At 50.8% G+C, this 258,647-nt stretch overlaps 3 protein-coding genes across 6 annotated transcripts; 2 read left to right on the forward strand and 1 right to left on the reverse strand.

Moving 5' to 3' along the window:
- Positions 1–757: 757 nt before the first annotated feature.
- CAPZB (capping actin protein of muscle Z-line subunit beta) lies at positions 758–126,495 on the reverse strand. Of its 3 annotated transcripts, none has more exons than XM_004741318.3 (10): positions 126,188–126,495; positions 67,613–67,702; positions 39,223–39,344; positions 33,962–34,075; positions 17,880–18,021; positions 17,483–17,599; positions 5,974–6,039; positions 5,262–5,338; positions 3,983–4,095; positions 758–1,260 (listed from the first exon to the last, which is right to left on the reverse strand). In XM_004741318.3, the coding sequence occupies exons 1-9, from the start codon at positions 126,188–126,190 to the stop codon at positions 3,993–3,995; spliced, it is 834 nt and encodes a 277-aa protein (XP_004741375.1). In that variant the 5' UTR covers positions 126,191–126,495; the 3' UTR covers positions 758–1,260; positions 3,983–3,992. The 3 variants fall into 3 exon arrangements, with proteins under 3 accessions (XP_004741375.1, XP_004741373.1, XP_004741374.1); XM_004741316.3 differs by lacking the exon at positions 126,188–126,495 and adding an exon at positions 124,912–125,023; XM_004741317.3 differs by lacking the exons at positions 3,983–4,095; positions 126,188–126,495 and adding an exon at positions 124,912–125,020.
- Positions 126,496–196,260: 69,765 nt separating this feature from the next.
- On the forward strand, positions 196,261–227,030 carry MICOS10 (mitochondrial contact site and cristae organizing system subunit 10). Its single transcript, XM_004741315.3, has 4 exons — positions 196,261–196,462; positions 223,306–223,353; positions 224,436–224,545; positions 226,786–227,030. The coding sequence occupies exons 1-4, from the start codon at positions 196,399–196,401 to the stop codon at positions 226,798–226,800; spliced, it is 237 nt and encodes a 78-aa protein (XP_004741372.1). The 5' UTR covers positions 196,261–196,398; the 3' UTR covers positions 226,801–227,030.
- A 14,949-nt stretch (positions 227,031–241,979) lies between these two features.
- NBL1 (NBL1, DAN family BMP antagonist) lies at positions 241,980–253,257 on the forward strand. Of its 2 annotated transcripts, none has more exons than XM_045063854.1 (4): positions 241,980–242,170; positions 250,049–250,243; positions 250,345–250,456; positions 251,811–253,257. In XM_045063854.1, the coding sequence occupies exons 2-4, from the start codon at positions 250,077–250,079 to the stop codon at positions 252,057–252,059; spliced, it is 528 nt and encodes a 175-aa protein (XP_044919789.1). In that variant the 5' UTR covers positions 241,980–242,170; positions 250,049–250,076; the 3' UTR covers positions 252,060–253,257. The 2 variants fall into 2 exon arrangements, with proteins under 2 accessions (XP_044919789.1, XP_044919790.1); XM_045063855.1 differs by lacking the exon at positions 241,980–242,170 and adding an exon at positions 246,129–246,335.
- Positions 253,258–258,647: the final 5,390 nt, after the last annotated feature.

Consider the following 258,647-nt stretch of genomic DNA (forward strand, 5'->3'; position numbering starts at 1 on the left):
GCCAACTGGGTGCAGGCTTCACCCCAGAGCCAGGGTGTGAGCCCTCTGGACCGGCTGCACGGCCGCCTGCTGTCAGTGGGGAGAGCAGGGACAGTCCCTGCCGGCTGCGAGGACGGGTTTGGGGCATGCAGGCGTCCCACACGCCCAGGGTGTTTGCAGAAATGAGGGGTCTGGGGAGTCCACACCCAGAGTGACAGAATGACGTGGGGATGCCCAGGTCTTCCGGGGCACGTGGCGCTGGAGCAGGACTTGGGGAGCTGAGCGGCAGCCCCGGGCTCTGGAAGGGGCCCTCTTGTCCCCGCTCACAGCGCAGGTCCCGCCGCTGTGGTGTGGGTCCCACCTGCGTCTGCCCGGCTCCCGCCTGGGGCCACGGATGCTTGCGAAGGGAGGGGGGTGAGAAAGAACACGAGGCCAGTGCTAACTGCGTCCCAGTTTCTGTTTGTTTATTTTTTTGTTTTTTTTTTCTTTCTTTTTTTTTAAGTATGGAAGCTCAAGTATAAGATGTAGATTTTTTTTAAGCTTTACAAAAAAACAAAATAAAACAAAAAACTCCTTTTGCATTCCGTAAAAATTGAAAGAAAGCACCTGGCCAGAGAGCGGACAGTCAGCAGGCCCCACCCCCGCACCCCCACCACGTGGTCTCCGTGGGACAGGGTTCAAGTCCGTGCAGGACAAAGCGGAGGGCCACCCCCTTTCTCCCGGAGCTGTCCCCTGTCCCCCAGCCCCAACCCCAAGCTACTCCCAAACACACGTGGAATCAGATTTCCAGTTTTTCTTCTCTCTTTCACACACCACAGTTAGTTCATAAAATTTTTTTGTTTTACATTTTTTACACCAATGTAACAAAAAGGTGGGAAGGAAGGGGAGATGGACAGTATTTTATGCCGATAAACGGGTGGGGGGCAGGTCGGGGGCCGGGGCAAACACGAACACGCGGTCTCTGCAGAAACGCGGAGAGTTCGGACAGCAAAACGTGGTGGGAAGGAGGCCTCGGAGACGGAGGGTGTTGACTGGGCTTTATTCTCGGGGGGAGACGGCGCCGTGCGGTCGGTGAAGCCGGTGTTACAGGACCTGGTGGGGAGGCGCGGGGCGAGGAAGGGAGCAGAAGACGAGTTCTCTAAGAAAGGAAACTAACGAGCGTGTGGCGCGTCCTGGTAGCCCGGAGCCGAGCTCTAACACTGCTGCTTTCTCTTCAAGGCCTCCACCAGGTCGTTCTTAAGAGCTTCTTGCTTTGATTTGTCTGCGAAAGTCTGCACAGACCTGCCAGGGAGGAAAGGAGTCCATCAGGCCGTGTACTGGGCAGGGGCGCTGCAGTGCTGGGGCCGGGCTGGGCCCCACGGTGGGTGGTGCCGGAGAGGGGCTGAGGGCCACAGTGCCCCAGACACGCACCACCCCCCACCGGCCCCTCACCAGGCCCCACAGGGGAGGTGCACAGCCCACCTGGACGGCTGCTCACCTCTGCAACAGGCTGGGGCGGGGGGCGCCCACTGGAGCCACCAGCACCCTAATCACTTCTCTGGGTGCAGGTCCCAAAGTCAGCCTGAAGCAGAAGGGGGCTCCTGGGCTTCCCCCTCATCACATCCCTGCCCGGTAGAGGCAGCCCGCTGCTAACCCCCCCCCACGTGCAGGGGGGCAGAGGTCCACCCACTGAACATTTGAGACCTTCTGGACAGCTGAGCAGACTGGGTTCACGTCCAGGGGGGCTCCTGTAGGGCAGGCACCATCAACTTGAACTCGGCCAAGAAACTCCCCTGGCCTGGATTTCCAGAGGCAGTATGGGACTGAGCTAAGGGGCCCTGGGTCACCGCCACCAAATCCAGGATTCGTGGGGACAGGCTGACGTGCGTGCACTTGACGTGGCTGCTCACACTCTTCCCCAAAGCGAGCAGCCGCCCAGCTCCGCGGGGCCGGACAGTCCACGCAGCGCTTCCCACACATCCTCCTTTTCCTCTTACGGCGTCCTGGAGGGGGGGGGGTCTTCCTGGTGTCCCCAGTTCACAGATGAGGACACGAAGGCTTCGGGAAACGCCCCCTGATGATGCCCTGAATGGTCACTCTGTCCAAATGACCCTTCATGTCGACAAACCAAGCACTGACTCGACTACTCATAAACTTTCCAACAGTTCCGCAGCAGCAGACAAGAGGGGTCTGGCGGGAAAAGTGCGGACATCAGGCCCCTCAGGAATCCCAGGCTCCATGTGCGCTGGCCATGAGGAGGGGTGGGAAGGAGGGGCCAAAAAACAATCCTCAATGTCCCCGAATGGGTCAAGTAGTGCCGAGGAGAGGATCATCCCCAGCTCAGTTCTGGCTACTCCCTCCCGGACACGCACCGGAAGTGGCCTCCCCACGCTCCCAGGGGGCACAGGCAAGACCATCCCCGCGCCGCTAGAAACTCTCACGAGTGCTGTCATTTTTTAACATTTCTGAACACCTGTCCTGGTGGCCCCTGGCTCTACGGTGGCAAAGGAAGGGTCGGCACCAGCCCTGGCAGTCCACTTCGTGCTTCAGGAAAAGCCCCCCGCGGGAGGCCGTGGCAACTCGCTCAGCATCCTGGCTGGCGCGGGTGCTGCCTCTTCTGGAGGGAGAAGCCAAGCAGAGCTGTGCCCAGCCCTCAACCCCCACCAGGGAGAAAGTTCCAGAGTTAGAACCAGAGTGAGAATCAGGTAAGAGACGGGAGACCGGGCTTAGAATGGCTTGGAGGTGTAAGGACCGAGAACTCATTTAGGGGACAGAGCTTGGAAAGGTCACTGCTAAGCCACATCAAACCAGTGTGGGAAGTACACGTCCCGGAACCCTGGAGTGCCAGCTGCCCACTACTGCAGGGGCAGGTTTATGACAGAAAGCCTCCAGTGGTGGCCACGGGACTGACCAAGGGCAGGGATCTAGAAGACTTTAGAAGCACCTCCCCGCCAACGCGGCAGGGCTGGGAAGAAAACTGCACTACCGTGGCATGCCTCAAAAGGGAGGTTTTCTCTTGCTGTGACAGGAATGTCATGGTCCCGGTGTGAAGCCAGACGGACATGCGGAAGTCCCACGAATGCAGAGTAGCCTTGCCGCCTGGTTCCATAAATGGTGTTCCCCCAACCCCCGACCCACTGGAAATCCTGCTGAGCCTCTTCTGGCTCAGGCCCCCAGGGGCCAGTCCCTGGGCAGAAATCCCCTAGCCCCGCGCTCTGCAGCCCTGCCCCACAGGCTTTCCAAGCCCCTCCTGGGACTCCGATGGCTTTCAGACACCTGTATCTGTCCAAGCTTAAGTTGTGGTTCTCGGCTGTCCTCAACAAGCAAGACTATTTCCCTTTCGTCAGTGTGAGGCATTTATGAGGACGGCCGCAGCGTGTTAGGCACAGGTTACGCGGGTCCAAGCTCCAGCAGCAGCCGCTCTGGGGGTGGGGTGGGGGGTGGAGGGGTGCAGCAAGCCCAGCCGGGGGGTTTCAACCTCTGCTCTGTGCTCTCTCCTCAGGCTCGGGGCCATACGCCCCTTTCAAAAGTCGTGGCCGCCCACATTCCACTTCCCACCAAGAAGGCTTCTATGGCCTCTGGGACGCTGGGCGGGGAAGCCCGAGACCCTGGGCGCACAGACCGCGGGCTCGGGGAGACTGTCCTGGGGCAGTGGCCTTGCAGAAGGCCGGGCACACGGCCCTGCTCTGTGGCCAACCCAAGTGGTGTAGACAAGTAGCTTCTGCTGGAGAGGCAGGGTTAATCCCCAGACTGGGCTTCTTCCAGAGCCAGAGCCAAAACCCCCTCTCTGCCCCACACCCAGCCCTGCCTAGAGTGCAAGACACACACAGCACACACGTGACGCGGGTCTGTGTTACATGGGGCCGCATCGGCACATTAACGTGGCTGCCCACGGCCAGGAGCCAACACACAGGGGGTTAGTGGTGGTTTAAGGGACCGCGTGGCCACAGCCAGTCCAGGGGCGGCGGCGGGCTAGTGAGTCCTGTTTAGTGGGGCAGGTGCTCACGCCTCTCAGGCAGGGTACCTGTGACGGCTTAGTTATCAGGCTGGATGTGGATCTGGCGCTGGGTCAGCACTTGGGAAAGCTCCCTCTGCAGCTGCTGAAACTTGGGGTGGTCGGGGATTACGTCAACAGATCTACAGAGAGTGGTCAGAGGTGAGTGCGGCGGGGTGGCGGGACACACCGAGGAGCAGGTGGCTGCTGAAGACGCGGGGCCAGAGCGGTGTCGTCACAGCCCCCTGCGCACGGAGGGGAGCCGCAGAGCCCGATGCTGAAGGTACTCACGCCCACCCCCCGCTGCGGGGAGTGGGCTCCTGGAGGATGGCGTGCTGGCCCCCACGTGACCACAGGACAGCGATGCCGCAGGAGCGGGGGAGGGAAACCTACCAGGGGCCAGACCGCATGTCCCCGCTGGCAGGTGGGAAACTGGAAAGATGCAGATGCAGAGGGGGCTCCTCGCTATTTTAAACTCTAATGAGAAGGAGACTAGAAATTTGTCTCCTGGGGGAATTTGCAAATCAAGGCAGCCCCCTGAACTGCTCCCTACCTCCGCTTTTGGCCCAAAAGGAGAGACTGACACAGGGAAACAGGCTCGGGCGGGGGGGGGGGGGGGGTGCTGGATGCTGAGGGCAGCGCACCAGACCTTGGCCTCACACTGTGGTGGGGCAGACGCTATCCCATCTGACCCCTGCGGCATGCCTGCCTCTCTGACTGCATGAGCGTCCTGGAGAGGAGACCTGTCTGAGCTCTTCGCTTTTCGACTCGGGCGAACGGCGCTCATCCCACCGCCACCTCTCCTGTCTCCCCCCGCCCCTCGCTGGAAGGGGCTCTGGCCTTCTGCTCTGTCCACCCCGTGGACTCTGAAGATCCAGAAAGCCCTTCTCAGCTCACTTGGGCCAACGCTACAGAACCGAGGGCACAGGATGGGTGGGGAGGGGCAGCTGGGGACCAGGCTGCTCAGGGGGCTGCAATCCCTCACGCGTGGGGAGGTCTAGGCAGATGCCGCAGATGGGACTGGCCCGGCAGGGGACTGAGGGGTGACTCCAGGCACGAGGGCACCAGTGGCTGTCCAAGTGAGAGTCCCCAGAAAACAGAAACAGCAGGGTAGGAACCAGCGTCTACGTACGAGGTGTCTGACCTTTCCGAATCTGCATTAACGACCCCACGGGGTGGGGGCACCAATGAGGTGCCAGGGGCGCCAACGAGGAACCTGAGGCCCAGTGCCACGTGACTACCACGTCGAACACCTGGAACTCTAATCCACCTTTTTTGGTTCTGAAGCTTATGCTTTGGGGTACGTTACCTCAGCCCATTGACGATGTCCTTTGTTTTTCCAAAGTAAATCTCATTCAGCGTACTTCTGATTTTATTTTCCATATCCTGGGAAGGGATGCCAGTCAGACACGATGGCAAACAGCAGGCTGAGGCCCATTACTCTACCCCCCCACCCCCACCGCCCACCAGCCCACCCTTGCAGTCCCCACTGCGACCACAGGGGGGAGGCACAGGACCACGCCAAAGCCAGGTGAGCCAGCCCCCCAGAGGCCGAGGACCGCCCCCACCAATTTGCAGGCTGAGTGCTTCCTAGGCTTCAGGCACCAGGAAGCCAATACTCAGGGGCTGGAGGCCAATGCTGACCTCGATGGGAGCCAGTCTAAACCACATCACCACGCCCCAAGTCCCCCCCCCCCCCCCCACCAAGGTAAGGCAAAGGCCACTGCAATCTGAGCCCATGGCCTTGGAGTGCAGACTTCCAGAAGCAGGAGGGGGTTCCTTGCGCGGGCAGGAGAGGGGGTGGCTAACTAGCAGAGCCCTGTTTGCGTGCCCATCAGAAGGCTCAGAGCATGAGCCCAGGGCAACAGAGCAAAACCCGAGAAGCACGACAAAGGTGACAGGCGCTGCAGGCTGCCACAGGGCTGGAAGCAGTCAGGCAGAAGGCCAGCAGGCCGCACTCAGGCCTCGGCGGCAGAACGGCCCACACTGCAGGAGTGACCCAAGCCCCGAGGCCCACTCACCTCTACCAGGCGTCCGATATTGGCTATGTGCGGGGAGCAGTCGCTCACGGTCTCATCTTTCTCCATCTGCCAAAGAGAAGAGCATTCCTCCATGTCAGAGGGCCGGGCACTCCCTGCAAAGGGCAGCCTCTGCCTCCAGCACCATGCGCTCTGGGGGTGTACCAAGAGCCAGCTGCTCCTGCTGCCAGCTGTAGAGCTGGCTGGGGGAGGTACAAGGCCACCTTTCCAGCAGGGCCCCAAGCACGCAGGACTGCAGCTTTAGAGCCTAAACAGCTCAGCCGGCAGAGACCCAGAGGTCCCACCCTGGCAGAGGGTCTTCTGCTGCTGCCCTGCTGGGAGCATGATGACCCTCCCAGTCCCAGGGCCGCTGCATGGAGGGCACAAGGGACCATGCTGGCAGGGGACTGGCTAGGGATGCAGGGGAGCTTTCACCACGCCTCCACTGCCCTGCGATGGCGGCTTCAAAGGGAGGGTCCAGCAGCTGGAGAGAGTGGGGGGGCGGGTTGGGGGGACTGAGGCTCAGCTAGGTGGTGCTGCAGGCAGTGAGGGCCGAACCGAGGCCAGAGTCTTCTTACTGCACAGTCTGCCGGGCTGGCTGTGGGCCCGGGAGCGGCTGGAAGAGAAGAATCTGAACCCAGATGCCTAGACTGGGACCGAGTGGGACCCAGCAAGCCGAGTCTCGGGCAGGGTTTGGTCTGACCCAATAATTGTAACTATTAAAGTTCTGGTAAAGTTTTACTGAAAGTACTAATAGGAGGCAGCAGGTGGGGCGGGGGGAGAGGGACAGGATCCCTGACCTGTGTCCTTATGCAGGAGGTGCGGGACCCCCCACCTCTTCCTCTGCATCAGCCTTATTTCCCTCACGGGACAGGTCGCTCCCTTAGGGACAGGTTCCCCTGTCGACACCTCGAGGGGCGCCCAGGAGAGCGGTGAGCACATGAATGCTCAGTTACAGAACGGAACTGTCTTTGAAATAAAACACTGACGCTGAAACAGGTCATCTCGAGACAGGACAAAGAGCTAGGAACGGTGGTGTCGGGATGGCCAGAGCTCGGAAGGGCTTCGGACATGTGGAGAGTGCATGGCCGAGCTGGGCCAGTGAACGGGCTTCAGAGGCTGGAGACCCTGGCGGCTGCTCGGGGAGTGTGGCCAAGGCTCAGAGCCTCAAGGCTTTGCTGCTGCGGCTCACCTGTCTGGACTTCTCTTCTCCATTAGGGAGAATGATCATCAGGCCAAAAATGGTAGAAAAGACCCAGTTAAGAGTGAGATGAGGCCCCAAATGGGCGAGCAGATGACAGGAGAGACCCAAGTCACTCTCACTAATGAGGTTCGCAGGGCTGGACACGTCCAATTCCACGGAGCCGTCAGCCATCCCTGAAAAAGGACCCCGCGCCCAGGAGGGGCCGAATGCCCGAGGAGGGCGGAGGCTGATCCCGCTTTCACGAAATGAGGAAGACGAGAGTCAGAATTTAACCCTGGGTCCGACCGTCTGACTCACACAAGTTTTTTTTTTTTTTTTTTTAAAGATTTTATTTATTTATTTGACAGAGAGAAATCACAAGTAGATGGAGAGGCAGGCAGAGAGAGAGAGGGGGAAGCAGGCTCCCTCACAAGTTTTGATGGGACTGTTCAGACTCATCTGTCAGCACATCTAAAATCGGCTATCGCTAATCTAGGAATCCACATGGGCTCATCGTGGACAAGTCCCACAAGAAGCCCCAATTTCCTATTCTGATGGGGATGCTGGGTACAGAGAACTCCTCTAGGGGATCACACCACTAGCAGGTTCCCACCTAGTCCCCCGTGGCCATGGCTGGGATACCAGGTCCCCAGGGCGGCCTCTTTGCTGTCCCTTTGCTGTCCTGCAGGCTTCCTTCCTGGCCCTGAGCCAGCCTGCCTGCGTGGGACCTGGAGAAGGCACAGCCGTGAGCCTTCTCAGCATCCTGGTGACTGCAGCGAGGGTCCAAGTCAGAGCCGAGGAACATGGGCTACCATGGAGCATGGCCAAGCACTCAGTCTCTAGAAGAACTCTGTTCTCAACCCAAGGACATGGAAGCTCAAAGGGGTCATCTGCCCGGGTCACAGCACGTTTGCTCTTCCTGCCTCGGCGGGCTGAGGGGAGTGTGAATCGCTCTCCTGGGCTCAGACATGACTCCCACCAAGTAAAAAATGGGAACCGAGTCCTGCGAAGACACTCATTGTTCTGAAGGTCTCGCAAGCGTGAAAACCACGTGCTGTGCGGCCACAATGTTGGGGAAAGGACTGGTGCCGGGGCCCGGTCCGGGGTGGCGTCCCACTACGATGCTGCAGCAGCGGGCTCCAGCCCTCAGGAAGTACCGGCCTGGCACAGCCACGCCTGCAGGGCCGGACTCAGTTTAGAGGCCGGGCTGGAAGAGACCCACGGGCAAAGCTTCAAAGGTCCGAACACCCTGACCTCAAGAAATGGGCAAGAATGGGCCATGTGCCCTGCCTCCGTGCCCCTGGACCAGTGATCCTGGGGAGTCTTGACCCTCAGAGACTACCTGAGTCCCTACCAAACAGCAGTGAGAGCTCCTGAACTCAGAAGCGACAGCTACTCCCCATCACTTCAGGTCTCCGAAATCCCCCACCCTGGGCCATCCCACGGGACCTGCCGGAACACATGCCCTTAGCCAAACCCTGCTGTTGAGACAGGCGCAGTGCGCAAGCTGGACAAAAGCTGGCGCACGCTCGGGAGGAAGGATGGTGCTCCATCTACCCACTTTTATTATTTATTTATTTATTTATAAAAAATATTCTATTTATTTATTTGACAGATAGAGATCACAAATAGGCAGAGAGGCAGGCGGGGGGGGGGGGGGGAGAAGCAGGCTCCCCGACCAGCAGAGAACCCGATGTGGGGCCTGATCCCAGGACCCTGAGACCATGCCCTGAGCCGAAGGCAGAGGCTCAACCCACTGAGCCACCCAGGTGCCCCTTCATCTACCCACTTTTAAAAGGGATTTCTGGCCACCAGGAGTAGGAGTAGTTGGAGTAGGTGCTTTTCCCCCCTCCTGCCTTGGAAATGGTTCCTGTGCCCAGATTGAGGGCAGCTCAGAGAGCTGCTCCTCTGGGCAGGGAGAAGTCTGGGGGGTGGGACCCAGACAAATCATGTGCTCCCACGATGAGACGTCCCGCACCTTCCCCAGCTCAGTGCGGGGGGCAGGATCTGGGCAATCTCAGGGAAGCGATGAGCCTCTGAGCTCACAGGGGCCCACTTTGTTTTTCATTCATTTTTTAAACATTTATTTGAAAAAGAGAAAGCGTGCACACACGTGAGTGGAAGGGGCAGAGGCAGAGGGAGTGAGAATCCTAAGCAGACCCTGTGCTGAGTGCAGAGCCTGACATGGGGCTCAATCCCACGACCCCGAGATCACTGCCTGAACCGAGTCGGACACCTAACTGACTACGCCAACCAGGTGCCCACTGAGGGCCCCATTTTAAATGAGGATTCCACAGTCCAAAGGGAGGCCCAGGCTGCTGGCAAAGGGGTCCGGGCCATCAGGGTAGGTCAAGTCACATCAGCAATTCAACCTCTTGGCTATCGTCTTTGTGCTCCAGAATCAACCTTCCAATGAACTGACGTGGCGAAACCACTCATCGCCTGAAGGTAGAAAGGTCTGGGGTGGGTTTGGGGACGGACCGGGGAAAGGTAAGGACACCTGGTTTCCTCTGCGAGCAGATGGACTCCCTGGGAGGGAAGCGGGGGGCTCTAAACTCGAGGCAGGGGGTCTGAACCCAAGGCAAGACTTGGCAGGGACCAGGGAAGGGAAGGAGGACGTGGGCCGGGTGCGGGCGGAGGCCTTGGCACACGCGGACGTTTCCACGGCGCCCTCCCGGGCAGCCGTGCTGACTCCACGCCTGGTCAGGACCAGCCTGCTGGAAACGCTGACCCACCAAAAATAGGCCTCTTTTTGCAATGCATATATTATTACATCCTTATAAAAGTGGCTGCCAGAGAAAAACATTTTTATGTGCTGTGGCCGCACAGATGTTCCACAAGGTGGTTCCAAACACGTCTGAAGTCAGAGCCCAGCCCGCCTGTCCCCATCAAGCACCTCCCTCTCCTTCTCTCTGTGGCCTGGAGACAGGAAGGACATGGCAAGTGTTTGGAAAGCAGGCCGTCTTCCTCAGAAGGAGGGCACGGTCCCTCCCCTGGCTCTGCAGCGCTTCCCAGCAGGCACGGCCCAGAGGGTGGGGGAGCCAGCCCCGGCGCCATGGTTCCCACTCTGGAGCCCAAGGGCTGAGGGCCTCGGGCCTGCCTAGGCCTCTGCTTTCTGCTGAAGGAGGAACTACTCGCACGGCGCTGAGGACGGGGCCCGGCGGGACGGCAGCTCCATTCCTGGGGCTCCTCCTGTCCTGTCCTCTTGGTTACTGACCTGCGCTCTAGGAAGAGCTGGCCTGGGGGCCAGGACTTAGCCTGCTGTCAAGTTGAAGACAGTGGTCAGACAGCCTCTCAAGGAAGGTTCAGTTTGCCCAGTCCAGGGAAATTTTAACTGAGCCTAAAACTACATATATTCTAGAAGACGAGAAAGTCTCTGCTTGTGAGGCACGGGGAAGCAGCACAAGCAGCTCTGATTGAGCGCAGACCAGGAGTCCAGGCGGACCTTCTTCTCTGCAACCGTCTCCGAATAGGCATAATTAGCCTGATGGTGAAAATGCAGAGTTTTGGAGAAGGGAAGTGGACGGTCCAGGTCACACAGCTGGGAAGGGGGCAGGCTAGCACTGAACCACGTCTCGGCAATTCTGAAACTTGTTTTCTTGCACAAGACCTCTCTGCTCATACCCATGTACATCCTTTACCGGAAAAATCAAAGACAAAGCACAATCCAGGGCTTGGAAATTCCGAACAGTGACCATCCCTGCCTCAGCCCCGTGCCTCCCCCTCAGGGCCCCCCTCTTCGCATCTCCAGTGCCTTCCTCTCCGGCCTGGCTGTTCCTAGAAGGCTCTCGGCCTTCATCCCTGCGCAGGCCACCCCCCGGCACACAAGGAGCCGGCTGCAGCTGTGCCTCCCCCAGCAGGACAGCACTCCCTGGGCCTAGGCCCGGCTCCCCCACATCCGGAAGAGGGCCGTGGGCCTCCTCCCCACACCAGAACGTGCCGCCCGGGCTGGCCAAACCGAGCGCCAAGCTCGAGTCAAAGAGCATTTCCCGGCCATGACACACGGGCAGGTGGCCCTGCGGGAGTCTCTCTGTCACGGGGAGAGTACACTGGAGCAGGCAGAGAGAGCGTACAGCCGGCCAAGGACTGGCCTGATCCCCCAACTCGACAGAACATTCCACCTTCGTTTCTAAATATTTAGAATCTGAAAAAAATATCAAACGAACATCTGCAGGGCCCATCCCCAAATCGGAAGTCTCGGGTCTCCTTCCAGAGATTTACGGCCTTTGCCGCCTTCCCGCGTCTCCAGCTGTCACACAGGAGAAGTGACCTCTCAGCGCAACTTCCTTTCCAGCATGTTGGTACTTGGCTTGCAACATCTGTTACTTGCTCCAGAGCCTTCCCACTGGGGCCGGCGGGGCATGGCGCCAACGGGCACCTTCCGCCCTCTTCCCGCGGAAGGACTGCAGGATTTGGCTGTGAGGCGCTCCCACAAAGACCGCCGCGCCCCCTTCCTCCCCAGCCGCCCCGGCCGCACAGATCTGCCCAAACACCTCAGTTACCTGCCTTCCAGCTGACATCCCTAAGGGAGACGTCGCTACGTAGGGGTGGAGGGAAGAAAGGGCCAAAGGGGTGGTGATGGGTGAGTGTGCTGAGGGCGCACAGGCCGGGCTGCACCCGGTCGGAGCCCCCGGGGATGCCGCTGCAGCCTGGGGGTCACGACCAGAGGGGACATGTGTGGCTCAATTCCCAAGTCACTGTTAAATTTACGAGAATTTATTTACTTAAAAGATTTGACAGAACACAAACGGGGGGCGCAGCAGGCAGAGGGAGAGGGAGAAACAGGCTCACTCACTGCTGGGCAAGGAGCCCGATGCTGCGCTCGATCCCAGGACCCTGGGATCATGACGTGAGCTGAAGGCAGATGCTTAACTGAGCCGCCCAGGTGCCCTAAATTTACCAACAATTTAGAGAAAGCTCTCCGTGTGCGACCCTACACTCACAGCCACCTCATGAGATGGGAAAGGGCCAGCGACAAAGCCTCCGAAGCGGAAGCGGCAGAGGAACAGCTGGGGAGACTGGGGTGCGGGGAAGAGGGGAGTGGAGGGAACAGCCCGGGGGGCCTCTGCGGAGCAGTGCTCCGGACCATGGCCAGGCCGGCTCACAGGGCCGGTGCCTGCTGGCGTGGGTCCTTCCTTCCAGACACACGCGAGGCAGCTGAGGCCTACCTGCCAGAGGGAGAGCCCGGGTCTGGTCGCTGCGAGCACTGCTCGATGGGACGAGCTCAAATGAGGAAGCCACCTCTGATCCCACCGCTCACACGGTGGAGGCCCACCCACGCCATGCCCGCCCTACCTCAAAATGTCTCTTGCCCTGTCCCCTCCCCTCCTTGAGGCCAACACCAGCTCATGTACCGACCTCCTGGCTACAGGCTTGTCCCCTCCAGCCCTCCCGGACCGCCTCCATCTGGCCCGAGTCACCTCGCTCCTGGAGGACTGTAACAGTTCCCTCCCCCTGCCAACTTCCCCCCATGACACCCCAAAGAGCCATTTTCTGAAAACAGAAATCTAATCAGATTGTTCAACTGACTAAAATATCTTTCTTTTTTAAAGATTTATTTATTTATTTGACACAGAGAGAGACAGCAAGAGAGGAACACAAGCAGAGGGAGAGGGAGAAGCAGGCTTCCCACTGAGCAGGGAGCCTGATGCAGGACTCAATCCCAGGATCCTGGGATCACGACCTGAGCTGAAGGCAGAGGCTTAACGACTGAGCCACCCAGGCGTCCCCTGACTAAACATCTTAGTAAGCCCCAGCACCACTGGTGGTGAGCGTGGTCTCATGTGGCCAACTTACCTCCAAAAGAAAAATTGACTTTACTGAAAGTCCAGTGGAGGAGGCACCCCGAGGCTGGGGTTGCTGTCCCCCAGCGAGGCCGGTCCCTCCACAAGACCCCCCAACTCAGGGTGTCTGTTCCCAGGGCCTGGCTGGAGGTGGAGAGGTGCCCGTGGGGGTGGGGCGTCCTGGCCACACTGAGCGGACCGCCCCGCGCACTTCTGTGCAAACCTCCAGTCACCTACCAAATGTCAGGCATGGGACAAGTAGCAGAACAATGTAGTGTGGCGGGAAGAAGCCCAAGTTTTTTTCCTAGACAGACAAATCTGGGTTCAAATTGTGGCTCTGCCTCCAAGTGAATAAATCACCATGAGGAGATCACTTCAGGGCTCAAATGCTGGTCTCCTCACTGTCACAGGGGAAAGGCAATACTACTTTGCTTGCGTCAAAGCACGGAGACCCCCCTGCCCCATGCATGTTCGCGCACTGACATGCTCACACACCGCTCTGCCCATTCGCCTGGAAGCCCTTCGTCTCCCATCCAAAGTAACCAGACATTTCCCAGGTGCACCTGGGACACATGGTTAATCCCACAACTCGCACTGCCCATCTGCCCCGAAGCCCTACATCATTAACCGAGACCGGCCTTCCCCGCCGCTGCCCTGCCTCTCCTCTCACAGCTACGGACCTTGGAAAGCAGCCTAGCACCAATGCACCTCAGATGAGTTACGGGACTGGTCGTCAGGATCATGAGAGAAGCATGAATTTCCTCATCAAAGCCCAAGAGCACCAGGTGGTCCAAACAGGCTCACGGGGCTCGGCAGGAGGTGCTGCTCCCGGCGAGCTGGACGTGACCCTGGCCGTGGGCTGGTGGCTCTGACTGAAACTACCAGGAAGTATTTGTCCAGGTCTCCGTCAACTGATGGAACTGTAAATAGTTGGGAACGCTAAGTGGGGCAGGAAGCCATCTCTGGATATGGATTTAGAATTTCCCACTGGGGCCCAGGTAACAGGGTATGGGGGAGGCGGGCGGTGGTAGAGCTCGTGGCCTGGGGGCTCGGCTGCCCTCCCCGGCCAGTGGTTCCTGGAGGCCAAGGGCCTGTGTCCACACAGAATGATGGGATCTGCCCCAGTGAGCATCAGCCTTGGATCCGGGAGGAGTGGGGACAGCCCTGCATGGGGGGCCAGCGACAGGGACCCCCGAGATCCCTGGTGGTTCCGGGCCACTCTGACTCAGCAGAGGCAGTGGAGGCTTCGCACAGAGAGTCCAAGGCTCCGACGGGCACCCCAGGCTCGTGGACAAAACACCTGCTCTGCGCTCGTTGAATGCATGCCACGTCCCAGGACTAGGCTACAGACCCGCAGAGTCACCAGATTCATCCTTTTCACCATCTACTCTATCAAATACAGGTGTTAAAAGTACTGAGTTTTTATCTCATTTAAACAGCTCATGGGGTGCCTAGGTGGCTCAGTGGGTTAAGCCTCTGCTTCTGCTCAGGTCATGATCTCAGGGTCCGGGCATCGAGCCCCGCATCGGGCTCTCTGCTCAGCAAGGAGCATGCTTCTTCTCTCTCTGTGCCTGCCTCTCTGCCTACTTGTGATCTCTGTCAAATAAATAACTCAAATCTTAAAAAAAGAAAAAGAGAAAAAAGGGATCTGCTCAGGGTGCCTGAGTGGCTCAGTCGGTTAGGTGTCTGCCTTCAGCTTGGGTCTTGATCCCGGGGTTCTGGGATGGAGCCCCGTGTTGGGCTTCCTGCTCAGCAGGGAGTCTGCTTCTCTCTCTGCCTCTGCCCCTCCCCCTGCTTGTGCTCTCTCTCTGTCAAATAAATAAGTACACTCTTAAAAATAAAAAGGTATCTGCTGTCCAAAGGAACCACAGTGAGGTCATACACTACTGGCCCGGGGAGCCTCCCCTGGTGGGTGCTCTCCAGGGCATGGTGCTGCGGCCACGGCTGGCGTCAGGGACACCAGATGTTCCTGGGTCTGTGCCTTCTCCTCCCTTCCCACAGAGACACTACAACGTGCGGCATGAGCACCAGGCAAAGGCTACCCCTTGAGACCGGGCAGTCAGGGCTCCTACATGCAGACACGTAGGAGCATCTGAAAGGCACCTGAACCAGAAGGTAAGAGGAGTCTGCTCTGGGGGAACCAGCTCGTAGCTCAATTGAGACATACGTGGAGGGGACACCTTGGACACGGGGTAGTAAGGACACCGAAGCAGAAGACTGGTGAGAGGCACGTGGGAGCGGGGACATCCCGACCCGTAAGAAATACACACATCCATTCAGATGAGCAAAACACACTCCTCACGTTTACTGGTCTCAGTCCACAGTTCCTGGCTCATGGCTCCCCAAATCTCTGTAATCTCCTGAGCTACCTTGGGACCATCTTCTGCCGGGCTCCTGGTTTCTGTTCCTGAAGTTACTCCAGAGCCACCCAGGTGCCCAGGGGATCTTGTTACTCACAATGAGCCCTTTCCCATGGGGTGCCTGGGTGGCTCAGTGGGTTAAGCCTCTGCCTTCAGCTCAGGTCATGATCCCAGGATCCTGAGATCGAGCCCTGCATCGGGCTCTCTGCTCAGCAGGGAGCCTGCTTCCCCCCTCTCTGCCTACTTGTAATTTCTGTCTGTTAAATTTAAAAAAAAAAAAAAAATCCTCTTTCCCACTATGACTGGGCTTGTGTTAACGAGGTGATTTTGGAAAGCACCTCAAAATGGGGGCTGGAGGCCCAAGGAACTCTCAGTACCCCCAATTTCCAGGCAGGGGAGAAGAGGGCTTCAAAGAACATTTCCCAGTGCCACCATGCTGAGCCCCAAGCTCCACTCCGAGAGGACAGAAACTCCTTTAAGACCTCACCCGATGCATCCCCTCAAAGGCGGCTGATTTGTCTCCTCTGCTCCCTGTCAGGCCGCACCCATCTAACGAGTCCACGGGGTTCCCGAGTCGCTGTGGGCCACTCCAACAAAGTAATCGAACTCTGTCGGGGGGCATCTGTCGGGGGGCAGTCTTGTGGGGCTGAGCCCTTCCCCTGTGGGATGTGATGCCCACTTCAGGCGGACAGTGTTGGAGGAAGCCGAACTGCAGGCCGCCCCGCCAGTGCGCAGAGAACTGTGGGGGTGGGGACCCACGCTCCGCCCGCAGTGGGATGGGGTGCGGAGCCTGAAAGAGGTGTGTTGGTTGTCAATGTGCACAGAGATTACCTAGAAAATGTAACATTTAGATCCCAGGCTGGGGGGTCAGGGTAGGGCCCAAGATGCCTGCGTGTCCAACGAGCTATCTGGTGCTGCTGACGCCGGTCTGGGACCGGGCTGCAGGCGGACAGGCAGGCGTCCTCAGGCTGCCAGGGAAGAAGGCTGGCAGACTCGGCCTGCCTGTCGGCAACTGGCACGCAGGGGGCGGGGGAGGGGGGTGGCCTGCGACTAAGGTAGCATCTTCTTGCGGGGAAGGAGCTCGAGGGGCCTGACAGCAACCTGCTCTCACCGACACACAAGTGCTCTGGGCAGTGTCGCTGGCCAGGCCGGGAGTGCAGCAGCTGGGGGCTGGCGCTCGGCTCTGCTGGGCGGGAGGCCAGGTGCCCCCCAAGGCTTGCTGCGTCCCAGCCGCGACAGGGCACCTGTGGGAAGGCCTGCAGACCCGCTTACGTGGGTCCTCAGCTCGGACTTCAGCCCTTTGGCTCCTTTCTGGAGACGCTGGCTACGATGCCCCTGCAGCCTGCCGCCCACCCCCACTGGCGAGAGAATGCCAGTCAGTTTTCTGTACAAAGCACCCCCACGGGTGCCCGGCGCCCGCTGCCGGCCCACAGCATCCCCCCGCTGGCGAGAAGCAGCTGGATTTGACTACAGGCAACCGCTCCCTTTTCCATCGATACCAACCCTAGCAGCCACACAACCTGCCCTCTGGCTGGACGGCTTCGTGCCTCTCAGCCTCAGGAGCAGATTCTGTGGGGACGCCAGGGTCGCTCAGTCATGATCCCAGGGTCCTGGGTTGGAGCCCTGCTGGCTCCCTGCTCAGTGGGGAGCCTGCTTCTCTCTCTCCCGGCCACTCCCCCTGCTTGTGCACATGCACTCTCTCTCACAAATATGTAAAATATTTTTAAAAAGGGGGGGGGATGATTCTTTGGTGGATACAAGTAACTGAAGCCAGGGAGACATTTCTGGGCTTAGGGCAGACCGAATTTTGAAAGAGAAGCTCTTTCCTCTGGGACAGCCCGGGGCTCGCCGCAACGCTCCTGGCGTCCTGGCGTCCTGACGTCCTAGGCCCAGGCACACCACAGAAACCCTGAATTCCTCAGTTGGCTGAACTGCCTTGTTTCCATTTTTGCTTAATGGCAGGGTTTCACTTCTGTCACTTGCAACTAAGGGTCCGCACCGGAGGGATCTAAGTCACAGCAGTGACGTTCATTCATTCTACCTTATCAGGAGTCCATCCTAACTGTCCCAGGAACATTTTAATTTTAATTTTAAATACCTTGACCCAAAGGTAAAAGCCATCAGGACCGGATCTCGGACTCTGTGGAGATCTTGTCGGACACAGAGGCTGCCCCTGGCGCCCCTACCTGTCTGGTAAGGCTGCCTCCGAGGTTCATGGTGCCGGAGCCAGATTTGTTGGTCTGCAGCCAGAGCATCACGGTGGAGGTCAGCTTGTAATGGGCGGTGCGACCGCTGGATTTCTCCTGTGGGAGGAGACAGGTCAGAACCCCAAGGTTGAGCCTGAGCTGGGGTCATTCTCCCATGTCCCTTCCTTGGATGTGGGGTCACAGCACGACCTTATAAAACCGGGGCTGGTCTCTAAAGGGACCAATCTGCAACCACAGGGTCTTTATCGTTAGTGACCACTGCAATCCCGATTTATCTTAATTGAACTGGCTCTGGGGCATTCTAGGAGTGACCGGGGTTTACGTATCACAGCATCCTCCCACTGCTTCAAGAGACAGGTCCGGCCGGAGAGTGTACCTGCACTTCTACCACGTGGATGGAATCCCAGCAGCCCTTGATCTTCTTGGATCCGTCTCCAGCCTTCTTTATGAGAATCACTCCAGCAAAGCCGTGATCCAGATCCCAGAGGTAGACAGATGAGACGCCGCCTTCAAAATACCTGCGGGAAACAGGCCCACGTGCCCATGAGACGCCAAGCCAGTCAGATTACAGATCAGCCCAGGGGTTCATTCGGCAAAGCTTCTCCTGAATGTCTGGAAGGAAGGCCCCTCTTTCCCTCCCTCCCTGTGATGGTTCCGGGCCGGACTCTTGTGCATGTCCTGAGTACCTGCTGGTTGGGGGCAGGAGTACCGGAAAGACCAGGGGCTCAGGATGAACTCGAGTTCGAGCTCTGCTGCTAAATCGAGCTTTGCAGTCTTGGGCAAGCTTACAAAACTTCTCTGGCTTCATGTTCCTTCCAGAGGAAGGACCCAGCAACGTGTGTGACATGGGACAGACACTCGGGTCTGTTGCTGTTACCTCCCGGGGGGTCACTGCTACCTCCCGGGATGGCTATTTCACAGGGGGATAAAGGGGAAAAAACCCAGAGTAGCACACTCCTCCCCACCCCGAACCCCCCCAACCCTCCCCACCTCCCTCCAAGCCCCCGCTGCCTGGGTTTTTGTTGGTCTTTTGGAGCTGGAAATGAAGAGCTGAGCTTAGGGCAGAGCTCCATACTCAGGTCTGAGTCGACACGGAAAAATTCCTAAGAACAAACACAAGAAAAGGCCAGAGGAGAAAGGAAATCAGGCCAGGGTCCCAAATCCAAGAGACTCCAGGCGACAGCATGGCAGGGCCGGGCTGCCGGGGGCGGAGGTGGGTCACCAGCTGCCGTATGGGGCCTCAAACTCCGCCGACGACCAACCGGAACGCTGGAAAACACGTGTCTCTGTGGCCTGGCATGTTTTTTACCAGCGTGTCTATGGCCTCTTTGACCCCAATTAACCTCAGCATCCACAGTGTGGCAGGCACGCTGGGCCCCGCCAGGAGGGCGCTATCGCGTGTGAGCGCAGGAGCCGGGCCAGCAGCACGCGTGTGACAGCAGGGGCTGTGTGTGGGGGGTGCGGCACGGGCCCCCCACTACCAGCCACGGCCGCACCTTCCCCAGCCACCAACTCTTTATTAAGTGCTCCCAGGGACCAACCATCTGAACAGGGCCTTCATTTCATTATGAAATAAGAACGGTAATACCTACTTTATAGGACTCTTGAGATACAAAAAAAATAGGAAAGTAAATAATCTGACCAAAGACTATTATTGATTTTAGTAACAAAAATAAGTACTAAAAATAAACAGGTCCGTGAATTCTCAATAAAGCTGTTCCATAATAAAAATATACACGATTAACGCTAACATTTCGAGAATGTGGGTGAAGAGTACACAAGAATTCTTTGTAACAATCAGAGCAAAGGAAGCGTCTTTCCCCGTGAGAACCACAGCCTCCTGCTGAGCTGTAAGGGGCCACGGGGCCAACGCACCGCAGGGCCCGTGAGGCCCAAAGGCTGCACACGAGGTCTGCCCCCTGCCCACTGGGATTCCAGCCCGCCGTGGCCACCACATCCCGTCTCTGCCTCTCTGTCCCCACAGGCTCCATGGTGATTAAGCTGTCCAATAAGATTCACCCCACTGCCTACCCTCACAGCCCCGGTCACCCTGGGAGGTGGGGCTGGCGCAGTGGACGCCCGGTGAGTGGGCCTGCTGGACAGACGCACAGAGGACCAGCCCCAGGCCAGTGCGACGCAGAGCACACACACAATGGGCGGGTGGACGTAACAGAACTCAGAGATCCAAGTTCCCTAGGAGTCACACCAGCACCACTGAGGGAAGAGCAGCCCAGCTAACATGATCCCAGTCCTGCCGGACACAGAGGGCTGCGCCAGCACTCGGATTCCTCCTCGGTGGGCTTGTAGGGAGAGCGGCCCCACATCAAAAGGGAAGCAACAGCTCTAAATCTGCAGCTTCTCTCAGGCTGGTCTGAAGGAAGGGCCAATAATCCCTTCTTGGTGCTGGCCATCCAGGAGTAAAGGCGGACACCCAGTGGTCGTGCTCCCCCTTCGGCTCCCCACAGCGTGTGCCCCGATCCCCATGACCAGAGAGCGGCACTGGTCTTGTCTAAGGCCCCACGCCCTCTGTGTGCCAGGATACCAGGGAAAGCAGGCCAGGCTGCCCCAGAAGGGAGCCCAGAGAGACTCTGGGGGCCCAAGAGCCCCTGATGATGTCCTTGGAGAGCTGCTCCAAAGCGCTAGGCAGCTGCAGTCCATCCCCTCTGTCCTGTCCCTTAGATTTATTTTCTTCCGGAAAATGAACAACCGCATTATATTTTATAAGGTGGAACTGGCCGTTTCCACTCCAACGCCCCACCCAGTGGCCCGGCTCCCACTCCGGGCAGCTTCTCCCTGGCATCCTCAGCTTCCTCTGTGGGCCACAGTGACCGGACCCAAGGTGCCAAGATGCTGGAGACCAGGAGGGCAAAATGCAAACTTAACTCTGACCTCTGCTGCTCTTCTTTTCTCCAAAACTAAGCAATTCATGGCAAGGACATTCTAAAACAGGGAGACTGAAAAACTAGCCCAGAACACCATACACCAACTTATCCCATAAATCTCGTTTTCCCAAATCCCCTTCCAGTCTTTGTCCGGATGCCTCACTTCTACGAAACGACAAGCAGAGCCACGGTGCCGTGTTGAGTTCAGCCTCTGCGCTTGGCAGGGACTCGTTAGCGCTTCTCCGGGGAGCCACATGATCTCGGTAATTGTTTTTCGCAGCTGAGGTCGCATTCCACCAGCTAGTACCCTAATTTACAGTAGATCGGATCTGCCACAGAGGAATGGCAGCCGAGTCGGAGGCGATGCTATCGTCCTGGCTTGAAATCTACTTCCTCTCCCATCGTCAGGGTGTTCCTCAGCGGGGTGAGGCGGGCGTGCTGAGACTGGGGATCCGCAGGCAGGGCCCCAACACCGCAACAATTCAACAACGGACCTGCATTCCATTCACCAAAAGGCATCTCCAGAGACTGGGGCAGCAGCAAGTCTCAACCTGATGCTCCAAGACAAAGGGAGCACAGGACTGTGCCACGAGAAAGGGCCGGTTCGGGGTCTCCCAGAAACACCAGCCTCTCTGGCAAGTGCCGTCAGGGCCGTGGTGAGCAGGCCGGTGGCAGGGTGACTGCGGGGCATAGAGACAGCCCCCCATTACATGGTTTACGGCTCTGCTCTGCGAGTGAAGCATTAATTAAAGAGGGACCTCAACAAGTTTTTGAAAATTTATTCTTACCTACTGTACTTTGATCATAATGACATGAAACAGGAAAAAAATAATTTTTATGTGGCTCACATTTATGAGTTTTTACATAAAGGCTTTTGTGGGTATTTTAAGAATGTGCTAAAATGTTGTCTGAAACCACATGAAGCCATCTGAGGAGTCGCCCGCCAGAACTAACAGCTCACACATGGAAGCACTTTAACTGGCCTTTGTATACTTAATGAGTCAAATAGTATTAATATTGTTTAAATGCTAACATGCCATTCCAATAAGGTGGCTCCACCACTGCCACTGCCCCACGCCTGGGCCCTTGCACATCGACGTGAACCAATGACCAAATGGGGCCCGGGACCGAGAGCGGGCTACAGAGGAAGCCACCTGGCCCTACCCAGGGCCCTGCCAGCTCTGGATCACTTCATAGGCCCCAGCCATCCAGGGAGGGCGGGGGGACAGGCCCAGCACTGACGGCCACGGCACTGCTGTGTGAGGCAAGGCCCAGAGTTCCTGCGGTGAATGCGCCGGTCAGAGAACGTTAATGCACAGAGGCCCAAAGACAAAAGCACAGGCTCTTCTTAGGCCTGAAACCCACAGCCAGTGAAGAGGTGAATGACCCTGGAGGTGGACAACGCAGGGACAGAACGCAGGGACACTGGAGGAGCACCCCAGCCCCTGGGAGGGCTTGACCCATGAGGCAGCGGGGCCTTGGGAAGCGCCAGGAACACAGCTGGGGGAGAACAACAGACCGGAGTCGGACAGAGGAGCAAACCCATTCAACCACGCACAGTCTCGGCAGCTTCCAACACTTTCCCAGTAACGGAAAACACTAAGTTTCTGTTTTTTTTTTCTCTCCACTTGCCCCCCCGCCCAATATTTTATTTGTTTAAATGATTTTTCTCAAAGAAAACTCTGCTCCCAACATGGGGCCCGAGCTCACGACCCAGAGCTCAAGGGTCGCGGGCTCCACTGCTGGGAGTCAGCCAGGCACCCCGAGGGTGAAGGTGCCCTAAGGCAAATGGAAGGGCAGGGAATTCAGACAGCAGGCACCAAGGAGCCGGGGTAGCTGTGCGCTGGCTCCTGAAGTCAGGCCGTCTGGAAACTACTCGATTTCAACACACAGATACGGGCTCTGTAAGCTCAGGATCAGGGCCCCACCGACCCAAGCTGGTCAGGGAGCACATGGCAGGGCTAGCTCTGCAGTAGCACAATGACAATGAAGCACCTGGTCACGTTTACACTCTATCATCAGATCCCTGAACATGGACCAACTAAAAGGCCAATGTGCCAGTTAACGGTCCTGTCCTCGGAGTTCAGCATCGTTTCTCCCAGAAAATGACTCCTGCTCCTGAATCATGTCACAATCACGGACATGGATTCTGTGTCCATAATTCTTCAACTATAGGACCCCCCCCCCCACCAAGGGGGACAGGGAGAAAAGAGGGAAAACCTAACACTTCCTGCGCAAAATGACCTACTTCACAAAAGAGAGGAGGAAAGAAAATACCCCGGCCCCCGAAGCTTTATGGAGTGTGCGAAGCCAGGCCGTGTGTGGAGCCCTAGCACGGACGCTTGTTCCGGGAGCGTGAGCTGTGAGCCTGCATCACCCAAGCCCCAGTCTCCGCCAACACCGAGCTGCACACCCAACGGGAAGATGGGACTGGAAAGGGCTGTGACGTCGTTGGCTTTCACTCCTTCCTTTCAAATCCCCTCCAGGGAGAAGAGCCAGACCTGTGCTCCCAAGATGGAGGCCCTCAGCAGGTGATGAGTCACCTGCCACCACCCTCCCGGTTCACCCCAGCCAGGACACACCTGCTGGGGGCTGGCCCCGGCTGGCTTCACTCAGATGTGACCTTTTTGCCACATGGGAGCGGGGCCAGGAGGCTGGAGCAGACGCAGAGGCCCATGCCATCACTCCCAAGCCTCTAAGACAAGTCTGGGGCATCATAAGGTGAGCACCCCCCTCCCCCGATGCTGGAGTGTGAGGGGGCGTCACTGAATATGCCAAGAGAAAGGTAAGGAATATTTATCTGGCACCAATGTGATGCCAAAGACTGTTTTCCCATTTGCAAAACGAAGGAGCTGGATTGCAGGCTCAGGGGTCATGTCCAGTCTGTTGTGCTTCTGGGGTCTTGCCGAGGAGCAGCAGTGAGACTTGAGGGACACTCTTTACTGTGCCTGGCACTTGGTCATGACAGTGACAAGGAGGTCATGTGGGCCCTCGTTCCAACGGAAACCCCCATGCTCGCGGACTGAGTGTATGGCAAAGACAAGGAGAACAAAACCCCGAGGCAGAGCCACTGCCACTCCACCGGTGGCTGGGGTTTGGCCCCAGAACAACACCTCCTTGTGTCCTCCCAGCCTAAAACAGAGACTGAAGTTGCCAGCCACCAGCAGCAGTCTGTTTTTCTGGTCATCCTTAAAAACATCCTTACAACCTAAAAAGGCACCTGGTACCCACAGGTGGGAACAATTCAGTTCTACCCCGGGGAAAAAGAAAAACCTCCCATTTGCCTGGAGAGGCATCTAACACCTGGCCTCCTTCCTCGCAGCAGCACAGACCAACATTCCTTCCTCACTGGCTCCAAACCAGTCACCACAAGAGGCTAAGCATCCTCCCTGCCCGACAGATGCGGCTTCTGGAGAGCCCACAGAGAGCCAGAGGAGACAGGCCGATGGCCATGACTCTGAGGGTCTGGGGACTGTGGGCTTTCCCCGCCACGCCGGTGTCCCAGCTTCTGCTGAGGCGCATCCGTGAACCTTGGTGGAGGCGGCAGGAAGCGCGCAGGAAACCGCAAGACGTTCATAGCCACCGGCGGCCTTCTGAGTCCCCAAGTCTCTCTCTCTGGGCCGAGAAGGGCACAACTCCTCCCTCCTCCTAATCTTAGCCAAGGTCTTGCCTGCCCTGTGAGCATGGTCCTAGCCGCACTTCCCTGGGGGCTGCCGTTGGCTCTGCCCAAAATGGAGAAAGGTGGGCACCTGGCTCTGGGCTAGCAGATGCGTGCTGAGACCCCAACTGTCCTCATGTGTCTTCACCACAGTTTGCAGCACGTGTCCGAGCCTGTCCGTGGACATGGGACAGCTATTCTGCGGAAATGCCCTCCAGGACACACAGGTGTGTCCGTCCTGAGCAAGCTCACCGACTGGCTCAGGCACGTGTGGCTTTCATGCTGCTCGCCTGTCGATGCGCCATCTGGATCCCAGCTGCAGCCCTTTACAGTCCGTCACGGGGTTTTTACAGTTTTCTACTTGCAGACACACCATGAAGGCCTCTCTAGAAACAAGGGAGCTGCTGCAGGGGCTCCAGACCTGGCTCTGGGACCCGAGCGAGCTGTCCACGCCTGGCACCACTGTGACCATCTCCTGGCTGTCCGGGCCCCTGATGACAATCCTGCCGCCCAGCTTGGCCCACGACTCGAGAATGTCGACGACCCAAGCCTTCTGGAAGTGCAGACCCACCGCTCTCATCCAGGAGCTGCCACTGGTGGGAGCCCATTCTGTGTCAAGGGCTCTGAACACATTATTAAGAAAACCAAAACCCAGAGAGTGAAAGAACGGTGCCCCAGCCACATGGCCGAGAAGAGGGCCGCTGGGACCAGCCCTGGGGTCTGGCTGGCCGCGTGTGGGAGGGCTACCACAGCAGTGCAGGTGGGCAGCTGGGCTCGGGACCTTGGTTCAGACTGAGGTTGAATTTGGTAAAGGTGAACACACACCCACCACCATGCTGCTGTGTGCGGTGCTAGTTCAAGGTCAGGGAGAAAGTCAGGGGAACAAAGGACACTACACTGAGCGGCTGGGAGGTGGGACCTCACCACGGAGCACCCCGCTCTGGGACGCTGGTGAAGGAGGGTCCCCCACCTCAATGAGGCCACGAGGGCCTACTGGCTGAATCTTCCTAAGACCACCCACCCTGGACCCCGCACAAAGCAGCCTCCTGACAAAGATGGGTCTACCAGGAGCCTGGGAGGCAGCTCAGCCAAGAGCACAGCTTGACCATGGATGGACCTGGGCACTCCTTCCACATGGTGTTGGCACTCCAGTAAGTGCATCGGCACAATCCAGAATGTGACCGTGTGCCATGTAGTTGCAAGAACCCATAAGTTCTAAAGGAATCAGAGTCCCTGATGCTGATGATCTGCAGGACCGTGTTTGTTAACAAAAAGGTGTTTTGCACACTCCTGCTTTTTGTTTAACTTTGTTTTAGCAGATGAAAGTCAGATGGTGCTTGCCACGCCACGGCCGCTAAACCCAGAGCTGCAGCCTTAGGATGCCAGCCGGAGGGGTCCCATCCCTGGCCTGCAGGCTGGGGGCATCCTGCAGGCTTGTCCAGACCCTCTCTTTAGGGGCTTGAGAAACTGTGGCAGGCAACACCTCTGCTTCAGAGCAGTGGCATGGGAGAGCTAAAACTCAACACTGTCAGGGCAAGACACAGGCCAGCTCAGCACCTCCATCCCCTGGAAAGCCAACAGGACCCTCTCGACCTGTTTCCCTAGTCAGTTACAATAGCACAACCGAACGGGGCCCAGGTTTCCCCATTAAGTGCTTCCAGCACTTTCACACAAGCCTGAGGAGTGGCAAGCCAGAGTCCCGCAGCAGGCGGGGCAGTTCTCAGAGGCCCTCTGTACGCATGGCTGAAGATACAAATAATACATGCGAAAACCCAAGTACTAATTACGCTGCCGACAAGTGAAAAGCCAGACGCAGACCCCGCCCCGCCCGGCAGTCCCTAGAGCGCAGCACATGCGGCACGCGGGGCCCGTCACAGGGCCTGCCAGAGACCTTCCTATCTGGAAGAGGTCCCACACCTCTGGGCAGGAACAAAAAATGTTCTGCATCATGAACCATCAGACCTCTGGGCAGGCGCAGGGACAGAGGGCAGAGGGGCCAAACCAAATGGCCCAGGCTCCATCTAGCAGAACCTTCCTGCACGATCCGCTACCCCTTCACGCCTGCCTGCTCAGTGCTTTCCCCCACCTCCTAGGGGGGCTGGAGTTGTGACTCTGGAGACCGAAGGTAATGGCCAGCTGTTTCTGGTCGTGGAGGCACTGGGCGACCTTAAGCTACAGATTTCACCCAGCCAGGCTGAGGGACGAGTAGTTAGGACCAAAGCCGTGCTCCCCCTGCTCCTGCCAGGCAGCACGGTAGAGCCTGGGCTCTTCATGACCACCCAAGGCTCAGTGATTCACCGAGAGGCTCACGGGGCTCAGCACGGAATCTTGCCACCACGAGTCATTCCAGCTGAAAGAGACTGGGCAGGAGCAGCCAAAGGAGAGGCAGGAGGGAAGAGTCCAGAGGAAACCAGACACGAGTCTGCGAGAGCATGTGGCTCCTCTTCCAGGGCTCGCACACAACATGCTTCGTTCCCCCAGCAAGTGTGCGACACTGTCTGCAGGGACGCCCACGGACTTGGCGACCAGGGTTTTTACTGCCAGAGTGCTGTCTGCCTAGCACACGGCAGAATTCCAGGCTCCCAGAAGGGAAGCAGGAGCTCGGCATAAACCACTATGTTCGCGTGAAGAGTTGAAGCACCGTGAGCCATTCTTATCAAGGAAAGGTAGGGACCCTCCAGAAAGCCAAGTTCCTGGACACCAGCCGAGGCCAGCGCTACAAGGGCAGGAGTCCCACGCCGACTACTCGAACTCTCTCCTGCACCAGGGCAAACCCAGTGTCATCAGCGCACAGTTCCACCCCTTCCTAAAGTCAGGCTTCGCTGCCTCCCTGCCTGGGTGTGTCCTTCCCAGCGCCCGGGAACCGAGCAAGCACTTCGTCTGCTTTGCTCCCTTCCTCCTGTGTGCACCTGTACCTCTTCAAGCCCTGCGAAAATCTGCGCCCCACGACAGCAGGGGCTGTCCCTGACGCACTCCCCACTGTGCCCTGTGCTCAGAGCACGATGGGTTCTCAGTGTCTGCACAACGAGGTCGTAAATACTCGCCTGTCACCACAGATGGGAACTACTTCACTCCGTTTTCGAGACAGGATTTACTTGAGGTCTCAGGGCGGGCCGGGAGCAGAGGCCCAGCCAGAACACGCAGCCTTCCACTGGGGCCGGGGACGCGTTCCAGGGCCTGCTCCCTCACTGAGTCTGCACCCAAACACCCTGTGTCCACAGAACACAAGACAACCACAGGATAACGACCATAAAATGAAACAATCCTGTCTTCCTGACAGCTCAAAGGTCACCACGTGGACCTGACAGGTCAGTGCAAGAGAAGCCTTGTAGGCCCCTCAGCCCCTAAGACGGCAGAACGACCTTGACCTCCTCAATAGATAAGGAAACAAAGAGGCTCAGAGAGTTCACTTACTGACCCAAAGTCAGCGAGCGAGTAGGGCGGAAGACAGAATGAAGTCCAGGCCCTTTCGGGGCCCGGCTCCTCCCGACTGTGCAGCTGGCGGGACGGCGGTGGGCCTGAGACTGCTCCTAGGCCGTCTCCGCCTCCTGTCCGAGTTGGTCCTCCCGCCACTGCCTACCTGCTGCCCCTGCTTCTGCTGCTCCCTTCTCTTCAGAAAAGCTCCCACTGCTTTCTGCAATTCCTACCAGGACAGACATGCTGAAATCCCCCAGGCCTGATGCTGATGTCCGATGAAAGTGGGGGGTGGGGGTGGGGGGGGGGGAGGGGGGATCTGAGGTGCCCAGAAACAAGGTCTGGGAAGGCAGCCGGGAACATGGGAGTTTCCAGGACTCCCAAAACCACAGCAACGAACTTTCTTCACACATGAATAAGGATGCCCTGCCCTTCCAGAGTCAGTGTTGCCCAAATGTCAAATGATAGAGGGCCAGAGAACAGGAGGAAGAGGCAGAAATAACCACGATTCCAGCATGGCCCCAGAGAGAGGAGACAAGGCAGGGAGCTGGGTCAAGGCCATCCACCAGGCAGCCTGGCCTCTCCCAGGGGCTCATGGATTTCTGGACTGCCACAGGGACGCCAGCCTTGTTTCATTCTGTAAACTTCTTCCAGACAAGAAGGGTTGATTAGAAAAGCTAATTAAATCTTTTGAAGATTATCTCAGACCCGAAGCAAGGGAAGAACACAGAACGCCTTCCCGCCCTGCTCCACCCCCCCCCCAGACTCTGGCCTTCATTAAGCTTTGATTTCAATCAATTGCACACCCACTAAAATTAACTTATAAGGCCTATAAATTGCAACCGCATGTTTGAAGGTATTATCTGCTGCAAGCCAAGAGCCGAGGATTGCAGAGCACGGGGCAAGATGTCTGGCACAGATGGGAGTAATCATCTCTGGACGAAAGCAGTGCCAGCCCCTTCAGTCAGAACATCTGGTCTCAGCAGAATCCAGGCCGACAGAGGCAACAGTGAGACCCAACGTGAAAGCCAGAGCTGGGAAGCTTTCCCTGGGAACCCAAAAAAGTCAAAGTACTGATCCTGGGGTTCATGGCAGCCAACCGGTGGTTCACAGTGCAAGTGCGAGGTCTCCGGCAGCAGCAAGCGCCCACCCTGTGTTGAAGACCCCACTGCCGAGTCTCCCAAGAACGATGCGCAGACCAACTTGTGGGGTTTTGTGACTGATGAGCTACCCTCGCTTGGGCTTAAAAAAGCAGTCAACTTTGCCAAGAAAGAATGTGAAGCGATCCCATGAGCCAGCCGCCCAAGAGCCTGCCCCTTCTGCTACCTTCCCTGCTCCCTAGATGCCAGGCGTGTTCCGATGACATTCCCTGGACTGAGCTGGGCCCACGCTGAGAGGCAGAAAACTACACTGGGGCTTAATAGAGAAGAATCGAGCAGGCTGGATGCTGGTGACCAGGATGGGAGGGCTGGGGGAAGGGCAGCGAGGAGTCAGTATGGCCCGAGAGCAGACCCCCCCTGACCGGCCCGCAGAACAGGCTTGACATCCCTAAGCATGTGCAGCAGATGGACTACTTGAGCCGAAAACCAGGACGGCTTGGGTGGTGCAACCTACAGATGTTGGACAGTTACTCCCCAGGGAAAGCTGCCACCACAGGCCCTTTCTGCCACTGACGACGGCAAAAAACACCCCACCAATAAACATGGTAGGGACTCAGGGAAGAACACAGTGAGGGAGCTGTGGAGCGTCAGGCAAGCAGAGACTTTACTGGCTTCCAAGGGGCCCCGACTCGCCTCCTGCCCACACCCCGAAGGGAGGCACATTTCTTCCACAATGGGTAAAGGGGTGTGCAGGCAGGGGAGGGGGCGCGACGCCCCCACGGGAGTTAGAAGTGGAGGGCGTCCAGGTCCACCCATCCCTGGCTCCAGCTCCCTCCCTGTGAGCATTCTGACCAGCTCCTGGGGAGACAGCGAGCTCTCCCTCCCTCTCTCTGGAAAAGCCTGGGCAGCTCTAGGTGCCCGGCCTGGATCACATTTCAGTTCTAGTCTCTGGCAGTCATCCTCCCAAGGAGAACATCAGCAGCAGGAACAAGATTAACGGGGCCACAAGTAGAAGGAGAAAGGTCAGGATGATACAATCTCTCTACGAGGCCAGTCTTAGGGCATAAACCAGTGCGGTGGCAGAAAGAACACTTTAGGCATTTTTGGGGGGGGGGGGGGGGTGTTCGTGTATGTCCAGTCTCCACACCTTCAGAGAATGAAGCAGACAATCTCTGAGCCAAATTCAGTGCCCTTCCCAGCACAGCGAGGGCCCTTCCCAGCAGCAGTCCACACAACCAGAAGCTCTCCGAAGCATTCACCACAGGAGGATTCGAGCCCGAAGGCTGGAGCCTGGCAGCTTCAGTCACCCGAGAGGGTCAGTGGTCAAGAAGTCGAGCACAGGGTAGGCCCAGTCCTAACTCTGTGACCCATCGGGATTGAAGGAATCTGAAACATCTAGGGTCATCCGGACTCAAAGACCCAGTTAGCACAGGGGATACGTCTGCTCTTGCCATTCCTCAACCCCCATGGGGTGCAGGCCAAGCTCCAGTTTGGAACCGCGCGCCCTGGAGGGGGCGGGCTTGCTCATCCCATCTTCCGGGACACAGTGGTGCGCCTGTTCCACGCTCATGGTGGCAGCACTCCCTCTTCTTCCCGAGCCTCCTGGCATCTCCCAACAGGCCTGGGACATGGCCACCTTGCCGGCTCCTCCTGCCGCAGCTCAGAATGCCTCCCCGCTCAGAGCAACCTTTGCCAGTGACAGGAGAGGCGGAAGGAGAGCTCCGTGGCTTCATTCCCTGGGGGTGACAATGAATGAGCCTTCCCACAGGAAGGAACGGAATGTGTCTTTGTTGCTGTTCTTTTTGAATATTTTATTTTTAAGTAATCCCACACCCAACGTGGGGCTCAAACTCACAACCCGGAGATCCAGAGTCCTGCACTCTACCCACTGAGCCAGCCAGGCGCCTCTAGAACGCGTCTTTCTAATGGGAAGGGGTAGAGAGAAAGGACAGAGGGAAGGTGTGGCCTACTGCCCCTTCATCCTAGGGAACAAGCCGGTCCCTAGAACACCAGGTAACCACTGGCCTATGTTCAGTTCAAGGCAGAGACACGGCCTCTTAGCCCCTGGCTGACTTCCCTCTTCCCTTCCCCAAAACCACAGGAAAAAGAAGAGCTCACATTCTGGGCCCCATACCATGGTCACCAACGTGGCCACCAACAACTCAGGGCACTCTGAGAATGGCAACTTCTGGAGGTGAGCAATGCACCAAGACAGTTTTTTTAAAAAAAGGAAAAATACAAGATTTATTTTCATAATTTTTAGCCTGAAATAGGTCTCATTTTAACTCATCATGTGTGGTCCGGCTGGGAAAATGCCCCCACACGTGGTCTCAGGAGAGAACGTCCTCATCACTCTGATAACAGTGGGTGGTTTGAAACAGGACTCTGGATCCCCAGTGATGGCTCTAACCACCACCCCTGTGGTGGCTGGCAGCTGCCTGTCACTTGGGGAGACACGGACCACCCCACACCCCAACACCCAGAGGTCCTGAACACTCTACCCCCTGACCAGCAGCAGCACACTGATGCTGGGGACAGTAGGGTGTCCTCTGGGCCATGTTCCACGCCTGCGGATGGCCACAGCACCGCTGGCTCTGGGCCTGTCCACTTTGATCTCCTACTTGGGTGTCAGCAGTGGTCCCGTCAGCCCCTCCCATGCCCCCAGTAGGTCACCTGCCCCTGGAGAGGTGAGCACAGGTTCACAGACATCTGCCACCTTCCAGATGGACATCTGCCCAGGAAGGGAAGTCTTCCCAGGAGGTGCCATAAGGAGATACACCTGGAGTGGGGCGGGGGTGGGGGGTGGGGTCCCAAGCTCAGTAGCCCCGAGCAGTGTGACCGCCCTGAGGAGAGGTGAACACCGTGGCCAGTCAAGGCCTCACAGAAGAGACAAGCCTAACAATGAACACGCATCACTACACATGCGAACCAACAAGGCAAGAAGGAGAAAGAAAGTAAGACGTCAAAGAGCTGGGCTCTTCCCCAGGGCTGGCCCAAAGGCCAGTACAAAGGCCACACGTCCGAATCGCTTCATTCAGGAAGTCATAACTCAAACCCTAGTGTGTAAAAGAAACCACTCTCGTTTTGACTCAAGCGGAATCCAAGAGGAGCCTGCAGAAGCAGCCTTGACAGACCGCTCTTTCCTGGCCGCTGGCATGGCCAGCCCCCTCCCGGCATCTGACCTCACTCAGCTCCAAGGTCACGTCCTGGAGAGGCCGTCCCGGCCGCTCCTCTTACAGCAGCGAGTCACTCCTCATCCTGCCACCTGCTGTGACACCTGTTCACACATGGTGTCTTCCCACAGTAGACACCCCAGAAGGTGGGGACATGGTTTGCCACGTTTAAGGATGCACCCCCAGTACCTGGTGGGCACCTTCAGTGCAGGTCAAGTAAATGAAGATTGTGGACTTTGGAACTGGATGAGGATGGCCTTCCATCCCAGGCTCACCACTCACCAGCTGTGTGAGCCCGGGCAAGGTACTGTGGCTCTGTGACTCTGTCCCCTCCTCTGGGACAGGGACGATCCTGGCACACGGGCTGTCCTGGAGACATGGGATAAGCAGAGCCGCAGGGCTATGAACACAGAGCCCAACTGTGGACACATGGGGCTGGGACTGCTTGATCATCGCTGCCCTCTTGTTGCCAATCGTACCACTACAACGCGAGCCGGACCCCACCCGGAAGCTCCTGTGTGAGAGCCGGACTGGCTTCCTGCCGAATGGCCGGGGAAAGCGACAGTAAAACCCACCACGAGCCACCGAAGGCACAGCGATTGTCCATGTCAGCCTCCCCGCGCGAGCAACTGGGCTCCGACAGCGTCCTTCCGGACATGACGGCACGTTCAACACAACGACTTACTTTAACCATGAAGACTGGTAACCTGCGGGAACTTGAGGCAAACACAGACCCAATCCTAGCTCTTCGCCTCTGCGTCCTACTGCGAGTCCTTTAGTGACCCGAGCCCACGGTCTCCTCATCTATAAGGGGCAACCCTCGTCCCCAAGGATCCTCCAGGGATGAGACGTAAGGGCCAGACCTGCTGGCATGTGCCGGTTGCTCGAGCTCCAGCCGAGCCACATGGGGGTGCAGCCGGGGCCCGCAGACACATGGGGGCCCGCCTGACCGTGCCTCCTCCAGGCCGGGCCCTGGTATTCCCTCTGTCTGCTTTGGCGTCATGTGTTTTTGGCCTGTGTGTCAGGCTGAGAAGCATCACTTCTCCTCATGAAGGGTGTTCCCCCAAATCTGCCATGAGAGGGAGGGCCAGCCAACTGCCGCACACGGAGCCCGCGGTCCCCACGCCACAGGACTAGCTCCGGGACAATGGTCCCAGCAGCTCAGACGCTCCGCTCCTCCCACTTCCACTTTCCTGCCGAGATCCTAGGTCCGGGCGGGCGAATGACAGCCGCAAACCAAATCTCACCCGCCTTAAGGGTTGGGAGAGGGCTTTTACATCTGTAGTTTTGGGGCTGTGTGGGGTTACATTTGTAGACGGTGACACACATAAAACAAGACAAAAAGAGTAAATGACAGGGACTTCTAAGACCCACGAGGCCCAAACTTTTAGCTCGCCGTCTGGCCCTTCACAGGATGACCCTTCTGTGGGCCCTTCCCCGAGATGACCGAGTTTGTGTGGTGGTGGTACCGGGTCTTTTACAGCCGCACTCTACTCTCAAGGCAAAACTTACTTTACCACGAGATTCTACTGGTTCAGGGGCTAACCTTCGCCAGAGCCCTTCTTGCAAGGAGGGTGAATAAGTGGCCGCTCTTTTTGGTGGGACGGGGTGCAGCAGGACCAGACGAAAGCAGAGAAGAGAGGTGGGGATCTAAGCAGATCCAGCACAAATGCTTTCCAAGACAGGGCGAAGGCCCCCAAAACTTCAGGAGTCAGGGACAAAGTGGCTCGGAGAGGGCAAGGGCCCTGACGTGGGCCGGGGTCTCCAGGCCGCAGGTACGACTGGTCGGGGCGTGCAGGATGGTAACAACATGGGGACTCCGGAGACAGACAGGCCTGACGGACTCCCGGCTCTGCTGCTCGCGTCAGACAAATGCCTCAATCTCTCTGAGCCTTCATCTGTCCATCTGTGCAAGGGGGCTACCAGCTATGGTGTTTGTGAGGCTCTGGGACGACGCACACAAGGCACGCAGCACTGGGGGCACCTGCTGGTATCCGATGCACCAGGCCAGGCCCGCACAGGCAGGCCTGCACACGCCAGCACCGGCACCGCCGAGGCCCCTGCCAGTGACCCGGGCGCCATCTATGTCCAGCATTCTCCCTCACAGCTCAGTTCTAATTCACTGGGTAAGCCACGTCACGGGTTCGAGGAAGGCTGCTGCGCCTGCACACGCTTTCCTTTGTGATGCACTAACCAGAACCACGGGCGCGGGAAGGGAGGAAGTCACTCACAGGTCTCGGTACTGGTCGAAGGCGTTGTTGGCTTCCACCTCCAGCTTCCTCAGCCGAGCGGAAGGCATGGCCCCGTCTTCCAAAGGAGGGTCGTACTTGTTACTCCACGGTGACCTGGAGGGGAGGAAGGAGAAGGAAATAACACCGGTCACTGCAGGGGACACGGCCTGTGAGCTGTGAGCCGAGCCCCGGCTGTCCGACATTTCAGAGGCAAAGCCACTACCCACAGCAAAGAGGTTTCCAGGGCCTGCAATAAACAACGGCTTCCTTGAGGTTTGCCCAGCCAGGGCTGGGGGCAGACAAAACTGGGCAGGGACCTTGAGTGCCGCCGCTCACCAGCTGTGGACTTCCGGCAAGTGTCTTGACTTCTTTGAGCCTGCCTCCCCGAGCGTGTTCAATAAGGCTACCATTTGCTACCCACAGGGCCGCTGTCAGGAGCAAAAGAGAAAACGTCCTGGGTGCCCAGACCAGAGCTGGGCGTGTGCTGTCAACAATGGGACAGACAGCTTCCCTGATACCCGTCGCCTCCCTGACCTGTAGGCAGTGCTAGACGAATGCGGACTCCGGAGACCTCCCTGCGCAGGTAAGGACTAAGAGAGCGGCCGGTCGTAGAGGCAGGCAGGTCCTGCTGAGGACACATGAGAAAGCCTAACGGGTCCTATTCTCCACGGGAATGGGAGAGCCTGCCCATCTGAAACCATGGACGAATAAATACACAGCCTGCTAAAAACTCAATCCATTGGGTGTCCGAGTCTTGGTTTTGGCTCAGGTCATGATCTCAGGGTTGCGAGATCAAGCCCGGTCTCGGGTTCTGCACTCAGTAGAGTGTCTGCTCAACACTCTCTCTCTCCCTCTGCCCCTCCTCCCACTTGTGTGCCTGTGCACACACTCTCTATCAATAAACAAATGAAATCTTTTAAAAAGAAAGAAAAAAGAAAGACTGCCAAGTAATGAGAACCAGCCTCTCATTTTCCAGCCCCAAAACTTGCTGCATTAAAAAAAATATATTTTGCCACATCAGGAAAGCATTTAGTGACAGAGAGTACTGGAAAGGCGGTTCTAGGGGAAGTACCTACTTGTTAATTCCAGCAGGTGGAGTTCAGAGAAAGAACGAGAAGGAAAAGCTGAGAGGAATGGAGGGCGGTGGGAAAGCCATGAGCCATGGACAAAGTCCTTCCACTCCTCGGCATTAGGCCTTTCCCATCCCTCTGACAAGCAACCTCGACCTCATGGAAGGCTCAAACAATACCTTTCAATTTGGAATTGATGCTATGGAAAAAGGGGACCACCACCCTCAGAACCCCGTTTTAAAGAATTCCACGCACAACCATCATTCTTCTCCCAAGTATGGAACCAGAGCAAGCTGGGTGGCCGCTCTCCAGGGCTGCCTCCACACAGAGGTCCCAGCTCTCTCGGCTGCTGGGAGTCACTGTGCCTGCTTCCCAAAAGGGGCTCCAGACAGCAGCAGCCCCGGCTACTGTGAGGCACAAGGAGCCTCTGGAAACCCTCTTTCCCAGCCGCCACTCCACCCCGCCATTCTCCTCACTTGGTACAGAGACTTGACAAGAACGAGGTACGATGCCCTTTCTGCCCCATGACCAGCGGCCAGTTCTGATCACCCGGGACTGGGCACATGGCATGGGGAAGGGAGGTCGGGTAAGCCAGGATCCATCCGGCTTAGGGGGCAGGTGTGAAGCCGACACTGGGCACCCTCACATCCTCACCGAGGGGCCTCTCGCTTCCAGAGCAGGCCTGACGTGACTCTTCTTGTTAGAACCCATCTTCCAGCAACCCCCTAAACTGTGCTGCCTTGGAGAACTTTCCTCCAGGACAGAAATGTTCTATATCAGCCGGTCCAAAATGGCAGTCACGAGCTTCAGAAGGCCACTGAATAACTGGGATGTGTCTAGCGCAGCCAAGGAGCTATATTTTTAACTCTACTGTATCCGAATTGATGCAGACAACCGATCCTGGAGCGGAGTTTCTCAGAGGGCCAGTCTTTCCTGTCCTGATGGCCAGTGCTCGCTCCGCACAACAGAGCCCGGCGCTTCACAACGCGCTCATTAGAGAAAGCTGTTAAAAGCAGGAAGATGCCCTCGCACCGTCCCCCCCACCCCCCCAGAAGCCCCGCCAGCCCCAACTCTCGCATATGAACGTGGAATGTGACAGCCGCGGCAGCCCGCCCGCTCCCTAGGCTGTGAGGGCGCGTGGGGAAGGCGCCTGTGCTGTCCTCCCCCTCCGCCCCCCAGTGCCAACCAGAGAGCTCCTGGGCAGTGAGCAGCGGTGATGGGCCAAAGCCTCACAGCGCAGGTGGGAACGGGGACCCAAGGGGACTGTGCCAAGGGTCCTCCGAACCAGCAGAGAAGGAGCCTGATTTTTCTGAGGGACACCGAAGCACTTAACAACAACAACAAACCCGAGACAAATCAGCGGCAGGGTGCGGTCCCCCACACTACGGATTCGTACACTAGGCTCGGGACCTGCACTTGCCAGAGGCCTCCCTCCCCCATGTGCCCCGCTCAGGACTTCTCGCCACACCCCCAGGTCTGACCTTCGTTCCCCCGGCTACACAGCCTTCGCCTTCCTGAGGGCCTCGAAGACCCTCTCCAACTGGCTTTCATTTAGAGGAGACCTGATTAGACACAAGAGCCCATCTCTCTTCTGCAGACCGGGGGCCTGGAATTTTCAAGAAGCCTGTAACTCACATTTCTCCCGGCTCACAGACGACAGCATTTGAAGCCGTTAGTCCTGGAGCCGGGGTAATTGTAGCTGGGGGAAAAAATCATAACATTACCCAGAATATTCTTAGTGGAAGGGGCACTCGGAACACATTTAAGAGCTTAAATGGAGGCCGTTTGAAAAAAGACAGATGGACAGGAACGGTTAAGATTTCAAAAGTCAGGCCTTTCATTTCCCTCAGAGAATGCTTTTTGTTTGAGCTAACAGGTTTCAAACAGTGCTGCTGGCAATGGTCACGCCATACGGATCTTATTTAAGCAAACGATCAAGCACAGTTAGGATGGAAGTGTGTGGAGAGAATCAGAAGACCTTGAAGTTTTAGAATGAAAAGAGAAAAAGGAAAGAACAGTCCTGTGCCCTGACACCTGGGACCCCTCTTAGACTGAGGTTCCCCCAGACCCCTTGGCGGGGCCCCAGGAATGCGGGAGTCAGTCGGTGGGGCAACCCGCAGGGCTGCAGGCACCGAGTCCCGGGAAGCCTGGTGAGGCGTGGACGCCGGCTCTGGAAATGACTGCAGACGTCCACGGGCTGCTGGGGACAGCTGCCGTCCACAGCGAGCCGGAGTTTTCAGAACAAGCAAGCCAGAAATACAGTGATGACGTTGGGGGAGCAAGACTCAGATCAACGATCGCCCCCCTGGGAAGCTGCCTCTGAACCCCAGGGCTGGACGGGCCAGCTGTCCCTCATTGCTATGTCGTCTGGTCTGTCAGACCACTTAGGGCCACCAGACTTCTGTCTAGCGGGGACTGGACCTGGCGCTATGCCCACGACCCACAGTGACTGGCCCTTCCGGGGGAACCCGATCTAGCCCAGGGCTGCCTCAGCACCTCTGGGACAGGTGGGGGAGCCACGCGTCCACCTCATCCTGCCCCCGCTCCTGGAGCTTGGGGCTCTCCGCAGCCCACTGGACATCTCAGGCTTACAATGTCCCCAGACCAGCTCCTCACAGAGTCTTCCTCACCTCAACCCACAGAGGGCCCTCCGTTCTAGCTGCTCAGGCCAGAAGCCTTGCAGTCGCCCCCCACCGTTCCCCCCATCCACGGGCGCCTGCCGCCGGCACTGCTCTCAGAACAGACCTCAAGTCCGATGAAGGCTCGCCATCGCCCCTCGGTCTCTGGTCTGCACTAGGCCTCAATCTACTCTTGATCTAACTTCCATTTGAAGCTGGCACGGGGACACGATCACAAAACATCTGTCTGGTCTCTCTGAGAAGTCAGCACTACTAAAATCTCTGTAATTCACACCAAGCTCTGTGCCCTTCGGCACGTGGAGTCTATCAACTCTCGTAACCCTGGTGACTCCGTGCTGTGCCCTCTGGCCTCACCTCCTGCTCCGGCCTTCCTGCCAAGCTCTAGCCCAACCGGGACTTTACACCTGGAGGCTCTCCTCCCATACCGCGCATGACCTGACTTCCTCATCTTCCAGTCCGTTTCAAGCGTCCCGCTAACAGGGGCGCCTCCCTGACTTCCCACCCCGCCTCTCCTTCCCCTTTTCCTTTTTTATTTTCCTGACTCACTTTCCCCATGTTCTACCACTTCCGCTTTTACTGGCGAGCTGGCCTCCTCACTGGGATTGCAGCTCCACAGAAGAGGGACTGAGACTAGAGCCCGCATACACGGTACAGGCTGACAGAGGGTACCGCACGTTCTGCTGGAGGAACAAATGCTCTCGTTTCCGGATGATACGGGAGGAAGCCAAAGACCAGAAACAACAAGGAACTTGTCAAAGGCCTCAATGCCTCAGGGAGGGGGAAGTGCTGGTTTGGAGCTGACATCGGCTGACTCTGCCTGCTCCCCCAGAAGAACGTTAAGCTGGACCTTTAAGACCCAGCCTGGGTTCTATGGCCTCTAAATTAGAAACCTAAAGCAGACTGCATTCCTCTGCCATTCTCCAAGGCACTGACCTCAACCATCCATCACAGAAATGCTGGAGGGTTTAAGGATTCCTGATCTTTTTTAACAGGAAGAATGCCTAGACACCCTTAAACACCTAGTTCGCACACCACCTCCTTCAGCAAACTTTCCAGGAGTTTCCCCAGCCTCTTCCATGCTCTCCTCCAGTTCCAAACAAGCCTGGCCCTGGAGGCCTCAAACAAAACACATGGCCAGCAGCCGCGAGGAGCATGTCCTGGTCTAGCGCAGGGACCGCCCAGTGTGGGGACAAATGGCAGCCTTGTCATCTACAGCCCTCGGCACGGCGTCAGGAAGAGAAAGGAGTCCCGTATTTGTTGGACAAAGCTTCATTCGACATCCCTCGCCCACACAGGTCATCCTCGTGCTCCAGATCCCCACACCGGGTACATCCTGTACCTCGCGACCTCAACACGACTTCGTGCAACTTCTGTGCCATGACAAGGGCCTTCTCCTGTCAGTCCAGAAGCTCTGCCAGGGCTGGGGCCCTCTGTTCCTTGCTGAGTCTCCAATGTTGACAGGAGGCCCTCCACAGACAGAGGTTGACTGGATGGAAGGACGGACGGGAGGAAGGGCAGAAAGCCAGAGAGGCGAGGGCTGATGGGTGCTCACCTGTAGGAGTCCCCATCTCTGTTGTAGTCACACAAAAGGTAATCCTTTCCCACCACCTTGTCTCTGGCGATTTTCAGGGGCTGGTCAACAGAAGACAGGAGATCTTCGCACAGACTGGGGACCTGGCGGAAAGAAAGGAAAAGGCAGAACCGGGGTTAGAACAACACGTCCAACCCAGGTTGGCTAATGGCAACTGTGACCACATCACGGTCAGCACATTGAACATCTGGCCCCTGGTCCTCTGCCAGAGTCATGGGCCTGTTCTGTTCTTTTCCACATGTGTCTGACACCAACTGTGTCCTTCCATAAAGAAATCTGTTCTTGAATTACAGTGGAGCAGGATTCCCAACACAGCCTGCCTTCCAAACCTGCGTGCAGCTCTAATTACCTGGTCGCCAGGGTGGTCTGGTACGGTTAAGAGTGTTTGTGCCTGGTATTGGTCTCTGGTGGGCAAAGTGCAAGCTCAAGTCCTGAGAAGAAGGTAAACATATGAAATACCAGGAATCCAAAGAACTCGGAGAATAACCCGTCCGTGCTCAAGAACTCCCAAGGGCTCCCATGCTGGGTGGAGTTTCCAACACTTTCCAGGCCCCTGGCCAAGCACTACCAGGCCGGCTTGCACAGTTGCCCCTACCTGCCTCAAAGGGAGCTGCACACTGGCCTGGCCCCGCGCCGAGCTCCGGCTGGCTTGTCTCAGGTGGACCCACGTGGAGCCACGTCACCGAGGAGGAGGGTGGCCCCGGGGCCTGGGCCAGGCAGGGCTGACTCCCAGGGCAAATCCTGCCCAACGGGACCCAGGGCTCCACCAGTAACCGGGCTGCCGGCCTCTTCCTCCCAATTCAAACATCCATTTCCACCAACATATTCCAGGAAGGGACGGCAGCACTTTCAGAAACGGATTCCGCTGGGCTTGAGTCACTTCCATGCTGTATTTTCAACGTGCTGACTTACTCGTTTCACGGCCCCAGGTTTATGGAGGCCCCACCATATCGTTTACCAGGCCAGTGGCTGCCAACTGCACCAACAGCCCTTCCGAATGGAAAAGTTAGATCATACGGCAAAGATACCCAGAAGAGCCTGGCAGCAGGCGGCGGACTGCTACAGCAGTTCCAGAAAGGCAGGGCAGGGGACAGCCACGTCCTAGACCACCTGGTGTCTGTGGGCTTCCCCAGGACCCTCTGCTGAGCCCCAAGATACTTCAGAACAGCTCGCCAGGACCCAACCAACATGACTGGAGGATGGAGACCTTGGCTCACCTGAGCTCTGGCTTCCATGAGACAACCGGTTCCCTCTACACGGGCGGGTGCGGGTCCTCCAGCCCTGCAAGGAATGTGCACCCACTAAATCCCGCACACAACCTGCGATGCCCGCCTGCATCTCCTCGCCTTGAACACACACACACACACACGGCTATTTTTTCCTTTTGAAATTTTATTTTTAAATCATCTCTACAGCAAACATGGGGCTCGAACCTACCCAGCATCAAGAACTGCGTGCACCACTGACGGAGCCAGCCGGGCGCCCCCAAACAGGGCGATTTCAAAGTGAGTTTTGGTGATGAGCACGTCAACCCCCACACCCCCACCACCATTTTCCAAGTGTCTGCTGTGTACCATGCACTAAGCTGGGCCAGAGTTCACTCTCACTGTGTGAAGTGCGCGTGTATTATGCCCATTTTGCAGACCGCAGACAGCGGAGGCCCAGAGTTATTGAGCTGCCCCAGGCCCACACAAGAAGCAAGCAGTAGACACTCAAACTCTGATTTAACACAGTCATGAAGAGGAAGGATAGTGACTGCCGAAGGCACACTGTGGTGGCAAAGACTCTCCCCACTCAGCAACTGATGGCCACAGAGCCTGGAAGAAAGTCCCGGCCAAGAAGAGGACTCAAACAGCTCCAGGCCCAGGGCGGCTGGGATTTGGAAGCAGGCCTGCTTTCCTGCGCAGGCCCCAGTGAAATGGCCCCAGCCCCTCAATGCCAGCCCGCCAGACCAGCCCTCTCCGGAAGCACCATTTGTTCTCTTGGGCTGCTGCCTTAGCTTACCTGCTGGGCCCTGACTCCTGCCTAGAACCCTGCTCTAACCAGCTGGGGCCCTGGCACTATCGGCTTAATTTCCCTATCTGTCAAGTAGGGAGAACAAACCCCACTCACTGTGATTTGGGGCAATCAAATGAGACCACGCATCCGGCGTTCAGTTCGGCGCCTAGCCCAGGGTGTGGTGGGGGCGGGGTGGGGGGGATATACACACAAGCTAGTAACAGACACCGAGGGGCCCACTCTCCCTCCTCTGTACTCCGTGTCATGCGCTGTCTGTGATTCTCCGATGGCAACATCAGTCTGGGTCCCATCTGAGTTCAACACACCGCTCCAGGCCTTGGATACAAATGGACCTTTTAGAATCCAGTTCTGAAATGCTCTGCTTGGGCCCAGCTGTCCGTCCTGCTACTCTGCAGCTCCACCACCTGACCCAGGAAAGCTTGTGAGCTAATGGGATTTGGTACAAAGCAGGCTAGCCCGCACCACTGCCCAAAAGGTTAACCCACGAATTAGAAGTATTTCAATAATTTCTTCCTGGCACTTATATGGACTGAAGAGGGTTTTTTTTTTTTAATTTATTTTTTATTTTTATTTTTATTTTTATTTTTATTTTTTTAAGATTTTATTTATTTATTTGACAAAGAGAGATCACAAGTAGGCAGAGAGGCAGGAGAGAGAGAGGAGGAAGCAGGCTCCCTGCTGAGCAGAGAGCCCGATGTGGGACTCGATCCCAGGACCCTGAGATCATGACCTGAGCTGAAGGCAGCGGCTTAACCCACTGAGCCACCCAGGCGCCCCTTGACTGAAGAGGGTTTTAAATTTATTTGCTATCTCACATCCCCTTCCCCAGAACGGAGATTTTGCTGGAGGCGGGGGCGGGGCCTGGCAGCATCGCTGGGGCCCACGTTCCAGGGAGCGCGCCACACAGAGTGCGCCGCGTCCGGGCCCGGGACCGAGCCTCCCAAACACCAGTCTGCTTTGTTTTCAAGTCTGTGAGCTGGTGTACAGTAAGGACATTTATCAGAAGAACTGGTCGTCAAAAACTGAACTTAGAAGGATACCAGCGACCAACTTCACTTGTGGTTTCTCATGTATGCATTGTGACGTAGTGCAGAAGCCCTAAGACGAGAGAGCTGGCATTGTAACTCAAGCCCTGTGCTTTTATCACTACCCGGGCAGCACAGCAACGGTGGCGAGACTGGGAACTGAGCGACTGGGCTCCAGCCTCCGCGCTGGTGGCTCGCGTGCCCAACACAGTGAGTGAGCGTCGCTGGAGACCGACTGCTGTTGGTCTGTGACATGGACGTCACTGCTCTGTGAAAATACCGCAGGTAAAGAAAGATTATAAACAAAATGATATAAAATCCTTCATACAGTTAAATGTATTCATCCTTTATTTGGAGAATACCTTTTTGGGGGCAGGGTATTAAGATGCCTTTAATGTTATGAAATGAGAGGTTTTGATTTCTGTTTTAAAAGCTGGCGACCCCATGCCCTATTCTTCTTTTGTTTTCTTTCTCCACTACCCCCCACCCCGCCTTAAAAAAAAAAAAGAAGAAGAAGAAAGTTTCTGGCCTGTGAAATAAAAAAATGTGGCAGCCACTGGTCTAGAAAATGGGATCCAGCCCTCCCCGCCGTCCAAGCAGATCAGGGTAACTTTCAAGGTCAGTGTAAAGCACCGGATGAGACTCCACTCCTCCCACACTGTAACTCAAGGTCTTCAAAGTACAGAGCTAAGGCAGGGGTGCAGCGGGTGGGTCTGCGGTGCCGGGTGTCCCCAGCGGCCGCTCCTGCTCCCTCCCCAGCCTACCTTTCCTGTTCAGTCACGAAACTTCTCGATCCCACGAGGTCTGGGCAAAGCTGACCTCCACCCCACTGCTGCCCGGTTTGGGGCAACAGCAGCAGGCCCGAGGAGAGCATCCGCGTGAGCTTCTGAGCTCCCCCATCCCACCACCCCTGAAGATCTGTGACTGGGCGTTCAACGTCCACGGCCAGGTACTAACCAACCCCAGAAGAACACGCATCTGCACTGTCACCACAAAATTACAGCAGCGCACAGACAACCACGGGGAACTCCTGGGGCGCGGGGGGATGTGTCCTTCTGTGAGGAGCATCTGCGACATGCTACGGCCAGCCGGTTCTTCACCCAAGCAAGTACAATTTTTGGCTTTTGGATCAACTTTCAAGTTGGACCATATTTTTGTATGCCACTCCCTTCCAGCAGTCCCGTGTCTTTGATCAGAGATCAAGTGTTCTGGAAGAATCCTCTTGCTGTCGTCACGGGGACCGAGAAGTGGAGATGACACGGCGTGCCCAGATTTGTACCAGAGCAGCTGCCTGAGCGTGCGTCAGTCACGATCTGGCACGCCACCCGCCAACCTTACTCCCATACCATCCCCCCCCACCGCCCCCCGCAGCCTCCCACCCCCACCCTGCCCTGTTCGCAGCTCTCTGCACATGCCAGTAAGCACATGTGTTCTTCTGCCTAAAAATATCCTCCCTTAAAGGTTTGCGGGAGAAAATACACCACTGGGCAGTTCAACTTTAACTTCAGACACACGGCGACTCTGAACTACATGCCGTATGTTTTCATTTGCTAAATCCGGCAACCCAAACCCATTCTTCTCTCAAATCGAGGACCCTTCAGAACCCAGCCCAAACTCTGACTTCTTGACCAAGATGCCATATTCTTTGGAATTCCTGTAGTAACGCAGATGTCAACGGAAGCCCAAACGCTTTGGGGAGGGCTGTTCTAATCCTGCCATCAGCTATCACTTTCCTCCTCCCTGGCTACTCACTGTTCTTGGAGTCTGAGTGCTGACTCTGAGCCTAGAGAGGCAGAGCCCCGTCCCTCGACCCAGCCCAGCGACACGCAGGGGGTGGTGGGGGCTCCAGCGGGTCTGCTGACTGCTTGGAGGTCCTACCGTAAACTCCAAAGAAAGGCCGTTTATCTCTGCCGTCCATTAGTTACCAGCACTCTCCAGACTCAAGCCCCAAGGCTACCCCCCACTCAGTCCTGTCAAGTGCTTAGGACAGTGGAAGAAATCCCATGAAGTCTCCAGGATCAGGAGTTTGCAGGGCAATTTAAATGAAAGGACGGGTCCAAACAAAGCCAAGAGTTCACCGCGGGGAGCTCGTGTCATCGGCTCTGCTGCCTCGGAGTGAGAACATGTGGTTGGTGCCGACACCCGAGGGCCGGATGGTTTCTGTCCAAACTGCCCATGTGAACCGCTTAACAGCCTTTGTGAGGAATGTTCGGGTAACACCAAAGCTGTCAGATCAGTCCAGGCTGTTGGGGGAACTTGAACTTAATTCTAAGTGACTTGGAACTGTAAACAACACTTCACTGGCCCGAGCACCATCCTGGTGGGGTGGGGTTCAGGGCTCCACGGGTTCATTTCTCCACTGCCCGAAACTCCCCTGAGGCCACACCCCAGGGAGCAGGGAGCGCCATGCCCCCTACACTACCACCTGGCTCCCTGGTGTGTGGTGGGGGCGGGGGGGGGGGGGGGAGGGAGGCGGGGAGCGCAAGGGGAACAAAGTGAACTGGGACAGGGAGGGAAAAACCCCAGGAGGGATGTCCTGAGCCCCAGCCACGGGTGATCCTCTAATAATAATGAGCACAAGGATGAGCAGGACGCCACAGCCCGCCCCTGGGAGTGCATGCCAGGCACCGTACCACAGCCTCTCCCTGTAACACCTCCTTTAATCTTCAAAATACCCCTTGATGTCGAACAGTTAGAGAATCCTTATTTTTTTTTTACTTTTTGAACATTTTATCATTTGAGAGAGAGAGAGAGAGAAAGCGAGCGCGCGCACGCGAGAGCACAAGCAGGGCCAGGGGCAGAGGGAGAAGCAGATTTCCCACTGAGCCGGGAGCCTGATGCAGGGCTCGATCCTAGCACTCTGGAATCCTGACGTGGGCCAAAGGCAGCCGCTTAACCACTGAGCCACCCAGGAGCCCCGAGAACCCTTATTTTAAAGAAGGGTAAGCTGGGCCTTGGAGAAAGAACGTGCCCGAAGTCACAGAACTACTTGCGAGAGAGCTGAGACAGGACATGCGAGATACAGAACAGTTCGGTTATGAAAAAAATCACATCCACTCTTGCTGCTGCCCCAAACTGAAGGCTTTTTCTACTGTCTAACCCAACAGCAGATCACATGAAAAGAGATACAAATCAGAAGCTTCCGGCCGCAAGCGAGGTTCGTGCCTGTGCCGCCACGTGGTTCTACTTTGCCTCTTCCCCTTCTCCATTAGTTATTAATGTTGAAAACAACTGTTCAACCAGAAAAAGAAACTTGAGATGAGCCCCTTAAAAAAGCACAAAAGCCAGACCAGTTCAACTGCACGGATAATCCAATCCACGGCACCCCTATCCTTAAGAAGTGCACCCTTGTGCCTCGATTTCTTAAAAAAAAAAAAAATGGCCAAATGCACACATTTCGTCGTTTGATGGCTGGCTGGGAGCCCGCCACCAGAGAGATAAGAATCAAAACCAGACCCTGCTCGCTGGGTCGCACACTTGGCCGAGTGACGCTGGTGAAATCGCGGCTGGGGGAGGTCTTGCCGGCCCCGCACCCCCTTCCCAGCGCTGGAAGCGCGGGCTCCCTGGTGGCTGAGTGTCAGGACACAGGAGCTCCCGGCGGCCAGCAGAGGTCTCTGCTTACAGGTGGGTTGGTTTTATTTTTTCTAAGGCTACAAACTTTCCCCTTTTTTCCTTAATGAAAATAAACAAACATAAAAATGAAATGTAAGACCAGAGAGGGCGTTTGTAGCGACACACATTCTGGTGTAAGAAACAATCTAGTGTGTGGCATTCTGGAAAACACCAACCTTGAAATCAAACACGAGTTCAAATCCCTGGTTTGCCACTTCCTGGCTGAGTGTACCCTTCCTTAACCTCGGAAATGCCGTGACGGTACCCGCCTGCAAGAGATTCATTTTGCTCGGTGCATGCCAGGTACCCACGCCAGGGAGATGCTAGGGGCCAAGGACAGTGGCGGGCAAGGCAGGCACACACAGCCGAAAGCATGCTCCGGCCACTGGACACCGACAGGGCACAGAACCAGCAATGGTTCTGTGCTGTGGGGCCCTCTGCCCACCCAGAGCCCTCCAGCCACGCCTGGACCTCAGCAGGGACCCTGTGCCTGCAGCCCAGCGCCAAGCAAGAGGAGAGACAGGCACTGTGTACTTCAGTCCTCCACTCCCAACCACACACACACACAGGTGGGGGCGCCGTCCCGCCCGCACCTTTCAGATCCAGCCCTCTTCCAATTAAGCTAGCCCTTGACTCTAAGAATGCTATTGTTCAAATGAAAGCACAGACTGTATCCTTCGTTAGATATCTGTAAATTGTTAAGATGCGGGATTAACGAGAATAGCATTCGAAGGACGTGTGAATGGAAGCAGCAATTTCCCTATTTGGGAAACATGACAACGCAATGACCCAGGTGCACCTCAGGGCCAGGAGGCTGGTGCAGCAGACCAAGCGCCTGCTCACAACAGGCACACACAACTGGTCGCTAGTGGCACAGTCCTCAGGGCCTAAATGAAGCTGCCCAGCAGGGCAAACACCAGGAAATCTTTTTTTTTTTTTTTTAATTTATTTGACAGACAGAGATCACAAGTAGGCAGAGAGGCAGGCAGAGAGAGAGGGGGAAGCAGGCTCCCTGCTGAGCAGAGCCCCCCCCCCCCCGATGCGGGGCTCGATCCCAGGACCCTGGGATCATGACCCGAGCCGAAGGCAGAGGCCTTAACCCACTGAGCCACCCAGGCGCCCACCCAGGAAATCATTTTTGATCAACAAATATTTTATTCTACTTAGAAACAAATTTTTCACATGCCACAAACAACAAAGAACTTTCTCAAGAAACAAGTCCCTGCCAGCTTCCTTTCCTCAGGCAGGTGCCCCAAACTACCCCACAGATAAATAATAAGGGCGAATTTCCTGGGCTGGGTTTCAGCCATTCATGCTCCAGCCTCCAAAGCTCTGCCTTCTAGAAGCTCACAGCCTGGAATAAGAGGCCAGAAGTTTTCTAAAGCAAGGGTCAGGAAGGGGCAAAACAAAGAGAAGGCAAATTGAAAGGAAAAATTAAAATCGCTATCTGTGAGTCAACCACAGGCAGGCACACAAGGCTCCTGTTGTCCGCATGTAACCCTACGCTTCCCTGAAGAGGATGAACCAGCACTTGGAGCCTAATTAAATTAACTGTTCCCTGGCCGGGGGCACGACTCCTCCCCTGGTGGAGGGAAGTCAAGAGAAGTCAGGGTCCTTCTAACCCGCCTGCTCCTCTTAATTAAGGCCCTGTCCCTGAGGAACAGAGCACAATACACAAACACCTTCACGAAGCCGGAGGCCACAAAGTCACCAGATAGAAGTCTCAGTAGCCTCGGTGTGAAGTGCCTGCAGCCTGGGCCCCCACGTCCTACACGGTCCATCCCGACCCAGGCTGCTGCTCTTCCCCCCGGGGGCCTAATGACCCCTGCCGCCTCCAGGTAGCCAAGCCTCAGAGAGGAGATGGATCCCCAGCCTATGCTCTTCCAGGCCACAAGGCCTTGTAGCGGGCCTTGCAAGGGTCCTTCTCCTCCAGACAGGGGTGGAGCCCAGAACTGGTGGGGCTCCCAGCGCTGCCGACATGGTCCCTCGTGCAGAGTTCTGATCTTCGGAAGTCCGAGTGGGACTCCGGGGGAAGCAGGGTCCCTGGAGGTGGGACCGGGGACTGGCCGGCTGGGGCTGAGGGTGAGCATGCCCAAGAGGGATGGTGAGGACTGGGGATGGCACTGCAGCCCCCCAGTTAGACGGAGACTCAAGTTCTCAGCCCTGGGGGAATGGGCGACCACCGTGCAGAGACCGTGGGGCTGGTGCCGGCCCCCACAGGCTAGCACGGACACAGAGCCATGGCTGTCCTGCGGGACCTCTTCACTGCTAAGGGATCACTGCATTGGCTGCGTTCTTTCAAATCACTTCAGATCTTTCGGGGGAAATGACCAGGTGAAAACTACATTAAACAACCTGTTCAGAATACAATCTTTTCACGAAGGCCCTGTGATTTCAGGGGCGGGACAAGGGACCTCCAGCCTCATTTCTGGCTGCATCGGCTGGGACCCTGGCAGCGGCAGTCGTTCTCCGAAGCCTCACCGCGCACCAGGCACCCCTCTGAGCTCCCTGCACGTGTGCTCACTTGCCCATCACGGTGGCCCCGCAGGACGCGGTGGCCCTCCTGTGATCCTGGGAAAGACCCTGAGCCCTCGGCCTGGAGAGCGAGCGCGGCGCGAAAACATCTCCGCCAAAAGAATCACCAGCTGGACAGTGGCAGAGAGCAAGTGCCCGGCAAAGGGGGGGTTTTGCGTGACTGGGTCCCCGTGAACCTCCCTCCTCACGGCCGCCTGAGGGAAAGGCAGCAAGGTGTCCCAGCGGAAGGCAAACGAAGGATCAGCCTGCTCCCTCGTCCCTGGGCATTCAGGTTGGGGCCAGGCCTCAGGCTTTGGAAAATACACGTCTCAAAGCCTCCAGGAAATGAGATTCTGCTGCGGAACCCTGACAAAGGGCATGTGCTCCCTGAACGAGAAGGGAGCTGCGAGATGGGCCGCACTGGTGAGACGTAGGAAGGGGCTCCGATGCCAATCGGGGACAAACAGCTGGAAAGTCATCTGTGTGTCCCGGCCAAGGGACAGGTCTCCAGAGTGTGTGCGGCAGGTGAACCAAAAAGCAAGTCCACCCCAACCTGCCGAGCGCCCCCCCCCCCGCCCGCCCCACGAGCCAGGCCTTGTACAGCACCCCCGCCCCCGGGAGGAGCCACCCGCCGCTGTTCCCCACCCCAGGAGGCCGATAACCCTGTGAAGCAGCAGCAGAGGCTCAGAGCCACTGAGTCACAGACCACCATTCTGGCTCTTTCCACCACACATTCTCCCCCAAACGCTCAGGATCACAAACTTATCAACAGCCCTAACAGTCCACCAAAGTTCCAGTGAGGCCGCTGGTTCCTTCCGAGTGGAACTGTTCGTGCTGTTTTGTTTGCGTGTGTGTGTGCCTGAGCGGGGCTGGAGGCCGGCACGGATGGGCCACGTTCTGGGAGGCATATGCACAAGTCAGGGCGTTTTCCCCCTTCTCTTAGCATAAAACCATTTTGGCTGGCTGGCCACGTTTCCCACTGGATTCCTTCCACTGGATGGAGGTCTCATCAGGTTTTGTTTTAATTTCACTGAGTCATCCAAAGAAAATGACTACCATGGAATAAAAAATATAAAATCTGTAATTCTTTCTCCTGGGGAGAAGTCAGCTCTACTTTGGAGCCACCGATGGTGTCTTCCTTGGCGGGGGTCTTCAGGACCAAGAGCTCCTCTCCACTTTGGCTCTTAAGAGGTAAGACCCACCGAACTGTACGGGGAGTTATATACAGTTCCTACCCTCCAGGAGCTCCAAGTCCAGGAGGAGAGAGAGCACAAACAATGCACCCACATACTATGTGCCATGGAGACGAAGAGGAGGGCCCAGAGCCCCCCAGGAGAGAAAGAGCTGGGGGTCCAGGCAAGACATGAGGAGCTAACACAGAGCTGAGTTATAGAAGGTGAAGCCCGAGTGTGGTGCCAAATCACGGTGAAGCCTGTGGGACCGAGGTGCAGATGGGGTGCCCCCCAGGTCACGGGAGCATGGCCCAGGGTACAGACAGCTGCACAACTCTGAACGTGCTAAAAACCACTGAAACGCACTCCTTCAAAGGGTGAGTGTTACACGATGTGTAAAAACGTCCACAAAGACGTTTTTAAAAAAAAGAAAAAGAAGTGAATCAAGAGAGAATGTCCCACGTGGAGAGCACAGATACATCCAAGGAACTCCAACTTCGGTGCGAATGCAAAAATACCAGTTTGGGTTTTCAGGAGAGAATACAAGTTTGGGTTCGTCAGCAGAGGCTCTGGGCATCAGGCTCCCGACGGCAGTGTTGCCTTTCACTTCGTGTTCAGTAGCTCCTGGACTAGTGACCCTCGCAACCCAGAGCTTCCCATGTCGGAATAAATAAATTAACATAACACATTGTAGGGACGCACTGTTGGCCTGAAGTCAGAGCTGGGTCTAAAACGAAATGGGGATAGATCACTCGATGGTCCTGTTTCCTCATCTCTAAAATGGGCCAACTGACTCAGATGTGTCTCTCAGTTCTCGGAGGCAGAGAGGAGACGCCTGGTAGGATGCTGGTGGGGGTGGGGGGCTCAGGGTGGCAGGGATAAGGGGAGGCCCACCCACCACTCTCTACTTCGTGGAAGTTTTGTGTAAGACTTAGCTTGAAAGAGGGCTCTACCGATTTAAGAAATGTCTGAAAGCCACTGGACCAAACGACCAGCAAAGTTCATTTCAGCCTTAAGTTCCTACAAAGTCTCAGAGCTGAAGACAGTCTATGTACTTAGCTCTCCGCCTCTCTGGGAGACGGTTCTGCGAGCTCATCAGAAGTTTGTGATGGTCCTTCTGAAACTAAACACAGCATCTACTGAGCGAGGCGCTACGGGCGATCCGAGAGGGACTAAGAGCTAAGCCCGCCCCCCGCGGTGCCGAGCCTCGGGACCCAGACACAGCCTGAGGGAGAAGAACTTAAGGAACGGCTTCTGAGCACAAGGGTTCTGCCCCTCAATTCCAACTCCAGGTCCTTCAGAAATTTCTCTCTTTGCACACAGAACCTACATTACCCCTCTGCTCTCTTTCAGGAGTGATCTCCCACCCACCCAGCCTCCCACTAAAAGGAAGTCCAGGCTTTCCCACAGCCCATGATACAGATACCAACATTGGTGTGCCCTTCAATCATCGGAGACCTGGTCACTGAGAGCATGCCACTGGCTTTTAAGGGACTGGCGAACAGACACGCGTCAGAATCCCCAGCCCCTGAAGGACAGGCAGGCTGCTCCACGTCCCCGTCCAGACTCCAGACCTACTTAAAACGCCAGGGAAAGCAGGCTGGGCCCTGTTCTCAAGTGCTCTGAATCTGTTCCCCGAACCCGACGTGTGCTCCAGGGTGACCCAGGCATGCCTCGCCCAGGGCCAGTGCCTGCCAAGCTCTCAGGAAGGAAATGCCTTCTGACTCTCCGGGTCCTGGGGAAACAGACTCTCTTTCCAACTCACTTTCCTGTCTTGTGTTTCTCACCCACCAGGAGGCAGGACCTAACCTACAGAGATACTGTTCAAACCTCCTCCGTGAAAGCTCCCCAAACGTGACCTAAACACTGCTCCCCGGGGTCTGGTGAGAATAGGATGCCACAGGGATCCCAAAACACAGAAGCCAGACAGACCCTCCCCGCTTTGGGCAAGGTAAGGCCAAGGAAGGGATCTTCGTGTGTTTCTGATGAATTATACCTCCCGACTCCAGCAGATAAGAACCCCGTTTCTTCTTCACCTTGGGACGCCCAGCTTCCTGCAGCTGGAACTGATCCTGACCTAAGTTGGATTCTTCTGGAACGACTTCTCTGATCTTGCAGTAGCACTGCCCCTCACCAGAACCACGGGAGGACTAAGCTCTTGTTCATTTTTGCCCAAAAGGAAACCAAAGCAACACTCTAGTCCCTCAGGCATCCAGGAGTGTGACATCTGGGAGGCCCGGAGCTCCCAGTGCCACCTCCCAGGGCCTACATCAACGCTAACACAGACAATGACAGCGCACCTGCCTGAGTGACCCCGAAGAGACCTGGACTTTCCGTACACAGGCAGAACAGAAACTGGAGGAAAAGACTTTGCCAAACAAACATGGAGGCTTGCAAGGAGACTTGCTGGCAGCGAGCTTTTTGGGAAAGATGGAATTTTAAACACAAACACAGGAGGGCAGAGATGTGAAGCAGAGGAGCTGTGCACACAGCTGGGTGGCCCTTTAATTAGGGAAAGGTTTGCAAAGCCTGTGGAGCGTTGGCCGATTTTCCCTGGGTCTCCGGAATGGAAAGAATGTGGAAGCCAATGGGGTGACCAACAAGTTCGCAGTCAGCTTGACACTCTCATTGAGAATGAACACCCCCCTCCTCCCCCACCGGCTGGTCCCCTGCCACCTTCCCAGCAGTTCTGGTGACCCATGCCTTAGAGCAACAGAGGACGACGCCCTGGTCTGGGAGGAGGTAGGCCGGACCTGCCCCATTCTAAGGGTGCCTCTCACTGCACACAGGAAAGCTCTTCTTCAAGGTGTTTTAAGGCAGAAACCTAACTCCAGGGAAAACTAGCGAGGCCCTCCGCTCTAGGAACTGCATTTCTTGTTTGCAGATTAGTATATGGCACCTTCATAAGCATTTCCGTGGACTTGAATATCCTGTCCACGGAGAAAAGATGTGCAATAAAACAGAAAAACGTTATTCCCCACCTCCACCCGGGGGGAGCGCTCGCCTTTCTGACTCCCAGGTGGCAGAGGAGGAGCCGACGTCTTCCGCACACAGCCCGCACCCATGTCGCGGCTCTTCTCTGCGGGACATCGCGTGTCCGATGCAGCCCTGGGGTCCGTCTTCTTAAACAGGGGCTTCAGCTCTGCTTTGAAGGACACCCTGTGCTCCCTGGAAGTTATGAGAAGTTCCCAAATCTAAGAAAGGTAACAAGGATCAGAAACTAAGGCAGAGACCCTGCGGCCCTTTGCCAAAACCGAAGAGCTAAGAGCTCAGGAAAATCAGGAAGCCGGGAGCCTACTGCGGCTTCCTCTGGGAGCAGCAGCTGTTACCACCTGGAGCTGTGAGGGAGACAGCAGGTGCCAGAGCACCTGACCTGATTTGGAAAGCCCGAGGCCCCTGTGAGATCAGACAAGACAAAGGGGGTGGCAATGACCATTTCATGAAGCCCTCAGTGTCAACGAAGTCCACAGGGCCACTGCTTCTCAGGAAGGAACTGACGGGGGCTCTTCCGGTGGCAGGCAGGCTGGCTCGCGGAGCAGTTTTAGGGAAGAGGCCCGTTTCCCAGCTCTAATCTTACAATCACAAATAATCAGTCGCTGTCTCTTCTATTACACAACTAGAAAGTCTCCGTGGCAACAAACGGGATCCTCAGTGCGACCAGAGTACGCACCCATCACCTGCTTTTTGGCAAGAGCCCTTGACTGTGGCTCTACAGACACAAGCACTACCTTCCTCACCACTGGGACCCAATGCTTCAGCGCAGGCTCTAGCCCTCACAAGGGGCCGGGCACGCCTTCCCTGGGAGTCCATCTGTGCCCACTCTGTGGATACAGAGGTGAACAGAGCGGACAAGATCCCTGCCCTCAGAGAGTTTCGTGAGCAGCAGTGACCAAGGGACAAGGGTGGGGGAGTGAGGCCCAAACAGAGATCTGAGATCAGCAGGGCTGGGGTAGAGAGGTGTTCCCAGGAATGGGCAGCACATATAAAGATCCGACAATACCGGGCACAGGACCTTAGGGAAGCCCTAGCACATCGGTATGGTTGGAGGGGAAGGGACTTGGAGGAGGGAGGAGGGATGGGCAGGGCTCCAGTTCAAGAGTCTGTTAAACCCAGAATGTTCTCTGGGTTTGATCCTGATGACTCTGTGGGGTCATGGTGAGAACTGCATTTTGGAGAGGTTACTCCGGCTGCTGAGAGGGAGATGGGGTGGGTGGGGGGCCAGAGGCAGGGAGATCCAGAGGCTCTTAGAATAATCCAGTAACCCATGAAAGGGTAGTAGCAATCAGTGTGCACTGAATGGCCCTAAATGATAAACATGCCTTCGGCCGACAAGCTAGATGGGCAGCACTCCTTAGAAGCAATGGCCTTGGGCACCTGAAACCATGTCCCCATCGGCCTCCGGCAGCCGAGTTGCATCCAGTGCTCCCAGGGCCTCCCTCTGTGCTGAACTCTCAGCCGAGGTTCTTCCACAAGCCACATACCCTACTTCATGTGTTCTCAGCCAAGACCCGAGAGGTCAAGTACTCGAGGGGAGGGCATTAAAGTGCACCGGTCACTGTGAATGGACCTGGCGCGCCCCACTGCCCACTCCACCCTGGAGGACAGCACCACCTCCCTGAGCCCGATCATGAAGCACTCGCCCGCTGCCCGCTGCACAAGAAAACGTGGGGCACTCTGGCAAGGGACACAGCCGTCCTCAGAAGGACAGCTGAACTGCAACAGGCCAGCTGCCCCAGTCCCCGTGTTTCTCCTGCACGAACTACTTGCTCTCACAGAAGCCCACGCTCTTCAATGTGCCCTGCGATGCCCCAGCACAGCCCCCTGATCCTCCCACCTGCCCTCCGAGGACGAGGTGAATTCACAACTCCCTGCACTGTACCCACGGGGAAACGAAGGCATTGAGCGTGGAAGCGGCCTCCTCGAGGTCACCTAGGTCTCCTGGGGGTACGAGACCCAGCAGACTTGGGGTCTGCTGCCCCCGTGCGCCCCTGTCCCCTGCCCAGGCCACCAGCGCCGACCCCACAGAGCTGAGGCCTCTGAAGTCCTTCCAGCTTCTCATGGCATTGCCGCCCCCTTTCTCCTCCCTCCTCAGAGTCCACGGCTCAGAAGGTACAGATGGAGAGTCCTCCCTCTCGGGTCTGGGATGGGCAGGTTTACTGGCTCACCGATCATGACTTATTTTGCATCAGCAATGTGGCCCGGCACCGTGTGGACCCCGGGGCTATGGGGCAGCAGTGCTTCGGCCCCAGCCCCCCCCCCACCCCCCCCGTGCTAGGAGTGCGGCACCATGAGGCAGCGCTTTCACCAGGCCCCGTGGACTGAGGCAGCCTGGATGTGGGGCTCCCCAGCAGGCAGAGTTCAAAGTGGGAAGGTGAACAAACGAGGCGTGAAAATGCTGGGGAAGGAGCAGGAGGCCACGTTCCAGGCCTGACCCAGCCCCTCACTCCCTTCTGACGTCTGGCACGGTGAGAATGAGGGAAAATCCACTTGTAGGAAGAATAATCATTTCCAGCCTGGGGCAAATCTCCGAAAGGGTTTCGTTCTGAACCCAGACGGTTATTTTAGCTTCCAGTTAGTAGTAATTAAGTGTCCCTACACATTCCAGAAAGAGGAGAGAGGGAGATCAACGATAATTAAACCTCTTCTGTGTTTGGCCTCGAATCTCTTCTCGAGTGGCCTGCTGTCAGACACTTATTCCAAAGCCTCCATCTCACACAGCTCCTACCAGCACCATCTGTAACATCAATTCTCGTCCTGGCGTGAAGGTTTCAATTACACACAAGGTACCAGGCCCCCCAGGACCCGGGAGTCTGGAGTTTTACAAGCGCGGTCCCTCCCTGTTCTCCCGCACACCACACATCCAGAATCCGGTCGGGGACCATTTGCGAAGGGGAGGGCGCAGGGACAGCCCTTCCCAGGCCTCTCAAAGGCAGGCTCTGTGCCTGTTGTGATTGACAGGGTCTGTAATGAACCTTAATTGTGAGCGCAACAGGTCCAGGAAGGCAGCAACAGATGTGGCAACGCAGCAACTGCAAACGGCCTGACTAATGAACAAAAAGTGTCCCGCCTGATGAAGGCCAGTGACCCGAAAGAGGAGGGTGGAATCAGTCTTCACCCCTGCACCTTCTTCTAGAGCGCTGACTCTTTAATGCAAGCAATGGGAAGCCTGGAGTGGGGGTGGGGGGGGGCTGGAAGGCACCTGCCTCCACCCTCTTAACAGAAAGAGGCCAGGCAACAGCGCTACTTGGTGGCGGCATGCGGACCTGGGGGGCACGTGATCCCCACCACAGCCACCTCCACCAGCATTTCTCTCTAACAATGGAAGGCGAGAACAAGTCTTCCTCTCAACAAGGGAAGGGGAAAGCTCCATTCTGCAAAGACTGAATAACCTCTTGCAGGTGCTAATAACTGTGGCGGTATCTGCTGGGGACCTGCAGCGACAAGGCAGAAGCTAATCCTGGAGAAGTGCGGGGACAGACAGCATGGTGGGAGGAAACTGGGCACATGAGTCTGACGGACCTGGGGTTAATCCGACCCTGCTACTCAGTAACGAGCTGTGAGGCTCTGGCTGACTTACTGAGCCGCTCTGTTTCATCTGTAAGGGGGGTGTGCTTTCAAGAAACCAAGCACGCGAAGGACCAAGAAAAGATTTGGCAGCTCACAGTTACCAGCCAACAACCAGGCAACTGGCAGAGCTTTCCTTCATCTGTTCAATGGCTACATCAGACTTGGGGCAAGAACCCTCCACGGACGGCAACCTCCTCTAAGCCCTACTGTGCCAGGAGCTCTACACACACCAGGTCTAGTTTTCAAGGGCAGTGACATCAGGCCTGCCCCCAAGATGAAGAAGCCACGACTGAGAAGTCACCCCGCTCAGACACGGGGAAGTCGAGGGCTCGGCTCAGCCAGGCCTTCTGGGCTCCAGGCGCTCACCCGCACCGGGTCTGGAGCTCCAGACATGCCAGACTCACAGGGGCCCTAACACTTCCCGGCCGAGAACTTGGCAGGCGCTCCATCTCTAAGCTTTCTGTAGCCTGACATACAAGGGGTATATGGGGAGGGGGAGATCTTTAAACAATCAGTCCGTGTCCAAGGAAATGTGCAGGATAAATGCGCACGCTGCTGCAAGCCCAGCCGAACACCCATGCCGCGGCTGGTGGCCCCTAGCAGGCCTACGTCTACATCAGGGCAGGAATAGGTAGGAGCAGGCGAGGGGCTGAAGCAGCCTCTGCGCCATGAGACGCCGATCGGGAGAGGCTGAAGGGGGACAGACGTGGGGCGGGGAGGCCCTCTGCCGGGTGACCCTGGAGGAGCCACAGATGTCGGCCTGGGGGCTGCTTCTCAAGCTGGGGAGGGGGTGCGTGGGGGTCACGCTGGCAGTGCAGAGGGGAGACTAAAGAGACTGGGGCTCAGGCTGGGACCCCAGCAACCCTGATGGGATGGAAGGACGCGAAGGCACAGAGAACAGGAAACTGGACCCCAGAGGGGGCTCCTGAGGGTGTCGGGTCCCAGGTGGCCCATCCTGGATGACGTCCACCTGCCTGTGCGGCGCCTGTGGATGGCTGAAGTGAAGGCGATGAGCTGGAGGGAGCGGGGAGGCTGCGGGATCCGCCACCGGCTCCTTGGACATTTTCGCACTCCCCACCGGTCCCACACGCAGCCACTGTGTCTGGCTCCTCCACCAGGGCTTCCAAAGAAGGACTCTGAATGTTGCGAATCCAGGGAGCTGAGCAGGGAGCACCGTGCCCACCAAAGCTCCCAGGGTAAGGAGGAGCAGAGAGGACTCACACAGGCCGGGAGCCCCCACTCTGCCAGGACGGGATGGGAGGCTGGACACGCCATCAGCCCACTCTGTGGAATGACAGCTGTCCTTCCTGGCCACGACACAGGTCTCTGACCTCCTCTGCTGGCCCAGGGGTCGAGGGCGATGGCACTGCCGTGCTTTCCAGCCCGTCAGAGGCATGCCACTGTCCGAGTCCACAGGCGGGGGGAATGGTTGTCAGGAGCACCTCAACACCTCAGTGGAGGGCCCTCTCACCTCCTCCCTGCCGGGTTAAATACACCAAGTCCCAGCCATGGCGCACTGGGTTCTAAACCCCATCCCCCTGACGCAGTCAGGATGGGGACCGTCTGCCTGTGCAAACAGGGAAGGCTGCCAGAGCCTAGGGGTTAGCAACAGGTCCTGGAAAGCCTGCGAAGGTAAGAAAGGAGCCAGCCAGCACTGATTAAGCACCTGTCTGCCACGCGCATCGGCGTGTGACATACATGCTCAAACCCTCACAAGGGCTCCAGGAACAGTGTTCTTACCCCCATCTCTTATGCTGGAGCAAACTCTGGGAGGTAAAGCGACCTGCCTGTGCTCTCGAAGCTGGAAGGTGACAGAACGGGATCCAGGTCCCAGTCAGCCTAACTTCACCCACACAGAAGGGTGCTGCGGAGGCCATGGAGCCCAGCCCCGGGGGGGTGTGGGGTGTGCCACAGGTCCCCATCGGCTTGGCTCTCTCCACATTTTTACCATACACGGCAGGCTATTCAGTCACAGACCTGACAGCAATCAATGTCTCTTCTGCCGGCAAAAGTAGTGACCGCCACACAACAGGATCCACAGTGACGATCTTTTAGTTCTAGGCAATGGGACTCAGCTTCTGAGACTGTGACCGTGTGGCCTTCACTTCAGAGAGGAGATTAAGAGACCCAGACAGACCTGGCCGCTGCTGATCACAAAGAAGTTAGGAGCAGACCCAATGCTGCAACCCAGGGTCCCTGACTTTCGATAAGACTTGCTCAATGTACACAGTGCTTCCTTCCCACCTTCCTGGTTCCCCCACTGCCGAAGGAGCTGTGAGTTCTCTGCAGCAGTTCTCTATCTGAAGAAGCCACGAGGAGAGCCAAGTTCTTCCTATGCCACTTTACTGGTCACAAAAATTGTGAGCTTGGTTAACACCACACTTATGGCCATTGCCAAAAAGGGTCTAGAATCCAGGCCATTTGACTATGCAGGTTATAAACCTTTCTAGGAAACCAATGTTTTCCAAAGTAGATCCCATGAAAGTGAGTCAGAGAAGTGCTGGGATCGAGGCAATGTTGTTTGTAACTGCAGGACTCCTCAGAACCTTTAATAAGTCAACATGGATGGCTCCCAGACGGCAGAGCTGGCCATGTTTCCCCCATTGTTCACAGTCTTTGCTCCTCAAGAGTCTCAACCAAGGTGAGCTGCCCAATTTCATGACAGGCAGGCAACATGCAGGTTGCATCCAGGAAGAAATTCAATCCGTCCACTGAGCATAAAGTCGGGTCATCCGTGAAGGCCACTTTTCCAGCCATCCTATCCTGTTTCATTTTGTACTCCTCAGGAGGACACAAAGGATGTGCACGAGACATCTGCACGGCTCCCTCTATGACCCACCAGTCTGGGCACCTGGCTCTCTGTCCTAACAAAGTATTCCCACTTTTCTTTTTAGTGGAAATGTCCGCACACAGCGGCCGGGAATCCTGGAGTCAGACTGCCTGGGTCCAAAGCTTGGCTCCAGCATGGCCACCTGGTGACCTTGCCTAAGAAGCCCGGGCCCCTGCTGCTGCTTCTGTCTGGTGGGAACAACAGTGACAGCCTCAGAAGCTGCTTTCTTGAGATTTAGGGAGGAACGTTCTTTGTCGTAAGTGGCAAATACTTTTCAGAGCTTTTTCTCAGCTCCCTCATTTAATTTTATCCCAACTTTTAAGTTAAAACTGTCTGTGGTCATAAGCCATCCTTTCGGTGTCAGTCTCAGGAATAAGGCCTCCCCGACCTCAGCACTGGCCACTGTCGAGGCTTTCCCTCTGCTTCTGGCCTATGAGCTTCCTGTTAGTCCCCGAGCGGGATGAGCGCCTGCCGGACAAGAGATACTCCGCTTGTCTGCCTCCGATGTTTCTAGCTGTTTCAGCAATCTGATTTGCTTCTTCCCAGTGAAACATGAACGTCATTTAAAATCCATCCTAGGTGCCTAGGGGACGGGGGCCCCGTGCTGAGTAGGCTGACCCCCTCGCTTCTGCCCTCAGGTCTGAGCTCTACAGCGCTGTCACATACGGCCGCCTGCCGCATGGGGAGCCCACGCCCAGCTGCCCCTGCTGTCACCAACGGGATCTTGTCCTCCCACCCCAGGTGCCTCCTATGTTCCAAGTGCCTTCTGCCGGGCTGTGCGCTAGTTCTGGTACGTTTGATTTCAAGGCAGCCCCCTTCCTGACCCATCCCTTTAGCTCTTGTGGCGCAAGAACTTGCTTTTCCTAAAATGTCTAGATTTGCTTTATTAACTGAAAAAATAAGGAGTGGCCAACAACCTGTGTTTGGACAGAATGCTTTTTTTTTTTAAAGAGCACCCCTACCCACACACACACACAGGGCACAGTAGGAGTGTGTGCGTGTATGCGCATATGTGCTGGGGGACAGTTACTGACGGCTTCACCCCCGCACCACTAATCCCACTGAGTCCACTGCTCCCAGCAGCCAGGCCAAGCAGAAATCGGGTTGCTCTGATGGAGTTCTGAACCAGAAGAGGCAGGAAGAGAAGGTGAAGAGGCTTTTCTCCTGATGCACTTACAGGTTCTGTGGCCACTAGCCCGCCCTTATCACAGATTCCTCTTACAGTTTCACCTGAAGGGATCATTTTAGCAAGACACACAAGAAATGACATACTATCACGTTTTCACCTTTAACACTGTAATCCAGTGGGCAACACGCTGAACCCACAGCTGGACCCGACTGGGTCCTGGTCCCGCGTCCGGTATAGGACATCCTTGTTGTCCTCGGCTATGAAAGGGGACTTGCCCGCTCGCCTTACAGGGTGGCTGAGAGGCTTAAACCAGATGCCGATCAAATGTGTAATAACGTGGCCCGAATACATCAGTGCTCCACACCGGGTGGCTCTCCGTGAAAGCCATTTTTCCGTGTTATTCACGGAAAATGACTTTAGGACGAATGAAAAGAGAAGAGAGTCAAATTATAAATCTGAGGCCAAACACAACATCTCTATTGGAACTTTAGCATTTCCTCTTAAAAACAACAAAAGTGAACTAGGGGGTTGACATCAACAGTGACAGAAGACTGCTTTCCAATAACCTAGTTCTGGAGCATCTTGAGCCCCTGGCCATAATGAGTCATCTCCGTTACTGCCCCAGCGTTGCTCAGGACCAGCGGACACGTCATTCTGGTCTCCTGGAAACAGTCCTGGCTCCCCAACAGAACACATGCGCACAAAGGAAAGCAAATGGCCCCTGTACTTTTCTCCTTCATTCACGTGGCTTCAAGTTTTAATGGTCTGGGCTGCTGGCACAGGAGGCAATCCATCTCATTCTTAATTGGATCAAATGAGGGCCCATTCTTCTGCAGAGAAGAGAGCTCATCAGAATTTCAAATAACTTCCCAGCAGCATCTATGAGGGAGCAGGTCAGGGGAAGGCACTCCAGGGAGCCCCACTTCCCCCTCCGAGCCAATCATGCCATCCTATCCCTGTTTACAAGGGCTGCCTAGCTGTCACCCTGACACAAATCAGAGGCCGCGCCATCAGATGGCAGGGTCCTCACCTCTGCAACAGGCTGAGGTCATGGGAGGCCATCTCACTACAGAGAGGCAGCCCTGGGCAGGGAACAGGGGGCCAGTTCAGCACCTCGGTCCAGGGGCTGCTTCCCCCCCTCCCTTGCTTTTAGTCCCCACAGCTGCAGTCCATTCAAAGAGCAAAAACGCTTGCATGAGAAGTCTCACCACAACTTCAAGGAATGGAGTTCATTAAAATACTGCTGGGGGCCCTTGGCTAGAACGCTTTCCCCTTGTAAAACAGGAACCGCAGCTCAGTGTTGCCTGCAGGGAAGCGCAGGATAAGCTCAGAAACATCAGTGCAACAGAGACTGCGCAGGGGCTTTTTGCATAATTACCAGAGACAATATCCGGCCTGGGAGAGAAAACTTCCCAGGAGACCCTGGGTGGACCCGAGGACAAACAGGAGAATGGAAGCTAGAAGCCGAGTCCCTCCACCCCTGACATAAACCTGTAGGGAAACTTCCCTCAGCAGCAGCAAATGGGGTCTGGCAGATGGCTCCCGAACCACCACGCACGAGCCCCACATGCGTCCGTGGTGTTGTCAGTGGGGGACCCCTGACCCACAGCTCAGCTGGTCGGTGCCCAGCAGGGGGAAGGCGACGCCCGGCTGGGAGGCCCCCTCACCAAGCCCCAGGCGGGAAAAGGCCAACTTCTCTGAGCCTCAACTCGACTTAAGGCTTCAGTGTAGAAAGCATTCTTATATTAAAATGTCTTACATGTGGGCATGTTACGGACCAGAATATTATTATTTAAAGAGAAGAAACATAAAATTCTCTACTCCAGGCAGCCACTTTGGGATTTGCCCCCCCAAACTCCAAAGAAGCATTTTTGCTCAGCTGTCAGGAATGCTCTGGGGGAAGAACGTGAGGAAGAGAGGGAGAGGCCAGGTCCGAGGTGGCCAGCAGAGTCAGGGGACAGGGCACAGCCACAGAAGAGCCTGGGCCACCTTTAGTCAAAAGTAAAGACAAACCAACATGCCGGCTGGGCATCTGCTTGGGAGACAGAGAGAGCCAAGCTGGCCGAAGCCAAGTCTTCCTTCTTCCGGAAGTCTTCCCTAAATTTTCCACTAAAAGCCAGTTCTATGGAGCCAGACCTCCCATCCCACATCGCCGGCACCTGGAAGAGTATTCGACCAACAGTGGAGGTGAAGTTCTTGTAGAATAACCGTTGACAGCCCTCCTCGGAGCTGATGAACCGATGAAGGCCAGCGGGCTGAGAACCCAGCCAAGGTCATTCTCATCAGTTTCAGGATCCTGGCATTTTCTCCTGTGGAAGGAGAGCCAAGGAATAAAGGATTTCTTCCCAGCGCTGAGCACAGTGGCTGACTCAGAGGGGGTGCTCAGGAAATGTGGGCTTAAATCCACTAACTTTTCACCCACTTAAGCTAAGACCCCTTTAGAAAGGAGACGACCTTTTAAAGGTCGCCTCTGAATAAAGGAGGAAAAAAAAACTGGTGTGAGACCACTCTTAAATGGTGAAGAGAAGAGGCAAGTTAGGCGGGAAGAAAGCACAAGCCGCCTCCTTGGTGCTGAGCACAGATAAACTGGGTCATCTTGGCCTGCAGGACCCTGGTCCCCACGCCCGGGACGTCTTCAGCACCTGGGAACAGAGCTGAGCTTGGTGCTCCATTCCACACAGCTACCAATGGAAGAGTAATTTCCAGAACTTGTTGGTTCCACCTTAAAGAATGAAAATTGAGTAACAACGCTTAGCAGGAATCAGACAGATAACAACATTAATGAACCATTAAATATTCGCCTTCAGCAATCACAAACTTGTGGAGCCTGGCTTCCCCTGCTGCTTCACGGAGCATAGGTTCTTGGAGACTTAAAGCTCATCCGCCAGGCCCCCAGGGCCCAAGTACACCCCATGCACCCAACCTTCTGACAGGTCAGGCCTGAAGAATTGCAAAGGGGTGGGCGATTTCTGCATGCCAGTCAAAATACAGGTCCTACCGAGGCCGCCGGGGCCAAACCCCACACCCAGCTGGCCCTTTCTATTTCTAGAGGGTGATTCTAGCTGTCACGAAGGATATGCTGCCACGAAAACAATGCTCTCAGCTCCCAGGTCTCTTCCCCCTCTAACCCACAGGCTGCCCAGGACGGCTCAGAGGCTCTCCCAGCTGATGCCCACCTCCGGGCCTGAGTAGGGTCTGGGGACACTCACAAGCTGGACCTCTGGGTGGCTACAGCACAGAAGAGAGAACAAATTAAAAATGAAATGACTAATGCTTGCAGGCAAAGATTCTCCTGCCTGGTTAAACAGATTTAGGGCTATTTTTGGTCTGCTCTTAAAAAGGGCAAAGGACGGATGGATGGCCTGCTGGATGCCAATTTGCAGAAACAAACTCCTTCCTCAGCTCAGGGCTCAAAATATATCCCAGCCAAGTGTAGGCTATTCCTGCCAGTGTACGGAGTAAAGCCATAGAAGGTCAAAGTGTAGGAAGCCAAGGGAGCATCTAAACATCATATGATTCTTGGCCCACAGGACCAGTGAGTATTTTTGAAACGGCTTAACAACGGATCTCGGCTGGCTTCACTGTAGTACAATGGGATTAATATGTACTGAAATGATGTTCTGGCCATCTGCAAAGGAAGGTCATTTCCCACCAATCCCAGCATGCACCATAATCCCAAGGCAGCAAAAGCTCTGATGCTGGACAGAAAAGAGAAGGAGAGCTCATCTGGCATGATAAATTGGGCTTCCTTGGCCTGGCTGCCAAGCACACACCGCACTTCTCTTTCATGCGACTCTGTACCCGGACCGCTGGTAAGCCAGATCAATTCCCCTACGGTTCTCTGGCTCCAACATCTAAGCGTGGCCATTCCCCTCATGGAGAATGCTGGCAAATCCTAACATTCTTGTCAGTCTTAAAATTGGAGACTTGCCTTGAAAACACCTCCCTCCCCTTCATTATTTTAGGCAGGTGGGCATGGGAGGAATGACTGCAATTTGCACCGAGCAGGGCACTTGCTGCTCTGAAACATCTGACTGATCGCAGATTACGTGAAACAAAGGCCTGGACCCGCTGCTACTAGATGGACCCACAACGGTGTGAGTTTTCTGCAATCACAGCTCTGGGAAGAACTAAAACTGCAAGTGAACTTCAGAGACACAGCAGTACACTCAGCATGGACCAACTCTTAAAAGAATGACGGAATTCTGCAAACCCAGTTAAAAACAACCCCCCACCCCCACCCCGCCCGGGCATCATTCCCAGGGCAAAGAGAAGAAATATAGCAACAGCGAAAGGAAAACATTCAAAGAAGTAATTTCTAGGACTGGTCCTAGGACCTTGTACAAAACCAGGCCAGATGCCCCTCATACACTATGGTGCAGAGCAGGGACCCTGAAGGAAGGCCATTAATCAAAAAGTGGCTTTTGAAGCACGTCAGTATAGTTTTAATGAGGTGTGCTTTACCAGATCCTAATTCGGCGAAAAGCCACGCTCCATTTCCATTCTGACATTCATCATACTTCAAATTAAAAAATTAAGGAGAACACCGATTCCCCAGCCCACTCTGGATGACGGGAAACTACCAGGGCCTCTACACAACCTGGCGAGGGGCAGTGGGGACCTCTCCCACCCCCCCACAGAGCGATGGACAAGGGTGACCTGCTAATCCCATCTGGGCCGCTCTACGGAGGGGCCGCCTTCCAGGTCTCCAGTGCCGCGGTGGTTGTTTTTAATTACAGGAACTCTAAATTATTCTCCATAAAACAGATGTTTTAATATTTTAGGTTACTAGTGAATTATTTAACACTGTGCTCCCTATCAGTTCAGATAGACACCTCAGAAGACACCGCACTTCTTCTGTTGTCCCGGAGGTGAGGGATGCACGCAAAGGGGCCCAGCAGAAGGAACTACCCCCACAGAAGGAACTGGGACTCCCGGTGCCACCGCTTTGCTTCTTGCTCACAGTCTCAATCAAAAAGGGGTGGAGTGGTCCAATGTGCATTCTAGGGGGACCATGCAAACTGGCCAGAGCACTACACAGACCACTGTGTCCAGGGCGTCCAGCTCAGTCCTGTGCACACGGCAGGGGTCGGCACTGCCAGCTGTCGTACCCGCAACCCAGGTCTGCCTCCATTCCCCCCACCAGCCACATTCCGCAGAGGACGAAGTCGCCAAGGGAAAGGCGGTGTGTCCTGATGGTAACCCGTGGGAGGCCCTACAGCATATCCCCTCAGGGACAGGAACACTGTGCCACCTCGTCCAGGATCCAAGGTGCCTTCTGCAAACTGCTTGCTGGGGCTGACCCAGGGAGCACCCGGTGTGTGGCTGAGGCGCGAGATAGCTCCCAAGAGTCTCCCTCACGCACACTCAGTGCTGCAGTTTTCCCGCCAAGCCCAAGCACCCGGGCCAGGCCCAGCAGAGACAGCAGCTGCCCGGGTTCCCGCAGAAGCAGCGCCGTGCCCGCCTCGGAGACAGGAGGCAACCAGGGAGGCTGCAGAGAAAACACACTTCCACTGCCATGAGAACAAAACAGCCTGCTCAACACCAAGAAGGGTGCACTGAGAAAAGTTCGCTCATCGTTTCTTCTGTTTATTTGATTTCTAAAATATAGTAACTGCTCAACTGGCACACGGGGGTTAAACTCAGCCAAGGACACTGACTTGCTGAATTTCAAGACAAAGAAAGCTCTGCTGCTAACCCGATTAGGGATCGGATCACGCCCTCCGCCTCTGCCCTCCTGTGCTCTCCTCTGCCCACCTCTGCCACATAGGATCCAGCAAACGTCTCCGACCGAGAGAAACAGAAGCAACACAGCACGCCCCAGGCTGCTGCCTTGCAGGGTGGGGGGTCCCACCAGGCCCAGCGAGCAAACTACGCAGCTTGGTGCGGTGCGTACCAGACTTGGGGTCTGGGGGACAGTGATGATAACCTCTGTCTCAAGTTCAAGCCCTCCCTCTGACCTGCGAGGACCGCTCGCAATTGTCCAACTGTGACCTTCACCATTTCCCAGAAAAGAACGCTTCCGCTAAACACCCCCACCTAACCCGCGCTGGCCCCCACTCACACGCTACACAAGACAAGATCTAGCAATCCCACGTTTGGGCAGATGTGGAAAAACCAGGAGATCTCACATCCAACTCCAAACATACGGCTTCCCCAGAAAAGTCTGAAGACAAGCCCCACAGGGTCGTCCTTCCACAGGGCCACGGTGAACAGCCGGAGGGAGGGGCCACTGCCCTTCCGGAGGGGGCCTGTCGCCACAGCCCTCACAGGCTGACCACCCCGCCTTGGCTCTGGGCTCTGACCCTGGTATGCGCACGTAGAGCCCTGTCTGCCTTGCACTTCTACCCTCTCTTCTTTCACACTCCCCTCACACGTCTTTGTTAGCCGGGCCCCATCACGTCCATAAGGCCACCTTCCTCCCTTCCATCACAGGGCCTGCGGCTGCCTTTCTCATCAGGGCCACTGACCTCGAGAAACCTCCCCCTCCTCACTTGCAGGTGTCACCAGCACAGGCTAGCATTCACCCCCCATCCGGCAGCCTCCCAACGGGGACCGCAGGTGCCTGCAAGCACATGCACGGTCATGACGACAGGCTGCGGACTGCTGCAAAGTCCTCTCTGTGAATGACACAAGTCATTCTTCTCCTAGGTGCCATCGCTCTCAAGTCAGATAGTAGAACGAAGCATCACTAGAGCACACGGACGTGTTTTAAAACCATTCCTGTAAAAGATGCCTCGTTGACGAGCCATGGCTAGTGGCACATCAGCACATCCTAGGAGATGGGTGCAACAAGCCCAACAGAGGACCTGGAGCCCAGGCCAGAGCCCGAACACACTGGCCAGATAAGCTAGTGACTCAGCTGCCCTTTTGGGGCCTGGTTTTAGTTTATGTTACTGCTTTTCAATATTTTCCATAGCCTTGTGGATTTTACTTAAATATTTTGAAGCATTTCAAACAGTATCAGGTGCCAGTTAAACTGAGGCATCATTTGAGACCAATCACTCTAAATTAAATAACAGATAAATATTTTAAAAACAGAGGTGATGAACTCTTTGACAGTCGACTTTTAGGTTTTGTACCAGCCAAAGTGGAATGGAGCCCCTGAAGTATTTAACAGGGTAAATTTTGTACTGTCTTGGCTGGAGGAGCTTCCACAACAGCAAAGAAATGAAGGAAGCCAGGCACCAGGCACTTCTGAATGCCCGCTGGGTGCGTGAGGCCTCCCCCCACCCCGTGCTGAAATGCAAGCTTCTAGAACCTGAAAACACGCAGCTGGGGTGAGGGGACACAAGTGATCAACTTCCAAGCCCCTGTCCCGGGCTTTACTAACCCAGCGGGCTCAGAGGGACAACCACAGGGAGGACTCTCAGAACTCGGTGGTGGTGGGGAAGGCTTCTTCTGGGTTTGGAACTCCGCACGGAAAAAGCAACTGATTATGAGCCGCAGCCCAAACGAAACCATATGACCACAAAGCTCATACCAGGTCGATCAGGTCGCTGAGGTTCTTCTCGATTTGCTGTGGAGGCAGGCGCCTCATCAAGTCCAAGGCACAGTCCAGCTGCTGGTCACTCTGTGAAAAGAGAAAACAAAAGCGTCTATATCACTTTGCCAAAAGCAGACCTGGAATCTTTTTTTAAAAAGCACCCTTGGAGCACCTGGGTGGCTCAGAGGATTAAGCGTCTGCCTTGGGCTGAGGTCATAATCTCAGGGTCCTGGGATCAAGCCCCACATCGGGCTCCCTGATGAGTGGGGAACCTGCTCCCCTCCCTCCTTTTGTCCTCCCCATCTCCCAGCTCGTGCTTGCTCTCTCTCAGGTAAGTAAATAAAATCTGGGGGGAAAAAAACATCCTTGTAGTTTCAGCTTGCCCAAAGCATTCTAACAGCAAGCAGGCCCTAAGTGGGCTCTCCAACACATCTCCTGGGGCAGGGAGGGGGAACACAGGCTCTGTGACAGCTCGGTCTATCTCAAGTGGAGATGTCTGGAAGATACTCGAAGTGGGAAGTGGGCTGGAGTTCCACCCACATCTCAAAGTCCCGCTCGGTGCTCGTGTTCCAAGTCAATGGACCGCGGGAAGTCAATGGACCGCGGGAGATGCAAATGTGCTCCCAAACAGCTCAGCAAGGGAGCATGCTCGGGTAGCAAGTCAGGCTTTCTACTTTGCTGCAACCTGGACCTATGAGGCAGGTCATGTCACCAGGCCAGGGACAAAGCCAGGCAAAGAACAAGTGGCAAGATACATGCCAAGGCTAAAGTGCTTTGGGCATTCAGCTGAAGTCTGGGACACATCCCCAAGTGCCAGGCCCTTGCCAAGGCAACTGAGACCCGGAGCACCTCTGGTCAAGAGGCGTCTCCAGTTGCAGAGCAGACCAGTGCGGCAAACTGGGGTCACTGGTGCCACAGGGGCCCAGGACGATAAAGACCACACTGTGTGCTCCCAGGATTCACCTCATGGGACATTTAGGCTGCAAATATGCACTCAGAGCCACCATGTGCCAGTCACTGGATGATGATCCATGTGATCAATAACGGAGGTAGGAAGGAGGTGGAGTGGAGCGGAGCGGGGGTAGAGTGCGAGTAAATTCAGCCCAGAGGGCAGCGGCTCAGAAGCAGACCTCAGGAGGTGTGACAAGAAAAGTGAGCCAGGTGGCCCAGGCAGAGCAGGGAAGACCACAGCACATCCCCCAAGTAGAAGAGTTGAGGCCACCGGGGCAGCTGACACTGCCCAGCAGAGGCAGCATCTGTGCCCAGACCAATCTCAGGATTTTTAAAATACCTAAATCAGCACGCTAAAGAATCTTCATAAAATACATAAAGTAATCCTCGAAATGCCATAGCTGACTGTAACAAAACCGGACCTTCCAATACGACCGCCGACACTCCAGGGATATTAACCACAAATAGGCCATGGGAGAAGGACCCACTTTGTATTTCACCAAAGAACTAACACATCAAGTTAACTGGAGGCTATTTCATTCCCAGGCAACTGACTGGATGTACACAGCAGGCTGTTTTTAAAAAAGCAACAACAGGGGCGCCTGGGTGGCTCAGTGGGTTAAGCCGCTGCCTTTGGCTCAGGTCATGATCTCAGGGTCCTGGGATAGAGCCCCGCATCGGGCTCTCTGCTCAGCGGGGAGCCTGCTTCCCTCTCTCTATCTGCCTGCTTCTCTGCCTACTTGTGATCTCTCCTTGTCAAATAAGTAAATAAAATCTTTTGAAAAATAAATAAACAAATAAGCAACAACAAACCTGCCCCCTGCTGAAGGTGGTTATCAGGGACCATTTACTCTGGGATTCACAACAAAGTGGCTACTATCCTACAAACGACCACACACTCACTCACTCACCCCTGAACGGCGCAGTACTTGTTCTGTTCAGTGCAACATTCCAGCAACCGTGAATTCCCTGCCTGTGCCATGCCTTCTATGCCAGCCGTGGCCACGTGACGTGGGTCTGGCCTGCTGGCACGGGAAGCCATTTTCACACGCAAGGGCTGAGAACGCAGGTACACTGGGTTGCCTCTGGACTTCTATTCAATTTCCAGTTCTGCTATTCATCAACTATAACCTTAAGCAGATTTCTTAACCTCTCTGAGCCTCTATTTATCCATAAAATGGAGACAGTATCTAGTTCCACAGGGTTGTTGCAATGATTAAATATCTGTAAAATTTTTATTATACAGTAGTTATGTGTTTGGGAGTATTTTCTGTGTATGTGTATAAATACATACAGGTTTTAAGTCTTTTAAAAACTTTTTCCAAAAGAAAAAAATAAATATATCTATATAATTTATAACATTTGCCCCACTCAACCCCATCCCGAAGTCTTCCCTGTTGCTGTGAACTGGCGAGTGGCGCTGCTCTGTGCTCAAACTCCGTGAACTTGGCTGTGGACACGCCCCGCCCCCACGCCCGGGCCTGAAGAGAAAACCCTAAATGACTCCAAACAAGTTAAGAGATATAAACTAATGCGCCAAAGACGTAAACATCCACCTCACTAAAGAAGACTTACAGATGGTAAGGAATATGAAAAGAAGCTCCATGTCATTTGTCACCAGGAAAACTCAAAGCAACGAGATCCCATTACACACCTATTAGAATGGCCAAAATCCAGAACTCTGCTTGCTGACAAGGATGTGGACCAAAGGGAACTCGGACTCGCAGCGGGTGGGAATGCAAAACGGTACACAACCACCTCTGAGGAGAGCATGTTGGTTTCTTACAAAAACTAGTCTCACCATCCGATGCAGCGACTGCACTCCCTGGTAATTTACCCAAAGGAGCTGAACACGTATTTCCACACAAGAACTGGCACACAAATGTTTCTAAGAGCTTTATTCACAACGCCAAGACTTGGAAGCAACCAAGATGTCCTTCGGCAGGTAAGTGCATAAACCACCTGCGGTCCATCCAGACTCGGGAATATTCCCTGGCACTGGGGAGAATGAAGCTACGGAGCACGAACAGGCACGGAGGGACCTTCAGTGCACACGACTCAGCGGAAGGAGCCGGTCTGACAAGGCTCTGTACTGCAGGATTCCAACTGCGTGACATCTGGGAAGAGGTGAACTACGGAGATGGTCAGAAGATCGGCAGTCGCCGGGGGTTGAAGGGGAGGAGGGATCAACAGGCCCAGCACAGCGCGGAGGGCTGTTAGGACAGCGATGCCGCTCTGTGCACTCTGTGCCCTGCTCTAACGGCGGATACACCTAATTAGGAATCTGTCCAAACCCACGGTCTGTACGACACCAGGAGTGACACCTAATGGAGACTAAGGACTGAGTGATTACAAGGTGTCAGCGTGGGGAAGGCCATGCAAGGAAGGGCAGGGCAGGGCAGGGAAGAGAAGGGCACTCTGCACCTTCCGCTCGATTTTCCTGTGAACCAAAAACTACTCTAAAAAATCACATCTATTGAAAAAAAGATGCAAATTAGTGTTTCTCAACTGGGGCTGATTCTGCCTGCCCCACAAACCCCCAGGAGACACCTGGCAATGAATGGGGTATTTTCTGGTTGTCCTCACCCGGCGAGGAGGTGCTAACTGGCAGCCAATGGGTAGGGACTGGGATGCTTCTAACATTCTACAATGCAGAGGACAGACCCCGACAACCTGGCCCAAATGCCACAGTCAAGTTTGAAAACCCTGATTTAAAACACTAACTTGGGGGGCGCCTGGGTGGCTCAGTGGGTTAAGCCTCTGCCTTCGGCTCAGGTCATGGTCCCAGGGTCCTGGGATCGAGCCCTGCATCGGCCTCCCAGCTTGGCAGGGGCCTGCCTGCTTCCCCCACCCCCACGCCCCCACCTACCCCTCTGCCTACTTGTGATCTCTCTCTCTCTCAAATAACTAAATAAATAAAATCTTAAAAAAAAAAAATAAAATGAAACACTAACTTGGGGGCTGCCTGGGTGGCTCAGTGAAGCATCAAGGTCCTGAGATGGAGCCCCACACTGGGCTCCATGCTCAGCAGGGAGTCTACTTGGGATTCTCTCTCTCTCCCTCTCCCCTACTCACCCATGCTCTCGCTCTTTCTAAAATACATACATAAGTGTGTACATATATACGTAAAATCTAATAAGGGCACCTGGGTGGCTCAGTTGATTGAGTGACTGCCTTCAGCTCAAGTCATGATCCCAGACTCTCGGGATCGAGTTCCGCATCAAGCTTCCTGCTTAGCAGGGGGTCTGCTTCTCCCTCTGACCTTCGCCGCCCGCCCCATGCTCTCTCTCTCAAATAAATAAAATCTTAAAAAAAAAAAAATCTAATAAATAAAACACTCATTTTGGGGGTGCGGGGCTGGTCCAGTCTGTGGAGCATGCAGCTCTCAATCCCGGGGCTGTGGATCCAAGCCCCATGCTGGGTGTAGATTACTCAAAAAAAAAAAAAAATATATATATATCTTTTTAAAAAATAAAAATAAAACAATCATTTTGGGGGACTCCAGACTCCCAGACTCTGATCAAAGCAAAAGCGCCAGAAAACCACACATGCACAGAAGCATCTTCTATATAATTCCAAGTCACAGACCACTCATAACCCCTAAAAACCTGCGGTCTTCAGAAACATTCTCAACTAGATACTAACAATTTCCTGAGAACAAAAAACAAATTCGGATAGAAGTAAACTTAGCTACACTGAAATCTTCACCCAGAACGTAGTCAGAGGACAGAAACTAGACTCGAGCAGTGTGTTATCTATGAAGAGCCCGTTGTAACGCGACTCTTCGCGGCTGGGGAAGAGCGAAAGGAAAGAAGCGGTGTCCGCCCTTGCACGGAGCCTTGCCCACAGCCTTGCCCACAGCTCCAAACCGGTCCAACTGGATCTATTCAAGAGCGGTAAAAAAACACTATTGAAAATGTTCTAACTCCCATTTTGCATTAATCCCAATGAATCCTAATCGGAAATGTTTCATTATAAATTCCTAGGGCAAAGGACAACTATCATTAAATTAGGTAATGACTAAACGCCTCCCAGAAGTGAAGCAGCATGGTGAAGCTTAATGAGAGCTCGTAGGAAGTTAGACTGGCCCAGAGCCCTTCACCTGGGAGCGTCCCACACCCCGAAGGGCGGTGGAGAGTGAAGAAAACACAGATCCTTCGAATTATGGGCAACAACCGGGGTGACCCCAGAGAGACAATGATGGAGGGGGTAGGAGTGGGTGGGGGTGGGTGGGGTTTCTGCCCCAGTTCCTGTCCCTAACTGCCTTTCTATTTATTGTGTGGGCAGTCGTCCTGTGACTAAGGACTCTCCCCGGGATGGTTCCTTCAAACCCCAAACTGCTCCTAGATCCTTCCTTTGGACAGTGTGCTACGCCAGATCTACCTCCCACGGGTGGTGGTTTCCAGGCTGAAAGGTAAATAGGAAAAGAATGGCCCATTTCACTTCCCTCTCCAGCGTTCGCTCCCCAATCAATTACTCAATCATTATCTGCGTGCTGCCTAGGTGACAAGCGCTGTTTTTGGTGCTGAATGGTGAACAGAACAAAGTAGGCCCGTCTTCAGGAACTTCCGCGGCGGTCAACATTCGTATGGGGGGAAATCGAGGAACAGTCTTTGTTATGGTATGAAAGAATAAGAAGGGAACGGTTACCCCACTTTAGGCTGGTGGGGCTCCAGGGATCAGGTTAGGAGTTCTGGGTGTGGGTGTGTGTTTAAGCATATAAACCAAGATAGGAAAAGCTCTACTTTGTGCTAGTTTTTCACATGACTTCTAGAAAAAGCACAAACAGCTCCAATCACCCTATAACAAATAAAACAACTGTTAATACAGACTAGAACAGAACAATTTTTCAGAATGATAAGTTGAATAAAACACTACTACTTCAAAAATCTCCTAGGGAACTCAGACATATGCCAGTGTTGTCCATCACATGCAGGTACTAAAACCCGGTCCTATTAAATGAAGTAAAATGGCACAGACCAATTTGGGAATCCTCAACAGACAATTATTCAGCCCCGAGGTTGAAAGGACAGGACTTGTCCCAACCTGTAAGAAACTCAAAGTCTCATACGGTGAACACAACTACCCACAAAAAACGAACAAAGTTACAGTGAGGATACTAAGGGGTGTAGGAAACCTCAGAAGATTTCTCAGGAGAAGGGTGCCTGAGCCGGCTGTCACCGGCCACGTGCACCCAGGCGTCCACACACATACGCTCCTGCGGCCACAGTGGGATAAAAGTGCACAGTGAGGCCCACACAGGAGGAAGGTGCAGCACTAGGAGGGGAGCAGGGCCTTGTCGCCAGGGACCCACAGTCAGGCTGGTTTCCCACTCAGACAGCTCAGAGGGCAGCAGGTTCCTCAGTGGGCTCCAGGCCCAAGACCTCCTGTCTTCGGGCAACTAGGTCTCCTTCGTAGGGAAGGCTTCCGTGCCATGTTCCCTGGCCTTGACAACTTTAAAATCTACCTTCTCAGAAAGATTGGGAGCCCCTAGAGATTCTTCCTTGGAGGAGGAACAGCGTTTGTCTCAGAAGGTTACACAGATTACATTGTCCCAAAACAGCCATAAGGCGAACTCTCACCCAGCATGCTCCTTTTTCAAGGAGTGACTCTGATACTCTTCCCACGGAGAGGTGGGGTCTACGTACCCCTCCCTGGATATGGTAGAGCTCTGGCAACTGTTTCTATCGACCGAGAATAGCAGAACTGAAGATGTGTGATTTCTGAGGCCAAGCCATAAAAGACCATTCATTTCTCACCTTGTTGGCTGAACACTCGGGCTTGGGGCCCCAAGTGGCAGCCATGCTTCCTTACGGAAGCCCAACCCGGCCTGCACAGGAAAGCCACAGGAAGGGACCATGAGACTCTCAGCCAACCCCCCACTTGCCCCTCTTCCAGCTTCAGCTGTCTGACTGCAACAGCTTGAGACCCCGAGCCAGAGCCACCACCCAAGCAAGGCCCTCCTCAATTTCTGACCCACAGAAAGCACCAGACAGAGGCACCTGGGTGGCTCAGTGTATTAGGGCCTCTGCCTTTGGCTCAGGTCAAGATCCCAGGATCCTGGGATCGAGCCCCACATTGGACTCTCTGCTCAGCGGGGAGACTGCTTCCTCCTCTCTCCCTCTCTGCCTCTCTGCCTTCTTGTGGTATCTGCCAAATAAATAAATAAAATCTTTAAAAAACAAACAAAAAAAAAGCCACCGGACATAATGATTACTGTTGTTTCAAGTCACTAAGTTCGGGGGTAGTTCTGTCAGTTGGCAATAATAACCAATACAGAAGGGTGTCTCTGGTGACTGTCAGGGAACAGTGAGGCCAGAGGGAAGGAAGGGTCAGGGCCCTTAAGAGGAAGGACAGACAGGAGGAGAGTACTTACTGGAAAGGGGCGGAAGCCCAAGAAGTTGGAGAGGGCTCTGTTTTCTAGCAGGGACCACCTGCTAGAAGACAGCTGAAGCCTTGTTAGCATGTGTGTATGGTTTCCGTGTGCCCTTTTCAAAAGTCTGTAATATCAAAGATAGCCAGTAACTGCCCTGCGTGGATTTCTGAGCACAAGTCCTGGTTGGCCTGCTCCAGCAGCGGCTGAGGCAGATCGGTACTCGATACGTAAACCATGACCTAAAGCTTCAAGGCCTTTCCAGTCTGTTCTCAAGTTCATCAAGACCTTCACTCGTTTGCATTCCCGAGAGGCTTAGCAAGTTCTTACTTCACAGACAGCACAAAGGTAAACTGTGCCGGAGCCCAGGGTGATCTCCCACAAATTTACGGAGGCTGACGTAACCCTGGCTCGTCTTGTCTAAACTGTGACCCGACAAGCGACTCTGGAAGAGCTGACTCTGTCTTCTGCCACGTGGCTCAGGAAAGAGTTGTGCTGGGGGCGATGCGGGGAGTCACCAGCCAGCGCAGCCCCCAAGCCATCTGCAAGTCGCTCTGGAAAACTGCCCATGTGGGTTAACAAAAAGAAAAATGTTTCTTCCGCTGCCTGACTGCCCCCCCCCACCCCACTGACTCTTTCAGGAGGGACATGGCGGCGAGGGCCCCGCACAGAGGGAGCCAGCTCGCAAGACACAGACACTAGCATTCCCTCTGGCTGACCTCTCCTTCCCACAGACAAGCCCAGTACCCTCTGTCGAGCGAACCAAACTCACAGTGAAAGCCCACGTGGCAGATGAAGGCCCTTCCCCCGTCTGGGCTCCTCCTCACAGCCGGATCCACGTCCTTTTCTAAAGCCCGAGGCGGAAACCACACAACACGAAGTAACCACCTTACAGCCAAGGACTCAGTGGCAGGGCCCAGGTGACCTTGATCACTCTGGAAACCTGGTGCCTTTACAAGTCTCTGCTCTCAAACAAATCTATTAGGGTCCCAGGACAGGCCTTCTGAGTTCACCAAAGTCCTGCCCTCTCACCTTACAGATGCTTCAGAGGAAGACTGGCAAGGTCACAGAGTCACAACGTGAGCCGCTGTCTGCACACTTGACAGGTTTCCTACCTCAATCCATTCAGTCCCTGAGCAACTGTGTGAGTGACGGGCAGGCACTGGGGACACAGGGCTGGAGTAGTTAGACATGGTCCCCGCCCTCAAGGAGCTTGAAGAAGGCCTCCAGGACAAAGCAGCAGAAAACAAGGACACCGCCCCCCTGCTCAACACGAGAACTGCCACCATGCTGCCCCTCCTGGGATCACAGGGGAGTGGGGAGCCCCCCCAGGGATAGCTAGTACCAGCTCCGTTTTAATCCTGAAAGATGGGACACCTTCTAAGTGTTCTACAGGGTCCGTGTGCTTACAAAGAGGACAAAGCAGAGGACACAGTTAGTGACTGTTTCTCCCTGGTAGGGGGACACCATTAGCAACAATTATTCCTCGAACATGGCCCTGTGTCAGCTTTTACATTTCTCTGCACTACACCTCCCCGTCTAATACGCTGCTTCTATTATACTATGAATGTGGAAACTGGAAATCTATTCTTGTTTAAAAAAAAAAAACAAAATCAAAACCGAACCAACTTTGATGGAAGGAATAAATCACAGGTTCTTAACAGGGTACAGTCACTGCCCCACAGCTCGTGAGTACCTTGACAGTTTGTAGAGCTGTGTATGTGTGTGTGCGTGAGTGCGTGTGTGTGTGTGTGTGTGAAGGTAGAGGTGTGTATATATGCATATGTGTGAAAGGGTTTATGTGTGAAGGCAGGGGCATGTGTGTGTATGTAGGCAGAGGTGTACATGCATGAAGGGAGGTGTGTGTGTGTGTATATGTGTATGCACACAGTTTTCCTAGGTTAGGGGTCCACAGGTTTTCCAAAGAAGTCTAAGACTCTGAAGGCACAGAAGTGCTCTAATAACAATAAAAATTCCTATTCTTCCACTGCACCTGCAGGGTGGAGCTCCGTCGGTCACCGCTTAATCCCTCGGAGCCCTGGTGTTTGAGACTGAGGACAGGCCCCACGCCGCCGTGGGACGGGATGCAGCGCTGTGTCTGGTACTGCATTTGGGCCGTGGGCGCCCCGCAGCCCATCCTCCACTAAGGGTAGGGATCTTCCCCGAGGGCAAGGTATATGGCTTATCTGCTAGGACTTTTACACAACAGTTTGTGGGGGCTCAAGGGCCCTTTCCTCCCTGATTTGTTGCTCCTTTGACGCAGGTTTTCCATTTAAGCTGCCAGGAGTCTCAAGCAAGGCAGGCGGAGTGTTATTTCCGTTTCCAAGTCATGAAGCACCAACAAAGGAGGGCAGATACCCGCACCTCCCACCCCACACGTGCCCCCCGCCCTGTTCGGGAGGGAGCACGGGGGACCCTCAGCTCCCCTCCCACCAAATGACAGGAAGACTGGATCAAATTCCATATTCACCCCAAAAAGACCTTTCTTCGGTTATGTGCCGTCCTCTCCTGGTTCGGCTTTCTTCCTGAAGCCCCCTGGCCAGGACAGCCCCAAGGAGTATCTCCACCAATTCAGCCTGCTGTTCCCAGGCCCATGGAGGCCATTGAAAGCAAACAAGTGGGACAGCCCTCAGAGAGTCCCCAGATGACCTGGCCTCCCCACCCAGCAGCAACGATCTCTAAGTGCCTCTCTCCCTGGTAGGTTCATTCCAGAGCGAAACTGAGCAACCCTCACATAACCCAAGGGCCACCCGCTGACGTCCCCCTTACACATCGCCCTTCAGGATAAGATCCCAAACCAAACAGCTCAGCAGGTGGAGCTGTAGCCTTGCCGGAGCGTGGGTCAAAAAAAAAGGTTTTGGATACCGACTCAGTGTTTACGGTCCAAAACCCTGTAACCGCAGAACACAGAAAGGTCTCTCTGCAGGGATCGTAGTTCATCGGTAAATTTGGTGGGACGGCAAAAATTCTCAACAAGGCGTCAGCCATCGAGTCCCGAAGGAGGCGCGAGTGTGGGAGCACCCTCTAAATGGCAGAGAGGATCCTGGCTCAGCCAGGGGAGGGAGCACAGGTCCAGCCCACGTGCTGCCACCCCCCTGCAAGGCAGAAGCCTTTCTCCTCCTGCAGCCTGCCCTATGCCCATACTCCAGCAAGCTGTCCTAGGAACTGATCCCAGCTCCCGATCCACACTCCACTCAAAGGCAGCAGCGGCCCGGCTCCTGAAGACTGCCCCAGACAGCGGAGGGGAGGAGTCTGCACAGGGAAACACCCCAGGTCAGATGACAACTGACAGGACCTTGGTCTGCCAGATTTCTTACGCACTGCTCTTGGCCCTGCTAAGAGCCAGCTGGGGGAAGTGGAGCATTTTATCTTGGGTGTGCCTCCCTCTACCTCTCCAGATTGTTTAAGATGCAGAATCCGAGGGAAATGTTTAGCTAGAGAGAGCCTTAGAAACCATCTAATCAGCAATTTCTTTTAAAAGTGATAAAGACTGAGGCCCAGACTTAAAAAACTAACTCAGATTTATCACAGAACTAAAAAGCAAATGAACCAAGACCTGAAAACAAGTCTCTTCATTATACAGTTTTGGGCTGTCTGCTTACAAATCAAAATTCAAGACTGGGAATAGATTCATACCCCCAAAACCACTATTTCTTTTTTCAAGATTTTATTTATTTATTTGACAGAGAGAGACACAAGGAGAGAGGGAACACAAGCAGGGGGCGGTGGGAGAGGGAGAAGCAGGCTTCCCGCTGAGCAGGGAGCCCAGTGTGGGGCTTGATCCCAGGACCCTGGAATCATGACCTAAACCGAAGGCAGACGCTTAACGACTGAGCCACCCAGGCGCCCCGAAAACCATTATTTTTAATACAATTCTGTGTTATTAGAACAATGGTGTTTTATTTATTTTTTTAAAGATTTTATTTGAGAGAAAGAGAGCAGGCGTTGTTGATCAAGAGGGAGAAGCAGACTCCCCGCTGAGCAGACAGGCCAATGCCGGGCTTGATCCCATGACCCTGAGACTGTGACCTGAGATGAAGGCAGCCACTTAAGCAACTAAGCCACCCAGGCGCCCTAGAAAGATGCTGTTTTAAAGAACACTTCTACATTGTCCATATAATTTTATTTTCCAGATTAGTCATTCTTTATCAAGAACGCTAAGCAGCCAAACTTAGGGGCATACTAGGAACCAGGCCCTTCACATGTGGGTTTGGGAAAGCCTCACCACAGCTCCATGAGATGGGTGCTCTCATCCCAGTTTTGCAGATGGTAAACCAAGTCTCAGAAAAGTTAAGTGTCTGGTCCCAGATCCCAAGCACTGAATGACAGAGAAGGACACAGCACACACACACACACCCGTCTGCCTCCCAGGACGGAACACTCTCTAGCGAATATTAAAAAACCCAAACTAAAAAATAAAAATAATAATAATAATAATTACAAATGACTTCCGGAGATGGCTTACCAGCTTATAAAATCAGTTAGGGTGTGTCTCTTCTCCCAGGCTCGGCCAATCTCCTGTCACCCTGGATTACACTCGATTCTCACAAACACCACGTGTATCATCAATGGGTGGATTTCTCGAAAACACTAACACCTTTTTCAGGCAGTTCTCTGGCTGATGGTTTCCTGGACCCTTTTGGAAGATGTGCACCATTACCTACTGTCTGATCATTAATGCTTCGCAGATGTCTACAGCTGCTGCCTCTGCACGTTCCTGACTGCCGTCACGTAACGAGCTTCTAATCCTTCCACTTTGTTGGCTAATAGTTAGACACGTAATTAGGGGCAATCCTGGGACATCTTTCATGGAAGTCATACACGCCGTCCATTCCTACCTCGACGGCACAAAACCTCAAGAAGCCTTTCATGTAAGTGGAAGATGATTAAGGCAGAATGTCATGGTATTCCAAATAGGAATTAAAAAAAGAAAAGTTTGGGGAAAACATCACCCACACGTTCACTGATGGAAGCTAAGAAAAGTAGACTCCCTTTTTCACAGCAGAAGTAGCCAATTCAGGGATGCCTGGGTGGCTCAGTGGGTTAAAGCCTCTACCTTTGATTCAGGTCATGATCCCAGGAACCTTGGATCGAGCCCCACATCGGGCTCTCTGCTCAGCAGGGACCCTGCCTCCCCACCACCCCATGCCTGCCTCTCTGTCTACTTGTGATCTCTATCTGTCAAGTGAATAAATAAATAAATAAATTTTAAAGGAGTAGCCAATTCACATAAACCTTCTCCCACACTGATTTATAAGATGGCCTGGATGAAACTGAACAATTCACCATGGGTTTACACCAATGACGCAAGTCTGTGGCTTCCAAAGGTGTGGGGGAGACCTTGGCTCTGACCTGTAATGTTGCAAACATAAATCTTGACGGCAAAGCAAGATTTAAAGGATCTGGAGAAAACAAAGGCTCCATCGATCCAAGAATTTTGTCTAAAAGGGGGCCGTGCAGCCTTCTGACTTATGGCCAAAGGGAGGCTTGAGGAAAAGACGAACACAACGCTTACCCATAAAGCAAAGCACTTGGCCCACTTCTTTCCTGGGTTCCCGACGCCCTGTTCCAGATATGAATAAACACGGAAGGCTCTCCAACCTTTGCTTGTCCTGTGCACTCAAGGGCAGCTCCTTCTTAGGGCTATCAGCCTCTGCAGGTCCACCATAGCCATGACATAGTACAACAGAGTCCTGCACCAATGACCGGCCCCCTGGCACTCCCAACACATTGCCAAAGGTCTTGTGTGCTTTCATGACGACACCTTACCAACCTGTGACACATCTGCAAATCTAGCCTAGGACCAGTGTTAAAGCTCCTCCCTTCTGGCTGTCAGGACAAGCTAAGCAGAGAGATGCCTAAAAACGAGGAACTTCTGGCTTCAATATCTAAGACCTACAACAGACCACCTTGCCAGTCGGTGGTAGGCAAAGGACCTTGGAAGACAGACAGACGAGACTATCAATCTTTCACCCGCCTCTTCCAAGCAAAACGGAGCTGAGCCAAGTCCTTCCTCCCTGGGCTTCAAGTGCTTCACCTGCTAAATGGGCGTATCACTAGTACCTACCTTGCAGTACTGTTTTAAAGGGCCGCCTACAGAAGTAGCTGAAAAGAAAGTAGCACGGCTCCTGAGATTTATATCAAGAAAGATACCATCCCTGTCCTCTTCCACAGCATTTAGTTCCAGAGCACATGCGAACCAAACGTTCCTATGTGGAATTAAAACGCATGCTTCCAAGCGGGTCGCCTGGAACAAGAGCGTGGAAATCACATCAGGGCCAGGCCACTTCTTTTTGGTTCTTCTGGGCTAGAAGAAAGTGATCTGTAGGAGTGAAAACTACTCCTCCATCAACATGTCTCCTTAGAGCTGCTGTCTCTCTCACCACCAGGACATTTTCATAAGCTCAAACCTTTCCCTTCTACCCTTAACTGAGTGATCGGGGCTCTCGCCTCAAGAACTCGGTGGGGAGGGGCGCCTGGGTGGCTCAGTGGGTTAAAGCCACTGCCTTCGGCTCAGGTCATGATCCCAGGGTCCTGGGACCGAGTCCCACGTCAGGCTCTCTGCTTGGTGGGGAACCTGCTTCCTCCTCTGTCTCTGCCTGCCTCTCTGCCTACTTGTTATCTCAGTCTGTCAAATAAATGAATAGATAAATCTTAAAAAAAAAAAAAGAAAAAAGAAAAAAAGAAAGAAAGAAACTCGGTGGGCGAGTAAGGAGCTGACCATGCCTCAACGAGCAGAAAGAATGAAAGGAAGGGAAGCAGCAGCTTCCAGATCCAAGAATCTTGCAACCAGGAACTACTAAGCCCCAAAAGTGGGTGCGGTCATGCCGACCACCCCCAGCGCCCACAAACACAACCACTAGAGGCAACCACCAGTGTCCACTGAACAGTTACACCACGGCGGGCTTGGACCATGGACTTCAAATGCGTTCACAGTAAAGGCTAAAATGCATTAAGGTATTGTTCTAAGCGATTCTATGCCAAGATCTCACTGAATCTGAAAACACACTCCTGGAAGGTCACGACTAGCGTTCCTATCAGACGTGGAGACTGTGCCCCAGAGAGTGTTACATGCATCAGTGTGCTTAAGCGGGGGTTCAAAGACAGGTCTCCCTGACGCCAAAGCTGGCGTGCCCAAGCACCAGCAGTCACACACCTGCCGCCCCTGTGCTCTGTGTCCTAAGGACTCCTGCCACCTCCTGGTTCCCAAGTCTCCAAAGGAAGAGGAGTGGTCATCCTGCATCCCCTTTGGCCAGCTGGGCGGCAAGGGAGGATAGCGGTGAGGATGCAGGTCTGGCGGGGGGAGGGTCTGCATTCAAATCCTGGGTGCATCAGATTCCAGCTGTGTGACCCTGGACAAGCTACCAAACCGTCCTGGACCTCAGGTTTCCCAAGCTATGACAGGAAGGGTAGTACCGGCACATCCTTTGTACTGTTATCTGAAGGATCAAGTTTGGGGATTCTGTATACAGCACTTAGCACATACATGGGATGTAGTCACTGCTCCAGAAACTTTACAGGTTCATCAAGAGAGAAGAGGAAGGGGGAAAAAATAAAAGGATATCATCTACAATTTGAAAATCAAGGGCTCTCTGGTCTTCTGCCAACCTCTAGAGAACACAGTGCTGGAGTTTGGGCTTCTCGGGCATGGTGGTGACGGCGAGCACCGGGGAGGGCTCTGCCTGTACAGCCCCGTGGCCTCCCCATCCCTTCAAAGCAGGGCTGGCCCAGGCTTGATGCTAATTCAGCACAGAACTCCATGATGTGGCAACCCAAGGATGGCTTAGAGGACAGTTCTTTATGAACACAAAGGCTCGATTTCTCAGAACAGGGTCTTCCCATCCCATGGTAAAGCTGTTTCTCATCCAGATGTATAAATCCACTGTAAGCTTTCCTTAAAAGTAAAGAGTCTTGGGGCACCCCAAGACTCATGATCCCAGGGTCCTGGGATCGAGTCCCACATTGGGCTCTCTGCTCAGTGGGGAACCTGCTTCTCCCTCTGTCCCTGCTGCTGGTGTCTCTTTCACTATCTCTCTAATAAATAAATAAAATCTTAAAAAAAAAAAAGAAGGGAAGAAAAGAAATGTTACTGTGGCTCAGGCCAAAAGCCTTCACTTCACATCCTGCTTCCCAGAGCAGGGCAGGGAGCAAGCTGCGGACAGGGTGCTGACCAACTCGGGGGCCGGGGTGTAGCTCCCCTCCCCACCTCTAGTGGGTGCTGGCCTCTTCCTCACCTGCAGATAAAGATGACAGTCACAGACCAAGGCATGCCTCCGAGGCCCAGGAAGCACACCTACCTAAAGAAGGTTTCCACTGGGGTGCTCACTAATTCTAATAAAATAAACGGTAACATCAGTCACTGCCTGTCCCTTTGGCTCGGGCTTACGGAAACCTGACACAGATGGACGATCTCCACCACTGTAGAAGTGATTAGGAACTGAACCCAACGGGCAGGGGAACTCAGTCCAGGCACTGTCACAGCAAGACATCCTTCCCACCAGCTGAGGGAAACTGAGGAATGGTTCACCAGGGGCCCAACAAAGCAAGCTAAAAACGCACTGGTGCAAGAGCTTCGTAACACAAACAGAAAGCATCTTCACTTTAGTTGCTAATTTTTTCTTTTCAAGAAAGAGGAGCCCAATGCTGAGTTTGAACTCAAAACCCTGAGATGGAGACCTGAGCTGAGACCAAGAGCCGGATTCTTAACCGCCGGAGCCGCCCAGGCGCCCCTTGCACTTAGCTCACGAGTTCTGCGCCCACAACCAAGGGGAGGCACCGAAGGAGAGCCTGGAAAAGCAGAGGGGGCTGTTCTGCGAGTTCTCTCCGCTCTAATGTGAAGGTAGAAATCCATTCACTCTCCCCTCCTGACCCTGGAATCCCAGGAGAACAGCAGTGTTTGGATGGCCTACGAAGGCTCAGCTTCCTGGCTGTGCCCCAGACAGGGAGCACAGCCATGCGAGCCATCCCGGTATTGTTCTTACCGCCGGCCTCCTCCTCCGTCGGGGGAGGGGAACGGGCACATGGTTCCGAGGTCAGGCTCCTCACTTAAAGGATCGTGGGAATGCTTATGGAAACACTTGTTACAGATCTGCCAGCTGGAATCCCTGCTTCCTAAGAGGTTTCTGGAAAGCTCTGGAGTGCAGGATCGGACACGGGAGGAAGGCAAGCGCGGGGAGGCAGATGTTCCGTGTTATCACAAAACAAACAGCAACGATCAAACTGTCCACTTTAACTACGTGCCAACTAGCGTACTTCAATTACTCCTCAATCAGGTTGGGAGAAAAGAATAAAAAATAGAGAGCCAGCCGTGTTTCTACCACCTCAAAAGTACCGTGGTGCCTGACAGCCGCGGGAAAGCAGGTTTGAATGAGAAAATTCAATTAGGAAGTAAGATTAAGGAAACCCAGAGCATGCTGAGTGAAGAGAGACCTTCCCAGGAGTCTCAGTGCCAAGTGGCCCCCCAAGCCCTCTGGAAAAGTGACCATCAACGCTTCCCACGGCTCTCCGGGGAGCTGAAGGCCAGAGAGCGCACAGGACTTACCCAAGCTTATGTACCCAGCTCTGGACCCAGACCCAGAGCTGTGCTCCCTTTTCCACTTTCCTGTGTCCTTCGCTAGTGAGACTCAGCACAAGAAGGAGCCACATTAAGACGTCAGCTCTCGAGCACAGTGTGTTGTTCAGAGAAGGTAATAACATGGATGTCTGCCCAACTCTCCACCAAAAGGTGACAGGCCCTCAGCGGCCTTCAAGGTCATTAGCAAGAACTGCCCACTCGCTTTCTCACCATTTCCCTTTTAACCAACCGCAGGCCTTTGGTCAACGCTGGGGTCTCCCCCAACTGGGGAAAATGGCTTAGCTGATTCTCAGAGAAAGATTAAATTTAGAGCAAGGGGGCAGGGGTCGAAACCGCTTCTAATGAAGGACAGGAAACCGATGGACTCCGCAGCCAGGATGAATTCTCCAGGGACGTAAAAATCAGCAGGTTCTGCCCAAGACCACCGAAGTCCAAAGAGACAGGGGACACAGTGGCACATCCCAGGTAAGAAGGTCCTGTGGGAAAGAGGTCTTCTGGCCTCGAGGTACGGCATCAAAGTTGGGAAACAACACGTCTCCTGGAAGGTATCCCCAAAACTCCCACATGGGAGAAGTGAGATAAAGCAAGAAACTGCCCTACTCCAAAAGAATAAAAGTTATGAAACTAACCTTAGACAATCTCTTTCCCATATGCTGAAACTACCCACATCTGTATTCATGTGGGAAAAGATGGCATCAACCAGTGATGCCTTTGAGTTAAAGGTCTGCCGATCTTAAAGAATCCAGAAGGTCAGAGTTTTAGTGAGCCTAGAGTCCCCCCCACCCTAGCCAAGCCCCCACGGTTCTGGGCCCTGCAGCCCCTGCCGGATCCTCCTACAGCAGCCTGTTTGCACACAGCAGCTCTTCCGCCTGCAACTTCTACCCACCCAGGGGCCTGCCCGCCACCCCCAGGACAAGCCCAAGTCATACCAGGTCCAGGCCACACGATGTCCCTCCAAATGCCTGAAGCCGGCCCTCCCGGGCCTGGGTCCTCGCCCACAGAGCAGCCCGCCCCCTCCATCCAGCACCCCCAGGGTCAGCGGCACGGATGCCCCACTCGCTCCAGATCTTAGTCCCGTCAGATGCACCTGGCGCTGCTGTACTGCGTTGCTCACTGGCTGGCTGAGGGGGTCAAGGTCTCACCAAGAACGCTTCAGCAGCTTCTCCAGTTGGGGCTTTATTATCTTTCTAAATTCCGTGATTTGCAATTATAAGGGGAATGCATTTTTTCATCACCAAAAAAGTTAGAGTTTATTTATTTATTTATTTATTTTTAGATACTATTTATTAGTAAGAGAGCGAGAGTGAGAGAGAGAGAGAGCACGCACAAGCATGGGGAGCTGCATGCAGAGAGAGAAGCAGGCTCCCCGTTGAGCAAGGAGCCTGATCCCAGTTCCCTGGATCATGACCTGAGCCAAAGGCAGATGGTTAACCAACTGAGTCAGCCAGGCATCCCAAAAGGTAGAGTTTTTTAAATTAAAAAAAGGGGGGGTGGGGCTAAACTGACAAAAAAAAAAAAGCCAGCAATCATTCACTCTTTGCTCAGACTTCAGTACAGAGTGTAGGAAAATTCTGTTCTCAGAATGGTTGCCCAGATTGCTCATTAAACCAGAGGATCTGATTTGAACTAATTTAAGCTACGGGAGGGTGGAGTGGGTGGGCACGGAGGATACAATACTGGCCAGGGCAATAGGTAAGATGGAGGAGGTTCATTACATTACATGCTTGAAATTTTCCATAATAAAAAGTGTGTGTGTGCGTGTGTGTTTAAAAACAAATTTCTATCAGGCAACACCAATGTGCTTTAAGCTCCAGCTGCCAACTAAGTCAGGCTCTTGCAGGCTTTGAGGCCTGCTGACAGGGTATCAGGCAACTTTCTCCCACTTGCATTTAGGCCAGGGACGCGCCCCCTCCCCCGAGGAAGGAGCAAGAGGAGCCCAGGCGCCTGAAGAACTGAAAAGGCACTAATAAGCGAGACTTTTTATATGACGAGTACATCTTACTTTTACAAAAGGATTTTTTAAAAGTCGACAGAGAGAAATCACAAGTAGACGGAGAGTCAGGCAGAGAGAGAGAGAGGGAAGCAGGCTCCCTGCTGAGCAGAGAGCCCGATGCGGGACTCGATCCCAGGACCCTGAGATCATGACCCGAGCCGAAGGCAGCGGCTTAACCCACTGAGCCACCCAGGCGCCCTCGATTCCTTATTTTAAAATAAACAGGACACGGTGTAACAGAACCTCATCAACATCACCAGACTCAGGGTGGGAGAGAGAGAGAGAAGGTGGCCTGGGGCAATTTTGGGTCTGTGGCTCCTTTAAAAACTCTAGGAGCCCAAATTCAAACAAAAACTCTGATGTGAATGAGAGTGGTGGAGAGAGGCTGGGTCACCGGTGACCAAGATCACGCAGCCCAGATGCAGGGGCTGTAGTGTGGGTGTCCCTTGTTAGGGAAGACACCAGTCCCTCTGGGCACTCATGGTGCCACGCCTCAAAGAGGACCCACTGCCCAGGGAAACATGTGCATAAGATAGCTGGTGGGTTCACAGACCCCTCCCATCCCCAAACATCCCAGGTTCTGCCTCTCTGGGAGTCTGCATGCTCCCAGAGGGGCCCTCACAGATTGTTTCCAAGCGCTGCCACCAATACCAGCCCTGGGCAACTCTGGCTTGAATAGGCCAAAAATCTCTTTGGACTGACCCCCTTAAAACAACTAAGATATTTTCTCACCCATATATACAAACAAACCTTTGCTGAAAACTAAAGATGAACAAAAGGGAATTATTTACAGAAAACACGAGGTGCCTCAGCCCTATCTGGATTAGAAACACAAGATTTTGTTAAGATAAACTACATCTGGCTCCCAAGGGCACTGCCATCTCCAGAGGCCCTGGTTTGGCTTTTCCATTCACCCTCCCCACCCCCCACCCCCGCCACTGGCCACCTCGCACCCCAACCTGACGTAAAGGGGCCGTCTCCTGGAAATCTAAACCCACCCCTAGAGCCAAATAAATAATTACAAGGAGTAGATGAAAAGCAGAGAAGAGATCTAGAAAGCAATTGTGCAAAAACAGCTGCAAACTGGGAGAAAAACAATTTGTTTTTTGGTGCGAACCCCCTTCCCAGGGATTTTGCAATGGTCTGACACAAAGCTTTTACACACTCATTCATTCCACATTATTTATAGTAGCAAAAAGGAAAACGGAGACCTTAGTGCTCACTGCACTTAAATTATGGCGGATCATAAAAAGAGCCATTACACGATCAAGAAGTTTGCAAGGGTGTTTTCAGTTAGGTGGGAAACAGGAGCCTGTGACGCCAGTGTGGACAACCACAACACAAAATTTAAAACATGGGAGCTCAATTTTAAAAATATGCTCAGAGAAGATTTGGGTGGGGGGGAACCCACACCAAAGTGAAAGCGGCCTGATCCCTAAGGGGAGAATTCTTACGACTGTTAGTTTTTCATTCTCTTTATGCTTTTTTTGCATCTTCCACAATTGAAATATGTGCTTTTTGCCCCTTCCCCCGCCCCTTCTGAATGTAAATGGATACAGGCTCTCTCTAAAAAATTCAAGCATTACAGAAAGCGCAATGCCCCCTTATGATCCCACCACCCAGAGGACATCGCTCCCCAAAGATAACTAACACTAATCAAGGGGCTTCCATTTTTCCAGATGTTTTCCAACAAGCATTACTTCAAGAATCCAGTAATTTCCCCAGAAAGCAATCCACATGATTCCATATATATGAAATGCCCAGAAAGGAGAAAAGGTTAGTGGTTCGCCTGGGGCAGGAGAGGGACGAGGAGTAACCACAAATGGAGGCAAGGGATCTTTCTGGGGGTGATAGAAATGTTGTTAAATTGGATTGTGGTGACAGCTCTGCAACTCTGTAAATTTGCTAAAAAATGTACAAGGTTGAGTCGTACACTCAGACACAGGGAGATTTAGGGTATGCACACTATACCTCCGTAAAGCAGCCGCAAAACCCCGAAAACTCAACAGCGGCACATCTGGAGGCACCGACGGCGTTGCGGGGCTCACCACCCACCCCGGCCCACCTCTGCTGGAACAGGGCAGGAAAAGCCCACTGCTCTGCAACCTGCTCCTCTCAAGCGTCTGGCAAGACCCTATGGCAGGAGCAGAGGAGGCTGGCGGCCCTCTCAGGAATCACTGGACAAAGCTCTCGCATACAGAGGCCCCGCAGATGATGGGCGAGAGCTGGGGGGGTGCCACTAGAGGTCATCCCCCTGTGCACAGGGTGCAGCCAAGAACCGGCCCCGAGAAGCCATTCAGCAGGCTTGGGCTGGACCGCCCGGCTCACCCTTACCCACGAGTGGCAGCGGAGAAGGGAGCACAGGCCCACTAGAAGTTCAGGATGTGCTGTGCATAGAAAAACCGAGAAGACTGCTCACGTCCAACAGAGCCGTGAAAGCTGCCCTGATAAAGATGGGACTCCCTGGAAGTACTGGAAGGTGAAGAGAGTAACAGGACAAGCCGCCACGTGGAAGAGAAGGTGAGCGGAGAAGCGGACGTCACGGGAAAGGCACAAGGACTGCAGACCAGATCAGCAAGCTGGGTGCCGGAGAGGGTGGAAATGGGAACAAGTCTCTTAGAAAGTACTTGGCAATGATGGGTCAAAAGCTTTTAAAGTGTTTGTTCCCTTCTAGGAAAATCTACCCTAAAGAAATCACTCAAATCACGCACAAAGATGCCCACTAGTTAGGGTGCAAAAAACTGGAAAGAGCCTCCCAACAATGGGAAAATGATCAAGTAGTCTGTAACCATTACAATGTTTGCAGAGAAAGTCCTTTAACAAAACATGGGGAAATGATGTATTTTATGTTAAGTTAGTACAGCTGGATATAAATATTTAATCCCAACTAAGGAAAAAATGCCAAAACCCTGGAGAGAAACAATATATGAAAATGTTAGTAGTGTTTTTCTCTGGATAGGGAAATTAAGTATTCTTTTTCTCCTTGTACCTGTTCTTCTGAACTTTCTGGATCTTTTATAGAGGCATTCCTTCATCTCTAGAACATCCATGATCTACCTGCCGAGTGAATTTCATTACCTTTACAAGCGGGAGAGAAAAATACAACGAATTTAAACCTCAGGCTCCACAGGGTCACTCCAAAGGCCTCATCCTTGTGTATCGGGAGCCCGATAGCGCCTACAAGGAAGCTGGAGCCACAAGAGCTTCGTGCCTTCCCAACAGTGTTCTGCAGACACTGCAGTCTAGTGACATGATTTTAGCTGGCAGATTCTCTTAAGAGACATGGCCCGGATGCCTCCCCAAGGTCAGCAGCAGAGCAGTCCGGACAAAGCTCAGCTGAGAACTGGCAACTGGCGGGGCAGGACACAGCTCAGGGGCCCAGGTCAACACAGCCCCAGGAGCTCACAGGCCCTCCACTCCTCTGCTTGGCGACCTCAAGCGGAGTGCTGTGCCACTCTGCAAGCTGGTGCCACCTAAGCCAAGTTCAGGTAATTGTGGTTAAGGCACGAAGTTCCTTTTACTGCTCAGACTCAGAACAGGTGTGATGTTCGTGCTCTGAACAGGCCTCGGTCACTTCCCACAAGCCTTCTCCAATGTGGGACGGAAGGGGTGGAGACAGGGCTACCAGAGGCAGCCAGGCAGACTCCAGGACCTCCCAGTTTTTTGCACTTTTAGAAAAAGACAGCCAACCTACCAGCCAATCGAGTGTTGAGGGGCCTGGGGCTACAGACACAGGAAGCCGAAGAATCTCCAAGTAATGGAGCAGAAACCTAGGGCTGCAGCCCGTGGTCTCAGTGGCAAGCCTGCGGCCTGCAGGGAATGGCAGCATGCTGGGGCAGCTCTAACGGCGAAAGCAAACATCCAGAACACCCTTCTCTCCCGGCACTTTCTATCTCCGATGGGACTTTTCCTTTGTGAGGCAGAAGTGCTACTCCTCGCTGTCAATCAGTCCGAACCGGATTACTGCCTCTCCTCCCTCCTCCTGTTAGGGTAGCTAATTAATATTTTCCTACTCTTTCTGCCCCCAAATATGAATGTTTAGACACTGAAATGAACACACCACTTTCCACTCTGGCCACCTCCTTAACCCACACGGCCCAAGAGGTAACAACTCCCCCTTGTTTCCTCTCTCGACCACCAACTGAATCCCGGTGGCAACTGGGACCAAAGGACGGTGCAAAGTCGCGGCTGTCCCTTACCTCCAGAAATGCCTTCTCCCTTCACTCAGCTGCAAAGGATTCGCGGGGACGTGGCCTGGAGGCCAGACCACCTTTACCCCATTGTCGGCAGCAAGTTGTCACTTGGCCAACACATTTCCTGGGGGGACCGTCTGCAGTGTCTTTCAGCTTAATCACCGGCCTTGCTCTCATCCCAAAACCTCTCTTCCCGTGCGCCATGTGGAGTCCATTAACTTTGCAATTTACTTTCCCTGCCGCACCCCCCAAGGCTGACAGTTACAGTCTCCAGCCCGAAGGCCGCTTAGCCACCTGCTCCTCTTCTATCTGCTTTGACCTCGTGTCACCTCTCTCGGTTCGGGGTCACATCCTCCGGGCTGGCCATGGCCCGGGTGGGAGAACCCTGCCCCCGGACAGATGCTGGGTTGCAAACAAGCCCCCAACGAGCCGAGATGCCAGGACACTCAAATGCTGCTCCAGGCCACCCGAGGGCCCCAGCTCACCTTCCCCATCTGGCTTCCATCTGACCGGAGCAGCTGGCCAGGTGGTTCTCATTTGCAGATGAAACCCCAGCAGCTCCCTCACCACACACACCTCCTGACCCTAGAGTTGAGGCACAGCCGACAGGCACAAAGTACGCTTGTGTGTCACTGAGCAGGACTAAAAGGCCACACTTTACAGGGCCGGAACCAGGGGTAAGAAAGCAAAGTGGGGTCTTGAGGCTTGGAAATTCTGATGACAGCCAAGAAAAAGAAATGCCCTGGTCTAACAGGATGTGAATCAGATCTGGCCCCGGAGCCAAGGAAACAGGGAGGGGACCCTTCAGTGTCCTGCATCTGGTCTCAGATTGGAGACGCCGGGACATGGGACCTTGTTCCCCAGCACGAGCTCACTCAGGCACACTTGAGATAATGAAGGCAGCAGCAAGTTTTCAATGTGAGCCATGCTAGGTCTACGCAATGTCTTACGAAACAGCTAAGGTCAGGTTTATAAAGGAAACCTAAGGATATATAAAAACGGTAATCATGATTTTAACCACAGTTCTACTGAAGGATTACAGTGTGCCAGACACCGTTCTAAGTGCTTAGTGTTAATTCATTCAAGACTCCTAAGACGCTTCTAAAATAGCTTCCACTTCATGGGGTGCCTGGGAGGTTCAGTGGGTTAAGCCTCTGCCTTTGGCTCGGGTCATGATCTCAGGGTCCTGGGATCGAGCCCCACGTCGGGCTCTCTGCTCGGCGGAGAGCCTGCTTCCTCCTCTCTCTCTCTCTCTGCCTGCCTCTTTGCGTACTGTGATCTCTGTCTGCCAAACAAATAAAATCTTAAAAAAAAAAATAAAGTAAAATAGCTTCCACTTCTAATCCTACTTCATAGGCGTGAGGACCAGGATGCAGAGAAGTTACGGAGCTCACCAAGGGTCACAAGGCTGGTACGTGGCCCGGCTCCAGGAGCCAGGTTGGAACTGCCACGCTCTCCTGCCACCCAGAAGAGAACAGAATAGAAACATAACAGTACCTATTTACATATCCACCAGAACATTAAGTAACAATCACAAATGGCCAGAGAGAAGTACTCCAAAACTATTTTTCTCCAAGTAGTGGGATTATTTGTTTTCATGTAATATTTGTTTTTTTAAACTTTGCTATTGTTTCTAATTTTCTACAATTTACTAAATCAGGAGGAGACCACGACTACTATCATTTTTGAGTCCTTAAAGAAAGATCTTGTGTGTGCTAGCTAGCACTAGGGATCACCAGTAATTGTCCCCAGCAGTTCTTTAAATTTTATTTTTAAAGATTTTACTTATTTGTCAAGAGAATAAGCGTGTGCACGCACGCACACACCAACAGGGAGGGGGAGAGGGAGAAGACGCTTAACCGACTGAGCCACCCAAGCGGCCCAGTTCCCGGCAGTTACTTAAATCCCCCCTCCACACGCACAAGTCTCTTCACCTGTGCAACAGGAATGCCCCTACCCAACCTCAGAGACTCGTCAGGATGAAATGAGAGCCATGTGGAGCTCCGGGCATCAAAGCGATCAACACCCTTTCCAGGAGGCCCGAAGCATTGTTCACAACAGCAGCTACTGCTTTTCGATGCCCACCCCACTAGGCACGTAGCACACCCGGAGTCCATGCTCGCTCTCCCCGGTAGGTGAAAGGGAGAAAATGAGGTTCGGGAGCTTCGCCCCGCCACCCCGAGCCGCAGTGCCTGGAAGAGGCCGACCTACAATTGGAACCAGGTTGCCCAACTCCGGGGCCCACGCTCTTTCCGTGATCCCCACTTCCCTTTCAGATCAAGTTCCAGGTGAAGACAGACAGGGTATCACCACGTCCCTCTCTCTCAGCTGCTCCCTTTCAACTATTTCAGCTTCCTTAAAGGTCCAGGGAGGAGGGCGCGTGCCTCACACTGAAATGATTACAAGGCACTTCTCAGTATCTTTGTTCACGCTTGAAACCTGATCCACCTGGTTCAACTACCCCCCCCCCGGCCCCTGCTGTCCCCAACTCAGTCCAAGTTCATAGACAGATTGATGTTGACAGTCCTGGGAGCCAGCCTCTGCCCCTCCGCCTGCACCCACACCTCGGAGCAATCTGTTCTTTGGAACTGACTTCAGAAGACCGCGGTGGCCACTGCAGCACCCTAGATTCTGACAAGAGTGGCATGGTGGTTTCCCAACACACGCTCTGCCACTAGTGCCCGTCCTCCCACATGGGCCAGAGCTCGACTTCAGGGGGCTCAGGTGGGTAAGGGATGGCTCTGCTGTGGGTTACAGTCGGCACCAGTGGAGAACAGGTGTACATTCACAACACGAGGCTGGAGCGCTTCCAAAGAGGTCAACAAGAAGGCATCTCGAAACAGGACCACGTTTGATGGTGCCTCCTGACTCACCAAACGAGAACATTCTAATGCTTCTCGACCTCCAAACAGATTTCCTGCCAACGTTTTAATCACACGCACAAGGAATTCTTAGTTTTTAAAATTTTGGCAGGGGGCAGTGCTCCCCTGGTTGGTTGGGCAACTGCCTTCAGCTCCAGTCATGATCCCGGGGTCCTGGGATGGAGTCCTGCATCGGGCTCCCCTGCTCTTCGGGGAGCCTGTTTCTCCTTTCCCTCTGCCTGCCACTCCCCCTGCTTGTGTTCACTCTCTGTCAAATAAAGAAATAAAATCTTTTTTAAAAAGTAAAAAATAAAAAAATTTCTAAAGTTCAGGATATGGTCCTTTAAAGTGTGGATCTGATATATAAAGTCCATTGTACTTACTATACACTTCAGGGATGTCCCTACAGCCTCGACTGGGTACATTCTGAAGCGGGAGGAAGATCACTTGGAGGTTTATCGAGGTTCAACTCGGTTGTTTCCACAAACAAAACAGAGTCCAGAAAAAGACAAGCTGGTGCAACTGTGGAAGCAAACACTCTTACAAACTATCCTTTTACACGTCTGCAATGCCGGCTGATACCGAGGCTGGTGCTGCAAACGCCTGCTTCTGAAGGATAAAGGGGCAAGGGAAGAGAAGGCTGTCAAACGCAGACACTCGCCACGTTTGTTTTGGAAAAGACCAGCCAAGAGTCCACAAAAGGTTATGAAAAACCCCAGCGACACCACCTCTAATATTTACCTTTGGATACTAGAAAGGGATGTTTATTATGTGTAAGAACTCTCTCTGCTAGTACAGGGCTCGCTCCTGCATGCCAGGACCGCTCTCATCTGGTGCCAAGGAGATCTTGCTGAATCATCAAGCTTGCAAAGACGATCACTGCTCAGTGTTGCCCCGCGGGACGGGCTCCCATGCCCCAGAGCAGCTGTGCGGAGGGACTGTCAGTGCTCCTTTCATTACTGCCAGCGGTTCCTGTTTCACTTTAAGGCCTTATAGACATTTCAATCCGAGAACTCATCAACCTCAGCGGCTGAGGTGCTCAGAAATGCCCACTGGGTCAGCACGAGTCCCTAGGGAGAAGCCACCACGAGATCCGGAGGCTGGACCAGGACACAAAGAAGGGGAGCAGCGGGTGCAGAGGCCAGGAAGAACAGGGAAGGGAAGACGACGGAAGAGAGGAAAGAACTTACTGGCGCAGACAGCAGACAGGAAGCGTTTAAGAATGCGAGGGGGCAATCCTGTAATCGGCAGAATGTGAGAACTTTTCTCCCTCCACTCCCAACTAACCTGCGGTGGAAGGACGGAGAGGAGTATCTAACATGGGATAAAATACTACTGAGCCCACCTGACATGTGCACAGCACCTAAGGGCATGCAAAGTGCTCCCACCTCAGTCACCAGACCCTCCGACAAAGCTGCAAGGCAGACGGCACCATCCCCTCTCTCCAGGAGAGGACGTGGACGCTCTGGGAGGCAAGTGCTCACTCCCTGGGACACACAGCTGCTCCGTGACAAGGCTGGGACCAAAGGTGAGAACACTTCTGCACATGACAGTTTGGGAAGATGAGCAAATGATGCATCCTTCCAACAGCCAGTTACTACTGCCTCCACTTCTTTAAAGGCCTCTACAGCTCTATAGTATGAGGCCTCCACATACCCAAATCGAACTTCAGGGTTTTCCCCTACAAAGCCTATCCGTTACACAAATAGCGAACATTTACTGAGCATATACTATGTGCCAGTAATAAGGCTATGAAGCATTTATTATTGCAAGTATTTGTATTTCTCTCCATCCCCAATACCAACCATCCCCCTCTTGCCCAAGCCAGCATGTTCACCTGGTCTCCACAGCTGTCTGACTGACCCACACTTGCCCCAGTACCCTTCCTTCTCCACACCTAGGTCAGAGCAAACCTCTAATCAGCCCCATGGCCTACACCCTTCCAAGTCTCCTAGGAAGAAGACAACTTCCCTCCCGCAACTGGCAGCTAGAAGTAGAGTCCCACCCACCTCTCGATTCTTGTGTCCCACCCCAATCCTTGTCCCCAACGGTCTTCCTTCTGTCCCTCTACACTCGCTAAGCTCCTTCCTGCCACTGGGCTTTCCCACTGTGGTTCCTTCCGCCTGGGCTGCTATTCCCTCAGCTTAAGCATGGCCCCTCCTGACTCTCTGGATGCCAAGCCCCCTACTTCATCTTGAGAAACTCTTTTCCACAAAATGTCACACAGATGACACTTGGAGGGGGTTTCCTATGGCTTTTACTTTGGAAAGTTACCTAAGATTACTAAGAACTACTACTGATGGTTTTGTCTACCTCACACATTCACGCCCCATCTCCGATCCAGCCTCTAGCCCTGTGGGGTACACGGAATCATCCCGAGTGAGCAGGGCGGCTCAGTGACCACAGAGCAGCGGCCCCAGGCCACACAGCAGCAGGCCCAGGGATCCAGGTGGGCCAGCTGCAAATCTGCTCTCTTTACCACAACGCCAAAGCCTTCGACCAGGAAGGAAAACAGCCCCAATTTTCTCCAAACGACTTCAGAGCGATGGCTCAAGCATTGGAGCGTGGAGACTGCAAGGCAGAGGCAGGCCATTTTTGGTGAAGCACATCTTCTGAGTGGATGGCTGACACGCGCCCCCCCCCCCCCCGGCAGCTCCAGCTCAGTGGTGTGAACTGCGGGCGTCAGCAGGAGCCCCAGGAACATACAGAGCCGCACTCCTGGAAGGCGGGCTGAGCGGCCGAGTTCACACTGTGAATCTATGGAACTGGCCCGAAGAGGAAGCCGAACTGCAGACCAAGCAGCCAGGAAGCCCAGGGCCCACAGGGGCCGCCTGGCCGAGATCCATAGGCCGGTGACCTGGGGCTCCAAGGGACGGAACCACAGAGGCGACCCCCACCTCCTGAGCGGCGAGCAGGCAGGGCTACCTGGGCAGAGGAAACAGGTGGCATCTAAGAAATGGCCGAAGCCAGAGCTGTGCTGAATCCCAGCTGAGGAGAGGGGAGTATGGCTAAAGCTCCCAAGAGCAGCCAGCAAGTGCCCACGATGGCACTGCATCAGAGACTTTGGTGACAGTCTGCTTCCCTTTCTAAGATCTAACTCAATGAACTTTGTTATCAGAAAGAGGCCGATTTTCAAGCACCTCTGCGTGCCTACCGACAGGCCTGCCCAGCAGATAATGGGAGTCCAGACGAGCAGGAAGCCCTCCCTGACCCCCACTGGCCATGTCAGGCTGGGACCACTGTTGGTTGATGTGTGGCTTAACCTGTGCTACGCCAGCTGGCTACTACAACCAGGACACCCGCAGCATGTGCCCTCCTGTGTGTCATGGCCCTGCCATGTCCTCGGTCTCTTCGGCCTGGCCAGGACGCTCCTATCACCCACTTGCCACGGTGGGCCTTTGGATTTGCAATCCTGCTCTGTATAAGTCGCCGAGGAGCTAGAGAAAGAGAAAACAGCCCAGATGCCCGAATATGTTGCTCATCTTGAGGCCTTCCAAACGGGACGGCTGCCTCCAAGGTCCAGGGACATGGTCACGTCCAGCACGACAGAGGCTACCAGATTCTTTCTCTCCAAGTCCTGAAGAGAGCACAGTCTCAGAGCAGACTGCTCACATGAGAAAAATACAGATCAATTTCCTGCATTTTCTAGGGTTCGTAAATGAAAGGCTCATAACTTTAAGAGCAACCAAATGATCTGCTACCACGGGAAATGCACCAAGTTGGAGAGAAAAGAGCTTCGAGAAATAAACAAATGAAAAAGCATCTCTGAATATTGATAAAACCTCTCAGAGGAGGGTCAGCTGCGAATCCAAAGCAGGATCAGGCATTCTGTAGGAGGCTTACACCATACATGTGTGTACAAACACACACACACACACACACACACACACGTTCCATGAAGAGGCTGTCATACGGCACTTCTTTCCAACAACACCAGCCTCAAGATCCCAGTCCTCATTCCTCTGAACGAAGGTGCCCTTAGTTGATATACAAATTGCCCTGGATATATATATCCAGGGCAGACCCACACCCACTGCCGGCCAAGACTGCACTGCACAGAAAGGCTGTGCCGGCTTCCAGGCCTGGCCTGGCCAAGCATCAGCCCATCCAACCACCCGACGTCCTTAGAGCATCTCCCTCGGCTACCCGCATGGCGACCTGGGAAGGGGCAGTCTACTGCAAACACAGAATTGCTCAGAGCACAAGAACCTAAAACACAACACAAAACCACCAACATCTCAAAGGGAAAAGGAATGGGGTGCTCAGTCTCAGACACAACTTGGGCAAGGGACACCACTGCACAGCTCATCTCTGCTCCCAGGTCACAGGAGGGTGGGGGGCACTAATGAGGGTCATTACACTCACCTTAACTGGGTGCTCGGGAGGATTTCCATCGGAGATGGAACAATGAGCAGCATTCCACACTATTACTTGGGAGATTAGCTCAGTGGGTGTGGAGAGGGAAGAGGGGAGGTTTAAAGGGTCCCATTTAACCCCAGAAAGGCAGGAAGTTCCAGCAGAAAGGCTGTCACTCTATCCAAGGCTTGTTGGAGCTAAAGCACAGCAGGAAAATCAAGCAAACCAAAGGGGAATTGGAGCCCTTCGCCAAAGCAGGGGCCTTGGGATTAATGGACTCTTTAATTTTCGAATTTCCTGAGGTTTCCGGCTAATTAGGTCCCTTAGCCATACTGTAATGTGATCAAATTTCAGCTGAGTTCACAGAACAGCTGAAGGTGGAAGATGCCACTGGAGTCGCCACCGGGCCCCAGGGACTGCAGACAAGGCCGGCAGTGCTTGCTTCCAGCTTGATCTGCACTAATTAGGCACCTCTAATTCCCCCAACAATGGCTCAGAGGCCGGCTCGGAGGGCACCGTGTAATCCACCGTGTGCACTCGGGGAGCTCTGGTCTGACACTACTGCTTACCGATAATTCTCTAATCCGGTAGGAGCATGTAGACGCGCACGCCTCACCGGTGTGGAGGGCACCCTGCGGCACCACGAGCAAACACAGTCAATCCCGCTAAGCCAACAAATGGAAAATAAGGTACGAGTCATTGCTTAAGAAATCAGAAATTTAGGGACAGGGGCGCCTGCGTGGCTCAGTGGGTTAAAGCCTCTGCCTTCGGCTGAGGTCATGATCCCAGGGTTCTGGGATGGAGCCCCGCAACAGCTCTCTGCTCAGTGGGGAGCCTGCTTCCCCCGCCCCCCTCCCCCACTTTCTGTCTGCCTCTCTGCCTACTTCTGATCTCTGTCTGTCAAATAAATAAATAAAATCTTTAAAAAAAAAAAAAAGAAAGAAAAAGAAGAAGAAATTTAAGGACAAAAACACCCAAGGCTGGCAAGGATGCAACACAGGGACCCTCGTGCCGTTGGTAGTATCATGACTCGGCTGACCCCCTGGGAAGACAACCCGGCAGTATCTGTCAGGGGCTGGGAAAGTGTTCCCACTCGGGATGCATGAATATTACCCCTGGGGGGGCCATCCTACACAAGAAATCCAAATCCCAGGAACACTGCAGAAGGGACCAGTCGCGGTAACACTGTTCAGAATGCAGAAAACGAAGCAACCTACAGATGGACATTGGGGAGATTAGGGACATGCCCATCTGTTCTGCTCTAAGGAGCCATTAAGGAAGGATAGCTGTGAAGACTTGTGCTCTCAGCTGGGGGGGGGGGTGTCTTTGGTGATCAAAGTTATTTTTAAAGCACTTTACTTTTAGAGCAGTTTTAGAGTCGCAGCGAAACTGAACAGAAGGCAGGATTTCCCACCTATCTCACGCACAGCCTCTCCCCTTACCAAGAGCCCTAGCAGAGCGGAGCGCTGGTTCTACGTGATGAACCTGCACCGAGACATCGTTCACCCCGAGTCTGCAGTTCTCCACCAGGCATCCGCCACACAGAGCCGTTCCGCTGCCCTGCAAAGCCTCTGGGCTCCGTCTGCCTCCGCCCTTCCTCTCCCGCAACTCCTGACAACCACTGGCGTTTTTCCTGTCTCTACAGTGCACCTTTTCCAGAAGGCCCTACTGTTGGAATCACGCAGAACATGGCCTCTTCAGACTGGCTTCTCCCAAGAACACGTGCCTTGTAGGGCTCCTGTGTCTGTTCCTGGTTCGAAGGCTTCTTTCTCTTTAGTGCTGAATACTGTCCCATTGGGATGGTCCACAGTCTGTGTACCCGCTCACCTGAGGGACAACTTGTGGCTTCTAAGTTTTAGCAATCATGAATAAAAGCTGCTCTGAACACTCACGCGCAGGTTTCTGTGTGGACCTAATTTTTCAACTCTTCTGGGTAAATACCAAGGAGAGGCGTTGCTGGAATGCACCTTTAATTTTGTAAAAACCCACTGAACGCCTTCAAAGGGATGTACCATTTGCATTAGCACCAGCAAGCTTCTGCGGGTCCATGTCCTCGCCAGTGTTCGGTGGCGTCTGTGGTCTGGATTTGGGCTGCTCTAACTGATGGGAGGAGGGGAGAAGCTCACAGTCTGGTCATAATAATCTTTAAAAAAGGAAGACGAGGGGCGCCTGGGTGGCTCAGTGGGTTAAGCCGCTGCCTTCGGCTCAGGTCATGATCCCAGGGTCCTGGGATCAAGCCCCACATTGGGCTCTCTGCTCAGCAGGGAGCCTGCTTCCCCCTCTCTCTCTCTCTCTGCCTGACTCTCTGCCTACTTGTGATCTCTGCCTGTCAAATAAATAAAAATAAAATCTTTTAAAAAAATAATAATAAAATAAAATAAAAAAGGAAGACGAAAGATTACATGAGGCCTATGACCATCACTAGTCAAAACTGACATACATAAGAGAAACAAAAGGACTTGTTAATAATCACTTTTAAATTCTGTTAAGAAGTGATTATTCCTTCTACGATCCAAACCTCTCACTGTGAAACTTTCGGAGACTGAACCACATGAAACTGCCAATAGCCAATCACTGTCAGCCCACAAAAAAGGCAATGTCATCTGGTTCAGCTTAATAGCTTTATAATTAAGTTTTAATAACTCCAGGCATTCACAGCATCTGTCCTTATTCTATGCCACCACTCCGTCTTAATGTAAAGAAACACCCCAGTGTGTCAGGAAGCTGATGGGGCTGAGGGCCTAGCTGCACAGCACTGTAATCCAAATACGTGGAGATATCCTTCGAGGGGGACACGCAACAGCCCATAGAGAAAACAGCCAGTGGGGGCGCCTGGGTGGTTCAGTGGGTTCAGCCTCTGCCTTCGGCTCAGGTCGTGGTCTCAGGATTCTGGGATTGAGACCTGCTTTCTGCTGGGATCGGGCTCTCTGCTCAGAAAGGAGCCTGCTTCCCCCTCTCTCTCTGCCTGCCTCTCTGCTTACTTGTGATCTCTGTCAAATGAATAAATAAAATCTTTTTAAATGAATAAATAAAAGAAAAAAGAAAACAGCCAAAGAACATCAATTTCACCATGTTTAAGCCCAATTCTGAAAGATGAGGCTCTCCACCTGCCACGATGTGGAGATGGCACTTCTAAGCTCTAAGTTCAAAGGGCAGAAAGCCTCCACTGGGTCAGAAAAAGCCAGGATGCAAGGTCAAGTGCTGCAGCTTTCTGCACGAGGTGTGTGAGTGGGTGTGAGGGGAGGGGATGGGGTACCCCTGCTGGGCTCCCCTACTTCCGCCCAGCCTTCAGCAGGCCTCCCGCTGCACCCAGGATCCACATTTCAGGCCAGTGTCTCAGAGCATGCTTACTCCCCCTTCCTGGCCTCGGGACAAGACCAAGGCTATTCAGTGAAGTACCCGGATCCCTCGTGCCCAGAAAATAGGATCTGACGGACAGGGACACTGAGGAGCCATCTGCAGAGGTGGAGCAATTTTTCGAAGAGCTTTAAGCGTGCACGCAGAAAATACCTACCCAGACACGTACACCAGGCTCCTGGCATCTCGGAGGGTGGAACTCAGGGACGGTCCCTTCTCCTCATCACATGTTTCTATGTTTAAATAGAGTATTACTTGCATAGTGAGAAAAATAGAAAATCAGTATTTTTTTAAAAAAAGACAATGAGAGATCTGCTTTGATTTACTTCTTTTTGAAACTTCCTACCACTCGTAGCTCAACCTCACAGCCTCTACTTCTGAGTTCCCACATGGGAGAATTTCTCCAAAAAAGGGAAAAGGTGTTAGAAGAAAGCCACAGCACATGCTGGAAGGCCGCCCCGGGGCCCAGCACGGCACTAGGGGTCTCCCCGATGTCATCCGCCCCCTCTGGCTAGCTGGACAGTGTCCTGGCCCTTCGGGACAGCTGCTAGGGCTGTCTGCAGGCAGCCAATGCGCCTCGAGGAAAGCCGGTCGTCTCCCAGGAAGGGCACCAGGAGCTGTCAGCCGGGTCTCACTTACTCTCTAAAACTGCCGTGAGGCAGTTCACGGAGACCAGCGCTCCTGTTTCAAGGAAGCGTGGGAGAGCCCGCATCGCACAGAACACGAGCTTCATCCACCGCGGCCTCCTCCGCACCCAGGACAGTGGGGTTCCCAGGAGAGCCTCCAGAAGGACTGCTGGTGGGTGTGGGGGTGAAAGCTCACAGGCTTGGAGAAGCGGAGTGACTTGCACAAGGCTGACCAGCCAGGAAGCAGACGGGTAGTCAATCTTTGAGTCCAAAACAGCAAGCCCTGCCGTCCGCCACAGGTCTCTGTGACACACAACGGACATGGACAGCAGCAAGGCATGTTTCAGGACCAAGCTCCGCCTCTCCCCTCCCCACCCCACGCCCACTGCCACTCCTGGAGCTCCTGGTGGAGGGGGACACAGGCCTGCCCAGCAGGCCTCCGCCCACACCACCTGCTCGCCTCCCTCCTAACCCTCACAGCCACCCACCCCACCTGCAGCACTGCTGTAAAACGCCCAGCTCTTAAAAAACATGATTGAACTTTTACTTAAAACAAGCCTTTAAAAAAAAAGTTTTAAGTGTTTTAAAAAAACAGATCTATTTTTAACATAGCCATTGCATAAATAAAGCCTTCACTGGAAACGAGCTCAGAATGAGGCAGATCTGAGTGGGTATGTGAACTCTACAGTCAATGGACGTCCCAGCTCCAGGTAAACGACTTCGCGGAGCCTCTGCGTTCGCATCTGTGAAACCAGGAGAGCCTCACAGAACTAGCCTCCTTGGGACAGATTAAATCATCCATTTAAATGAGACAATGCGTTTATTTAATGTCTCGAATCCCACGCCCGGCGCACAAGGCTGTTCAGTAAATAAGCGCTATTGCCATCCAAGATAAAATCATACAGTCTGGTCCATCTGGTCCGACACCCTCAGTACAGAGGGACCCAGACCCCAGGAAGGTCAGCTGAGCCGAGTAACGTTGGACTGCCCAGCCCAGCACCCAGCTCAGTGCCGTAGCAACAGAGGGCGCCCACGAAGGTGCTATGCGCACAGACGGTAGTACTGAGAATGAAACAACATATTCACCCAATCTGCTCCAAAATCACTTAAATCATTTAATGGCATGCCCTTCAGCTACAATCTAGAATAATGTTTTAAGTTAAAGAGAATGTTTCAGGGGGCATCAACCTTCGCCTGGACCTGCACTGCCCAACACCACAGCCACTAGCCACACCTGGTTATTTAAGTTCATTAAAAAATTAAATAAAACTAAATATTCGGTTCCTCAATCACACTAGACACATGTGAAGCACTCAAGAGCCACATGCATCTGGTGGCTGCTGGACTGCGCAGATACAGAACAATTCCAGCATCACGGAAAGTTCCAGTGGACAGCACAGCTGCAGAGGACAGAAGACATCCTTAAACACTTTAATTTCTTTCACAGTGATCCGGTTTCCCAAATCCAACTGCCTGGTAACAGCGCTACCAGAAGATCAGAAAAAGACCTCATCAGCCTCTTTTTTTTTTTTTGGATGCAAATCTGCATATTCTTAACAAGATTAATCTCCCTCAGGAAGTTGCAAACAATGTATTACTGGGGGAGTGACGGTGTTGGGATCTAGAAGGCCACCAGGACTAGGGACAGGTAAAAGTAAATAGCAGTGTAATTACCTGTGTTCTGAGCAAACACAAAAATTGCACTAGTGTCCTCCATCCACATCAGTAAACTGAACATGCTTCTAAACAGGCCAGTGGTCCACTCACCAAGGCTCACTTACATAGAAGGACCACCAGAAGCCCAGTAGTTTGCCTCTGCTAAGTTCCTATGGTCTTGCAACAAGATATATTCAGTGCACAAGCTGATTTCTTTTTTCTTTTTTTTTTTAAAGATTTTATTTATTTATTTGACAGAGAGAGATCACAAGTAGGCAGAGAGGCAGGCAGAGAGAGAGGAGGAAGCAGGCTCCCTGCTGAGCAGAGTGCCTGATGCGGGACTCAGCACCCTGAGATCATGACCTGAGCCGAAGGCAGAGGCTTTAACCTACTGAGCCACCCAGGTGCCCCGCTGATTTCTTTTACAATTTAATTCTAACGCCAAAATACACATGCGACCCCGCCTAAGCCCAGCACAGCCTCCCACTGGCCCCTTTGAACGGTCCACCAAGTGAGAGTGGAATAAGACCCAGAGGGCGACATGCAACATGGAGTAAGACCTAGAGAGCGACCCCCTCTGCAGCTTTGCCCGCCTCCACCACCTTGTCTGGGGTCCCAGCAGGCTGGCAGCCCCTCCAGGAGCCAGGAAGGCCACTTGGCACCCTTAGCTCCTGGGATGCATATGACATATGACCAAATTAAAGATTCATCTAAGCCTTCCATGTGGGAGGGAGGCCCTTTTAAAACAAAAACAAACACAACCCAGAGTGTAGGAACATTTTAATAATACTCCACCCTTCATACTTACAAACAGGGAGGGATAAAGAACTGACTTGTATTTGTGTGTTAACGCCTAAAGAAATGAGTTAAGAAAAGAAACCCTTCTACACAAAAACTTACCCATGAAGATTTACAGCAGAATCATTCACAACATCTAAAACCTGGAAGCAACTCCGATGTTCAGGGACTGGTAAAACGGACAAACAACGATACACCCACGCCGTGGAATGCGACAGAATCTCACCCAGCAAGAAAAAGGAATAAAATCTCAACACGCGCAACAACGCGGGCAGATCTCAAACAATTCTAAATGAAAGAAATCAAATACAAAAGACAACATACTGGGGTGCCTGGGTAGCCCAGTGGGTTAAGCGTCTGCCTTCAGCTCAGGTCATGATCTCAGGGTCCTGGGATTAAGCTCTGCATCAGGCTCCCAGCTCTGTGGGGAGCCTGCTTCTCCCTCTACCTCTCCCTGCTGCTCCCCCTGCTTGTGCTTTCTCTGTCAAATAAGTAAATATTTTTAAGACCTTTAAAAAAAAGGGTTTTGAGAGAGAGAGAATGCACACAAGGGTGAGTGGGGCAGAGGGAGACAGAGAAGCAGGCTCCCCACCCAGAAGGGAGCCTGACCTGGGGGCTTGATCCCAGGACCCTGAGATGATAACCTGAGCTGAAGGTAGACACTTAACCAACTGAGCCACCCAGGCGCCCCCAATAAATAAAATCTTAAAAAAAAAAAAAAAAAAAAGACAATGTATGATGATTCTGTTTCTATGGATTTACAGAAAAGACAAAACCAGTGTAACAAAACGGACCAGTGGTTGTCCAGGGATAGGGTAGGGACAACAGGAGAGAGGCAAAGGGGCACAGGCGACTTTTTAGGCAGAGGAAACTATCCTACAACTTGACTGTGGTGGTGGCTCCATTACTATTACCAAAACTCATTAAACTGTATACTTCAAACTGGTGAGTTTCAGTGCATGGAAATAATGCCTTGATAAACACAACCAAACAGAGACTTGGAAATATTACCAGTGTGGGATCCTGGACTTGGGGAAGGAGAGGCAGGCTGGGGGAGATGGGCCCATGAGGGCAAGGACAGGAGGGAGACTGTTCATTACACAGTACCGTACGCAAGCATTTTTATTTTTAATCTTGAGATTGCATTGCCATTCCAAAGCTGAGTTACAACTTTTTCAACATTGGACTCAAAGGAGAGCTCTGGGCACTGGCTCTGCTGGGGCAGGGTGATCCACCCATGGCTGGTTCCAAGGCCAGGTTCCTGCTGGTGAGTTATAGGCACGAAACCTTAAAGGGGTGGGGGAGTGGAGAGTCAAATGTAGAAAATCATCATCTTCTCTCCCCACACAGGTCAGCAGTGCCTGTCCCAGCCCCCCAGCCACTGTGCTAGTAGAAAAACAATGATGACCCTTTACTGAGCGCTTACTGTACCCCAGGTGCTGCTACTCACGCGACATGTGTCACTTGTTAATAGCCCCAAGGCCAGCGACAGCATGCCTGGAGCCCTTACCGCATACCAGGTGCAACAGGGGGCATGTTACCTGTTTCAACTCGTGTATCCTCCAATAGACACTATGATGGGGCACCAGCCTCATGGTTAAATGACACCCAAAGCTATGCTGCTGAAAATGGAGGGGCAAGGACAGAAACCCAGGCTGTATGGCTCCAGGAACCGGTCTTGACATCTGTGTCCAAGAACAACTCTGTTCCTGGGCCAGAGGTGATAGTGACCACGCAGCACGTCACACACCACAGAGCTCTGTGCTCCTGGCCTCCTTCTCAGTGTGACAGGCCTGCCATGGGGGCCACCCACTCCCACGTTCGAGAAGGAGGCCAGAAGGATGGAAGGGGTTCAGGATGCCGCCAGGCCCCAAGGCCTTATTCTTTGCACCAGACCAAGCTGCTTCCTTGGTTAACAAACCATGAGGGCTGAAACCCAAATAAAAATGAGAAGCACGAGGGAAGACAAATGTTCCTGAGCTGCAGTAATCTTAAATCTCTACTTCTCTGAGTAAGTGAATGACAGGTCCAGGTCAGAATCCTGAACCCCAGTCTGAGGAGTTGGGAGAGGAGAGGTACCACTAGAAGGCACAGCCTGGATTTCTCGAGCCTGGAGGGACCCTGGTGCTCATCAGTCCAATCTGAAAGAGGAGCAGGGAAGAAAATTCCTGCCAGAGATCACACAGCCCATCGGGGGCCAAGACGAGGCCTGTACTCTGGGCTCCACCGTCCTGGAACGGTGCCCTCTGCCCCTGCACCATTTCCTGTATGCTCTGCAGATCCCTGGGGTCTAAGAGAGGTTTTAGAGGGGTACAGAAAAATGGGGTCCTGTGCTCACCAATTTATAACACATACAGAAAAAATGTAAATAGCACCTCAAACATGATCTTACAGATGTTTCTGCTTAGCAAGAGGCGAAAGCAGACTGAGGTGTTAGGCTCGAGCCAATTTAAAGAAAAATATTAAATAAATAATGATCAAGGTAGCATAGAAATATGGTACTGTGCGCTGGCAGATGGCCAAGTAGGGACACCCAACCTACACGACCCTGGGCTCATCCTGGCAGCAGGCCAAAGCAAGAACCCAGAGGAAAACGTGAAAGAGTGAGAGGAACAGAGGTGTGGAGCCCCGGGGGTAGCTCAGCCCTTACAAAGGGAATGACTGCTGGCAGCCAAGGGCGTCCATGCCCCACACTCCCCACTCCCAAGCTCTGCTAGCCCAAGCCAAGGCACCCCAAAACTGCTGCCAAGATAGCCTCACCCTGCCCCTGATACTTGAGCCATGAGTGTTCAATCCCGGTCTCTTGCCTCAGAGATGCAGATGTCACAATCAGATTCTCCTTTCTTTTCTGCTGCCTGGTTCCATTAAATTCCTGGGGGCGGGCCGGAAGTCCCCCTCAGAGCCTCCCAGTTGCTAAGAGCCCAGGGCTGTTCTGGTTTAAAGTATAATTTGGGTTCACAAAATACCTCATTATGCTACCCCCCCCTTCCACGCCAGTGCCAGAGGCTGGAGGCAGGATGTGTGGCTGGAAGACACAGGGGCAGCAAGGCTCTCCAGAGTCACCCCCACCCACCCCTCAAGGACCTAGAAGTGGGCTGCTCATCTAAAATCCCCAAGGAGGGGTGCCTGGGTGGCTCAGTGGGTTAAGCCCCTGCCTTTGGCTCAGGTCATGATCTCAGAGTCCTGAGATCGAGCCCTGCATGGGGCTCTCTGCTCAGCGGGGAGCCTGCTTCCCCTTCTCTCTCTCTCTCTCTCTAGTTGTGATCTCTGTCAAATAAATAAGTAAAATCTTTTAAAAAATAAATAAATAGATAGATAAAGAAATAAAATCCCAGGGACACAAAGGGTGTTATGATCACACTGGAGTCAGACTCGCTCTAAACGCCCAACCAGGCACTCAAGTATCCTCAGACTCTGAGAGTCACTCACTACTAGGAAACCAGCTCTAATTCTCGCAGGGGGTATGCTTCCCCCACGACTCCCCTCCCAACAACAACAACAATTCAAAATTTGTGGAAGAATTCTATTACAATCTTCTATTTTATTTTTCTCATTTTAGAGAGAGCGACAGTGCGTGCCTGAGTGCAGTGGGGAGGGGCGGAGGGACAGGGAGAGAAAATCCCAGCGGACACCGTACTGAGCTCGGAGCCCAGTGCAGGGCTCAATCTCGTGACCTGAGCCGAAACCCAAGTTGGACACTTAACCAACTGCACCACCCAGGCAACCCTAAAATCCTGGGGTTTTTTTTGTTTTTTTTTGTTTTGTTTTAAAGATTTTATTTATTTATTTGACAGAGAGAGTTCACAGTAGACAGATAGGCAGGCAGAGAGAGAGAGAGGGAAGCAGGCTCCCTGCTGAGCAGAGATCCCGATGCAGGACTCGATCCCAGGATCCTGAGATCATGACCTGAGCTGAAGGCAGCGGCTTAACCCACTGAGCCACCCAGGCACCCCCTAAAATCCTGTTTTTAAAACATCGTCACTTTATCCTATGGTCTCATGCATGTGGGATATAACAAACAGCACAGAAGCTCATAGCACAAGGGAGGGAAAACCGAAGGGAAGAAATCAGAGAGGGAGACAAACCATGAGAAACTCTGGACTCCAGGAAACAATCTGAGGGCGGCTGGAGGGGAGGGGCGTGAGGGGATGGCAAGGGGGAGGGCACGCGGTGTGACCAGCACTGGGTGTGACACGCAACTGACGAGTCACTGAACACTACATCTGAAACTAATCATGTACTACAAGCTGGCTAAATGAATTTTTAAAAATTAAAAAAAAAAAAAAATCAATAGTCATCACTGTGACTACCTCCATGTTGCCAGGCAGACACGAGGTGGCCACATACTGCACCCGTTTGGCGCCTTGTGTGCACCGCTGGTTCTCGCGATCTGCAGATTCCACGTTTACAAATTCACCTGCTCACTAAAATGTTATTTGTAACCCCCGAGTCGACACTGGCGGCCCCCCCAGTCACGCGCAGAAGGACGACTCTGAACTGCCCAATGCGCGCCATCGGAGGCAGAACAAGGCAGCGCTCTGCTCCTGGATTCAGCTGTCGCACCGTGGTCTCCTCAGCGCCCCCCTTTCCCACACACCTGCCTCTCTGCTGGGTCTACAGTCGAAAAATGGCGCCCAAGCCTGCTTCTGTCCAGCGTTCCTAAACACAAGGCCGAGTGTACTACAGAGGAGCATGTGCGTGTGCTAGAGGGGCCTCGTCCAGACCGGGCAGGACTGCAACGTGACAGAACCAACACTATCAAAAGGTGCCCTTAACCAGAAACACACAGAAAATGAGGTTTCTTTTGTGTTTCACAGTAGATCCTCAGACCTTATTCCTCTCATGGCTGAAAGTTTGTGCCCTTTCGCCAAACTCTACTTCTGCTCTGCCCCAGCCCCGGGCAACCACTGTTCAACTCTCTAAGTTTCACTCTGAGCTGTTTAGATTCCACATTTAAGTGATACCATTTGTCTTTCTGGTTAGGCAATAATCGGATGACAAAAATGTTGTGACCAGCGGATCCCAGGGACTGTAGCCTGCATCTCTCCTAGGAGCAGTGGCTCAGGATTTGCTAATTCACTTATCGTGGTGACTGTACATATGTAGGTAGGAAGACAGCTCATACCTCAGGACACAAGCACATAGGTGGGGAGAGAGCTTATACTTCAGGACACAATCACATGTGAAGGGACAGAGTTCATGCCTCAGCACACAATCACACGTGAAGGGAGAGTTCACACCTCAGGACACAATCACACGTGAAAAGAGAGTTCATACCTCTGGATACAATCACACATGAAGGGAGAGTTCACACCTCAGGACACAGTTACACGTGGAGGGAGGGAGTTCATACCTTAGGAAACAATCACAGGGGTGGGGAGAGAGCTCATACCTCAAGACACAATCACATGTGAAGGGAGAGAGTTCACACCTCAAGACACAATCACATGTGAAGGGTGAGCTCATACTCCCAAGGCAAGGAGTTCACATCGCAGACAAAGCTACAGGAACAAAGTCATAGCATGCAATAAACAGATAAGGAGGACCAAAAAAAGCCCTGTAGGAAGACCCTCCCTGCAGCTCAACATTAAGGAAAATTAACCCCTACTTATCCAACAACAGGGGGAGGGACAGTTAAGCAAATGACAGTCTGACCCAGTTGAAATATTCATCTAAAACGTTCCTGACCTTTTTATAACAAGAAAATTATTGTGAAAAGCAGCATGACATATAAAAACCACAGAAGTATGAAGGCAATCCATGAGAACCCTTTAAAAACTGTGCAGAGACAAAGACACTGAAGCGAAACACCAAAGGCTGACCAGGACTGCTGGCAGGCCACTTTCCCCTACGTTTCTATATTTCCCAACTTTTCTATGATGAACACAGTACTTTTATAATAAAAGGGAAAACACTAAGAACTTTAAAAAATAATCCTTCACATTCCAGAGGGATCCCTGACGGGGGTCAGGAAGCTTCCCAAGGCCCCTGGCCTTGGTGTTCACGCCCAACTAGATGGCCATGTGTCTCCCCCCCCAGGCTGTGAGCTCTTGAAAAACAGGGTCCTCCTCTCATTTGGCCAAGTGCCCCAGGACTCGGCACAGAGCACAGGGGGCACTCAGCAAATAATGATGGGGGAGGGGGATGGGCAATGAACCACCACTACTCAAGACGGGGAGACTACTGGTAAACCTCATGGGGCAAGGTCCCGTTGTAGAGGTCAGGTCAGGGTACGGGGAGGGCACAGAAACGGACATGGGTGAAATAAGAGGCCCCTTAACGAGTGACCCCTACCAGGTGGCATCAAGCCCTCCCACCCCTACCATTTTGGCTCCAACAACTAAATCACTGCCAGTTCCTCTGACGTGCCACACTCTCCCGCACACACTGTTCTGTCTACTGCATCCCCACCATTTGTCCTCCTGGCAAATCAGTCCTTTCATCTCAATTCCGGCAAAAGCCTCTCCCCGGGACCCCTGCAGTGCTCCCCTCCTCTGCCAGACACCCTCTTTGCTGCACCTGCACACACCCCCTTACACCTGTGATTATCTTCCACCAAGAGGTTCTTCTGACAGATGGTGTCCCCTTCTCTGAATGGTCCCCACATAGATATGGAAGGGACCTTAACGACACCCACCTCCAAGGAGTGCAGAGAGCATTGTTAAGCTTCTGCACGGATGGATGGATACACAGACAGGATGTAGAGGGCTGGAGTAGTCAGAGAAGGCTTGGTGGCCACGAGCAGCAGAGCCAGTCCCCGAAGGGTAAGCCGGATGGACACCGGAAGGGAGGAAGGCAGGGGGCAGGGGGGATGCTGCAAGCTGAGGCCCAGAGGCGGAAGGCAGCCAGACTCTGGCCACCATCAATTTTAAGTGGTCCACAGATAAGCATCTCTTACATCAGAAGTTAGAGGAGTCTACTTTCATGTATACTTTCTACTTGAGGCATCGGGTACTGGTTTTCCACTTATGGTAATGACACAGTTTCCCTCCTAAATAACTTCAGGTTAAAAAAAATAATAAGCAATTAAAGAAAAATGAATGAACAGATCTATGGAGACAGACGTGGCAAAATCCAGGGAGGCTAACCCTAGATAGGATACGTGTGGGGAGAAAAATGCTTGTCCTCCTCACCCCACAACCCACTGCTGAGGACACAGTGTAAGGAAGTGACTCTAAGGAGGGGAAAACGTACATCTGTGTGTGTGTGTCCAGGTAAAGAGTCAATATCCACTGCAACGGACAGACACAGTAGTGTCTGCAAACCGGTCACTGACTGAATCCTCACAGCCCCAAGCAGGTAGGTAATTCTAACGTGAACATTCTAGAGAGCTACGACAGAATAGACCGATTCGGTGCTTTGCTTTACTCAATACTATCACTTTTTCCTTTCCTTTTCTTTTCTTTTTTTTTTTTTAGGGAGGCTCCACACTCAGTATGGAGCCCAACATGGTGCCCAAACCCATGACCTAAGGAGCAAGAACTGACCTGAGATGCCCAACCACTGAGCCCCCAGGTGTCCCGACAATCACACTGTAACGGCTGGTTTTAGTTTGATATTATATACCATAATGCTGCTCTACCTCCATTTCTCAACCGAATGGCGGGACAGCCACTTTCCCCTGAGCCTGGCTGCTACAATCATGGTCCCTTACGGACACGGCAACAAAGCAGGAGCTAAAATCAAAGGGACCCTGGTTTTAGTCCTGACCTGTCCCTTGATTTCTTCTTAACTAAGGGAACGGGCTTTGTGGGCTGGTGGACCCTACTGCCACGAAGCTATGTCATGTTGGAAAGTGTGATCTTTGCACACATCACTGGAAAAGCATGTTCAAAGATGAGTTTCCAAATGCACTGAACGCGTTGGTGGTATAGTGGTGAGCATAGCTGCCTTCCAAATGCACTGAAGTTTTTGCAGCAGAAAACAGAGGACTCTCATCCCAACTGCACTAGTGATTTTCTGTAGGATCTGGACAAGCCTCAAGCCCTGTGTGTGCAGCAAAATTCCACAATGGCAGAGGTTATGTGCAACGGCTTTCAAGTTAAGACAGTCAGGTTCAAATCTGGCTCTGTCATTTACTAGCAATTTACATCAAGTCTCTAAATCTCCATAATTATGATTTACATAAAGTCCTAAATTCACAGGATACCATGCTTAGGAGAAATCTGGGCACTAAAGAGGAGAATGCATGTTAAGTGCTAAGTAAAGTAGGGAGCGACAGATGCTAGGACCTTCCTTATGGACTCTGAGGGCCTGCAGAATGCTTCAGCTGACTTAGAATCTGCTTGTACTTGTTACAACACACGGCCCATGATCTGAGGCTTGGAAATTGTTTCTTCCCTTTCCTGAGAGATTCCGGCATGTTACAGAATTCAATTCCTGGGATTTTATTAGTTAACTCAATGGCTCACAAGGCACTCTGAGCTCATCATATGGAGGTCCAACACTCTATTTGTGTGTCCATGTTCTGCCAATTAGTCACATGATGGGAGGGCCTTTCCCTGGGGACCATGGCAACCATTTCTCACTTGTTATTTCAAGAAATGCCTCCCCAAAAATCAATATGTACCCAGGATCCTGGGGAAAATTCCCAGGATGCCCCTGCGTACCCTCCATCTGGAATTCAGCAAGCTCAGGACCCACACAGGCTGTGACCAAGAGAGGAAAAGCCTTACAGTTTTATTTATTTATTTATAAAGATTTTATTTATTTATTTGACAGACAGAGATCACAAGTAGGCAGAGAGGCAGGCTGAGAGAGTGAGAGGGAAGCAGGCTCCCTGCTGAGCAGAGAGCCCCGATGCGGGACTCAATCCCAGGACCCTGAGATCATGACCTGAGCTGAAGGCAGCGGCTTAACCCACTGAGCCACCCAAGTGCCCCTACAGTTTTTATTGATATGCAAAAGGACAAGGGAATTCTACATAACAGCTGGATAATCCGTTCTGGAGGAAGTGATTTAAAGGAAGAACGAAGAAATCAAGGTCGTTAAGAAAACATGAAGATGGGACCCATTTTCCAGGCATATCACTTCCTGCTAATGATAAGACAAAAAGGAATAGAGGCTTCCACGAGCGGAAACTAGAGACCCTACCCACGCTGCAGACAGGTGCCGATACCCACAGCTTAGCACTGTCAGCTCTCTGCTTGTCAAGAATCTCTTCCAGAGGGGCGCCTGGGTGGCTCAGTGGTTAAAGCCTCTGCCTTCAGCTCAGGTCATGATATCAGGGTCCTGGGATCATGCCCCACATCGGGCTCTCTGCTGAGCAGGGAGCCTACTTCCTCCTCCCCCACCTACTTGTAATCTCTGTCAAATAAATAAATAAAATCTTAAAAAAAAAAAGAAAGAAAGAAAAAAAAGAATCTCTTCCAGTATCTTCGATTGGTTTTACCTCTTGGGGCTGGACTAATTCCACTGGTTCTGTAGGTAGGCAGACGACTACAGCGTCTCTGCTCGTCTCTGACCCTCGCAGCAGGTGTAACCCAGCGAGGGCATGAAGTACGTTGGTCCTGAATCCAAATGCTAGCGTGGTCACATAGATGTAACAGCTATTATAACCCCACACTCCATTATTTCAGTCCACCTGGATGTGCACACTACAGAGGAGAAAGGGCAGGCAGAAAGAAAGACTACAGGGTGCTCAGGGTCTCAAGAGTGATTCCAAACTGTGACTACAGGTTAGCAGTTACATTGGGGGAGACAAGGCTCCCTTTTAAATGAAGAACTACAACGACTGCAAGCTCATTCCTTAGCATCTTTTTTTTTTTTTAAAGATTTTATTTATTTGAGAGAAAGAGAGCATGAGCAGCGGGAGGGGCAGAGGGAGAGGGAGAAGCAGACTCCCTGTTGGGAGTCCAACACAGGGCTCGACCATAGGACCACAGGATCATGACCTGAGCCGCAGGCAGATGCTCAGCTGACTGAGCCACCTGGGCGCCCCTCATTCTTGCAGCATCTTAAGATGTGCTTCAAGTCATCAAAACAGAACCAGGGGCAGCCATCTAACAGACAGTCTGCTTTGAGCTGCAAAAGGTACAAAAGCACTGAACACTGGCTAGAAAGATCAACATACTTTCCTCTGTACATAAAAACCTCATCCTCGGACCAGCCTTCCCTGAGTACTGACAACTGGAACCTGGAATCAGAAGATGGAGGGTTTTTGGTTTTTGTTTTCTTTAAAAGATCCTTATTTATTTTTTGAGAGAGAGAGAGAGTGAATGAGTGCACGCATGCACGTACAGCAGAGGCAGAGGGAGAAGCAGACTCTGAAGCTGAGCAGGGAGCCCAATGTGGGACTCGATCCCAGGAATCTGGGATCATGACCTGAGCCGAAGGCAGATGCTTAATGACTGAGCCACCCAGGCACCCCAGAAGACAGAGTTTAAAGGCCACCTCTGCTCTTTACTAGCTGTGTGACCCTGTACAAGACACCTCTTAACTTCCTGGGCTCCCATTTCCACATCTGCAAAACGTTTTGGGGGGCCACGATCAAAATGGGGCTATGGTATAGATTACATGATTAGATGACTACGGTACCCATAGTGCTCAGCACACAGACTGGCTCAGTGCAAGACCCCTGCGTGATAAATCCTCCAGGCTGATGTGCGGAGGGCTGCCCAGAGCACGGCCCCTAGAAGCCAGAAAGTCAGGGCTTCCCCTCATTACCTCTGCTTTTTATTTTTATTTTTAAAAATTTTTTTGAAGATTTTATTTATTTGACAGACAGAGATCAGAAGTAGGCAGAGAGGCTGGTAGAGAGAGAGGAGGAAGTAGGCTCCCCGCTGAGCAGAGAGCACGATGCAGGACTCAATTCCAGGACCCTGAGACCATGACCTGAGCTGAAGGCAGAGGCTTTAACCCACTGAGCCACCCAGGTGTCCCTACATCTGCTTTTTATTTATTTATTTATTTATTTATTTTTTAAAAAAGATTTTATTTATTTATTTGACAGAGAGAGATCACAAGTAGGCAGAGAGGCAGGCAGAGAGAGAGGAAGGGAAGCAGGCTCCCTGCTGAGCAGAGAGCCCAACGTGGGACTCGATCCCAGGACCCTGAGATCATGACCCGAGCCGAAGGCAACGGCTTAACCCACTGAGCCATCCGGGCGCCCCTACATCTGCTTTTTAGATGATGGTATTCCTCAATACATGGATTTTTTTTTTTAATTTTTTAAAGATTTTATTTATTTGTCAGAGATCACACGTAGGCAGAGAGAGAGAGAAGCAGGCTCCCCACCAAGCAGAGAGCCTGATGTGGGGCTCGATCCCAGGACCGAAGGCAGATGCCTTAACCCACTGAGTCACCCAGGCGCCCCAATACAGGGATTTTTAGATTCAACTCAATTCTCTTCCCCACGGTATGATGTAATTTACACGATGAATGATGAAGTTCCTACAGATAGTAATGAACCTGTATTAAATGCCCACATAGGAGGCCTGAGCCACAGCACTTCATGCACACTGTTCTTATTTAACCCTCTAGCTGCTGGTGAAGAGGCAGCTAGTGTGTCCATTTTTCAGATCAGGAAGCTGAGGCTCAGCGAGATGAAGTGACTAGTTCAAGCTCCCATAGTTCATGGGCACCCACGGAAGAAATAAGATCCAGGAGTCTCCTCCCACTATACCTTAACAGGCTGCCTTCCAACAAGTGTCTTCTCTGCCCATTTTCTTTTATTTTGCCTCCTTTCTCCCTAAACCCCGACACTCTACCTTCAAACCCACACATGTCCTCAGAACACTCCCCATTGAGGCAGTGAAGTCGCGCCCGTCTGTGACAGCGAGCTCACAAATGCAGCTCTGGTTAGCAGAAGCTGGGCGCACCTACGGACCCCTGCCGTCGCCAGCAGAGACGAAAATGGCTCAGGTACAGGGGTACGGGGGGGGGGGCAGGAAGACAGCCATCACTGATTAGCACCACGCCCTGCTCCCCTCAAGGCCTGGATACCAAATGTGACTGGCACTTCAGGGTTGGCCACTCGAGCCATTTTCCAGAAGAGTGACTCTTATTATAACCTGGAACCAAAGAGCCCTTTCAGACACCGTATCAGGGGATAGCCAGGTGCAGCAGGGCAAGGCCCACAACCGACAGGAGTTTCCCCTGAGCTACAGGAGAAGGACCACTTCCCTGCGAGATAAGCCAGGACACAAAGTCTAAATTCCTTCCAACACCAAGCAAAGGGAGTTTCCACCTCGAGGTCTCTTCCGGCTCCAACTCTCGTCTCTAATAACACCACCATCTCATTACTGACTGAATAACAATAACATCACTGCGTCCGGCTTCACAACACGGAAACTGAGGAAGGGAGAAGGCAGCCATCCAAACCTGCAGGCTTGAATCTGAACTCGGGCTCCCGGCTGGGCCCTTCACCACCCCTTCACGGAACCCCGACTGCCTGCGATCACTCGGGAACTCCAGGCCAGTCCCGTGACTCTGCACCAAGTGCTGGGTGCGCACCACGTGCAGAGCCACCAGCGAAGGGCTGAGCCTCTAGGACTACCGCCACCACCAGCGCCTCCAGAAACCTTCAACGCCAGGGCGGCCTGAAGAGCTGAAGGGTGCACTGACCCCCTCCTGGAGGCAGGCCTTGCCCAGCTCCTTCCATTCTTGTCACCTCTACCTAAAGTGACCCTGACACCAACTCCGCCCAGCCAGAAAGTCTCACCCTTGGAAGCGGCAGGGGCACTCACATTTACTAAAGGCCTAACAGACATTCACTCATGCAACAAACCCTACGGCGCAATGGCCCATGTGCCAGGAACAGCAGGACACCGCGATGACTTTCATACTCTGAGGGGGCACTTATCATCCATCTTCCTTCCTCAGGATAAGAAATATCTTTGTGAGGGTCACCAATTGACGCTGCTCAAGGTCAAATGGCCTTTGAAATGGGCGGCTAAACTCTTTCCCCTCAGAGGCCCTGCAACCCGCCGCCGTGTGTGGCACCCTGGACTGGGCTGGAGCTCCACGGGAAAATGCCAAGGCGGTCCTGCAAGGTTCTGTTCAACCAACAGTTGTCAGCGGGAGGCTGTCACCATCACTAGGATATGTACAAAGATCCACTGCCCTACCCAAAATACCAAGACACAACCCTTCGACGGCCGGCTAAGACATATCACCCTTTGCAAAAAACAGGCCACAGCTCAGAAAGATCCAGTCACTTTCATTTTAACAGCCTGATCCAACAAAACCTTCTGAGGTCTAAACCCAGTCTTCAGCCACCATGGCTGGACATGCAGGTGAACCTCTCGACCTCTGCTTCCTCATCTTTAAAACAAGCATCTTGGCGAATCCGCGCAGGACAGGCGGGGTAGCAGAATTTGGGAAGCAGGCACTTCTGAGAGGGTCTGGCCCGCAGGGGGATGCTAACTAGCTGGGGGCCTTTCCACAAGCTCCTCAACCTCTCCGAGCTTCAGTTCCCTCCTCTGTGTAATGAGGAAACCACCATCACAGGGTTGGGCTGAGGGAATTAAAGGTCGTGACTGCATTCAGCAGAAACAGTGGGAGAAGGAAGGCACCTTCCAGACCCATGAGACCCAGGAGGAAACACTCAATAACCTAAGGGACGAAGACTGCTAACTCGGGCACCTGCAATTCCCGCTACACAAGGGCACTCTTGAAGACCAAGTCAGAGGACTCAAATCTCAGGACGACCAGTGGTCCCCAGCTGGCAGGAGGGGGTAGGCAAGAAGCAAACACAGTTGGCCCTGGACGTTCTCCAAGAGCAAAGCAGGGAAAGGGGCCCAATGCGGGCCCTGCTGCGGAGGGGTGCGCGCCCCCCAGTGGTGCCATCCAGCCCCAGTGACTACAAGGTAGGGGCGGGGAGAGGGCCAGTTGGTGAGCAGACAGGCTGTGTTCAGCAAAGAAAAGGACTGACAAAAACAAAGCCAGATCCATCAGGGGAGCATGCGACTCCAGATCTTGGGGTTGTAATTTCAAGCCCCACGTTGGGTACAGAGATTACATAAAAATAAAATCTTAAAAAAAAAAAAAAAAAATCAAAGCCAGAGAGATGAGACAGAGAGAAATTTAAGAATAGCTCCTTCGGTGGCCACAGTGGCTAAAATCGGGTTTTTCACCAGGAGGTGTGGCGGATAAAAGCTCCCCCTTTCAGTTTCTTAGCAAAAAAACTCTTTATGTAGCCCATCCCTGTAAAATCAGACATACCCCTTCAGGGCCAAAGCTTACCACGGAGAACCTTGTGTAGCAACATCAGATAGAGCGAGCCAACCCCAAATCCTCCATCCACTAATCATGGCTACGGATAAGGACGAGGGCATTTGGTACCACCAGAAAACACACAATTCCCCCGGGAGGCTGCTTGTTACTCAGCCCAGCAGAAAGTACATGCAAAAGCATCTATTCACAACCTTAAATTTTAAATTAAAAATATTTAACTTGGGGGGGCGCCTGGGTGGCTCAGTGGGTTAAAGCCTCTGCCTTCAGCTCGGATCATGATCCCAGAGTCCTGGGACCGAGCCCCACATCAGGCTCTCTGCTGGGCAGGGAGCCTGCTTCCCCCCCCCCTCTCTCTGCCTGCCTCTCTGCCTACTTGTGATCTCTGTCAAATAAATAAATAAAATCTTTAAAAAAATATATTTAACTTGGTAAATGTTGAATGAATTCTCTGCCTGAATCTCAGAGAAACCTCTGCAACAGTAAACCTGGATAATATTAACGTAACAAACTCTGAGCAGGAAGCCTTCAGTGGTGGGTGAGGATGTTCAGGGACTGAGCTGGGGCAACTGCGGGCCCTCATGGCCAGAAAACAACAGACTGCAAGCCCTCAAGACTTCCAGCCTTTAGCAGGGGACTTCTTGGGCTCTCAGCAGAACGGGAGAGCTACACTGCCTTCCAGGTTGGCTGGGAGGTTCGGTGGGCCACCACCGAGCAAGCGTCCATATTCGTAAAATACCAGGTCGCAGCGAACACTCCGGCTGCACTTACAGAGTGCCAGGCACCATCTACACTTGCCACACACAGGCTCACCCCACCCTGGGACAGGTTGATGGCTCTGGGAGCCACTGGGGCTGCTGTCTTGGAAGAAACAGGGCTACTGGACTGGAGACTTCTCACTAGGAAAGTTGCAGAGGAAGGCTCCCTTTCATAAGTCTCCAGATGCTGCTGGGGTGTGACCAGGAGGGAGAAGGGAAAGCAAGTGGCCCCTTAAGCTCAAGCCCTTCTGTTGTAGACTTCAACTTTACCCAGCTGGGTCTGCACCTGGGCCCCAGGCCGTTAGACTCTAAGATTTCCCTGCGTCCATCCACCTCCTCCATGTAAGACTCATACTCTACTAGGTCTGTCTGATGGCTCCGTGAGCATCCATGGAATGAATGAACAGCTGGATGGGAAAAAACCTAGATGCAGCAGCGCCAAAGGTCCAGAGCTCGGGCTCCAGGGTCAGACTGCGGAGGCTGGCCTGGGTTCTCGCTGGCCTGTGCCTGCGTAATGAGGGTGAGATGAGAACCCGCCTCACAGGGCTGCTTTGGGTATTAAAAAGCCGTCAATAAAAACCAGCTCCTACTATTTATTCGGGACACCATGCAGGGCCCTCACCGGGTCCTTGCCACCCTGGGAAGACTGGCTGTCTTGGGCGGTTGTTTGCCATGAGCCTAAGGCCAGCAAGCCCTGCAGAACTGGGAGCCACCCGCAGACACAGAAACGGCTGGGCTAACCACTAAAATCCCTGCTCTGTTGTTAATAGGATATCAAGGCTTTGCAGACACTACTATCTAGGATTTCAAGTGACCAGAAATAGCAGTTGGATCAATGATAAAGCCCCCTATCGGAAGAGGGTGGGAGGGGACGTTAGGAGTCACCTAACCAGAGAGCTGGGAGGGGGTGGCAGAAGCGTCCCCCTCAGCCCCAGAGGTGGTAAATCACAGCATTTCACTCTGCTTTCCTAACTTTATCTTTTTCAACCATGTGTTCCTTTTCACACCCATGGCCTCACAGGGCCTGGGACCCTCCTAACTCTGCAGGCTGGTACTGGCAGATGCCTCCAACCCATCACTCACCTCCTGGGGCCTCTGTGCACACCACGGCCTAATGACGCTTCCTAAAATACCACAACTCTGCCAGCCTCCTCCAATTTCTACCTGCCCCGCCACATGCTTAGCTGGCTCCACACTGTCCCGGATCGAATGCAAACTCCTGAGCTTAGCAGCTCCAGCGCTCCCCAACACACTCCCGGGACTGAGGCACCCGCTCTGTCCACTCTGTGGCTGGTTTCCAAACGCACGAGGCTGACCGTACCCCTGAACTTTGCTTTGGTCCCAGGCAGTGCCTAGAATGGCTTCTCCTGGACTGCACCCCAGCCTTCTGCCTGGGCTTCACACCCAGCCCCCACCCACTGCCTGTGAACTTAAGTGGTCTGCAGGGCTTCCTGGAGGAAGTAGAACGCAGGCCAAGCAGACAAGTTCCCCATGCTATTTAAGCCTTTTCTATACTGTGTCCTTCTGCTGCACTCAACTTTTTGGATGTATCCTGTGCCCCTTTCTTGATTAGAGGACAGGGATTATGGCTTCTATTGGTGCACCCTACTCTCCCATATGCAGAATAAGACAATAATCAAAGCTACCAACCACTGTGTGCCAAGCATTGGGTTAAGTGCTTACAAATTTTCCCATCTTTCTCCCGGTAGCCCTATAAAAATGTTATCCTCATGCTACAGATGAAGAAACTGAAGTCAGAGAGGAGAAGACCCACTTCAGATCACATGCAGAGTGGCAGACACAGGACTCCAACCCACATGCGCCCAACGCCAAAGCCCACATTCCGCGGAGCAGGCAGCAAACAAAGCGCAACCGGTCTCAGCTCTCTCCACGCCTTCACTCGGCGATGATGAAGCACCTACAAGCCCAGGCGAAGTGTGGGGCGGTTAGTGGGAACCAGGCAGACAAGGGCCCTGCTGCCCGGAGCTCACAAGCTCTGTCCCCAGTCCGGGAAAGAGGGCAAGGACTCACAAGGGCCTCCACCAGCACAGACAAGGCATCCAAACTGCAGACAGACAGCATCAGGCTGTGTGCACAGGAGCCTTTTCTGCAGGGGAAGTAGAGCCTCGGGCTCTATTAGAGAAGCTCTTCAAGACATAGCCCATAGCCAAGCAAACGCCAGCAGGCAGTCAGGAGCAGTGGACAGGGGTCTATCTCTGGACTCAGAAAACCCAGTTCCTTCACTTCACAGCCACGGAGGGCCTCCCCACGTACCCTTTCGAACATCATCTGTAATACGGTGACGAGAATAGTAACAGTGAGCATGTATGTAATTACGTGCCCGATGCTGCTGGAAGGACTTGAGGCCTACTGTCTCATTTAATCCTCGAAACAAGCCTTATGAGAAGGTCCTGTTCTCATCCCAAGGCAGTTGGGATCCCGGTCCTAACTGCTTATCCTGTGCTGCCTCCCTCCAAAGACTGAGCTGTCCTGGCGGGGCTGAGGCCCGGATGCAGTGGGCTAAAGCCCCCAGCACAGCTCACGCACATGGCTGGTGCCCTAAAAACATACACCTCCACCTCCTCAAGCTGCAACACGACTCTCTGAAAGCTTAGGTTTAGAAATGGCATTGCTGTAGCTGGTCCTAACGTCTGCAGCCTCTGGCCTTGCACACCCCGCTCTCACTGCCGGGATCTGCTGCGAGAGCTACGGGCCCTTCTGCTCTCAGCTTCCGAGACAGCGAGCTCCAGCACCGGAGTCAGAGGGACCCAGCTCCGAGGCCCAGGCGCGCCACTCTCACGGGTCGCTCCACCTCTCAAGCTTTAGGTTCCATGTAAGTAAACTGGGGGAGGTATCATGTGAGCCATGTTTCTGGATCAGGAGCTCCCCCATCAATGGCCGCTACGCAGGTCAGAAGGGCAGGACTTCCAGGGCGACACAAGGTCACACTTCCAGGCAGGAGGGCTGCTGGGGTGCAGAGGAACCAACAGGGGGGTGTGCCGGGCAACCTGCTTCCACAGTTACAGCAGCAGGAAGAACAGACACACTCTCTGGGAGCGAAACCAGGCACAAGCCCCCACTTTCTCTTAAATCTCTGCCGGGTCTCACGCAAGTGGCTTGCCCTCATATCAAACAAGGATCTTCCCTCTTCAATTTTAGGTAAAGTGACATTCCCCCAGCCCCAGAATGTAAGCTGTGAGGAATGGACCCGTATCTTGCTCAACAGTGCGTCCTCAACACATAAAGCTGTGCAGAAAAGGCACTTACTATACACAGAATTAACGCCGTCCTATTGCTTCAGGTGCCCCGAGGCGCCTCTGTGTTTGCCTACGGGCAAGCATTTCCCAGCCTGGGACGGGGGCGTCTCCAGTCTATGTACTTGCCCCGCTCCCATCTCCCTGGGCTGTTAGTCACCTGTCCTCTGGTCTCCCCCATGGAATGTAAAAGCAGCACTGTACTTCCGAGTTATAAATAGGAATATCTGCTTTCAAACTCTGATTTATCAGCTCAATCTCAAGCTATTGACTACTGGCTACCCTCTGCACCCCTTCCACCAAGGAGGCCAGTTGCGTTTAAATGAACACGGCTGTATATAGTGTGGGGTCTGGGTCCATACCAGGAGCCCAGCCAAGACAAATTAGCGTCAACTATATTGTTTCACCTTGCAGCAATGTGCAGGCTTCTATCAGCTCCAGCCAGGCAAAACCATCTGTGAGCCGGAGGGACAACTCCTGAGGGGGCCTGCCTGTCCTTTCACTGCTGCAGCCCCACCAGCTGGCCCTGGAATCAGAACTGGTAAGTCAGAACAATCACTCCCGAGTTAGAAGCTACAGCTGTGTAAGGAAAAGTGCTCTGAAACTGTAAAGAGCTTACAGCAGTAAGATTGTTGCCTGCTAAGGGAATGCATGCAAATACATTTCAACTGCCTGTGCACTTAACTGATGCCAACAAAAATCATGGAATTCACTTCAAAGTCCAGTGCATTTTAGACTCTCAAACTGCTATTTCCCTCCATGGCTAATAGAGAGCTAGCTGTTTTCTCTACCATCAAATCTACTGAAAATAAAAAACACAGTGGCCTTAATTCATTTACCTATTACACAACACCACATCACCACTCGTGTCCTCGCCCAACTGTCTAGTCTGGATTATTAGAGCGTCCATGTAAGGGATCAATTTGACAATACAGAGTCAGAAATTATTTCTAAGCCTGGAGGATACTAAGAACAAGTTACTGAGGAGAGAAGCATGAAAATCCAAGCGCCTGAGTTCATGGACTGAGACACAACCTAAAAGAGCACTCTATGCCACTTCCTTCAGAGCCAGGTGATGTTCCAGGCCCCAGCTGTGCAGGCATGGAAAGCACAAAAGAAAACCCCCTGCCCTGGAGAACTCACACCCTGGCCTGGGGCCAGATATGCCCGCACCACCATGGGACTACCACACTGCTAGGAGAGGTCTCTTATGTAAAGGACCCAGAACACAAGCACGAGTCAGTAAACGCTGGTCCTCCCTTGCCATCCCTGAGTATCCCATTATTCTGTTTTCTAAACAGCGTCCTTTCTATCTCCTGCCACAGAAGCAGCCTGGGACAATGGGGAGGATGGAGGTTAGAGCCTGCCGGGCCTGCTCTCAGCAACGGAGCAACACCCTGAGTTAAGTCACTCCACTTACAGCTTCACCTGTAGAACAAGGACAGCCACTACCCTCCAAGGGCTCTGTGTGGGTTCAAGAGGCTCATACAGGTCGACTGCTCGGCACAGGACCAGGCACCCAGCAGTTCTCAAGAAATGTTAGCCCTTTTCCTCCATCCCTTTCACAGTTTTCAGACTGTCCAAATAAAACCCCAATACAGGACTCGTGAGAAATCATGTCGCTGTGCTCCTCCTGGATCATGATATGGGCATTTCCCACTACCTTGGGAGAATCAGAACTAAGGCAAGATGCCCCTCCCTGCCAGATATGCTGCCCTAAGTAGCCCCACCTGGCCGCTGGATCCACACTCCCCTACTTCTGACCTGACAGCAAATTTATAAAACCTCACTCCACTTTCACCGTCCTCACCCAAACCTGTCCTGGAGTACTTCCCCACCCACGCCTGGGGTGGGGCCACCTTTGGGCAACACAATCACTGGAGAAGTCCAATAGCATTAAAAATGGCTATTAAAATAGCATTCAATAAGCCACAATTTTAATCAATATACAGGAAGGCAGCAAGAAAAAACTTAGCCACTCTTTAATTAGTCATCCTGGTTCAGCAGCCACATCACTTCATTAAACAAGAAACTGAGATCCTCAAAACACTTTGGGGCCCAAAGTTCACATGCAAGCCCCTTGCCAGCACTGGGCAGGAAGAGCAGGTGGATGGCCTGAGCTCTGTTTGCCCATCTCCAAAGGTTCCTTGACCATGTAAGGCAGATGCCCTCTGGCCCTTCCAATCCGGGTGGTGAGCCTGCCCTGCAGAAGGCTGCAAAGTGGAGGCAGGGCAGGCTCACTGGTGGAGGCCATGGTGAAATCTCAAGCCAGTCACAGAGCCCCAGAGCACCTCGCTCATTATCAAAACAAACACCACGAGTGGAAGTAGCCCGCTGGCTCTCTTTCCAGCTCTGTCCTCCAAGTCCCGCTCACCTGATCCGAGGTACCTCCATAATCAGCAGTTCCAACCCTCACGAGCTGACAGTTCAGGGGGAAAGGGAGGCTGCGTCTGCTGGGGTGCATCGTGTCCAGGCCATATGTTGGCCTCGCGGCCCAGCGGCCCCCCCAAGGGCTGCAGCCTCACAAGGGCGATTGTGCGTTCATTCCTGTCCTGTCGGCTCCCCCCCACTCATTCCTCGGCTGCGACTCAGGCTCGGGCAGGGCATCCCGCAGGCAGTGCACCCTTGGCAAGGAGGCAGTGGCCACGGAAAAGGGCCCGCAGAGCGCGGCGCTGCCTTCCTGCCTTCAGGGCACACAGGTGCCCGCCCTTCCCTCGCTCGTCCGCTCGCTGCCGGCCGCCTCCCCAGAAGGAGGCAACCCTCCACCTGCGAAGGCACAGCCCCGGGACCACCACCCGCCCCCCGAGGGCAGGAGAGCTCCCATCGCTGCCTAGAGGCGGTAAAGGTCCTCCAGGGGCAGAGGGGAGGAACTATCTGGGTCGGGGGCAGGGCAGGGACCAAGGCCCCGGAAGGAAGGTAAACCCCGGGACCTAGGATAGCGGGGCTGACGCAGGCTACGCTAAGAGCGGTGAGAAGTCCGGGGAAGGGATGGCGGGGGTTAACGTCCAGCGAGGGCCGCGGGCGGAGGAGGGGGAGGTTCAGACTAAGGCCAAGGAGGGAAGAGAAGATTTAAGCTGAAGCCACGGAAGAGCGGGGCAAACAAATCGAGACTGAGGCCACTGGAGGAGGGGTTGACTGGGGTCCAGACAGAAACCATGGAGAAGAGACAGGCCCAACCCGAACCACAGGGAGGGGAGCCCAGTCTGGGCCACGGGAGGGAGAAACGACGGCCTACCCCGGCGGCGGGGACGGGCAAAGGGGACCAGCCCCGGCCGTGGCAAAGAGGAAGGGGGACCACCCTGGATCACCGGAGAGGGGTGCCCGGCCTGGATCACGGGTCCAGGAGGGTCTCGCCTGGGCTATGGGGGAGACCCGCCTGACCGAGAGGCGGAGAGTGGGACTCCAGCTTGAGCCAAAGGCGGGGGCTGGGAGAGGGAGGCAGGGTCGCTGCCCAGCCCAGGTGCTCGTGCAAGCAGCCCCCTCCTGAGCCGGCAGCGATGGTGTCCACCTGGGTCCGGGACCCCGCCCCTCCCCCACCCGGGGGACCCACCCTGTTCGGGCCAGGGGCTGTGGGGGGACGGCGGGGGCGGGGGCGACTTGAGCTCCGGCGGGGCCCCCGGGCCTGGGAGAGAGTGACGTCGGGTCTTTACCATGGTGGCGGCGGCGGCGGTCCCGGTCCCGGCGTCTGTGGCTCTCCCCCCCGCAGCAGGGCCCGGCGCTTCCACTTCCCCGGGTGCCCAGGAGTGAACATCCGGGTCAGCGCCCCCCTCCCCCCGCGCCGGGCCGCCGCCACCTTCCTTCCCCGCCCCGGCCGGGCCCGGGCCCGCCCCCACGCAGCCGGCTCTCGGCCAATGAGCGCGCAGGGCCGCGGCGATCGCCAAGTATGGAGCGCGGCGCGGGGGGAGGAGCGCCGAAGAGGGAAGTGCGGGGCGGGGCTTGTGAGCGGGGCGGGGCGGGGCGCGGCGGCTGGCGGGGTGGGCGGGTCGGCCGGGGACTCAAGGACTGGGCGGGGACGGGGGCTTCCGCCCGCACCCACGCCCCACCTCCGGCTCTGGGGCTGCAGAGGCGGGGGTGGCTGGGGGACCTTGCGCGCGATCTCCCGGGCGGGGACGCGGAAGGCGCTCGGGCTAGGAGGGGTCGGGCCCTGCCCGCCCTCCCCGCCCCGCCCGGTGCACGCGCTTTCCCGCGCGGATCCGGAACTAGAGCTGCCGCGGGGCGGACCCATCCCGGAGACCGAGGCCGCCCGAACCCGAGGTGGGGTCCCGGCGCTGCGACTTGCTAGGTGGGGGGCCCGGAAGCAAGTCGCTGCACCTGAACCCCATCTCTAAAGGAGTCTGGGGCCGCACCACCCACTGAGTACCCGCTCTATACAAGGCCTTGTTGGAGGCACCGAAGGAAAGCAGAGGTGCAGGAGACAGGAAGATACCCCCAGAGTTACCTGCTGCAGGATAGCTGTGTGGACCACACAGGTAGAGATTAGAAAACTGCATCAATAAATCCTAGGCGTTTGCGAGATGTGTTACAGAGAACCAGCCCATTTGCCCAGTGGGGCTGCCTCACTCCACAGAGTTACTCAAAGTCTTTTTTTCCCCCCCATTTCTCCTCTCTCACTCTCTCTCCATTCAACAAATAGCCCCTGAGCTTGGTCTAGAAGGCAGGAGAACCGGGATTCTAGCCTTGCTGGTAATAACCTGCCTTGCCTGGCTTGCTCACTCTCTTTTCTGAGAATCAAATCAGGACACCCGTGAGGGGATTGTAAACTGTAAAGGGTTGCACAAATGGTGGAATTACGACCACACACCAGGCTGTGTCCTAGGCCCCCATCCTCGGGGAGCTCGTAGTCAAAAGCTGCCAGTGTCATTAAAATGGATTCAAGTGAGTGTTTAAGGCTGTGTTATGGGAATTCAGAGAATGGAGTGCCACTTGGGAATTCTCACACTTGGTAAGCATTTATTGAGCACCTGCTGTGTACTGAGCACTGTTCTGGGCTCTAAGGATAGAGCAGCAAATTTGACAGTCCCAGTGCATGCCTTTGCAGAGCTTGAACAGTTGAAGGGGATACCATCAGCTATGAAGTAAACATAGTGTCAGGTGGTGATTAGAGATGTGGAGGAGACTCAGGGTGGGGGAATTGCCAGGCGGATTAGGGAAGTGGGGCCTCAGGGAGGGCTAATTTAGAAAGTAACATCTGATCAGAGGGAGGCACAAGAACCAGCAAGAGCACAGACCCAATGGGGGCAGTCCCTGGTGTGTTTATGGACCGAGAAGTCCAAGGTGGCTGGCCCAGATTGAGCAGGAGAAAACCGGTGGAAGCTGTCAGAGAAGTGCCCAGCAGGGACAGGACGGGGCCTAGGCTGGAGAAGGATTGGGAGGCTGCTGTGTCCCGAATGGACTGTAGGGGGCTAGGGCCAGTAGAAAGCTATTTAAGGCATCTATTATTTATTTAAAAAGCACTTAAATGGGGCTTCCTATACGATGAACACTGTTAAGCACTTTACAAATAGTAGTTCATTTAATCCTCAAAACAGGTAGAAAGAGGTACACTGAAAACCATACAGCAGATTGGACACTGCTTACACGAGGGTAGTAGCCAAGGTGGCAAGGGAAGATCCCATTCTGGATATTTGCTGTTAGCTTGATGAGAAGAAGGAAGGAGTCAGGGATGATGCTAACAGGTTTGGCTTGATCAGCACCAGAAGGATTTGCCATTTACCGGTCTGTGGAAGATTGTAGGAGAAGCAGGGTTTGGTTTGGTTTGGTTTTGGTGGGGGAGTGTAAGAGTCAGTTAGGGGCAAGTTCTCTGTCTGGGATGCCTTTTGGAGATGCGAATGGGTAAGTAATCAGAAGAGGTTGGAGTTGCTATGAGAACTGTCGGCTAATAAATGACATTTTAAGGTACTTAAGGGTGCAAGACATCTAGGTGAATTCATGGAAAAGAGGTCGAGGTGGTAAAGAGGAACCAGCAAGGAGACAGAGAAGGCGTGACCTGAGAGGTCTCACCAAGAGAATGTGGTATCCCTCCTAGAAGACGGGGGATCAAGGCATGAGGGAAAGATTTGGGAAAGAAAGAACCCTTGAACTTTTTATTCGTAGAAAATAAGATTGACAGGGAACCTTGCTGTTCAAAATGCATTATCTGTATAGTCTCATCTGGTCCTCACTGCCACCTTGTGAGGTCAGTGCTATTAGTCCCATTTCACAGATGAGGGAACTGAGGCACACAGGCACAGAGGTTAAGTCATTTGCTCGAGATCACTTAACTATTGAGTTCAAAGCCAGCCAAAGCCCATATTCATAACCCTAGGTCTGATCCCGTTGCTTCCCTACTCGAAAAGTTAAGTTCCCTGCTTTGAAAGTTAAGTTATATCATGGAAGAGGGTGCGGGGGCAGGCTACACCATCTCTCTCCCGCAGCCCCATTTCTGCTGCTTTGGATGCACCTGCTTCATTCCTTCTTTGCAGTCCTGCATCGTCAGCTTGTTCATAGCACTATTCCCCTCAACATTTCAGCCTGCTTTGGGTCCATCCTGCCCCCTCTTTTTCTGCATCAGCTCCCTCTATTAACTGGCAAATTATTTTTGTTTCCTACTTCAGATTATTGTGTCTCCTACTTCAAATTGCAACAGAATCCAATGGCCCCATCTCCTGTTTTAATGATGACAGCTCATTGGACAGGTCCCCGGCTGGTCCACAAATTGGGTCCCCACAGATTGGACCCTACCTGTGACTAGTCAACCATGGCCATGCACATGGGGACTGTGGGCATTACACATAGCTGCCCACCAGGGGCTGTGGATAGGCAGACAAGGACCATAAATATTTTTAGTATTGTTTCTTCTCCCCTCCTTTTTCAAAATCCCAACCCCTCTTGAGGTTCATGCTGTCATATTTTCCATCTGGCACCACCCCTCCTTTTTGCTCTCATGACCTAACTTCCTCCCCTCCTGTACCTTTTTTTATGACTTCAGCATCCATATACATAATCCATCAAAAATAGTCTTGACTCCTCCCTGATTTCTTCCCTAAAAATGAGTTTTTCCTTCCTCCCACCCCAGGTCTTACCCTGGACTTGCTCTCACCCATAATTGCAATGCCTCAGAAAACACAGACTCATATCTCAAGTCTGACTTGAACCTCTTTACTATAGTGGCACACGCAAGCATTTCTTCAAACTTGTCAAGCCCCGCAAACCTTTGACCCTACCCGATCCTTGTCTTTATTCTCCCTCTCAAGCTCACTTACCTCCTCACCCAGCTTAGCCATGATCACCACACCTGCCTCCTTGCAAAAACCACTAACCCGTTGTCTGTTTTCCTCTAACTTCTGCAAACCCAAGTAAATCCAGCTAGTCTCCGACACTCTGCTTCGGAACATCTGAACATTGCTGGGAAATGGAAAGTGACCAGCGTCCTTTAGTTTGATGCCCCCAGATTTCAAATGAGCCCTGGCTAGCAACCCTGCTCTATATCTCCACGGTCTTCAGTTCCCCTTGCTACTGTGCCAGGGTGATCTTTCAGTCTCCCACCCGTGCCCCTTCTCATGCTTCACTCTAAGCAGATGCACCTGCCTCTTACTTTACAGAACTCTCTGCTCTACCACCTGCTCCACACTCTTACCCACCTTCTCTGCTTTCCAGCTTTTGCCCACCTATCAGAGCGGACGCCTCTGCTTGCACCCTGGATCTCTCTGTCCCTCGTCATCTGTTTTTCCCTCTGTACTGGATCATTCCCATCTGTTTAACATAATACGCTCCAATATCTTGTATCTTAAACACAAGGATTTTTGTTGTTTCAGCAAAAAAAAGCTCCTTGATCCCACGTCTCCCTACAGCCACCTCCCCATTCATTTGCTCCCCTTCACATCAAAACCTTGTGAGAGTTCTCTGCAACTGCTGCTCCCACATTAGCTCCAGTTTCTCAGGTCAGTCTGGGTCCAGCTTCTGCCTCCACCCGCCGACCTGGAAACTCCATATTGCGGAAGCCAGTGGTTGCTGTGGGGCCTCAGTTCACAGCTGACTCCTTGGTGTTTGCTGCATTGGCCAGTCTCCTTGATGCACCCCTCTTGGTTCTCTCGTTTCCCCGGAGTTTCCTTCGATGCCTCCTTTTCTGTATCTAAATGTTCCTTTGGTTACTATGGCTCTCCAGCACCTAGAACATAATAGGTGTTCAGTGGAGGTCTAAGAAATGAGATTGTCATATTGACATCATAGGACTGATTATTGTGTGTCTATGTGGACCTAGAAAAACAAATAAAGTATGGTTACTTTTAAATGAGTGCTTACTATGTGCTAAGCTCTTTCGGTGTATTGCCTCATTAATTCCTCTCAACAATCCTTTGAGCTAGGAATTTCTATTATTACTATTTTATAGAAAAGGAAGCGGAGGCACAGAAATGACATGCCTAAGGTCACACAGAAAATGCCTGGATGAATCCATCCTCACTCTGGTCTTTCTGACTGAGTCTGTTCTGAGAATCCCTAAACTGAGGTCATATGTAAGAGAGTGCTTTGTCAATGCCAAAAGATGATGCTACTACATTCCAGCCCATAACAAGGCAACTTACACATAGTAGGTGTCCATAAGTGTTTGCTGAATTGAGGCAGGGTAGGAGGGAAGCCCTGAGCCAAATTGTACTATCAGCCAGGGAAAGAAGAAACAATCCCAAGGACCTCAGGGAGACCGCCTTCCCCTGTACACTGAATCTTTTGTGATGCTCACCAGCTAATACAGGACACCTTAAAAGCAGGCATTATCCAGAAGCTTCTCTCCTTCCTTCCTTTGATTAAATCCCCACAGCTGGAAATGTGGGTTCATAAAGGCACAGGGGACTGGGGCTCACTCAGCCCCAAATCAACTCTGATTTAACAAGCCTGAGCCTGCTTCCTGAGTTGGGGATCTTCTTGGATTACTAACAGTGGTTTTAGATGTTCTACCATGTCTTTGGGGACACAAAAGAACCCTAGAATTAGCTTCTAACCCCTCACCACACTGATCATGAGGGAGGAGAACTATTTCCCTGGTGGTAGGGGAAATCGGGGTACTGTTACAAAATGAAAGAGAAGAGATGCTGTAGAATAGAAAAAAAAAAAGAAGAAGGTCATACGGCCATCCATTCTGGGTAAACTCATGCAAAGCAATGAAACAGGCTCCTTTTGGGGCTCAGAAATTTCTAGTCATTGGAACCCTAAGCAGGACTGGATACAGGCAAAACAAAATCCTGATTTCCTTTGAAGACAGAACACTGTGTGGTTTGTAGAGGAGGCAGTCTTGGCTAGACAGCTTACATCAACTTTTCCACCCCTTAGCATCTTGAAAGAACATGTAGCAAGAAGTGGGAAGGTAAACAGACCACTAGCAATCCAGTTCTTTTTAAACACATCCCCAAAGTCAGTGCCAAGAGGATATCTTGGTCTGAGGTTGGACACCATCCTCTTAGGGCTTTTGTTTTGGCTTTTCTAGAAGGTACCTGGGAGAACTCACAGCTGCCTTCTGCTGGACCAGAACTATTTGTATTCTGACCATCTGTGGGGTCTTGCTCAGAGTTACAGAAAGGCCTCTCACATGTGGGCCAGCTGTTGGAGTTTTTATATGCATATTTGGGAAAATTCATGTTTAGTTTATTAAACTGGCCAGCCAGCTGCCCACCAGGCTTGGGATAGGCCTCTACAATGTGTCTGAGGCTGACCCTTCCCCGTGTAGTTTTCCCTGACAGTCCCCTCAAAAGCTGAGTTTGGGGCCTCCTGCTCTGTGTTCCTCTGGAAACCTTGTACTCTGAACACCTTTATACTTGCAATTTGCCCCTACTACTTACCGGGCTCCTTGAGGCAGGGGCTGTGAGTCCTCATTCACAACTAGCATCGTACCTGGGACGCAGAACTCTGTGAATGAAGCCTGGTGAGCCAGAAAACCTCCAAGCATAGTTGTCCGGGAGGATGCAAACCCCAACTCCTCCAGTGTGCTCATAGCTAATTCCAATCGGACACTGCACTGCTGGAAATGAAACTGAACCAGACGTGGAATTGGCGTAGGAGCATGTGACTCTTGATCTCAGGGTTGTGAGTTCGAGCCCCACACTGGGCATAGAGATTACTTACATATGTAAACAAGCAAACAAACCATTTACTGGGGCCCCTGGGTGGTGCAGTTGGTTGAGCAACTGACTCGGTTTTGGCCCAGGTGGTGATCTCAGGGTCATGAGATCGAGCCCCATGTGGGGGGCTTTGTGCCCAGTGTGGAGTCCGCTTAGTTTAAGATTTTAAGATTTTCTTCAAATCTTTAAAAAAAAAAAAAAAAAGATTTTAAGATTTTCTTCTCCCTCTACCCCTCCCCTGGTGCTCACTCTCTCTCACTCTCTCTCCCAAATAAATAAATCTTAAAACACACACACACACACACACACATACACACACAAAAAACATTTACCATAACATCAAAACACTCAAAAAACTTAAGGATTCATTTAATGAAAGATACACAAGTCCTGTGCACCCTGAAAACTAGAAAACTTGCTAAGAGAAATTAAGTTGCTAAATAAATAGATGTACCCTATTCATGGATTGGAAGACTCCGTATTGTTAAGATGTTCATTTTGATGATCTGTAGATTCAGTGCAATGTTTTCCATTTCTAACATTCATTGGTGCTGCCTATTTCACACCTTAAAAGGTCGGACAAGATCAGATGTCCTTGATCCCAGATTCTGTAAGGTCGGGCCCCATTTAAAGCCTATATGGATCAAGAAAACTCTGGTGGCCAGATTTCTCCATCAGGATTTGTCCCTCCCTGGACAGCTGGCATTACAGTGCTGTTGGGCTCCACCTGGATGACTTTTTGCCCTCTGCTTTACAATACCGTGACTGCTGGAGGTGTGTGGCACACGCAGGCCACACGTTCACCTTTTCCACGTCTTCTTCCTGGGCTCAAATATAGTCCATGTTTCCTAGCATCCCTTGAGGGAGGTCGTGGTCATATGGCGGGGTTTGTCCATTGGAATGTGGGAGGAAGTGAGAGGACCCACCTCCAGGTAGGACCCTTAAACCCCACTTGTGGCCTGTGCCGTACTCTCAATCTCTCTCTCTTTGATTGTCCACTAGTTGAATATGCATAGGACGTGAGGGAGGACTCCAGGGTGGACGGAGCCTGAATCCCCTCCCAGCACAGTCCCCTGAAACATCCGATCAGACTGTCTCAGGGAGAAAATCAACCTGTGTGGTCATAAGCTACTAAGAGTCCGGGACTGTTTGTTTCAGCAGCTAGCATGATCCTGACTAATACAGGTCGAAGGAGCTCCCGTGATAGCTTCCAGTACAGCAGGAGATGTTTGGGACAACCAATTGAGGCAGGATTTCCCTAAACATGTGAAGATTCCATGGCTATCTCCAGGTAGATCCAGGGAGGCAAGACAAAGACCACACAGCTACACGGATGGTGAGTCAAGGTTTGAACAGGGAGGTCTGTCTGACCCCAAAGCCTATGCTTTTCCCACTCTTCCACACCACCCCAAAACAAAGAGGTAGTCTAGATGTTTTTAAGTGATGATCATAGTGAGGATAGACTCTAGGGTTCTGTATATTACCCTCTGGCACATTTGTGCTATATATTACCGCAAAGCTCCCGCTACTTGCCATGGGTGAGTGAGATTGATTATAAGAACACTCTAGAATCCTCATTTTGAAATCAACATCATCCCCAAGGGCTTGAAGGTGGGTAGTTAAAATTATTCTCCATTTCCCTAGCTAGCAAACTAAATTTTTACCAGTCTGGTCAAAAAACAAAACAAAACAAAAACCTCTTGGGACCATGCCATACAAGTAGACATCATCCCTCTCCACTGTTCCAGTCATAAACTGGGCTTTCTGGTGAATAAAAGCATCTTCTTTCTCCCCGTGATGTTGAAAGGTCAGGTGGCCGAACCTCCATATCCTGGTTTCCGCAGCTATAAAATGGGGATATCGTGCCTACCACATACAGTTGTTGTGAGGTTTAAAGAAAATAAGCAATCAACTCGTGGCATATAGCATGCTATCATAGTTCTGCTCTTCATACTTCTCCCCCACGCCCCAACAGTCTTCACTGTCCTCACCAAACATCAGACAAGTCCTGGTATTTCGTAAACACATTTGCCAATCGTATTATATTATCCACACGTTTGACACCTAGTTAATGTCAGCCTTGAGTATCTGTGACCTTAAACTCCAAGTAGAAGGAAAACCCATGGTAATTAAATATTTATGGGTTCCACGACCCTACAGTGAATTCATTATTCCAACCACAATAAGAGATCATTGAGGACCTCCTATCTCATGAGTTTTAGGCAAGGAGTCTCCGGGAATAAGACTCTGTTTCTGCCCTGTAAGACCATCAGAGAGATGATTTGAAAAGGCATGCCAGCTTATTATTCTTCAAAATAGCATTTGAAGCATCTGGCTACAGAAATAGCTGCCCGTTGTAGAAAAATTACAGATACAAGCACCAGAAAAAAAAGAAAGAAAAAAACCCAAGAAACCATCACTACTGTCTTTTTATAGAACCTATCCTATCAATCTTTTTGTCTTTTGCACATATATAAATATTTTACAAAAATGGCATATTTTGGGGTGCCTGGATGGCTCAGTTGTTAAGCGTCTACCTTTGGCTCAGGTCATGATCTTGGGGTCCTAGGATCAAGCCCCACATCAGGCTCCCTGCTCGGCGGGAACCCTGCTTCTCCCTCTCCCACTCTGCCTACTTGTATTCCCTCTCTCACTGTCTCTCTCTCTCTGTCAAATAAATAAAATTTTTTTTAAATGGCATATTTTTGTAACCCGCTTTTCCCCCACCTAATAACACATCATGAATATTTTACACATTATTAAAAATTCTCCAACAAATTTTTTAAAAAAGATTTTATTTATTTATTTGACAGACAAAGATCACAAGTAGGCAGAGAGGCAGGCAGAGAGAGAGAGGGGGAAGCAGGCTCCCCGCTGAGCAAAGAGCCCAATGTGGGGCTCTACCCCAGCACCCTGAGACCATGACCTGAGCCAAAGGCAGAGGCTTAACCCATTGAGCCACCCAGGCGCCCCAATTTTTCACCATTATCAGCAACGAATGTCTTTGTGTGTACTCCTCTAGTCACATCCCTCATCATTTCTTTAGAATCCACAAGTAGATGTTAGCACCAAAGGAAGGGCGCATTGTCAAGGTCTTTCTTCCCTATTGCCAAATTCTCGATTAGCAAAGTCATACAAATTCACAACCCCACCAGCAGTGCACAAGAATTCTATAACAAAGGCTCTTGTCCAAGACGATGATTATTAAAGGAAAATAGTGGAGAAGATAAGCATTTGCTAAAGGCTCACCGCACGCCAGCTGTGTTTATTTGCGGAGCTCTGTAACCATGCTCCTTGGACCGAACACCGAAGGTCCTTAAGATTTTTAGTTTATTTAGTGCCTCTTTCAATACCCTGAAACTCTGACACAAGTTTTATCTGAAGGAAAGGAGATTTCTGGTAAATACGATTTCCAGTTTGGAAACTGAATTCAAACACTTCTACCCCTCATCCTGGTGGGGACCGCCTCTGTGATTTTCACTGCTGGGAATTAGAAGGAGCTGCTTCTGACTTGGAGCGGAGAACTTAAGTGCTTCTAAGAAATGAAAGAGCTAGTTTGGGGTGAAAAAGTCATGTTCCGAGGTACAAAGGAAAAACCAATAACAACCCAAGGGTTTGGAGTTTCATTTGACCTGCTCTGATAATATCGCTATGGTGATGGTTTCTGTAAACAGTTGCAAAATAGAAAGATGAAAAGGAAGGAACCAGTTCCACCTAGGAGATCTGGAGTTATTTTAGGGATCAAGGCAATGTCATCTGGGGTAAAGATGAAATGCAAAATCTGTTCTTTTCATAACCATTCTCTTCTTTTGTGAGGCCGAACAAAGGCCCAGGCAGAATGGTCTCGTTTGTGCAGAAAGGAACACTGACCCAGCGTCTTCAGAGCTAAGGAGGAAGCGTGACCAAAAGAATGGAAATAATGGTGAATAACAGATGCCGAGATGATCCTTCTCACACCCTTGGCCTCTGAGACTCCGCTGAGCCTGGTGTGGAGTCCAAGGGTGGAACACGGGTGATGTTGTTGGGAAGGGCTGACCTGGTTGAGAGGCTGGGATCGGGACCCCTAGGGAACTGAGCTTGGTTGTCTGCCCCTGACCTTGATTTCTGAGCCAGAGGGGGTGGAGGGAAGCATCTTCAAGGCCACAGGCGGTCCCTGGGGCATCACCATCTGCCGCAGAGGACATCTGCCCCTCCCATCCTCATGCTGCTCTCTTTGAACCCCTGACTCAGCGAGTCCCAGTCCAAAAAGCAGAACTAGCTATTTTTTGCACCAACAAAAAAAAGTCAGGCAATACACTTGCTGAACCCCTTCCTGACCCTGAAACTCATTCTTTGCACTTAACCCCTCGCTCTTCCCTTATTCTCTTCGGTCCTTTCTCTCTCTCTCCCTCCTCTTTTAGACTGCTGGATTGGAAGCTCTAAGGGAAAAGTGTGCCTGGCACACGGAAGGTCTGTAAGTGCCGGCTGGTAGGAATGGAATCAGAAAGCCCAGGCCTGCCCTAAAGCGGACATTTCCCCAGCACATCTGACACCATGCTGCTCATTCACTCATTCACCAAATATTTATGGAGTACCTATCTACCAGGAGCCAGAACTTCTGCTGGGGACTGGAGCTTCGGGGATGAGCACAGATCGTATTCCTGGGGATAGACACTACTGCCTTGCTGTTGACCACAGCTGTTACCCGACCGCAGACCCCTCTATGACCTTTGGACATGAAAGCACACTCAACCCCCTTCTCTGTTTAATTTTCCTCCCCAGTGCTTAGCACAGGGCATATTCGTTTTGGGTTTATTTGTCGGTTTTCCCACGCAAAAGTGTATCCTCTTTGAGGGTGATTTGTCTGCTGGTGTTCCCTGCTGAATCCACAGCACCATGCCTAGCACACAGCAGGAGTACAACAAGGATAAGTCAAATCAATCTGTTCAATGTACTGTGCAGTCCTCTAGAACTTTATAACAGAAACCTCCAGAGAATGGGCTGAGAAGAGCTCCAGAGAACCATAACAACCAATTACGACAGTCCAGGGCTTTCGGTTTATAAAGCAGTGGGGAACCCAGGGGTAATCAAGGGCGTTCACACCCCGCCCCTGATTTCCTCCTTGTAAAGTGAAAATAATGATGCCCACTTTTGGGGGCTGTTGTGACATCCGGAGAGGGGCATGCGCACTAACAGCCCACCTTGGAACCTGGTATGTAACAGGTGCTCCCTGCCTGGGGAGGAAAGCTGTGGTTTCTTTATGACATGAGCTTCATAATTCCGCGTGAACATTTAACCAACAAGGAAAACAGAGCTCACTGAGGTTTGATGATTTGCTCTCGGTAGCTCAGGTGGGACGAAACCCCCCCCCCAGGGGGGCAGAATTCCAAATGCCAGTGCCTTAACTGTATGCCCAGAGCTGCCAACTCCGGTAGGAAAGTGCATCTTACCAGTACCTCCTAATTTCTCCTCTGCCCTCACTTTGACGTTCCTGTTTTCAGTCGTCACACCACCCATGGCTGTGGGAAGAGAAGAGCTCTGGGAAGTAACCCTAAGGGGAGGTTTGTGCATTTGGTTAGTAGGGGAAGGACAGATCTCCCTCCCACCCAGCTCCCTAGCCTTTTCTGCTGCTTCCACTAGCACCTCCCCAAGGGTCCCACGGCCCCCACTTAGGGACCCATGACCCCCCAGCATCTAAGCCTATGGGGATCCTGGTCCAATCAAGGGCGACTGGCCAATATGCTCATTAGCATAAACAAATCAGGAAACTTCTCAAAATTTAAAGGTCCTCTGACTAGCAAGACTACCAGTAACTGAACTTCCTAAAAATAATTATACATATTTTTAGAGTGGGGGAGGAGCAGAGGGAGAGGACAAGAGAGAATCTTAAGCAAGTTCCATGCTCAGCAAGAAGCCTGATGTGGAGCTTGATCTCACAACCCTGAGATCATGACCTGAGCCAAAATCAAGAGTTGGTCACTTAACCTACTGAGCCACCCAGATGCCCCCCAAATTAATTTTTAATTTAATTTAATTTTTAATTAAATAAATAATTTAAAAAATATATAATAGTTTCATAATTCCTTGTACATTTCCTCCGTCTTAGGCAGTTGGGAGGTAATTTACAAATATCCAACCCAGAAAGGCAGATATTATTGTTCCCATTTTATTGATTAAAAAATCGGAGCCCAGGGAGATGGATGATCTCACTGGAGTTCATGTAACCACCAAGCGAAGAAGGCTCAGGACTTAAACCCAGGTCTTCCCGCCTTCAGAACTAATGCTCTCTGCCACACACAAAAATTGAGGGAGCATTGGGGACTTATATGCATCAGGACACCTATTCCAGAATCATTCTGAAAGAAGTTGGAAACATCCTAAGAAATACAAAAATAAGGGGATAGTCCAAAGAATTATAGTGACAGTGGCCAGTTGAATATTTTACAATTATTGAAAACGATACGAGGAATATGATGACACAGAAAAGTCTTTATGATACACAGAAGATGTGGGCTACAAGATATATGCCCATAGAGATTATAATTTATCAACATGCATGTGCAGAGGACCGAAAGGAACCCTATAAATATGATCATCATCGTGTGGGGAGATTTGGAAGGATTTTTTCCCTCTCTAGCGATTAATCTTTCTGCAATGCGGTTAAATTACTTTGCAATTTACAGATTAACAAGACAATTATCAAACAGTTTTCAGAAGTCTTGTAGCTTGGCGCATGGGGCCCAGAAACCAGCATGCATAGTTTTAAGTCGCTAATTAGATAGATGACTTCCATTTACCAACTGCTTCAACCCTGGAGACCCACCTGCTCCCACGTCTTAGCCCTTCTCGCTTGAGCTCCTGCCCACACAAGCACTGGCTGTCATTCTCATCCACCTCGGTGCCTGCCAGTGCCAGCTTCCCTCTATAGTTGCTCTTTCCAACATGGTAGCCATGGTCATGTATGGGTGTTTAAGGGAAAATTAATTTAAATAATTTGGTGCCTCAATCTCACTGGCCATATTCTAGGTGCTCGACAGTTACACTCAATGAGCGGCTATTTTCGTGGACAGCATAGATCTAGAGTGTTTCAAACATACAGAAAGTTCTATCAGGTAACACAATCTCTTGACCTTTGGACCTTCGTCACCTGCTGTCAATGGACTGGCTGGACCATGACTTTTCCATCCTGAGATTTTACTCTACCACCCCATCTGTTCTCTCCAAAGAGTACAAGGGTCAGGGAAAATTAAGGAGGGGCCCTCCCCACTAAAAAGTGGGGTCTCCCAATTATAGTTATTTAGAAGTGCTTTATGGAGTGAAGATTGGACAGGCAGGGTGGGACAGTGGGGAGGGTTAGGATATTGCTTTTTATTATGTATGTTCTCAACAGAAGCCCTTTAATGATGTCCACCATGCTCCAAGTGCTTGTGTATCTTATTCTTGTTAATACAACACTGCAGGATAGGTTTTACTCTATTATATACTAAAAGGAAGACACTGAGGCTCAAAGAAGTGTAAAAAAACAAAGCACGCGCGCGCGCGCACACACACACAAAACAAAACTTGCCCAACTTCATAAGCCAGAATCATAGCTTCAGATACCAAGGCTCATGCTCTATTACACCAATGCACCTCAGGGGAGAGGAGGGTTCCAAATCTCAGAGAAGGATTCTCATTGGCCCTGCTTGTGTAACATGTCCGTCCGGGGACCAATCACATTGGAAGGAAAGATTAGTACCATGATTGGCCTCACCTAAGTCCTTATCCACCGCTGTACTGGCAGGGGGAGTGACCGTCCAATTGAACCGCCTAAGGTTGGGGAAAGATAGTTGCCAAATAGAAGGATGGAGCACACAGAAACAATTCCTATTTGCTACTTTCACCCCACCATTATCATTGCCACCGACCCTACCCACATACTGATCTCATTCATTGTCAAAATTATCTCGATGGCAATATCGATGGCAATCACTCCTTTTATTGAGAGCCTAGGTGATGGGGCACGTGCTTTTCCCATGCATTACTGTGGATCGTTATACTTGTACACATTGTTCTTCAATAATGTTGTGATTGTTTTCTTACTGAGAATAGAAATAGTAGATTTGATTTCCTGGACACTCAGACGTGACCTCCCTAGGTTCTCTCTGGTCTGTTTCCCATAGCTGGCCCACCCCTGCTTTATGCGCCAAACTAATCCAAGACATCCACATTTGAAACATCAAATCCTTTATCCTGAAGCCTACGCCCTCTCTTTGAGAGTTAAATGAATAAGCCATTCACACACAGGATTACTCATTAGGTTGGGCGCCAAGGGGCCAATTCTAAAGCAGAACTCCGTCTACACAGTCCAGCGGGGGGAATGGACGGTTGACCGGAGGCTTGGCTGGATGCCCTCCAGAGGGCCCTGGAGAGCTAAGAGGTCTGAGTTTCAATGGTCAGGGGAGAAGGAGGAATGTTCCCGGGCCATGGCTTCTCCTTGGATTGAATCCAGCCTACACAAGAGCCGCTTGGGGCCCAAGTTGTCTAAGTAAACACTGATTCCTTGACGAGTTTCCAAAATCAGGAACAGAGCAACTGTTTGGTTTGAACAGGCTGTGCTCCGTAAACGACCGCCTGCATGTCACCAGGGCCCCATGTAAATATTTTAGCTACAGATTGGAAGAACACAACTTTTTTCGAAATCCCATCACTTCATCGCTAGACTTATAATGAATTATGTGTTATTTCTATTTATTGGGAGGTCCAATTCTCTAATTTGATTATAGGCGTCCTCAATGTATGTCTACGGGGACTGTTAGGGTTTGGGAAGAGCCCAAGAAATCACATGCCAATTTTTCCTGCTTGAGTTTAGAACAAAATGAAGGGAAGACAGAGGAAACGAGTAGGCAGAGATGAAAGTGTCATTTTATGATCAATAGAGTTGATTACGCAGATGTTGGCTTTGAGTGTATGACTTCGGGTCTTTCTAAATCCTCCCTCCAGAGCTAGGCAGACTTAGCCACCCAGAGTGAGACACACTGGACTGGAGGAGACCATGGAGGAACAGAAGAAAATGTGTGTTGGAAGAGGAAAGAAAGGAAGGATGGCACTGAGCCAAGCATTCCCTATTTCTTCTCCCAAAGCCAACAGTCGAGGAAGCCTCCTCTTCTGGGATCAAGAAGACAGGGGATCAAGAGCAGCTGAGGCATTGGTGTGGTGGACCTCCTACCACATGGAATCGTGAAGCCAGAGAAAAGGATGTTCTCCACCAGCAGACACCTTGACAGAGGTGAGGACCTGGTCAAGGATCTGTACTCCAACCCCCCAGGCACAGCCTCTTGGCAAAGATGATAACTGCTTGAACCAGAAAGCAGAACTTGATCTTGAAGCGAAAGTTTTCCTTCAGGAGGAGCTGTAACAGTACTGGTAACCCTCAGGCCACATTATAAGTAGAAGAATGGAGACTCTAGTATTGTCCCCATTATTGCTTGGATCACCGCAATGATGTCACCTGCCAAGGACATGCCACCGTCTGTCCAACAGCGGACAAAACCTGTGTCACTAAGAGGGCAGCACATCAAGTGGAAATCAGCATTGTGAATTTCAAACCGGGTCCTTTTTATGTTTCCTCTCTTGGTTATGTAGCAGAATGGGTTACCCTCAGCTCTGCACTCTCTCTGCTCTTTCCCATTGTTAACCCCAGAAAGAGTTGAGAAGGCAGGTCTTTTAACATAATGCCCCAAAGATTTACAAGAACCTATCCATACTGGTTGGACAGAGATAGGTCTTGGGTGCCTGGGTGGCTCAGTCTGTTAAGCCTCTGCCTTCAGCTCAGGTCATGATCCTAGGGTCCTGGGATAGAGCCCTCCCTGCTTGGCGGGGAGCCCGCTTCTTCCTCTCCTTCTGCCCCTCCCCTGTACTCGTGCTTGCTATCTTTCTCTCAAAATAAATAAATAAAATCTTGAAAAAAAAAAGAGAGAGAGAGAGAAATAGGTCTCTTAGCCTCATTCGCAGGAGGTTGTGGTGGATGGAACTGACGTCTCGAAGATGAAAATGAAAGGCAAAAAAAGAAAGAAAGAAAGAAAAAGGTGAAGTGGGAGAGAAAGTACATGTGGAAGCCCAGGAATAATCTGTTTCACACCATCTCCTTGACTGAGCAGCTGTTTGTGGTTGGCTGGCTCTAGGAATGTGGGGAACCCTTGGGAGACGACTGTAGCTATCTGCCTTGCAAGGGCTCCTGGGCATAAGGGCAGGATTTTACTCACGTGGCTTTACCATCCCCAATGGCCAGTGGCTTCTCTACCAAATTCTTCTCTCATTGATGATCAAGTCTCGTCACTTCTTTCTCTGCAAGGTCTTTCTCCCGTCTGTCTTAGTTCTATTTGCACTGTTCGCTGACTCTAGATGGAACTTAATGGAAAAACTTCTCACTTAGACTTCCTTGCCTTCATCACCTCCTGTCTGCACCTCTTTCGCATTTCCTACCAGACCGGTCTTTCTGAAAAACAGATCTGATCTGCTCAAGGCCCTCCGTTATTCAAAGATCTCTGCTGGCTCCCCATTGGTGGTAAAATAAAGTCTGAGACCCGAGATCCCCAGGCAAGCTTCCAACTTATTCCCCCCCACCCCCCGCTGTTATCATTCACACGTCCCCGCTCATCTAAGACAAGTATAGCTAAGCGAGAATGGAATGTTGGATTAGAAAGAAAGAGGCTGGGGGTAAACTGGACAAGGGAACCAGATTTGCAGGAACCTGGTAGGAAGGAGAAGCCATCTGGTATTTTTAATATTTAATGGGTCTTCCTAAATGTCCAACCAGAGGGGAATGGTGATGTATGAAATCTCTGCTTAGGATATGTTATATACTTACAGTTATGCTTACAGTTCAAAAACAGGGAAATAGGAGCCCTAGGTGGCTCAGTGGGTTAAAGCCTCTGCCTTCAGCTCAGGTCCAGATCCCAGGGTCCTGGGATAGAGCCCCGCATCAGGCTCTCTGCTCAGTGGGGAGCCTGCTCCCCCCCCCCGCCTGCCTCTCTGCCTACTTGTGATCTCTCTATCATATAAATAAATAAAATCTTTAAAAAAATTTTAAAAATATTTTGAAAAGGCAGGAATAAAATACACTTAAATGTTGGCAGTGGTTGTCTTGAGGTGCAAGTATTGTTTTTATTATGGGAAAGATGTTTTATTTAAAAATCTGTTGTGATATTATACTGTTTCCTTCAAAGAAACAGAATTAATAGTACTGGTGGCTTGACAACCATAATAGCTACATATGCTGCTGCATGGATGATGTTTGGATCCTGATTGGAATGAACCGATTATAAAGAGAAATTGATGAGAGAATCAGGGAAATCTGCACATTCACTAGATATTCGTTGATATTAAGGGGTTTTTTTACGTGTTATTCATAACTTTTTTTTATATTTTCTAAAACAAGAGGTCTTGTTTTTTAGAAATATGTAATGAGGTGCTTACACATGGAAGGTTTGACATCTGAGCTCTGCTTTTAGGACAACCTAGCACATTTCGAGGAAGGAAGTATAGGTGAAGAAAGGGTCTTCCATACGTTGACAATTGTTGGTGCTAGAAGATGGGGATCATTACATTATTGTCTCCACTTCTGTGTATGTTTCACATTTTTCCATTAAAATGTCCAAAAGAATTACCTACTCTGGAGTATGGACATTCCATATTCTAGGCTCTCACATTCCTGCAAAGGAGCACATCAGTGAGATTCCCCCAGCTCACAAACCTGCAAGCCGAGACGAGCATTCTCCCATAGAAACAGAATACAGACCTCATCTGTAATTTACGTTTTCTAGGCTATATTAACAAAAGTAAAAAAAAAAAAAAATCAAGTGAAATCAATGTTAGTAACAATTTTACTTGGCCCAATATTTCCAAAATTATCCTTTCAACATGTACCATAAAAATTATAAATGAGATACTTTACCCTTTTTTTAAATCCTTAGTATATAAAATCTGGCATGTATTTTATACTGATAACATATCTCAGTTTGGCCTAGCCACATGGCAAGAGCTCAGGGGCCACATGGGGCTAGTTGCCGCCATGTTGGACAGAGACAGCTTGCAGACTGGGCAGTCAGGACTCCGGGATTTTTCCCTACCCTACTTCACACACACGGTCTAGTTCTTGGGCTGACTTCTTCACAGTTGCATGAAGACTGCCCATAGATACCAGAACAGTGTGTTTCTAGTTCACGACCTGGCAAACATCCTTTGATGTCTCATTGACCCATATCACCCTAGACCTGCCATCTTGGAACCAGTCATTGGCAGAGGGCCCAGGATTGTCGGGATTGCATAGAGTAACCAGAGGCTTGCCATTGGTATCAATTCCCTGAGTCTCACAGCTGCTAATCAATAGAGCAGGGATGTATGGATATGGGAGAGCCAAGCCCAAACTCTCTATTACGGTAGATTCTAGCCCCCAGGAATACCATCCAGATCACTCGAAGTCTGTCTACTACTCATGGGACAGGAGAACACAATTCCTTGATGTGGCATCTTTATTGACCTTTGCCACAAAGGAATAAAAAGCTCATGAGTACTATCTGCTTTCAGGCCAGCCAGGGTGAAGCTGAGCTATTGACATAGATCCAAGAGGCTTTCCTAGGGAAACAAAACCTCCAAATCCCATATTCTCTCTGCACAGTGTAGATGAAACAGCCCTTCCCTAGCTCCTACATCTGCTCTGCCAGCCTCTCATTGGTCATGGGAACTTAGGCAGAGAACTTTGCTGTCCTGGCGATGTTTCTCCTTTGTAAAATATGGGATTATATTACAACAGGGGTGGTCAACCTTGGTTCTTCCTTTTAATGAGATTTTATGAGGAAGCCGGGCCTGTAAAACAGATAAAAGCAGAGTTTCTCCAAGGACCTAGCCTCTCTGTTAGGCCACTACATCATTCTTTTTTAAACTTAACACTTATATTGCGTTTACAGTATGCCCAGCTCTGTTCTAAGTGACTTTCGTGCATGAATTCCTTTAAAATTTCATCTAAAGCCGCGTAATGGCCCTACGAAGTAGGCATTATTATGAGCCACTATTTACATCATGCAATCAAGGCCCAGAGAGGTTGAGTAATTTGTCAAAGGTCACACAGCTGGTAAGTAGCAGAGCTAGGATTCAAACTCAAGACAATCCAGCTCTGATCCTCGTTCCTATCTCCTCAAAGCCTTGTGACTCCAGTGAGCTAGATGATGCTGAAGATCCTATCCAGCCTTCAGGTCTGTCAAGCTATGAGTAACAATCTGGTTTGTTGCTTATCTATTTCAGCACTATGACTTCTTCAAAGCAGAATTTCATTGTTCAGGGGTTCCTGGGTGGTTCATTTGATTAAGCGTCTGACTTTGGCTCTGGTCATGATCTCAGGGTCCTGGGATCAAGCCCCGGATTGGGATCCCCACTTACTCAGAGAGGAGTCTGCTTGTCCCTCTGCCCCCCTCCCCCAACCCATTGTGTGCTCGCTCTCTCTCAAATAAATAAATAAAACCTAAAAAAAAAAAAATCCATTGTTCAGCCTTCAGAGTTTTGTGTATGGTTCAAGGGGCAGGGGTGGTGAGGTAGTGACGGAGAGAAAGGAATCTTCTCCAGACCCTGGAGGAGGCTTGGGCCCCCTTATCCCAGCACACTTCAGCTGAAGCCCACTGACTCTGACTTCCAGCTCTTGCCCCTTTACCCTTACCCCATAACCTCTGGGTAGTGGCGGGGCAACATTTTCCTAACCTCAATTCGGGTTTCATGGCTAAAACTGGACACATGTTATGATATTGTAATATAATAAGAAATATATTTGGTCATCGTCCAGTTTCTGGCACCAAGTTCCAAAATCTCTTATCATTTCTTGGGTGATAAGAGAAATCGAAATATCTTTTATTGTAATATCTGGTTTTTGTCCCCAGTTCCTGAAATAGCTCCAGAGGGATAGAAGTGGAAGGAGCATCTTTTGTTACTCATAACAAGGCCCTTTCAGTGGCCCCTGAGTTTATGTTAAATCGGTGACTTTTGAAAGCCCTTAAGGTTGGGGAGCTGGTTGCCAGGGGAACCAACAGTGATTAGAGGGTTGAAACTTTCAGCCCCGCCCCCCAGCTTCTGGGGAGGGGAGAGGGACTGAAGAGTGAGTTCAACCATCAGTGGCTAATGATTTAATCAACCATCAGTGGCTAATGATTCTTGTGCCTACGCAAAGAAGCCTCCATAAGAACCCCCTTAACCTAAGAGATTCAGAGAGCTCCAGGTTGGTCATCTTCCAGGTAGAACGCATCCCTGTGTCAGGAGGCTAGCACAACCCAGACTCCATAGGGGCAGAAGAAGCTTTCGTGCTCAAGACCCTACCAGATCTCACCCTATGTGTCTCTTCATCTGGCTGGGTTTTTTTGTTTTTTTTTTTTTAAGATTTTTATTTATTTATTTATTTGAGAGAGAGAGCACAAGAGAGTGCACACAGAGGGAGAGGGAGAAACGGGCTCCCCACTAAGCAGGGGATGATGCGGGGCTCATCCCCGGAGCCCAGGATGAGAACCAGAGCCCAAGGCAGATGTTTAACTGACTGAGCCACCCAGAGGCCCCTGGCTATTCATTTTTATTCTTTAAAATGACCAAAATGAACAAGTCAGTAAACAACATGTGTTGGAGAGGATGTGGAGAAAGGGGAACCCTCTTACACTCTTGGTGGGAGTGCAAGTTGGTGCAGCCACTTTGGAAAGCAGTGTGGAGATGCCTTAGGAAATTAAAAATAGAGCTTTCCTATGACCCTGCAATTGCACTACTGGGTATTTACCCCAAAGATACAGATGTAGTGAAAAGAAGGGCCATCTGTACCCCAATGTTCATAGCAGCAATGGCCACAGTCGCCAAACTATGGAAAGTACCAGGATGCCTTTCAACAGATGAATGCATAAAGAAGATGTGATCCATATACACTATGGAGTATTTTGCCTCCATCAGAAAAGATGAATACCCAAATTTTATATCAACATGGATGGGACTGGAGGAGATTATGCAGAGTGAAATAAGTCAAGCAGAGAAAGTCAATTATCATATGGTTTCAGTTATAAGGAATAACACGGAGGACATTGGGAGATGGGGAGGAGAAGTGAGTTGGGGGAAATCGGAGGGGGAGATGAACCATGACAGACTGTGGACTCTGAGAAACAAACTCAGGGTTTTAGAGGGGACAGGGGTGGGAGGTTAGGTGAACCTGGTGGTGGGTATTAAGGAGGGCACGTATTGCATGGAGCACTGGGTGTGGTGCATAAACAATGAATCTTGGAACACTGAAAAAATAAAATAAATTTAAAAATATATATCTCTTTGTGTTAATTGAGAAGGTTAAGTTTAGCGGTGTGTATGTATGTGTGTGTGTATGTTTAGGTAATCTGTATACCCATTGTGGGGGTTGGAGATCAAGATAAAGACCAACCCCAAGATCAAGAGTTGCACACTCTTTTGACTGAGCCAACTAGGTACCCCAAGTTTAGCAATTATATAATCAGACAAATGGGTACACTCTTACCCCTTCTCTTACCCTTACCATATGATAGCTGTGGTACCACAAGTTACTTAAAAATAAAAATATTGAGGAATATTTGGGGACTGGACAGATGTTGTTTAACTGTACTAACTTCCAACACATCATAAATAAGTCCTAGAGATTTAACGCACAGTCTGGTGAATGGAGACAACAACCTTGCATTGTAATCTTCAAAATTTGTTAAGAGTCTACAAATTAATTATTCCAGCCACTGGAAAGAAAGGACAGTTAAGTGACATGATAAATTATCACCACAATGACAGTCATAGTGCTGCATATAAATGTACACGACATGTACATAACCTGTTATACACATTAAGTTTCCACAATGTTATATGCCTAATATAGTTCCATTAAAAATCGATTAAATTACTTATTGAGCATTTTACATATATTTCTTCCCTTCATCCTCGTTATCACCATCTATGATAGAGCTACCCTTTATCCCTGTATTCTAGAGAGGGAAAGTGGGGGATGGAGAGGTACAGTAACTCTGCCAAGGTGAGGGAGACAGGACTCATACCCAGAGAGCGCCTACTTCTCCATCAACCACAGGACACCTAGCACATAAGGCCCATGATACCTTGAGGGTCCACAAAATTGTTTTCATTTTCATTTATTTTATAATTAGAAGAGAAATGAAAATAATGACAAAAGAGTGTATAATAATGAATTCAGTCTGGATTAGAGTCCCCTTTATTCCAACACACCCATAAAATGTCGTGTTTAATGTTTTTTTATGGAAGGAAGGGCCCCACAAGGCAAGAGTGCCCATAAAATCAAGTCCCATTATCCCAGGAACGAGGGCTCCCCAGCTCTCTGAACCCCACCTTAAGACTGGATACCTGCGTGGCCTCGGGCAAGTCACCTTTCTCTGCCGTAGGTTTCTCCTCTGTAAAATGAGAATCATAAATAGTATGGATTTGTCTATAGCCACGAGGATGCCCCGAGTAACTGCCTAGCGTCTTAGCAACATCTTGATGCTCTAAGGACTTCCATACTGACTAGCTACGGGTGATCTGACTTGTTGCAGCCTCAGGGTCCAGAGCGCCCAGACCCCACAGGGGCTGTCCCTGCGAGAGCCCCATGGCTGACAGGCTCAGCGCGGCAACGCCTCATCAGGGGCCACCAGAAAGTCCAGAGCATCTTCACAGCAACCTCTGGAGAGATTCCGATGTGTTCTTCACCCAACCAGGGCAGATCCACACTTTCGAAAGCTTCCAGGCCTCAGCGATCATCTTACCCTTTCCCACACCCCTCCCCACCCCCCTGGGCTCTTTTCTCTCTTAGCTCTGTTTCTGCAGGACGCAGGACAGAAAGGTCTCAGTCTTACGTGAGTCTAGAAGAAAAAGCTGAGACATAGAGCTCTTGGGAACTGGCTTTGCAGCCTTTGGAATAAATTAATAGAGTAGAAATAATACTTGGAGCCATTATTCTTACAGTGTGGTACGAGAAGCATGAGGGCTTCGGGGGTCAGAGGGCTTTGGTTCAAATCACAGCTTCCACCCTTTGACAGCACCTGACCTTGCCTTTCCAAGTCTGGGCTTCTCATTTATAAAATCGGGAATAATAATAGCATCTATCTCAAAGGGTTGTTGGGATGGTAAAATGAGATACCTAGATCTAAAGCTCTTTGCAGCTCTGGGTACACATCAAGTGCTCTATAAAGATGAGCAGTGGTTGCTTTAATTGTAAATGTGCTTCTTCCCAACCCCTTTGGCCTGTAGCCCAGTCTCCCAACTGCGCACAGTAGATGCTCAATGAATAGCTGTGGAACAAAGAAAGTAATGAATGGATGCGTGAATTAATGAACAGACTTGCCGTCCTTTGCAACCCAGAACTCAATCCAGAGCTACTTCTGGCCAAAGTCCCTTGACCTCACAGCAACGGGAAGTCTTGCAGCCTCAATACTTTCAGTGTTCTTGTTTCTTCTTGTTTCTTCTTGAAGCAGTTACAAATGTGTCCCCAGGTCTGAGCCTCCTTCCAAATTAGGGACCCTAATCCCCTTCTTCCCCTTGACTGTGAGCTGAATTTAGTGCCCCAACTTCTTTTTTAAACTAAAGATTTATTTATTTATTTATTTATTTATTTGAGAGTGAGCCAGAGAGCATGGGTGGGGGGTGAGGGGCACAGGCAGAAGCCAATACCGCGCTGAGCAGGGTGCCCAATGTGGGGCTTGATCCTGGGACTCTGGGATTATGACCTGAGCTGAGGGCAGATGTTTAACTCTGTTAACAAGCTGTTAGGTGTGCTCACTTCTGCAGCACATACACTAAACACAAGCTCTTAGGGAAGCAGGTCCTCCGGCCCCAGTCAAGCCTTCAGATGCTGCAGCCCCAGCCAACCATTGGATTGGAACCTCATCAGAGACTCTGAGCAAGAACTATCTGTCTGAGTCACTCCCAATTTTTGGACCCCCAGAAACTATGGATTCATAAGTGCTGTCTTAAGATGCTATGTTTGGGAATAATTCATTATACAGCAATAGATAATAGATAATATTTGCACAAATATTCTTGAAGAAAGGTTGAAGATATGCCTTTCTTTTTTTTTTTTTAAGACTTTATTTATTTACTTGACAGAGAGAGAGATCACAAGCAGGCAGACAGGCAAGCGGGGCGGGGGGAGCAGGCTCTCCACTGAGCAGAGAGCCCAATTGTGGGGCTCTCTGAGCTGAAGGCAAAGGCTTAACCCACTGAGCCACCCAGGCATCCTGAATGAATGCTTTTCTAACACATGGAAACTTCTGAGAGTTCATTCTCCTTATCGCTTTAGCACTCTTCAGAAAGCCTGAATCCACACTTTCCTAGACCATGCCTGCCGGCTGATTAAGAACCCCTAGGGTCCCAGGTGGGAGGCATCATGATGTCTGTTCCACACCAGTCCTCAGGGGAGCTGGCACCACCAGGTCCCCAGCTGGGAAGGAAGAGTCAGGCTTTGTGCAAGCAGGCTGATCAGTAGCTCATGTTTAGAAGAATCATATTTTCAGTTTCAGGAGGGTCCATCTCAGAGAAACGGTTTCCTTACTTCCAGCTCCCATGTTGTGCTAACAGCAGCTAATCCTTTCATCTTTTTAGAGACAAGTTCAGAATCCTTCCCCTGCCTAGCCAAGGCTCTGCACTCACTAGAGAGAACTCTGGTAGCCCTTTGCCTCTGGGAAATCTCCGCCTAATGTGGGAAAGTGCCTGGAAAGAGTGTCTGTGCCTGACCAGGTTGAGAACTCCAGGCTGATAAAGACAAGCCAGCTCTTCTTATCCCACAGTGAGGACTTGAGCCAGCAGGCTGTCCTGAGGGCATGATCAGTGTGGCTGTGGCCACCAAGTTCAACAGTCTTTTTTTTTTTTTTTAAGATTTTATTCATTCATTTGAGAGAGAGAAAGAGAGAGCGCGCACTCATCAACCAGAAGAGGGGGGCCCCTGTGATAGTCCAAGCAAGAGGGGATGGTGGCCGAGACCCTGGTGAGGACGGTGTAGGTGAAGAATGTGAACAGATTCCAGATTTGACAAGAAATCTGCCCTTGAGCCTTGTCTCAGGATCCCTGCTACAAGCTGAGCATGGTTTAGGGATCTTGACCTCTTTTTGTAAGATCTTCCTTCAGATTTCAAGCCCAGTTTGGTAGTTAATGTTCCTGGTGGACTCCAAGAGGGGTCAGAGGAGGACAAGTGAGATCCCACCAGTCCTCAGAAGTTATGGCCCGGAACCCAGAGGAATCCTTGCCCTGGCCTTCCAAGTCCTCAGTCTAGGATTTTCTCTTCTCTGTACTTGGCTCATGACTGCGTCTACTTCTTAGTATTTCCTGAATCAGCCCAGTCTCTTCCATCCCCAGGGGAAGGAACTTCTCCTTGTTCTCTTCTGCTCTGTGCTCTTGGCTTACCTGGTTTATGGGTAAACCTCTGCTTTTGACCTCGATTGTAATTATTGGTTGGTTTGCCTATCTTCCCTGGCAGGCCATGAGTTCCTTGAGGGCAAGGATCTTGTGTACTCATCTTTGTGTCCCAACCTTGTCTGCAGCGACTGGCACATCGCTAAAAGACTATTGAACTTGGGATGCCTGGGAGACTCATTCATTTGAGCATCTCCCTTCAGCTCAGGTCATGATCTCAGGGTCCTGGGATCGAGCCCTTGAATCGGGCTTCTACCTCTCCCTTTGCCCCTCACCCCTGCTTGCTTCCCCCCCATCTCACTCTGCTCTCTCTCTCTCTCAAATAAATAAATAAAATCTTTTTTAAAAAATTTCAAGTTGGTTAGATTCTTTTGCTCAATTGCTTAGACCCTTTTGAAAGGTCTTCCATTCCTCTTAGGATAAAATCCCCCCTCCTTTCCGTGGCTTACCAGGGCCATGTGACTACCTTCTACCCACCTCTCCAACCTCCTCTCCTGCCCTGCCCCACCTGCTCACCATGTCCCACACATTGACCTTCTATTGTCAGTGTAGAAATACACCAAGTACACCAAGCTCTTTCCCAGTCAGAGTCATCCATTCACTCAGAACATATTTATCAGTAAGCTTCTGCATACCGGATATTATTATTATTATTATTATTTTGCTGAAGATAGAGTGGGGAATAAAATGCACACAAATCATTGCCCTTGGGAAGTTTATATTTTAGTGAAGGAAGACAGCCTGTAAACAAGTATCAACAGTATGTTGGATGGGAATCAGTGCTAAGTGAAGGGGGGAAGCAGAGAGAAGAGAGTAGAGACATTGGGCTTCAACACAGGAGCCAGCGATGGGCTCAAGAAGGTGATACTTGAGGCCTGAAAGGGGCGAGGGTACAAGTCATGCAGATAGATATGTGGGGGAAGAGTGTTCTTGGCAGTGGGGATAGCACGTGCAAAGGCCCTGAGGCTGGGGCACACCCAGTTTGTTCCAGGAACAGCAAGGAGGCCAGAAGGGCTGGAGGGGAGTGAGAGGTGAGATTTGAGAGGTAACAGGAATCCTAATCAGACTCTCCTGAACACGAGATTGGCATAAGAACTTCGGCATCTGTGGAAATTTCCACCTGGAACATTCCATCCTGACTCTTTACCTATCTGGCTCTTTCCCATCTACAGATCTCAGAGAGACTTTCCTGGGCCACCCTCCTGCCTCACTTTCACAACACTCTTTTTTCATCATAGTAAGTGCCAAAATATGCAATTGTATGATCTAGTTCTACATCCTTGTCTGCTCACTATAACACAAGCTCCACCGAGGGCAAGAGTGCTGTCCGCCCCTTCCAGCCTCGGAAGCCCAGCACTTAGCAGACTGCCCAGCACTTAGTAAGTCCTCAGTAAATAACTTGTGCAATGAAAAAGAAAGAAAGGGGGAAGTTCTGTTCATTATTATTCCCAGCTTGAATCTTCTGAAGTATGAAGAAATGTGTTTTGATATTGGAGGGCCATCCCTAGGAAATCTGTGGGCAAAGAGCTTTCAGAGAGACTAAGAAAAGAAAATTCAGACATGCACCACATTGAAAGACTTGAGAATTAGGATGGCCCAAGCTTCTGAAAAATAACATTAGAAACTAGAAGGAACACAGAAGGAACAAAGGAACACAGCCTTCAAAACATTGTGTGAAAAATATCGTTAACACAGAACTAACTCTGCATCTAGCCAATCTATCAATCAACATTTCAGATATGCAAACGCTCAAAACATTTTACCTCGCATGCCCTTTTCCCCAGAAAGTGATTGATGATGTGCTCCACCCAGATGAGAGAAAAACAGAAAGACAAGTATCCAGGAGACAGTGGCTCCAACCCAGGAAGGAGCAAAGCAAGGAAAACTTCCAAGCCCATGGCACAAGGAGAACTCAGCAAGACCCCCCTGCGGGGGCTCATTCCAGATGGGAAGAGAGCAGATGACTCCGGGACTGAGATCTCCTGGAAAAAACGGAAATTCACACATTATCTACTCTGTGCAGCCAGAGCTGGCTGCCTAAGTTGCAGGGCCCCCTGCAAGAGGGAAACGGACACGCATCTGGCTTAAAGCTTAAGAATTTCAGGGTGCCTGGGTGGCTCAGTTGGTTGAGCGACTACCTTCGGCTCAGGTCATGATCCCGGACTTCCAGGATCAAGTCCCGCATCGGGCTTCCAGCTCCTTGGGGAGTCTTCTTCTCCCTCTGACCTTCTCCTCTCTCATGCTCTCTCAAATAAATAAATAAAATCTTTAAAAAAAATTTTTTTTTCTAAGAAAATAAAGAATTTCAAGATGGTGGAATCAGAGCAAGTGGGTGGGCTCTTCTTGAGAGTGGGGTCTGGTGCCTCCTGCCCAGGTCACACGCCCAGGAAGGTGGCCCTGCCTGTGACCATGTGGAAAACTGTATTGCTAGCCATTCTTTTCTGTAAGCTAGGAAGAACCAACTCTAGTTGACTTAAGAAGAAAGGGAACTTATTGAAGGAGTATTAGGTGACTTGTAAAATCCCACGAGGGCTGGAGAATGTCCATCATAGCTACCCAACTAGAGACAGCTCCTCTGCTGGGCTGTCAGCTGGTATAGTCAGGATGACACTGCTGCTGTCCCCAAGTAGCAGGCATGGCAGCTTGCAGAGATGGCACTGACGGGTCCCCGGCACAGGCCACTGCCACTGTCATGCACTGCTACCCCGCTGTAACTTCTTCTGCCAAAAAAATGCTCCTTGCATGTTCTGCTTCTGCACCCAGCAGTTACCTATTGAGATGAGTCCATCTGAAGGGTGATGTCCAAGTTGAGTGCCTTAGCTGCAAGTGGCTGAGAAAGTGAGTTTCTAGAATCTTCCATTTCCCTGGTGGAGGTTCTGTTTCCCACAAGTCTCCTAAGGGGAAATTCCCCAAATACAGGAAGGGTTTAGCATCTGGGCAGTAAGGAATGACAGATATCCACTGTGGAAGTATGGAAAAAAGTTGGTGATAGGGAAATCTACAAAAAACAACGAAGCAAATAAAAATAAAACAAGACAAATAAAAACACAGATACAAATAAAATTAAAACTTGCTCAAGAAAGGGGAGCGCCTGGGTGGCTCAGTGGGTTAAGTTTCTGCCTTCGGCTCAGGTCATGAGGGTCCTGGGATCAAGCCCCACATCGGGCTCTCTGCTCAGCAGTGAGCCTGCTTCCCCTTCTCTCTGCCTGCCTCTCTGCCTGCTTGTGATCTCTCTCTCTCTCTCTGTCAAATAAATAAATAATCTTTAAAAAAAAAAACTTGCTCAAGAAAGGAAATGTAGGGGGACCTGGGTGGCTTAGTTGGTTGAGCATGAGACTCTGGATTTCGGCTCAGGTCGTGATCTCAGGGTCGTGAGATAGAGCCCCGTGTGGACTCCACACTCGGTGGGGAGTCTGCTGGAGATGCGCGCTCTCTCTCTCTCTGTCCCTCCCGCTCGTGCTTTGTCTGTCCAATAAATAAATAAATGAAATCTTTTTAGAAAAGATTTCATTTATTTATTTGTCAGAGAGAGAGAGAGAGCAAGCGAGCGCACAAGCAGGGGAAGTGGAGGGCAGAGGGAGAAGCAGGCTCCTCGCTGAACCAGGAGTCTGATGCAGGGCTTGACCTCAGGGTCTTGGGATCATGACCTGAGCTGAAGGCAGACACTTAACCCACTGAGCCATCCAGTCTTCCCAGGAAATAAATCTTTAGAAAAAAAAAGAAAAAGAAAGGCAAAGTAACGCCACTTAGCCTCTGGCTCATCAGAATCCTACACTTGCATATTCTGCATAATGTAAAAACTGAATGGGATTTAGCCCCAGATGGCACATTTATCACATTGTAAAGTTGGAGAGGGGACAATCAGGGCTGTTGATCCTTTAAGAATGCTAACTCATTTGCTGTAACAGGAAGTTCATCGATAATACCTAAAATTGGTAAAGACAAAGTTAGAATTAAAATCGTATTTAGAAATGTGGACATAAATGCCCAAAGAAGTTGCTGAAACCTTGCAAGTGGTCGTCTGGGGAAGAAGACGGAGCGTGAGAAGATGTGAGGCAGGGGACCGGCTGCTTTAGCTGTTGTTTGTTTTGTTATAAGCCTTTCGGTAGTGTTTCTGGTCCAGTTATATTATGCTGTGTTGCGATAGAAAATCCTGAGGTGCTCTGTGGCTTTTACCGCAATAACAGGAGGGGATTTTTCCTCCTTCTTCCAGAATCCAGTGAGAGTCGGAAAGCCCCCCAGTCTTGTAGCCCCATCATCCTGAGCAAGGTCATTGCCAAAAGAAGGAAGGGCTGGAGGGACTTTTGAAGGACCACGCCTGGAAATGGCTTACATCGCTTCCGTTTAGTGCCCAGAACTCAAGACACTGGGGCCCAACAGAACCCTAGGAGAACAGGGAAATGTCATCTTCCCAGGAAGACACAAGGCATGGTTTCCTGCGAGACCATTCACTTTCGAAAAATTAATAGACTTTATTATTTAGAGCAGCTTTAGGTTAAAAGGAAAACGGAGCAGAAATCCAGTTTTTCCATATATCCTCTTTCCCTTCACCTCACACATGATCTCCTCAGTTTTTAAAAAAAGATTTTATTTATTCATTTGTGAGAGAGAGAGAGAGCCCGAACAGGGAGAGGGAGAGGAGCAGTAGACTCCCCCGCCTAGAAGCAAGGCCGATGTAGGACTCGATTCTACGACCCTGGGATCATAACCTGAGCCCAAGGCAAACAGATGCCCAACCAACGGAGTCACCCAGGCACCACTCAGTTTTTTTGTTTCTTTTTTTTTTAATACGGAACACGACACGAATTTACACATCATCCTTGTATGATGACAGGTTAATTTTCTCTATATTGTTCCAATCTCTGTATTACGTGCTACAGAAGCGAGCACAATTTCTTCAATTTTTATTTTTTTTATTTTTTTATTTTATTTTTTTTTAAAGATTTTATTTATTTATTTGACAGAGATCACAAGTAGGCAGAGAGGCAGGCAGAGAGAGAGAGAGAGAGAGGGAAGCAGGCTTCCTGCGGAGCAGGGAGCCCGATGCGGGGCTCGATCCCAGGACCCTGAGATCATGACCCGAGCCGAAGGCAGCAGCCCAAACCACTGAGCCACCCAGGCGCCCCACAATTTCTTCAATTTTTAATATCTTGCAGTGATGTCGAACATTTGTCGTAATCGATGAACCAACACACATCTCACTATTAACTAAGTTCATAACATGCAGTAGGGTCTCCTCTTTGTGGTCTACAATGCCGTGGGTTTCATCAAATGCGTAATGTCATATGTCTACTACTAATGCATCATAGAGTAGTTTCACCGCTGTAAATACCTCCCGGGCAGCACCTCCTCATTTCTCCCCAGCCCTGCCTCCCTCCACCAGCCCCCACCCCCCGTGTTCCCGGAACCCCTGGCAACTGCTGATCTTCTTACTGCTCCATAGTTTTTCCTTTCCTGGAATGCCCTATAATTGGAATCATACAGGATGAGTGAAACCTTTTCAGATCGGCTTCTTTCACTTAGCAAAAACGCATTTAAACCTCCTCCATGTGTTTTCGTGGCTGGATAGCTCATTCCCTTTTAAGCGCTGAATAATACATTCCATTGTTTGGGTGTCCCACTGTTTGTTTATAACCATTTGCCTAGCGAAGGACATCGTGGTTGTTTCTAATTTTCGGCAATTATGAGTAAAGCTGCTGTAAACATTCATGTGCAGGTTTTTGTGAGGACATACGTTTTAAACTCACTTGGGGTAAATACAAATGCAATTGTAGGAATGCCATTGCCAAATCCTACGGTAAGATGACATTTAGTTTTGTAAGAAACTGCCAGACCATCTTCCAAAGTGGTCAAACGTCTCGGATTCCCACAGCAATGAATGGGATGTCCTGGTAATCCATTTCCTCACCAGTATCTGGTGTTGTCAGTATTTGGGGTTTTAGCCCTTTTAATAAGGGTATAGTGGCATTGCCTTGTGGCTTTGACTTTTTCTCTTTCTTTCTTTCTTTCTTTCTTTTTTTTTTTTAGCAAGCTCTGTGCTGGGGCTCGAACTCAGGACCCCGAGATCAAGACCTGAGCTGAGGTCAAGAGTCCGATGCTGAACTGATGGAGCCACACAGGCACCGTGAAGATCATCTTAAGTTTTTCTTTTGCAGTTTGTACTTCTGGTGTTGTGTCTGAAAACTCCTGGTGAAACCCCAGATCACCTAGATTTTCTGCTATGTTATTTTCCAGAAATATTTTAGTGTTGTGTTTTCCGTTTAGGTTTATGGCCCGTCTTCAGCTCGTTTTTGTTGCAGGTGTAAGGTCAGTATCTAGACTCCTTCTGATTGCCGGTGGATGCCCAGTTGTTCCAGCAACATTTGCCGAAAAGACTAGCCTTTCTCCATTGAACTGCCCCTTCGTTCCTTTGTAAAAAAAAAAAACCAACTGACTATATTAGTGCGGGTCCACTTCTGAGCTCTCTGTTCTGTTCCGTTGATCTGTCTACTCCTCCATTAATACCACACTATTTTTTTCTTAAGATTTTATTTATGTATCTGAGAGAAGGAGCGAGAATGAGCAAGGGGGAGAGGAGAGCATAGTTGGGGAGCCCCATGCGGAACTCGATCCCAGGACCCTGAGATTATGGCCTGAGCCGAAGGCAGAGGCTTAACCCACTGAGCCACCGAGGCACCCCCCACACTGTCTTGATTACCATCTTTTCACATTAAGTCCTGCAGTTGGGTGATGTCTGTCCTCCGACTTTGTTCTTCTTTAATATTGTACCGGCGATTCCAGATTCTCTTGCTTCTCCACATAAACACGGTTTGCTGAAATCCACAAAATAACTTGCTTGCATTTTGACTGAACTACAGGCCAAGCTGGAAATAACTGGTGTCTTACCAAAATGGATTTTTCTTATCCACAAACAGAATATCTATTTCTTCGGTTGTTCCTTGATTTCTTTCATCAGACTTTTGTAGATCTTGCATATATTTTGTTAGATTTTATACCTCAGTCTTTGATTTAGGGGGGTGCTAATAGAAATGGTATTTTTTTTTTTTTAGATTTTATTTATTTATTTGACAGACAGAGATCACAAGTAGGCAGAGAGGCAGGCAGAGAGAGGAGTAAGCAGGCTCCCCGCTGAGCAGAGAGCCTGATGTGGGGCTCGATCCCAGGACCCTGAGATCATGACCTGAGCCGAAGGCAGAGGCTTTAACTCACTGAGTCACCCAGGCATCCCAAGATTTTATTTTTAAGCAATCTCCACACCCACCATGGGACTCGAACTCATGATACTGAGATGAACAGTCACACACTCTACTGACTGAGCCAGCGCCCCTAGAAATGTTTCATCTGAACAACTGAAGGATACGTTGGAAGCGTATTCGGACTATGGATGAGCTGAGGCACTGCCACCACACACAAAATCTCAGGTGTGGGGCACGTGGGTGGCTCAGTCGTTAAGTGTCTGCCTTCACCTCGGGTCATGATCCCAGGGTCCTGGGATCCAGCCCCGCATTGGGCTCTCTGCTCAGCGGGGAGCCTGCTTCTCCCTCTCCCACTCTCCCTCTTGTGTTCCCTCTCCCGCTGTCTCTCTCTCTGTCAAAAAAATAAATAAATAAAATCTAAAAAAAAAAAAAAAATCTCAGGTGTGTCAGTCTGTTCCTTTGTTCCTCAAAAGCTAATGGTCTCACAGAAAACAAGTGTTGGCAAGAATGTGGAGATAATGGAATTCTAGTGCACTGTTGGTGGGAGTTTCGAATGAAGTCACTTTGGAAAACAGTGTGCAGGTTCCTCAAAGCATTAAAAAGAGTGTGAACACACAAGCGGGGGAAGGGCAGACTCTCCACTGAGCAGGGACACGCCCCTCCCATGCAGAGGCTCAATTCCAGGACCCTGAGATCATGACCTGAGCTGAAAGCAGATGCTTAACCAACACCCCTAGAATTGTGATTGGACTCAGCAATCCCATTTCGAGGTATATATCCCCAAAGGACTGAAAGCAGGTTCTCAAAGAGATGTTTGCACACCTATGTTTATTGTAGCATTATTGACAACTTGGGCTGTGGAAGCAACTCAAAGGTCCAAAGACAAATGAATATAAAAAATGTGATAATGCATCCAATAGAATATCTTTAAAAGGAAATTCAGTCTTTAAAAGGAAATCCTTGTCAGGGTGTTACAACATGGATGGACCTTGAGGACACAATGCTCAATGAAATAAGTTGGTCACAGAAAGACCAACGTATGATTCTACTTACAGGAGGTACCTAAGGTAGCAAACTCTTAGAAGCAAAAAGTGGAATGATGGTTGCCTGGGGCCGGCGGGGAAGGGGAAGTGGGAAGGTATTTAATGGGTATAGAGTTTCAGTTTTGTAAGACGAAAAGATTCTGGAGGTCTGTTGCACAACAAATGTGAACATACTTAACACTACTGAACCGCACATTTCGAATGATTAAGATGATAAATTTAATGCTATGTGATCTCTACTACAATTTGAAAAAATGTTAATGATCTTTCCATATTGAACTGGAAGGATGAACTGGAAGGCTTTTCGGGTCCCACCAGACCCTATAGAAATCTATCTGTAAGCAAATACTTAAACATGTCATGTTATTACTGTTTAAGTTTTAAATGGTGAGTGCCTTTTAAGTATCTTAGAGGGACTGCTTGGGGGAAAATAATGACTATTTTGCAGTGAGAGCCGCCAACTCTAATTTATCAGATTTGAAAAGTGAAATTTTTCTTTTTGGGTTTTCTGAAGGGCATCAAAAGCATACAGCATTTCCTGGCATTAAACATTTTCAGTTTTCTGAGACTTAAAAAAAAATGCAGCTATTCAACTTCTCTTCTTCTTCTTCTTCTTTTAAAAGATTTTATTTATTTATTTGAAAGAAAGAGCAAGAGAGCACAAGCAGGGAGAGCAGCAGAGGGAGAAGCAAGCTCCCTACTGAGCAGGGAGTCTGATGTGGGGCACCATCTCAGGACCCTGGGATCATGACCTGAGCTGAAGGCAGACGTTTAACCAACTGAGCCACCCAGGCACCCCTCAACTCTCCTTCTTGTATAAAGAATTAGAACGAGCCATGATGGGGCACATGGGTGGCACAGTTGATTAGACATCCGACTCCTGGTTTTGGCACAGCTTGTGATCTCAGGGTTGTGAGATGGAGCCCTGAGTCGGGCTCCTCGCTCAGTGCGGAGGCAGCTTGAGAACTGCTCTCCCTCCCCCTCCGCCCCTCCTGCTGGTGCACCCTCATTCTCTCTCTCTCTCTCAAATGAATACATAAATCTTTATTAAAAAAAAAAAAAAAAGAACCAGCTATGTCATCTGGGTAATTAGTTTGTTTTCAATCTGAAAACCACATCAGAAGTAATGAATAAATAAATCTTAAAACACACACACACACACACACACACACAAAGAACCAGCTACATTGTCCGGGTAATTAGTTTGTTTCAATCTGAAAACCACATCAGAAGTATTTCCTTATTTGCTGTGACGACCGGGGAGCTCAGAACAAGATGTGTAGTACATCTCTCACTTCTAGCAGAAACTGTATATTTATTTATTTATTTATTTATTTGAAAGTAGGCTCCATGCCCAACGTGGAGCTCCAACTCACGACCCCAAGATCAAGAGTCACATGCTTCACGGACTGAGCCAGCTGGGCAACCTCTACCAAGGACTTTAGGCAATATGTGTTTAGGCAACATTTTGTTTCACTTGTCTCTTAATTCATCTGCTTTATCCCCTCTCCTAATGTTTGCTTGGCTCAACTTCATCACTTACTTTTTTTTTTTTAATCTTTTGCACAATATATTTAGGAAATCCTCTTTGGGACATGGTAGGGTCCGTAAATATAAAATAAGATGGGTCACGTGAACTGCGCACCTTACAGATATGGTCTTATACAGTCAAAAATCTCCAAACATCAAGTCCATGACTTCCAAAGACAAATAAAATTCCAAGGCCAAGTGAAATTCATTCTGAGAAGCAGAAGGAAGTAGCAAAACATTAGGGGTGGATTCTTCAACTAATCTATTTCATATCTCTTTGTAAACAGGAAGCACACTCCCTCTAACAGCCAAGCAGCTGGTAGGGGGAGGAAGTGAGAAGGAAGGCTGGTTCGTGAACCAGCTCGTTCTGGGTGCAGTTATTGTTCTCAGCAGCCTCCACTGAAGAAACCAGCAACCTTCTAAGAAAGAGGTAGGAAGATATGCAGTGAGGGGTGCCTTGGTGGCTCAGTCGGTTAAAGCCTCTGCCTTTGGCTCAGGTCATGATCCCAGGGTCCGGGGATCGAGCCCTGCCAGGATCTCTGCTCAGTGGGGAGCCTGGTTTCTCCTTTCTCTGCCTGCCTTTCTGTCTACTTGTGATCTCTGTATGTTAAATAAATAAAATCTTTAAAAAAAATTTTTTTAAAAAGCTATGCAATGAGGAGACTTTTAAACACATAGATGTATCATAGATCAAGAGAACACTAATGACTCCTGTTAGTCATAATCTGCTTGGAGTGGTTTCCCCAGCAAAGGGAGTGAGGGACTTTGAGCTAGCCCCTTTGCAAAGGGCCTCATGGAATTAAATCAAATTGAGTATAAGTACTGTTTCAATTAGGGTTCTTGGTTACGAGCCAAAGAAATGGACTCTCGCTTAGGCAAAACGAAAATACATTACAAAGATGTTATGGACTGAACACCCATGTTTCCCCAAAATTCATATGCTGAAGCCCCACTCCCAGTGTGGTGGTATTTGGAGAGGGAGCACTTGGGAGGTAAATTGGGAGGTTAGATGAAGCCATGAGGGTGGAGCCCTCGTGACGGGATTAGTGCCCTTAGAAGAGCAGACACCAGAGGCCCAGGGCTCCCTCCCACCCACAGCCTTGGCAAAGAAGAGGTCATGTGAGCACATGGGGTGATGCCAGCCACCGACAGGAGAGAAACCCACCTACCAGCACCTTGATCTTCAACTTTGCACCTCTGGAACTGTGAGAAATCAATGTCTGCTGTTCAAGTCACCCAGTCTATTATATTTTGTTATGGTAGCTAGAGCCGACTGAAACACAGGATGGGGGGGGTTCACAGAATCCAGAGGAAGCTGTGAGACTGGCTTGGAAAAGCAGCAGCAGGAGGGGCGCCTGGGTGGCTCAGTGGGTTAAAGCCTCTGCCTTCAGCTCGGGTCATGATCTCAGGATCCTGGGATCGAGCCCCACATCGGGCTCTCTGCTCCGCAGGGAGCCTGCTTCCTCCTCTCTCTCTCTCTGCCGGCCTCTCTTCCTACTTGTGATCTCTGTGTGTCAAATAAATAAATAAAATCTTAAAAAAAAAAAAGAAAAGAAAAGAAAAGAAAAAGCAGCAGGAACACAGAGAGCTCCAAAAGTCCAGCAGCCGTCTGTACCAACCCTGGGCCCAAAGCACAGTTTCTACCCACCAGGAGTCAGTGGACTCTGGCACCCTGGCCCAATCTTGCCTGTCACATGCTTTGGCGAATAAAGTTTTATCAGAACTACCTGTTTCTTACAACACTGCTGGTTTCTCTTGTCAGAACTGCAGAGAACAATAACTCGCCCTGGAATATTCTTAAGTTTACCTGTTTTCTATGCTGCATTTGCACTGTAACAGCAAAGTTGAGTAGTTTTTACAGCTCTCATGACCCGCAAAGCCTAAGATACCTATCCAAAATGTTTGCTGATGCCCGCCGTAGACTACTATGTTGTAGAGAATGAAATAGTGTCCCCGAAAGTTGTACAGTGCCCTGGGGGCCTCATCTGGAGGGAGACTGGGCAGCAGAAACCCAGCTGAGGTTATGTGGTAGGACAGGTCAGGTTCACGTGCTGCCTCTGTGATGGATCTGGGGTTTCCAAACCCTTTCTCCATGCTCTGTGTCCTTAGAGAGCCCATTGGCTGAGCTTATGTTCTAGACTTCTCCCTGTGCCATGGGACAGATGGTGGAAGGATCGGGCCCTCTTGGCCTCATTTACAAGGGTGGGCAAGGGTGCTAGGCATGGCCCTTCCTATGAGACTCCAAGTGAGTTCCTAGACAGGGGGCTTCGGGTCCTAATAGGAGAAAGGGGGAGCTGGATGCTGATTGGCTGAGTCTACAAACGTCCTCAAAAATATGAGGAGCACGATCATTGTCTTACGACCCATCAAGGTAGACATGGTTGTCTCATTCGCTCATTGTCATGCCTCAAGTCCAGAATCTTCTCCCCACTGGCTGCAACCCTAGCCGGGGCCAGCATCATCTCTCCCTTGCCTCGTTGGAACAGCCGCCTTCTCCTGCTCTCTGCTTCTGGCCTTGCTTATGCAGTCTCTTCTCCACACAGCTGTCCAAATATTTTTTCCACCGCTTATTTCATCGCAAACTTGAAGTCAGGTTATATCATATCTCTGTTCACACTGTCTAGTGGCTTCCCAGCTAACTCAGGGTCCAAGCCAAAACTGTCACCCTGGCAGACCAGGGCATGACCATCGTTCCTTCAGGGGCTCTCTTATCTTACCTCCTACCCTTCTTCCCTGCACATCCTCTGTTCCAGGCACACCAGCCTCCAGGCCATCCCTCCAACCATGCAAGCCTTCTCTTGCCCCAGGGCCTTTGATCTTCCCCTTCCTTCTGTCTAGAATTCTGTTCCCCCATAGCTGCAGGACTTCATCTCTCAAGCACCTTACTCAAAGGTCTTCTCAGCAGAGAGGGTGTCCTTGACCACCCTGTGACCTTTATTTATCTCCCTCACCCTGCTTTCTCCCTCGTCCTAGCATCTCCCACCACCAGATACCTTCCACACGCCCGTTCATTTGTGTGTGGTCCGCATGTGATCTCAGAGAGTAAACTCCGGAAGAGCCGCCGTGTCTCTGTGAGCCCGGCCTGGAGCAGAGCAGTGCTCGATGAACAGAGGTTAAAGGGAAGAATCCTGACCCGGGAAGGGCCACGGTTTCCCTTGAACCTTGGGCAGCTGGGAACTCTGAAGCCCCCTGGAGAAGGAAAATGACCTCTTTTCCCCACCCTTGGAATGTTGAACTTGAATTCCCTCATTTCACACTGGGGGGATTTCCAGACTATAAAACTAAAAGTTAAAGGCCTTGACCTTTTAAAATCCCAAAGCCTCAAGAGCAGGGAAAGGGGGACGAGTCCCATAGCAGGGTCAAAACGATTTTCTTTTTCCTTGTCCCTATGACCCTGCTTTATTTTTCTTCATAGCATTTGTCAATGTTTGAAACCGAGCTGAAGCCCCATCTAGCCACTTGGCTGTTTCTGCATTTTGGGTCTGTTTTCCTAAAACTCTCTTTCTTCTGATTTTCCTTGGGAACCCCACCCTACCCCCCCATCCCCTCAGTTCAAGTGACTCGGTTGGTCTAACTTTCAAGAGCTCCAGGAAGGGCCACACAGATAAGGCTTACACTAGTCAGTCTGCTTTATGCCTGGCTGCTTGAGTATGGCCATGGGACCCCATTGAGACAAAAGAGAATCAGGACCAATTTATGTCAATGGGACTGCTGGAGAAATAGAGCATCTTTTTTCTGCCCCCTCTTCTTTTTTTTAAAGATTTTATTTATTTGTTTGTTAGAGAGAGAGAGGACACAAGCAGGGGTGTGGCAGGCAGGCTTCTTGCTCAGCAGTGAGGCTGATGCAGGGCTTGATCCCCAAAGGCAGACGCTTAACCGACTGAGCCACCCAGGCATCCCTTTTGCCAGTTTTATTTTATTTTATTTTATTTTAATATTTTATTTATTTATTTGATAGAGAGAGATCACAAGTAGGCAGAGAGGCAGGCAGAGAGAGAGGAAGAAGCAGGGTCCCTACCGAGCAGAGAGCCTGATGAGGGGCTCCATCCCAGGACCCTAAGATCATGACCTGAGCCGAAGGCAGAGGCTTTAACCCACTGAGCCACCCAGGTGCCCCACTGAGCCACCCAGGCGCCCCCCCCCCTTTGCCAGTTTTAAAAGAGAACAAGATATAAGCCTAAAATTGCTGATACCAGTGCCACAGCTGGGGAAGAGCCTTCCTATATAAAGTTTTTTTTTTTCCTTTCTCCATTAAGTTTCACAACAAAGAGACAGCGAGAGACTAGTCCTGATACTATTGAGCCCCTGGATCCAGCCAAACCTGAAGTCCATAAACATTTCTGATACATGTTGCCTAAGCCAGCTTGAACTGGATTTTCTGTTACTTATCACCAAGAGTTCGTTACCTTTTTTATTCACTCTTCTCTCCCAACTCACTGTTCATTCATTCCCTCTGATTCCTCTTCTGCTAGTAGGAGCCATAACTCTATGTCAGACCTCAGGCCCTGAAATGGGATACAAAAGCACTTCCTGCTCAAACCAAAACAACAGGATGAAGAAGGGGAAAGGTCAGCCCATTTTCCCCATGTTTCCAAACATTTGGATGCTTGTCAACACAAAAACAGAACTTCTAGCTTTTGATCTGGTAATTTTGGAACTCTGTCGATGCCAAAGGGCTTGATTCTCATGCTCTCCTTAACACTAAAACTTACTAGAATTTGTGCAGAACTTCGAGAGAAGGACCCTAAATACATTTGCTGAAGTATTTGTACAACTTCCTCTTAATCAACTTAAATGACATCATTGTTTTCAGAGCATTTTGAGCTATTTTTCCTTTTAATGTTAGAAGAATAGAGGTAGACCCATGTGAACTGTATCTTTTTAATATTAAATAAACAGAGGTAGACACGTATCTAGACTTAAAAAAATCTTTCACCCTCATAATTTTTTTCTTATGGAAGTGAGAAATGTCTTACAAAAATAAAACATTACAGGACTATATAAAACAGGATACGTCAGTTTCCCCGTCACTGACTCTCTAGAGATGGCCACAATTAACAGTTTGCTGGATATCCTAGCTCCCACTAAACCATAAAGTTCTTAGACCCCAAGGGATTATATCATGTATATTTTTGGTGACTTTTTTCTTCCATATATCATGGACAATCCACCATTGTCTTTTTTTTTTTTTTAAAGATTTTATTTATTTGACAGAGAGAGATCACAAGTAGGCAGAGAGGCAAGCAGAGAGAGAGGAAGGAGGAAGCAGGCCCCCCGCCGAGCAGAGAGCCCGATGTGGGACTCGATCCCAGAACCCTGAGATCATGACCCGAGCTGAAGGCAGAGGCTTAACCCACTGAGCCACCCAGGTGCCCCACCATTGTCTTTATATACCCTTTTAAAGGGTTCCATCATATTTCACTGTGTTCAGGGCTATGCTTGTTGTCTGAGTTGCCAGCGTGTGAAAACTCTGATTTTATAGAAATTCCATAATTTATTTTTCCATTCTCTTTCAGCTGGGCATTTGGGTTATCTCTAACGTTTGCTTTAATAAAGAATGCTATATTTGCATCTTTCTATGTTTGCTTGCTTGTGGAAGTACGTAGAACTTAACTCTAAATGTCGAATTGCCAGGTCAGAGGGTATACACACTAAAGTTTGTTTGTTTGTTTTTTTAAGATTTTGTTTATTTATTTGAGAGAGAGTGAGAGAGTTTGTGCAGGGAATGGGGGAGGGAGAAGCAGCCTCCCCACTAAGGAGGGAGCCCTTGGGCTCGATCCCAAGATCTAGGGATCATGACCCAAGCTGAAGGCGGCCGATTAACTGACTGAGCTCCCCAGGTGCCCCAGCATTAAAATTTTAATACCTAGGAGCTAACTTTTATCCTCTGCAGAGGTTGTACCAGCTTTTTACCAATCAGGCCCAAGGGTGCTTTGGTCGGTAACTTTTTTTCCCCCTCACTAAAAACCATCAGGAGGTGTCTTCATCTGTCCGGGCCGCTAGGATAAACTACCATAGACCGGATAATCTCCACGAACAACAGACTTTTATGCCTAACGGTTCCGGACACTGGGAAGTCTAAGATCGAGGTGCTGGTAGAGTGGGTGTCTGGTGAGAAACTGCTTCCCAGATCACATACTCCTATCTTTTGCCCCCTTCCTCCTGTACTAGGAAGGACAAATGAGCTCTCTGAGATACTTTAGAAGGGCACTAATTCCATCTTGGAGAGCTCCGCCCTCAGGGCCTCCCAAAGATCCCCCCCCCCCCAAGTACCATCCCGCTGGGGATTAGATTCCAATCTATTAATGTGGCAAGGACACAGACAGTCAACGTGGCGGCACTGTATGTCTTTATTCCCTGAGGACCTAGTCAGGATCAAGGACTGCATTGTGGTGACCCATTTGCTTTCATTTCACCCCCATTTTATCAGCCAGAAACCAAACTCAAATTGGTTTGGCGACAAGTTCACTTTATGAGGTAAATGGTTTCAGGCAAGGCTGGATTCAGGGCTCAGATGTTGCCCTTGGAACTCATTTTCTGTTTCCCACGGGGTTGGCTTACTTCTGTTCTAGGTCATGCCTCCAGCAGCTCCAGGCTCACTCTCTCTCTCTCTTTTTTTTTCTTTCTTTCTTTTTTAAGATTTTATTTTTCAGTAACTTCTACGGCACACGTGGGGCTCAAACTCACAACCCCAAGATCAAGAGTCCCGAGTTCTACCTACTGAGCCAGCTGGGCGCCCCCAGGCTCTCTCCTTTCAGGGGCCGGGTTGTTGCAGGAGCTCCAGCAATCCTACATGCTCAAGTTCAAGTTCTGCACACGGGAGTACTGGGAGGGCTGCATGGTTGCTGGGGAGACCAAACTCGGTGGTCACCCTGCCTCCAGCGCTATCGGGGGTAAATCCATTCTCCATACTGCAGCCAGGAAGGGGCCCTCCAAAAGGAACAAATCTGAGCCTTGTTTCAAACCCTGGTTGTTCTCTGCCTTCAGGGTAAATTCCATCCTCCTTAACAAGGCCTCCAGGACCTGGCCTCTCCCACCCACCCCCCCCACTCCCCAGCATTCCTTAGTAAAGCCAGGCTGCGTTGCCTAGTTGTCCAAATATGCCTTGTTCTCTCTCCTACTTCTTGGCTTTTGCATAAGAGTCTTGGTGATTTACAAAGAATTTACCAAGTGCCAGGCAATGTGCGAAGCATTACATGTGTATTACATACCCAACGTGGGTCCTCCCGCTAACTCTGGGAAAGGAGGCAGGGTGTTCTGGAGACTACAAACACAGCAATTGGTCTGCTGGGTTCAGATGTAGGCTCGTGTATTAATCATATCTCCATTTTCAATATTTTATGATGCTTTCACATCTTAGGGCCCAGCAAATCCTGGAGAGACAGCTAATTCTTAGAGATAGGGAACAACTTGCCTTCCAGCATGCCTTTCCAATACAAACCACCGGGTTCAAAGCCCACACCCGCAGTCCCTCCTTTATTCAACTCCCCAGCAGCAAGTCAATAGTCGCCCTGCCCTCATCACACACACACACACACACACAGGCCAGCCAGGTAACCAAACCAGGGATCATCCCACAGGCAGGAACCTGCTGATATTATTCATACTAGCCAATCCGAAACTCATTCCTTCCCCTGAAAACCACGATCAAGGCTTATGCTGGTGCTTTTTCCTGTCTAACTTGGCCTGGTGCTTTTCCCGAATGGCCCTGTGTAGCATGAGGTGCCCCTTCTCCTCAGGAATTTTAAGTAATAAATCCTCCTTATGAAGGAAGTTGTCTCATGTCTGACATCTTACCATATCTGATTAAAATCAAATTGTAGAGGGACGCCTGGCTGGCTCAGTTGGTAGAACACGTGTCTCTTGATCTTGGGGTCATGAGTTCGAGCCCCATGTTGTGGTAGAGGTGACTTTAAAATAAAATTAAAAATTAAAAAAATTTTTTTAAAAATCAAACCACAGATACATCTCTTTCTTTCTTTCTTTCTTTTTTAAAGATTTTGCCCATTTATTTGACAGAGATCACAAGTAAGCAGAGAGGCAGGCAGAGAGAGGGGGGAGGCAGGCTTCGCACTGAGCAGAGAGCCCGATTCGGGGCTTGATCCCAGGACCCTGGGATCATGTCCTGAGCCAAAGGCAGAGGCTTTAACCCACTGAGCCACCCACAGCCACTAGCTGTGTGACCTTGAGCTCGAGCTCTCTCTGTCTTGAGTTCTCTCTCTCTAAAATGGGGGAAAGAGTACCTACTTCAAAGATGTGGGGAGGGCTGCCTGGGTGGCTCAAGTCGTTAAGCATCTGACTAGGGTCTTGGTCTCAGGGTCCTGGGTTCAAGCCTTGCACTGGGCTCCATGCTGGGTGTGCGGAGCCTGTTTAAAAAAAATGTAGGGGCACCTGAGTGGCTCAGTGTGTTAAGCATCTGCCTGGGGCTCAGGTCATAATCTCAGGGTCCTGGGATGGAGACCCGCATCTGGCTCCCTGTCAGAGGGGAATCTGCTTCTCTCTTTCCCCCGCCCCTCCCCGTGCTAGTGCTCTCTCTCTCAAATAAATAAATAAAATCTTTTTTTAAATGTAGGGAAAAATTGTGAAAGACTTTGAAATGGGAAAAAACCCAAACTATCAATGGGTGTCTGGTGATGAACTCACTCATCATAGTTATTGCTACCTTTCATGGTCTTTGAGTTATTTTGCAACTCTGTAGGTCATGGGAAACCAACAGTAATGCAATAATTATTGAATAATTTTTTAAGGCTTTCTTTCTTTTTTTTTTTTTTCAAGATTTTATTTATTTAGTTGTCAGAGAGGGAGTGGCAGGCAGAGGGAGAAGCAGGCTCCCCACTGAGCAGGGAGCCTGATGTGGGGCTCGATCCCAGGACCTTGGGATCATGATCTGAGCCAAAGGCAGATGCTTAACCGACTGAACCACCCAGATGCCCTGAATAATAATTTTTAGTAGAAATGCAAAATTGTATCTGGTGAAAGGCAGCTGATTTTGCCCTGAGGATATTGACCAGTTTTATCAGTTTTGCATCTATTTGTAAGTTTCAACATCCTCTTCCCAGCTACCACTGGTAGCACTTCCAACTTCCCAAAGTTCTATTCCCACCGATAGTATCTGAGGGGTTTCCTCCTGGCTTAATGAGTCCAATAAAGTCTTTGACGATGTTCACTCTATCTGTCCAAGTCAGGATTTTACCCTATAATATGCTATCAAGACATCCTAGAGATCCACCTGCCAGCGGGGTGGACTGCACCTGCAGAAGAGAGCCTGGTGGCTGGTCTAAGTGCAGACACATCTCTTCTTGGCCCTCGGAAATAGATCCCAACTAGCAAGACAACCTTGACTTTCCTAACTCTCTGTTTATCTCTTCTCTCTCTCTCTCTCCACTAAGTTTGTGTTTTGTTTTTTTGTTTTGGATCATATACAGCCAATAAATTATTCCCCTTTAGTGGTGGCAGTAATGGGGAATTTTATTTTTATGGTCAGAACATTTCGCAATCTCTGTAAATGGGCTCATGGATTATAAGAGATCTATTCTCCGTCGAGAGAGGCAGAGAATCTGGCTCACTGGTCTTTTTGTTTGTCTGTTTGAGCTCAAATCAGTTAAGACTTTTATGCCTGCCAGGAAGGAAAAGAACTCTTTGATATCCAGACCAGTGAGTTTTACGTGTTTTTCAGTTTATTCTTGACCCTTGGCTACAGTTGTAGGTCTGAAGGGAGAGGCTTTGTATGTTTGTCTATCTGTAATACAGAAAGGCCCTTATCTCTTTTGTAACTATGTAAAGTTTTCTTATCTTTAGAGGCTCTCAGTAAATCAGATTATAAAGTCTTCTAAAGTCAAGAAGTTCTTTTCTGAATCTCCTAGAGATTTTTTTTTTTTTTTTTAAAGATTTTATTTATTTATTTGACAGACAGAGATTGTAAGTAGGCAGAGAGGCAGGCAGAGAGAGGAGGAAGCAGGCTCCCTGCTGAGCAGAGAGCCCGATGCGGGGCTCGATCCCAGGAATCTGAGATCATGACCTGAGCCGAAGGCAGCGGCTTAACCACTGAGCCACCCAGGCGCCCCTCTCCTAGAGATTTTTAAACAGTGATTATATTTCTGAAATATGAATAAAAGGAGGAAATCGAATGTCTAATACTTCCATGTGTGACAAGTAGAACCCATTATTCTTCCTGAAACTCAGAAATGTTTTCAGGATTCAAGTTCATGGACGAAATAGGGAGGTTGAAGGGGCTCCGTTTTTTTGTTTTTTACTTTTTTGAAGGGGCTCTGTTTTAGAAAGGCTCTGCTGTCTTTCTGCCAGCCTCCACGGACCCACGTTTTGCCTCTGAAGAAATCAAAGAAGCTTTGTTCCCATTGCAAGGAGGAAAGCAAGGAAGTTCTTCATTCTCTGAGTCTTGTCGTTGACCCCCAAACACCTGATAACACCTAAGATGAGCCAGATCGCAAATATGTTCCAGGACGGAAACTTTGAACAGACTCAGCCGACACAGGCCTCTGGAACCCCTACCTTTAGGAATTTATGGACTACCTACCACCTACTGTTCACCTCTCACTTACCTTTGTTTGGACCCTACCCTGGATTCCTGGAGGAACAGTTACCCTAGGCCTATTTCTTTCTTTCTTTCTTTTTTTCTTTTTTTTTAAGATTTTTTATTTATTTATTTGACAGACAGAGATGACAAGTAGGCAGAGATGCAGGCAGAGAGGGAGAGAGAGGAGGAAGCAGGCTCCCTGCTGAGCAGAGAGCCCGATGTGGGGTTCGATCTCAGGACCCTGGGATAGCGACCTGAGCCGAAGGCAGAGGCTTTAACCCAGGCGCCCCTCTAGGCCCATTTCTAATATAAACCCCCAGCCCCAAGCAACGACAAGACTCTTTTTCCTTTCCTTTCCAAGACCCCCCGTGCATTGTCTACTATTTTCTCCGATTCTGTCACTCAAACTAGTCAGTCAACTTTTCCACTTCTCTGGCTTGCTTTTGATTTCTCTCTTCAGGAAGCCAAAGACCCTCTTGGCTGGTCTTGTGGGACCTCCTCCTCCCCATGCCGGGTCCTTGCACTCAGCCTGCCTGCATCACATATGGAAGATAAACCTTTGGCAAAAAAAAGTTTAGCTTAACAATTTTGCTTTCATAAAACCTATGTCTGATTTATCAGTGTGAGCAATAACAGTGTACATTTTATTCTACTTGGCTTTGCTTATCTCAAACTTATTCAGCTTTATTGATCAAATAAGCTAACTTATTCATGCATCACATTGATAAAAATGAAGAAATGTAAATTTGTATTCAACTAAATTCAAATATTGTATTCAGCTAAATTGAGTCACTCCAAGACACTTTAACAGTGATCATGTCTTACAGTCTTTCACCTAATAGATAATTTCCAAGGTCTTAAGATGACTGAAAACCTTGAACGGATAGTAAATTGAGTTATTTAATGGATACCCATTGGTATTCAAATAATTTCCAAGAAAGAACAGTGAAACATTGTTTACTAGGCAGAATTTTATATATTTATTTATTTATTTTTACTAGGCATAATTTTAAATTTATATACTCTGCTTATATGTTTGTTATAGAAAGACTACGTTCTGAGTCATTTTTTTAAATTTTATTTATTTTATTTGAGAGAGAGAGAGAGAAAGAGAATGAGATAAGCAGAGGGAGAGGGAGAGGCAGGCTTCCCCCCGAGCAAGAAGCCCAATGTGGGGCTCGATCTCCGGACCCTTGGATCATGACCTGAGCTGAAGGCAGACGCTTAACTGACTGAACCACCGAGGCACCCCTATTCTGAATTATTTTAATGAGCATTTTTAAAAAAGATTTTTACTTATGTATTTGACAGAGAGAGAGAGATAGTGAGAGCAGGAACACAAGCAGGGGGAGTGGGAGAGGGAGAAGAGGGCTTGCAGTGGAGCAGGGAACCAGATGCGGGGCTCGATCCCAGGATGCTGACATCAGGACCTGAGCTGAAGGCAGTCGCTTAACAGCTGAGCCAACCAGGCACCCCTTAATTAGCATTTTTAACAGGCATAAGAGAGATGTGTGGCTGTAGAAAGATGCATTGTAAGTTTTGCTTATCTGGTATAATACTGGGGGGTGGCTGACAGGTCTTCCTAAGCTACCCCACATGCCCCAGTATTATTTATGAAATGGAAGTTAATTACTTTGGTAAAAAGTTAAACTTCGGTTAAAAATAAAAATTCAGAGTTTGTGTTTCCGTCAAAGAACCCATACCCAGAGCTTCGTGGGAAAGGACTATATCAGATACTTCAAACTACTGGCACTCAAACCTGAGCTGACTCAGTTTTAGACTGTACCAATAGGGTGAATCAGGATTTCCAGGACTCTACGGCTGAGCAGGTGGCTTCATGAGACCCCAACTCGAGACCCAGCAGAAGAAGAATTAATTACATAGGACCGAATGAACAGACAAGGGAAATTTTATGGTAGTTATTTGTTTGGAAAGCTGTTGGTCTTGTAATGTTCTGTTTTCCAGATTCGTAAGAAAGCCCTTTGTCTTTTCTTCTCAAGCCATCTGTAATTCATAACAACTTAGTTGATTTTGCTTTTGTAAATTGAACGAAATCTTTTTTTTTAAAGATTTTATTTATTTATTTATTTGACAGAGAGAGAGAGATCACAAGTAGTCAGAGAGGCAGGCAGGGGCGGGGGGAAGCAGGCTCCCTGCTGAGCAGAGAGCCCCATGCGGGACTCGATCCTCGGTCCCTGATATCATGACCTGAGCCGAAGGCAGAGGCTTACCCCATTGAGCCACTCAGGCACCCCTGAACTAAATCATTTAAAATGTCTGATTTTCACTGACTTTACAGAATCTAGAAACTCTTACTGTCTTGCTTTTCATGGTATTAGTTATTTGCATACCTTTGATAAGGATGTGTCCTACTTCTTGCCAGGACAAATTGTACATCAGGGCATGAAGAGTCATGTTTGAGAACAATCCTCATCAAATCAGGTATGACAAGACATTTTAAGGAATGAAATTTGGCTCTATCCCTGGAGCTCATACCTACAAAACTCTCTGGGAAGACTGATCTGGTACCTGGTTTACAGGTTATAAGGCATGATACTTGGAATATTTGGGGACGTCAAAACGAGAAGAAATCACCCAAATTTATTGATGACAGGTCAAAAGAAATCTGGGTTGGGGTTCTTAACCTAGGAATTACAAATAATAGAGCCCCTTTAAAATTCCAGTTGGAGATTCCTTACAAAAATGTCCAGACAAAAGTTAATTGTGCAATTATTTAAAACTGTGTGGCTTTAAATTTTGCAAAGCAAATTTAGGGGGTCTATATGACAAATTAATGCGCTCACTGGACTTATGTAAACAATCAGACCAAATTTCATGAGACCAGCCTTATTTTGTGATCAGGAATAATTTTTCTTTGAGATTATTATGATCATAAGGGCTTGGCGGAGACCATAGGAACGAGTCGGAAGGACCTTGAAATTCAGTGGGCGCCCTGACTGGCTTCACCTTACCTCTGTCTTTTATCATTGAGCTACTTTACAGCTCAAAACTGTAGCAAATGGACAGAAATGCAGATGAGTCTTGTCTATTGAAATGTAAATCGCTTACGGTACAGTGCAGTTGTCTTGGGGACACTGACCAAACTTGCCAGTTTTGTATTTGTTTCTAGATTAATTTCATTGTTCCTTATCTCCCTATAATGGTGGAATACTTTGATTTGTCCATTGCACTAGTCATAATGTCTAACTGGTTCCCTCATTATTTCATAGGTTCCATAAAATCTTTGGTATGTGTTCATTTCATATCCTTAGGAGAATCAAAATTTTATCTTTTTCGAAAATTACCCTCAGAATTAATGTATGTAGGATGCATAGAGCAGGGCCTGCCATCCAGTAGAGACTCAATAATATTAGCTTTTTAAAGTAAAGGATTCAGATTATCCCTGCCTCACAGATGAGGAGAATAAGGTGCAGAGAAGCTAAGCAAACTTGCTTAAATGACAGCTTTTCAGAAGTAGAACAGAACTAGAAGTCAAGTCCATCTGCCTTCAAGCCTCTGTTTTCTTGTCCCCGCCCCCTCCATCCCCCTGCCCTACCCACAGTCCTCTCTGGCTGTGCTCTGCTGACTCCCACTCCTTCTTCAGGTTTCAGAGTCGGAGTCTTTCTGGATCCTTCTGGGCTAGGTTAGCATCTCTACCTCCAACCTTGGGTCATCCCCTGTCAAGTCTGTGTCGTAAATATGTTGTAACCATCAATGTCTTTGTCTGAAGGATGAGCCCCATAAGACCAGGGACCAAGACTGTTGCCATCACCATCCAGCCCAGAGCTGGCATCCAGCAAGTGCCTATATCTGAGTGCCAGAAGTGAGAGGTCATGCAGGCGTGGCATTTTCGCCCCCCCTCCCCCAACACTGAGAGCGGGGATGTGTTCTGGAACCTCCTGGAACGGTCAGCATCTCCGTTCTGCCAAACCAACACTCCCTGGGCTCCTGTCGGCTGGAGCCACTAGCCTCTCAGGACTTGAGTTTCTGGGGCTTTTGGGGTTTTGAGGGTTTTTGTTTTTGTTTGTTTTTTTTTGTTTTGTTTTGTTTTATGTTGTTATTGTTTCTTCTTCCAAATCAAATTCCAGAAATCCAGATTTAAAAATAACCAAGAAATGCAACCTTCTCTACCAAGCTTGGCAACAACAACTCCTCAACAAAGACCAATGTGCAGTCTCGCTTCGCACTTACTCATTTTCAGACGCCAACTCAGCTCTGTGTTGGGTTGGGAGGAGGACTCTTTGGGGCTGGTGGGCAAGGGCACAGAGGCTGTGCACCGGCTGGGCTGGATGGCGGGGCAACCCGGCGGGGCAGGCACACGCCCTTGCAGGAAGACAGCTGCCTGGGAATGCTGTGAAGTCCCGTTTTCCTTGGAGTCCCAGCTTGCTGGTCCCCAGCCCTGGGTCGGGCAGAAGATCAAAGCAACCCTGGAAAATGGTCTCCATTAGCGATCCAGAATTCATTCTCCTTCCCTGGGGAGACATCAGCTTCTGCTCTAGCCTGCCTTTCCCCATCATTACTTAGGGAACTGGCTGGTGGTAATAGAGAGTAGCATTTATACTCCTGCTAACAACAACCTCAAACTCCCTCCTCTTTTCTACATGGTCTATTTTTTGACCCGTCATCTTTCTTAATGCCTATTTTGTGGGCGAGAAAAATGTGTGATGGAAGAGAGGAAATTCGGGACCAGGGAAGGCCTGGAAAACTGTCAGATTTCATATTTCCTCCTCCTTTGAATCAGCATTTATGTCCCTCAGTGGGATTTTCCTGCATATGCTTGTATAACTCCCTCTTAAAACAATTTTTGCTGTTTTTTCCTTTCCCTGCCCCTGGGTAAGTTATTCCAACGACTACTTTCCACCTCAAAAGAAAGTAGTGGACAGGAAAAAAGAGGTCGTGTGGTCTGTTGGCTACCACTCCAAGTGGAGCCTGGAGACTTTGGTTCTATTCTGAGACTTTTTGGGAACAGGATGAAGGGGGGGGGACGCGAGCCTTGCCCTTCTACGGGGACTTCCCGGGACCCGGTGCCAACCGGAGGAAGTTGCTTCCTCCGGATCCAAAGGGACCCGGAAGCAGCATTTATGAAACCTGTAAAGTGCCAGGCTCACTTAATCCTCACAACTGGGTAAGAGAGGTCTGTTACTTCCATATTGCTGCTGAAGAAACTGAGGCTCAGAGAGATGTAGTGAGTTGCCCCAGGGGAGCACAGCTTGGCAGCAGGGAACACAGCCTGACTCTGATTCTTTGGTGTGAGCCGTTTCATTGAGTGACTCAATTTATTGAGCACTTATTATGTGCCACTCCCTGTACTAATTGGGAGCAAAGATCCATTTTTTTAATGGAGCTTCTATTCTCATTGAGGGTGGTGCAAAAGAAGGAGGTAGACGGGAAATAAACTCAATAAATAAGTAAATTATGTAACACGCGATGTCTTCCAGGCTGAGAACAAAAGAAAAAATAAAGCAAGCTAAGGGTATTGGGAGGGCTGGGGACAAAGTTGTACTTTTGTTTTGTTTTGGTTTTTTAGAGATTTTATTTATTTATTTGACAGAGAGAGATCACAAGTAGGCAGAGAGGCAGGCAGAGAGAGAGGGGGAAGCAGGCTCCCTGCTGAGCAGAGAGCCCAATGCAGGACTCGATCCCAGGACCCTGAGATCATGACCTGAGCCCAAGGCAGAGGCTTTAACCCACTAAGCCACCCAGGTGCCCCAGAGTTGTACGTTTACACGGGGTAATCAAGAGAAGCCTCCGGGAGGAGGTGACATTTGTGTGAGGATTTAAAAGAGAAATGAGAGCTGGGGGTGGTGTTTGGGGGAAATTATTACTGTCAGAGGGAACAGTCAAGTCAGGGCCAAGACCCTGAGGTGGAAGTGTGCCTAGCGCATCTGACGGACAGCAAGAAGGCGAGGGTGGGCAGAGTGAGCGAGGAGCCCTTTCACAAAAAAGGGCCACTCCGCTGTGTTGTGAATACACCGGCCAGGGGTGGGGAATAAGCAGGGAGAGCAGGAAGGGCTGTTGCAGTCCCAGGCGAGAGACGGGTCGGGCTCCGTGGAGTGGTGGTTGGATTCTGGATTTATTCTGAAAGCAGAGTCAGCGGGATTTCCTGACAGATCAGATGTGCGGTGTGAGAGGGAGAGGCGTCCGGGCACTTTCCAAGGTTTCTGCTGGCAGGAGGAAGGTTTTGAGTGGGGCAGATGTAGGCAGGGAAGGAAGATCAGGAGTTTGGTTTTAGACAAAATGAGTTCAGGATGTGTAACTTCTCTCCCTACGGGGTCAAATCAACATCATCCAAGAGCAAGACCCAAGAGGCCCATGTATAAGGACCCTCCAAACTAAGCATCCAACTTCAGTTTCCCCAACATCATTTTCCTCTCCTCTCCTTCCTTCCTTCCTTTCTGTCTTTCTTTCTTTTATTTATTTATTTGACAGAGGGAGACACAGCGAGAGAGGGAACACAAGCAGGGGGAGTGGAAGAGGGAGAAGCAGACTCCCCACTGAGCAGGGAGGCCGATGTGGGGCTCAATCCCAGGAACCTGGAATGATGGCCTGAGCCGAAGGCAGATGCTTAACGACTGAGCCGCCCAGGGTCCCCCTCTTTTTTCCTTAAAAGATTTTATTTAGGGGCATCTAGGTGGCTCAGTCATTAAGTGTCTGCCTTTGGCTCGGGTCATGACCCTGGGTTCTTAGGATCGAGCCCCACATCCAGCTCTCTGCTCAGCAGGAAGCCTGCTTCTCCTCCCGCTCCTCCTGCTTGTGATCCCTCTCTCGCTGTGTTTCTCTCTGTCAAATAAATAAAATCTTCAAAAAAAAAAAAAAGATTTTACTTATTTATTTGAGATAGAGAGGGAGAAAGAATGGGCAGAGGGGGAGAGACAGAGAATCTCAAGCAGACTCTGGGCTAACCCGAACCTGACTCTGGGCTTGATCCCCAGACCCCAATATCCTGACCTAAGCTGAAATCAAGTGTTGGACACTTAACCGATTGAGCTACCTAGGAGCCCCGACTTTACCTTCCTTTTAACTCGGATGTCCATGAACTTGGATGGGAAAAAAATTACATCTTTTTCCCTCCCAGTAACCTCTGTTTTTTTTTCTTTTAAAGATTATATTTATTTATTAGACACACAGAGAGAGATCACAAGTAGGCAGAGGCAGGCAGAGAGAGGGGGGAAGCAGGCTCCCTGCTGAGCAGAGTCCAATGCGGGGCTCAGTCCCAGGACCCTGAGATCATGACCTGAGCTGAAGGCAGAGGCTTAACCCACTGAGCCACCCAGGTACCCCTCCCCCAGTAACCTCTTACTAAAATTTCACATTTCTTTCAATTATGAATGTAGGCAAAAAAAACCCAGTAGATTTAGGAAGGCCAGTGACTGTTACCAATAAGAATCAGATATTTTTGTTTTACATAATTGGTGCCACAGATTATCCTCAAAGGTCTTTTATCTTCACCACTTCTTTGAACTTATGGTAATTATGAGACGCCACTACATTGTATGATTTCTAGCATTAGCAATCACATATACTACTATAGCATAAATTTAAATTTTTCTTTTAAGATTTTATTTGTTCATTTGACAGACAAGATCACAAGTAGTCAGAGAGGCAGGCAGAGAGAGATAGAGGAGGAAGCAGCCCCCTGCCGAGCAGGGAGCCCGATGTGGGGCTCAATCCCAGGACCCTGGGATCATGACCTGAGCCAAAGGCAGAGGCTTTAACCCAATGAGCCACACAGGTGCACTAAATTTGAATATTTTGATAGCAGTATTTCATCATACTTAGTTCCCCTGGTAATCCTATGCATTTTATCATTTGCATCTAAAATCATTATTCTGGGGGCACCTGGGTGGCTCAGTCAGTTGAGCGTCAAACTCCTGGTTTTGGCTCAGGTCATGATCTCAGGGTCATGATTTCGAGCCCCTGAGTGAGATCAAGCCGAGTTCAGAGTTGAGCTACCTAGGAGCCCCGACTTTACCTTCCTTTTAACTCGGATGTCCATGAACTTGGATGGGAAAAAAATTACATCTTTTTCCCTCCCAGTAACCTCTGTTTTTTTTTTTATTTAATTTTTTTTTTATTTAATTGACAGAGAGACAGACAGCTAGAGAGGGAACACAAGCAGGGGGAGTGGGAGAGTGCTCTCTCTCTCTAAAATAAACAAAATATTTAAAAATAACAATAAAAAAGAAATTAAAGATAAAATAATGATTTTTTAAGATTTTATTTATTTATTTGACAGAGATCACAAGAAGGCAGAGAGGCAGGCAGAGAGAGAGGGGGAAGAAGGCTCCCTGCTGAGCAGAGAGCCCGATGTGGGACTCGATCCCAGGACCCTGAGATCATGACCTGAGCCGAAGGCAGAGGCTTTAACCCCCTGAGCCACCCAGATGCTCCTAAAATCATTATTCTGAGAGAAGCTTCAGCAGCTTCCACAGACTGCCCAAGGTGTCCACAACCCAAAAAAGTTAAGACCCTGATATAAGTTAAAGACTCCTTGACAAGACAGGAACAAAAATCAATAAATAAGCCACTAATATTTCTTGAGCTGTGGTGGGAACCACGCCAGGAGCTTTACAGACCTTATTTCATGTAACCTTTCCAGGTGGAAGGTGGGTATTTGTATGATTTTCCCTTTTACAAATGAGGAAATTGAGACTCAGAGACATTAAAGTCACCCAGCTGCTCAGTGAAGAATCAGGGGTTCAAACTCAGGGCTCTCTCTCTCTCTCTTTTTTTTTTTTTAAAGATTTTATTTATTTAATTGACAGAGAGACAGACAGCTAGAGAGGGAACACAAGCAGGGGGAGTGGGAGAGAGAGAAGCAGGTTCCCCACTGAGCAGGGAGCCTGATGCGGGGCTCGATCCCATGACCCCGGGATCATGACCTGAGCTGAAGGCAGGCACTCAACAACAGAACCACCCAGGCACCCCCTCAGGGCTCTTTCTAAAGCCTGCGTCTATGTTACTAAAACAAACTGGGTCACACGCGGAGCCCCACACGGCCCTCTGAATCAGCACAGTGTCGTAGCCCAACAGCAGGGTGGTATCAGTTAAGAACTGAGAACTGGAGGGGTCCGTGGGGGGTGGGGTGCAGTCGGTTGTGCCTGACTCTTGATTTCAGCTCAGGTCGCAATCTCAGGGTCCTGAGATGGAGCCCTCCATCAGGCTCCACGCTCAATAGGGAGTCTGCTTGAGAGTCTCTCTCCTTTTCTCTCTTCTTTCTCTCTCAAATAAATTTTTAAAAAAGAAGAAGAAAGAATTCAGGTTGCCCTGGATCAAGCCTCACATTGGGCTCTCTGCTCAGCGGGAAGTCTGCTTCTCATTCTCTCTCTCTTTCTCTCAAATAAATTAAAAAAAAAAAAAAAAAAAAAGAATGCATCTGCCAGTTCCGCAACCCTATCCTTGTCTCTGAGATTGCGTTCATCTGCTCTAGCAAAGTTATCACAGCTGGGGTTGGTGTTGCTAGTTGGTGGGGTTTACAGTAGTCCATTGTCCTCTTCCAGGACCACAATGGCGCGTTCATCCTCCATTGGTCATAAGCACCTTTGGTCTTTTATCATCTTTCTCCAGGGCATGGGTAGCCTCCAGGAATAGCCAACTGATTCCAGTCTTTGAAACTGTCAAACACCTGGTATATTGCAACCATCGGTTCCTCTCCTATCCCATTCCGGTTCACCACCGGTGAAAATTTTAACAATGGTGCCATCATTGCACACGAGGGACCACTGGAACTCCACAAACCATCAGTGACAGGGTCTCCATTGTCAGGCAACAGGCCAGTGACCCAGCTCTAAAATCCCAGTTTCGCTTTCTTCCTAAAACCACTTTCTGTAGCAACAGATACAGTTTGGGTTCTCAGTGAAACAGATGCAGAGCCTGAAATCTGTACATTAAGAAGTTTTTTCAAGGGTGGGATGGGGATGCTTTCGGCAAAGATACCAGCAAATGAGTGAGGGGAGCAGCATCGGGCAGAGGGAAAAGTTGAACAATGAGGAAGTTACACCCAGCCCTCAGATGCAACCCAGGGGAGCTCTGGAGTTGAGTTGGATTTTTAGAGCTGTCCTGCCTGAAGCAAGGGGCTAGGCACTGACTATCCCTCCTGGACCAGTCATTAGATACAGGTAACTTTAAGGAGGGGGTCTGATCTTGGGCAAGGCACCACTCTGTGGCTGAGCTGGGGGAGGGAGTGGCCCGGCTCTGAAATATGGGATGTGAGAGAACACCACGGCAGCCTCTACGGAGACTCTGCCTGTTCTTATATCCACGTGCAAGGATTTCATGCACACGTTAAATATTAGATAGTCTCAATATATTTTTTCAATCTGTCATCTGTCCGTTAACTCTTAGTGTCATTTGTTAAGCCGAATTCCTTAATTATGATGTAACCAAATTAATCAATTTCTCTCTTTAAGGATTTGTCCTTCTTCCTGAGGTCCCAAAGAGATCCTCCGACATCATGTTTTTTTCATTAAATATATTTTTACCTCTCCAATTTAGGTCTTCAGTCCTCCTGGAGCCCACTCTGAATGCAGGTATTATGGGGGGGGCGGTAATGCTTCCTTTTTCCTCTGTGTAATGAACCAACTTTCCCTACGTGTCTTCATCTCTCTGCTCCCTGGTTTCTGCTCTCATCACTGTCTTAAGATGCCACATCTGCAGAGAATCAGGCTCTCTTTATACTCTTACTTTAGGGCTTTAAAAAAATATATCCATTCATCTTGCCCTCTATACAACACTGGGCACTTTGGACCATTTCCACTTCTTGCAGCTCTGTGCGGACGACCTTTCCAGACTTATTATTCCTGTTTGCCTTTTCTTCCTTCATCCTTTCCTCCTCTTTCATCCCTAGGGCTTTGTGGGCTGACTTTCTCTTGCAGCTCCTAACAATTGGTGTAATTTAAGGCTCAATGCTTGTCTTTATTTTTATCCTGTGTAATTCTATCTTCTATGAGAAATCCCTTCATTTTCAAGGTCTCAATACTTCCAGGTGTGTGACTTCCCAACGGGCAGGTCCAGCCCTGACCTCACTTGTGAACGCCAGTCAAATTTCAAACGGAAAACTGGACATTTTTAGTATGTGTAGATTCAAATCAATCTTCACCATGCAAGTAATGTTATACGATTCACCTATATTTTATACGTTTCCAGACACGTATTTATTCAAAGGATGAGAGGACCGCTTATGTTTAACCGTATTAACAGTCAGAGTCCAATATTTTTATTCATGGTTCAAAAGATCAGAGTCACTTAAATTTCAGAGGGAAGTTCAGCCATGAGTCAGCTTATCTTCTTCTTCTTTTTTTAAGATTTATTTATTTATTTGTCGGAGAGAGAGAGCATGAGCAGGGGGAGCGGCAGGCAGAGGAGGAAGGAGAAGCAGGCTCCCGGCTGAGCAGGAAAAGGGTTGGCCGTGGCCAGAACCATAGTCACGTGCTGTAGTGGAACGATCACAGTTTTGGAGTCGGAGAGACCTACATTCAAATTCCACGCCCTCCACTTACAAGGGCCTGCTTCCCTATCTACCGAAGGCTCAGGCCAGACGGCCATTACAGACTAAAGCAACACATGGGAGTGCTTTGCCCCCGAAGGCTGCTAAAGAGAATTCTGAGTTCCCTTTCCTTCCTTCTCCTTGCATCCCTCTCCTGCATTCAGCTTCCAGATGAAGACAGAAGTGTCTGAGCTCTCAGGATAAGTGGTCGGTATGTGAGCATCCTGCAGAGCCCAAGGGGAAGGTCAGACTGCAAGTCTCAGGGATCTACAGAGCCTTCCCCAGGCATCTATAAAGCTGGCCGAGGGAACTACAACTGTCCCCTGTTTGCATTAAAAATTCGAAGCGACAGGTACCATCCCAAGAGCATCCAAGGGGCACTTTACAGTTTACGACAGCTCAGACCTCAGACTCTCGGGAAGTAAGCTCACTCTTAACTTGTCAGATGGGCAGCGGAGGAGATCTTGTCAAACCATCCATGCACCATGATCTTGTCCAGTGACGTGGGCAGCTTGTTCAAGCTGGCGCAGGGATGAGACGGAGAGTCCCCACAAGCATCCCCAGTTGGTCTCTGGAATTCCTCCAGACCACCTCCTTGTTTTTCCACCCTGCGGTGCCTCATTCATAAGTTTCTTAGTCTTCAACTCTCTTTGTTTTGGCTTCTACCGTGAGGTTTCTACCCTCCACCCACTTCTGTGCTGGACGGTCCTCTGGGCTTGACTCTTGCTCCTGGCTCTCAATGACCACACCCATCCAAGCCATTGCTTGATCTTCGTGCTTCAATCACCCACACTGCTCCCACGGGTAAGAAGCAGCCCATCGGTCAGATCTGCTGGAGACCCCCCACCCCTCTGCAGGACCATGGGGGTCATTGATGGCCTGCCAGTTTCAAGATGGCAGAATCAGGACTTTTTTGTCCCCCTTCATTAAAAAAACACCCCAAAACAAACAGTGCAGGATATGAAAACTGAAGTATTGTTTTCAAATTAAACCAGGAGAAAACAGCAGCCCCTGTCCAATGCACAGGGATCAGGAATGTGGAAAGACCAAGGGCCGAGCACTGCGTGTAGACATCGGAGCCTCCTCACAGAAACCAGACTAGACTCTGTAGACAGAGGGTGTCTTGTGCATTTCTTTATCCTCAAGGCTTAGCATAGGATTAATCAAGCATTCAACTAATCCTCATTCAACATTTGTTGAATGAATTACATCATTTTATATATATCATATAATAGTCATCCCCAGACGAAGGCATATTTTATTGCAAGGGGAATCATTAGAAATGTTTCCTATGCCATGAACTGAAGCTGCCATTATTTCTCTTAGAGGGATGGCCCTTCCAAACCCATACGCTGAGGAAGAGACATCTGAGCGACACCCTTGCCTTGATACTCAGCATTTCATTGCTTCAAATACTTCGAAAACCTCACCAAATCATTGCTCGGTGTTCATCTTTTATTATTTTAACGTGAACTTGGTCTCTATGGCGGTCTGGACCTGATAATTACACGCAGCCCTTTGCCATTATGAGTAAGGAACCAGGTAACAGCGCTGACATTTAATATTTAATTGTTTTTGATCAGCATTAATTAGTCACAGATGCACACCAGATTCCCATTGAATTAAATTCTCTCGGGAACAGATCGCGGGCTCAGGGATTCTAACCACATCAAAAAGTAAGTGTTCGACTTTAAAAGTTGGGCCCTAGAGACCCAGGCATCCGTGGAGAGGAAATGCCAGATGTCTCGCATTCTCCCTCTTTCGTCAGAAGTCAACCTCCTACTCGCAGCCCCGTGGAATCTAAAACCTCAGGGTTCTGCGGGGGACCGTGCCGGCTGCAGTCTCCTCTCCCTTCCTCCAGCAGTTTAAGCCTCTTCCCGGAATCATTCCCATCTGCCTGCACACGCACGTAATTTCTCCAACCCTAGAAACCTCCTGTGGACTCCACTGCTTCTCAAGGGATTGCCTCTTCTCTTTGTTCCTCTTATGAGAAACACTCCTTGAAAAGACCATGTTCACCTGACATCTCCCACCCGGCGCCTCCTGGTCTTTCTCAAACCCACAGTCTTCAATCTACCCTCCGTCCCCTTCAAGTAAACGGTCCTTGTCAATTGTAACCAAAAGAACCACCAAGGTGAGAAATCCAACGGTCGGGTCTTCACCTCCCTTCGACCAAGTGGATCATATTCTCTTTCTTGAAACAGTTTTTCATGGTCTGGCTTCCAGGACAGTTTGGGTTGGGTTTCTTCCCATCGCCCCCCTGACCCCCACTATTGTTCCTTTTGATTCTGCCGGGCTCATTCACCCTCTGCTTCCCAGCCCGAGAGCATCATGGGCTCAGCGCTTTGCTCTTCCTTTTTGCTCTGTCCACACTCATCCTTTAGGTGGTCTTAGAGAAGCACATCTACGCATTGAACTCCCCATTTTTTAGAAAAGATTTTATTGACTTGACAGGGGGGAGCACCAACCAGAAGGAAAGGGAGAAGGAGGCTCACGGAGCAGGGAGCCCGACCCGGGGCTCGATCCCAGGACCCTGGGATGATGACCTGAGGCGAAAGCAGATGCCCCAAACGTGGCATTTTTATCTCCAGCACTGACCCCTCCCCTGCTTACTCTGTGTGTCCACTTGAATGTGGACTTAGCCTGGGTGCCTTAAACATCAGAGCCTGAGGCCCAGCTCGCACTTGGGCATGCTGTATTAAAGGACTGCAAGTCCAGGGCAGAGGTGGGGGGAGGAAACGAGGCAGGGAAGGAGGTAAAGCAGACACCAGTGGGTGCGTTATCTAGCTAGCCCTGTGTTCACGAGAAAACCCAGCGAGCAGCTCCCTGCATGGGCACATCTCCAGAGAGAGGCTGGGGATGGAGGAGTGGTGTCCAGAGAGAGGCTGGGGATGGAGGAGTGGTGTCCAGAGAGAGGCTGGGGATGGAGGAGTGGTGTCCGGAGGGACCACAGCACCTCCGGGCTGCCTCTCTGAAAGGAGGTTTATTTCTGGCCTGCAGAAGGAAGTAGAATTCGTCTGTTGGCTCCTTCTTATCTCTTGTCTCTCGACGATCAGTGTTGAGCCCTGAAGTTCAGGGTTGTGGTCCCCAGCCCTTTTGGACTCCTTCGGATGCCCGTGCTCCCAGCTCTGGTTTAGAAGTTCATCTGGGCTCAGACGTGTTTGGAGGGGCCAGAGCCTCAGTGTCGGGACATGCGGGTCGTGTGTGTGGAGAGCTGGTGCAGGTCCTGGTGCAGCAGGCAAGAGAGAGCCAGGAGAGACTGAGGCAGCCGGGCTTCGCAGGAGGCCATTTGCTGTGGTGGCCAGGTCCTTCTTTGAGGGCACAGTCAAGAGCGGGTGGGAGAATGGGGTTGGGGAAATATGGGGCAGCACATAAGTGGGTCTTCTAGGGAGCCCCAAGCTTAAGCTAGCCAGAACTGAATTCCTTCCTCTGTTGCCGCACACAAACTCCTTTCTCCTATTTTCTTTCTTTCTTTTTTTTTTTTTTTTTTTTTTTTTAAGATTTATTTGTCAGGGAGAGAGAGAACACAAAAGCACAAGCAGGGGGGAGAAGTAGAGAGACAGAGGGAGAAGCAGGCTCCCTGCTGAGCAGGGAGGGAGTCAAATGTGGGACTCCATCTCCCAACCCTGGGATCGTGACCTGAGCCGAAGGCAGACATTTGACAGACTGAGCCACCCAGGAATTCATCCCCTGTTTTCTTCTGTCTGAGCTTCAACTCCTACCTTTCTGTTTGCTCATACCCCAAATATTAACACTTAAAACTCTTTTTTCCCCCCTCAAACCTACATCCCATCCATCAACAAATCCTATCAGCTCTACCTTCAAAATATATCTGGCAGCCGACCTCTTCTCACTGCCTCCTTTCCCATCATTCTTAGATGATTGCAAGGGTCTTTCTGTTGGCTCTTGGCTTCCGCCCTTGCCTCCACATTCTGTTCTCAGCATAACCCTCAAAACCATGCTTTCCAAACACAAGTGAGATGGTCATTCCTCCCCTCAGGCCTCTAATGTCTTTCCATCTCACTCAGAGTAAAACCAGGCTTTGTGATAGCCCGCAAAGTTCTGTACCATCTGCTTCTACCACCCCTCCTGTTCGCACACTCTGTTCCAGGCACACAGTGCCTTTGTACGCTCAAGCAGAGTCCTACCCCAGGGCCTTTGTACTTGCCCTTCTCTGTGCCTACAGGACTCTCTCCCCAATATCTGTGTGGCTTGCTTCCTTGTTCCTTCAGAGTCCTTAACCTTGTGTTCCACTGCTTCTCAGCTGGAGACGGCTCCTCGGAGGATGGAGCTGAAGGATGGGAAAACAGGGGGGAAGAAATGATCCCTTCAGGAAGTTGTTGGAAAGCTCAAAGCAATGGCAAGTGTAGTTTAGCTAACAAGGAGACCTTAGGCGCGGGAGAAAGTCCCATGAAAAGGAAGAGTTGAAGGTGGAGTGGAACATTTTCAAAAGGCTTTGAATGCTAAGTAATGCAGAGAGATGTTTATTCTATAGACAAAGGCCTCCAGGGGGAATCCAAGTCAGTTCACTTGAGTTTCCATTGAAGACTGTCTTAACACCGGGATCTCTGAGTCAGAGTTTGCTCTGGTGGTCTGAACATATCCACGGAGGAAGCAAGAGAAACCAGCACTGGGAGAGGAGCAACAAAGCTGAGAAAGATACATGTTCCTAGGAGGAATTTTCCAGGCCCTTTCAGGAAGTTGATAGGAGAAAGTAGTCTTCCCAGAGGCAGTGTTGGAGAGCTTATACGTCCCATGAGGTGGCCACTGGGGGATTGGAAATGGGATTTCAAAACCAACCCAACAGGAAGAAAAGGGGAATCTTGGTGTTCTCTTCTGGTGCTCTCCGGTCAGGCCTCCCTGACTCCATCACTGGGCTCTCTGGATGCCCATGTTGCGAGGTCGAAGAGGTCAGCGACCGTGGGCGCCACTGCCCTCTGCTGGAGGGACTGAGCTCCTCCCCCAAGCCTGTATCGAGATCAGGGTCAATGGTTAACCTTCTTTGGATCAGGAGTCCCTTTGACCATAGGAAGCAAGCTATGGACTCCAAGATAGGCACTCATACATAAAGTTGCAAGGATTTGTGGAAAGATCCTCTGAAACCCATCCACCAACCTTCCACATAAAGGTATGACTTTACTTTTTCTTATTTATGTATTTATTTATTTAGATTTCTATTATTAAATCAAAGTATAGTTGACACACAATGTTACATTAGTTTCGGGTGTACAACATAGTGATTTGACAAGTCTACACCTCATGCTCTATGGTTCCGGTAAGGGTACCTGCCATCTGTCACCACACAAGGTCATTATAATAGCACTGACTGCATTCCCTATGCTGTGTGTTTTTGTTGTTGTTGTTTTGTTTTTATCCCGGGGATTTACTCATTGCATAACTGGAAATCTGCATCTCCTACCCTGCTTTACCCAATTGCCCATCGCCCCTTCTGGCAACCACCCATTTGTTCTCTGTGTTTTTGGGTGTGTTTCTGCTTTTTCGTTCATTTGTTCACTTGTTTTGGTTTTTCTTGGTTCCGCACATAAATGAAATCATATGGTGTCTGTCTTCGACTTATTTCATTTAGTGGAACACCCATTAGTTCCATCTACGTTGCTGCAAATGACAAGATCGCATTCTTTTTTATAGCTGAGTAATATTCCATAGTATATAGACATTGCATCTTGTTTATTCGTTCATCTATGGGTGGGACACTTGAACTGGTGCCATGTCTTGGCTATTGTATCTGATGCTGCAATAAACATAACAGTGTATGTATGTTTTCCAATTAGTGTTTTCATGATCTCTGGGTAAAGACCCAGTAGTGAAATTACTGGATCATATGGTAATTCCATCTTTAATTTTTTAAAAATATTTTATTTATTTATTAGAGAGGGGGAGAAGGTCAGAGGGAGAAGCAAACTCCTCATAGAGCTGGGAGCCCAATGCAGAACACATGCTGGGATCATGACCTGAGCTGAAGGCAGTCGCCCAACCAACTGAGCCACCCAGGTGCCCAATTTTTTGAGGAACTTCCATACTGTTTTCCACAACAGCTACACTAACTTATTCCCATAAAGGTGTAACTTGCAAACCAGAAAGACCTAAGTGCCAGTGGGCTAAGATGCCCACCTATTTGGCTGTGAGACAGGAGAGAAATAAAAAAGAGCGTACCCAGCCCATTTTCTGCCAAGAATGCCTTTTCCCGTCTTTGGATCCTATACTCAGAAATATTTTCCCTACCAAACAAGTTGCATTGATAAGAACCCCCCAAATTTTTTTTTAAGATTTTTATTTATTTATTTGACACAGAGAGAGAGAGAGAGATCACAAGTTAGCAGAGAGGCAGTCAGCGGGGGTGGAGAAGCAGGCTCCCCGCTGAGCAGAGAGCCTGATGCGGGGCTCGATCCCAGGACCCTGAAATCATGACTTGAGCTGAAGGCAGAGGCTTTAACCCACTGAGCCACGCAGGCGCCCCAAGAAATCCCCAAATTTTTTGTTAACAAAACCGAACAGGCAAGTGATAGCTGGTAATCTCATTATGGCCGAGTTCATACAATCCAGGCAAAAAATCAAAGCTGACATGACGTTCAGTTGGCCCAGGGAGCTGTCCTATGGACCAAATACATGGCTTTGGTTGGACTTTGAAATATTAACACTCAATTATAATGATTACAGTGCATTTGTCTCAATGATTACAGTGAATTTGTCTCAAACTCACGCTCATGCTCTCTCACAAATCTGTTTCTGTGCCCCTTCAATGTGGCTTCAAATGCAGGTAAATGCACCTACCAGTGTGTCTTTCCAAGCATTCCCATAGACTCAAACTCTCTCTGAGGTCAATTCAAACACATACTGACCACAGAGCTACACTCAAGTCTGCTCTGGTGGTTACTCTTAAACTGTGTCCCTCCCTGGCCTCCAGCCTCCAAAAAAACAAAAACCAACCTCATTCCTGCTTCTCATTCATTCTTCCAAGAAATATTAAATGCCTTCCATGTTATCAGACACTGTGCAAAGCACTAGGGGTGTAATGACAATGAGACATACAAAGTCCCTGCTTTCATGATACTTGAGCTCTGGCGGGAGAAACAGGACAGGGGAGGGGCTGGGGAGGACAGGAGAGGAGTAAATACACAAGAATGTGATTGCAATTTTTGATATGCACTAGGAAGGAAACAAAGAGGGTGGTGGGCAGATAGAGAACAGGGGCAGAGCGGGGATCTGCCGTGGATTTAGCAGCCAGGGTCCCAGTAGGAAACACAGGGTACACCCAAAGGGGGACGTGGAGAGTTTAATAAGTTACGTATTAGTAACAGTGGGAGGCATTGCCTGCATTATGTCTGCAGTACTGTGCAGCCTGGGTGGCTTAAAGTAACAGCATGTTATTCTCGGTGCTGGAGGCTAGACGGCCAAAATCAAGGTGTCTGCAGGGTCAGTTTCTTCGTGGAGGCTCAGAGGGAGAATGCGTTTCACGCCTCTCTCCCAGTTTCTGGTGCTTGCCGGGAGACCTTGGCTTCCCTTGGCTTGTTGCCAGGTATCTCTAGTCTCTGCCATCATCATCCCCCAGCTAACTCCCCCTGCATCTGCCTGCCTCTGTATAAGGACACCAGTCATTTTGGATTTAGGGTTCCCCTTATTCCAGTATGATTTAATCTTAACTAATACCATCTGCCATGACCCTATTTCCAAGTAAGTTCACATTCTGAGGTTCCAGGAAGGATGTGAATTGGGGAGGACTATTCAACCCAGTGTACCTGCTTTTTTTTGTAAAGCATTAATTTTGCACTGTCTTCATCATCTTCTTTTTCAGGGACACTTTCATTCCACTCAGATCTCCTACTCCTGCCATATTATGGATTCAGAACATATGATCGAGTAGTATCAACACTTGAGAAGTGAGGGTTATCTTAATGAGATGCCATGACACACCGATCACATTGGCAACAATTTTAGAGTGTAATTAAAAATCAACTGTTGGGGGGCGCCTGGGTGGCTCAATGGGTTAAAGCCTCTGCCTTCAGTTCAGGTCATGATCCCGGGGTCCTGGGATCAAGCGCCCCAGGGTCCTGGGATCGAGCCCCGTATCAGGCTCTCTGCTCAGCAGGGAACCTGCTTCCCTTCCTCTCTCTCTGCCTGCCTCTCTGCCTACTTGTGATCACTGTCTGTCAAATAAATAAAGTATTTTAAAAAATAAAAATAAAAGTCAACTGTTGGGGAGGATGGGGAATAACAGGCATGTTCATACACTGCTGGTGAGGATGTAAACTGGTGTAATCACTTTAGGATAAAGTTGTATCTAGTAAAGCTGAAGATGAGCATTCCTATTGTCCTCCTTAGTTACAGATGCTATAAAAATGTATGCCAGTGTGCATCAGAATACATGTACAAGAATGAGAAGCCTTGTGGGTAATAAGTCCCAAATGGAAACAACTCAAATATCCATGGACAATAGAATAAGTAAACACATTATGGCTAGAATATAATGGAGTACTGTATAGCAATGAAACCAGGACAAATTATACACCCAACACAGGTGAGTCGTAAAGCATAATAATGAACAAAAGAAGTCAAGTATCATAAATAGAGACAGTACGATTCCATTTATATAAAGTTTGAAAGCAGCAAAATTAAGCCATATTATTTAAGGATCTGTGCTCAGGCAACAACGCTTAAAGAAAAGCAAGGAAATGAGTCACATGAAAGTCAGGATAGTGGTTACACTTGCAGGGAAGGAAAGGATGTGATTGGACAAAGGACTCACCCAAGCTTGGGCTTCCGAGATGCTAGCTATTTTCATTTTACACCAATTTATTTGTTACACTGTATTTAGACTTTTAGCACTTTTTTGTACTCTTGTTAACACATACATATGTAAAATGTGGGACCAGCATGTGGGCTTTAGAACCAGACAAAGAAGCTACTTAGTAGCTGTTCAACTCTGGATACACAGCTCAAGAGGTGCAACCATCTAAGACCCTCTGGGGGAAAGGAGATAGGAAGCAAAATAATGTATATCTCCTTTTAAGAAAGGAATTCACTTTTAATTGAAGGGAAATGGAAGAAGAAAAAAAAAACCCCAAACCTCCTGGAATCTAAAAGACCTTTATTTGTGCAGGTGCTGTGCTATAAAATATTCTAATCTGCGTTGTTAATGAAGCTGGATTTACAGCCTAGTAAACTAAACAAAGAGCTTATGTTTAACTGAGTAACCAGTTGAGGGTGACATCTTGACTCCTTAAGTGACAGTTTTCACTCTTTCATTTTTCTTCTGTTCAGTGTGAAAAGATGCCAGCTCGTTTGCTGTGAAACTGCTTTATTACAGGACTCTGTCTTTACCCACTTGAAGTGCAAACTTCATCTTTGTGAAACTTGTTCCATACAGTTGAGAGAAGTCCCAGCCACAGTAACAGTGACTTACACAAAGAGATCCAATTAGGAACCAAGCGCTACTTCAGGCAGTTTGGAGCTATGCAAACATTTTGACATGACATTGTTAACCTTTGAAGACTTCCTTACTCTGTGTTTGTGACACAAGAAGACATTCATCTTGTATTTTCCCTGCTTCGGCCCTGGAGTCTCTGTCATGTTCCTAAGGAGTCCTTGTATTTAGAAGCCAAGAGCCAGGCTTGCATATTGCTACTGATGGGTCATTGCTTTTCTTTCTTCTTTTGTTGTTTTCTTTTCTTCTCTTTGTCCATTCCTTCCTTCTTCCTTCCTTTCTCTCTCTTTCTTTCTTTCCTTCCTTCCTTCCTTCCTTCTTCCTTTCTTTCATTTTTAAGTGGATTCCATGCCCAGTGTGGAGCCCAACATTGGGCTTGAGCTCACAACCCTGAGATCAAGACCTGGGCTGAGATCAAGAGTTGGACTCTTAACCAGCTGAGCCCCCAGGTGCCTGGTGTCATTGTTTTAGACCTTTTCCTACACAGGATCAGGACATATGCACGCATATATTTGTATTTACCTCTGTTTTATTAAATATCATGAGTTCATACCAATACATTCAATTCCAATCCAAAAGCAAAGAGGTCTTGCAAGGGTTCCCCCATTCCATGTTTGTAAATCCCTTCTCCAGCACTGGGAAATCTGTTTCTAAACATTTCAAATGTTTACTAAGTTTACAATGAAAGTATTGCTGTTTTTTAATGTCTATGCTCCACACTTGTATTGGTCTTTGTTCTCCAAGAGCCATGAAAACACAGAGTTTTCATTTCTTTTATTCAACCAACACGTATTTATCTAGCAAACATTATGTGTCACATAATGTTGTAGCAGTGGGGATATAGCAGTGAACAAAGGAAAGGGACAGAGAGAAAACTAGATACAAGCCTAGGAAATGACAAAGCTGGGATCTAAACCCAGACAGCCTGACTCCAGAATTTATTCTATACCATCTGCCTCTGATTGCTTTTGTAAGTTGCTCTCTGCCGTCTACAAAAGTTTACAACTCTCTCGAATCCAATAAAAATGCCTCTGTCAGTTTCTAATTCTACACAATGCAGAGCCTTGTGCATCTTCCATACGACTTCTCTGAGACTCAGTTTCCAAATTTGTGAAAGTGAAGATACTAATTTTAATCTGCTGTGAGGATAAATGGAATTATATGAGATGCCTGATGCTATTTGTGACACATCATAGGTATTTAGTGAAGTTAGTTTTTTTCCTTTTTCAACACAAATGCTATATTATACACCACCCCTAGAACAGCGTTTTTTGTTTTTTGTTTTTTAAAGTTGGCTCCATACCCAACATGGGTCTTGAACCCATGACCCTGAGATCAAGAGGCTCAGGCTTTACTGACAGAGCCGGTCAGGTGCTCTGAGAGAATTTTTCTCTCTAATTCATCCAATCAATCATTATTTATTCATTCACCCATTCTTACATCCATTCAAAAAGGCATTTATTGAGAATCTAATATATACCAGGCTCTCTGCTCGTCATTCAGGATACAAAAATGGCACGGACCTCATTCTCACAGAGCTCCCAGTCACATCCAAGAGATACACAAAGAATTAGAATATAATCTGATAATGTAACTCAGACGAGAGCTAGAAGAAGGGTGGTCATGGACGGAAGCCTTCCTGAAGGAAGGGGCTCTGTCATGGCAAGAACTGGTCCGGCAGTTCTACTGTTAAAGTTGCCAAAAATAAATGAATAAATTAATGGGTCAATGAATTCAGTTCAGTTCAACAAGTACTTCATAGAAGATCCATCCTACTGTCCAAGGCATTGCACTCTGAATAGGGAGTGTGCGGACGAAGGGGAATGAGCTTCTAGTTTTACTGGCAGATACAATCATCTGTAAAGAGATGTTCTAATAGAATGTGGAGAATTCTATGGGGTACCCAAGATACTTGGAAAATAAGAAGATAGAGGGATCTCTACGCTCTATTAGTGGATGAAGAGGGGGCTCTAAGATCCAAGAATGAACTCTGAGTCTTGGATATATATGGAATGTCATTGACAACTTTTTTTTTTTTTTTTTAAGATTTTATGTATTTGACAGATAGAGATCACAAGTAGGCAGAGAGGCAGGCAGAGAGAGAGGAGGAAGCAGGCTCCCCACTGAGCAGAGAGCCCGATGTGAGGCTGGATCCCAGAACCCCGAGCAGAAGGCAGAGGCTTTAACCCACTGAGCCACCCAGGTGCCCCTCACTGACAGCTTCTAATCAGGATTAATAGGGTCAAATTTGTGTTTGTTGGTAGCATGGGGAAGGCAAACGGGGAAGGAGGGCTAAAATCAACGCCACCAGCAAGGAAGTTAGATTATGAACACGAGGCTTGAGCTAGACGTTTGAGCTGGAGATAGGATTTGAAAGCGGTTGCCATCACTCAGGGAGAGTATGCAGAGGGAAAAGGGGATGGGAAAAGGGGGGGGGGGACTCCTTGGAACCCACACCTTTTAAGCAGCTGGCGGAGAAAAAGCAACCCGGGAAGGACACCGAAAGATTAGAGTCGGGAGCAGCACTAGGAAAGTCTGTGTCCTGGAGATCGGATGAATAAAGAGAAAGCGGAGACACGGGGGACCAGGAAGGAGGGCGCAGCTGTGCCCAGCGCCGTGTAGAGGTTCCAAAGCATCCCTTTCTCTCTGGCCTAGGTGACCTTTGTCAGAGCAGTTTCCCAGGTCGCGGCGCAGGCGGGAGTCCCACTGCACTAAAGGAGCCAATGAGGGAGGAGAAACAGTCCAGTGAGTGCAGGAATGAATAAAGCAACGCTGTGCCCTCACTTTCCCTGGGACTTTCCAGGGCCAACGCCGGGAGCTGGTGCGGAGGAAGGGCCTTCCCGACAGAGCTCTGGGTGCCGCCCGGGAAGCCCGTCAGCCTCGCAGCCTTCAGGTAGGCGCGGCTCCAAGGTCAGGGTCACCTCGGGCCTCCGGGCAACCCGTCACCCGGACAACCAACTGAAGGAAAAAAAAAAAACCCCACAAACCGGAAAGGGCGAAAGCATTCAGATCATCTCGCGATATCTGTCAGGCCGGCGCCGGCCTTCCGGGCCTGGGCCCCGCGGCCGGCTCTCGCGAGACTTCCCTGCAGTTGGAGCGCGGGGCCCGACCTTAAGGAAAGCGGGAGCTGCGGGTGGGGAACATGTCGGATTCAGAGCTCGGCAGGAAGTGGGACCGGTGCATGGCGGACGCCGTGGTGAAGATAGGTAAGGGGCCTCACGCCCCTGGCAGGCCCCGCCGGGAGCCGAGCGGCCCGCTTCAGGTCCCGCTGACCAGGCCGGCGGAAGGGAAGCTCTGGGGGAGGTCAGGCCGACCGCTCTGATCCAGCCCCTCGGGCCGGGGCGAGCTGACCGAGCCGGGCGGGAGACCACTCGGGCGGCGGAGGGACGCGGCCGGAGGAGCCTGGGCCCCCGCGGGAGGCGGGAGGGGAGGGGAGGAGTCGCAGCTCCGGGGGCGAGGGGTTGGGGGGCAGTCGGGCTGGCAGGTGGCCGGAGAGGTGCAGAGCTCCTCGAGTAGAAAGAAAGCGGTCTGCCGGGCGCAACCTCGTGCCAGAGGCTGGACATTCTCCTCCCCGGTGCCACATTCCCAGCACGGGGCGTGGAGCCCGGTCCGGGGTCACAGAGCTCGCCGGCTGAAACAAGTGCCTTCTAAAGAAGGTCATGGGGAGCGTTTTATAGACACGGCCAGGCCCTAACGAGCGTCGCTGTCCTTCCGGAGTTGTAACCCGGTTTATTGGCAGCAGAGTCGTCTGCGGCCTGAAATTGGAGACCTCGTCATCTGGAGGGAGAATTGCCCTGGGAAGTAAGGGACTGGACACCTTTTGGTCCCGGGTGTAACTCCGCGGAGCCTTGTCACACGTGCTCAGTGACGACGCGGATTATGAAGTCACTGGATGGAGGGGAGGGGAAAGATGGGAGTTCCCTTCTGGAGCGCGTACTAAGTGCCAGACACTGTGGTAGGTGTGCGAGTCTCAGTACATTTATCTCACACAGGTCGTGAAATCGCGAGTCAGTGGACGGTTTTGTCCAGGGTCCAAGAAGTGACCAAGTTGCTCAGAAATGGCAAAGTTGGAAGTGTAACTCAGGTTTTCTGTTTTCGAGTCCCATGCTTTTTCTTTGATACTAATTCTTACCAAATTTGATGTTGTTTTTTTTTTTTTTAATGGAAAACTTGAGTATTTAAGGGGATTTAGGATTGTGTCCGTTGAATGACGGTGTTGGTAAGCGCGGTGAGAGCAGAGATTTCTGGTTGTAGTCACTGCTGTTGCCCAGACCCTTTCTGGGTTTGCTTGTGCTTAATAAAAATTGTCGAGAAGGAGTTAGTAAGAGGAGTACGTACTTGATCCCAGCTGTCGCTTCACCTTTGAATTCACTTACCAGCTGTGTGATTGGGGGCAAGTTGTTGAGCCCCTCTGTCCCTCTGTTTCCTCATTTGTAAATTGACAACAGCAATTATTATCTCACAGAGTTGTTAGGATTACAAGTTTAAGTAAAGGCTTGGGTATGAATCATTTATTAAGAATGGGGATGCCCGGGTGGCTCAGTTGGTTGGCCGACTGCCTTCGGCCCAGGTCATGATCCCGGAGTCCTGGGATCGAGTCTCACATCCGGCTCCGGGCTCCATGGGGAGTCTGCTTCTCCCTCTGACCTCCTCCTCGCTCATGCTCTCTCTCAAATAAATAAATAAATAAATAAATAAAAGAATGGGTTATTCTGTCAGTGAGCCAAGAAATACAGTTTTTGCTATTGTGAACAGTTCACGTTTAGGAGAGATTTAACATGTGGCTCTTAAATGACCACACTAAGTACTAAGCAATACAATGACAGTAGGTACAGGAGTGGGAGGCAGACCGCTCAGTTTGACGTCATCCCTCTGGCTCTTCACCCTGGTCCCCATCCCCACTAGCTTTGTGGCTAGGGGTCGGTGGTCTTCTGCCACTATGAAATGGGGATAAAAAGATTAAAAGAATTAGGAAGATTGAAGGATAGTAAAATACACAGGAAACTGAGCGCAGTGCCTGGCCCTTACAGAGGCAGCAGATATGGTCATAATAATTGTTGATATTAATATTGTGTCACTGAGGATCACCTGAGGGAGTGAGGGGCATGGCTGTCATTTGTGAGTGGGACATTGGTGGGGGAAGGGTGTACACAAGGGAAATAATTCAGTGAGATGCAGTGATTCATGATTACCGATAAGACTTGAAATGAGCGCTTCAGGCTCCTTGCATTGTAGAGCTGTTATGAACCCAGTCAGTTTGGTGATGGGCTGAGGTCATCCAGTGAGACTTTGCAAGGAAAATGGGCCTTCATCCGACCATTGGAGAATGACTTGGACTTGGATAGTCAGGGAGCGTGGGAAAACTGGAACAGAGGCCCAGCCCTGTTGAACTCGTATAGTTTGAAGCATGGAGAGGTTAAGAAGCTAGCCATGGAGGAGCGGGGGTGAGAACCCAGGCATTCTAAATCCAGTACCCCTGCTCCTGAAGAAGGCTGGTTTGGGTGGAGTCAGAATTGTGAAATGTCTTAGAGAAATTCCACTTTATCTTAACGGCTCCTGATTTGCTTTTGGCTTTTTCACATGCATGGTGCGGATTCAACACAGCTGCCCTAAACACCTCTTACTTTCTGCTTCTTGGGCTCATTGGCTCTAAACTAGTGGAGAATCATGGGATGGTTTTAAGCAACAAATACTTACTGAATTCTGGGCCAGTCTGTGGGCAAATAGAGAAGCAGAAGGCATTTCACTTCCCTCAACAGGGAATTGGTGTGATATAAATGGAATTTTGGTATGATTGTTCTGGCAGTGTTTTATACAGAACAGGTCAGGAGTTGAGGAGGCCAGCGGTGCTGTGGATTTGAAGTGGTGAAAGTCTGCTCTGTTAGACCAGAGAGGAATGGGTGTATTGAAGAAACGTTCAACTTTGTTCCCCATTTATAAAATGGAGATAGAAATTCTCACCTCCTAGGCTAGAACAGTGCCAAGTTCATAGTAGGAACTCAGTAAATGCTATTTTCTTCATCTTTCTCTCCAACTGGTTAACTTTGCCTCATTCTTTTTCTTACAAAGAAGACTCCAAGGTTAGAATGTGGTTAAGGGGTGATCCGCTGATGGGAACTTGGACATAAAACAACTCGATGGGGCGCCTGGGTGGCTCAGTGGGTTGAAGCCTCTGCCTCCGGCTCAGGTCTTGATCCTAGGGTCCTGGGATCGAACCCCGTATCGGGCTCTCTGCTTAGCATGGAGCCTGCTTCCTCCTCTCTCTCTCTGCCTGCCTCTCTGCCTACTTGTGATCTCTCTGTCAAAGAAATAAATAAATCTTAAAAAAAAACACACAAAAAACAAACAAAAAACACCTCATTTACACAAAGTAAGGAAGGACTAGAAACTGATCATGGGGGATGACAGAAGACCAGTGAGAACAGCGATCATGATTTTGGTCACTTTTCTACTTACATGATTGAGTTGTTTGAGAATGATAATGAAGCTGAGTAGGGAGTTTTAATTTTGTGGGAGAAGCTGAGTTCAGATTTGGAGGGTGTCGTCCCTTTAGTAGTGGACTTAGAGAAAGGGCATAAGAGTGAGGAAGCACAGAAGGGATACTCGGGGAGCCTTTAGTCTGAGAGTCTTGGAGACGGTGGAGATGAGCACACTATAGTGAGCAAATTGGTTCCTTGTCCCGTTGGCAGTGATGTGAGACCCTTCAAACCTCCTTGGCTGCTTGTTGCCTGGTCCTTCAGGATGGAGGTGGACACTCACAATGGCTGCCCGCCAGAAGTAGATGGGAGGTTTTGTAGAAGATACAGGCTTTCAGCTACATATTGGGAATTTCAGGCTCTGGCTTGACAAGAGACTGAAGGGAATCCAAGGTGAATGGACAGCTCCCTTTGTGAGGGCTTCTCTGTGATTGGCTGCCTTAAACCTGAAGGGTTTTTGTTCTTTTCCCACTGGTTTGCTGAAAAATGACTTTTCACTGCTCATGTTTAGCCTAGATGTAGTACAGCTGAGTTAAAGAACATATAAGCTTGTACTTAGACGGTAGTTCTTTAGAAAAAACTGCTCTTCGCGGATCTCCTACTCCGAAGCTGGAGCAATGTCTCAACAGAAAATTCTGTGATTTCATCCTGTGGGAAGAGCTACATTGATTCACAAATACCTTTTCCCTGCCCTTCGCCGTCATAAGAAAAGCAGTTTTATTTCCCTCGTTAATTTTGGTTTTAAGATACTACTTGTGTATAATAGGAGTGTGATAGGATAGGTGGTTTCTAATATGGCTTGACCTAATATATTGAGCCCACGAATCAAGCAAAACAAAACACATGCCTCCCTGTAATAGACACAGTAGGCCATTGTTCCTTACACATCTGTTCTTTCAGCTCCTGTGCCTTTCTTTTCCTTTCTCCCCCTCACATTTTTACCCTTCTCTTTGGCCTGTGTTCTTATTCCTGCCACTTATATGCCTTGCCTAGTTCCTCCATAAAGCTTGAGCTTAATGTATTTTTTTAAGTGAATTTGTTAGCATTGAATAAGTTCCTAGGTGTCCTGTTTATTCTCCATCACATCACTAATTTTTCTTAAATAAATGCATGGCACCATCTTAAAAAAGTGCATGGCACCATCTGAAATTTGTGATTTTTTTCTTTACTTGATTGTCCATCCTTGCTAGAATATGAACTCATGAGGCCCAGAGACATTTTTGTTCCCTGTTGATCGCCTAACCCCTGACACAGAGAAGGCATACAATAATTACTGTTAGAAAGACGTGAATTGCTGAGAATTTTGCAGACTACATGCTGTGCCTATATTTGTATTAACTGAATGAATTACCTTTTAAGTTAAAAAGTCAAGTCAGGTAGATTTCAGGTGAATTTTTGCTAGTTCACATGTTTGACTCTGTGTCCCTGTAATTTAGGGGCTTTTTACCAACTCTTTATTTCATCTGGGGATGTAAATTATTGTCAGTAGATCTTCATAACAAAATAGTAGTAGAAATGTTTGGGAGTAGTCAGCTAAGAAACATGAACCAGAGAACACTTTTGTATTTAAACAAGTAGAGGGTGATGTTGGTTTCAGTGGTAGTGCCAAAGCCTTATTACAGGAAATTAAAAAAGGAGTGAAGATTACATTTTATGAATGGCATGTCCCGTTAGTTTTTATGTGAATGCGTCATTAATCGTTTTTTGCTAATTTTATGGATTTACTTTTAAGTTTTATCAGATTTATTGAATGCTCTGGTTTTCCTTCTGCCCTCAGTTCACAGACTGTGCCGGCTGTTTTCCTTGTACATACCGAGTAATTTGTGTGTACCCACATGAATAAATCATACCTTCTTGTTAATGAGGTTAGAAGGCAAGATATCTTGCCAAAATTGAAGGCTTAAAAGCCCTGGGACAGAGCTGGTACCCTCAGCTTGTGCTTGTTTCTCTGGATTGGCTTGGTGGTTCTATCTGTTTTTTGTTTCCCCAGGAAAACATGATTCCAGGAGATGAGAAAAACCCAGCTATAAGACTTCAGGAGGTGCTTCCCTGTGATCTGAGAATTTCTAAGCCCTGCAAGCGTGGGTCATGGAAGCACTGCCATTGTCCTCAGAGCCTTGTTATAACTCTCTCTTGAATGCTGGAGGTCCGGCTGGCTGGCTGTGACCTCATGACCAAGTCGATGTCTGCGTGATAGTGGCCGGGCCTCAGAGTTGCAGATTTGCCCAAGGAGGCTTGGAGGAAAATCTGATCCCAGTACTTCCTGAATTCATGCGGAGGTCCTGGGTTTCCTAATGTGACTTGCAAAGTTGTACTATGGACTGTGTCCCTTTTTCCCGCATTTCTCTTCCACTGAGAGGCCAGAGGCCAGAATATCTAGTCTTACTAACTTGTGAATTGGCCAGGAGATCAGAAGGAAAGGAGATGTCATGGTTGGGGCAGGGATGTCCGAGGCTGTGGTGCCTTCCTGGAAAAGGCTGTCTCTACAAGGCAGGTATATTCAGCACAGCAGGGTTTTCATTTTCTTGGTAACAAGGAAAAGTGCAAGCCTGGGACATTGGGAAACAGCCCTGGAGTGTGTTGCGTTCAGTGGACTCTGGGGCATTCACAGTCCTTTCCTTTTTTTCCCCTGGCTCCGTTGGTAGTGTGTGTCTTTTGATCCCAGGATCATGAGTTTAAGCCCCACATTGGGCACAGAGTTTATAAGAAAGAAAGGAAGAGGGGCGCCTGGGTGGCTCTGTGGGTTAAGCCTCTGCCTTGGGCTTGGGTCATGATCTCAGGGTCCTGGGATCGAGCCCTGCATCGGGCTCTCTACTCAGTGGGAACCTCTCTCTCTTTGCCTGCTTCTGCCTACTTGTGATCTCTGTCAAATAAATAAAACAAATCTTTAAAAAAAAGAAAGGAAGAAAGGGAGGGAGGGAGGGAGGAAGGAAAGAATAGAAAGAAAGGGAGAGAGAAAGAAGTTCCTCTTTGTGCCTCAGTTTCCTTATCTATGGAATGGTAGTATCTTTCTCAGGGGGTTGTTACAAGTAAGGATAAAATGAGATATTTTTTATAGAGCAGTTAGGGCATTACCTGTACTTGATAAATATTAGCTGCAGGCATGTGAATGAAAGCTGGCAGTCATAAGTTAAAATATTTACCACATTTGCTTTCATCTTGTAGGTAGTATGGAAGCCTGGGGGGTGCGGGGCACAGATGGTCAGTAGCAGCCTTACTCTGGAAGGGCTTACCTTCTGGAGGAATGTGCAAAGAAGGTGGTGACCTTGGAGAGTGTGTAGGCATGTAGTAGGGGACCAGGTGGAGGACTGCATTCAGGGCCTTGGAAGCTGTGCAAGCGTCGTCCCAGAGGACCGAGAGGCTCTGGCTTCTGCTGGAAATGATGACAGCGGCAGCCATTTGTCCAGCACTTAGCGCGAGCTGGCAGACCTTGGCATTTCCGTTTTACTTCCATGACCACACTTAAGCCTGATAGCCCTATGGCGGATTTCCCCTTTTTGTTCCCCGCATTTTTTTTTATTGTGATAAAATACACATAACAGAATTTACCATCTGACCCACTTAAAAATGTGCAGGTGAATGATAGTCCATTCGTAGTGTTTTACAGTTAACGCCGCCACCCATCTCCGTGACTCTTCATCTGTGAGCCTGAAGCTCTGTACCCATTTAACACTGACTCCCCATTCCTGCCTACTCCCAGCCACTGGCCACCTCTGTTCTACTTTCTCTCTGTGATTTTGACTTCTCTAAGTATCTCCTGGAAGTATAGTCCCACAGTCCTTGCCTTTTTGAAACTGACTTATTTCAGTTTATGTGATGCCCTCAAGGTTCACCCACATTGTAGCATATATCAGAATTGCCTCCTTTTTAAATCTGAGTAGGATTTTGGTGTGTGTGTAACACATTTTGCTTATTCATTCAGCTGTGGACAGATGGACACTATTGTGAGTAATGTTGCTGTGAACACGGTATACACCTGTCTTTTGAAGACCTTGCTTCCATTTCTTTTTGGGTACATACCTAGAAGTGGCATTGTTGGGTCATATTGTAAATCGATTTTTTTTTTAAATTAAAGATTTTATTTATTTGACACAGAGAGAGAAATCACAAGTAGGCAGAGAGGCAGGCAGAGAGAGAGAGAGGAGGAAGCAGGCTCCCTGCGGAGCAGAGAGCCTGATGTGGGGCTCGATCCCAGGACCCTGGGATCATGACCTGAGCCAAAGGCAGAGGCTTTAACTCACTGAGCCACCCAGGCGCCCCTGTAAATCGATTTTTAACAGTTTGAGGATCTGCCACACTGTTTTCCACAGCAACTGGACCATTTTATGTTCCCACCTGTAATGCACCAGTGTCCCAATTAGTTCACATCCTCACCAACAGTTGTTTCCTTCCTGCCTTTTTTTGGACAGTAGCCATCCCAGTGGGTGTAAGCTAGTATCTCATTGATCTCGTTGTGGTCTTGATTTGCATATCCCTAATGATTAGTGATGTTGAACATCTTCACATGTGCTCACTGGCCATATGTGTATCTTCTTTGGAGAAATGTCTGCTCAAGTTCCTTTTCCATTTTTGAATTGGTTTATTGTTTTGTTTTAGGAGTTCTCTTCTATATTCTGGATATTAACCCCTTGTCAGATAAATGATTTACAAATACTTCATTTATTTGAGAGAGAGAATGAGAGAACAAGAGGAGAGGCAGAGAGAGAGGGAGAGAGAGAATTCCAGGCAGACTCCCTGCTGAGCATGGAACCCAGTTCGGGACTTGATCCTATGGTGCTGAGATTGTTACCCGAGCCGAAACCCAAGAGTCAGATGCTTAACCAACTGAGCCACCCAGGCGCCCCTATCATGGGATTTTGATAAGGATTGCTTTGACTTTGTAGATTGTTCTGGGTAGTATTGACATGTATTAACAAACAGAATGCTGTTTATTAGTTTTTAATACTAATATTTATATTAATTATAATTATATTAATACTGTTAGTATTAATACCATTTATTTTGCTATCATAGAATACTACGATATGGACATATACAATATTTTGTTTATCCATTTACCAGCTGATGGACATTTTTGTTCATACTTTTTTTCTTTTTTTAAGATTTTATTTGTTTTTGAGAAAGAGCACGAGTGGGTGGGGGGAGGAGGCAGAGTCCAGGACCCTGGGATCATGACCTGAGCCAAAGGCAGACGCTTAACTGACTGAGCCACTCAGGCGTCCAGTTGTTTGTACCTTTTGGCTTTTAGGAATAATGCTGCTGTGATCAAATATACAAGTTTTTTTTTTTTTTTTAAGATTTTACTTATTTATTTGGCAGAGAGAGATCACAAGTAGGCAGAGAGGCAGGCAGAGAGAGAGGGGGAAGCAGGCTCCCTGCTCAGCAGGGAGCCCGACATGGGCCTTGATCCAGGACCCTGAGATCATGACCCAAGCTGAAGGCAGAGGCTTAACCCACTGAGCCACCCAGGTGCCCAAATATACAAGTTTTTATGTTGGGGTCTGTCTTTATTTCTCTTGGGTATGTATGCCCCTACGGGTGGGTTTGCTGGCTTGCTGGGTTGTGTGGCAACTCTTTGGGTAGCATTAGGAAAAACCTTGGAATGTGAAGGCGAAGAGTGACATGGTTGGGTTTCTGATTTCAGAAAGATCACTGAAGTAGCACCAGGAGAATGAGTTAGAAAGGACCGAGATGAAGGCAGAGAGATTGCTTAGTATGTTGTTGTGAATTTATGCTGAAGATGAGGTGATGTGATAGAAGAAACCAAAACTAAGATGGGGACAGAGAAGTGGAACGGAGACCGATGTCCCAGTGCTTTGCAGCGGTCCTATTTACAGAACTTGAAATGTGCACCCTCAGGAGTCAGGGTCTATGTAAATGGAGGTGGTCTTGCTCTCGACAAATAGGAGAGGCAGGAGGGCAGCCCAGGCAACACTTTGCAGTTTATTAGTTTCTGGTACCTCTTGGGCTAGGTCGCTGGTTATATGCAGCTCAGTGAACAGAGATGAAATTGCTTCGCCATGCGTTCATTTTCATGAAAAGAAAGGGTTTGGCCTTGTTTTCTTCCTTGTTAAGAAAGTGGGACTTTAAATGACTTAGCAGGTGACCTGCCTTAGAATTAACCAGCAGATTTTGTGTTTTCATCCAGTAATCAGTTAAGTGTAGTGAAATTAATTGTGAAGGCCATTTTCATGTTAAAAAAAAAAAAAAAACCACTGTACTGAAAGAGGCCAATGAATAAGGTCATGGAAAAAGAAAGCAAATTGTTGTTTCTCTGTAAATATCAGTTCATCTGATAAATGTGGGTTGCCACAAAGTATTGGTGGCTCACCAAAAACTGCCTTTTGGTAGCCTGTGTTTGCAAACTGATCTGTCTTAGTTTCATGGAATGATATCACTTAGGCTAAACTAAAATACTTCAAAGGGTTTTGGCTGTTTATAGGTTTTGGGTCTCAAATTTGTACATGTTAATTGTTGAGTTAGTAGCCATATTTTGTTTGTTATATGTATTTCTAAACAGTTTTTGAGAGTAAAAATACTTTTTTCAGTCTGCGGCAGCGGTATGAATAATGGAACATTGTGATCTTGCTAGAGGGGAATTTTGTGTTAGTGTTATAGAATAATGTAATTAGGTACTATATGGGACTTCCAAACATATTTAGATTTTTGTTCTGGCTGTGGTTTCATGCTTTCCTAAAATGTGGCCTGAAACAGTTTATTAGCAAATATGTCGAATTGCTTTCTCTGGCAAGTGCATTTCAGTATTGAATCCAAGTGAAAACACAAATATTTACTTACAAAAGTCTTTTTGGTGTGGTAATATTTTTACTGTGGCCATTGACCCACTAGTAAAATGTGAGGGCATTGCTAGATTGGATCTTGTTTATTTAAAGACCATGAGAGAGAGAGGAGGCTAACTTTGTGTGAATGCCTGGTATCTGCCACTGTACTTGGTACACTAATGTATTATCCCCTTTTTACCCTCCTGGCAACTCAGTGAGGAAATTTGTATTCTCTCTCTAGCAAGAAAAATAATGCTCAGAGATACTTATAAAAATTGAGCTGATTTTTAAATCTGTATTAAAGTGTAAACAATCCAAAGTCGCCAGAGCGGTTTTTACAATGAAAAACAAAGTTGGGGGCGCCTGGGTGGCTCAGTGGGTCAAATGTAGCCTCTGCCTTCAGCTCAGGTCATGATCCCAGGGTCCTGGGATCCAGCCCCTAGTGGGGCTCTCTGCTCAGCAGGGAGCCTGCTTCCCTTCCTCTCTCTCTGCATGCCTCTCTGCCTACTTGTGATCTCTCTCTCTCTCTCAAAATAAGTAAATAAAATCTTTAAAAAAAAAGAAAAACAAAGTTGGAAAAGTACAATCAATACCTGCCATCAAGGCTTATTGTAAAGCTGTAGTAAACGAGACAGTGATATTGGGGAAGAAAGACACACCTAGATCAGTGTCAAGAAGTAGACCCATCAGTAGATGGTCAGTTAAAGATTCCCCGGCAGTTTAACGGGGAATGGAACATCTTTCCATCAAACTGTGCTTGAATAGCTGGGCATCCATATAGAGGGAAAAAACTGAACTTCATTATCGTGCATAAAAATTAACTGGAAAGAATCATGAACCTAAATGTGAAAGTTAAAACTGTAAAACTCCAGAAGAAAACATAGGAGAAAAATTTCTGTGACCTTGAGTTCTGAAAAGATTTTTTAGGTCACAACAAAGTCACAAAGGAAAAAATCTGATACATGGGATTTGACCAAAATCTAAAACTTTTACTCTTTGAAAGACACCATTAAAAGCACAAAAAGGCAAGCCACAGAATGGGAGAAAATATTTGCAGTACATGTATCTGACAAAGGGCTTGTTTCCATAATAAATAAAGAATTCTTGGGTGCCTGGTAGCTCAGTCGTTTGGTTTAGCACCTGCCTTGCTCTTGGGCATACTATCCCAGGAACACTCCCCCTCCACGCGGTGAGTCTGCTTCCTCTGCTTCTGCCCCACCCCCACCTTGTGCTCCCCCTTGCTTTCTCTCTCAGATAATACCTTTTTAAAAAATAAAGAACTCTTAAATTTAGTGGTAAGAAGACCGCATTTGAGAAAATGGGTAAGGGTGCTTGAGTGGCTAAGTTGGTTAAGCATCTGCCTTCAGCTCAGGTCATAATCCCAGGGTCCTGGCATCAAACCAGAGTTGGCTCCCTGCTTCTCCCTCTCCTGCTATCCCTTCATCCTGCTCGTGCATGCGTGCATGCTCTCTCTGTCTCAGATAAATAAAATCTTAAAAAAGAAAGAAAGAAAGTGGGGAAAATGTTTGATAAGATTCTTAACAAAAGAAATTATACTACGGGTGCCTGGGTGGCTCAGTGGGTTAAAGCCTCTGCCTTCGGCTCAGGTCATGATCCCAGGGTCCTGGGATCGAGCCCCGCATTGGGCTCTCTGCTCAGCAGGGACCCTGCTTCCCCCTCTCTCTCTGCCTGCCTCTCTGCCTACTTGTGATCTCTCTCTGTCAAATAAATAAATAAAAATTTCTTTAAAAATTGACACATGAAAGGATGTTCAATATCATTAGTCATTAGGGAAATGCAAATTTCAGTCATAATGAAAATACCCCTCCACACCATTAAAATAGTTAAAAAGACAGACTGCACTAAAGTTTGACTAGAATGTTGGACAGGTAGAATTCTGGTGCACTGTTGATAGGGTTGTAAAATAGTATAACCACTTAGTAGTTTTTTGTATATATACCATCTAGTCATTCTACTCATACAGATTTACCCAAGGGAAATGAAAACATTTGTTCACATGAAGTCTTATGCATGAATATTCATAACAGCTTTACTCATAATGCCCCCAAACTGGAAAGAACCCAGAAGTCCTTTAGCAGGTGAATGGATAAGAACAAAATATAGACTGTCCATAAAGTCGACTGTTCATTAATAAAAGGAACAAATACTAATACATACAATAACATACGTACATTTCAAAATCATCTTGAGTAACAAGCTAGACACAAAAGAGTATATACTGTATTCCATTAAAAAAAAAAGTACGATCCATGCCCAATATGGGGCTTGAGCTCACAGCCGAGAAATTAAGTCGCGTGCTCTACCAACTAAGCCAGCCAGGCACCTTCACAATATTCCATTTATATGATGCCATTTGTATATAAAATTCTAGAAAATACAAACCAGTCTGTAATGACAAAGTAGAGAAGCGGTTGTCTGGGGTAAAGAGAGGAGGGAAGGGTAGGCTACAGAGGGACACAAGCGACGTCGAGGGGTGACGGCGGTGTTCCGTTTCACGATTGGAGTGCTGGTTTCACAGGTATAGACACTTGTCAAACACCGTAAGTGGCCGCAGTTCATTCTGCAGAAATAATACCTCCGAAAGTTCTTTAAAGCCAGAAAGAAGGAGAATACTCCATGTTGGTGAGGATAAAAGCAGCCACAGCCTCAGACTGCCTGTGGGAGTCTTGATCGGTGAACCACTTTGGAAAACTGGCAGTATTTACGAGAGCTAACCAGATGTAAACCCCGTGACACGACGATTTCAGGCCTGGGTATCTACCCAGCAGACGTGCCCCTGTGTCCACCAGATGACTTGCCCTGGAATGTTCATAGAACACTATTCATAATGGCCCTGACTGGAAGCTCCCCAAATGCCCATCAGCGGAGAATGGATAAGTAAATCGGGCTACACTGATGTGATAGTGTGCTCTATGGCAATGACTGTGAACGACCTCCTGCAGCTGCTCATGGTGTTCTGCTAACATTCTCACTGTGTGAGTCCACTGACAGAAGTTTAGAAACGGGCAAAACTACTCACTTGTCAGAATATGATTGCCCTCGGATGGAGAGCTTTGCAAAAGGGAGCCCAGGCAGGCTTCTGACGGTGTTGGTAATCTTCTGTGCCCTGCCCTGGCACACCTTGGGTGTTTTTCATCTGCAGATACATCCCGTGGTGCACTGAATTGTGCAGCTTTCTATCTGTATGTTGTGATTTAGTAAAAAGTTTTTTTTTTTTTTTTTTTAGTTAAATGTTTTTGAAGATTTTATTTATTTATTTATTTATTTATTTGACAGGTAGAGCTCACAAGGCAGAGAGGCAGGCTCTCCGCTGAACAGAGAACCTGATGCAGGACTCGATCCCAGGACCCCGAAATCATGACCTGAGCTGAAGGCAGCGACTTAACCCACTGAGCCAGCCAGGCGCCCCCAATTCAGTAAAAACTTTTTAAAAGACATGTGCTGTGGAGTACCTGGGTGGCTCAGTCGGTTAAGTGTCCACCTCTTGATTTAGGTGCAGGTCATGGCCTCAGGGTCATGGGATTGAGTCCTTGTGGGGTCTCAGGGTCAGTGGGATTCCTCCTCTCTCTCTCCCTCTGCCCCTCCCCCTGCTCACAGTCTCTCTAAAATAGTAAATAAATAAATCTTAGGAAAAAATATGTACTATTACAGAGTGGTGTCCTTTATAAAATGAGAAAAGCAAATTGTAAAACATGCATAATATGTGGTCCCATGTATATAAATGGAATGATAAACAATAAACCAAATTATCTCTTGGGAATGATGATGATGTTAGGTGGGGAAGATTTTTAACTTTGCTGTTTTTATAATGTAAGCAAGAAAACACATAAGAACAGTTTCTGTTTAAAAAAAAAAGTTATTTAGGGGCGCCTGGCTGCTTAGTTGGTGAAGCGTGAGACTCTCGATCCTGGGGTTATAAGTTTGAGCCCCATGCTGGGTGTAGAGATTACTTGAAAAGAAAGTCTTTTTTTTTTTTTTTTTTTAATTTATTTGACAGAGATCACAAGTAGTAGGCAGAGAGAGAGAGAGGAGGAAGCAGGCTCCCCACCGAGCAGAGAGCCCGATGTGGGGCTTGATCCCAGGACTCTGGGATCATGACTTGAGCTAAAGACAGAGGCTTTAACCCACTGAGCCACCCAGGCGCCCCTTGAAAAGAAAGTCTTAAAAAAAATTTTTTTTAAGTTATTTGTGGAGTCCGTTTGGTTCCTGTAGTTGAAGATTATGAATGATCTTCAAATGCGTATATTACGTCTAGTTTGTTATTTAACAGGTTAGTACTTTAAAGTGAAAACCTTTTTAAGCTTTCTGGCCAATTTTGAAATTACATTTGCGTCTGTTAATGGAGTTTCTCATTGGGTGACCTGTTAGTGGGTTTGCTTTTGGTGGGTGTGATGGCCCATTGTTGCCTGAAGACCCCAGTAGGATAACATCCCTGGTTGAGCAAGCTGAGGGCTGTTTGCCGGAGAAGCCGTGTGGGATAGTGAAAAGCCAAATGGGCTTGGGGCAGTTACTGACTCGCTCTGAGACTCAATTTCCTAGTCTGTAGGAAACTGGTTGTCTTTTTTTTTTTTTAAGATTTTATTTTTATTTTTTTGACAGAGATGACAAGCAGGCAGAGAGGCAGGCAGAGAGAGGAGGAAGGCAGGCTCCTCACTGAGCAGAGAGCCTGATGTGGGGATTGATCCCAGGACCCTGGGATCATGACCTGAACCGAAGGCAGAGGCCTTAACCCACTGAGCCACCCAGGAGCCCCCCCCCCCCTTTTTTTTTTAAAGTAGGCTTCATGCCCATTGTGGGACACAAACTCATGACCCAGAGGTCGAGAATCACATGCTCAGCCCACCGATCCAGCCAGATGTCACTCTTCATCTGTAGGCTTGCAATGCTAGTCCCTACATGATTTTGATGAGCTCAGGATGAGATACTAATCAAAATGGATATGAAAGCACTTTATAAATTGTAAACCCCTAGACGGGTGGTTCTCCACTGGGAGTGATTTATAGCTACGCTGTGGGAACATTGGGCAATGTCTGGCGACTTGTGTGGTTGCCATATAGGGAGTGGGGGAGTGGGAGTGCTGCTGACACCTAGTGTGTAGGGACAGGGATGCTGCTAGACATCCTGTCATGCGCAGAACGGCGCCCAGGAGTTGTACACCCCGAATGCTGGTAGTCGAGTTTGAGAAACCTTGCCCTAGGCTTGTGTAACTTCTGAACTTCTTACTCTCTGTGGCTCTCCCACCACAGCCTTCCAGACTAATGCTCACACAACATGGGTCACATATTCATGTATCACGTGCACGTACTTTTTCTCAGCAGCTGAGATCGACGTGAGAAATGAAGAAAAAGTAACAAATAGAATAATTAGAATGATTTGAAAGAAAGCATAGCCCATTATTTTTAGAGCCTTAAAAATAACACCGCATGCATGCATATGGGAAGGATAGGGCATATGAGAATATGAGTCTGTGCATATGGGAAGGATAGGGCATATGAGAATATGAGTCCGTATTGATGACGACAGGAAGCCAAGTAGCAGAATGGTGTGCGGCACGGCTGGGAGAGCGGGCTGGCCGCAGGGCTTTTTCCCGGGGTGCTTTAGTTGGGTTTCTGCAGGTAGAATTTAGAACTATTTGATTGAGAGTTAACAGTGCAAATGGGAGGCATTGAAATCCCATGTGTTTATGTCAAGTTTCTTTATCCAACCTAAAGCTGCATTAGAATACTTAGAATAGTTTATAATTATTGTAACACTCTGACATAATTGTTGACAGATTTGTAGACTTACTTTGACAAATGTTTACGAGTCAGAACAAATGTTTCTGATTGTCAGAACTTACACATGTAAACCACTCAAAATTTCTGTCTGATTTTCAATGATTAACTGGAGTGAATGGTTTAAGCAGCACATTTCACCTTTTGCTAAAAAGCAGCCCTAAGAAAGCTGCTACTTTCTTGGCATCATCTCAAATGATTAAATTGAAATCATTAGTTCAAAGGCTTTTCTTTTCTTTTTTTTTTTTTTTTTGACCATTTTCTTATAGGCCTACATGTGACAAATCCTGAACTCACGACCTCATAAATATCCCATTTTGATCAGAAGCAAAAATGAGTATATTAATGCTCTAGTCTCACATTGTCTTGACATTAGAATATGTGCTACCAATCTTAGGAATTCCCAGAAAAGATTGGCTCTCACCATCAAAAACCCACAGCGTATTTTTCTTCTTGTTCCCACTACAACTTGAAATTCATTTTATTTCAGCTCATAACTTCTGTTTTAGAAGACTTTTTTTTTCTTTACTCAGTTTATGAAAATTAATTTCTTGGCTTCTTTATGTATGCAAGTGCAGTGGTTTGGAGAGGTGTATTATGGGGCTCTGTGGAATAAGGATGCCTTCAAGAAAGACTGCAGACCACTACTGGAATATAAAGTCAGCTGCGCACTGTTGCTTGTCTTGGGCCCCTTATTAGAGTCAGATTTGAATAGCGAGAGAAAGATGCTTACAGAAGTCCCGAAACTCAGATGAATCCTTGCGACACCTTTGCAAAAGCTCTTTTGGGATATATTCCCCATTTGCACCAGCAGGATCTTAAATGCAAAACCACTGGTGTATTTTTCAAATATTTGAGCCCCTTTTCTATCTCTGCTCACCTTTGTCCGTGACTGTGTCTTAAGGATCCCTTATTTAAGAGTCGTTACTGAGTGTGGTCACTCCTACTGCTTAGAAGTTCCTAACCCCGGACCATAGTCACGCCTCTAATGCCTTCCCTTTCCATCCTGCCTAGCAGGGGGGACAGGGGAGCGAGAGACCACAGTATATAAACTACCATTTTCCAGTCAGATGGGCAGAGGAGAGTGTGGTCTGGACCTGTTTCCCGCTTGGGCTGCTGTGACAGCTATCTCTTGTCGGCACCCCCCGTTTCTGAGGTCTCTGATGGGGGCCTCTTCGCATCTGTCCCCGTTGCCACCAAAGCAGGCATGTTGTCAAGTGCTCATTGGGTATGTTGTTTCCCTCGCTTGATTCCCGGTAGTTTCCCTCCTGCTTACAGTAGAGGCCGGGGTGGGGGGGTGCTTAGTGCGGCAGGAAACACCCTTGCTCCGTCGACCTCACACTGGATGACTTGGCAGCAAGGAGCTCCTTGGAGCCCGTCTCCCTTGCCCCCTCTCTACCCCGCAAGAATGGTTTGCGTGTCTTCCTCAGTGCTTTTCATGCATTGTGCCTGTTCCCGTCATCGTACCTTGCACCTCAACCTCCTGGCTACAGTCAGTTCCAGCCCCGGACCACGAGCTGACCAATCGCAGGGCCTGGCCCGGCAGCTGGCACACAGTAGGGGCTCAGTTTGTATGCTTAAGGAAATGCTCATGCATCGTGTTGGCTGGCACAGCTTGGGAAGGCATTTCGTCTACGTTAGGGTATCAAAAGTATTTAAATAGCTTTGTGTGTCTGTGAGGGGGGCAGTCAAGCACCAGGCCTCTGGAGTCAGGCTGCCTGGGTTCAAATCCCAGATGTGTGACCTGGGGCAAGGAACGTACCCTTTCTGTGTCTCTGTTTCTTGACCTGTAAGATGGGGCTAATGAAGGAAGTTTATCGTGAGGATTAAATGAGATAATGGATTCCTGAAGCATAAGTGCTTAGTGAATGCTTTTCACTTAATGTTCTGTAGTGTTCTGAAAACATCGTGGATGTCCCCCCCTCTTTTTTTTTTAGGATTTTATTTATTTATTTTAGAGAGCATGGGGGCAGGGATCAGAGGGAGAGGGACAAGCAGACTCCATGCTGAGCTCGGAGCCAGACATGGGGCTTGATCCCACGACCCTGAGATCATGACCTGAGCCAAAATCAGGAGTCTGACACTCAACTGACGGAGCCACCCAGGCGCCCCAACTGTTGCGGTTTTATAAACCCAGTTATGTTGTAGATAAAGGGGATTTGGTATTAAAAGGTTAGTTGATGAATGTTATAAATATATATAACTATTATAAATAGCACCCATGTTTTTCTAGTTATCCAGATAGAGGTTCTCAGCATTTTCTTTGACAGCCTGCCCCAGTGCAGCCCCCAAACCCCAGACTCACATATACATAGTCAGTTGTTAAGCCTATAAATTCTGCCAGCAAAATGTCTTCTTCCTTTCCAAGTGATCCTACACACCTTAGTTATACGAGTCTTACTAAAGCACAGGTTCAATCAAGTTACATATTTTTCTTTCGAAGACTTTATTTATTTGACAGAGAGAGAGGGAACACAAGCAGGGGGAGTGGGAGGGGGAGAAGCTTCCTGCTGAGCAGGGAGACCCATGCAGGGCTTGATCCCAGGACCCTTTTTTTAATCCCGAAGCCAGCTGCTTAAGGACTGAGCCACCCAGGCGCCCCTCATATTACATATTAAAAAAAAAAAAAAACTTTAGGGCAGCCTCCTGCCTGCTAGAGTAAGTGCCGTGATATTTTGGGGCTTTCAGAATGGCCCTGATCCCTTTCTAGCCTTATCTCCTGCTCCAGGACATGCTTCATGCTTAAGGCAGGCTCTCCCCGCAACCCCCCCCCCCGTTCCCCTGTTTCCCTGCATGAGCCTTGGGTGGATGGAGCACGCACCCCTCTATACAGACTTGGGCTGTTAACCGTCTGCTCTTTAAGACAACTCAAATGACACACCTCTTTTGCAGGCATTTAAAAAAGTCTTTCCAGCTAAGTGTGTTCCTCCCACTGTCTTCCTCTGGACCAGCAGAACGTGGTCCCCTGCCAGTTTTCTGGATACCTGACTTACTCTCCTTCCCTGATCAGAAGCTCCCCAGGGAAGAGGCTCTGTCTCACTTATTTCTGATCTGAACTCTTGTCCTTCAGCACTCAGTAAATATTTGAACTTTTGATTTGTTCTTGAACAGGCTTACCACCTTCTCCCTACTCCCTTCTCTAACCCGCCGAGATGGTTTGGCTGGTTGGGAGAGGAAGGGGGTGACAGTACGGTGTGCCGTGTGCTGTTCTTCCAGGCTTTTTACACACACTGTGATGGGTCATCCTCGCTGTTCGGTCGGGGACAGGTCCTGTCGGTATTCCTGATTTCCATATGAAGAAACAGATGCCGCGAAGTTCTGTCATTTGCCCAAGGACTGAGACACGCTGAGACTAATAAGTAACCTAACCGGTATTCTCCTTCATGTCTAGCCTGTCTTACCCCAAGTCCACACAGCCTTATCGCTGAAATAGACCGCCCTGTAACGATTCCCACCTTCAAAGAGGAAACACCTGTGCCTTCTGCTTAACAAATGCTCATAAACGTGGTTTAAGTAGATGCTCAAGGAAGAGAAATTACCGGTTCTTGTTTCTCCATTGAATTTGTCACTTGAATCAGGAGTAGGCGACCACGTAGTCGCTATCATGACGTCCGTGTTGGTAATCCCGAATCCCTGATTCTTACGTTTCCTTTCCCAGAGGTGAGAGTCCAGTTACTGTATTGATGGGGATGGGCTGGAGGGATGGGGGTGTTGGGAAGGAGGACCCTCACTGGAAGTACCCTTTTGAACAGTTTGGATGAATTTGGATTCATTTGATCAGCTCTCAGCTCATTTGGTTTCATCCAGTCTCAGCCGGTGAGCAGAGGGAGTACTTCCCAGTTTGAGTTTTGAGTTGTGGACTCTTTCTCATTGATTCTGCGTAATTTCAGGCTTTTGTTTCCCCTCCTGAGAAGTCAGACATCTGTGGTTTCTGTTGTTTTCTTGAGGGACTGAAGAGTGCCATAGTCATAAACTACGTGTCATAGTGCAGAAGACACGTTATCATAAATAGCATGAGACCAGTTGCCCTGCTGTTTCAACCCTCCGTGAAGTTGATCCCTGTGTATAGGAAAGAGCCGTGACTTTGGAGTCAGACAGCCTGGGTTGGAATTCTACTTTTATAGTTGTGTGTACTCGGGTAAGTCAGTTCCACTAAACTCTTTCCTCTTCTGGGAGACAGGATTGTAGTACATCTCATAACGCGGTTCTGCGGATTCAATGAAATAATACACAGAAACAGTCTACAGTGCCCGACACTGTCAATGTTAGTACCTCCAAAGCCTCCTCTCCCAGAAAAGTGTAATGCATTGCGTCTTTTACTGTGTTTATTGAAACTTAGTAATTCTGCATTTTTTCAGTCTCCCTTAAATTAGTCTTAAGAGCGTTTTCTCATTTTCCTGCATGCTATGCCCACATGTGAATTTATTAGCTAATTATATGTTAGTAAAATGTGTACCAAACCTGTTCCTTTCTTTGTGCATTCTTGGAAAGCTGTATGGCTGTCAGAATTCCCAAAGTTGGATCATGTGCCACACGCACTCATTTAATGAGTTTGGCTGTTCTTGAAGCAGAGCGCCCCAGTAATGGCTTCCACATTTGCCTTCCCTGTCTTTACTGTGTTCTGCTGACTGGCTTGCTTGTTCTGATCAGGATCCTGGGAATTGACGTCCACCTGAGAAATTCCCTCAGATGTTCCGGCCTCTGTCTAGTCCGGAGAGACCCAGGAAGGTGGAGGACTTGTACAATATGACGTTCTTGGTCTGGTTCCTGTATACCCTGCAGCACCGCAGACTTTGGAGAGGCTGGTTAACACAGACTGAATTTACCATCGCTGGGTCTTTGGTCCCGCCCACTTTCTTGGTTAATTCACACGACTTGGCATTTACATGTGAACACCTGGGTCCGTCCGTCCTTTGCCTCAGAGCATTAAGTAACACAGTTTGGAGCTGACTTAAAACTTTTTTTTTCCTCATAAATTGGGCCCTGAGCATCTTTCATAAATCAGAAATGTTTCTTGGAAATGTAATTCTCACTAAACTCAGTCCCAAGGGTACTTTTTTTCTCTATAAAAGCACATTCTTGTTTGTTCTGTCATAACAAATGCATTTGATGATTGTAATAGCGTTGATCGAAACATGATTGAGCAGGAAAGCGTGCCCATTATAAATAGATCGGTTTGATATTAATCCGTGTTCAAAGCATAGCTAGAGCTTTATGAAACACCAGGTAGCTCTAGGAAAATTTTTGTCATATTTTAAGCAAAATGTTCTAGTTAGCCGTGAGTCTGAAGGAATCCCCTCTTTTTAAAAGAAAAAAACCCGCCTGTCAAAGCCTGAGATGTTCCTGTAGAAAAATTGCTGATACCCATGCAGAGTTGGGGGGGGCCAGGGATTGTGACTTTCAGCCATGGCTCCCTCATGGTGTGATCTTAGGCAAGCCAGTGGGTTGTATTTTATTTTAAAGATTTTATTTATTTGTTTGACAGAGAGAGATCATAAGTAGGCAGAGAGGCAGGCAGGGTGGGGCGGGGGGAGGAGGGGAAGCAGGCTTCCTGGTGAGCAGAGAGCCTGATGCGGGGCTCGATCCTAGGACCCTGAGATCATGACCGGAGTCGAAGGCAGAGGCTTAACCCACGTGCCCCAGTGGGTTGTATTTTAATAGAGGATTAACTATTACATGACACTTTTGACCTATTTTGAGTTTTATTAGACGAGTAACAGAACTTACTACCACTTGTTGAGTTCTGTCCCAGATACCTTACATTTTCCTGAAACAGCAACCCTGTGAGATTGTTTTTACTCTGTAGCCTAGCAGGTTGAGGCCAGGTGACGTTAGTAATGGCTGTGAGGTCAGAGCTAGCTGCTGAACAATAGTTGGGACAATGGTTGACATAGGCTCATCTCGTGATGGCACCAGTCCTCTTGCCATGCCACTCAACCGGAGACCAAAGCCCTCCTTGCTTTGGGAACCTTTATTTTTTACATTTGCAAATAAAGTTGGTTGGCACGTGGCTTCTAGGGAATCTGAAAAACTTGCTTGGAATTCCTGAAGCTTCTCATGGTCACAAAACTGCCAGTTGCAATGGTACTTAAGTTTTTACTCCTACATTTCGATATAAGTTAAAGAAATTAAAATGGAGTTGCTTTGCAGTTTCACTTAATTTTTTGATACGGGTCAGATCTTACCATTGATAACTGTACAGTAGGCTTGTGAATCTAGGCACTTTGTTTAATATGTGAAATCTGAGTCCAGTTCTCATGATGAGCACTGAGTAGTGTAGAGAATTGTTGAAATCACTGTATTATGCACCTGAAACTAATACAACACTGTTAATTATACTGGAATTAAAATTAAAAACTAATAAAAATAAAAAATCAAAATAAAGTGCTAAACGTAAGCTGGAAGGAGAGCTAAATTATCGTGTAGTAAGCTACTGCTAAAGTGGGCCCATGGTCCCCCCCCCCGCCCCCCACCGACATCTTTCCTAGAAATGTTTTCTAAGTGACTTAATGAGGATTTTTTTTCTGTGCCCCTCCAAACAAAGAGTCCCTCGCCCTGGCCTGCAAGTCCGTTGGCAAGTGCAGCTTTTACCAAGTCGGTGCTGCAGGAGAGTGAATTGCTACAACTTGTTCTGTGTAGGGGCTCGCATCCAAAGTACACTTCTACCCCAGGACTGCAATCCGATTGTGTAGTCTGCTTGTTAATTCTTGCTGATTATGCTTCTTAACGATTTGCAGTGAAGTAAAGCTTTATGCTAGGTGGCATGGCGCGAGCAAAGACTTCTCTAAATAAAGTGGGAACCAGAAGTCGTCCTCAGGTCACCATCATGGCCGTCAGCGTACATTATGTCCTTCCCTTCCTTGCACAGAACGTGGCTTCAGGCATCCACGGATGTACTGCCTTGGGTGGTTATTCTTTTAAACCCGTTACGAAATCTACTTGGGCATAAGATACGGCAGTATTTTATATGTATTTTATGTGTCGTTAGTGGGAGTGAGTTCTTTCTTGTTTTGTTATTAAAATAGTATCTGATGAACTACTAAGGAATTGGTCCTCCCTAAACATTTGTGCTTCTCCGCTAGCCAGCTCTATGATGTCCTTTCGGGCACTGGGCATGCACTGAAGTGCCAGGTTAGATTGATTTGGAGTAATTTCTTTTTGAAAGAGTTGGTGCCAATTCTTTTTCCTCTCCAAAAGAAATGGTTTTGGAGCTTGGGCTCCTTGCCTAATGTCAATTCCATAAGGCTCCTGTGTGTGTGTGTGTGTGTGTTTGCCTTGCCCCTGCTCCTTCCCCTCATAACTGGACTTTGCCACGAGGAAGATGTGTACCTATAAGCGGGCATTTCTTTCCTTTAGGGTGATTTATCATTCCAGACAGCACAGAGCAAAAAACCAGGCTTGAGGTGGGGGGAAGGTGAAGTTATATAAACTTGATTCATAGTTAAATATTTGCTTCCAGGGAAGGTGAAAAATGCTTTGTACTTTTTCCTTTGGCTTTTTTCCTCTAAGAGAGCTTGTCATGCAACAACACAAAAAAGTGGCCAAAGGCGGAGAAAACTCTTCTCTTTTCCATGTTGGTTTGTTTTTATTGTAAGACAAACCTTTCATGTTTTATTGTTATGAAGTTTAAATGTGGCCTAGAGGTGCCAATCTTTAGTGGAAACAGCTGCGGAGTGGGTGTCCCCGGATCAGGTGGGACTTTCTTTGAAGCAGCGTGTTGCCTTTTAAAAGAAATCCAGCATGTGAGAACTTGAGCCCGTAAACTCATCGGCGGCTCCACCATCGCTAATCTCGCAAATAACTCAGATAGCTAAGTTTAAATAAAACATTGGTATTGAAAAAGTCAGTTTCTGTATTATATTTTTCTGAAGAGAACAGTCTTGTTATTTGGGGTCTTAAAAATACAGAAACAGAGAGGGAAAGAAACTGCTGTTAAGACTTGAAGAGGTAGCGGCCCATTTGGAGAATGTGGAGCTCACTCGGTTAGTCTCAACGGGGATTTGGATCTCAGACTTGCAGAGAGGTGCCTTCGCTGGGAGCAGAACTGGGTGTTGGGCATGTACCTGAGCTTAAGTGTCCAGTAAAGATTTCCTGGGCTCTGTTGATTGGTGTCGACACATTTCTCATCTCTGTGATGAGCGATTCTCCTAGACCATTCTTGGTCTACTATTTGGAAAAACTGAGCGTCTGAGAGCTTTCTTTCCTTGGGGAAAAGTAGGAGAGACAGGCATGGAGTCAGAGGGACAAGAAAAATGCTGAAATATTTTCCTTTTGGGCTTTTGATTTGTTTGCCAAAACATCGCCTTCCAGATGGAGAAGACCAAAAGCTCTGATTGTAAGCCATTATGTTTTTACTGGCCTACCTCCCCGTCCCATTGCCTGGTTTGAGATCTGTAAGCCGGTCCAAATCCTTTACCTCATTTTCTAGTACCAATTTACTGTCTTACTCATCTTCCAGCTGCAAGGGGGCGAGGCAAGTTGCTTTGAAATTGAACCCAGTGCCATTTTATAAATCTGCAACAGCAGATTCTCGCCAAGGAGTATCAGTCACGACAGCTTGTGTTTCTCCGAAGCTCTTGGATCTCACCTATCAGGTGGACTTGTGTCTGTGACCTGTGCAGTAGGATTAGTCTGGGAAGGAATCTGAACAAGCCCTTTGGGCCTTGTGCAGACTTGTTACTGCCCTGGTCGTCCAGCGTTCTGGGCTGTTGCATGATAAGCACCACTTGGTTTTTGGCTATATCTCACTTCACTGGCAGTAGAAATCCCGACACCCCAGCTTTCTCTTGGGAGGTAGGGATTGTGTGGGGGTTGAGGTTGTAGGAGACTCCAGTGTCAAGACAGCTGGGAGGGTGGCTTTGGAGTCCGGCAGACCTGGTCCCTACTCTGCTCTTCCACTCACCGAACGGAGTACCCTCGAGCAAAGTATTTTCTGCACCTGAAAAATGGGGGATATTACTGTATCAGGTTGTTGTTTGGTTTGAAAGAGAATTTGGGGGCAGGGTGGGGAGAGAATGGTGGGTACTCATGGGAAATACCAAAACGTTAATTCCTTTTCCTTCAGATGATGTCCGCTTTGAGCAGGTTTAACTATTGTGGTCTGTAAACTGATGAGCTTTCCACTGTATTATAAATTATATGAACAGTAGGGTGACATGAGTGATTTTCAGATACTGCGTTTTAAAGTTGAGCACCAGGCCTCATGCAGGGTCTATCGGACAGGGCAAAGTCACGATTTGTAATAAAAACTCCTATTTGTGTAGGATGTAGTCATAGGGAAGAAACCTGTGCTGTGGCCACATCTATGTGGCAGACGAGAATAATCAGAAATCGTTCTCAGTAAGTGGCATAAATACCTTCTTCAGGCCGCCATCAGCTGGGCGGTTGCATGGATGGATAAAAACTGATGTGAACGAGGTCGCTTGGGCCGACATTCTGCATTTAGAGCAGAGAGGTCAGGCCGGTGGCCGGAAAGTACGCTGAGTGTTTGCGCTGCAGTAGCCCAAGGTCATGGTTAGACAGAGAAGATGCTCGTGGAATTCCAACAGCCAAAATCGGAAAACTATTAAGGCAGAGTGAGAATCAGGACTTTCTTGTGGTGCTTAATTGTAAGGAGGTTGGTTGGGGGCTCAGTTGGTCTCTGGAGTAGACTCTTTGTCAAGAGCCTCAGAATACCCTGGAAGGGTATACCAGGGTATACCAAAATACCCAGTTGTCACGTCTGAAAAACAAATAGAAAATCAGGCCTTGGCACTATTCTTGGTGTATATAACTGTTTCGATAATAGAAAAATTAGTTACTTCAAACTTTAGGCTATGCATCACTATTGTACGGGCAGAGGGCTGTGATTTTCTTTTTTTCCCTTAAAATGGTACCACAGACCAAAAAAAAAAAAAAATTATTTTAATGGTTCTACATTGATGTTAACACATTTTGCTAAAGATTTTATTTATTTATTCATGAGAGACAGAGAGAGAGGCAGAGGGAGAAGCTGGCTCCCCACAGAGCAGGGAGCCCAATGTGGGACTCAGTCCCGAGACCCTGAGATCATGACCTGAGCCCTCAACTCAGCCACCTGGGCACCCCTCATTTTAACACATCTTATGAAAAAGATGTAACTCGTACTCAAAGCTATGATTACACAAAATTCATTTAATTAAACACATGCATTGATTTTTCTTTTTTTTTTTTAAATAAACAAGTAATTGTGAAGATAATGTAGATTTAGCGAAAATTGTGATGGCAGTGCTCAAATGACTAGGTTTGAGAAATACTGGTAAAAATGAGGATCTGGTCATTTTCCCCCACAGGCTTAGGTTCCTATGAGTGAGGTTTGATTGAAAATTACATATTTAGTTTTTTTTTCTACCAGACCATTAAAATAGGCTTGCATCTGTTCTTTTATTTTGAAAGATCGTGGTTGAAAATGCCCTGTGAGTGAAAACAAGGGAAGGGGACTAATCTCCACATTCGGGACTTTTGAGGAAACGCTTTCCCTCTGACGGAGGACTCTTGTGTCTTGACATGTGACAGCCTTTGGGAATGTTCTGCATCACTCCTTTCCCTATTTCTCAAGAAGTAGCCATCACTCAAAATGCTGCACTGACAGGGGAATTTCGGTTGACATTGTTTACAGTCTGATGTTCTAGCTCCGGCACCCCTTTGGAAGAGGGCCTGGCGCGCCCAGAATGCCAGACACTGTTTGCAAGCAGGGCCCAGAGCGTCGGCTCAAGCATTGTCTCTTGGCTCGTTCCCCCTGCCCTGCCAGACTTGTCTAGACAGAATTGGGAGTAAAGTTTCTCTCCCCTGTTATATGCAGAAGGACCAAAGGCATGTGTAAAGCCTCTGACGATAAGGTTAGAAATGAGAAAATCAACTCCGTACCAAATTATTTAAGAAAAGAATTTGTTTTATAGATGTTCACATTTATGAAATGCTCGTTTTATTTCTGTTAAGTTACTGTTTTAAGATTTAACGTGTTTCTCCTCCTTTGTAGGTACTGGTTTTGGATTAGGACTTGTTTTCTCACTTACCTTCTTTAAAAGTAAGTGTGACTTTTACTGTCTTTTCAACATAATGTTCTTGGGCATGCGCGCGTGTGCACACACACACACACACACAGCAGGCACACTTCTGGAGGGCACGACCACTTGGTTGCCACCCCATCCGTTTATGGGTGTAGGTAGGCCACTGTCAAAAGGTGCTAGACAGAGAACGTGGACTTGGAAAAGGTCAGAGTGGGTTGGGTACCTCTAGAGCTCCCCGCTGGGCATTGAGTCAGGGTGCCTGATATCTTCAATATGATATCATCTGAAAAGCCTCTGCTTTATGCCAGTGAGTCACTTGGCCAAATCTACATGCTCAAATATTTCTAATTAATTCTAAGTTTTTCTAAAGGAACTTGAAAATGAGTCTTACTGGTCATAAAAACAAGTGGACCAGAAACACACATACTTTTTGTCCAGAAATTCTCCTAAGCAAAGTTCAGGCAGTATCCCTTTCATTCTGAAGTTTGATTGTTGAATAGAAGCCAGAGGGTTCCCTTTGACCCCTTTCCCCAACGAATGGGCAGGGAACACATGACCAGAGAATCCTAACACGCAGGGCTGACACAAACTAATCACGTGCGGTATTGGCATATATAGGCTTTATGACTTGCTGCAATCAAAATTTACTTGATTCCATTTAAAATTCAAGCACCTTCCCAAAGGGTGGTATTTCTGATAAGGTTGAGAAATGAGTTAAAATGAGCAAATGATGAGAACGGATATATATAAAAATGAAAAGGTTGAACCACGTCTGCTCTCATGTTGCGCCACTTGTTAAGACCTCAAACGCAGCAGCGTAGGTACTTAATAAATATTGGCTGAATTAATAAATTCAGTATTAATTAATAATTAATATTAAATAATTAAATAATTCAAGTATTGATTCAAGTATTAATTAATGAATTCAGTGGCATTTCACTGTTGATTAAACCCTGATAGAAACGTGTGGTGCATTACGGTTATCAGTAGGAGGCATGCTGAATGTTTATTAGCCCTAAGCAAGTGTATTTAAGCCAGAGAAAAAGCTTTATCTTCTCTTAATGGCTCCCTATGAGATTTTCCTTTTTCTGTTCACCAGGGAGAATGTGGCCGTTAGCCTTTGGTTCTGGCATGGGATTGGGAATGGCCTACTCCAACTGTCAGCATGATTTCCAGGCTCCGTATCTTCTCCACGGAAAATACGTCAAAGTACGTACAGAGTTGATCATTCTCTTTCTTTTAAAAGGCAAGGAATTTCCCCAGATGACCTGAAGAACTCTTCGGAGCATATATAATTCATAAACGGTGCGTGTCATCATGGCACCACTGAGCTCCTAACTGCTCTTTGGCCTTCAGTGATGGTGACACGGCTTTGGTGCCTGAAGTCCCTCCCTCCCGCTGCGGCCTGAGACGCACCTGTGCATTCACGCGGGTGCCCTCACGCTAGCAGGCGGAGCAGGATAACCTGTCATCGCAGCAGTAGCTTCGTCTTGAGTGTCCATAAGGGGCACCGAGGTTCAAGATCTCAGTGCCGTGTCAGCATCTCAACACGGGCTCCCGCCAAACCAAAGGACAGCTGAGACTCGGCATTCTTCCACTGTTTATTGGAGAAGGGAGGTTCTTGACTCTAAGTCCCATCTGATCCTGCTGCAGTCCTTGTCTGCAGGTGGACTTTTAGTAATGGCAGCAGGATGAGAACCTGTGGCCCGCACTTCAGGAAGGAGAAGGTAGCCCTGAGGCTCCTCCCGTTGCCTTACTTTTGATGACTGATTACTGCCAGGTTTGGGGGAAAGGATCATGGGAGGCTGGGTGCCCAAGGACAAGGGTGGTATTTACTTTTGTGTCCCCAGGGCCTGGAACAAAGTAGACACTCAGATAGGAAATGACGGAGTGAAGTAAACCGTGTATCCTAGTAGATGTGGGTGGCCTCGGGCTTCCTAAGGCATAGTCTTCACAGCAACACCAGCTTCGGTGCAGAGCGTCCCGTTCCCTGGACGTATGGAACCCTCTCCTTTCTGGGTCACCCTTGAGCCGTAGTTGCTAGGGTCTGGGCACAGCAGGGAGGGGCGGGGAAAGGGCTGAGAAGCCACAGGGGCCTGGGGTGTGGGTCCTGGGCCGCCCCACCGCTCGCCTCCTGTGTGTTTTCACTCGTGAGGTTCTGGCTTCTGTCTGTAAAATGAGGGTCATGATTTCCGCCTACGTGGTTGCTGTGAGCAGGGGTGTGAGAATGACCAAGTGACCGGGAGCTGTGAGGTGCCGCATCTGTAGAAATGCCGGCGGGAACAGTCGAGGCCCGCTGAGAAACCGTGATGGACTTCCCCAGCGTTCCACCAAAATGACAGGTAGAGCAGAAGATGCCGTTCTGTCAAGTGTCCCGGTTCTGGTTGAAAGCTGGAGCCAAGGGTCCCGAAAGCTCAAATGACAGTCCCCACCACAGCTCAGTGGCCTCTGTTTTAGAGCCTGCTCGGACTGCCCGTTGCCAGCCGGGCCACCAGCCCGCATGCTCTGCCAGAGAACTGGCGGTGGCGAGACCAGTCGGCCGGGGGAGCCTGGGCGCCCTCCGTGGGCGGTCCCTGTTCCAGAGCCCAGGTGAGGTTCTCGAAGGGACGAGAAGAGGCACGGCCGTGTGACACCAAAGCCAATGACAGGCATTTTCCACCACCCCCTACCCTTTGCTTTCTTGGCCCCACAGCTGGATTTGGGGAGAGCAGAAGGGAACCAGAGAGGAGCTTCGGGTCTTTTAATTGTTTGGAAGGTTTTCGTTGTTGCAGACTTGAGCTGTTGTGGATAGTGTGGCTTGGGATGATCGTATGCATATTATACATTTCATGGCTGGGAGCTGCTGTGGAAAATATTGTTCCTTTTTAACAGCCTTGTGTGTACTGCTCCAGAATAGCCCTGTAGCCGTACCTGGATTCGAGTCTGTGCCTCTGGTCAGCTCCATTCTCCGCAGAGAGGGGCATGGCGCAGGCGGTCCTCCCACAGTCGTTGGCTGCCGAGGGTGCACTGCACCTTTGTGGGCCCTCCTAGGTGCCTCGGCTCTCTGTTCTTTCTCGAGACTTCCCTCCCAGTAGACTCGTGGGAGAGGTTTTCCTTACCCTTCTTCAGCAGATGAGGAAACGCAGTCTTCCCGCCGGTAGCCGGCTGATCGGTTCCAGAGCCGCGCGGTGTCCGCTCACTGGCGATGCAGCCCTTGGACAAGTTTTAGGAACAGTTGTCCGGGTCCTGACTCTGGGCCTTTCCCCCCCTGGCCTCCCCCCAGGATTAGGGAGCCACTCTGGAGACCCTGAGATCGGTGTTCACAGTTCTCTCGTGCTCGGTGTTCACAGTTCTCTCGTGCTCTGTAAAGCAGGTCGGGCGTCAAGGTTTGGGGCCCCTTGGTTCTGTGGGTGGGAGATGGTTGTGCACATGTGGTCCGCACACTTCTAATCAGTGTCCTCACTTTCTAGGAGCAGGAGCAGTGACTTACACCTGAGAACATCCCAGTGGGAGGAAAAGAGAAATCGTGTTCATTCCTCAGGAATACTGAAGTGCCTGGAGTAAGCTGACTTTCTTCTGTAACGATGTTATCAGTAATGCTTCAAACTCCAGCACGCTGTTCTCGTATTTGAAATGAAGTCTGTTTCTTGTTTTGTATTTTCTCTCTGGAAATTGCAAGGAGGTGGTCTTAAAAAAAATAAATTAAAAATAGGCAGCCCGGTGCATCGCCTGCGTTTCTTTGCCTTTGGTCTTTTGAGCCTCAGGAAGACTGTGTCAGAACTGCCAGCAGCTGTCACCTCCTGGTCCCCGCGAGCCTTCCTGAAACCGCAGCCCTTGTGCGTCCCGCCCCCTCGTCCCCTGCCGGTGGTGTCGCGGCCGCCTCTGCCTTGCTGAGCTGGTGCTCGGAAGCGGCGGCTGCGTTGTCTGCCCACGAGGACAGGCGTCTTGAGGTACCTCGCCTTCCGTAGCAGCTCTTTAAGGTCTGTGTGTTGTCCTCACCGTAGACCCCACGGGGCACGCTCCAGAGGGGCCTGCAGCCCGAGGCCCAAGGCCGGCTGTGGGGAAGGGTGCGCACAGGGCTGTGTTGGTGGCTCACTCCATCCCTGTCACTGTTGCCAGCAGCTTCGTGGGGCTGGGCCTAGTCCAGGCTTCACCTCGCTGGGGGCTTCATCCTGGGGGGCGGGGAGAGCTCGAGGCATACGCACCCTCCGGGCTGGAAGGCCATGTTCAGGGGTATTTCATCTTCATCCATCAGTTGAAGGTTGAGGACAGAGGGGCCGCTTCTCGTGGCGTTTATGAGTTTATCCCTTTAGTTTCACTTGAACCAGGGAGGCTGGATGCAAAAGTAATATCACAGCAAATTCTTGTGAGAAAGTGTAGAAACCCGGAGAGAGCTCAGTCTTTCCTGTTGTGTCTTCTGTCTACAATAAAGTGAAGATGAGCAGAGCTCGATCCCACGGGTCCCTTCATCCTGTTACGTGTGGGTGGAGCATCTCGTGTGAGCCAGGCCCTGTTCCAAGCTGCAGAGATAGAAGGAAAGGTAAGACACAGCCTCTGCCCTCGAGCCACTTGGAGTGTGCTGGAAGGCCGGGCCTGCAGTCTCTTGGAGGAGGGGTACCGTGGACCTTAAAGCTGACGTGGTTCTTAAAGTTGACGTGGACGTTTGAGCCAGGCGAGGAAGAGCGGGAGGGTGGCTTCCGTGAAGGCGCTGGGTCACGTGGTGCATGTGGTCATTGGGGAAGGACTAGGAGGTCCGCAGGGGCCAGAGGTGTGGAGGGTGAGGCCAGGCACCGGGGTGGAACTAGCGTCTGACCCCAGTCCTGGAACATGGATTAGACGGTTCTTGCAGGTGTCGTAATGAGTCGATTCCAGGTAGAAACACCGTCTCTTTTTTCCCTCCGTCATCCTTACCCCGCCCCCCCTTTCAGAAGCGGATGCTAAACTCTGAACCAGAGCAGGCAGCAGTGGCTCTCTGCCCTGCGAACTGTCCAGACTCCTCTGTTCTCTGAGCCTTTTTGTTGAGTTGAATCACTTAAAGCTCAAAGTGGGCCTGAGCCCAGGACTAGAAGTCCTGGCTGTGGCTTCGCTGTAGCCATTCTGCTGGTTTGCATTCCTCCCCTCTCATTCCGTGATCAAGACCACCCATGTCATGAAAAGAAAAAAATGCCTTTGCAGCCTGGCTCATCCCTTACTCTTGTCTTCATATTTGCTTTAAAAGCTACTGTTTACCTCCAATTTTTGTATCTTCATTCAGGCAGAGAGGAGAATAACCGGTCCCTTTCCCAAAAAAAAGAAAACACAGCATGCCCACTGGTTCTCTGAACGATAGCAGAAGGATATGGAGTGGAAATGGACACTGAAGGAGGCTTCCCTGTCTTGCTTTAGTCATCAGCTTGGGCATCATCGATGTTTGGAGGGTCCCTTTGCCCAGCATCTTTGAAATGCCACTTCTGTGTTTGAGAAACTGGTCAGCCCTGTGAGGGAGTGATTCCCGGCAAAGGCTGGCCGGAGGAAGGGTTGGCTGTTTGCTTTACTTCCAGAGCACTTTGTATTCCGGCCTTGGAGCTCTGAGCAGACACTGGCCCAAAGCACGGTTGCCTGATCTTGTCCCCACTCCCTGCCCCCATCTCCGATCAACCTGCCGAAAGTTCCAGCTTGTTGGCAAAGGCACACGTTCTGTTCTACTTTAAGTTTCATTAGAAATTCAAGTCCTCTGGGGCTCTTTTCCCTTGTGGGGCTGTGAGGCGTTGACTTTGCTTCTTGTCTGCCCTTCTGGAACCAAATACAAGGAAATTCATGGGTTCGGGAGAGAGTGATGGGAACCCAACTGGGCACAGGATACTTGGATAAGGCTGTGGCGCCCCGAAAGTGGCCTGCTCTGCCAACATATATAAATTCATACAGTCTGAGCGTGACACTGTATAATTTGGCCCAGAACAATATGTATTTTGAACTCATTTAGGTGAATGACTTTGGCATTCCCAGTACCCACTGGGGGAAACCTTTATCAGGCTGCTTTGGCCTTAGGCAGAAGTGGGCCTTTGTTCTGAGAAATGGCCTCAAACATACTCTTGCTTAGCTGTCTCCTTAAGCGAGTGTCATCCGTTTTCATCCATTTCAAAAGACCCCAGGACTCCGTATTGAAACCATGCCCATAGGAAACCCCGAGACTGGGAACGGAAGGAGAGATCTATGTGGATTTGCTTTTAGCTTTCCCGAGCCTCACTGTTTACTTTTTTTTTTTTTTTTATTGTAACCAAGCCATAATTACATTTTACTTGTCATGGTTCAGTCTGATTGTATTGTTGACGGACTATTTTTGAACATGTCCAAATAAAGTCTGCAAAGTATTTCCACAAGGACGTCGTCCGTGGGGCTGGGGCGGCCTTCCTCCGGAGCGGGCGGGAGACTCGAACACGCTTCCTGTTGCACGCTTTCTAATTACAGAAATGCGAAGCTGTGGAACGGAGAAAGTGGAAATTCGAAGTACCAAAAGGAATGTTAAATTTAGAATAACAAGCTCATCTGGAAGCTATCACCACTTTGTTTTTTTACAGTGTGCTGCAAGCACCACTTCGCCTGGCACAGCAAAGGATGAGGTCGGGGGCGGGGGGCGGACACCGACCTGGGCCGCAGTGGGGCGGAGGCTCCTGTGTTCACGGAGCGGCCTCCGTGTGGAGCCGGTGTGAGCGTCAGCGGATCGCTGTTAGAGCCAGGAAGTGCCTTGAAGGACGAGGACAGGTGGGGAGGGAGGAAGTGGCCGGAGGACTATGCAGGGAAGAGCATAGGATTTGAAACCAAGGAGCTGGGTCCGAGCTCCCATTTCCACCACTCCCTCCCCGAGCGACTCCCTTCTCTGTAAAGGGAGCAGAAAAGAATTCCTACGTTCCAGGCTCTAAGAGGTAAACCTATGTGCTAACACAAGAACTAGAAAGAGGTGCTTGGTCTTTGAGTCAGAACGGAGCACACGGTATTAAGGGTGGGAAGGGGACTGTTGCAGAACAGAAAGGGCATCATCTTTGGGCTCAAGGAGTCCGGTTCTTAGAGTCTACATGAGCAAGATGTGAGAAAGAAGATGATGTGTCCAATGAGTTTCTCGTAATCCAATAAACTCAAAGTAGTTAGAAAACCCTGCATCTTCATGAGTAAGTTTTAATGTCCTCTGTTTTCACTCTGCCCCATGACTGTGGCGTGTCCCCTTCCGACACCGCCCGAGCTAAAAGTCACTCGCTGTGAGCACCCAGTACGCAGCAGGGGCAGGGGGACAGGACACGAGGGAAGGAGAAGGGGAACTTGAGACCTCAAGGAGCTTGGGGCTGGTAGGAAACAGCATGGGGACTGAGCATTTGTATTCAGGATAATTGGCTTCAATTGTGTGACCCTCACTTGGGAGCCCAGAGCCAGGAGATGTAAGTGGGGAAAGGCGGTGTCAAGAATTCTTGGAGGAATTCGGGAGTGGGCAGAAGAGGAGTCTTTAACAGGGAAGAAACTGGGACTAGAAAAAGGAACTCATTTATCAACTGTCGGCCAAGTCCTCTTTCCTTCTTCCTGGTCCAGCCAGTCTGAGCCAGACAGAACTTAAGTTGATCACTTCGGTTGAATATATAATGGTATTTATGGGGCACGGGCTTGGTGCCGCTTACTGTTCTCAGGCTTTACATACGTCACGATGCTTCATTTTTATAACTCTGTAAGAGAAGTACTCTTATCCTCATTTTATAGATGAAGAAACAGATTTGGAAAGGATAAATAAATTAATGCGCAAGGACTTAAGAGCTAAGGAGTGATACAGGCAGGGTTTTTATCTGATTCCAGGACCCAGGCTCTGAACTGCTCAGTTGAAGACTTGAAACTGGGAAGGGTCATTCAAAGGGGCTTGATCCAGTTTAAGTCCGATTTGAGACTTTGAGACACTTGAACTGGTTGAAACCAGAGCAGTTTCGTTGAGTTTAAACTGTTAAGAACAAGTTGATTCAATTTCAAATCAGCTGTATTTATTTAAAAAAAATAATTCCTATGTTTATTAATCAGAAACATAATTGTCAATCAGAACTTCAGGTGGGTGTTACTGATGAGTTTTGCTAAATCCTTGCAAATGTGGTAAGTAAAGCATCATGACATTTTATTGACCTATGCATACCCTTTCAATTAGGTTTTTTTTTTTAAGACATAATTTACAAATAGTAAAATGCACCCATCACCTTGTTAAAAAATGATAGAATATATATCGTATACCTTTATTTTATAATGTATACCTTTGTATTTTACTTGTAAGAGGGTAAATATTTTTGTAACTTGATTTAATTTTTACAGAAAAGTTGTGAAAAGGGGCTCCTTCATACCTTTTTACCCATGCTCACCAGTCATTCACCCTTTTCCTCATCTACTGTACTACTCTTCGTGTGTGTATAGTATTTTTTGAGCCATATGAGAGTAAAGTGGAGACATCATGTCCACTGACACACAAATATTTCAGCGTACGTTTTCTAAGAATAAGAACATTCTAGATCACCACAGCATGATTATCTAAATCAGAGATGAATGGGTGCCTGGTTGGCTCCATCAGTAGAGCCCGCGACTCAAATGTCGGAGTTGTGAGTTGAAGCCCCGTGTTGGTTGTAGAGATGATTTAAAAAATAAAATCTTGGGCCCCTGGGTGGCTCAGTGGGTTAAGCCTCTGCCCTCGGCTCAGGTCATGATCCCAGGGTCCTGGGTTCGAGCCCTGCATCGAGCTCTCTGCTCAGCGGGGAGCCTGCTTCCTCCCTCTCTCTCTGCCTGACTCTCTGCCGACTTGTGATCTCTGTCAAATAAATAAATAAAATCTTTTAAAAACGAAAAGCCACCTGGGTGGTTCAGTCAGTTCAGCATCTAACTCTTGATTTCAGTTCAAGTGGTGATCTCAGAGTGTGAGATAGAGCCCTATGTGGGGCTCCATGCCAAGCATAGAGTCTGCTTAAGATTCTCTCCCTCTCAAAAAAAAGAAAAAATATCTCCCCTCTCTCCCTTAGCCCCATTGCTTGCCCACCTTCTCTCTCAACGGAATACAATCTTAAATAACAACAATAAATCAGGGAATTAACATTGATACAATAGTATCCTATAATCCACAGTACATGTTCAAACTCTATACATTGTTGCGACAGTACTCTGTCCTGCTCTTTGAGCAGGCCAGGATCACCCACGATCGGTATCTGGTTGTCAGGTTTCTTTCTTTAATCCAGAACCCCGCATCGGCCTTACTGCTTACTGTTGACATCTTTGAAGAGTACAAGCCAATTATTTTGCAGCGTGTTTCTCAACTTTGGGTTTGTCTGTTGTGTTTACTCACAATGGATTCAGGCTTTGCAGTTTGGGCAGAGTGTGTCTGCCAGTGCACAGGATGTCCATGTGTCCGAACAGTAGTGGTGTGAACTTCGGTTACTTGGTGTAAGTGCTGCCTCCCTGGTTTCTCCAATGTACACTGACTATTTTTCTTTCTAATTTAGTAAATAAATTGTGGGGAGATACTTTTGAGACCGTAAATGTCCTCCATATCAAGTCATGGTGAGTTTTAGCATCCAGTGCGATTTTCAGAATTCATTATTCCTTATGACCTGCTGGTGCCATGAGGAACTCTCTCTTCCTCCCACTTGATTTGTTCGTTTCTTTCATTCTCATTTTACGAAATTGATTATAATCCGTGATTGTCAATATTCTAAAGATTTTATTTGACAGAGAAAGAGAGATCACAAGTAGGCAGAGAAGCCGGCAGAGAGAGAGGGGGAAGCAGACTCCCCGCCAAGCTGAGAGCCCGATGCGGGGCTCGAGCCCAGGACCCTGGGATCATGACCTCAGCCGAAGGCAGAGATTTTAACCCAGTGAGCCAGCCAGGCGCCCCGATAGTCAATATTTATTACTCAGTTTGTCCAGATGCCTGTTGGGAGCTCTTCCCAGCTGCCACCTGTTTCCTTTAGATGACCCGCTCCATTCTCAGGACAAGATAGTCCAGACCCTTCCAGTATTTTCTTTACCTTAGCCTTGGAATCCCGCCATTTCTCGGGGGAGCCCTGGTTCCTTTTAGAAGAGAGCAGTAGTCGGAAACAATGATCCACAGGTGCACGCTTTGCTGTCCATGTGTCACTGTTCAGCAGAGCTAGGAAATAGGTATGTGCGTGCGTGTGTGTGTGTGCGTGCACACGTGTCTGTAACCTTGAGTTCGTACTGATAAGCGAAGTCCAAAATCAAGGGTTTTGTGTGGCCTTAGCGCTTCCCAGTTTGTGACTCCCTCATCAGCAAGAATCCTAGCTTTGAGGGTGCAATTTCTAGAGAGCTGTAGCATCCGCGAGATCCACTTGGCTCCTGTGTGTAGGTGTAGAGATGAGTGGAAATACGCTGGGATTCTCTGGGAGGGAGTCAGGGTGTGAGTGCCCTCCGGGCTCTTGGCGTGTCTTCCAGTTCTCTTTCCTTACCTTCTCCCCCTCCTGCTGCCTACCCCTTTGGAGGCCATGAAGGCCCAGGGCACATTTTTCTTGTCGTGCTGTTTGTGAAGCAGTTTTACCCTTACAGCTTGCAGTTAGGTAGTAGAGTATAATGTTTCGTATATTTTCAGAACCCCTAAATTAACTTGCTTTTTAAGTGGGTGGCCCTGACTAATCATTTGTATGGGTCAGTGACTTTCAATGCGAAGAAAGGCTTCCCCAAGTTCTTACTATAGGGCATCCTCTGTTCTCTTCTGAGCTGCTTCCCTGGGTCACTGTGTCATCATGAGCAAGTCACTCGATCTCTCTGGGCCTCATTGTAAGACGGTTGTATGCTCCCTTCTGCCGCACTGTACGAATGTGAGGTCGTGCGCCCTGTTATTTTGGAGAAAAGTGGAACAGCCAGCCGAATATTATTTTATGATATAATGAACTATGTAAACAACTACGATCAAATGAATCATTTTCCCAGTTAAAACGGGGGTCTAGCAATTGTGACGTCACATGACAGACTCTTAAAGCGCAGAAAGGAAAGGCCCGCCCCTGTTGCAGACTTCCTCTTCTCTCTGTGGGGGACTTCATGCATAAAGCTCAAAGTTCCACTTGGTTTACCAGGAAAAGTCCCCCTGTTGAGGAGTATAAGGTAATTACAGATTTTTCCTCAAGCCCTTTGGATACCAGGGGATAGAGCCTTGGAAGGCCAACGTCAGGACATGGTTGTCCGCAGCCACATCCCTCCGGTTTGTTTGTTTGTTTGTTTCTTTCATTCTTTAAAATTTTATTTATTTATTTATTTGAGAGAGACCATGAGAGAGAGAGAGAGAGCATGAGAGGGGAGAAGTTAGAGAAGCAGACTCCCCGCTGAGCAGGGAGCCCATGTGGGACTTGATCCTGGGACTCCATGATCATGACCTGAGCCGAAGGCAGCTGCCGAACCGCCTGAGCCACCCAGGTGCCCTCCCTCCAGCTTTCTTGACTCCTCTCCTTGGGCCCCAGAAACCAGCCATAAAGCTGCGTGTTTGGCCCAAAGCTGTTATCTGTAAAGCCTTGTTCAATCAGGGCAGGGGAGTCTTGGGGATTTCTTTTACCTCCCCAGAATCTCTGTAAGACTTCCCACGGCCTCTCAGCCTCCAGCCGTCCTCCTCCCCCGCAGGTCTTTAGTTTTTTGTTTGTTTGCTTGTTTAATATCTTATTCTTAAGTAATCTCTGCACCCATCATAGGGTTCAAACTTACAACTCCGAGGAGGTGCCTGGCTGGCTCAGTTGGAAGAGCATTGCCACTCTCGACCTCAGAGCTGTGAGTTCAAGCCCCACGTTGGGTGTAGAGATAACTTGAAAATAGAGTCTTGGGGTGCCTGGGTGGCTCAGTCGGTTGAGCGGCTGCTTCTCCTTCTCCCTGTGCCTGCTTCTCTGCCTACTTGTGATCTCTATCCCTCTGTCAAATAAATAAATAAAATCTTAAAAAAAAAATAGAGTCTTAGAACAACAAAAACTTACAACCTGGAGATCAAGAGTCGTGTGCTCTGCTGATGAAGCCAGCCAGGTGCCCCCCCTGCCTCTCCATCAGTTTTAACACTGTTTTCTATCCATTGTTTCAGTTTATAAATTTTCAGTGGTTCCCCACTAACGCACAGAATATCGGTCCAAATCTCTTAGTTTAGCATTCAAGGCCGTCGTCCACCAACCAGCTCCTACCTCGGCCTCCTACTCTGCCCACTGCTCTCTCCACAAAAGAAGTTACAGAGCAGGAGCCCTTAGTGGGGGTTGAGGGGTTGAATCCCAGTTCCAACGCTTACTTGCTGTGGAGTCCGGAAAGTTACTTATTCTGTCCATGCCTCGCTTTCCTTGTCTGTAAATGGAACAAAGATGATTTCTTCAAAAGGTTATTATGAGAAAAATGCGTCCGCATATGTCTTCATTACTGTAAGAGAAGCCTTGGTCTATAGGAACATGGGATTATATCATCACCCCCCCCCCTTTATTCTCCACACAGCAGCCAGTGTTAAAGCATACATTTGATTATGTCAGTCATCTGCCCCAAACCTTCCAGTGGCCTTTCATCCCATTTGGAAAAAAAGCCAAAGCCAATCCAGCGGCCTCCAAAGACCTTGCAATTTCCGGCCCTCCCCGTGCCTGTCTGGCTTTGACTCCTCCCACCTCCCCCGGCTCCTCTGCCCCAGTCCGTCCGTCCTCGCTGTGCCCGAACTCACTGCTGTGCTCCCACCTTGGGGCCCTGAGACTGGCTGTACTCGGGCTGTGGTCTCTGACCTCTCCTCGCCCAGGTACCCCCAAAGCTCCTGCCGTCTTCTCTTCGCCAGTCTCTCCTTGATGTCTCATGCTCAGTGAGATCTCCCCTGACCGCTTCGGTCTTTCTAACCCTACACACACCCTAACCTCCCTGCTCTGCTTGATTTTTCTCTCCGGCCTTTCCCACAGTCTCCCACGGTCTGTGTCTTTATCTACATTTATTGGTTGGCTGTCTGTCTCCTCTTACTAGAATGTAAGCTCCCTGAGGGCAGGGATTGGAACGTGTTTCTCAATAAATATTTGCTGAGTAAGTGAACAGTAGTCTATTAACTCTGTTTCGATCAAACTAGTTATTTGTTCCTGATACACAGTTTCCTGTGGGTGGTACATTCATTCAACCAAGCTTCATCTCACAAACCAAATGCATCCATTTGGCAGTGACTCGTAGAGGAGCTGTGTTCAGGACTCTGGGGCAAGCTTGTTTTGTTACTTTTGTCCACTGGCGCACTGTGGAGGCCCATGGGCCACGTGTTGGTTAAATACCGCTTTCCCTGGCTTTTTCTTTCTTAGTATGGACAGCTTTCCCGGCCTGCTCGAATCTTGCTCCTATCTCAAGCCCCTGTTCAAATCCCGCCACCTCCAGTGAGCCTTTCCTGGGCCCATCAGCCCCCTGGGACTTTGCTGTTTTTTGCTGTGTGTCTGCCCTTTTTCCTTACAGGGCAGACTTTCGGCTTTTTGCTGTCCCTAGTACCTGCCACTGTGCCAGACACTTAGGAACTAGTCCCAGAAAGACATTGTTTCAATCAGACTTTTGGGGGAGGTGAACGATAAACTGCAAATTAGCTTAACTCAGAGATTCCAAGGACAGGTGAATGTCAAGGATGCACAAGAACCAAGCCCTCGCCGGCTTCTTCAGGAGCCTAGAGTTCTCTAGAATCCCACTTGGATTGGATTCAGCTGCCCAGCACAGCTCCTGGGCCTTACAGTTCAGAATCTTCGGAGAGAATTTGATCGGCGCAGCCTCAATTGGCTGTCCACTCTGGTCCCACCACTCTGGCCAAGAGGGCAGGTTCTAGGAGAACCACTTACTGCGAGAGAACGCTGTTTATTTTTTTTCTCTAAAAGATTTTAATTATTTATTTGACAGAGAGGGAGCACAGGCAGGACAAGTGGTAGGCAGAGAGAGAAGCAGGCTCCCCGCTGAGCAGAGGACCCCTCTCCCCCAGTGTGGGACTTGATCCCAGGACCCTGGGATCATGACCCAAGCCAAGGGCAAACACTTAACTGACTGAGCAACCCAGGCTCCCCAAGAGCCCTGGTTATTTGTAGATATAGTCGGAGGCCATCGCCCTAGTGGAAGGGCTGGGCAGACACCCAGATGATACTCTCTTGTGCCTTCTTTTTCTCCCCCAACCCCCACGTTCCTAAAAAGGGGATTTTTCAATGAATTTATCCGGAACACAAAAACCTTAAGGAAGAAAGAGCTGTTCTGTAGGATATTAAATGCGCATCAACTGTTGAGGAGGGAGAGAAGCTCTGTTCTCTGTGGGTTTGTGTGGCCGCTGGGAACCGAGCAGTGGAAGAAATGCTGTAAGGGAACAATGGACAAATGACACAGTCGAGGAGTGGACGCGCCCTGTGTGGGCCCCGCCATGGCAACCTTGTTTAGTGCTTACCACAAGCAGCAGGGTGAGACGCTCTTGCCCGTTTCTGGACAGCCCGGCTCTTTTGCTGCCACACGGAGGTGGCAGTTTGCAGAGAGGGTGAAGCGAGGGAGGAAGCAAACAAATGAGGGGCAAGGGGGTGGTTGGGGACAGCCCCTGGCACCCCTCCCTGGCAACACCAGGGTGTTCACTGTTGCAGTGGAGTGAACAGCCGCGACCACCGTGCCGGGCTGCCCGCCCCTTGAGCGGAAAGCGGCAACCACTGGGGTCAGAGGGACTTGGGCTGAAATTTCTACTCAAAAATTCCCAGGCTTCAGTTCTTGTCTCTGACTCTCTTCCCTCCCCTCGTCCCCCCCATTCTTAGCACGTGGTCCCTCTTCTTGGTTCTTGACCTCCCACTCCTTTTGAATTTGTCCACGGGCCCGAGGGCTCCTCCCCCCGCTCTCCCATCCAGCCAAGGACACACCTCTGCACCAGACTCTGCAGTGCATCGCCACCTTCTTGTCCTCCCACATGGGGCCCCCAGAGCCCTCCTGAGCCTCCAGAGACAGAGGAAGGAAGAGGCCAGGGGATACAGCCCAGGGGGCGGGCTCAGAGTCTGAATATCTGATTCTACACCTGCACCTGATCCTGACTCGCAGGGCAGACGTGGGCAAATCCTTTTCCTCCATGGGAGGGGTGGATACACGAGCCGCTCCCCCTTCCCGAGAAGGGGGAGCCCGTGCCAGGCTCTGGGCTTCGTGTGCGTGGCTCTCCGTAAGCCTGCGGTTGGGCGCTGTTAAAATTCCTATTTCACAGATGAAGAAACTGAGGCTCAGGAAGCGCATTAGTTGAGTCAGAGGAGAAAGCTTTGTGTTGTAGCCCAGCTGTGGTCCAGGGGAACGGACCCCCGCCTCCCGTCTGCTGTACACGAGCCTTCCAAAGATAGCTTTCAGTTTCTGGAGCACGCGCTGTTTCCCAGAAACTGTACCAAGCATCCATTCATCTCCTGGAGTCCTGACTCCTTATCACAACCTCACCTTAAACATCACCTCTGAGCCCCTCCTGCGGCATCTCTCAGCCCAGCACCCCCTCCAGCTTCCTTCATCCCTTCAGAGCCCTCGATGAGAAACCCATTTGTCTGTTCCCTGGACTCCGCTCCCTGTGCAGAACACGCATCTCGAGGCTGGGACCTTATTGGTCTTGTGCGCGCTGTCGTGTCCTCCACACTGTGTGGCACGTAGTAGGCACGCTCCGTATCTGTTACATAATGAATGAGTGCTGACCAACGACCCTGTGGGGTACCGTGACCAGCTGCACTTTGCAGGGAAGGAAACCAAGGCCCAGGCAGGAAACAGCTTGCACCGAGTCCCAGAGTCAGCGGGTGATGGAGCAAGGATTCTGACCCAAGCAGGAAGATTCCAGAACCTTCTGTGATGAGTCCTGGCGGCCCCTCCCAGCTGCGAACATGGATGTGTAGAGATGCTTGGTCTTTATCTCATAGAAGAGGGTGACCCTGTGCTGCTCTCCAGGCGGAGTGGGGGAACCCATCAGCCACCCCTGACTGAGTGGGCCGCACTGGGAAGGAAGGCCTTCTGCTTGTTTTCACTCTCCAGGAGAGTGCAGAGGTTTGCACCCCTGTCCAGGCCAGGCTGACGGGATTAGAGGAAACAGCTGGCCCGAGCCCGTGCCCTGCGGGAGGGAGCTCAAATTCCCCGGACTCAGGGAGGGAGCAGCTCCCCACAGCCCAGCCACATTCCAGGTCGGTCATTTTCTTGAGCCCAGATGTTTGCTAATGAGCTGGGGAGAGAGGCTTTCAGCCCTCTACCCCGGCTCTGGGCCCCACATTACTCGGCCCCCAGAGGCTGGCCGGGGGCCAGCAGGCTCTGGCTTCGGGCCCGTGCCCTGTGCCAGCCAGGCCTGTCGGGGCAACTGGCGGGCTGCTGACGACCAGGTGCAGCTCCGTGAGCTCGGGGACTCTGGCGTGACAGGTTCTGCCTTTCCTGCAGGGGCCCCGTCACCCTGGCTCCCGGGGGTATAGTCTCCTCACCACAGCCTGATGGGGAGAGGCTCTGAGGCAGCCAAGAGGGTGTGGCAGGCAAAGGAGCACAGGCTTTGGACTTGTCGGGTCTGGGTTCAAGGTCGACTCTCACTAGCGGTGTGATCTTGGGCGGGTCACTCCACTTCCTGAGGACTTGACTTTTCTCACCTCTAAACCAGGCATAATGTGAAGACTGTGGTAAGGATTCGATACAATAAAGCGGGCGGAGTGCTTGGCATGATACCGGGCATGTAACGGTGGCTGTTGGTATTATCGACAAGTCACCTTCCAGACCCCCTGAGCACACTGTGGTCCTTCGGTGATGACCGGTCTTCCCCAGGCAGGGGTGACTCAAGACCAAGCCCCGTGTCCTTGATTAGGTGGTTGGGATTGTTCTTGAACATCCCTGGGTTTGGGGGGAGTCGTGTCTAAACTGTCTAAACTGTCAAGGACTATACTCCCTGCTCGCTGTGCCATCCGACAAGCTCATGGGTCTACATGTTGGAGTGGCAGAGATCCACAGCCCACCCTACCCAGAGTCTGCACTGAGAACTGAGTAAGCACAACAGTAAAGATTTCCCAGGTGCCTACCGAGCTCCAGGCAGCGAGGCGAGGCTCTGCAGGTCGTGGTCATCCAACAGACAGTAGCTGGCCTCATCTCCTGCTGTGTCACTTTAGGCCAGTTACTTAACCTCTCTCTAGGTTTTTCTCCTTTCCCTGATAAAATGGGGGATAACAATACTGTTTATCTTCTAGAGTTATTGTGTGGGTGGCAAGTGCTTAGAATGGGAGCAGGCACCCAGTCAGGGGCTCAGTATGTGTGAGCTCTTGTGATTATTATTATACATACGAATACCCATCATAAGTAAGATACACATTCTATATCGTAGGATTGTTATTCTTGTATTCTCCTGGGAACACTTCTCAATGGCGGTTAATAATTACTTCCATTCAGCCAAATATATCGGGGACACGTCCTTAGGCACTGGGGACACCAAAATAAACCAGCCATCACTGCCCTCAAGGTGCCTGTGGTCTAATGGAGGAAAGAGATGTGCCCAGCCAGCTAGAAATTGCCAGTCTGGGAAATTGCCAGACTTCTTTTCCATGCCAAGGATCACACCTGAGGAAGGAGAGGTTTAGGCTCTCCGAGGGTCTTGGGAAGTACTTCCAATTTGGTGCTCAAGGAATGACTTTGCCAGGAGAGGAAAGGAGAAGGGAACTGCAGGCAGAGGGAACAGCATAAGCGGGAGCTAGGAGGCATGGGGATGCGTCTGGATTTGGAACCACCGGAGCACACCGTGGAGTTACCACCAGGCCGCCTGGAGCCACCCGGGATGCTCAGCCACCCGTGACAACCATCGGTCTGGGGTAAAATAGACGGACACGCACAACTCTGGTAGAAAGCAAAATGTGCAGGTCCCCCAATTGTGTCCTGGGCTACCACTTTCCAGGAGCAAAGCTGTTTCCTCGTTCCCCTGAGAGCACAGGGAACAGAGGGGGCACACCCGCCACCCACCCAAGTGCGGGCTGATAAGTTGGACCGCCGAGGCGACGCTGGGCGCCGGGCCTGCGTCCTGCCCTTCCCGGGAGCCCGAGAAGCGAGTCCGTTGGTCGGCGCTCTCGTTCTGTAGAGTCCTTCCGGGGCTCCCACCCCCTTCTCCGGATGCCCACACCAGTGCCTGAGCTGAGAGGAGGCTGGGCGGAGGGCGAGGGGCAGCGGGGACCCCAGAGCCGGACCTGACCTGCCCCAGAGCCGATAGGTGGGGCGGCCCGCGGGACTGCAGAGCCGGGACGGTCGCCCGGTGCCGGGACTCGGTGGACTGGAGCGCCACAGCCTCGGAGCAAGCCCGCAACGCCCGGGTCCCCGCAAAAAGGAAGACCTCCATCTTTGTCACCCCGAGGCCTGGCCAGTGTCGGGAAAAGTTAGGCAGAGGGAAGTTGGGCGCGCAGAGCAAGTCGGCGGAGGGCGACTTGAGAAGGGATCGGGGCGCGGGGCTCTCTGCCCGCTGCTCGGGGGCGCCTGCCCGGGCGGCTCCGCAGCTCGCCGTGCCGTCGGATCGCCGCGCAGGCCGGCCCGAGGCTCGCAGGCGGGGAGAAGGGCCGGGCCGGGCGGCCGGGGCGCCCCCTCCCGCGAGCCCGGAGGGAGCGGCCGTGCGCGCCCGCCCGCTCTTTCTTTTTCGCGTCCCTCCCTCCGCTGCCCCCGCCCTCGCTCCCTATTTGGAGCGGAGACACCCCTGACGTCGGAGCCGCTCCGCTCGCCGCTCCCCCGCACCGCGCGCCCGCCCGGGGCCGCAGACGGCGCGCAGCGCAGCCCAGCCGAGCCTCGCGGGGCCGCCGCCAGCCCTGCCGGCCGCCTCCCGAGCCTCCCGGGGGCGCCGGGCCTGCCGCCCCCCGCGGCCCGCAGACAGCTCCGCGGGAACCGGCGGGCGCGCCGCGCTCCTCGCTGCCGCCGCCGCCGCGCGCGGTAAGTCCCGCCCGGGCCGGCACGCGGGCGCCCGGCTTCCAGAGGCTTCGGCCGCAGGGGCAGCGCCGCGCCCCCGGCCCGCCCGGCGGCCCCGGGACACGGTGCGGAGGCGCCTCCGGACGCCGGGGCTGGGGACGTGGGCGCGGCTCGGGGTGGCTGGGGGCACCGCTGCGCTCCGAGCCCGTCCCCGGACTCGCCGGGGGTTTCCACCGCTTGGTGAGAGTTTCGGCGGCCGGGAGAGGAAGGGAGGGAGGTGCGTGGCGAGCGCACGCCGGGCGGATCGAGGGCGGGTCGGGCCGCGCGGGCGCCGGGGCAGCGGCCGGAGCTCGGCCGCGGGGCTCGCGCGTCTCCCCGGCTCTGCCCGGGCCTCGCCGCGCCGCGAGCCGCTCCGCTGCGGTACGTTTCTGCCTCCTTTTTGTCTCGCTCCCTGTGTTTCTGTCTCCCCATCCGACTGCCCGTGTCTCTCGTCTCTCTGTTTCCGTCCCCCTCTCTGTTCGGTCCCTTTCTTTCTGTTTCTTCTCTTCTGCCTTCGTGTTCAGCCTCCCTGGGTTTATGCCTTTATGTTGTCTGTCTCTCCGGTCTGCCCCTCTGGGAGGGGGTACCTTTGTGTCTGTGCATCCCCCTGACCCCCCCCACCCTAAAATGCAGACAATCCCCCAGTGTCAGAGGCACGAGCCCCCGCAGTGGGGTTCATGAATAGTTTCCTAGACGCGGTAAAAGACGCGTAAACCCTCCCCCTACCTTCCGCCTGCCCCCGGGGCCTGGCCTGGGTCATCCCCCTGGAATTGAGTCTGGGGCAGAGGGAGCCAGCCTTTCCGGGGGCTCAGGGGGCTCAGTTTTCTTAAGAATTCCACCCCCGCGAGGCGGCCGGGACAGCGGGGCCCCGCTGCCGGCCACCTGCCCGCCCCGCTCCCTGGGCGGGGCGATTCTGATATTTTACAAGCCGCTGTAAAGGGGGCAGCTGCCCGCCTTGGCAGGGGGTTGGCAGACATCAGGGGAGAAGGGCACATTTTCAGGCTTTCTGAGGCCCTCGCCCAGCTGGAGGACACCAGCCTGTAACTACAGGAACCCCAGGAAAACAGAGGTCAGGGCTGGAGGCCAAAGGCTGGGCGCTGGCTGGGGAGGGGAGTGGGGAAGCACTTTGTCAACAAGGAGCCCCTCACCCTTTGTTACTGTGGAAACCCCCAGCCTCCAGAAACTCCCCCCAGATGCTGGAGCTGCTTGGGTGTGGTTTGCCTTTAGTTGGGGCCAAAGGAAAGGCAAGACTGGAGCATTTCCTTGGTGACCCTTGCTCCTCTCCCCCCCACCCCTGCAAGCTGGACCTCTTTCTCCTGGGCCTGCGCCTGGGAGGGGTGGATGAGGAGAGTAGGTGGTCTGCATTAGCCACGGGTATATCCTCATTCTTTTCAAGTGAGATTTCAGACTGAGTTTGGCTCTTTCTCCCCACCCCCAGCCCCAAGGGTCGGAGGCTGCAGAGTGGGCAGGGATGCCGGTGAGGTCTGCAGTGGGACTTCTGCTGAGCAGATGTGTAGCGGGCCCTGCAGCAGCTCATTAGCATAGATTTGTTTTGAGACAGTTTTGGGTCTGTGGGCAGGAGGGTCTGCAGGTGGGAGAGCCCTGGCCTGGGGCGGGGGGCGGCGGGGGGGGGTGGTTTGCTGTGGCCCCGAAGCGGGACCTGCCTGGCAGAGGCGGGCAAGCCTTGGGAGCATGGGCCTGGCTCTGGGCGTCTACCCCCTGGGACAGTTAGTTCATGCTCTGCCAGCGCCTAGGGCTGAGGGGAGGAAGGAAGCCACCCCGCGGTGAGACTGGGGTCATGGAATCACAGTGGCCTTAAGCAACATGCCGGAGCCAGACTGCACTTGAGGGAATCTGCTTAAATGGACCTTCCCAGGCCATGCTCGCTCTTCTGGAGGGGACCAGTGTGGGGCTCGGGGAGGCAACGCAAATGTTCAGGGGGGCTCCGTCTGTAACTCCTAGACTTGATCGTGCCCGGGGACACAGTGAGTCAGTGGATGGGCTTGGGCCTGAACTTGCCCTTGGACCCCAGAGCAGGCCCAGTAGAGCCTACTGAGAGGAGCGGGGCTGGGGTCTGATGCCTCTTGGCCGGAGTCCCAGAGCGACCTTTCCAGCTGCACCATTCAAGGAAGTCCCTGCGCTCATTCCAAGACCTGCAGGGACTGCCCCACCCTGGCTGAGCCCAAGCCTGGGGCTGTGGCCACAGAGGCCACGCCCTCCGCACCCTCCGTGGGGACAGCCTGGCAGCCAGGCCCAGCCTGTTTTCTCCTGGGTGGGTCCGAGGGGACTGATCTCTCCAAGACCCTGTCCCTTCAGTCAGTGGCCCCAGAGTGAGAGTCTGAGGATTCTTCCTCTTGGCTCCGACCCTGGCCAGTCCGTGTGGGAGGCAGCACTCAACAGTTTATAAAACCCTTTCTAAGACATCATCTCCGATGGTTGAGTTTCCCCTAAATCCACTCTCATCAGGGCAGCTGCAACCCCGGATTTGGTTATTTTCAGGACCCACCCAGGATCTGATGGGAGGAGGGGAGGGGGAGGGGAGGGAGAAGGGCATCCTGTGGGAGGCGGGGAGAGGGTGGGGGCAAAGTTCAGGGACCCCAGGCTAGCCCTAGGGGTGACATTGCTGAGGCTGTATCCTGTGGCAGCTGCTCTCTGCAGACCTTTCTGCGCACTCCGTGTGCCCACCTTACAGATGAGGAAATGGAGGCACAGAAAGTTTATGTTGGCCAAGGTAGGATGTGAACCTGGGTCTGTGGCCGTCCGTGGCGGGGGACCCAGAGCGTGCTCTGTGCGTATGTGGATAGGGAAAGCAGGAGGGGGTGGGCTGGGGTCATCTGATCACTTTGAGAGCAACACACCACACACACCACGGGCTTGGGGAGTCCATCACCGTGTCGCCCAGATGCTGGGCCCACAGGCAGGAGCCTCCGTCTGACTCAGGTGGGGCTGTAGGCGGGAAGGGTGCCCAGGAGAGGTTAGGAAGCAAGTGGAAGTCGGGGAGATCCTTGCCACCAGGGGTTTGCCAGCCCTGGCCTCACCTGCTTCCACACCAGGCTCATTGCTGCGAACGGTGACTCCAGGGGCCTGTGTGTGTATGTGACTGGTGGGGAGTGGACCTTTCTAGCAAGAAAATCCTGGCATATGTAGCCTGAATATTCAGATTTGCCCTAAAGAGGAAACAGGCAGCGACTGTTCACTTGTTACACAATATAGGCTCTGCGAAGGGGTTCACGGTGGGGGTGGGTGGGCTGGAGGGCTCCCTGGAAATCTGGGTCCCTCCAGTGACTTGAACACTTTGTTCCAGGCCCTGGAATCCAGGCAGCAGCGTGGGTGGCTCCCGTCAGCAGTGCTGTTATGGGGGTCCCTGCCCTGGGGAGTTTGGGGGGCCATAGCTCCCGACCTGGCTGGGCCTCAGAATCATGTGGGAGTGTCGTTGATGATGCCCGGACCACAGCCTGGACCTGTGGGGTTTAAAATGCAGCACCGGGGCCGGGGAATGTGGGCTTTGGCAAGCATCTCTGGGAAGATGCTGGGTTCTGGGCGGTGTGGAAAGAGAGAAGGGGACCCTGAAGGCCCAACCACGGAACATGTCTGCTGTCCCTCCCCCACCCCTCCCTGGGGACCTTTTGAATGAAGGATCCCGAGAAAGCCCCCCACCAGCTCTGCTGTGTTCGTCCACTGCCCTTTTCTCTGGAATGAGAAAGCTGGACGCTCGCCTCCTTGTTCTGTGCCTCAGTTTCCACGCGCACGGCCCCTCCCCCCCCCCAGGGAATTTTCTGTGTCATTGGCAGCCTCAGGATGTGTCTGGTGTTTGCATAAGGCCTCTGAGGATCTGGGGGGTTTGGATCTAGGCGCGACAGGGGTCTGGTGAGAAGGCACTCACCCCCCACTGAAATCTTGCCACGACTCGGAGGCAGGCCTGTATCAGACCTTTCCCGAGGCTCCAATGTCCCAGGGGTCGGCCCTGGCTGCACTGTTGTCAGTGGCGGGGTGTGTGTGTGTGTGTGTGCTCCCAGGTAGTGCGAATAAGGATAAGAGACGCAGCCTGCCGGGGCAGGGAGCCCCAGGCCTCTTGCCAACTCTGGACCCTTCCCTGGACGCCTCTTCCTGTTTCTGGATTTATCCTCCGGGAGCCTTCCCGTCTGCAAAGGTAGCTGGTGCTTATCTTGCTGCTGTCCATATTCAAGTCTTGGTGTTGGTCAGTCCTGATCTTGTAAGCTTGAGCAAATCTCTTAACCTCCCCATGCCTCAGTTTCCTCCTCTGTAGAAGGGGGGAGCTAGTAGTCGCTATCTCACGGGTGGTTGTAAGGACTTCATAAATGCATACACGTTAAAAGCACCCAGAACAGTGTCTGGCCCAGTTAGCACCAACTCTTGCTCTGAGACAGGTGGGGCATGGGCCGGGCTCTTAGCAACGAAGCCCCTCTCCTTGCTTTTGCGAGTGCGGTCCCCTCGGCCCGGAGCTCCCTCCTCTCCCGGTCATTGGTAACTCACCGCAAATCCTGAATTACATCCAGAATTAATGGGGTGCCTGGGTGGCTCAATTGGTTAAGCATCTGCCTTTGGCTCCGGTCATGATCTCAGGGTCCTGGGATTGAGCCCTGCCTTGGGCTCCCTGCTCAGTGGGGAGTCTGCTTCTCCCTCTCCCTCTGCCTCTCCCCCCTGCTTGTGCTCTCTCACTCTCTCTCTCTCTCAAATAAATTCTTTAAAATCAATAAATCCAGAATTAAGAATCCCTCCTTCCCTGCACCCCAACCTTCCCCGAGTTCCCATCTGAACAACTGCTTCCGTGAAACCCCACTTCCTTCAACCTCCTCCTCTAGGCTCTGAGCTCTGAGCGGGCATAGGGTCTGCGCTCCCAGCTACCCTGCGCTCCCTTGGCCTCCGTCTCCCCCACCACCTAGGAAGTGCTTAGTGGACTGAGCGTTAAACTGTGGGGAACTTCATGCTTCATGGGAAGGGCACCGCTTGGCCCGACTTGCTGGGGGACCTTGGGGATGACCCCTTTGCAAAGCAAGGGGGTGGGGGGCTGTGGGCCTGGGGGAATCCCTCTGCCCATCCTGGCATTCTAGGAGTCCCCTGACTTGCGGCGTGATCTTTAGGGAGGGAAGAAGAGATGAGAATCTGTGGGTGAGGCTCTTGTCTGAGGAAGGAAGGTCCCACTGCTGTCTAGAAAAATTAGCTGAGCATAAACCAAAAATAAAGAAAACCTGTGAGCCGTGTGAGGCCTGCCCCGCCTTCCTGTGCTGCTCCCAGGGGATGGGGACCCGACTGAGCTGGGGGCCCGCGGACTGCCTTCTCTGAGTCCCTCTCCCCAGCAGTGCTGTGCTCCCATCTTAGGGTAGGGGAAAGTAGGTGCAGAGAGGTGAGCTTTATTTCTGGAAGTCACACAGCTCCTAGGTGGGAAGGCCGGACTTGAACCAGAGGACTCCGGGGGCCATGCTTGGGGTGGGAGCAGGGCCGCCAGTCTGGGTAAGCAGACAGTGGCTCCAGCTTGCTCTGAGGTCCTGGGTGCTGGCAGGTTGGCTAAAGGGACCCCCCACTTTCCCCCTCTGGGCCCTGCTGGGTTAGCTCTGGACTGTGCCCTGGAGAGCAAGATTCCCCCTTCGCTATAACCTGAACCTAATAACCAGTCCCTGTGCTCCAGGCCCGTGACTCCCCCTAAAACCTCACCACTGCCCTGTCTCTCAATAAGCCTTGTTATTGGTCTTACCCCTGTCTCAGCTCTGCCCCCCTTTAGCCTGGTCCAGGCCCACGGCTGCCATTCCAAAACCGCCCCCCCCCACCCCCCCGCAAATCACCTGCAAAACAGATCCATGGGACTCAGGGCTACTAACACACCATCCCAGCCTCAGCTCCCAATCACCTCCTGCCTGGCCCAATCTTCCTAAGGAACCGTCACAGGGTCAGGGAGAGGACAAAGTGCCCAGACCTGCCTGAGGTCTTTGAGGGAGCTCTGGCCTCAGGGGGTGGGGGTGGGGGTCCCTGCGGGGCTCCTTGTGGCGTGCTGTGGTCAGACCCTGACTCCAAGCCCGATTCCCCAGGCACGGAAGAGGACCCAGTGGGGTCAGGGAGACTTATGGATGCCCCGCTGGTTGAAAAATTAGTTGGGTTGCCAGTTAGGAACGAGTCCATCCTATTTTGTTAGGATGTGGTTGTACTGAAAACACGGGTTCGCTGTCGGTCTTGTGAGTGAGACCGGAAATATGTGGGTGAGAGCCAGGGTCATGACACAAATGCAGTTGGGACTGGGCAGGCTGTCCCGACTCACCTCCTACTGCTCTCCCTGCTTCACCCCTCCCCGCTGGCTGGGAGCAGGGGTCACCCAGGCGTTGGGGTCCAGTGAGATGGGACTCAGCTCTGCTTCTGGAGACCTCCTGCAGGGAGAAGGGGCTGAGCAGGACTTTCTGAGTGGAGGGAACACGGGGCTGTGGAGGTGGTCCCAGCCCTGCAGGGGGCCCGGGCCCTCTCCTAGAGCCCAGCTGAGCCAGCCGACCTAGGTCTTCCCTGGAGTAACAGGCAACACCCCCAACACCACCCCCTTTCTGGACACTTCACCAAGGAGGCTGACTGAGGGTAGGGTCATTTAGAAAGGGTATGTTCCCACTCTAGTGCTGGGTGTCTGTGGGACAGCACCTGGCCCCTGATCCCGACTCGGCCATGCCCAGACCCCGCTTGGGACCGTCCCAAGGCATGGAATCCTGGACTGATTGAGCTGGACCAGTTCTCGAGCCTGGCTCCAAGTCGGAGGCACCTTGGAAGCTTGCTAGAAAATTCGCAGCCCCGCTTAGCCCTAGAACTTCACTCCAGAAGTCCCTAGGGAACTCGGGATTCTTATGATCCGCCGACTTTGACAACCAGTGTCCAGGGCACCTCACTCATTTTAGAGGTGGGGACACTGAGGCCTGGGTGTCCAGGGTTGTACAGCAGGTGCGGACTCCCAGATCCCCATTCTACACCCTTTCCCATGTCCTGTCCCCATAGCACCCCCTTGCAGGCCTGGCCCTCATTTCCAAGTCGCTCTGAAGCCTCCCTCTTCCACACGTTTGGAGGTTGGGGAGACGGCAAAGCCTAGGGAGGCTGAAGTCGGGGAACACTCTCCTTCGGACACACGCTGCCCTGCAGCGCCATCTTCCGGCCAGTTCTGGTATTACCGTCTCCTTCCATCCCGTCAGACTCTGGTCTTGCCTTGGAGTTTGGGATGGTCCTGGGGATACATAAAGATGTATGTATAGACTCAGGGCTTGCGGCTCTGGTGGGGGATCCAAAAAAGAAGTAGCCTGGTCCGGGGTTAGCTTTTTCCCCTGACGCCCAGCCAGCCAAGGTGGCCCAAGAAGTCACAGTGCTGGATGGAGGAGGTTAGCTTTCCTGGTAGCTGACATGCAGGCGGTGTGCCCAGGAGATGCGCTGGGTGGCCAGCCCCTCGAGGGCAGGCACTGTGTTTCCCGGGCAAGCCTGTGTGTTTGCCAGAGGCCCTGAAGCATCACAGTCCTCTGCCATCCCGTCTCGCCATCCCCATTTCTTGGATGAAGAAACCGAGGCACAGACATAGAAAGGAACTTGCTCAAAGCTGCACAGTAGGGTAGCAGAGCAGCACCCGCAGAGTGTGCATTATGGGCTAGTCTCACTGCTGGGGCTCTCATAACCTCCTGGGCGCCCATGGCACGTGCATATGTTAGTGCCTCCACTGTCGAGGTTCAGAAAGGACAAATAACGGGTCCAAGGTTGTGCTTTGCTGGTAAGCGGTAGAGCTAGGGCTCGAACCCAGGCAGTCGGGTGGCAGAGCCCGTGATTGCCATGCCGCTGTCCCCTCTGTCCACGGGGCCTCTGGGCCCCACCAGCCTCACCTGCATCTGTGCTCAGTCCTAGGGCCCTAGAGGCCACGGGCAGGATGCTCCGGGTCCTGGTGGGGGCCGTCCTCCCCGCAATGCTGCTGGCCGCTCCGCCGCCCATCAACAAGCTGGCACTGTTCCCGGACAAGAGCGCCTGGTGTGAGGCCAAGAACATCACCCAGATCGTGGGCCACAGCGGCTGCGAGGCCAAGTCCATCCAGAACAGGTGCGGGGCAGGGCCAGTGGGGGGAGGGGCAGAAGACGGGGCAGCCCATCCCCGCCGCCGCCGCTGCGGTGTCACGGGCACAGTGACCTCTCCTCCTGCAGGGCGTGCCTAGGACAGTGCTTCAGTTACAGCGTTCCCAACACCTTCCCGCAGTCTACGGAGTCCCTGGTTCACTGCGACTCCTGCATGCCGGCCCAGTCCATGTGGGAGATCGTGAGTACTGCTGCCTGCCCCTGTCTGCCTGGGCCTCGGCCGCAGGGCCTACCGGTCAGGCCCTGCCCTGTACGGGGGCCGAGAATTGTGCTGGGGCTCCAGACGTGGCCCTTGCCACAGGATGGCTTATGTGTCTGACACCAATGTGTACTGGACAAGAGCTCTTCCTGCAGCTCCATTCTGATGTCAGTCCTACAATGAAATTCTTTGAGTGGTTTCTTACTCTTTTAAGATGAGACCCAATCCTCGCCGTGTCCCACAGTGCCCAGCGTGGCCTGGCTCCCTCCCCAGTCTCTTGAGCTTTGTCTCGCCTCCCTTATCTTTTTTACTTGCTTGACACTTGACATCAGTATGCTTTCTTTCAATCTCTCATACCTGCTCTGCATGGTACAACCACAGGGCCTTTGGATGTGCTCTTTCCCCTGTTTGGAATACCTCTCTTCTCCTTACTCACTTAACATCTATTCATTCTCCTGCTCTTCGCTTGGCAGCATTTTCAGGGCCCTTTCTTATCCCCCTGAGCATTGTGTGCGTCTGCTTTGACCTCTGTCCTCTCACAGTTTTCCATCTGCATTTGGGTGATTGTGACAAGTCTGCTTCCCTCGTTAGACTCTGAATTCTTTGCAGGACCATGCCTATCCTTATGTCCCCAGCACTGGCAGGGAGTAGGTGCTTTGTGGAAGGAAGGAGGGAGAAAAGGGGAAGAAAGATGGAAAAAGGGAGAGCTGTTGGAAAAGCAACAGCAAAAGCAAGACCCGACAGGGTCCAGTGGGGCAGACCTAGGCTGGGCTGTGGCTTTGAGATGGGGCTCTTTGAGGGTGTGATGTTGGAACAGCGCCCCAAAGGTTAAGTGGAAGTCAAGTGGGCGATTTGGGGGCAGGTGGTCTGGGATAGGTTAGGTGAGGACCTTCCAGGTGGAGGGAACAGCATGTGCAAAGTCTCGGGCTGATCAGGCAGCTTAGACTTGATGGGAGTGACACGAGATCAGGGATGGAGAGGTCAGCCAGAGGCCGCCTGAAGGTCCTGGGGGTGGGGAGCTTGGTGAGGAGTCTGGACTTTTCTTCAAGTCCACTGAGGTGGACTGTGGACAGGGGCAGGCCCCGTTGGATTTCTCCCCGCAGGCTGCCGTGAGGAAATGGGTAGGGAGGGAGCAGGACAGGTTGTGAGGAGACAAGTCGGGTGGCTCTTGCGGCGGCTTGCCCTCCTCCCTGTGGAGGGGCCCGCAAAGCTGACGGGGTACCCTCCAGGCAGGCTCAGGCATTCTGGGGTCTCTGGGACTGTCGGTCCCATGAGGAGTGTTGTTGCCCGTGGGGCCTCTGGAAACATGTCTCCCCTTTTCTGCTGTTCTCTGCAGGTGACCTTGGAGTGCCCCGGCCACGAGGAGGTGCCCCGGGTGGACAAGCTGGTGGAGAAGATCGTGCACTGTAGCTGCCAAGCATGTGGCAAGGAGCCCAGCCACGGGCTGAGCGTCTATGTGCAGGGCGAGGACGCGCCGGGTTCCCAGCCGGGCACCCGTCCCCACCCCCACCCGGGCGGGCAGACCCCCGAGCCCGAGGATCCCCCCGGGGCCCCCCACGTGGAGGAAGAGGGGGCTGAGGACTGAGGCCCCAACTCCTCCTCCCCTCTCATCCCCTGTGGAATGTTGGGTCTCAACCTCGGGGGAGCGGTGGGGAGACAGGCCGGAGCCCCCCCTTTGGCACTGGATGGACTTGGATTCAGACTTGGACTTGGAACGCTTTCCGGTTGCCGTGGAGATCTGAAGGGAGGGGTTGGGGCCAAGCTGCACAATTTAATATATTCAAGAGTGAGGGGAGGTAGCAGAGGTCTTCAGGGTTCTTTTTCGGAGGGGGTGGGTGGTTCTCTTCCTTTCTGCCTCCTAGAGATACGCCTTTGGGAGCAGGAAGAGGTTGGCTAAGCTGCTGAGGTGGGTGTGAGATCCTCACCGTCCTGGTGGGGCGGGGCCCCTGGGGTACAGATGGTGGAGCTGGGACCCTGGGCTGAGGGTCGGTGCCTTGCCAGCAGCAGCCTTGAGGAAGGGGCTGGGTCCAGGCTAGGAAGACCACTGGCAGAAGCTCGAGCCCCATAGGTTTCCCCAAAGGTCTCTCGTCCCCAGGAGAGCTTCTCCCCATTGGCACCAAAATGGCCCTCCCTCGATGGTGTGCTTGGGAGTCAGGTCTGGGCAGGACCCTGCTGACTCATGGCCCTGGAGCCGAGGCCTTTCTGGCTTCCTTGGCTTTCCAGGGGGTGGAGGAAGGCAAGGGAGGAGCTTACCTGGGCAGGGGGGACCAACCCTGGAGTCTTCCTCACCCTCCCACTGCCCCCCCCAAGTCTTGGGCAAAAACGGATGGAGCTAGCCTTCCCCCTCCTGGGGAGCTCTTTCTAAATCTGATGGGGTGAGGGCTGGTGGGGGGTGGGGGGTGCTCCAAGGAGGGATCTGGGTGGGGTAGACTCTGGCTGAGCCTCAAGAAACCAGGAAGAGGAGGGGGGAGGGCTCATGGCGGCCAGTGTCCCTACAGCTCTCCAGCACCCAGTTCTACCCATCACCCCCACCCCCCCAGCTGCACTTTAACCCAGAGGGCAGTGAGGTCCCGGGGACAGGGCCAGCGGGCGGGCCGTGAAGAACGCCTCGGTACCCACACCCGCCTGTGTCTGCCCTTCTGTCCCCAGGGTGGCGGTCAGCTCCCCCGGCCCCCCCGGCCCCCCCGGCCCCCACTCCCGGCTGTTCTGACAAGGGCTTCTGGAGCTTGTAACCAGCAGATTGTTTCCCTGAGTTTTCTCATGAATAAATTTCCTTCAATGCTTGTGTTCTCTTCCTCACTGGGTGCCTCTGCTGACCCAGAGTCCCCGAAGGGGTCCTCAGCAAGGCCTGGGGGAGGGGGTCAGGCTGCGCAGTGAGAAGCCCCTAGTGGCCCTCCCACTTCGCTGCCTTGTGGGCCTGTGGCTGCTGCCTCCTTGGCTCCCAGCTCTCTCCTTGGGCGCCCATGTCTGGCCTCGGGTATATCTTGGGTGGGCCTCCAGACCAGGCGCTTTTCATCTTGACCCCTGGGCCCTTTGGGCTTAGCTCATGCCATCTGTTCCCCCTCCCAGGGACCCAGTATCAGCCCTTTCCTGGACCCCCGTCTAGTCTGACCTGGTAGAAGGGGAAAGAGACAAAGCCAGTGGTTATAAAGAAATATACAAGTTTGGGTGCTGTGCTAAGTACTCTACACAAAGTCACTCACTTAATCCTCGGCACCAGCCTGTGATGCAGATATTGGCTCGCACTGTACAGAGGAGGCGGCCGAAGTGGGGAGAGATTGCATCATCTGTCCGGGGCAGCATGGTTGAAAGACGGCGGCCACAGGACTCGAGCCCAGGTCTGATCCTGCTCTCAGCGTAACGTCAGTGGTTGTCATTTGTAGGTTTCCTGCTGTGTGCCAGGTGGGTGCCTGACCACCTCACAGGGACCGGGGGATTTGGGATCACTACCCCCAGGCCATTCGGTACCCCCAGTTCTCCATCATTGAGACACGGCAGGGCTGGCGGGGTGCGCGAAGGCCCAGACCCTTTGTTCCCCATCCTTACCAGACAATTCACATATATTACTACTAATCCACGGAAAATCCACTTTTTGGAATCGAGTGCTTTTATGCCCTGGGAGTGCTGTGCACAGGCCTGTAAGCAGCGGCGCCCGGAGTCTAATCTTGCGCCCTCTAGCGACAACGGTGCTGTACCACACGCGCGATTTCCTCAGAGGATGCTGACTTCCCAGAGCATGGCTGCTCTGGGCTGTTGTGCAGGTTGTGTACTTCCCAGCTCCGGAATGGCGTTTCTTGCGGTTGTGCGGGCGTAGCCATCCACCGGGGCCCTACATCCCTGACGTGGAGTTGGATTGGAGAGAAGTAGACCTCCTGCATGCAGACTCAGTGACTCCTAGTCTGGTAGGGACAAGCCCTGGTCATATTAACAGCCATTCCGTACGGCTGGTGGTGAGGCCTGGCCCAAGGATGCAGAGAAGATGCTGCGGGGCTTCCAAGGACTCAGAGAGCACGTCCAAAGGCAGGGCTTTCTGGGGCCTTGGACGCGGTTTTGGAGCTCAGAACCAAGCACCATGCTGGCAGGATGAATCTTGGGTCAGGAGCCTCCTCCATCCTGTGTATGGAACCAGGCAGGGTAGACATATAAAGAAATTAAGAAGCTCATTGGAAAGAAAGCAGGAAGATGGGTTGGCGTGGCTGGTGGCAGGTGTGCAATGCTAGCCAGAGTTCAGACTTCATTCTCCTTGCAGTAAGAGCCCCGGAGGGCTCTGCACAGAGCTGGGTTTCCCAGAGACTGGAGACGGATGGTGGTGACTGCAGTGGTCCGGGCAGGAGATAGAGACCAGAGACCACAGACCAGAATTGAGTGGGGCCCTGGGGAGGCGGGGCCAGGTTGGAGAGGAGTCGCTGATTGGATGCGGGAGCAGCAAATGGGAGGAGCCAGATTTGAATGCTGACATCGCTTGGGCCCGCCTGCCATTGGGCATGGGATGGGAAATAGTGACTTCTCTTTTCCTTGCCAACCTCAAGCTGAACCACCAAGAGAGCCCAGAAAAAAACATTTCAGGTCCTCCTCTGTCCTTCGCTCCCTCCCCTGCTCCCCGCCCCACAGCAATGGTAGAAAGATCTTAAAATCTTTACAAGGGATTAACACGGAAAGCACAGGCTCCTCTCGGTAAGGGCGGTTAAGTAATTAGTAGCAGCTTCCCCTCCTTGTGTGCCTACATGGAGCCTACAGCTCCCAGCTTGTTTTCTTCCCGGGCTCCAAGCCTCTGGAAATACCCAGTCAGCCTGGGTTTAAATTCAGGCTGGGCCACTTCCTAGCTGTGTAATCTTGAGCAGGTCAACTCCCCAGGCTCAGTTTGCCTATCTGCAAAACGGGGACTAATGATCGCATCTCCTTTAACTCCCAGGGTCATGGTGAGCTTTACCTAAATGAATGAGCAAGTGGAGTTTGGAACAGTGCCTGGCATGTAGTAAGGACATATGGCTGGCTCAGTCCACAGAGCATGTGACTCTTGATCTCAGGGTCCTGAGTTCAAGCCCCATGCTGGGTGCGGAGCTTACATTACAGAATAAAACACACACACATGAGCAAAATGATGGCTGTTCCTCTAGTTATTGAGAACGAAGATTGGGTCCCAACTGCTGGTGGCTGGGCTAATAGTTTTGCGCATTTTTTCATTGAACAGATGTTTATTGGGAGCCCATTATGTGCTGAGGATAGAGCAGTGAACAAAACAGACAAATTCCCAGAATCATGGAGTTTAGGCAGTTAATCTGTGAGAGCAGCTTTGAGCAGGCTTCACGGCCTCCCTGGCTCTTGGTTTCTCCATCTCCATAATGTGGAGCTCCAGTGAGCATGGAGGTCCAGGCCAAAGGCCTTCTGAAGAGTCACCTGTTCCACTGTGACATCAGCCTTCTCCTCCAGAGAGGGAACTCCCCGTGGCTAGAAGTAATCAAGCAAAGGCTGAGGATCCCTGGAGGCTCCTCTCTACCCTGAAAGATTAAGAAAGTCTGGGGCTTTATTATTTCACAACAGATAACAATAAACTTGTGAGTGTGGAACTTTTGTAAAGTTCTTAAATTCATGATAATAGTGTGGCCACAAGGTGGCGCCACCACCCAGGCCCAATCTTGAAAAAGAAAATTAAAAAAAAAAAAAAGAAAATGATAAGTTAAGGGGCGCCTGTGTAGCCCAGTGGGTTAAGCATCTCATGCTTGGTTTCGGCTCAGGTAGTGACTTCAGGGTCATGAGATTGAGCCCCTGTTGGGCTCCATGCTCAGTGGGGAGTCTGCTTGAGGCTCTCTCCCAAACCCGTGTGCACGCTCTCTCTCAAATAAATAAATGGATCTTTTTAAAAATTATAGTTAAGCACAGATCACAATATAACAAACGTCTGTGAACCTGTCACCCAGAATGAACAAATATTAACAAATCTGTCCTGTTTTCTTTGGGCCTTTAAAAAAAATAAATGAGGTTCCTGAGTCCGCAGAGCTGGTAAGCAACAGCAGTGGGATTCCAAGTCTGGTCTTTATGATGCTCAGCCTAGTGCCTGGTATCCTGTCCTTCGGGGCATGGCAGAAACTGTCACAGGGGTGTCACATGGGAGGGAGGACAGTTCTCCCTTTCCTGCTGCCTAGACCCATCTGTAGACCCTACGACTGGGACTCTGGGCCCCAAACAGTGGCTTGGGGGCGGGTGAGGCGCTGCAGGGTCGTGAGGTTTTTGTCTTGGGTGTTAGGCAATCCTGAGTTTCAGTTCCACTTGGTCTCTTGCTCCTGGTGGACCTTGGGTGAGGCCCCTGGACTCTCCGAGCCCCTGTTTAACACCTACCTATCCGCATTATTGGTAGGAATAAGAGAACAAAACCCTTGGGACATCGCAGGAATCTTTTACATGGGGCTATGAATTTTCTCTTTCTGCGGAGGGAAAAAGGTCCCCTTCCCCTTCAGACTTCCTTTATGTTGCTTTTCATTTTCTTTTAAAATATATATATATATATATATATATATATATTTAAGATTTTATTTATTTATTTGACAGGCAGAGATCACAAGTAGGCAGAGAGGCAGGCAGAGAGAGAGGAGGAAGCAGGCTCCCTGCTGAGCAGAGAGCCCGATGCGGGGCTCGATCCCAGGACCCTGAGATCATGACCTGAGCCAAAGGCAGAGGCTTTAACCCACTGAGCCACTCAGGCGCCCCATCTTTTTAAAAATATTTTATTTGACAGAAAGAAACACAGCGAGAGAGGGAGCACAGGCAGGGGGCAGAGGGAGAGTGAGAAGCAGGCTTCCTGCTGAACAAGGAGCCCCATGTGGGGCTTGATCCCAGGACCCTGGGATCATGACCTCCGCTGAAAGACGCCTAATGACTGAGCCATCCAGATGCCCCCCCCCCTCCCCGCCATAGCTGGGATCCCTTTAGGATGACTTTACAAGTCTGTTACGCTTATTGTTTATTGTCTGTCTCCTTCCACTAGAATGAAACTCCATGAAGCTAGATCTTAGTTGTGGTTACTGTAGTGCCCTGCCTGGCCAGAACACTGCCCAATATCTAGTAGGTGCTCAATAAATGTTTGTTGAATGAATGGATGGAATCCACAGTACTGATCTGTGAAGCGTCTGGTAGTGACTCCTTTTTTTTTTTTTTTTTTTAAAGATTTTATTTATTTATGACACAGAGAGAGATCGAGAGAAGGAACACAAGCTGGGGGAGTGGGAGAGGGAGAAGCAGGCCTCCTGCTGAGCAGGGAGCCCGATATGGAGCTCCATCTCAGGACCCTGGGATCATGACCCCAGAGGAAGGCAGACGCTTAATGAGTGAGCCACCCAGGCGCCCCCGGTACAAACTCTTCTTCGCTGGCAGGCAGAGAGTACGTTCAGGGGGTGCTCCACATCTACCTGCAGTGCCTGCCTCTACCCCATCTGGCCTAGGGATTCCCAGATCTGTTCCCATTCTGTGTCAGACTAGGAGGACCAACCCATCAGACTTCATCCTTCATGTCCGGTGCTGTCGGGGAACGCTAGGTTTCTGCTCAAAGGACCCCGAGGAGGAGGTAACCTGCTGTTTAAAGGTTCCAAAAAAGCTATATGGGTTGTTATATATTATGTATACTATTAGATACATGTACATATGTGTATGTATGTGTGTGTGTACACATCTGGGTGTCAAGCGAGCTCCCCGGTAGCTCCCAATGGGCTGCGAACCGGCAGCTCCCCCACGGGGGAGCAATCCTAGATGAAGGCAGCCACGGCCCCTCCTCTGAGTTCCTCCTGCGCCGCTGCCACGTCAGGTGGGAGAGGGGTGTGCGGGGGCGCAGGGGCGGTGGAGGCTGCGACCCGGAGGTGGGAGGACTCCGCGCGCCGGGGGGTCGGAGGCTCGGTTATCCCCGCCCACCGCGGGGCGGGGCGGGGCGCAGGCTCCGCGGCTCCGGGACCGCGCGCTCCTGGAAGCACCACCCGCTCCTCCGCGGCGCGGGCCCCTAGCGGAGCCTCCCAGGCTTCCTGGGCGCCTGCCTGGCCCGCGGCCGCCTTCTCCTTCCCCAGCCCTGCAGGGCCTGCCGCAGTCGCAGGCAGCGGAGCAGCGCGGAGCGCCCAGGTACCGAGCGCGGGCGGGAGCCGGGCCGGGGACCCCGCGGCCGCACGGCCGCTGCTGCTGCTCCTGTCCCGGC

The sequence above is a fragment of the Mustela putorius genome, unplaced genomic scaffold, assembly GCF_011764305.1.
Source record: "Mustela putorius furo isolate JIRA1106 unplaced genomic scaffold, ASM1176430v1.1 tig00003853_pilon_pilon_pilon, whole genome shotgun sequence".
In the NCBI taxonomy this organism is placed as follows: Eukaryota; Metazoa; Chordata; class Mammalia; order Carnivora; family Mustelidae; genus Mustela; species Mustela putorius.

Coding starts and splice junctions, on each gene's coding strand:
- MICOS10 (XM_004741315.3), top strand. CDS start 196,399: ATGTCGGATTCAGAGCTCGGCAGGAAGTGGGACCGGTGCATGGCGGAC. Junction 196,463..223,305: donor GGACGCCGTGGTGAAGATAG/GTAAGGGGCCTC, acceptor CCTCCTTTGTAG/GTACTGGTTTTGGATTAGGA. Junction 223,354..224,435: donor CTCACTTACCTTCTTTAAAA/GTAAGTGTGACT, acceptor TCTGTTCACCAG/GGAGAATGTGGCCGTTAGCC.
- CAPZB (XM_004741316.3), bottom strand. CDS start 125,001: ATGCACCCCAGCAGACGCAGCCTCCCTTTCCCCCTGAACTGTCAGCTC. Junction 39,345..67,612: donor TCAGCGACCTGATCGACCTG/GTATGAGCTTTG, acceptor TCTTTCCGCCAG/GTCCCCAGTCTGTGCGAAGA. Junction 34,076..39,222: donor AGAGATGGGGACTCCTACAG/GTGAGCACCCAT, acceptor CCTCCCCTCCAG/GTCACCGTGGAGTAACAAGT.
- NBL1 (XM_045063854.1), top strand. CDS start 250,077: ATGCTCCGGGTCCTGGTGGGGGCCGTCCTCCCCGCAATGCTGCTGGCC. Junction 250,244..250,344: donor GCCAAGTCCATCCAGAACAG/GTGCGGGGCAGG, acceptor CTCCTCCTGCAG/GGCGTGCCTAGGACAGTGCT. Junction 250,457..251,810: donor CCCAGTCCATGTGGGAGATC/GTGAGTACTGCT, acceptor TGTTCTCTGCAG/GTGACCTTGGAGTGCCCCGG.